The following is a 287,760-nucleotide window of genomic DNA, read 5'->3' as shown; positions in this document are numbered from 1 at the left end:
AGTGTGGGTCCACATCAGGAGCCACGGGATTTCCCGGTGGCGAGGACACAGGTAAGAGGAGGAGAGGAGTGAAGGGTGACTCCAAAGCGTTTGGCTTCTGTCCCGAGTGCCTGGAGGGAGGGGCTGTCCACTTAGTGAGACGGGAAAGAGGTGCGGGTTTGGGGAGAGAAGCAGCCGAATGATGCTCTGGGACATACTCGGCCTGAGATGGCTGTGCGATGTCCTAGGGGAGAGGCGGAGGAGACACGAAGGGGGTGTCTGGGGACTGGAAGCCATGATGTGATCACACAGGGGGCGGATGCAGATGCACAGGAAGGAGCCCCCCGCGTGCGGACTGCACAGAGGGGCCTGAGAAGGAGAACAGCGTGTCCTAGACAGCGAGAAGCAGAGAGGAGGAGAGTGTGCTCGCTTTGAGCGCGGTCAGCCGAGTCAAATGCCGCTGACGGGTCAAGGTGATTAGGACTGAGAACTGACCATTGGATCCAGCAACGTGCAGGCCACTGACCTTGACAAGTTAGACCCTGGCAAATGAGAACTGGAGTAGGAAGTTCTAGTTTTGTCATCCCTGTGTCCTTGAGGACCCGGATTCTTGTGGGGAAGAAGAGATGCACGTGCAACCTAGAAGAGGTTAAGGAAAACTGCTGCAGAGCCAGGACCTCCCATGTGAGCCGTATCACCAGGTGGCCAACTAGGAGGTGAGGAAGCATCTCTTCATAGAAATATTCCAACCAATAAGAGAAAGTAGGGAGAGGATATCACCGTTTTGCACCACCCCGTGTACTGGTGGACCTCAGCATGAACAACTGCCGACATCACCAAGAGGGAGGCAACCAGACATTATGATCCCCTCTGATTAAAAAAAAAAAAAAAAAGGCATCAGCATTAAGAGTCCTGCCAGGGACTTCCCTGGCGGTCCAGGGGTTAAGACTCTGTGCTTGCATTGCAGGGGGTATGGGTTCGATCCCTGGTCGGGGAACTAAGCTCCCACAGGCCACGTGGCACAGCCAAAAAAACCAAAAAAAAAAAAAGAGTCCTGCCAGAGGAAGGCAACGCAGGCTTCCAGTGCCAGCGTGCAGGAAACACAGCAGACAGAGGAGCAAGCTAAACTGCACCATGAGGACGACTTAGAAGGATCCAGACAGCAGGGAATGCTACAGGTCAAACAGCCCCCATCCCCAGCAGATACGCTGCTAAGGGAAAAAATACTTTTAAAAAGCACGGAGATGAAACATAGATGAAAAGAATTGAAACGCATATTAAAATTTTTAACTGCGCAAAAGTAAACTGTAGTGTCCAGGGATACATACTTGAGTGCTATCAAGAAACACGAGGAAGTGAGTACTGTAAAAGTCAGGCTAACTGAACCCCAACCCTTGCGGGGGGAAGGGCGGGGGCTGGGATTGTGACAGGCTCACGGCGGGGCTTCTGGAATAGTTGCAGAGTTCTATTTGGGTGTTATTTGTTTTTAATCGTTTATTAAGGTGCACATTTGTTTGTGTTTCTTCCTGTATACGGCCCCCTTAGGGGGCATTTTGGAAACATGAGAAAGTTCCAGAAACGGATAGGGGTGATGGTTGCACAACAATGTGAACGTACTTAATGCCACTGCAGTGTGCACTTAAAAATGGTCAAAATGGTAAATTTGATGCCATATATATTTTATCATAATAAAAAAGAGGGGATAGCGTTACCCAGACAATTATTCAGAGCCCTCTTAGACCGAAGCTGTTGTTTTGTTCTGAGTTCACGGGAACATTTTATTCTCCGTTTTTGTTTTTTCCCTTCTTAATAGTCACGGGCCCCATCTTCCGCACGAGGATCACCTACGGAGTTTGCTAATGCAGGTTTCTGGGCCCCTCCCAACACAGATGCGGTCAGCCCATAGGTCACCCTTTGAGAAAGACCCTTGCAGACGCTCTGGCCCGCTGTAGGCCATTGGCCAAGTCACGTGAGCCAATGCCTAGGCCTACTTTCCTTCCTAGGAAACTGTCCTCACACTTAGGGCGACAGCGTGGAATTGCTTCGTGCAGACTTGGGCTCTGTCCCTCCATAACTGCTCTGAAGGTCCGTTCATTCCTGCGTTCGTTCATTCAACAAGCCTCAGCACCTACTTGGCGCGGGGCCTGTGGCTTAGCTGCTTCCCGCAGCCAATCGGGGTGCGCAGGCCAGGGTCCCACCTCCCCCTCCTGAAGTCCCCGTGGGAGCCAGAACAGCCGCCTGTGTCCTGCCCGAAGACAGGAGCTCCAGAGCACTCCCGTTTCCCATTCGGTGCGACACATTCCTTCCAAACACCGGACGGCTGGCCTGGAGGGCTCCTCGGGCCGGCCTCCCTGCCCTCCTGTTCCCAGGGTCTCTCTTGCCCTCCAGGCTGCTGTCACCTGAGGACAAGTCAGGCTGACAGCCCCAGTCAGCTGGCCGGGACCGGACTCCGCAGAGGTCCTGCCAGCCTTGCAGCTCCCACACTGGGCCCTGGGAGGCCTGGTCTCGCCTTTGCCCCGCCCCCAGAGCTCTCCTCCCAGGGACGGCCCTTCTTGTCCCTCCTCCCCTGGGGGTGTGCCTCCTCTCTGTCCCCCCAACCAGGCATCCCTGGATTTCTGACACCCCTGGGACCTGGGAGGGGGCCACAATGTTCCCCCTTAGAATGTGAGAGCCAGACAAGAGCCTGTTACTGTGAAATGAAAGCATTTCACCACCTGCCCGTCAGGGTCTTTGCCAGCTGATCGATGCTAAGTGAGCACTTACTGTGTACACTTTGGGAATACAAAGACTAAGGTGGCTTGGCTTTGAGAAGTGAAGAATGCACATTAGCGGAGCCAGCCAGCTAATAATTCCAGCAGGGATACGGGGGCCAAACCAGTAGCTGTGACCTCAGAGAGGCAGCCTGTCTACTGGGTTCTGGGCTGGACTCCTAAGGCCTGTGGCCTGGGTCCAGATCTTCACTCTGCGTCCGACCAGCCGTGTGGCTGGGGCAGGTCACTTAGCCTGCCCTGCCTCAGTTTCCTGATCCAAGTAACAGGAAAGACATCAAGTGGCTTGGTGCACTGTTGTGTTACGTCGATTAACACAGATAAAGGATTTAGAACATGGTGGTCCTAGGGCCTCACACAGTGGGTGTTGGCTGTCATCGTCATATCGTCATCGTCACTGTCATCACTGTTGGCACTGTCACCACCCTCAGGATTTGGAGGCAAGGGGAGCATCAGTGGGCTGGGGATCTTTCACAGAGGTGGGTCTTGAGTTAGAGCTCAAAGCAGAGGGACCTGGCTGCATGCCTACACCATGAACACTTACATGGCCCTTCCTCTGTTCTTCACACACATTACAGAGGGTTTACTAAGAAAGAGCGGGAATTGGATGCCAGCCAAACAAAAAGTTGTGCGTGGAAATGCAGAAAAGGGTTCAGGGATGTTTACGAGCCCATAGAGTATAGACGGAGTTAAGGATTGGCGTTCCAGTAGAAGCGCCTGCCAGTTTTTCTCATGCCGGCTTTCTAGAAGGAGTGACGTGATGGGACGCCCCTTCTCACCCCCAGCCTCGCTCTTCTACCCCTGCCCCCTGCCCCCACTTCCACAGGCTCTCAGTGGACTGACTGTTCAGGCCTTAACCGCTCTGGAGAGCTATTATGATCTAGCAGGTGAAGAAAGTCATTCACTTTTCAAAGCGGTGTGTGTGATTTTCACCATTGACGGTAACAGCAACAGAGAATCATTTCAGCTGGCTGAGGGCATAGTCTCTGTGTGTGCTAAACTTCTCTAAGCGTGGATTTACACAACGAAGCAATTAGCCCCCTGGGGCCCACTCGGTGCCGCGGAGCGCACAGTGTGTGCTTCACAGACGGGCTAAGCAGGTGCCAGAACCATTGCCCAGGACTCACCGTCGGCCTGGAGACCGGTGAGCGCTCAGAGGCCGTCTTCCCACAGCTTCCATGGTGAGGCGGCGGCCCCAGCGATCACTCACCCAGCCAGCAAACAGGCATGATGTTCTGCTCATCTGCCACCAGCCAGTGAAAGAAAAGAGCAGAGGCGGGACCTCCCTGGTGGTTGAGTGGTTAACACTCCACGCTCCCAACACAGGGGGCCCGGGTTCGATCCCTGGTCGGGGAACTAGATCCCGCATGCCACAGAGAAGATCCCCCATGCCACAACTAAGACCCAGCGCAGCCAAATAAGTAAATAAATAAATTAAAATATTTAAAAAATGAAAAAGCAGAGGAGCTGCCCAAGGAGGCGTGTGCCCCCTTGCTTCTCCCCCCTTCCCACGTTGACAGACTGTGCCCGTGAGTCCAGAGCCATCGTCAGACCGCAGACGAGAAAGCATCCGGGCTCCACTGCTGTGGTCATGGACACAGGACTGTGGTCTTGAATAAGAGCATTGCGGTCGCGACGGTTGCGTTGTCTGAAAGTGTTTCAGGACCCGCCTGGCTCCTTGACCCAGTCTCTCCATTCCCCACCAAAGAGTCTCCTGGGTCCTCCGTGGAGAGCTCAACCTGGCCCCAGGGGCTGGTCACCCTGTCCCGAGATGGGACACTTCAAGGAGCCCCAGGCCGGGCTCCACTCAAGATCCTCGAGACAGAGACCTGAGGAACTTACAATTCTGAGAGAAAAAAGCAGATACAAAGTTACACATACAGCAGGGATGAAGCTCACCCGGGTATAAAGAAAGAAATATGCCCCCCTGTCAGCCAGCGTGACCTTTCAGAGTGAGTCGCTTTCTAATTCTTTGCATTTTCTAAAATTTTCTTCGATGAACAGGCGAGAAATAAGGAGTTCCCTCTTGCGATTGACACCTGTTCTTTCTTCCCTCTCAGATTCCTCCCCCCGCCTATGTTACTGTCCCCCACCCCACCCAGCCCTGCCACCCACTCCATGCAATTCCACTTGGATGTCCCTGCTTTTCCAAGTCACAGGGGCTCATGAGGCAGCCTGGCCAGAGACAGATATGGTCCCTGGTGGGGCAGGAGGGCCTGTCAGCTGGGCAGAGCTGGACGCTGGGAGAAAGAGATATTCTCCCTTTGGGGGACTCAAGCGCCGAGGATCACGTAAGGCTGAAGCTGCTGATTGTGCGGCTGCTTGGAGAAAGGCTGCTTCAGAGTGAAGCCAACGAGTGAGAAAACAGAGCTGAGGGACAGAGACCGAGTCTCGGGGATGTCACTTGAGCCCCGAGGTCAGCATGACCAAAGCCAGCCTTGCAAGTTCTTTTTACTGAACCAATAACTTTCCTTCCGGCCTGCGCAAGCCTGGGGGGAATTTCTACCCCCTTGCCGTGGGAAGATTCCTGACGGCACTGCCTTACAGGGCTGTGGTGCAGTGACGCTGCTTAGAAACACAAGGTGCACCCGCCGGGGTGGCCGACAGGTGTCCCGGGTGCCAAAGGCCGCCCACAGATGGGTTTGGTTGGCCCACGTGGGATTAAAACTTTGAGTCAACCCTTTAGAATCTGGATTTTATCTATAACTCTAGATTTTCTGTGTCTCTGAAAAAAATAACAAGACCTGGGAACACTGGGCTTATGTCCTACATGGCAACATTTACCTGGAGCTGCAAAGGGGCTGCCCTTTTGGTTGGGGCATTCATTCTCTAACAGCTCCCAAGTCTCCTTATTTTCTCCCCAACACTGTGGCTGGATGTCAGTTAGCATTTGTAATTGGCCTGCAGGACTGACGGCCCCCAATGAATCCCCCCTCCTGGGCTCTGTGCCCCTGCGTGGCCCCGCCCATTCTTACACCTGCCAGGCCATGTGACTTGCTTTAGCCAATGAGACACCAGCGTGTAACAAAAGCAGAGGTTTGATAAGCCTTGGTGTTGGGGTTGGCCCTCCTTGAAGATGGGGCTGGAATGAGACACCACGTGGGGAGAGAGGCCAGAGAGCCAGGAAGTGCTTATAGGATGAGGGAGACGCATCAACAAATACGGAATCTACTTCTGAAAAGGCTGCCATTGGCCAAATCTAGGATGATTTGAGCCTAAAAATAAATAATGGTACCAATAATTAAAATCCATTGACTCTAATAGGAAAGCGTAAGTCCATAGAGCTATAAATAAGTAAAATGAATACATCAAGAGTTAATGATGAACGGAGATCCTTGCAGAGTTTCAAAGAACCTCCCCACAAAAATGGCAGAAAACCAGGAAAAGGAATAACTCTTATTATAAAAGAGAAGCCTGGCAGGCACCATCTGCATCACATGGACAAGGAAACATCACGGATGGGGCCAACTGACATCACGAGCCACCCGTGGATGCGGTGAGAAAAATACGGCAGCGTTTCTGGGATTGTTTTACCAAATTGTCTAGCGGCTTGAGTAGGAGGGTGGGCAAACAGAGAGAATTACAGGGGAAGAAAAAAGAAATCACGTAGTAGTTCGAAAGTATTATCCTCCCAAGAGAACTGGAAACATGTCCACACAGAGCCCTGTACGTGAGCGTTCATGACAGCATAATATTCATGATCGCCCCAAAGCGGAAACAACCCAAAAGTCCAGATGCAGTAGGTGTACCCAGACATTCCTCAACACGAAGGAACGAAGTACTGACATTGGCTACAACACGGATGAACCTCAAAAACAATACGCTCAGTGAAGGTCTTGCCTGGGTCACTGTCATAACCTCCTGACCTCATGGCGGCTTCCTGTCTCACCTCACAACCCGCCGTTTCCCACATAGCAGCGAGCAAGCTTCTAAAAACATGAGTCATACTGTGTCATTTTCCTCCCTTTAGTTCTCCAGGAGCTCTCCAGATAATTACTAGGATAAAATTCAAGGCCCTCCTCATGGCCCACCAGGGGCCAGTGACCAGGCTCCTCCCCAGCTTCCAACTGCTCCTTTCCCCCCTCCCTGGCTCAGCAGGTGGCAGCCACACAATCTCCTTTCTTCTCACCAAACACGCCAAGCCCTTTCCCACCTCAGGGCCTTTGCACTTGCTGTGAGAAGCACTCTAAGTTGCCCAGCCCACTTCTCCACCCCCTCACAAGCCACCTCTGCTGTTGTTCCAAGATGCCATCCCATCTCCTTCCTTCATAGCAGCTGGTCATCTGCAGTTGTTACATCTATTCATGTATTTGCTGCATCTTTCCCAACCAGAGACAACATCTCCATGAGTTCAGGGACCTGTTCTGTCCTGTCTCCACCATGTCACCAAGGCTCAATGCAGTACCTGGCATACAGTCATACAGAGCTCAATAAATATTTGTCCAGTGAATGAAATAACCAAGAGCTGATCATGTCTTATAAGCTTTATAGCACTTCTTACAGCGTGTTCATTTATTTATTTACTTGTTTATTTATTTACTTGTTGACTGTGGCTCTGCCCCGCCTAGAATGTAAACTCCATGCAGGCAGGAACCCTCTATGTCTCAATTCCCACCACACTCACAGTGCCCAGAGCACTGCCAAGCACAGAGCAGACCATTAATGAACAGTTGCTGAACATTGGGTGACTGTTGATGAAATCTTATCATTTCATCAAATTCCTGAAAAAAAAAAATATCTTTTTACGTAGGCTCCTGAGACAGCATCTCAGAGTTACTCTGCTGGGTAGCACGGAAGCTAGGCTTCACCTGAACCCCATCAACAACAGCTGAGGGCTGCTTCTGGGGCATTAACTCTGCTGCACTTCCCGCTTGGCTTGTCCAATGCCCAGGCCCAGTACAGTCTAAGAGCCAGGGGGAAAAGGCCTCAGGACTTGAGTCTCAGGGGCCCGTGGTCAGGAGCTCTCAGTGCGTAGAGACGAGGACTGAGGGAAAGGCAGGAAGCCAGCAGCAACAAACTCAGCCTAATTCTATTTCGTGAAAATCAGAACAAAAATATGAGAAATCCGATCTACTTAGGTTCCACCCAGGTTCTTTAATCCTTAACTATCAACTCAAATGTTCAATGTGGCCACTTGTATGATGGGAAGTCCAAAGATACTGATGCGGTGGGGTCTTGGTACAGAAGCTGGCTGACCATGTACCAAAGATGGCGCTCCAAGTTTTTGCTGGTACAGGAGCTGTTTCTACCACCTTAATCCCTTCCTTTCGGGTTGAAAGAGTCCATGCCCTGAATCAGGAGCTGGAAAGTGCATACCAAGCCTACCCTAAAATAGTCTGCCCTATTTTATCCCTCGTGCCAATGTGCAGTTAGCATGTGGGGAAGAAAATGGGCCAGGCCTTGATACACCTCATTTCAGAGACTGCCAGCCACTCTAACAGAATCTAACCCTCCTCTTAGCTCTTACACATACAAACCCCAAGGTGCTAGAGTTGTGATGTAACTTGCTTCCTTCAAAAGTGATTAGAGCAAACTTACTCACTAGGGAAAGGCAACAAAGGAGGAGAAAAGATAGTCTAAATATCTTGGGCACATCCCTTGAGATGTAATTAGTGTATCTTGGTAATCATTCATTTTTAGCTCTGTCATAATTTTCAGCAGCAGGTTAAGCTGCTGAAAATGAAGTGACAGCTACTAATTAGCACATAGATTCAGCAAGTAATGATAAGAAATAGGAAAAAGATGGGTTTGGGGAATGGAAAGCATAAATCATTCTATACGTCGATTCCCACCATAATTGTAACAGTCTGGCTATTGAGTTTAAGGACCAATGGCCTGGTTGCTGCACTGAGAGCCTGGCATGCTGCTACCACTGGTGACAGGGCAGTGTCACCTCTTCTGGGTGAAGCCTTCCCACAAGAGCTCAGCCCAGAGTCACTCTCCTGTTCTCTGAATTCTGAGACCTGCCATTGATGAGTTCATCTCGTCCCATCCCGGGATACAGCTTTTGCTCATGCCTTCTATCATTGCTAAACTCAGACTGTCGTTTAACTTCTACTGTCACACTTAAATATTCCCTATGAAAATATAAATTCGAGGGTAGAGACCACAGCCATTCCCTACGTATCCAGAATGGAGTCCTGGTATCAATAGAGTTACTTAAGAAATCATGACAACTGTAATTGAGGGATGTATTACCTTCCTGCAGAAAAGACACTTAGCCCATCGAATGGGAACTTGTATATCATCAGCTTCAGGTGATTCAGAACTGAGGCCGTGGAACAGCAACTGACCAGTGCACAGGGATGGAGGGACCACTGAAACAATCTCAGGGTCATGGAGGCCGAAACCCAACATTGACTCACGGAGAGTGACTGTGGTGATGGAAATGGGAGCTAGACGTTCCTTGTTTGAACTAAATGTCCTTTTTCAAATATCCATAAAACTTCACTAGTCTCATTTGGGCTCGAATGAAAGTAACTGCTTTACCTTCATGGTCTAGCCCTTTTGGATACAGTGAAAGATCAATAGAGAAATCCTGAGTGATCCTGACTTGGGCCATGGAGACAAGCTTGGGTGTGTGTATTTGGATCTCTTCCATCAGGCAATGTCTTAGAGGACTGTTCATTCTTTCAAACATCAAATATGTACTGAGTCCTAACAACGGGCAAGGGATGGTGCTAGACACCATCTGGGGAAGGGTGGGTCTAGTGGGTGGAAAGGAGGATAGACAGACAGATGACTCAAAGATCAAGCCTGACCTCGAGACACTTAGAGATGAAATTGGCACATAAATAACTACAATTCTCAGACTTCCCTGGTGGCGCAGTGGTTAAGAATCTGCCTGCCTATGCAGGGGACACAGGTTCGAGCCCTGGTCCAGGAAGATCCCACATGCCACGACGCAACTAAGCCCATGTGCCACAGCTACTGAGCCTGAGCTCTAGAGCCCGTGAGCCACAACTACTGAAGCCCATGTGCCTAGATCCCGTGCTCTGCAGCAAGAGAAGGCACCTCAGTGAGAAGCCTGCGCACCGCAACAAAGAGCAGCCCCTGCTCGCCACAACTAGAGAAAGCCCAACACACAGCCATAAATAAATAAATAAATAAATAAAATAACTATAATTCTATAGGGAATGATAAGGGGCCTGAGAAGTTCAGAGAAAGTTCTTGGAAGCACCGAGAAAATATGAAAGTAACTGAAATACCACAACATTGTGTAGATTACCTCTCTCTTAGAATTTCTAGCTGGAAAGCATTGAAACTAGAGAACCCTCTGGAACCAGGTAAGTGTCCATTTAGGGTCCCTTAATCATTTCATTCATTGATTTAAATACACTGTGTTTGTTTACTATGTATCTGGATACACTGTGCTTAGTTATATTATATTTGAATACATTCTATTTATCAATTTAAATACATTGTATTTATTGATTTAAGGATCACGGTGAGTAGATATTGTGCACACATCATGTAAAAGTTGATGTTCCACGACAAATAAAATTACTTTGAAGTGGTTGCAAATGTGCCAATGCTTAAATGGCCTCAGTGGTTCTTCTCCAACAAGGGAGAGTGATATTTAAGGACCTTGGCTCAGGCATCCACTAAACAAAGATTCAGTGCTAGACTGGGAGCAGGTCCCAGAGTTTCCTGTGGCCCAGAGTGCAGGCTCCGAATGCCAGCTGCAGCTCAGACATGGCCTCAGATACTCAACTGTGACCAGGGCAATCAGCTCAATCTCTCATGCTTCAGTTTCTTTACCCTTTCAGGTTGTTATGAGGATTACATGAGCCAACATGTAGAGGTGGAGAGGGCTGCACATATGTTAGCTTGTTACTACCATCATCACCACCATCATCATCACCATCATCACCACCATCACCACCATCATCACCATCACCATGATCATCACCACCATCATCACCATCACCACCATCACCATGATCATCATCACCACCATCACCATGATCATCATCACCATCACCATCATCACCACCATCATCACCATCACCATGATCATCATCACCACCATCACCATGATCATCATCATGATCATCATCATCACCATGATCATCATCACCACCATCACCATGATCATCATCATGATCACCATCATCACCATGATCATCATCACCACCATCACCACCATCACCATCATCATCACCATGATCATCATCACCACCATCATCATCATCACCATCATCATCACCATCATCTCATCGCCACCATCATCACCATCACCATGATCATCATCACCACCATCATCACCACCATCACCACCATCATCATCACCATCACCATGATCATCATCATCATCACCACCATATCACCATCATCATCACCATCACTATGATGATCACCACCATCGTCTCATCACCACCACCATCACCATCACCATGATCATCACCATCATCACCATCACCATCATCAGGACTGAGGCAGACTCTGTCCTGATAGCTCCTAGCACAAAGACTAGCAGGCAGGTAAAGAGGAGAAAAGTCCAGAAGCAGCCAATCCAAGCTGATTTTAAACCTATAATCCTGAACAAGAGGTATGTGAGACTGTTCTTTCCTTTCTCCAAAAGATGGCGATGTCAGGAGACTGGCTGTCTTCAGTCTTGGGAGAAAGGGTGGGGGGGCAGCAGTGTGGGGTAGGGGAAGGACGTTCAGGACAGACTTGGCAGTGCCCTTCGAGAGCAATGCATGAAGCCCATGATGAGGGACTTTCTGTTCCCACCCTCTCTCTCCTGAGGCCTGCGGATAACCTGGGCACCAAGGCAGAGCTGACTGGGCCTGGCTGCAAAGCAGGGAGAGTTGATTGGATTTTTCTGGCAGAAAGTATGGACTCTGATTTGCTTAGATTGGAAATCAGTGGAAAAAGAAAAAAGGCAGGGCGGCGGAGGGGGGAAATCTGGTCTTGGTGTGAATGGGAAAAAACATTTTTGAAATAAAATCTAACCCCCTGCTATGGTCACAAAGAAAAGAAAAATGGTTGATGAAAGTCACATACATTTCTTTTTTTTAAAAAAATAAATTTATTTATTTTTTAAATTTTTGGCTGCATTGGGTCTTCGTTGCTGCACGCGGGCTTTCTCTAGTTGCAGCGAGTGGGGGCTACTCTTCGTTGCAGTGCGCAGGCTTCTCATTGTGGTTTCTTGTCTTGTTGCAGAGCACAGGCTCTAGGTACGTGGGCTTCAGTAGTTGTGGCACATGGGCTCAGCAGTTGTGGCTCACAGGCTCTAGAGCGCAGGCTCAGTAGTTTTGGCGCACGGGCTTAGGTGCTCGGCAGCACATGGGATCTTCCCAGACCAGGGCTCGAACCCGTGTCCCCTGCATTGGCAGGCAGATTCTTAACTACTGCGCCACCAGGGAAGTCCCCCACATACATTTCTTTTTATATTAAAGACTTTGCCATGCATTTAATTTGCAATGATTGTTAAAAAATTATTCAGAGACACTTGTTAAAGACGGTAAGGCAGACTTTATTCAGGACCAACATGATATGTACAGGGAGCACTGCAATGGGATCTGCAGTCAGGGGGAAGAGATTGGGCTCTGCTCTGAATACAGGGTGGGCAGGTGGGGATTTAGAGCCAAGGAGAGGTAGGAGTCAGTGGATGGAAAACGACTAAGAGGAAACATCAGGGGTAAGGGGGATTCTGGCGAAGCCAATCTAACAGGATTCTTGCAGAAGACAGGTCAGGCTGTTAAGGCAGCACCTGGTGTGGGGCCGTGGGGCGGGCGGGTGGTGAGGAACCAGATCAGATTATCGAGGGTGATCAAGTATCAAGGATGGGGGTCCTGGTCGAATCAACTTAGCAGGGTGCTTGCCAAAGCTGGATTTAACAGGGACCCCCAGATTGGCCTAGGAGGAGGTTTAGGAGCCTGACTAAAGTTTGACCAAACAAATAATCTTTATCATGGTAAAATGTCTTCTTTTCAAAAAAAACGTAATATTAAGAGACCCTATGAGACAAACTACATTTTACAGCTAAGTAATCTGCAAAAAAAGACAAGATAAATTAAAAAGATAAACTACAAAGAAAAGATAAGATAAACTAGTTTCAAAAATATCTTGAACTAAATTTGTTCAAAGGTAGAATGTTAACCTGTGTGCTAGTTAAATAATGCTTTGAAATTTTAACTTTCAAACGAAACGCTTCAAGGATGGAAAAATACAAAAGAATGCATAAAAATAAAGCAGACACAAAAGGACAAACGTATGATTCCATTTCTATAGGTCCTATAATCTGCGAATTCATAGAGACAGAAAGTTTAACAGAGGTTGCCAGGGGCTGGGGGAGGGGGAATGGGGAGTAAGTGTTTAATGGGGAGATAGTTTCTGTTTGGGCAGATTTAAAAGTTCTGGAAATGGATAGTGGTAAGGTTGTACAATATTGCAAATGTACTTAATGACACTGCATTATACACTTAAAAATGGTTAAAATGGTCAATTTTTGTTATATTTTGCCACAATAAAAGTTATCAATTAAAAAAATACAGGACTTCCCTGGTGGAGCAGTGGTTAAGAATCTGCCTGTCAGTGCAGGGGACTCAGGTTCGATCCCTGGTCCAGGAAGATCCCACATGCCACGGAGCAACTAAGCCCGTGCACCACAACTACTGAGCCTGCACTCCAGAGCCCGCGAGCCACGACTACTGAGCTCACGCGCCACAGCTACTGAGCCCGCGCGCCTAGAGCCCGTGCTCTGCAACAAGAGAAGCCACCACAATGTGAAGCCCGTGCACTGCAACGAAGAGTGGCCCCCGCTGTCCACAACTACAGAGAGCCTGCATGCAGCAACGAAGACCCAATGCAGCCATAAATAAATAAATAATAAAATAATAAATAAAAAAGATATATTCATAAAAAAATACATAAGTACAGGGCTGTTGAATACCACCATGCCATTTTGCACCCTTGGACTTGTGCAGTGCACAACCTGTATATGGCATCCCTGTCCATGGCATCCCTGTCCAGATATTCTATTTCCTGATAAAAAGATAGTAGTACTTGTATTCATATATTTTTTTCTTTAAGGCAAGACCCCAAGTTGACTTTTGTTTGAGAAAGAAAGAGAGGAAGGAAGGAAGAGAGGGAGGGAGGGAGGGAGGAAGGAAAGTTCATCAATGCACCAGAAAGAGCAAGGGTTGTATTCAGAGGTAATAGGTGTGAGAGGAAGAAAACCAGGGAATCTTTAAGCAGAGGAAATGGATAAAAGTAGTTGAATACAGCAGGTTATGTTTCGGTGTGGAGTCAACCAGAGTTTTTGTTTAAAAATGGGATCTGAGAGAAAGGGACGAATCAAAGATGCCCTAGCTAGTGGCAGTGCTGTCCACAGGGACAGGGGAGGCTAGGAGAGAAGCAGCTGCAGGATGGGGCTGGTGCGGGGGAGAAACAGTTGGGTTTCGGCAGCATTAACGTTGAGAAGCCTTTAGACGTCCAAATGGCAATAATGAGAAGGCAGTTGGATATGAGTCTAGAATTCCTGAGAAAGGTCAGGGCAGGACATATACATTTTTGAGTCAAAGTTAAAGGGATACATGAGATCACCTGGAGAGTGTAGGTAAAACAAGAGGAAAGAGCAGAGGACAGAGCCCTAGGGAACTCCAACATTTAGAGATCTGGTGGAGAAGGGGCAGTCTCTGAGGCAGGAAGGGATCCAGACAAGTGCAGTATCATAGTGACCTCCAAAAGGAAGTATTTCAAGGAGAGAGCAGTCAACCATGGCAAAGGATGCTGAGAGACTTGGTAACTCTGGATGTGGGAAATGGGGTAGTTCTCGTTTAATTACATCTCTGTTCTCCATAAAATATGAGGCAGTCATCAACTAAGTAGCATTAGATATAAGGACAGGTGAAAAGCTATATAACAGTATGAAAGTAAATTTACTAGGGAAGTGTAGCAAGATTGTCTGGCAGTTTTGAGTTCCCATTTGAGAGTTGTGGTGAATAAATGAAAAAGAAGTACCCACCTCATTCCATGAGGCCAGGATCACCATGATATTAAAACCAGTCAAAGACATCCCGAGAATAGAAAACTATAGATCCATGTCTCTTTTGACTATTATGTAACAGTCCTCAACAAACACTGGCGAATTGAATCCAGAAACATATAAAATGGATTATGCACCATGACCAAAATGGGATTTATCTCAGAATCAAATGGGATTCTTATCCCAGGAATGCAAGCTTGTTTTAACATCTCAAAATCAATTAATATATCGTATCGACAGAATACAGGACAAAAAACACACGATCATCTCAATAAACACAGAAAAGGCATTTGACAAAATTTACTTTTTTATAAAGATGTTTGGCAAACTGAGAATAGAAAGGAATTTCCTCAACTTGATAAAAGTATCAGTGAAAAACCCACCGTTACATCACTCTTAATGATGAAAGGCTGAATCCCCCTAAAATTCCCCCAGGGTCAGGAACAAAACTGGGATGTTTTCCCTTGCTACTTCCTTTCAACATTTTTACTAGAAGTTCCAGGCAGGGAAATCAGGCAATAAAAAGAAATAAAAGCCATTCAGATTAGAAATGAAAGGGTATGGGACTTCCCTGGTGGTCCAGTGGTAAAGAATCCGCCTTACAATGCAGGGGATGCGGGTTCAATCCCCGGTCAGGGAACTAAGACCCCACATGCCAGGGGGCAACTAAGCCCGTGCACCACAACTACTGAGCTCATGTGCCTCAACTAGAGAGCCTGTGTGCCGCAAACTACAGAGCCCAAGCGCTCTGAAACCCGCGCACCACAACTACAGAGCCCATGCATCCTGGAGTCTGAGCACCACAACTAGAGAGAAGCCAGCGCGCCACAACAAAGGGCCCACACGCTGCAACTCAAGATGCCTCATGCCTCAATGAAGATCCCACGTGCTGCAACGAAGACCCGACGCAGCCAGAAATAAATTAAATAATTATTTAATTTATTAAATCAAATAATAATTATTATTAATAATTTAAAATTATTTATTAAATAAATTATTATTTATTTGATTTATTTTTGGCTGTGTTGGGTCTTCGTTGCAGCATGTGGGCTTTTTTCTGGTTGTGGCAAGCGGCGGCTACACTTCATTGCGGTGCGAGGGCTTCTCATCGTGGTGGCTTCTCTTATTGCAGAGCACGGGCTCTAGGAGTGTGAGCTTCAGCAGTTGTGGCACATGAGCTCAGCAGTTGTGGCTTGTGGGCTCTAGAGTGCACGCTCAGTAGTTGTGGTGCACGGGCTTAGTTGCTCCACAGCATGTGGGATCTTCCCAGACCAGGGCTCGAACCTGCGTCCCCTGCATTGGCAGGAGGATTCTTAACCACTGCACCGCCAGGGAAGCCCAATAAATCTTTTTTTTAAAAAAAAAAAAGAAATGAAATGAAAGGGTAAAACTATTTGTATTCACAAACACGATCTTATATGTAGAAAATCCTAAGGAATCCACAAAAACTATTAGAACTAATAAACAAGTTCAGCAAAGCTACGGTATACGAGACGACTGTACAAAAGTCTACTGTATATCTATACACTACCAGTGAAAAATCTGAAAATGAGACAATTGCAATTACAACAGCATCAACAAGAATAAAATCCTTAGGAAGAAACTTAACAAAAGATGTGTAAGCCTTGAACACTTAAAACTATGTAACATTGTTGGAAGAAGTTAGAGAAGAGCTAAATAAATGGAAAATCAGCCGTACTCATGGATTGGAAGACTTAATACTATTAGAATGGCAACAGTCCCCATCCACAGAGTCAGTGGAATCCCTATCCAAAGTCCAGCTGGTGTAGAGGAAGCCAGACAGCCGGGTGCTAAAGTTGCACGAAGGGAAATGACTGGAATGCTGCTCGATGAAAGCAACAAGAAGGGGAAGTGATGGGAGCATAGTAGATGATTAGTAAATGACCAATGAGTGAATGAATGAATACATGAAATCTTCTCTAGCTGTTTCATGTAGCTCTTGCTGCATAACAACCACCCCAAAACTTATTGGCTTAAAACAATAACTATTTCTTTGTTTCTCATGATCTGGGATTAACTAGAGCTCAGCTGAACAGTTCTTCTGCCAGTCTCCCCTGGGGTCTCTGATGGATGCAGCTGCTGTCAGACGGCAGCAGGGGCTGAAACCTCTGCTGTGGCTTTTCCCATGTGTCCAGTGCCATGGCTGGGACAACCGGAAGGCTGGGTGGGCTCATCTGGGGCTCCCTCCTTCTCCTGTCAGTCCGTCTGTCTGTCTGTCTCTCCCTCTCTCCCCTTGTAGCCTCAGGGCTTCCGCCTCTCAAAGTGGCTTCTTCACATGGTCTCTCTGGGTAACTGGGCTTTTTACATGGCAGCTCAGGGCTCCCAAAAGTGCAAAAACATCTTTAAGGCTTAGACCCAGAATTGGTGCAGCATCCCTTGGGCCCCGCTGTATCGGTTAAAGTGAGTCACAGGACCAGAGTGGGAGGGGCCCAGGCAGGGGGTGACTTCCAGGCGTGGGGTCCGTCGGAGCCATTGCTGGGACAAGCCACCACACCAGGCTCAATGTCAGTCCCCCAATCCCAACCACACCAGGCCCCTCTTTTTGCTACTTCTATCACCATCTTTATCAAAAGTAAACATCCACCTATAGCTAAGTACGTTTCACACACAGAAATAAATTGTCATGAGCCTCGCAGTCAGCACGATAAACGCCAAGCCGAGAATCCTGGGCCACCTCGATCCAGCAGCATCATTCTCGGAACCTCAGCACCTCCTGCAGGTGCGAGAAGACAGAAATACAACATAGTTTGCCCATCTCATCCCCTCACGTGTCATAAGAACGTCAATAAAATAACGTAGCTAGCATTTCCCTGGCGGTCCAGTGGTTATGACTCCAGGCTTCCACTGCAGGGGGTGAGGGTTTGATCCCTGGTCAGGGAACTAAGATCCCATGTGCCGCGTGGTGCAGCCAAAAACAAACAAACAAACACAACAAAACAAACAATGCGGGTGAAGAATCTTAGGAAAAGCTTAGAGGACTGCACAGGTAGGTATTATTTGAAAAGAAAGTATATGAATATGTTAGCTCTGCATCTTCCTTTTTTAAAAGCCCATTTCTTTGGAGGGTCTGGCCCTCGGGGAGGATGCTGATTTATACACTGTCATGTTACTGTAAATATGAGAAGCTACAGGCTCTCATCAGCTGATTTAATGGGGTTCTTCTGTGCTGACGGCTGTTTATTTTTCTCAGTCCTTTTTGCTGCCATCAAGTCACCCTGCGTGAATACTGAATAAGTATTCGACCTCACTCTTGGGTTTGGTCTTCATGACTTAGTGGGAAGCGTGGACAGACTCTGTCTCCAAAAGGAGACTTTTCTGAATCAACTACAACCACCCGTGGTCGCTGAGATAATTATTCAAGGAACAGCCTATTTACAAGGCAATCAGAACTGCACTTCAGGCTACGCTCGGAGGCAAAACAAAACAAAACAAAAAACTTTCTTGCTCAGGACACCATCATTACAGGGCTTAACAGGGAAAAATCTCAGGTTACAGGAAATAGACTTTTGATGTAGATTAATAAGAATAGTCATCTGAGATGCTCATGTATAAATAAACACAGTAAAAACCATGAATTCTTCTCATCGACAGTTGTCACTCCACGACCAAAGATTTTCTGTCCTCTGGATGCTTGATTTGACTTAGTTTTTGCATAACAAACCCAAGGGTCTGTTTCTGAAAAATATCTATCTCCTGGGATTCAAGGGCCCTGAAAACATTGACCAATTTGGAAGACAGGTGTGGAGAGAGAAGTGTCAATGGACTGATGTATAGTGGCATCCTGAGAAGCCTCGAGATTCTCAGTAATTCTGGGAGAATGTTTCCTCAAGTGGTAGAATGGGGCTGCTCTCAAATGAAATGGCCATCCAGGCAGTAGATGCGTGTGCATCCCATGCAGGCCTCTGTCACCGTTCCCCAGACGGTACAGCAGCTTCCGAGCTCAGCTTCCTCTGTCACTCGTCTTATACTGCTCTTCAAGGCTGTTCACAGTCTGGCCTTTGCTGGTTCATGGGGCAAAAATAAAATGTTCCCCCGGGAATCCAGAGATAAGAGCAATGAGGCTGCTCTCCAAGATGTACCCTTGAACCCTTGGACGACGATAACACGAAGGATCTGCAGGAGCGATCAGGGGATTTCTAGAAATGTGAGACCCAAGATTTTGGAATATCCCCCCAAACTCCAATGGAGAAGTCCGGGCAGTGGTGTGCTGGTAAACGTTTAACAATGGGCTTTCTGGGAAGAAGTCCTGATCCGTAATATTTACAGCTTCCATGGCGTCAATGCTCCACCACGGCCAATGCAAGCTACTAACTCAAAATAATTGGCTGCAGAGTCGGGAAGAGACACGCCCAGTCAGTTCTTGCAGGCCAGTACGAGCCGGCTTCAGCACAGCCCGAGTTCTCAGAGACAGGACTCGAATGTGAGTGTAAGTTACTGAGCAGAAACCAAGTTAATCACATTTTACCCTGAAAATTCTGAAGGAATTCTGTGCAAACTAAAAGCATGGTGCTCATAGAAAAGAGAGAAACGGGGAGACCAAGGAGTCAATCAATGGTGCCTCCAGGGACAGGGTGCCGGTTCTAGGGCTTGAGCCATCCACCACGGAGCCAGCCCTTGTGTCAGGCTGACTGCACTGGACTGGAAACATGCAACTCTACCCCCACCAGAATCTGATTCCACACTCATCAAGAACTTTCTGATGAAGATCTGTCTGTCCAGGGAGGGGAAGGCATGGGCTGCTGAGCAAGTGCCTTACGGAACAGTTTTATTTCTCATTTATTGTTAATCAAGTGACAAACTGGGATTGTAAAACATGTCTCCATTCACAATCTTTTATCACATCCTCACTGCTTTGGTGGCAGTGGTCTTCAGTGTGTCCCCAGCACCCTGAGACTGCCGGAAGCTCTGGGCAGCACTTCTGCCTCTGGGCTCCATGCCACGAATCATCAGTGCCCTGAAGGGAGAGGCAGAGACCACACCCTGGTTGCTTTGGTTACTCACCAACGCCTTCAAACAGGTGTCTGGTATTTTATCCAGCTCTTATGATTGCTCATGGTAGGAAGGTTGGTCTGTTATAAGTACCCTTCGTAGCCAGAAGTGGGACCCCCTGAAAACACCTCTTTCCATGTTTGATGACGTTTACCCATATTTCAAGATCCTGTTGAAAGGATACCTCCTCTTATTTCTACCCAGGAAGAATGGCTGCCTCGGGAGCTGCCAACAATAGCTACTCGCTCCCATTGTCCAAGGAAGGGAAGGGAAGCTGCTGTGGTGTGCTGACTTCTTCCAGCTGTGGGGAATTTCTCTTCGACTCCGTGGGAGCAGGTAGAGGGGATGAGGAACCTAGCAACAGGACCTGCCTTCAAAGTCAAGGTCCAAAAACAGGGTGGCCTCTGCTCTCCTGACATTTAGCTGCTCGAAATTAGACTGCGATCCGTATCAATGTTGCCACATGCCACGGGACACTGTGCTTCCTGACAGACGTGGACACGTTAATTAAGACAGCAAACGCTTGAACAGTGAAAAGGCAGCTCCAGGGTGCTTTCAACATGCAGACACTCAGGGGGAGTGGAAGAAATGACAGCTAGGAATCAGAGGCTCACAAAGGAGCAGCTCTATGAAAGACCATCACGTGGATTAGTGGAAGGCAACCAACAGCCTAACCACCGTCTGACTACCGGCTCCACTGATGAATGTGTTATTGTGAGAACGGTGATGCTTGCAAGGAGGCCTAAACGGTCTTACATTTTCAGAAATAACATAAAGATCATACGTCTGCTCAACATTCTTTTTTAAACTCAAAGCATAGGATCCATTTTTTAAAAATCTTAGCGCAGTTGATGACTGGGCACCTTCTCCTTAGAATCTCTGGTACTGACAAAGGCGATACACAGCTTTAAAGGACTCCAAAAATGAAGAGTGATCATTCGCTGCTGTGATTATGCCCATCTGGTTTGATCTCGTTCTTTACTATTTTATACTTTCTCATTTTGAAGCTCTGCAGCTGTCCTTTGTAGGTTTGCGAGAACGATTTGCAAAGCTTTGGAAACGTTTACCTCATTTCCAATCCTAATTCCCTACATAATTCTGGGGCCTATTGCTCGCGGGACCCCTTGGGTTCCCCCATAGTCTTTGGGATGTACTATGCACAGCACGGGGAAGGAAGGCATGGGAGGAAACACTCCTTTGCTCTCTTGAAATGAGCATCCCTGCTTTGGGCGAGAGGAGCAAACTCAACACTGGTTGTGCTTTCCAGGATTTTGCAGATAAATGTCCAAAGCGGCAGGGTTGGGACTTCCCTGGCGGTCCAGTGGTTAAGACTTTGCCTCCCAATGCAGGGGGTGTGGGTTCCATCTCTGGTGGGGGAGCTAGGATGCCTCACGGCCGGAAAACCAGGAACAGAAAATCAGAGCAATATTGTAACAAATTCAATAAAGACTTTAAAAAATGGGCCACATCAAAAAAATCTTTAAAAAAAAAAAAAAGACAAAGCTGCTGGGTTGCCTTCCACTCTGGGAGCACTCCCTTACTGCTGAAAGAAACAAGGGAAGGTAGCTATTCCTGGAAATAACAGGAGTGATGAGTAGCTGTTCTCTTAGGATAATGAAGCACATCGACCACTCTGTCATCCTTCTGCTGGACCGGACTTCAGCAAAGGCATCTTCCCGTCTGGCTAGTGAGCCTGACGTGGTTACCAGCCCATGCTGGCTGAAAGGCAGCTTCTCAGAGGCCAAGAAACATGGCTTTACCTATCCCTTTGTTTGGGTGATGGACGTCGGGTGACTGTTAAATACATAAATTATGAGAGAGGCATTGTTTTGACCAATAAAATAACGCCAGGGGCTTCCCCAAGCTACCTTGTGCTAGTTTAATCCACATACGGCTGCACAATGCCAAAAGTATCCCACTTTAAGCAAAATTTCTTATGATATTCAACCAAAGCATGTCTTTTAATATACAAAGAGTCAGTCAGGGATGCCTTTAAACAGCGAGCTCAACTCCACAATCCATCTAAGGTACATCTAAAGGTAGTAAACATCCAATTCAACATACAGATCTGTGGAAACAAGTGAGAGTCCATGACTAAGAGCAGTTACTTACTATACAAATCATTCCTAAAGAAGTACCCCCTCCTGGAGTGTTTATGTTCTAAGGTGGCAAAGGGGAGGACAGAACATCATCTCCTTTTTTTTCCCCTCTGCTTCCTTGATGTGAAATTGTATGAAAGGGAATAGCTATTTGTTGGAGTGAGGGGTGTGGTTATAAATGAAGGCTCAAGTATGAGAAAAGAGTAGTGTGCCATCTTGCAGCAAAGAGGATGGAGGAGCCCTGCAAGAGGTTTCTAGTCCAGCAAAAAGTTGTCCTGACACACTCCCACCAAAAATCCCAAAGTTCTAGATTAAATGTAAAAAGCGTCCTCTTAAATGCATGACTGGGCTTATGAAAAAGAAAAGGAAATTCTCAGATGCTAAAAACAAAGCAGGAACAGGGGTGCTGGGAGGAGAACCAGCCCTGAGGCCTGAGGCCAGCCCTGAGGCATCCTGTGTCAACTGTGGGAAAGAAGAGCTTCAGTTTTAGAAGACTAGTCTCAGGTGCACACAAGGTGGGCATTTCCATCAGAAACCACTGCAAGTGTGAGCAAGAAAGAATCTGCCCTGAAAAGGGGTCAGTGAGGAAATGAGTCTGTCTCAGCTTCAACCCTGGGTGGACGGGGAACGGCTGCCCTGAAAAATCTTAGCAGCAAACCAGTCCTCACACAGGTTTGTGGCTTCAGTTAACACTACTACCTGCATGGCCAGAAAAACGTCAAACTGAGAATTTCATCCAAAGTGGTCCCAGGTTGGTGGTGTACTCAGGAGCCTGACAGAATCAAACTAAAATCTTCACCCTCAAGCAAGTCCTCAAAGAATTCCCAGTGACAAGGTTTCAAGGATCTTGAACTTTTGATCAAAACACACACACACACACACACACACACACACACACACACACACACACAAAGAAATAAGTCTCCATGAGAGAGAATGAGCAGATACAACATAGACTAGCAAAAGCTCCAGGTTTTGAAAATTATCAGATACAAAACAGAAAAAAGTATATCCAACACAGTTAAAGAGAAAATGGAAAATATGAATAAAAATGAGAAACTATACAGAAAAAGACCATGCAGATTTGAAAAAGAATCAATTAAAACTTACAGAAATAAAAAGCATAAAACTTGAAATTAAAAACTCTATCAATCTGTTAAACAGCTGGTTAGACATGGGTGGAGAAATAATTAGTGAACAGGATGATACATCTAAAGAAATTACACAGAATACAATACAGACAGAAATAAAGATGGAAAATATAAGAAGCTGAGAAACAAGGAAGAGGTTCCAGAAGATGACAGAAGAAGAGGGAAGAGAAAGTAGTTGATAATTTTCCTAATTTAATTAAAGAAATGAATTCTCAGATTTGAGATTCTCAGTGAATTCTAACCTGGGTTGTTTTTTTTTTTTAATCCATACTTTGAAATATCACTGTGAAACTGCAGAATACAAAAGACAAAAAGGTCTTTTCACCAAGTGTGAAAACAGAGGTCACTTGTAAAGGGACAATAATTAGACTGACAGCTGACTTCTGAACAGCAATAATATTGATAAAAGACAAAAGCCAGTGGAATGCTATCTTCTGAAAAAATAAATAACAGGATTGTACATAGTATGAAACCATCTCTCAAGAACAAGGACAAAATTAATTCAAACAAAATTGAGAAAGTTTACCAGAAATATATCCTGTCAAAAGGAACAAATAAAAGATAATTTCAAGGGACCTCCCTGGTGGCGCAGTGGTTAAGAATCCGCCTGCCAATGCAGGGGACATGGGTTCGATCCCTGGTCCGGGAGGATCCCACATGCCACGGAGCAACTAAGCCCATGCGCCACAACTACTAAGCCTGCGCTCTAGAGCCCGCGAGCCACAACTACTGAGCCCACGTGCTGCAACTACTGAAGCCCATGCACCTAGAGCCCATGCTATGCAACAGGAGAAGCCGCTGCAATGGGAAGCCACACACTGCAACGAAGAGTAGCCCCCACTCACCGCAACTGGAGAAAACCCATGTGCAGCCAAAATAAATAAATTAATTAATTAATTTTAAAAAAAAAGGATAACTTCAAGAAGAAGGACAGTTATCCCAGAAGGAAAGTCTGAGATACAAGGAGTAAAGGTGAGCAAAGAGTATGGCAAATACTGAGAAAACCTTAACAAATTACTGTATAAAATAATAACAAAAATAACAATAACAAATTTGTTAAGGTTTTAAAGATCCCAATAAAAAGCATTTCTTTTTCATATATGGATTATGAATGGATTGTAAAACAAGAACGTACAAGAAGGCAGAGAGAAGGACAAAATTTTGCTTTTATTACCAACGAAACTAATGTTGGGAAATGTAGCTTACATCTGCAGGCAAATACGTCTCATAATATTGAACCCTAGAATTAGGCCAACTTACCCAGCCAGTCACAGGCAGTTCCAGGTCTCCACAGCTGCACCCTCACCCTCCCTTCTGCCAAGTACATGGGAACCTGCCTCTGTAAGACTTACAGCTTGGAGGAAAAGAATCATATGTGTTCTTCCTGAAAACAACTCCCTCTCAAGAAAAGACAAGGCTACACATGCCTAGTTTCCCTTCCAAATTCACCCATTAGTTTAAGTCAGGCAGAGAAAGGCTAGAAGTGTCATGCTAGTGAATCTCCGTACACATAGAGGGAAACAGAAGGAGTAATGAATAAACCATACTACCGTACAATAAAGACTAATGTCAGAGAGAGGGGGTAAAGCTAAAACACTCAACAACAACAAAAACACATAAGCTAAAAGGGAGGTGCCTGGAGTTAAAATGTTATAAGGTCCTTATATTATTTGGAAGGAAGCTAAAGTTATTAAATTTAGACTTCAGAAAGTTAAATCTGCCTGTTAAAGTATTTCAAGGCTAAGTATTAAAAGAATAAAAACAAAGTTTACCCCTTTACAACAGCAGAAGGAAAATAATGGAATGAAAAAATAAACGAATTCCCAAGGATTTAAGAAAAGAGAATTTATTAATTTAAAAAGGAGGACAAATAGAAAACATAAAATAACATGCCATAATTAACTCTATATTAATTACAACAATAAATATGAGTGGACTAAACATTCTCGTTAAAAGACAAGGATTGTCAGATTAGATATGAAAAGAAAAATTAATAATTTGTTCTTTCCAAGAAACTCACATAAAACATTAGGTCACAGAAAAGTTGAAAGTAAAGAATACATAAATATGTACCACACAAATATTTACCAAAAGAAAACTCTGTGTGTTAGTCAGAAAAATAGAACTTTCATTTTAAAAATTACTATAAAACCCACGAGATGTCACTTTACACTCATGAGAATGCCTACTATCAAAAAAAAAAATCTGGAAAATAGAAGTGTTGGTGAGGGTGTGGATAAATTGAACCCTTAGTACATTGCTTGTGATAATATAAAATGGTGCTGCCACTGTGGAAAACAGTATGGCAGTTACTCAAAAAATTAACCGGAATTACCATATGATCCAGCAGTTCCACTTCTGGGTCTATACAAAAAAAACCCCAAAAAACCTGAAAGCAGGGATTTGAACAGATATTTGTACACCCATATTCATAGCAGCATTACTGACAACAGTCAAAACGTAGAAGCAACCAAAGTGTCCATTAGCAAATTAATGGGCAAACAACATGTGGTCTATACATATAATGGAATATTATTCCACCTTAGAAAGGAAGGAAATTCTGACACATGCTACAAGACGGATGAACCTGGAAGATATTATGCTAGGCAAAATAAGCCAGACACAACAGGACAAATACTGTATGATCCCACTACATGAGGTACCTAGAGCAGTCAAATTCACAGAGACAGAAAGTAGAATGGTGGTTCCCAGGGGCTAAAGGGAGGGAGAAAAGGGGAATTATTGTTTAATGGTGACAGAGTTTCAGTTTTGCAAGATGAAAAAGTTCTGGAGATAAATGGTGGTGATGGTTCCAGAACAATGTACTTATGTCACTGACTTCTATACTCAAAAATGATAAAAATGGTAAATTTTATGTTATGTATGTTTAACTACTATGAAACAAGAAAGAAAATTGCTACAGATAGAGAGCTAATTTGGGAAGTTAAACACAAAGACGGAACAATTCTAAATTTGTGTGCATCTAGTAATATAGCTTCTAAAGATACAAAGCAAAAACTAAAATAATTACAAGGAGAAATTCACAAGTCAACCATCACATTTGGGAGATTCTAACATATCTTTTTCCACGACTGAATAAGCAAAGGAAAAATCCAGTAGAGAGATTCTATAGTTGAAAATCAAAATTAACAAACCTGAACTAAGGGACATACACAGAACAGTATACTCCGGAATACGCTCTCACATACACAGGCAGGAAACAGCTTCCGCTGTTTAAATATTATATTTAAAATAAGGCAATAACAATATATATTAATATAAATAGATAATTCTCTTTTTCATAAGGATAAAAACCCATCCACAAAATCTATATATTACTCTCCATTCCTTCATACTTAAACATTCAATACAGTTCAACTTAATGTTCTATTTGTTCAAAACTATTAAATTTTTAAAAAAACTATACTAAGGTGTTTATAAAATGTTATAATAGCTCCTTGGAGACATGGTTGACTCTAGGGCTTGGGCAGAGAAGACAGGAGATAACCCTGGAGCATCTTGTAGTGCCAGAAAGAAAGGAAGTGTTAGAAAAAAAATGCGGCACGTTGAACAAAAGAAAGAATGTGGTGTTGGATTACAACAAAAGTATAAAATAAATAGATATGAGTGCACACTGATATAAATAAATGATTGAATACAAAAAGGGGGAAGAAGAGACAAATCTTCCTTTCAGAAGGATTCCAAATAATATATGTAGATACTCCCCCCATAAAGAGGTGGCACTTCACTTCCTAACCCCACCCCTTTGAGGATGACCTTAATGACTCTGTCCCAAAGAACAGAGCACTGGAAGAGGAAAACAGTAACTTCACAGTGGAAATGTCCGGCAGACACCACCTCAACCAAGTGATCAAAGTTAACATCACAGTATTGTCATGTTGAAATCATGTACCTCTGAAATCATGGGAAAAGGAGGGCTTTTCATTTCTGTTTTGTATTCACCCCCAAAATCCCAAACACCAGTCTAAACATGAGGAAAACATCAGAGAGATTCGAATTGATGGATATCTACAAAATACTTGACCAGTACTCCTAACTGACTGAGTAATGACAAACAAGAACTATCACAGACCAGAGGAGACCAAGAGCCCATGACAGGTCGATGCAACGTGGGATCCTTCATCGGATCCCGGAGCAGAAAAAGGATGCTAGTGAGAAAATGGTGAAATAGGAATAAAGTCTAGAGTATAGTTAATAGTAACGTACCAATGTTAATCTCTTAGTGGTAACAAGCGTGTCATGGTTATATGAGATGTAAGATTAGGGAAACTGGGGAAAGGGGATGAGTGAACTCTATTATCTTTGTAACTTTTCTATAAATCTAAAATTATTGCAAAATTTAAAGTTTATTTTTAAAAAATTTTATAATCTAATATTGTAGTATCAACTAGTAAACTGGTTTACATCTTTTTTTTTTTTTTTTGCGCTACGCGGGCCTCTCACTGTTGTGGCCTCTCCCGTTGCGGAGCACAGGCTCTGGAAGCGCAGCCTCAGCGGCCATGGCTCACGGCCCCAGCCACTCCGCGGCATGTGGGATCTTCCCGGACCGGGGCACGAACCCGTGTCCCCTGCATCGGCAGGTGGACTCTCAACCACTGTGCCACCAGGGAAGCCCTGGTTTACATCTTAAATACATGTATTGTACAAAAGAAAAATTTCCAAAACTCCACTTGGCTAATTCCATGCAAATTAACACAAGGGAAGAAGTTGGTGGGGAAAGTGAAAATAAGATAACACTGAGTTTCACAAAATACTTTTATCTAAATAAAACAAGTCATTTCTGAATAATCTTCCAGGTAAAGCTTTCCCAATGAGTAACCAAGCTGAATTTTTCTGTGTAAGAACTTCACTGTATGTCCCAATCTGCTCTTCCTCCCCCTCCCTGTCCAGTTCACTGATGTTTAGAAGTGGACATAGCTTGCCCTTTCAGAACTATCCGTGCCTTTGTTTTTGCAATTTCCTCTGTCTAATGCCATTCTGCTGCCCCTTCCCCACCTACCAGGTCCTTGTGTCTCCTTCAAGGTCCAGCCTACGTATTCCCTCATCAATTTATTCATGACTTAGGAGGCTTTTGCAATAGTCCGGGTAGAAATGTTGGTGGCTTGGGCCAAGGTAATCACGGAGGTGGTGAGGAATGGCCTGTGCTCGAGCTCTCCAGAGAAACAACCAAGAAGATGTGTATAGTTCTCTGGTTGTCTAGTAGCCGGGGCTCACGAGTCCAGGAGTTAAGGGGTGGAAATGGCATCATTTACTATTACCCCTAGGGTCCTACTAGCAGAGATTTTTGCTTCCTATACCCGTGACCTATGTTCAGCTGGCTTTGAGGTCTTAGTTCCAAAGGGAGGACATGCTTCTACCAGTAGATGCAACAATGATTCCACTGAACGGAAGTTAAGACTGCCACCCAGTCTCTGAATTGACAGGCAAATAAGGGAGTTGCTGTGCTGGCTGGGGTGATTGACCCTGATCACCAAGGGGAAATTGGGTATGTCTGGAATACGGGAGGTCACTTAGGGCATCTCTTAGTATTATCACGCCCTGTGATAAAAGCTGATAGAAAACTGCAACAATCCAATTGAAGCAGGACTACTAATGGCCCAGACCCTTCAGGAACGACAGTTTGGGTCCCCCCACCAGGCAAAGAACCACAACAAGCTAAGTGCTTGCTGAGGGCAAAGGAAATACAGAATGGGTAGTAGAAGAAGGTACTTAAAAATACCAATGACAGCCACGTGAAGAGTTACAGAAATGAGGACTGTGGCCGTCATGAGCATTTCTTCTTTCTCCAGAGAGGGATTTACTATAAGGAAATGGCTCACACAATTATGGAGACTGGCAAGTTCAAAATCTGCAGGGTAGGCCTGCAGGCTGGAGACCCAGGGAAGAGCTGATGTTGCAACTCAAGCCCAAAGGCCACCTGCAGGCAGAACTCCCTCTTCCTTGGGGGAGGTCAATCTTTTCCTTAAGGTCTTCAACTGATTGGATGAGGCCCACCCACATTAAGAAGGGTAATCTGCTTTATTCAAAACCAATTTATTTAAATGTTAATCTCATCTTAAAAAATGCCTTCACAGCAACATCTAGACTAGTGTTTGACTAAATACCTGGGTACCATTAGCCAAACTGACACATTAACCATCACATGGTCAGATGGTGGATGTGCATAATTTGGAGAGCCAATGGGATGCATCTGCTGATTATATGTGGGGCCTGAGAGAAGGACAGGTTTTCTATAAATAGAGTTGCCACATGATCCAGCAGTCCCACTCCCAGACAAAAATATAATTCGAAAAGGTACATGCACCTCAATGTTCATAGCAGCACTATTTACAATAGCCAAGACTTGGAAACAATGTAAATGTCCACTGACAGATGAATGGATAAAAATGATGTAGTATATATATATACAATGGACTATTAGCCATAAAAAAGAATGAAATAATGCCATTGGCAGCAACATGGATGGGCTTAGAGATTATCATACCAAGCAAAGTAAGTCAGAAAGAGAAAGACAAATACCACATGATATCATTTATATATAGGATCTAAAATACAACACAAATGAACCTGTCTAAGAAACAGAAACAGACTCACAGACATAGAGAAGAGACTTGTGGTTGCCAAGGGGGAGAGGGTGGGGGAGGGAAGGATTGGGAGTTTGGGATTAGCAGATGCACAACTATTATATACTGAATGGATAAACAACAAGTACAGGGAACTATATTCAACAGCCTTTGAAAAACCATAATGGAAAAGAATATATATATGTATAACTGAGTCACTTTACTGTACAGCAGAAATTAACACAACATTGTAAATCAACTAAACTTCAATAACATTTTTAAAAAATAAAAAATAAATCAAGAAGGAGAGTTTTTTTCCCCAAATACCTGGGGTTATAGAGATACCATTAACTGAGATGGGGAGACTGCAGGGGGCAGTAGACAAGGAGGTAGAGTCAAAGATGGAGATCAGGCTTTGGGGGTTCAGGCTTTGAAATCTGACATCCAGATAGAGATGTTGTGTAAGCAACTGGATATATGGAGCTGGAGTTCAGGGTAGAGGTTCAGGCTGGAAATTAGAGTCTCATATCATCATCTCTGTGAGCCTTTTGTAAGATTTCCCACACAGATTCCTAAATTAAAACAAGTCCTTTGTGCCCCAGTTTGGGATGCAGAAAGGAACTATAATTAAAAAACCAAGAAGGATTAAAACATAGAGAGACCAGCTTTACAGAAGAAGCAGAGGGTTAACAGGCTGGACTATAAAGGTTGACAGGAACGTGCCAGCTGGAGCGATGCCAGAAGGAAAGTTAATGAATTGCCTTCGCTGAAAAGATGAGAATGACATTAAACCAGGATTGCCCTGGAAACTGGTGACAGCTGGGCGCCTGGCATTTTGGCGAGTTGCTTTGCTGAGACTGATTTATGAACACGGGCCAGCACGTGATGTTGTCATGAAAAGCACACCCTCCAGAGTGGTTTCTCTGGGTTTCCATTTCAGTCCCACAATTTCTTTTAACCTAGCACGAGTAATTTAACTTCTCTGCACCTCTGTTCCTTCGGCGGTTAGATCAGAATCACAAGGCTGCTCACTTCCTGGGCTGTTGTGAGAACGCAGCGCCATGACTGCGTGGCCCGGAGTCCATGCTCCATGAACATTAGCTCTGATCATGGTTACTTGTCTCCCCCACTTCTCTCTGACTCCAAGAGAGCCTTAGATTCGCTCTCACTTACCTCACCAGCTCATAGCCTAGTGTCTGGGAACAAGTATTTGTGCAGTTGAATTGAACAGAAAAGCGGCACCTTCCATAGCATTAAGGACGGGACTGTCACTACCCAGACTCACCTGTGCCCGCGAACATCCTCTCCTCCTTCCCTCCTGCTCTCCTGGGTTAAGCACCCCCGTGTGCCCTGGGTCCCAGCCCCTCTCACCTTCTCAAGAACTGCCTTCTATTATCCGTCTCTCTTCTTTATTTTCAGCCTCTTCTTAGATCATTCCGCTCTGCATGTTAACATGCTCGGGGCTCTTCTACTTCGAAAGACATTAAAAAAATCACCCCTCCACCCCACTGCCCTCTCTGGCTATTTCCTGATCTCTGAGCTTCAGTTCTCAGCCAAACCTCTGTAAAGTAATGTACAGTGTCTCCGCTCCTCATTTCTCAAACCACTGCAAAGGGCTTCTACTCAAACTTCCCTTCTCCAAAATGGCTTCCTGCAGGGTCACCAATGACCAATGATTTTGCTAGATCCAGTAGATATTGTACAATCTTCATCTTACTTAACCTTTCAGCACATTCAAGACCCCTAACCATTCCCTCTTTCTTGAAATATTAGACACCTTCCCCTAGTTTTCTTCTTATATTTCGAGTTGACCGTCCTCAGCATCCCAGGCTGGCTCACCATCCAACTAGCGGTTTTTAATACAATGGAACTCCTCAAGAACACGCCTTCCTATATACAATGGAATACTACTCAGCCATAAAAAAGAATGAAATAGGGACTTCCCTGGTGGCACAGTGGATAAGAATCTGCCTGCCAATTCAGGGGACACGGGTTCGAGCCCTGGTCCAGGAAGAGCCCACTTGCCACGGAGCAACTAGGCCCATGCACCGCAACTGCTGAGCCTGTGCTCTAGAGCCCGTGAGCCACAACTACTGAAGGCCGTGTGCCTAGAGCCCATGCTCCGCAACAAGAGAAGCCCCTGCTCGCCCCAACTAGAGAACGCCCACGCGCAGCAACAAAGACCCAACGCAGACAAAAATAAATAAAATTAAATCTTAAAAAAAAAAAGAAAAAGAACTAAATAATGCCATTTGCAGCAATATGGATGGACCTAGAGATTATCATACTAAGTGAAGTAAATCAGACAAAGACAAGTATCATATGATATCAGTTATATGTGGAATCTAATAAAAATGATACAAATGAACTTATTTACAAAACAGAAACCGACTCACAGATCTTGCAATCAAACTTGTGGTTACCAAAGGGGAAACATGGGGGGACGTGATAAATTACGTCCCAGGAGACTGGGATTAACATATACCCACTAGTATATATAGAATAGATAACTAATAAGAACCTACTGTATAGGGGACTCTACTCAATACTCTGTAATGGCCTATATGGGAAAGGAATCTAAAAAAGACTGGATATACGTATATGTATAACTGATTCACTTTGCTGCACACCTGAAACTAACACAACATTGTAAGTCAACTATACTCCAATAAAATTTGGAGGAGAAGGGGCAGTGGGGTCCCGGCCAGTGGGGTCCCCCTCGCTTGTCTGTTCTGGGTCCTCCTCCAGGGCTCCTCCTTTCAAGGCCTCTGTATAGTGTCCTCGGGGGGCAGGGACAAAGCTCCACAGGCTGTGGGGTTTGCACAATGGACACTTATTCTCTCACAGTCTGGAGGCCAGAATCCGAGATCAAGGTGTGCACAGGGCAGGTTCCTTCTGCGGGCTCCGAGGGAGGCAGTTCCAGGCCTCTCCCCTGGTTTCTGGGGGTCTGCTGGCCATCTGGGGTGTTCACTGGCTTGAAGACTTATCTCCCCGATCTCTGCTCCATCTTCACGTGGCCTGCCTTCTCGCTGTGTACCTGTGTCCAAATTTCCTCTTTATATGGACGCCAGTCGTGTTCGATTAGGGGCTCACCCTACTCCAGTGTGACTGCATCTTAACTAATTACATCTGCGGCAACCCTATTCCCAAATAAGGTCACATTCGCAGCTCCTGGGGGTTAGGACTTCACCGTGAACTTTGAGGAGATGTGATCCAAAGCTCCCTGTTAGGAGTCTTTATGTCCCCCATCCGCCCACTCAGACCTCCCCTCACTGGTCGAGGGGTAGACTTCTGCTCTTCCCCCAGGAGGGGGTACTGAATGCCGCCCATCACTCACTGCTCCCTTCTCTCACTGGCAGGACCAGCAACAAGAGGACAGAGGACACTGGGCCTCATCTACCAGATGACGTTAATTCCTTCTCCCTCAGACCGCCGCTCTCCCCGCGCCGAACAAATCAGACCAGGCTGCTCTGGGTGCTGCCCCTCTGCCTGTGATGGGGGTGTCAGGGTTATGGTGGGAGGTGGGTCCACCAGCTCCAGTCCAGTGGCACCTGGAACTCTGCTCTTCCCAGGCTACTGGGCACTTGCGTGGCCCGTTAATAAAGCTGATACGTACCTTGGTTTTCAGTGGCTCCTTGTGAATCTGTTTCTCAGTTGGTTAGAATCTGACACATTTATTACTCAGTATATATTTAACGAATGGATTAAGCCTTGCTTTGAATACAAATGAGTGTCCGTGCATGCATGAGATTCCAGGGAAGCAGGCAGAGGAGAAAAGCGAGGCAGGAAGGGGGGGAAGGAGAAGAGAGGGAACACTAAGTATTTACCCCACACCTGGAATCCCCAGGAACCTGCAAGGCCTTAGAAATCACCTGCCTTATGGCTTTAGACACCAAGACTTTAAACTGTGATCGTAACACCCTCATCATGGCAGACCTCCCCGGCCTCAGGAGCTTCAGGGCTCTCACTCAAAATTGACCACGGCTTTCCCAGACTAGCTTTCATTTCCTCAACCTTGAGGGTCAGAATCGCCCAGCACCTCTCATCTTTTCCTCCCTCCCATCAAGGTCAGCAATGCTGTCATAAACCAAGGACTGCTGTCTTTTCGCACCTTCTCTTTCGTAGTGAACTAAATCTACCCCGTCACACACACACACATCTCTCAGAATCGGAAGAAGAAAATAATCCTAAATAATCACTCCTAAAAGGAGTGTGAAAGTACTTTTTAAACTTCCTTTATAAATCACATTCCTTTTAGACGGAGCCTCAGATACCTTCTGAGAGAGTGGGATATAAAGTAACTCAAGCAAAACTTTTTAATAACAGATTCTCCCAAATTTTTCTGAGGAAAGAAATGAGTATTTGTGAACAGTGTACAAAATGCCCAGAAATATGCAGGAGCCCTTTGTCTCAATGATATGTGATCTCCCCAGCAACCCTTGGAAGCAGACAGTGGTGCCCCATTTAAGAGCTGGATAAAATAATAAAAAGGGACTTGGGGAGATTAAGTGACTTCACTGTTAAGTGATAAAGTTGGAATGTGGGCTTAGCTCTGCCTCATGTTTTCAAGTGCATTGGGCTTTTCCCACTCTAGGAAAATTTCCTCAGCCCCAATTTCCACGCAGACTCTGGTTAATAAATGTGTGTCACAGAAAGTCCTGGCCAAGGCCACGAAAAGAAAAGCAGGGGTGTCGTTATATCAGCTCCACCTTCTCTGCCCAAGGCTTCACAAAGAAGATGGCTTAATATGAGCGTAACGCTTTCGTCGAGAGTTATTCTACAGGAATGCAGGAAAGGCAAGGGCTGTCCATCCTTCATGTCTCTGGTATAGAATTAGAATGGTCCTCAGTGTCTCCTGCCCCCTCCAACGTAACATCCTCACTGAGAGAAAATTAAGGCCAAAAGATTCTGGCCCAACATGAGCCTAGTGTCAAAGGAAGAGGACTTCGTTATATGAGACTCACGCTGACACCGTACTCAGAGTAACAGGACAGAGTCCAGGCTGCAGAAACAAAGAGACTCTAACATAAAGGACAGTGTCTTAAAGAAAAGCTGATTGCCTTACCACACAACAGGCCCAAGGTCCAGATGGTGAGCCAGGCCCTTTCCAGCTTGTTGCCGTGCTGGCTGCGGGCACGGTCTTCCTCCCGAGGTCAAAGCTGGGTGGTGAGCACATTCACGTTCCAGCTTGCGAGGAGGGAAAAGAGCTGCATTCCGGGCTGGGGCTCGTTGTCTATGTGGAAGATGCCCTAGAAGTTGCACCATCGTCTCTGCGTGCATCCCGGCATTTGGGCACAAGGCCACACCAGCAACAAAGGAGACGGGCAGGGCCATCTCTCGCTGAGCCCCACGGCAGTCCATTCCTGCGGAAGACGGGGGAGCAGATTGTGGTGGCCAGCTAGCAAACTCTGCCGTGGTAACAGTCACAGCCCGCAGCTGTGCTCGGCTTCACAGCTGTTAGTGCTTTCATACCCACCACTTCGTGTAATCGAGCAATGAACCTCTGAGTAGGTAACATGTACCTCATGTTATACATGAGAAGATGGGGCCAAAGGGTTAAGGGACTGGGGTAAGGTCTAACCGTAGAGGTTTTTTTGTTGTTGTTTTTTTGCGGTACGCGGGCCTCTCACTGTTGCGGCCTCTCCCGTTGCGGAGCACAGGCTCCAGACGCGCAGGCTCAGCGGCCATGGCTCACGGGCCCAGCCGCTCCACGGCATGTGGGATCTTCCCGGACCGGGGCACGAACCCGTGTCCCCTGCATTGGCAGGTGGACTCTCAACCACTGCACCACCAGGGAAGCCCTAACCGTGGAGTTTTAAAAGCATGATGAGAATGGACCCGTATGGTAGAGTCAAAAAGCAAAGCCTGTTCAGTTTGTTTTAGCCACATTTATTCAGCAATTAATAAGAACCACAGAACTGAGAAACAGGAAGAGAGGGTGGATCCGTGGCCTCAAAGGCTTCATGGCAGCTGGGAGAGTGAACAGTATTCTCATACCGTGTGGTCCTGAGGATTGCAGGACAGAAAGACCGTCCTGCAGAGGGGATCATTAATACAGCAAAGACATTGGTGGTTTCTGGAGAGTAGCAAAAACTAAATGCTTTTCCTACCGTGAGTGGGAGAAACAGTAACTCTAAAAGTCTCCAGTAGAAAATGGAGAAGAAGGGTGTTCACTGAGGAAAACTAAGGTAGTCAGAAGGAACTATGACTCTCTTACGCCCTGGCCTTATATTCTCCCATCCTACCTTTTATTCCAGCCAGTGCTGGTGCATCCTGCATGTGTACCTTGAAGCAGATGTACCCTGATGCAGGTGTACCCTGATGCAGGTGTATCCTGATGCTCCTGGCCCCACTTCTGACCCAGGCATCTCTGGCGTTCTGCCAGGGTTGCCCTGACACTACAGTGCAGGACGCCTGCAGGAATCTGCCCAAAATTCATGCATCCACAGGCAAGAAGGCCTTGGCCATGGGGCGCAGCACCAACAGACAACTGCTCCCTCTCTGTCCCAGGTAGCACCGTCTGAGGCACATTCTACACACTGCTAGGTGGTACCGGAGGACCAAGCCTGTGATGGTTAATTTTATATGTCAATTTGGAGAGCTTTTTGGATGAGATCAACATGGAAATGGTGAACTTTGGGTGAAGCAGAGTGCCCTCCACAGTATGGGTGGGCCTCATCCAATCAGTTGAAGCCTTGAAGGGAACAGGGACTGAACTCCCTGAAGCAGCAGGAGTTCTCCAGCACGACGCCCTCAGACTTTGTCTGTACCATCAGCTCTCCGGGGTCTCGAGCCCGCCGGCCAACGCTGCAGATTTTGGATTTCCCAGCCCCCATAATCGCGCGAGCCAATTCCTTATAGTAAATCTCTTGGTTCTGCTTCTCTGGAGAACCCTGGTTAAGACAGAGCCCCAGCCCCAGCTTGAGAATGCACTCTTGTATTGGTTTTCCTTTTTCCCTGTTATACTCCCCCAGTCTCTGGAATCACTCACTTTCCCCAATCAATTAGGTATGTGCATGCCCCTGTCCAGGCTTGCTTTCAGGGGGCTCCCCAGCCAGGATACAATGTTTGCATATGTATTCCTGAGGGTAAACAGTATACAAGCACATTTATAGCTCAAAGAGAGCCTTACGTGTTTGCTATTTCCCAGCATCACAAGACCTAGGACCCTGGCTGGGATGCTGAAGTGTGTTGGAACGAATGCTGCCGTGCTTCCCACCTCCCCAGGGAGATGGTGCTGCCCCCACCAAAGCACAGTATCTTTTGTGTGCCCCGCGTTGCTCGGCATTTGGGAAGTGTGCAAAAGATGCTTGCTGCGCTGGACTGAACATTGTATTTTAAAATTTGCCTATGTGTTGTCACGATGTAGATACACTGTGCACCTGTTACTGTTCCCACTGTATTATTTGATGAATCCAAATACAAAGGATTCGGCTGGTAACTCCAGCTCTAGCGTCACGTGGGCATGGATTCAAGCCTCCGTGCCTCCGCTAAGTGGCTGTGGCACAGCATGATCTCTCTATAAAGAAATATACGTAAATTTTTCTGCTGAGAGAAATAAATGTCCACCTATAATTACCTTCCCGGCTAAATGTCGATACAACAATGAGGAAGAGAAGAGGTTTGGTTTTTCTGAAGAGCCTAAAAGAATACCACTATAAAGATTTTCACTGAAAGAAATACTACGGCATTTATTTCAGAAAGAAAAGATTTGAAAAAGAGATGTAAGAAAAAATGGTAGCGAAGTAATTCGTAACTAACTACGTGGCGACTCTAAATCAGCACCGACTGTTTAAAAACAACAGCAATAGTCAATAATTTGAAGAATATAAAAATGAGCTGGGGCTTCCCTGGTGGCGCAGTGGTTGAGAGTCCGCCTGCCGATGCCGGGGACACGGGTTCGTGCCCCGGTCCGGGAGGATCCCACATGCCGCGGAGCAGCTGGGCCCGTGAGCCATGGCCGCTGAGCCTGCGTGTCCGGAGCCTGTGCTTCGCAACGGGAGAGGCCACAGCAGTGAGAAGCCCGCGTACCGCAAAAAAAGAAAAAAGAAAAAAAAAGAAAAAAAAAAGAGCTGTAAGTAAAATGATGGACAATAATGATATATAAGACAGGAGTGGGTATGTATTTGGATTAAAGCATTTAAAAGTCTTGGATTTGGACTTCCCTCGTGGCGCAGTGGTTAAGAATTCACCTGCCAATGCAGGGGACCTGGGTTCGAGCCCTGGTCCGGGAAGATCCCACATGCCGCTGAGCAACTAAGCCCACGTGCCACAATTACTAAGCCTGCGCTCTACAGCCCATGAGCCACAACTACTGAGCCCGTGTGCTGCAACTACTGAAGCCTGCATGCCTAGAGCCCATGCTCTGCAAGAAGAGAAGCCACTGCAGTGAGAAGCCTGCACACCACAACGCATAGTCCCTGCTCGCCGCAACTACAGAAAGCCCACGTGCAGCAATGAAGACCCAACACAGCCAAAAATAAATAAATAAAATAAATAATTTTTTTTAAAAACAGACGCCAGAGAGAGATCTATTTCCTTCTTTCTCTTGCTCTCTCTCCTTCTGCAGCACACCACACATCAAGGAAATGCCATGTGAGGACTTAGTGAGAAGGCCGCCATCTACAAGCCTCAAGAGACTTCTCAACTGGAACCCTACTAGGGCTTGATCTGGGATTTCCAACCTCCAGAATTGTGAGAAAATAAATGTCTGTAACTTAAGCCACCCAGCTCATTTTGTTACGGCAGCCTGAGCAGACAGATACACCACATTTGGCTCTAGACAAATGATGATGAATCAGACAAAGCCCTATGCTTTAGGAGCACACTGTCTACCAAGAAGAGACATCTCATGAAAATACATGATGAGTGCTTCCACCTCGGCCTGGGAGATCTGAAAGGCTCCATAGAGCACACATTTGAGCCAGGTTTTCAAAGAGGCCCGACCAGGAGAAGAAACAGCAATCCAGGCAGAGAGAACCCCCAGCAAGGTCCAAGAGACTTTAAAAAGGCAGATGTATTTGGTGAACACTGAGAGGCTAGGGGGTATAGAGGGCATGACAGGGAACGCTGGAAGAGGCTGAAAAGATAGAGTGGGGCAAGATGTGAAGGTCCCTAGGGCCAAAACCAAAGACTTTAAATTTCAATACAAGAAAATAGTTATGGGGGCTTCCCTGGTGGCGCAGTGGTTGAGAGTCCGCCTGCCGATGCAGGGGACACGGGTTCGTGCCCCGGTCCGGGAGGATCCCACATGCCGCGGAGCGGCTGGGTCCGTGAGCCATGGCCGCTGAGCCTGCGCGTCCGGAGCCTGTGCTCCGCAGCAGGAGAGGCCACAACAGTGAGAGGCCCGCGTACCGCAAAAAAAAATAAATAAATAATGATAACAGCTCTAGAAAATTTAGCCATTAGTTTTCCTTTCGCATTGAAGCCTGAAATATGAAAATACAAGTCAATGGACTGCAACCTCCAGGACAAAATAAGTCAGGCATTGCACAAACTCTCAGGAGAATCCAGCTGAATCCCAGTTTAACATTAATTTTTAATTTTGAAGCTAACTGTGTTGACATTGAGAAAAACGTAGTCTAGAACCTATGAAAAGGCACAGGGATTCTCTGACCCATAAGTAACGTTTCAAAGAACCTACTGGAAATCATAAGTCTAACTCATCATAAAACTGCTCCAGCTATAACATCACAGATCTTTGCTTTTAGCTGGAATAACAAGAACCTGGTGAGATTATATTAGTTACGGTAAAGAGGCCAAAACCTCCGCATGTCGGTTACATTTCTGATTAGTAAAGGGAAACTGAATTATCATTTCACAAATACAATCTTTGATAGTAAACAAAATCTTTTAGAACAAGAATCCTATTCGAAAAAAATAATTAAAATCCTTTCAGTGTTTGAGGAGGGAAAACCTCCAAGGAACTTAAAAACAGGGGCTATTGTCTTAATAATAATGATCCATTTATACCGAGCCCTTACTGTGTGCCTTACATCAATGTTCTCCTTTAACGCTCAAAACTCCATGAAGGCACTATTACCTTCAGCTTACAGATGAGGAAACTGAGCTCAGAGTTCAATAGCTTGTCTGAGGACACCCAACTGGTATGAGACATGTTTAAGAATCAAACTCAGGGCTTCCATGGTGGCAGCAGTGGTAAGAATCCGCCTGCCAATGCAGGGGACATGGGTTCGAGCCCTGGTCCGGGAAGATCCCACATGCCGTGGAGCAACTAAGCCCATGAGCCACGACTACTGAGCCTGCACTCTAGGGCCCACGAGCCACAACTACTGAAGCCCACGTGCCACGCTACTGAAGCCCGCGCGCCTAGAGCCTGTGCTCCACAAGGAGAAGCCACGACAAATGAGAAGTCCGTGCACCGCAATGAAGAGTAGCCCCTGCTCTCCGCAGCTAGAGAAAACCCGCACACAGCAACGAAGACCCAACACGGCCAAAAATAAATAAGTAAGTAAATAAATTAATTGATTAAAAAAAAAGAATCAAACTCAGGACAATTAACTCCAAAGTTTGTTCTTAATCACCATTTTATTCATCTTCTTTCCCTCTCTCGGTTGGATAACCTTTGCCTGCCCAACAACTAAAGGAGGCGGACTTTCCACTAGGTTCAAACTCGAGCAAGAGTCTGGGAGGAAAACAAGACTCTTGGTGCCTGTTAATACACACATCACCCACCAGACGTCTGGCTCTCAGACCAGGTCTGGGGGAATGCGAATCTTCCAAGAACTCTGTGCATTCCTGTGGCACAACTATTGAAGAATTCCATGCTCTGTGATCTGGTAACGCTAACCCCAAATTCTTCATTCTGCTGCCTTTAGTACTTACCTTCTCTTGACTGTGGAGGTCGTTTTATCAGTATTCAACACCAAACTCATGAAGAACTGAAGAACAGGAAGAGAAAAGCAGTATACAACATTCTTTAAGGCAGTGCATGCTATCTGCCCATCTGTCCTAACCTTTTTTTCCTGTTCTTTAGGTACAACCTACTCTAGGACAGGGCACAGATATTGGTCAACAAATGACCCAAAATAAAGAGAAAAGTGCAATTGCATTTCTGGATTCAAAGAGGTCACTTCAAACACAAAAGAGGTACCGATTTCTATTAGTTGGGATCTTCAGCCGGACCACTCCATGACAGCAGCCCCACTGCTGGGCTGACGATAGAAAAACACTTCCTTTTTCAATTCCTTCATATTAGGAGCACAGTGTGGTCCTATAGGCTTCCTGTTGTTGGATGTTTTCTGTTAAGTCCAAACAGAGAATGATTCCAATCTCAAGGTTCTCCATCTGAAACAAAGGCCAGGACACAGCTGGAATTCAACAAATGTTATCTTCCCATTTTCTTCATTAGGGTAAACTAGGCTTGAATTATCTGAGACATTTATGACTTGATCACAGTGGCAAAGCTGACACAATGGTGGTTCCCGTCATGGAACTCAAGCAGGAGAAAGGAATGCAAGATTACATTGCCATGAACTCATTCTGAATTAGGTTAAGAAGGGAAACTGATGCGTCTGGTTACTTATTGACTTAACGTAAAGATGAAAGTGACCTAACCTGGCAACCATAAAAATCCTCAGAGATTAAGCAAATTCAAAGAGATTTTTGAAAGGTAGATTTCAGAAAAAAACTCGCTAATGCTCTTGGAGGACTATTTCATAAAATGAGTGATAAATGGAAGCTGAATTCAGTGGAGGTAGGGGTTGCATACAGACTGCCTTCATTCTCCTGAGTTATAGCCTGTTTAAAGCTGCCATTTTAGTAAAGCACTAAAATCGACCAGTTTTGTGCAAGTCAGCTAAAGTGCTATTGTGCAATTATATTCATGTCTTTATTTGCATTAGAAAGGCATCAATTACCTCATACTACAATACGTAATTAAGAAATAAATGTACCAGCTCAGCCTTACAAGATAAATAATGGATTACTGCAAATAAAAGTTGTGATTTTAACTAGCCACATTTCAATGTTGACTACAAGAAAGCCTAGCACTACCTAAGCTGGGTCCTTTATGTAGTAAGGACCAGATATTATATAGCAAGTTGTCTAGTAATCACACTTGCCTGTGAAAAACAAAAATTACCATTCAGTTTCTAAGGCACTAATAAGTTTGCAATGAATGAGCTTCACACAGACAGAACCAAACATGAAGATTCACAAACTACTAGTCAGAAGGGAACCCAGAAATATCTGGGATAATGTCTCTCAATGAAGAAAAATAAAAGGGGTTCATTCATTTGGTAACTAGTTGAATGCATAGTATGTACTAAGGATGGTTAGGCAGGAGGTGAGGCTGGGGGTTGGGAGGTGGAATATGGAGAAATGTGGCTAGTGAGGTTTAAGTGGTAAGGACTTAGAACAGCCAGTGTGACGTGTGGGAAAGCTGACCTGGGACAGCTGGAAGAGATGAGGGGCCACTTGTAACATCTGTGGAGTGTCCAGCAGTAGCCATTCCATGATTGTTGAAATGAACGATGGGCTGGAAGTGAGACCTGGGCTCTGGCCCTAGCTCTGCCACTAACCAACTGCATAGCTTTGCCAAGTCATGTATCATCCCGAAGGGTATTATGTCTCTTTTTGTAGAAAAAAAAACAAAAAAAAAACACTTAAGAGCATGCCTCTGGAGATCTCTCTTTCTGTAATACACTGTCAGTCAACATTCTCTGACTAGTCATACGTACAGTTCGCATTCCATCCAATTTACGAGGACGGTGTGAAAGATACACAATAATACAGTTCCCTGGCTGGGTATTTATCACGTACATCCTCAGAAAAAGAACAAACACCTGGCAACAACTGTTTTGAATGTCTCATCCTAGGAGAAGTAAACATAATAGGGGTCACCTTTGTTCTTCTTTAAAGACTTATGATGTGTAATCTAGTACCTAGACAAGCAGTCTTTAACACGCTAGTCAGTCCATGGATAGGCTTTTAGGAAGGACTCACAAACACCCTGAAATTATGTGCAAACTGGTTTCCTACCTGAATGTATGCACAAACTTTCTTTGCATTTTCAAGTAATCCATAAACCCTTCCTCCCAAAAAAGGTTAATAACCACTGCTCTAAGAATGTTTCTTTTATTTATTTATTCATTTATTTATTTTTATTTTGGGCCGTGTCGGGTCTTTGTTGCTGCGCGCAGGCTTTCTCTAGTTGCGGCGAGTGGAGCACGGGCTCTTGGCGCGCAGGTTTCAGGAGGTGTAGCGCGTGGGCTCAGTAGTTGCGGCTCACGGGCTGTAGAGCGCAGGCTCAGTAGTTGTGGCGCACAGGCTTAGTTGCTCCACGGCACGTGGGATCTTCCCCGACCAGGGCTCGACCCCGTGTCCCCTGCACTGGCAGGCGGATTCTTAACCACTGCGCCACCAGTAAAGTCCCAGAATGTTCTTTTTCTGAGGCAACTTTCCTGATGCGTTAATAATTCCCATAATGTCCTATTAACCGTTAGGCAAGGAGAGTTAAAGTTGAACCGCTTTGTACAGCTTAATCTATTAATGTACGTGATATCTGAGACGCTATACTGTAGTACTCAAATAAAAACACACGAACACAAATACTGACACTGGACACATGTATTAGTCCCACAGTTTAAAAATGTGTTTGCAGACTTCATCTTCGTTGACCCCGACTAGGTGTGCAAATGGCAAGTTACTTGGCCTCTAGAGAACCCACCACGGAAAACAAATACAAGGTGGCCGTGGAACGGCGGACGGGTCCGGTTTTCTCATCCACGCCCGCGGCCGTCCCTCCCGGCTCCGCAATCCCAGGCCTTCCGAGCATCCGCAGCCGGCGCGTCGCGGACCCCCGGCGCCGAGGTCCCGCCGTGACGCTACCCGAATTCACTCACGTCTCTGGGAGTCACGGCCTATCTCTCCTCAGCCCTCCAGCACCATACGCGGACACCACGAGCCCCGGCCACACTGCCTGACTGACCCCGCTCTCCCTGGCGCCTCGCGACTCCCAGCCGCGCCCACCACCAGCAGCGACCGGCGAACGTACGTCTCAAACGCTTACGGCCGCCGGCACGTGACCAACGCGCGCTAAACCCTGCCGCCGGCACCCGTTGCCCTAGAGGCCGGCGCTTGGAGTGCGCGCATGCGTGCGCGCATGCGTGAGAGGGGAGCGCTCCGGCGACCGTTTTTTAAAGCAGTTGGGCGCATGCGCTGCGTGACGCCCCGCTGCCGCCGTAGGAGGAGCTGCAAACCAAGGCGCCGGCGCACTTGCGTAGTAGCCAGACGCGGGCGTTTCTTTCCTCCCTTTTTTTCGAATTGGTCGTGAGGGGTAGATTCGAGCTAGAAAATGGCGGCGTGGGGCGTGTGGGCCGCCTTTCTCCCAACTGTCTCCTGCTGAACGGACGGCTCTCCCCCTCACTGCCCAACGCAGAGAGACGAGGTCCCCGAGGGACATGGTGTTTGAGTCTCAGGGCTTGCCGACCACCGAATCCTTCGAGGCTCTCAGAGCACCGGAAGCGACCGGGCGCCGCTTCAGACCCGAGCGCCGCGGCCGCGACCTCGCACCTGCTCGCCGCTACGCACCCGGGCTTCGCCGCACCCACAACCCAGCGAGGGCCGCGGCTGCCGCCGGCGAGGTAAGAGGCGGACGGGCGGCGCGGTAGGGGCGGGGGCCGAGCGCGGAAGCCGGGGTGCGGGGCCCGGGTCTGGGAGGAGGAAGCCGGGATCCGGGTGTGGGACCCGGGCCTGGAATGGGGACCCTGGGAGGGAGGAGCTGGGTGCGGGGCCCGACTTGGGTAAGGCCCGCCCGGGCGCAGGGCCCTTGCGGCCCTGGTGGAGGCAGGAGCCGGAGCGGGCAGGGACCGTCCTGGCGAGGCCCCCTCGGTTTATTTCCTAGTGGTTCCTCTCGGTACTCGTTTCTTTCTTTTAGCTCCTTCCACCACCTCCTTGGTCTGGCTTCACTTTCTTATTGCAGTCTCAGGCCACTGATCACCCGTTAGGCTGTCCAATTAAGAAGCGGTGTTAGAGGGCTTCCCTGGTGGCGGTTGAGAGTCCGCCTGCCGATGCAGGGGACACGGGTTCGTGCCCCGGTCCAGGAAGATCCCACATGCCACGGAGCAGCTGGGCCCGTGAGCCATGGCCGCTGAGCATGCACGTCCGGAGCCTGTGCTCCGCAACGGGAGAGGCCACAACAGTGAGAGGCCCGCCTACCGCAAAAAAAAAAAAAAGCAGTGTTAGAGATTTCGTTTTTCCTTAGCGTTTCAGCCTCCGGGGTCCGGCCCCATGTTCCCTTTTTCCTCCGGGCATCACACCGTCGAGTATGTTCAAATCTGTTTCCATCTTAAAACTGATGTGGACTGAAGTTAAACCCCAAGGGTGGGGCAGCACCAGGTGGTAGAGATCGCATACCTCACTATGTCGGGCACAAATAAAGTTTTCTCCAATTACCAAAAGTTTCAATTTGCTATCACAAGGTATGCTTCATACCTAGTAATCATTTCATAATTTGGTGCCTTTTAACCACAAGCCCACATGTTTTTTAAGTTCTTCGTAATAGCACATAAGACTCTAGGTGCCAGACTTTGTGTTAAGTACTTTACAGGGATTTTTTTTCCTTTTTCTCTTCTGGCATAAAAAGAAGATTATTTTCTGAAGTATCATGCTGTGAAATGAAATATGGATTTGGTGACGTATTTTTTAAAGCCAGACTCATAATTCAGGTTAATTCTTTTCCCACACTACAGCTTTTTAAGTTAGGAGAAGTAGTATTTTGTAGCCCTTGCTTCTAACAAAACTTGTTCCTTTAATAATATTTATTGAGTCCTTCCTCTGTTCCAGGCACTGTTCTAAACTAAGCTTTTTGTGTATCTCATTTAAATTTCACAACACCTCCCTGTTCTACAAATGAAGAAACTGAGGCACAAAAATTAAATAAAATTTGCCCAAGGTCTCCAGCAACAAAATGGCAAAACTGTATTCTAGCATTTTATAGTATTTTCTCAAATACATCGTGCCGCAGATCTCTGATTCTGCAACAGCCGGACCGTCAGCCATTGAGGGGGCGGGTGGGGGAGTGGATTTGAGGTACATGAGTGAGTGAAACAAAGATACCTGCCCCTCTGGTTAGTCATTGATGGGATAAATATGGTGGAACAAGAAGCAGCTACATTAATTTAGGTTGTTTCAGTATGCCAGTTGTCTCTTCAGTTGTGGGTATGAGTTAGGTGTTACAGTTTTACGCTTGTCACAGGTTTTGCAGTTTCACCTCCACCCCTTTTTGCCATTTAATTTTAATACCTATTAAGTTATTAAGTTAATAGTTGATAGCAAAAAAATGCCTGTTTCAGATTCTCCCCTCTTCCGCCCTCTGGTGGAGGTGCTAGTTACTGAGTAGGAAAATGGCCCAAAAGAATCCATACAGAGACCTGGCCTCTGAACAGTTCAAGTTTAGTAAGGATTTATGTGGAAGGGTACCTTGTTTGTTTTCTGGATGACAAAGATTAATAGCAAAACTTGACCAAGTGTTTGGGAGGGAGGCATTTAAAAAGAGGATTTGCAGGTAATGAATGAAAATTACGTTAATTCTCATTTATGTTTTAGAATTTGGGACTTTAAAACCATTTATTCTGTAATCAGAAAGAAGCACTTGTAAAAGAAAAATTGAGAGAGTATTAAAAGCTGAAAGGCCCTCTGTGATTACCCTACCAGGGGGTCAGATTTTGGAGGACTTTGGAATGCCAGCATTTGAATTTTATTTTATAGATACTAACATGCAGTGGGTGATGTGTAAGTTTGTTCTTTTTTTTTTTTTTGGCTGTGCTGCTGGGTCTTCGTTTCTCTGCGACGGCTTTCTCTAGTTGCGGCAAGCGGGGGCCACTCTTCATCACGGTGCGTGGCCTCACTATCGTGGCCTCTCCTGTTGTGGAGCACGGGCTCCAGACGCTCAGGCTCAGTAGTTGTGGCTCACGGGCCTAGTTGCTCCGTGGCATGTGGGATCCTCCCAGACCAGGGCTCGAACCCGTGTCCCCTGTATTGGCAGGCAGACTCTCAACCACTGCGCCACCAGATAAGCCCCCTGGCAGGAGTTCTTTAGACCCAACCGAGTTGTCAGTTACTTGCCGCGCAGTCTTAATTTGGATGTTTGGTGGTCATCTGGGTGGATCTTTTCAAGTCCGAAGAGATAGAGCAATAGGAGAATGAGCAAGACTGAGGGGGAAAAGCCTTGGCCTCAGTGCGCTTCTTCACGGCCAGAGAACCGGTCTCTGACAGATCCTGCAGGCGACGTCAGCTGCCACTTAACGGGCTACTCGAATCTCCATGGCTCAGGATAAGGCCCAGCCTCCCTTCAGAGGGGAGCCATAGCCCAGTAGGCGGATCGAGATTATGGCCTTGGAGGCCCCGCACTGGGTGCCGGAAAAGATGTTGCAGCAAAGAGAGTGGGGTGCGAGAGGATGGTCGCATCCCAAGTCATGTCTGCGTCCCTGGGATGGCCGCCCAGTGTGGGTTCTTGGCTTTGTGCAGGCAAGAATTCAAGAGCAAGACACAGTAGAGTGAAAGAAGGTTTATTCAGGGAGAAACACACTCCATAGACAGAGTGTGGGCCATCTTGGAAGGCAAGAGGCCTGTTGTGTAAGTTTGTATCTTAATGACCAGGAGGTTCTAGAAACTTACTCTGGTGGGTTGTGGTGTTGAGGGCAAATGAGACTGGGGAAGGACTATAGGAAGGAAGCTAGGCTGGTTTTCAGGAATGCTGGCTAGTGTTCCAAACTAATCGATAAATTCCTGGGCAAGGTAAGTAGCAGAGGAAATGGAGTTTTTTGGTCCATTTAACTGGTAAGTTAGGGAAGAATCCAGCACAACACTCACAGTGGAGCTCTCCATTGATTGTTTCTGTTTTTTTTTTTTTTTTGCGGTACGCGGGCCTCTCACTGCTGTGGCCTCACCCCTTGCAGAGCACAGGCTCCGGACGCTCAGGCTCAGCGGCCATGGCTCACGGGCCCAGCCGCTCCACGGCATGTGGGATCTTCCCGGGCCGGGGCACGAACCCCTGTCCCCCGCACCGGCAGGCGGACTCTCAACCACTGCGCCACCAGGGAAGCCCTGTTTCTGTTTTTAATAGCAAAGGATTTATGATCTTAGGATCACAAAATAAATTGGAAATTTTAAGGGATGGATACAAGTACCCACCTTGAATAAGTGCTCGTAGAGATAATACTGTCAATCCCTGACTCTTATTCCTCCCCGTAACACCATGGTTTTTAAGGAGTTGAGCTGATGGCTTTTTTTTGTTTTATAAATTTATTTTATTTTTATTTTTAGCTGTGTTGGTCTTCGTTGCTGTGCGCAGGCTTTCTCTGGTTGTGGCGAGTGGGGGCTACTCTTCATTGCGGTGCCCGGGCTTCTCATTGTGGTGGCTTCTCTTGTTGTGGAGCACGGGCTCTAGGCGTGTGGGCTCAGTAGTTGTGGCTTGCGGGCTGTAGAGCGCAGGCTCAGTAGTTGTGGCTCACGGGCTGTAGAGCGCAGGCTCAGTAGTTGTGGCGCACAGGCTTAGTTGCTCCGCGGCATGTGGGATCTTCCCGGACCAGGGCTCGAACCCTTGTCTCCTGCGTTGGCAGGTGGATTCTTAACCACTGCGCCACCAGGGAAGCCCTGATGGCTTATTTTTGAAGAGTTAAAAATTCTAGGAATGTTAACACATCCATATTAATCATATTTTAAACTTTTAAATGATGTCCTAGCTTAGAAATATGCAATTTGGGGTAATTAAATGTTCAATCTTGGGAAATAGATTACTGTCAACTTGTTTGTAGCCTAAAAATGAATAGAGATCTTCCTCAACATATGTTGGGGTTTCGTCACAATAAACCCATGGTAAGATGAAAATACTGTAAGTCGAAAATGCATTTAATACACCTACCCTACCGAACATCATAGCTCAGCCTACCTTAAATGTACTCAGAACACTTACATTAGCCTACAGTTGGGCAAAATCATCTAACATAAAGACTGTTTTATAGTAGTGTTGAATATCTCGTAATTTATTGAGTAGTGTACTGAAAATGAAAAACAGAACGACTGTATGGGTACAGAATGGTTGTAAGTGTATCGATTGTGATGGCGTGGCCGGCTGACTGGAAGCTGTGGCTTGCTGCCGCTGGCCAGCGTCACAAGAGAATATCATACCACCTATTGTTAGCCTGAGAAAAGATCAAAATCTGAAAGAAGGTTTCTACTCAATGCGTATTGCTTTCACACCATTGTAAACTTGAAAACTTGCAAGGCGAACCATTGTAAGTCAGGGACCATCTGTACTCATGTTGGGAAGGTAATTCCAATACCTTATTCAAATTCTTAACTAAGGTTGTACTTTATCATCCTTAAGAGAATTTTAAATATTAAAAATGTCTTACCTGTAGCAAGACTCTGTGTAAGTATAAGTTGCATGGAATAAGTTAGTTAAGTATTTGTTGATTATTATTCAGTTCTTTAGATTTCTGATTTTTAAAAATCAGTGTTTCATTGTAATTTTTTCAAATGCAGTTGATTTAGTATATTGTTCACTGTGCCTTAGAGGACCTCACTGCCTCCTCCAGTAATCTTTATTGGATTCGTGACACTAGGAGCCCCACAGTGCTAGAGTTCTCGTTAAAGCAGTGCCCACTGGTATCAGGAATGTTTTTATCTCATTTCATGCTAGAGTGAATTTTTAAAATTCTTTGTAAGAGTTAAATCATATTCTAGAAAAGTAAACTTATTACTTCTAATCTTTTTGCTTTTAGGTTCGAAAAAATGGCCAAAAGAATTGCCGAGAAGGAACTGACGGATAGGAATTGGGATCAAGAAGATGAAGCAGAAGAGGTAAGAAATAATTTCCCTAAGAATGATTTCCTTCTACTTCCAAATTTAAATTCATTTTGGGATTCCTCGTGAAGACTCTGGTAAAATTAAAAGGCCTTTTTAAGAACATCCAGAACTGGAAATAGTCTGGTTTCTTACGCTCTGTACTTAGTCTAGAAATTGATGACATTTGGGTGTGCTTTTCCATTAGCAACTGTTCCCTAAACACTCTGCTCCTTTGTAGAAGCACCTTCCTCCTGAATTTCATGTAGCATTTCATTGGAGCATTCTAAACCCATGGTTTTAGCCCAGATTGAAGGGTGAGTGAACGATCTAGTCATAAACTTAGCCAGCACTAAGCACATAAACTTAGTGCCAGCACTCAAACTTGAAAAGTGGTTCACCACCACTGTCTTAGTCTGCCATGCTCACAGTTTTAGATTCTAGAAGATTGAGGTCGCCTCCCTTACTGTAATGTAATGCTTCTTGGAGGCCCATTTTATTTCATATTCTTAAGACACTCCCCATCCCCCACCCCCCAACAACTGCGTTAATAGGAATAGAATTTAGATGGCCTAGTTTCCTTCCTAACAAAATAAAAATGGTCTTCCCTGAGGAAATCTTTTAATTTTTGTCTTACAAAGAATAGAACACAGCTGCATTTCTAAAGTGCCTCATCAGCAGTGTGATACTCCCAGGCCAGTTCACTAAGGAAATCTGCACGAAGTTAGCCTTTCCAGTTAGTAGACGTGTGCTAAGTTACAAAATAGACGTATATTTTCAAGAGTTTGCAAAAGTGTTTCCAAGATAATTCTTAGGCTGCTGTTCTCCTTTCTCAATCTGTTTCCTAATATTAATATTTTTTCCCTTACAAATATGTGTACTGGTATGTTTGGGGAAACCAAAATCACAAGTATGGGCTTTTAAAAGAGCTTTTAACAATTCTGACTGACTTGGTACTTTTTAAGCAAGTCTTTGGTAACTTTAGTTCTTTCCGGGTTTTAGGCACAGATACATGCTGGGCCTGCCATACAATGATTTGTTTTGACATTAAAATACTTCAGGAGTGAAAAAACTTCCATTTGGACGGATTCTAATGAAATGAGTGTGGAAGGACATTACATTTAATTTGGGTCAGATGTAGCCAAATGGTCCCTTCTGTGGGTGTAGAGTCTCTTTAAGTTTAGCATTATCTGAAATAAGTACAGATGAGAACTTTTTACAGAAAATATTTTATGCCATTCCTCCAGGGTAAAAAGAAGGGTTGAAGTAAAGCGAAAGGTTTTCAGCAGGTTTCCAACAGGTTACTTAGAGTCCCAGTCTCAGTGGTGTTCTGGATCATGGGCAAATGGGCGAAGCTCTTCTTTAAAATAATATGTATTATGAACATAAAATTTATGTTTAAAAACCATAGTTGTAAGAGATTAGATTTGGGCATCTGGGTAATGTCTTCGAATATGTTTGAAATGTTCGAAGAATTGATCATGAACAGCTTTGCGCCAAAGTTTTGACGATCTTGGTCTTCTTAGAACTTTGATGTATGCGCTCTTGTCTCTGAATTGTGATAAAGTCTGGATTTGTAGTTTCTAGAAGGTTTCTGATTCACCTAACTAGCATTGGAATTCACAGGATACTAGACGTAAACTTTAACGTGCCCTCTCCATAATTTGTGTTACTTAAAAAGCAGAAGAAGGCTTCCCTGGTGGTGCAGTGGTTGAGAGTCCGCCTGCCGATGCAGGGGACACGGGTTCGTGCCCCGGTCTGGGAGGATCCCACATGCCGCGGAGTGGCTGGGCCCGTGAGCCGTGGCCGCTGAGCCTGCACGTCCGGAGCCTGTGCTCTGCCACGGGAGAGGCCACAGCAGTGAGAGGCCTGCGTACCGGAAAAAAAAACCAAACCAAAATAAAAAGAAACCAGAAGATATTGATCAGTTTGTCTGGTCTAGCTTTTTTGTTCAGCATTTTATCTCCTTTTTGGCCTTATCTTGTTGCTGATTAATTTGTACACTCCTGCAGGTGGGAACATTCTCGGTGGCCAGTGAGGAAGTCTTGAAGAATAGAGCCATAAAGAAAGCAAAGCGTAGGAATGTTGGATTTGAAGTGAGTGTTTTCTTACAGCTTCTGGTATTAAATGCTAACTTGATTTCTGAGCTGTAGAGTATTTCCACCTCTGGGAGCAGTCAGATGAATAAATGCTTTTATTTTAATTACTGTCTTTTATGTAATCTATCAAGAATGTCTTTTTTTTAATACATGTAATGATTTTTCATTGTTAAGTTCATTATTACAAGATATTGAGTATAATTCCCTGTGTTGTACAGCAATTCCTTGGTTATCTATTTAATATATAGTAGTGTTGTATATATGTTAATCCCAAACTCGTAATTTATCCCTCCCCCCACCTTTCCCCTTTGGTAACCATAAGTTTGTTTTCTAAGTCTGTGAGTCATATTTCTGTTTTGTAGGGAAGTTCATTTGTATCATTGTTTTAGATTCCATATATAAGCGATATCATATTTGTCTTTCTCTGTTTGGCTTACTTCACTTACTATGATATTCTCTAGGTCCATCCATGTTGCTGCAAATGGTATTATTTCATTCTTTTTTATGGCTGAGTAACATTCCATTGTGTATACATATACCACATCTTTATCCAGTCATCTGTCAGTGGACATTAGGGTTACTTCCCTGTCTTGACTCTTGTAAATAGTGCTGCAGTGAACATTAGGGTACAAGTATCTTTTCGAATTATATCAATAGTTTTGTCCGGATATGTGCCGAGGAGTGGGATTGTATGGTAGTTTTTAGTTTTTTTAAGTAACCTCCATACTGTTGGCCATAGTGGCTGCACAGATTTACATTCCCGCCAGCAGTGTAGGAGGGTTCCTTTTTCTCCACATTCTCCAGCATTTATTACTTGTAGACTTTTTGATGGTGGCCATTCTGACCGGCGTGAGGTGATACCTCATTGTATTGATAGTTTTGATTTGCATTTGTCTAATAATTAGCGATGTTGAACATTTTTTTATGTGCCTGTTGGCCATCTGTATGTCTTCTTTGGGGAAATGTCTGTTTAGATCTTATGCCCATTTTTTTATTGGGTTGTTAATAAATGCTTTTTTAAATGCCTAGTGCACCAAGAATTTGTGAAAATCCTTGGTGTAGACCATGGGAGATAGAAAAAGATAATAAATATAAGATCTGGGGCTTCCCTGGTGGTGCAGTGGTTAAGAATCCACCTGCCAGTGCAGGAGACACGGGTTCCAGCCCTGGTCCGGGAAGATCCCACATGCCACAGAGCAGCTAAGCCCATGCACCACAACTACCAAGCCTGCGCTCCAGAGCACGCGAGCCACAACCACTGAGCCCATGTGCCACAACTACTGAAGCCCACATGCCTAGAGCCCGTGCTCCACAACAAGAGAAGCCCACGCACCGCAGCAGAGTAGCCCCCGCTCACCACAACTAAAGGAAGCCCACGCACAGCAACAAAGACCCAACTCAGCCAAAAATAAATAAAATAAAATAAATTTATATTAAAGAAGAAAAAATAAATAAATAAGTAAGTAAATAAGAGATCTGTACCTTAAAGGGAACTTATCCAATTGCAGAAATAAGATACAGATGTAGACAAATTTGAGTTGAGTGACAGTATGAAGAGGGAAAAGAGTATAGCAGTAGGAAACAGGGGAAGTGGGTGTTGGAAGTAAGAAAGGAAAATGCAGGATATTCTCAAAGTGTTGTCTGCTCCCTAGGCTTGAGCTGTGGGTAGGCTGATACCTTTGAGAATAATAGAAGCGTTGCCCATTTTGTTTTTCCTTCTAGTGTAATATGGTATATTAAAATGTTTCATTCCTGTGTTCCAAAGGATAAAAGATGAGTTATAACTCGTGAACTGAAATCATGTGGTCAGTATTCAGCCATCATTCCTTGTTTAATAACTCTTCCCCAGTATAGTCCTCATCCCTCAAATAAATTCCAGACACGTGAGTGCTGTCTTGGTGACCTGGACATCTGTTGTCAGGCAGGAGAGGCTGGTTTGAACATCTTGGGTGGCATCCTCGGAATAAACCTACGAAACTGCATGTTCTGTGGTGGCTCTGTTCAGTTTTTCTTTATTCCGAGTTCTTTTCTGGCCTGATTTCATTCTTGAGACTGGTGACTGGCTGGATGTAGGTGTTGAGCCAAGTTACATTTGGTGGCTCTTTCATGAAGATACCGGGGGGAGGGACAGCTTCATTAGGGAGGAGGTGATCGATTTTGTTTTAGAAATGTATTTCGGGACTTCCCTGGCAGTCTGGTGGTTAAGACTCCGCCTCTCAATTTAGGGGGTGCAGGTTCGAGCCCTGGTCGGGGAACTAAGATCCCACACGCCTCCAGGTGTGGCCAAAAAAATAAATAAATTGCACATCTCTCTTTTTTTTTTAACTTTTTAGTTTATATTGGGGTATAGCAAATTAACAATATTGTGACAGTTTCAGGTGCACAGCAAAGCGACTCACCCCATATCCATGTATCCATTCTCCCCCAAACTCTCCTGCCATCTGGGCTGCCATGCACATCTCTTAAAGAAAAAAGAAAAATGTATTTCAAGGGCCTGTGGTACATCCAAGTGGAGTTCTCTAGGAGACCACTAGGTGTACTGATTGGCCACTCAGAACAGGAAGTGGCGTAAGAGGTGGGTGCAGCTCTGAGAAATTTCCCCATCAAGGAAGTTGAAGCCAGGGGAAATGAGAAGAGGTCTAAGAGTGCAAACTCATGATGAAGAACGAGATGCCTAGGGGAGACAGGCTCAAGGAGGGACGGGCCAGCTGTGGACAAGTGACAGTGAAGAGGCAGAAACAGTGCAGACCACAGCCCAGGGGCAGAGAGCAGCGTTAGAATTTCATAAGGCATGCCAAACATTTCCAGAGCATCTTGGGTTAGAGATGGGAGAGAGCTACCAACAGCAGGATAGGTCTGCGAGAAAGACCTTGCTAAAGAAAGCAGAGAAAACCTTGGGAATAAAATGTTGCCTCTGGGGCTTCCCTGGTGGCGCAGTGGTTGAGAGTCCGCCTGCCGATGCAGGGGACGCGGGATCGTGCCCCGGTCTGGGAAGATCCCACATGCCGCGGAGTGGCTGGGCCCGTGAGCCATGGCCACTGAGCCTGCGCGTCTGGAGCCTGTGCTCCGCAACGGGAGAGGCCACAACAGTGAGAGGCCCGCCTACCGCAAAAAAAAAATGTTGCCTCTGGATTTCTCAACTAACGGAAAATCTAGAATTGGGACTCAGTCAACTTTGCAAGTTTCTGTATACTGAAAGCAGGCTGAAAGCAACAAAAGTTCTTAGGAAATTATAAGTAGTGGGTAAAGTACTTTTAGTTAACCTCACTTGATGTTTCTACAACTTCCTTAGGCAAAGGGTCTTTGAGTAGTATATGAAAAATCTTTCATTTGGGGTTTAGTTGTGTTGAGAATGTGTTTTTAGTTACAGTTCTGTGCCTCGGTGGTGAGTCCATCAATTTATTTGAATTAGTCTTTTTAACCTTTTATATCCTAAATATATTTTAAAAAATGATTTCACTGTAAATTACATGTATTCTTCCTGTTTTAGGAAGGCAGCTTCGGGCTGCAAAGCTGTCACGAGTAAAATCCATGTTCTGTTTCTGCTTGTGCTGGTAGTTTCCTTTAATGCTGGTTGCATAAGGATTCTGGGTACTGTTTAGCCAAGATAATACTGTCGTTCACTTGCTTATTTGGAGACAAAAAAGTAGAGTTATCTAACGTGTGCTCTTCCTTTATATTTCAGTCTGATGGTGGAGGGGCCTTTAAAGACTTCAAAGGTTTGGTCATACCTTCTGGAGGAGGAGGGTTTTCTGGGTTTGGTAATGGCGCTGAAGGGAAGCCTTTGGAAGGACTGTCAAACGGAAACAGCATCACTAGTGCCCCTCCCTTCTCCAGTGCAAGGACAGCGACCGAGACCAAGGCCACCTTTGGTGAGTAGGTTCTTCTCCCCCGAGTCACATCTGTGTAAAGATGATCTATGAAAAATAACTTTCAAAGATGTTTTTCTTGTACTTTTTCTGGGTCCTGAGGCTGTATGAGCAAAAACAGGGTAATGGTGAAAGGGATGGAAATTAGGGAGCTTTTGGCTCTTTACAGAGTAACTGAGTAGAGCACAGGCCAAAATAGACGTGGGTTCTGTTCTCAGTTCTGCCAGTTACCAGCTCTGTGTGACCTCGGTGAAGTTCCTTAACCTTTGAGCCTCCAAATCTTCAACTGCGAAATGAGAATGACCTCAGAATCAACCTAAGGGTCAAAGGAGAAAAAGAAGCTCTTAGCAGACCCTCTGTAAAGGCCTCCCATCCCACCCCCTCATTCATTATAAATGTACCAAGAATTTCCTGTGTGCCACATACCTTACTGTTCCCAGTCTAGATTTATTTTGCCCAGGACATGTTGATTGCCTAATCCTGTTTTGAGGGGATTGGTCAAGAAGTCTTGGGATTAACAACAGAGAATGGGATCATGGGTTAAAATCTTTGGTTCTTAGAAATGATCCTGACTCATTGGATCATACTTAGCTAGTTATTCTAAGAGTATATACTGTTTCATTTAAATTAGGCAGAATGTTTAGTGTGATTAAGATAAGTACTTTCTATTAAGATTTTAACTGCATTAATATATGTTCCTCCTTACAACCTTGGGGATTAAGTTTTGTACTAACATAGTATTTTGACAGTTTTAGGTAAAAAAAGCCATCCTTTTGAAGGAAGAGATTATTTTAAAATTATAGCGGTTTAATGCAAGCATGTAAAAAATAGATATATTCATATATATAATGTTTGATTTGATTTTTGTAATAACTAGTTTCCAAATACTATATGTGCACATACTTCTTGAACTGTCACAAAAATGGGATACAGTAAAAGCACAAAATACGAAGACAGAGTGGTGTGAAAATCAAGATGACTTAACTAAATCAGCTTCTGAATAAATTCTTAAAACTGTAATTTCCTGTAGGGTCTGTTGCTGTAAATGGCCCTACCTCCTTGGTCGATAAAAAGATTTCAAATCCCAAAACTAATGGCGACAGTCAGCAGCCTGCCTCCTCTGGCCTTACCTCCAGTGCCGCCCGCCACAGGAATGCCTATCATAAGCAGTTGGCGGCCTTAAACTGCTCTGTTCGGGATTGGATTGTGAAGCACGTGAACACGAACCCGCTCTGTGATCTGACACCTATCTTTAAAGACTATGAGAAATACTTAGCAAGCATCGAACAGCAACATGGGAACAGTGGCAGCAGTAATTCTGAAGGTGAAACCAACAAAGTATCAGTTGAAACACAGCCTCCTTCCCTGTTTGGTTCAACAGAATTACAGCAAGAGTCAACATTTTTGTTTCACGGCAACAAAACTGAGGATACATCTGAAAAGAAGGTGGAGACTGTGTCTGAAAAGAACAAGGACCCGTCACTAGGAGCAACAAGTGCCTCATTTAATTTCGGCAAGAAAATTGATAGTTCTGTTTTGGGCTCCTTAAACTCTGGCCCCTTGACTGGATTTTCATTTTCTTCTGGAAACTCCAGTTTATTTGGCAAAGATATTACCCAGAGTAAACCAGTTTCTTCACCATTTTCCACTAAAACGTTGGAGAGCCGAGCAGAAGGTGGCGGCAGCGACTGCAAAGGTAAACACAGAGTCAGCCCTGGAAGTCTTCTAGGTTTGTGGGAGTTCTGTATTTGGTGGGAAAAGTGTAGCCTTGTGCACGAGGTGGATCTGGATTCGCGTCACAACTCCATCATTTCCCCGACGTGAGTGTGATCCCGGACAGAGTTGATTAACTCCTTTGAGTCTGTCTCCTTATTCGTGAAATGGAGTAAGACCAATTTGGTAGGGTTATTTTAAGGATTAAGAGTATGAAAATAAAAATAATATAAAAACACCTGGCACAGTGACTTTGAAAATTATCAAATACTTGGCTTTCCATTAAAAAAAATTGTATTTTATTGAAAAATTCATGATGGACGTTCACTGAATTGTTTGTTTTTAAGAGATTTGCTTATAAATAAATTCACACGGCAAAACCATACTCTACTCTAAAAAAGGTAGACTTCATAGCTGTGGGGGAACAAATTGACAGTGTTTTCCCAAGATGTGTCTGGATTGCAGCCACCTTTCTAGAAGTTTCTGTGGTGTGTCATGTTAGTGCCCCAAACCAGGCCTTAATCCCAGCCCCTCCACTCCCTATGTGGTTCTTAGCTCCCTGAAAAGAGGGGTTGTATCATAATCCCTCTTCACCACATGGTGGTTGTGAACAAACCGTGTGTATGTAGGCTCTTACTTATAAGCAGTTAAAAGTACGTCTCTCAGGCATCGGCATATTGATCCTCGAGAAGGAGAACTGCAGTTGCCAGTGGGCCGTTAAATACTATGTTTTCCTACCTGGAGGGAAACTCTCCTTATGTTGCCTTGCCCTCCTCACCTGTATCCTCAGGTAAGGGCCCTCCAGGGCAAAGCATAGAATAAAGAAGTCCCCTCTTCTCTGCCCTAAATACGACAGAGGGAGAGTCTGTCATAGTCACAGGGGCTCTGCCGCTTGTGGAAGGGATGTCGAGTTTGAATTAAGCCTCCGTCTCAGCAGGATGCCCCTCCACAAAGCACTTACTCCTTATCTTGCGGTTAACACATCTTATGCACAGGAAGACTTGGAGAGCTTGTTAAAATAACAGGTGCCTGGGGCTTCCCTGGTGGCGCAGTGGTTGAGAGTCCGCCTGCCGATGCAGGGGACGCGGGTTCATGCCCCGGTCCGGGAAGATCCCACATGCCGCGGAGCGGCTGGGCCCGTGAGCCATGGCCGCTGAGCCTGCGCGTCCGGAGCCTGTGCTCCGCAACGGGAGAGGCCACAACAGTGAGAGGCCCACGTACCAAAAAAAAAGATGCCCGGGCCCCACGCTGGAGGGCCTAACTCAGGAGTGCCTTCTTAAAATCGAAATGAGCTTGTGACCTGAATTGTTTGAGCACCGGAACTGTTTTTCTTAGTCGCTAGTCAGTTTTATGCAGTTGCCTTCTCCTTAAGGGGATTGTAATTTGTGTCCAGCAGCGACTTAGCTCTCCCCTGAGGTTGAGGCACTGGAGTGAAGGGAAGTGCTGTTGGACTCAGCCCGGGAGGGTGCCCGTGGTACCAGCATGTCCAGGGGCGTGGTGGCCCAGACAGAGCTTAAGTTGCTTACAGGTGGCTTTGGACTAATTGCTCTGACAACTTGTCCTGTAAAGTTGTTATTTTCTCCATTGTCTTTGGTCATTGCTCTCATTGGTTATTCCTTGGCGTGATGCAGCTACAGTCACAGGAGCATTCGGGGATGAAAGTGTTGGAAGCCCATCTGAGATTTTTATTTCCCAGTGGGTAATCTGAGTATATGAGAGTGTTGACTGACTGTTTTCCTGTGTGAGTTTGCCTGTTCACTGAATACAAGCACAGACACTTGGATTCAAAGGCTTTCTGCAGAAATCCAGTGAGTGCCTCCTTATCCCCGCCCCCACACGATTAGATTGTGTTTCAGTTTCTGTATCAGCTTACATGGAATTTGTAGGTTGGGGGGTGTAGGTAACGAACTTCTTTTGTCACATTTTCAAGCTCTTGATTTGACTCTTACTGAGTTAGTGTTGTTTTTATAAAAGGTGGAGACGAAGAAGAGAGTGATGAGCCCCCCAAAGTAGTAGTTACTGAAGTAAGAGAAGAAGATGCTTTTTACTCCAAAAAGTAAGTAACGGTCACGGGAATGCCACTTTTCAAAGACGTGGAAGGAGGCTTCTGGCTGGAGAGCGCAGGTGACATTGTCCCTGCAGCACTTACTGGGCGTCCCATCCTGGGTCAGGCTGTGCCCATTCTTTGAATTGGAACAAGGAAGAATTCTTAGCCTGTTTATTTAAAAATAACCGACTCTAAAAATTTCCTGCTGGGCGTATCCTACTCTTTTCTGTTAGTTTAGCTCTCTTCTGCTTTTCAGGTGCTTTAGAGACAGTCTTTTCTTTTTGATCTTCCTGCCCCAGTCTCATATCATTCTCTCCCTTTTTCTCCTTTCTTCTCTTCCCCTCCTCCTTCCCCTACAAAGACAGTCACCTGGTCACTGATTTGAGGTTTGGTTTTACTTCTGCTCTTAAATTAGGTGGCATCTCGGATTACTTCCTAGAGACACATTAACCTTCGTGGATTTTCTCACAGCCAAGAAGTTCTCCACAGCAGCCACTCCTTCCCGTTAAGGATGTGTAAATACTTATCTTTCCCTCAGTGATGAGAGCTGGTTTGGGCTTTTTGTTTTTTGTTTGTCTAATGAGAGCTGCTGATTTCAGTAGAAGGCTGAAGAGAAATTTTGAATTATCTCTCAATGAAATTCATGCTTTTTAACAAAGATATTTACTGAAAAACATTTGTGCCCTTTTAGAAGCTTCCCTGGATGTGTTTTTCTAATACAAACATTGCAGACTTAAGTCAGCAATTTTCATAGTGTGAATCACCAAATCCTGTGGGATTCCCAAATGTTGTTTATTTTTGAGAACTTTTAAAAGAAACCAGCAATTCCTTTTGCCTGTTTAAAGATTTAATTACACAGATGAGGTAAAAGAATGACCCTGACTTGAGATTTTTTTCCTTTTTTTTTTTTTTTTTGTCTACACCGCACGGCTTGTGGGATCTTAGTTCCCCGACCAGGGATTGAACCCGGGCCCCAGCAGTGAAAGCGCTGTGTCCTAACCACTGGACCGCCAGGGGATTCCCAAGGGTTTTTTTCTAATCAGAGTAAATCAAAGGAACAGGCAGTAGTTTTGATTTGTTTATTAATAACCTAAGGAGATGTGTGACAGGAGGCTGGGGAAACATTTGACAGCATTATTTTAGGCCTTGCTTAGGCATGTTTTCCAGACTTATTTCAACATCTTCGGAGATCAAAAATTGAAGGAGTCCTGAAGAGAATTCAAAAATAAGAAGTAGGAAAGGGGGGTGGTGTTTGTGTGGCAGAATGTGTTCTCTATTTGTTCCTCTTCTTTAAGGACCAGGTCAGTTCTTTTGAGCTCAGGGCCGAAGGAGCACGTCAGGGAGGTGTGGGATGCTTGGCTGTGATTTTGACTGACTTTTGAGAAAAGATGGTTTCAGAAGCGTTGTTAAAGAGTTGTATAGGACCCACTGTATAATAGAAAAAAATATGGAGGGACTCCAGCCTGTCTCACCAGATTCTCTTACCTGCCTGTGTCCAGACCCGATCTGGGTCAGTAGAAGGCTCTTCCTAAGCTTCCTCTGCTGTCATTTAATAACAGACTTCCACACAAGTGTGAACAGGGGCTGTTAGAAAACTGTGACTGTCGTGACCTGTCATTGAGTGTCTGATCATACCTATTTTTCTCTGTAGGTGTAAACTATTTTACAAGAAAGACAATGAATTTAAAGAGAAGGGTGTAGGCACTCTACATTTAAAACCTACGGCTAATCAGAAGACACAGCTCTTAGTGCGGGCAGACACCAATTTAGGTGGGTATCTTTCTTTTCAGGTGGTACAAAATAATCATAATCACATAGTATGTAAAAGCCCTTTGCTGATTTAGTCGAGATTTTCAAGTATATTAATGTGTTCTTTGGAACGGAATAGAGTTTGTTCAGGCCAAATTCGTCCTGTACTTACCGATTATAGATTTAGTCGAGTACCAGGGTAGTAGTGTATAAGAAAACCTGGATGTATTGAAAGCTGTTGCCAAGAAATAACTGAAATGGTTTTCATTTTCCTTTGTGCTAGGTATGTGACTAAGAAGCTACAGGTAAATCGGATGGTTTAGTAAACACACAAGGGAAATTAACTGTTTAAAGGAATCCTTTTTATGTACCAAATATTCATTAACTCGTTGCTGTCCACCCTTTACCCCATCCTCCAGCTTTACCCTTAAAACAGTCCTCTGAAAGGAAGAGGTAGTGGCTGGGCTCAGGGCGGGTCTAAGGGGAAGTGGTCGGTGGTGGCAGACTACACCAGACTGTGTCCTGGAAAGAAACTTGTGTGAGTCTTCTTTCCTGTAGACTTGACCAATTTGTGATACTATCATAGCAACATCACTCTCACCCTGTGAGCGGTGCTGGCCTCCGACAGAGCCATTTTTCTGCTGACCGTTCTCTGTTCGCATGACATAGTGAAGCCTCCACGTCATGCTGGCGTGTTTTTTCTGCAGTGCAAGAAAGCACGGTGTGTTCTAAAGCGCTGCTGGTTTAGGGCTGCTGCCATGATTGTGGGAGACTTGGGGCAGGTGTGCAGAAGGTGGGTCTTCCTCGGGGAGGCCCAGTCCACTTCCTGCCAGAGGCCCACGGTCCTCTCTCGGGGACACCGTGCTGGCATCTGGCAGGGAACTGTGGCCGTCCTTAGGACATTCCTGTGGCTCCATTAAGTATAAGTTGCTCCGGTGTTTAATGTTTAGCCTGTTAAAGCTGTAGTTTCACGGAACTATAGTTTATATATTTTGATGCGTTTTTTCCCTGTGTTTAAATGCAGGCAACATACTGCTCAATGTTCTGATTCCGCCCAATATGCCGTGTACTCGCACAGGGAAAAACAATGTGCTTATTGTCTGCGTTCCAAACCCACCCATTGATGAGAAAAACGCCACCACCCCAGTTACCATGTTAATTCGGGTAAAAACAAGCGAGGATGCAGATGAGCTGCACAGAATTTTACAGGAGAAAAAGGATGCCTGAACACACTTCGGCTGAGGAGTTGTTGCCAAGTTGCTGCTTCCCCACCGCCCCCTAAACTTAGTTTTCTTGTCTTCCTACTTTGACATTCTAGGGCTTATAGATAACTTAAAAGTTTTGTGAGGAAGATTAATATGGCCAATAAAACCTTTAAAGTTAAGTGTCAAGAAACTGTATTCTCCCTTCTTAAGAACTGTCTAATGTGTGAAATACATTTGAAAGGAAATTTTTGGAAGATTTTTAATGTTCATTTATTAAACTAACCACAGGTGATTTCTTAATGGACTGAAATCAGGGTATTGATTAGATTTCCCAAAGGCTTTTCCGATCCAGGGGTTTGGGGTCAGCTGCCGCCACTGGCGCGGCTTCTCACGGCGGCGTGTCCAGAAGGGAGCTTGCCTGTAGCGGTCTTCTTTCTGGCGGGCTTGGCTGACGTGTGTCCACGTGAACCGTGCTGCCGTGCTGTGGCGGAGATGTTGCTTTGCTTTATTGTGTTATTTTACAGCTGAAATGTGAGCACTGAATGTTTGCCTTCAGCTTTTTCCGTGTGGACGCTGGCCTCTAACCCCATCGGCTGCTTTACTGTGATTCTGGAACTGCTGTTTCATTTTAAACGGAAATGAGTAGCTTGTTCTTTGGTCTTGTAGGTTTATTCATGAGGTGCTCTTACTTCTGTTTCCCCCTGGAGACAAATGGGATGGGGGGGGATTGCCAGGAATGAGATTAAAAGCACAAATTTGTAGTTTGTAGACCCTTATAGAAAAGAAAGGGTTAAAGCATACAACGAAAGGAAGAGAATATGCTCTTGGTTATTTGTCCCATGGTGAACCCTATGGATCTAAAACCTAAACTTATTAAATCATAGGGGTTTTATTACACAGGAGCCGTGTGAACTAACCAGGAAACATGCAGTAAGGAAAAGGAAGAGAAAACTGTGTGTAAATGTTGCCTTTAACTTTTAGACAGCAGTGTATTCTGCATTTGATACTGAAATTTCCATTTACTTTTTAAAAAGTAAGATATTCAGTATGTCCATTTGGAAGGGAGCCATGGGTACACACATGAATACCCGCTTCTCCATAGCTGTCAGGTAACTAACACTAGGGTTCTTTGAAGACTCTGGTCATATGAACTAGAGGTAAAGTTCTAAATGTCCACTTTCATTCATTCCTCATGAATCCTTAATGCTGGTACCAGATGATCCTGTTGAAAGGCTCAGGGTCCGTGCCCGAGGGCTCACATGCGTATATTCTGATCTTCAGCACGTGATGTCTCTGACTTTAAAAAAAGTCAAAATCAGTGTAGATAGTACAGCTGCTTTCATTTAAAAAGAAAAAAAGCTTTAACTTTTAGAGGTACAGGAGGCGGGGAATCCATTTTGCGATGTGTCACTCTTAAGCACCTGAGGTCAGGTAGTCGCGCCAGTGCCTCGACACCTGCGCTGCAGCTCGCTGCCCAGCGTGCGACCTCGTCCGGACACTCACAGAGGGAGGCGCTCGCTGTCTTGGGCGGGGGTGGCATCACCCCGGGTGTGGCGTGAGGTTGGGGGGAGGGGCGGTCACCTCGCTCTTTCTTTTTACAACTGTGAGTATTCATGAGGAGTTTAGTCAACTGGTGGTGGATGCTGTTAAAGTAACCCTGGCCCTGCCCTGTTGACCTTAGGGTTATCCAGCTGCTAACGGGCTGAGGAAATAAGGGGGACAGACCTCAGCAGGTCACAGCTTAGCTGCGCGTGCTCCTGGGTCCCACCAGAAAGTAAGGCTCACACACCTCGTCGGGGACCCTTCAGTGCATCCTTCTGCTTGCTTTTGCATGCGATGCGGAATGTTCACCAAAAATGGCATGAAAGTCATGATTGGATTAACTCTTCACACCCCCATCCACCCCCCCCACCCCTGGGTAAAAATAGTTTGTCTTTTTAAATTGCTGGATATGTGTGGCTTTCTTTTTCCTAACATTCCCAGCAAGTTCTTGCTAAGACTGTACTGTTACAGTGAAGATTACAGGGGGAAATGTGATATGCCCACCGTAAGTCAAAATGTGATATTTTCTTAAAATCACTCTTACTCTTTAGGAACTTGCCAGTCTCCACTTTAATTATGTATTAGTGTAAAAGAGCCTAATACGCGTATGTGGATTTCGCTGTAAACTCTAAGTCCCGGTATTGTTAGTGGGGGAGGGGCTCCTTGGCCCCTGGAGGGCTTGCCTTTTCATCCCCTGTGTAACACCTCAGTTCTGCCCTGTGGGTTTAGATTTATTTTTAGCAAATGATTAGCAATTAGGCTTTAAAATGTTTAATGTGGACTAAAATTTTTGTCTTTAGTTTGAGAATCTAGAAAGTGTCATAAGTGTGGCCTAAAGGGTGTATATATCTTTAATTCTAAATCAGATTGTGTTATCTCTTGACAAACACTGAGTATCCCAGTGGCCTTTTTGTTTTTAAACCGCTGTTCGTTCATCTCCTTCTGAGCATTCCCATTAAGCAAAACATTGAATGTTATGTTGTGTGTAAATGTCTGCATTGTTAGAATTACAGGCTAAAACGCGTGTCCAGTTTTTAAAGTTTAGATTGTGTTTTCCATGGAAGGACAGGTCTGTTTATGGACTGATTTTCCTTAAAAGGATTATTGTTTTACAGTTTCAATTCTAAATTGTATTTTTGATATGCTGCATGCCAAAAAATATCTACCTGTTCTGGGGTAGAGCAAAAAAAACATTCTACCTTACTGTTAAGAGTTCAGAACCAGTTTCACTGAGACAGCTCTTTTGGTTTAGTTTTAAAGGTAAACAAGTTGCTTGTTTTGAGCATTTGTCAGATACCCTTATACTTCAGAACAGTCCAAATGTAGGCGCAGTGCATTTGAAGGCTTTGCAGATTTCCAGACTAAAGGGCTTTACTCCCAAACCCCTAGGATCCATTCTCGTTCTGGAAGTGAGGGCTTTTCAGTAGAAACGGATTTGTCCAGCTGGTGACGGTGAGGAGCCCGTCAAAACCTTTCTTCGCACTCGGTGTTCTGAGCACAAGGCCTCTGTGTGTCGGTGGCGGGTGGCAGTGATGGTCCAGGCTGAGGCCTCTCTGTTTGATGCGGACACAGCTATGGCAGAGGCAGGAAACTTCTCAGCAATCACATGGATAAATTGTTTGCTTTCTATTTTAAATCGGAAATCGTTCTCTAAAATACTTGAATCGTTGGACAATGTAATCTCAGTTTGTATTAGTTTTTGAATGATCCCATTGAGGAAGTGTATCAATCCATGAAATGTGAATAAATGGAAAGTAAACAGAATCACAGTGTTTGACACTCTCTGTGTTCCTCTGTGCTGCACCTGGCCTTAGTACGAGGCAAGAGGCAAGCCAGCCGGCGGGGGAAGCACCATGCAGAAGCGGTGCCTGGAAGAGGTGAGGAGAGACCCGAACCCTTTTATCATCAGACCCCTTGTGCCAGATGAGACCAATTCCAGGCCATTCAGGAATTTGTCGGATTCACGTTTTTACAAACTAGAATGGGAATAACAGACCTTACGTTGGATAATGTGCAAAGCATTGCACTAGGGGCTTTTTATATATTCTCTTGTTCAGTGCTTGCAGCAAACCTTCCAGACAGGGGCTCCTGGGTGGGCTTTCCAAAGAAACTGGAGTTGAGGCAGGCGAGGTTTCTCCCACAAGTGGAGTTGGGATCTGTGTCCAGGAGGACATTTAAAAACTAAGGATCAAAATGAAGGAAGAAATGTATTTTAAGTTTATGTTACTTTAAGTTTTTGGTGATTTAGAAAATCACTCTTAAGGCATTAACAGATTACATTGTAATATACCTTTGAAAGTTTTAGAATAAGGTTCATATCTTTAAAACGTTTCTGAGTTATTCAGCACTCAGCTGGTTTTTAAGAGGTGTCTCCTGGTAAAGAAAATATTATAAAGACTGAGTTACCCATCAAAATATTTTTCTTGAACTGACAACATCTGACGGAAACTGCTGAAGACACTAAGCGGGTAGGTACTGTGTAGAGGAGTGCATCTCCACTGCGCTGAATGGCCGGGCTGGAGCAGTGGGTCTGCAGTGTGGTCCGTGGGGGCTGCAGCGGCAACACCCAGGGACCTGTTAGAGATGCCAGCTCTGGGGCCCCACCCTACACCCACCCAGCCAGATCCTCGGGCAGGGGCCCAGGCATGTGTTCTGGTTTTTATTGAGGTATAATTCACATACTATAGAATTCACCCTTTTAACGTGCACAGTTCAGCTGTTTTTCTAGATTCAGAGTTGTGCAACCATCACCACCATCTAATTCCAGAATATTTCATCACCAGCCATCTGGGTTTTAACAGGTGTTTCTGACACAAGTCAAATTTGAGCACAACTGGGCTACATCTGTGCTCTCTTATGACTTGTTTAAAGATAATCTATGAAACACCCTTTGGGCACATATTTCAGGAGGAAACTGATTATCACAGTTGCCAGGAACTATGCCAGCCTTTGTACGTGTCACCGGCTTCACTGCATCTGGGAAGGTGGTGGTGATTCTACTCTACAGTTCACAAAACCCTAAGGAGATGCAGCTTGTCGAGGGGACAGAGCCACGCGGGCTCCCTCCAGTGTGACCTGAAGGTATGTATGTGCCCAGTGAAGGACTGTGCTTCACTGGTTTCTGAAATTGGCTAAAATCCTTTAAACAAAATCGTTTATTTAAATTATAATCACTAAAGTTTACTAAAAACCATGGTATTTCAAACTGAGCAGTCTAATTGTTTTATTAAAGTCAGGTTCCAGGATGAAAGACCCTTAACCCACAAATAGGAAGGAAGTATCTTGTTAATAAGCCTGTTGGCTTACGTGGAGGCCAAGTCAGGAGGGAATTTAATGTTGCTGTGGGCAAAAGCAAAGACATCTTTTGTTTAATCATCCCCAGAACAAATATTTTTCCTTCCTCATATAAATTTTCCAGCTGTTCTGTCATTTTAACAATCGAGCACGAAGTACAGCATGTTTACACATCCAACACGTATATATACAGTGAACCGTGTTATTGTCTGGAGTCAGTTACTTTACACTTACCCTTTCTGCCGGTATAAAATTCCCAAAGGTTTTCCCTTCCAGTCAACATTTTTTTCCTAAGCCAGGGCATGACAGTAGTTCCTAAAAGTGCATCTAGGTCAGAATAAAAACGCAAACAGCAGCATAGCCCTCAAGAGTAAGCAGTGAACAGGAATGCAGTTACTGCAGGTATAGCTTCCAGGGTACAGACTGTCTCCCCACCTCTACTAATCAGGTGACTGTCTTAAAAGGACCTCCTCACTATTAACAACAAGGGGGCTGATGTGGGTGAGAAAGAAGTCACCTTTTTCACCTACTAAACTGCCTCCTTTCTAGGTGTCGTCTGTACGCCTTCCGAAGGACAGGCCACCCTTGGTGACGCCAGTTCAGAGAATCCTGGCTCCGGTGTTTCTGAGAGAGATGTGCTGTGATGACCTTTACTCTATTTCTAGATTTGTGGAGTGTCCCTCGCAGACTGCCCCCCTTTTTGTTGTCATTTTCTATAACCTTCTACAGTGTCTTAGGCCTTACTTGTGCCCATCACCCTATGACGTAAGAGTACACCTGACCACAGAAAGAAAAAGCCCACTGCCTGAGCAGTGCTTCCACCTGCAGGAACCGGAGTAGGAGGCTCTGGCAGAGTCAGCCTGAGGGGCTGTGAGCATCCTCGGTGTCAACCCGATGAACCGGGGCTGGGAGGCAACAGCCAGCCACGGTCCAAAGCCACCTTCCAGAAGACCAGTAGCTCATGCGAAGCCTGCCAGAACAGGAACTTGGGACTCCTTTTATTCTAGTCACTTTCCCACTTCTCCCAGGGCCTTTGCAGAGGTTCTCTGGCAAAGGCTTGGGAATTTTATAACTGACTTCACAGGGGCTGAGAGAGCTGACCCTGAAACAATCTCTGGTTTCATTTTGCAAATACAGCGTCTGACCAAACTGTAGCTGCTGGCCTCCAGACCCCTCGCTGACGCCCAGGCCTGCCAGAGCCAGGGTGTGAAAGCTCCAAAGGAAGTTTAAGACACCTCTAGGGGGAAATTAAGGTTCAATCAGTAAATTAGCACACTGCTGTAATATCTGTAATCTGAAACACCCACTGGAGAAAAAAACAGGTACAGATTCATCAGAGAAGAAATAAATAATACCCAACATGCAAATCAACTTTCAAAAGAAATGTAAAATCATAAAGCCCAGCTAGCAGCCGAACACAAACAACTGCTTAGAAATTATTTCTATTGTATGTGGAAGATGGTTAATCCAGAAGCTGTTGACAGAGCTTATGGAAACAGCACTGCCAGCTAGATCCTAATATAGCCAATGTATGCTGTCCTGGTGTTTCTGCTAAAATATATTTTGTAGAAATCATTTTAGTTAGGCCTCAAAGTAGTGAAAAATCTCAACAGGTTTTCTTCGTAGGTTTACATATTCTCACACACAGAACTCGTTTGGAGACCATAAAAGATTGCTATTTACACCTAAATCGTCCAACCTTCTAGGAAGTGGGGACTAAAGACGACACTGGCAGCCGCTCAGCAGCATTGGAGCGTCGCTGTTGGTTTTCATCTACTGAGCTCAGGGCTGGAACCGCAGCCACGAAGATGCCCGCCTGCCCTGGGAAGAGTAGAAAACTACACACCAACGGCTCCACGCGGCTGGCTGCCTCTGCTTCTGAGGCTCTACCCGCTGTGGACTCTGAACCCAGCCCCAGGCCACTCGGTGTTCAAGTGATTTGGCTTCTGTGCGGTGTCCCGAGGAGTTGTCCAGGGCTGTCTGTTCCCGGGGCTTAGACGAAGGGCTGCAGGATTCCTTCTCCGCTGAGGATCACGTCGGTCAGTGAACAGGAACAAAGGTAAGAAGCCCCGGTGCACCCATCACCCGACTTCCGGGGGACTGCTAACGCCTCCAGAGGCTACTTCCACTCCAGGTCCAGGGCCCGATGTCGGCCAGCATCACATTCCTGTCGGAGTCTGTGTCCCATTAGGGCGGTTATCTTTTTGAAGGGAAGTAATTCTGCTGTCTGATACACAGAAGAGAGAAAGCCTGCACAGGAATAATCAATGTACTGGCAAAAGACACTTGGTTTTGTAACTAAATTCCAGCTACGTTGGAAAACTGAACAGAATTATCAGAGTGAAACCTATCACCAAGGCGCATTAAAAAGTTGACAGTTTTATAGGTAAATCTATATTTTCAAGGTAACTCTTTGAAGAATTTTGGCCAGCAATTTAAAACCCCCTCATTACAATAATGTCGAATGTTGTTCAGAAGTCAGTCGTTAGAATGTACCAACTGCATAGGGACTTCCTCTGGAATGTCTTTTAAGAAATAGTTTTCACATCATTCTTCAAAAATCTCTACTGACTAGTTTGTCTGTGATTAAAACAGCAAAAATAGGTCCTGGTTCGATTCTAGCTAGATTCTTTGAAAAAAAAATCACATCAGGAACATGCCTGTCTGCCGTTACTATCATTGACAGAAACCTAATTGATTTCTGATGATTTGTTCACAGTCCTTGAGAAGCCCAAACGTTAGCAAGGCTCTGACTCGCCAGAAAACCCACGCTATCTCCAAGTTGACTGGCTTTAGAATGTTCTGCCCTTTCTTCTCTTTGACTACTTCTCTGTTACTTAAAAATAATATCCTTCTTTTGAAATAACAAACCTCCGCTGTTTGCACAGACAACTGAAAGTTCCTTCCATCAGACATCGGAATGGAGACTAAACACTGCCTGAACCTTCGGGTGCTGAAGGAGATGGAAACAGAGAAGACACGGGTCTGATTCTAAAAAGAAGATAACTTTCTTATTAATGTCCTAAAAAGCTTAGAGGTTACAGGTTTCTTCAAAGGAAAACTGCACTTTAATTCCAATTCCCGTTTAAGAGATGTTCACGCGCTTTGGCTGTCCCCTCCTTATACAAGAGACAGGCATGTTCCCAGAAAACGAAAGATGGCCCTACAGGAAGTAAGATGTGTCAACACCAGGACGCCCTGGGATGTCGGGGTCTCAGTTCTGGCCCCGTCACTTGTCACTCTGTTACTGATGTCATTTGTGACTTTGAGAAAAGCAAAACTCAGAGTAACAGCTTACTGCCTAGTTACCAAGTGCCTCTAAGCATGTTTTAAATTCAGTGTCAGAAGTAGCCTCTGGAGGATTTAAGACTGAGAAAGGTCGATTCCACGGAACGTTCGTGCATCAGTCCTGGGGCAGCACGGTGTCGAGGCTCAGTGTCGACTGGGGCCAGACGCCTGGGTTGGGCTCCTGTTGTCCCAACCTCTCGTGTGTGGCTGCTCCCTCATCTGTAAGAAGGGGGTGATGACAAGCAGCTAAACGTTTAGCACGGTGCTTGCACACGCTAGGTGCTACCTAAGTTCACGCGCTTTACCAGTGAGGCGTGATCTCTCAGACACTGTGGCCCGCATGTCTAAGCTCTGCAAAGCACGTTCACGCGTTCCTTGCAACTGGCCCTCAGCTACCCTTCGAGGCAGAACTTTCGTTTGAGGAGGAGCCGATTTCTGGCTCCAGTGTGGGCGGACCCTTCCCGGGCTCCTCCCCCATGAGAACGGGGAGGGCGGCTGCACTGCGCATGTGCGAAACGACCTCATCCCTCCGCGGCAGATACGTTAGGACTGCATTTCTCCCAAGAACTGAGCCAGAGTCTTCAGACCCCAGAAGACCAGGAAGAAAAGGAGCCCGAAGGAAAAGCTGTAATTCAGCTGCCTCGGACACAGACGTGGCCGCAGAGCTGGGCTCCCCAGAGAACACTCACCCGGCACCTGGGAACACCGGGCCAGGCTCACGGCTCCCTGAGGCGCTCTCTGCTCCAACACTCTGGGGCGTGACCTGGCTCTGTGCTGCGCTAAGACAGTTTTGGAACGTGAAGCTGTGCGGGGAGCTGAGATGCAGCCGAGCACGAGCCGGGCGCTGTCAGAGAACGCAAGAACGTTCGCCCCGACCCCACCACTCACCTCCCCGGCCTGGTGACCAGGGTGTGGGGTAGGGTAAGCGTCCCGATGGTCTGCCACCTGACCTGAGCTGAGCTATGCAGGAGGGCTGGCCATCTCGACCTGACCCGGTCGTGCACCGGAACCCTGGAGACTGCGGTGAGGTAGGTGGTATCAGCCCCATCGACAGGTGGGCAAACTGAGGCAGAATGAAATGCAGTAGCTCGCTTTTAATAACAGCATACAAAATCTGGAGAAGCCCCAAAGTAGTCCCCGGTTCCCGGAGCCCAACGCAGACCCTTAGAACGCAAAGAATGGAAACGGACGGGAAAACGCGCCCCTCCTCCTCTCCGTCTTCTGCCCCAGAGGCTCTCTAACCCTAGTACACCAGGAACCCTTCAAACACTCCTGAGGACGCAAGCAAAACAGAGCAGCAGAGACCCAGCTGACGGCTTATTCCCGTGGGCAGGGGAAACGCTTCTGTTATCCAGGGGGCTCACGGTTCTCAGAAGAGCGCAATGTGTCACCACAGGTGGAAACCCCTCAAGCTGGAACGGGGCCTGACAAGCCACATGGAAGCCAGTTCCCCTTTGCCTCAGTGACTGGTCTGAGAAATGGGACCAGCACGCCCATTCAAAGGAAATACGCTCTAAGAAACCAGGGAAGATGAAACACCCTATCCCCTCCCCTGGCCCCAGAGGACGGAGGTTCTGCCTGGAACCTTCCTGGGAGAATGCAGACCCCTCCTCGCCCTTTGGCAGGGACCCCACCCTTCTCCTGCCCGGCTACCAAGCACTCTCTCCTGCCCTCAGAATCCAAATTCCGCAGGCCACGCCAGCGGAGGCGCAGATGGGGTGGCTGTCTCCAAGCTGGAGGTGTGTGTGTTGGTGATGCTCTTTGGCTGGAAGCAAAGGCCATTCTGGCAGGATGGGGGCCTGTCTGGAACCGGGCACGGGGTGAGGTATTCCCAGCCCAGGGCAAAACCATCAGACAGCCGTGTTCCCCGCTCCCCGTGGAAACCCATCTACAACCAGGAGTAAACGAGGGAGGACAGACGATCGGGACTAACTTGGATGCTGAAGGTCATCGGTACAGTGTCACAAAATCTGAAACCACTGTTCCTTAAGTGCTGACAGTCTGACACACTGCGTGCCCCCAGCCAGTGGTCTCTGCCTGCCGCCTGTCGGGATGCGTACATCGGGTCCGCAGGGCTGGACTCCCTCTGGATGCTGGCTGCTCCTCTGCTCTCTCTTATGCCTCTTGGCATCTCTGGTCCTCTTTGGGTGCAGAGGGTTCTCCAGAGACGGGCTGAGGGTGCCGGGTGGGTGGGCAGGAGCAGAGCCAGCGGGGAGGAGAACGAGGCACTTCAGTTTGGGCTGGTGTTGGTGGAGCTGGCCCTGGCCCCGGGAGTCGAGTGGTCCCGCCTGGCTCCGGCTGCGGCGCTGGGTGGTCCCGGAAGACCCCAGTGACGGTGGACAGGTAGGCACTTGGCAGCACTCCCAGGACTGGGCAGGGCTGGAGGCTCCGCGTGGGCCCCGCACACGGCTAGGTCATCAGGATGGGCTTCTGCCGTACTTCCAGGATGTCTAGGGCGGCGGGGAAGACGCGGGCGGTCACACCCCCAGTGCTCCATTTATGAAGGAAGCACGCCACGTCGTTCACGGGCGTTTTCTCTTCCAGCCCTCGGGTGACTGCGGTGCTGTGACCACCCTCCGTGCAGACGGGGGACGAATGGGCTTGGAGCAGCTGCACCGCCTGGCGAGGCCACGGGGAACGGGGCTCACGCGGGGACTCTGGAGCCGCTGCCCGGCACCGCCCTGCGGCCCGTCAGTGACAGCTCTGCCTCCCCCTCGACTATAACGGGGTGGGCGCCAGGGCAAGGCCCAAGGGGACACCTTCAGGGGCCATGGTTTTCCCAGAGGTCCCACACAAAGTCAAAATTACCTGTTAAAATCCGGTGCAGCGGCAAAGTGACGTAGGTTAAATGTGCATAAAGAAGGAAATTCCCGTCTGTTCGGTTCAGCTTCAGCCAGGACCCGACCAGGGAGCGCCCCGTGCCGGACAGGGACCGAGACCGCAGGTTGGTGGCATTGTGCAGGTCGGCTGGAGGGGAGAAGGCCGGTCAGGCCCAGGCGGCGGGGAGAACACCTCCCACTCCAGGTGGCGCCTCCCTGGCCCAGCTTGACCCTCTGCTGGGCGCCCCATCGCCCCGGCCTGCAACACCCAGTGCCCCTTCCTGCCTATCCAGCCCAATCCTACCCCTCAGGGCCCACCCCTCTGAGCCCTCCCTGACACCCCCTTCTCTGTCCTGGACAGTCTCCTCTGTGGGGTCTGGCGCATCGCCACACTGTATCACTTCGCTGCTCCCCTCTGGTACTGTCTGTCACTGGGAGGCCATGGGGGTGAGGCTGGGATGACCTGTCACCATCAGCCTATCTACGGGTCGCCTGGGAAGGCAGGCTGGGGGCTACGAGTGCTTTCCTGCTGGTCTGGAAGTAAGCCGAGGTGAGGAAGGCGCTCGCCCAAGCTCACTCAAGAGCAGGTTGAGGCCAGTGCCGGCGTCTCCTGGCCCTGGCCAGGGTCTCGTCCAGCAGGCCCTCTGCCTCTGGGTCCTGCCAGTCAGGACCGTTCAACGCCACAGCCCAGCTCCTCCAGATGGCTTCCCGCTGCTCTTCTGACGAACACGGACCCGCCGCCCCGCCGCACGGCTGGCTGACGGCGGGGCCCACGTGCACAGAGGCAGCAGCGGGAAGGTGCAGGCCAGCCAGGAGACACTGCACACTGAGTGGCTGAGAACCAGGGCCTCTGCGACATCCGGGCCGAGATGCCCAGCGGCAGACAGACGGGCCCGCGGGCTCGGGGAGGGCAGGTGAGCCCTGAGGGGACCGCACGGAACAAGGAGAGACCCTGAGGGATGCCCCCCCCCAACCCGGGGTTCCAGAGCGACCTGAGAAGAAAAGCCAGGGAGGGAGGTGACAGCATGTGCACGCGGACCACGGAGCTCCCCTCACCCGGCAGGCGTTTCCCCCACCCGCTCGGCCGAACAGGCAGACCAGTGATGTCGGGAAGGCTCTGAACCCCTGAAATCAGTGCAGACTGCCAGCTGTGCCTCACACGCTGAGCGCTGAGAGCGCCGGGCTGGGGGCGCCTCTCGGTGGGCCTCTGTCTGTCTGTCCATGGCTCCATCCCCGCCCGGGACGGCCGGCCCTCTAACTGTGGATGGGGGAAGGAAGCAGCTTGGGGAGGGGCAGCGTCACCTCCCCCGTCATCCTCCCGGAAGAGTTCCTCGCTGTCGTTGGCCGAGTGAGACTTCTTCATCTCCGCCATCCGGCTGCGGGGCACCTTCCTCCTGAGGGACGGGGAGAAGAAGGCGGGCCGGTGGTTGCGCTCGGGCGTTGGGGGAGTGCTGAAGGAGGTCACCTGGGAACAAGGGGCGAGTCACCAGAGCGGCCCACCGACCCGGGGTCCCAGTGCCCACCCACCTCCCGCCTCGGACGACAAGGACACCCGCCCTGCTGGGGCCCAGCGGGTGCTGGCCTCCAGCGCTGCCCCGGGAGGGACCAGGCTGCCCTCCTGCGGGCCTCAAACGCCAGTCAGAGGGTCGTCAGAGCCCAAAGCAAGCCTGGCCGCTGATGCGGCTCAAGCACCCGCCACGGCACCGAACCTTCCCAACCTCCCACAACGGGAACCGGCATCAGCCCATCTGACAAAGAGGAAACTAAGGCGGGACAGCGACCCTGACGTGCCCGAGGTCACCCAGCAGGATGGTGGCCACACCGGGTTGCAACCCAGGTCTTCTGCCCCTAAGGCCATGCTCTTCACCCTGATTTCTTCTTTTGGCTACTATGTCCCATCCCCCCTCTCTCCCAGCATCCTTTCATAGATGTGCAGTGGCCAAGCGGTCCATGCTTCCATCTCCTCCTCTCCTCTCTTCCAGCCACACTGCCAGTCACCACCCATTCTCCACACCCACTCAGGGCAGCACTAAGGACAGACAGGCACGTGACAGTGGTCCCTGCCCTCAAGGAGCTCACAGTCTGCTGGGGGCAGGAGACCCAAAAGTGACAACCACAGACCGAATGTTGTTGTTGAGACAGAAAAACGGAAGCACAGGATACAGGGGAGCACAGAGGCAAAAGGAATCAACAGCCTGGGAAATCAGGAAAGGCTTCCCGGAGGAGATGCCGCTTGAGCTGGGTCTTGAAGGACGAGTAGGAGTTCGCTAGGTGAAGAAGGGGGGGAAGGGCGTTCCAGGCAGAGGGAACGTGGCCCATCTCCTCCCTCCTCCCCATGCAAACAAGAATCTGAGGAACAAGACGAGCTGGGACTGAGACTTCGGGAGCCCCATCAGCCTCCTCGTCACGGCTCCGACATCCACCAGAGTCCCGGCGGCCGCTGGGCTCCAGACGGTCCTCCCACAAGCCAGGGAAGGTTTTTAAAAGATAAAAAACAAACACCAGAAACCACAATACACACAGAGTCTGCATTTGTCATGCGCTGGTTACAAACGACCCCTCTGGAAAAGGGAGGGGACAAGCGACAGTGAGCACAGAGGTGGGGGGGGGCCCGTGCAGTCCTGGGAGGTCAGGGCCTGCCACTGACAGCTGCGTGACCCTGGCAAGCCCCTCCCCTTGACCCCAGGCCTCCCTGCTACTATGGGCCAGGGACGTTCCCAGGCACCGTCTCCTTCACCCCCGCAGCCACCCTGAGCGAGAAAGATCATCACCCCCATTTGACAGATGGAAAATCAAGGCCCGGGCAGGTCTAGTAACCGATCTGTGGTCACTCGGCAAACAAGTGGCTGGAACGGGCACCCAGGTTTGTCCAGCCCAAGCCCAGGCCACGTCTTCACAAGGGGTTTCACATACACATTCGTTAGGGCCTCAGTGGGCAATTTAGGACCAAGGAGAAGAATAAACCTCCTTATCTCGACTGTAAACCCCCTCTATTCCCAAGACAACAGAGGCCCCTGCCTGGAATTCTCACCCATCATCACAAAAAAGAGCATTTATTGTTTCTGTTCTGCTTATAAAACACATTCATTGCAGAAACTTCAAAGCAAAAAAAAGACATACAAAGAAGGAAAACCGCCTGGAGATGTGCAAGGTGAACGTAATTTTACAGAATTAGAAGTATTTCACGTATGCGCTCCCCCGTCTAAGGCGCGCCCGCAGTGATGCGTGACTTACACGCTCAGGAGCCATTTTCCCAGGCAGACCAGCCGCCGTCCGCACAGCGGCTGTGACCTGAGGGCCCCATCTGATGTTCAGCGGCTCCTCTGAGCCCCCAGCACCTCGGGAGGCAGGTGTTTTCACCCCGTTTCTGGATGAGCAAACTGAGGCTCAGGAGAAGAGACCTGTCCCAGTTCACGCAAGCAGCAGCACCTGGATTCCAGCCCCCCAGCAGCCCCTCTCCTGGAGGTGTCCCCAGTACCCTGTCTTCATCCAAGACGCCCAGCTCTGAGCTGCCCCCTCTGAAGACCCAACTGGGGCAAAGCAGCCAGTGGGCTGGAGACTTTCCCCCGCCTGAGCCCTGGGGCCCCCTGGAGGCTCTGCGAATAAAGCTGCCACTGACCTCAGCTTCCCACTCCTGGGGAAGGACAGTGGCTAGAAAGAGCAGGGCTCAAAGGCTCAGTGCTGTCACACGAGAGCCATGTGACCTGGGACAGGGCAAGTAAATCAGGCAAGCCTGGGTCCCCAGGCCTGCAGACCCGAAAGCTCAGGCCCACCCACGGGCTGCTGGTGGCCTCCCAGCAGTTCAGGTGCACAACACCTTGTAAACAAGTGGCCCGGGCAGAGAGAAGAGCTAGGCGGCCCCAGGGCCTCTGTGCTCTCTGGCTGATGCTGCTGGGGCAGGAGGGGAGGCTGGCTCCTCCTCACCCCTGGCTCACCCTCCGGGAAGACCGGTCACGCGCCCACACTCGCCCAGCAGGTCCAATGAGGCAAGCGCCAGAACCCTGGAGACGGAGCCCCGCCGCAGCAGCAGCTCAGGGCCCAGGCGCTAACCTGCTGTGCGACCCTGGGCAAGTCACTTGCCCTCTCTGAACCTCGGCCTCCTCCCCAGAAGGCTGGGGATGATGACACCTACCTCACCGGGGGCTGTAAGGATCAGGGAGACGGTGGGAAGCAGATCTGAGGGACGGGAGGCCCCTCCCCGAGCTGCGCAGCCCTTACCCGCTCGTGCATGGGCGAAGCCGGGCTGGAGTCCTCTTCGGTCCCGCAGGGGGACGTGTCACCAGTGGACACACGGCTGACCGCCATCTCGGCGTGGCCCTTGCCCTGTGGCCCCTTCATGCGCACAAACTCCATGTTGTTGTACTTGTAGAAGCCAAAGGACATCTTCTGTGCCATGCGGGCAGCCACACTCACCTGCGGACGGGTGGGAGAGGGCCTGAGTCAGGCAGGTAGGGATGCCCGCTCCCTGGGGGCACGAGCAGCCCCTGAGGACTGCCAGCCCACCTCCAGGGGGACCGAGCCCCGGCTGACCTGGGCTCGCCCACGAGGCAGGGCAGTGCTGGAGCGCTAGGGATCCCTGGCTGATGCCGCTCTCAGCCCGATGACCATGCCCCATGCAGGGCCAGCACAGGCCGGGAAGAGAGCCCCAGCCCAGTGGGACCTGAGACCACCTCCCCTGTCCCTTCCTCCCAGGCTCCAGAGAGAGGACGTCCTCGGGACAGTGCTCAGCTGCGGGAGAGCGGCCCGTCCACCTGGACTCCTCTCCCCTCAGTTCAGTCTAGCAGGGGCTAATCCCAGGAGGGTCTTCCCTCGGGGGCCGGAGTGGGCCGAGACGTGCTGTAGAGAGCACAACACAACCGCCTAAGGGGGCTCCGGGGGGCTGCGGGCGCTCCGAGGAGGGGCAGGTACAGCTCCGAACCGGGCGAGGGCAGAAGGGGGCCTGGGGGGCGCCCGCCCCTGGGCCCTGCACCCGCCCTGCACTCACGCGGTTGTCGTACACCTTCTTGAGTGCCTCGTAGCGGATGGAGCCCTGAAAGATGACCCCTTGGAACGTGTTGGATTTGTCACTGGCCACCAGCTCCACACAGACCATCTCTCCTTCGCCCACGGTCATGTCGCTGAACACCTGGGGTGGGGCGCGAGGCAGAGACGGGTTCATCGCCTGCCAGCTGCCACCACCCAGCCGCAGCCCGGCTCCTGGCCCAGCACCCTCTCACTGGCCCAGGGCGGACTGCTCAGGAACTCCCACTTTGCAGGTGGGAACGCTGAGCCACAGATGTCAGGGTATTTGCTCAAGGCCCCCCCGCGGCTCCACCAAGACCAGCACGGGAAGGCGGACAGGCTACCGCGGGGCGGGGGCAGCGTCTACAAGGGGGTGGGGTTGATAACGGTGACTCTGGGACCGGAAGAGGACGCACCCGCCCTGGCCACCGGAAGGACACTGCCCCCATCACTCTTCCTCATGCCAGGGAGTTAAACGGTCCACGGGGACCGTCTGGCCCGCTTTCTAGGATCTCCTCCACCCCGGCTGTGGGCACTCGGCCCACCCGCCCCGAGCTTCACGGCTCGCATGCAGGCACCAGCTCAGGCGCCCGACGGATGGACCGCCCGACCGCCAGGGTGGCCTGCGGGGGACTCCGCACCCCGCCCCTGCTCGAGTCACCGCTCCCCGGAGCCAGTGTACAGGCCGAGCTCTGAGGTCACACAGACTGAGGTTCAAATCTCAGCTCTGCCACGGACGAGCCGTGTGAGCCTGAGATGCCTCAACACACCAATCCAATCGAGAAGAGCCCTGAAACACAGGCCCCCTTCTTCCTGAGTCCTCCCAGGGCCCCGACCCACTCCGGTGGGTACCGGCACCGCTGCCAGGGCCTCGACAGGGGAGAGTGGCTGGACAGGAGCTGGCAGGGTCGCAAGTGGGAAGCAGCTGGGTTCCGGGCACCCCACATTTCCCAGTCGAGTCACCTGCCTTGGGCCCCAGTTTTCCCAACCTTAAAATAGAAGCTTGGTCCACATGACTTCTAGAGCCCCAGCCATCTTGGACATCCTAGGATCCCAAGGTGTGGAGGCCCTGATTCAGAGTTTAAGGACCATAACAATGATTCCTCCCTCCTGGGAAGCACTCTCTGTAGGCGTTTACGGCGCATTTTCCATTATTCATGAGCTCTTTGACCTTTCAACTCTGATGCCCATTTTACAGATGAGAAAACCGAGGCTCTGAGCCAGGTGAACTCACTTGCCCCGAGTCAAACAACAGGAAGAGCGCAACCCCAGCCCAGCGCCAACCGCCTTTCTGAAGGCGTGTGAGGCCTGAGGGAAAAGCGTCTCGTATTCCCTCGTATTCCCTGATGAGGGGGAGCTAGAGGGAGACAAAGCCCACCTCCTCGAAGCTGTCGATCATGAAGAAGATGTTGGGGTAGCTGATCTTGGATTCTTCCCCTTTGCTGTCCATGGGATGTTTACTGGGGGATGCGAACACTTGCTGAAAGAAAGGAGATGCGAAGGACTGAGTGTGGCCCCGGCCCTGCACCCAGACCAGGAGCCACTCAGTGGGGTGGAGTGTGCTGCCCAAGGCACAGGTCACCGCGGTCACACTGCCCAGAGCCAGGCCACGCTCAAGGCTGCCACTTGGGAAGAAGCCGTCTGGGATGACTGGTTTAGCGCTCCTGAGCAGGACATAGGCCCCCGGGGGCTGAATGGACTTCTGGAGCCGGACGCTCACTTCGGGGCAGGGAAGGCAGCAGGAGGACTTGCCTCCCAAGTAAACACGGGGCAGCCAGAGGGCTCACCTGGGATTTCTTCTTATGGACGTGGATGTCCCCGCCATCAGCTCGTGTGCACACAGCACATGTCACCATGTAGTCCAGCTGGAAGAGAGCGCAGGACGGGGGTGTGGAGGGGTCTGCTGTCCCTCAGGGCCTTCTGACAGCCCCCCTCCTGGAGCCCTGCCCCGCGGCTCCCCTGTACCTTCTGCAGGATGAGGTTCAAGCAGACGCTCTCCTCCCAGTCGATGTCAGGGTCTCCGAGGCCCGGCAGCTTCTTGGAGTCCCGCCGGTACACCTCCACCTCCACCTCGGGCTCAGCCTCAGCCAGCTGCGAGGTCCAGGGCAGAAGTGAGTCCCAGCCCCACGGGGGCGTCTTCTCCCTCACCACTGCTCCCGCCAGGTGCTAACACAGACGTGGACTCCTTACTCCTGGGCTCTCTAGCTATGCGACCCAGAGTTCACCGAGAACTCAGCCTCCAAGGTTGTCCCTCAGGCCCTGCAGTGGGTGGGGGGCTCCCAGCAACCTGTGCCGCCCACGCTGCTCTCCTCACCTCGCCTACAGGCGGCCCGTCCACCCATCCACCCTCCACCACTGGCCTAGCGCAGGCAGCCCTGGGGTTGCTATGGTGACCGGGTACCGCTAGGCTGCAGGGTGAGGAGGGGGCCAGAGGCAGCCCGGGCTTGCCGCAGAGAACCCGCAGCGCGCAGGCGCTGTGGTAGGGCCCGCAGCACGCCTGCCAGGGGCTTGCCTTTCCGTTCTTTTGAGCAGTGCGGGCAGAGAAGCTGCCTGGGAGCGGCTGTGTGGTCTCCTCACTCCCCCTCCCTGCCCACCTCACACCCCCAGGCTGCGGGATCTCCTCACATCGCTGCCCGCCGGCTGCCTTCCAAACACTACCGGCAGATGTGACATGGCCCAGCCCGGCAGGGCGCCGTCATATGTGCGCCTGACACGCCCCTCCCGCTCTGCGTGTGCCGGTCCCTCCACACGAATGTCCTCAGTCCACTGCCGTCCCCTCTCTTTGTCCTACGACATTCCGGCCAGGTGTCACCTCCTCCTCTTTGTGGGTCCCCAGACACCCGCACTCTTCCCACCATCACAGCACCGACGGCTCCACGTGCCACTGGCCACGCTGTCTGTCCATCCCAACAGACTGCGGGCTCCCCGAGGACCGGGCCAAGTCTGAGTCATTTTGTGCTCCCAGTGCTGGGACAGAGGCATCTGTACAGAGCTCACGGCAGGTGTTCGATGGAACATTCCAGCACGTGAACAGCTAGAATGCCACACACTCCTATGGACTCAGGCTCCCCCCCGACCTCAACAGCCCCCAACCTTCAGGAGAGCTCGCACGTGGCCCCGGGCCTCCTGCTTCAAACTCCTCAGTCCTGAGTCCAGGGTTCTTTCCCCGCGAGAAAGAGACCATCGTCTGCCCATTCCTTTCGCCTCCCTGCCCGGCCACTCTGGGAACACGCAGACCTGACCTCTCCCTGTTCCCGCCTGCCCGCCTGGAGAATTCAAAGCCAAGTCAGGCTAAGAAAACCCTCCCTGACTAGAGCCGGGGCCTCTCCAGGCACCGAAATCCAAGGCACAGCTGAGAGTCTCAGATGTGCCCAGTCCTTACTGGAGCCTCTGGTCTCCCTGCCTTTGAGAAAACACCAAGATTTTGCAAAAAAAAAAAAAAAAAGTCATCTGTAATCTGGACCCCAGCAGATGCCAACAGGCCGGAGAGACGGCGGACGGAAGTCGGAGCCCACAGCCCTGCTGCCTCGGGCTGTCTGCCCCCAGGCAGATGCTCCCTGGCTCCAGTCTCCCCGCTGGCGAACCATGGAGGGAGCTGTGCCGAGGACAGAGGACAGCGCGCCGATCACGGGAGTCGCCAGCTCCGAGGCACCCAAGACTCTCACCGCCCTCCGCCAGGGGACTCGTGTGGTCACATCGCCCAAACCTCTGGCCCCCCAGTTGTGTGCGATGGGATGGCCTTAACCCGGCCCCCTTTTCCAGGAGAGGCTGAGCCCTAGAGAGGAGCTGACTGGACTAGGTTACAAGGCCAGTCGGGGGAGATGATGCTGGACCGGAAGGGTGGGTGTGGTGACCGGGGACCTTGGGCCAGGCTCCCGAAGGCACTCAGCTCAGGACCTCTCCACCCACACCTGCCCCCAAATTCCACCCCTCCATCCCTCCCAGGGCTCCCCCTGCCCACACTGAGTGTGGCTCGGGTCCCACCCAGCACCAAGGCCGTGCAGGCGAGGCCTGTGCCACAGCCTCTGGTCACCAGATCCAATGGCCCGTCCCCCTCTCGTCCTGCATCCCCACGCCTGCCCACTTCTGGAGCCCTCCACCTCTCCAGCCAGTCGCTCAACGTCTCCAGCTGGTCCCTCCCACGTCAGGCTGGCTCAGGGCTCTGTCCTAGGCCTCTTTGTTACTCCCCCGAGGCTCCCTCCTCTTCCCATGCCATCTTGGTGCCCATGGTCCCAAATCTGTAGCTCCTCCCACTGCCTGGAAGACACCGCCATCTGGATGTCCCACAGGCACCTGCGACTCAACCCGTCCAACACCTGCCCTCCTCCTGCGTCCCCTCCAGATTCACCCCGGGCCCAAGCCAGAGACCTGGTTGCCAGGCCAAGCCTTCCCTCCGCCCCACCTTCAATCACCTGAAGCCCTGCTAGTTAAGCCCACTTCCTGGGCCTTCCTCGGAGTTGACCCCACCCCGACACCCCTCCCTCCGCCCGGCTCGGCGCAGCACGGCAGCTCCTCACTTCTACTCTGACGCCCCCCAGCCCTTCCCCCACCTATGCCCGAGAGCCTGCCACATGGAACTCTGACCACGTCCCCTTCGTTGGTTTGTCAGGCTCAGTGTTTCCCAGGGCTCTGGGGAAAAAACCCAAATTCTGGTCACTGCAGTTGCCACACTGTGTTGGCGCCACGCGATGCACTTCAGGGTCCCAGTGCCCACTGGCCCCAGTGACAACGCGGCCACACAGCCAGCTGCTGCAGACACCAGATGGACAGCAGAGGACCCTGGCCCACCCCTGGGCCTTCCTGCATGACACGCAGCCCGGCCAGACCAGCCATGCGGCCGCCGGCATTGCAAGCCACCATGCCTCCTCTGCAGCGGGTACCAGGCCTGTCCATCTGCAGAAAACCCATCACGCGTCAGGCTCAAAGAGCAGGCACACGGCAGGGGAGGCACCAGCCCCAGGTAACAAGCCCCGGCCCGGGGCTGCAGGCCCTGCGGTGGGCACGCTGCAAAGACCTGCCTCCACGGCCCTCCCGTTTCCGTGTATTTAAAGGGAAGCAACGTGTTTCCATGTTTGGCATACAGGTTGCTTAAACATTTTACAAAATACTAAATAAAGCTTCTGAAAAACATGCAAAGTCTGTTCGATCAACTGCTCTACACAAACTTAGCGGATGAAACACGTGAGGCGACTCATTCCACCTGTGAGCCCTCGGCTTCCTCTTCTGTAAAGCGGGGATAATAACCCCTGCCCTGCTGGGTCGCTGGGAAGACACGAGATCGGGAGGCAGAGAGCTCAGCACCGTGTCGGGTGCGTGGTGAGCGCTCAGGGACTGGTAGGCACAGCATCGTCACCAAGCCGGCTCAACTGCCCGCGGCCAGGGAGGACCCCAGCCCGCTGGGGTCAAAATCTTTGCTCCCCCATTTATTTACTAATTATGAGATGCTGGCCAAATCACCCAGCCTCTGTCCATGTTTCCTCCAAGGTACTACAGTGATGATAATCGCTGCTTTCCAGGGTCGTGGTGAAGATTAATAATGATGTCTATCTACACAAGCCCAGCGCATCCCGCCATCAGACGTGTGTGTGGCCATCCCTGCACAGTTCCTGAAGCCTGGCAGGTGCTAAATGAACACCATGTTCCCCTCTCGACTTGCACAAGGACTGCAGGGAAGCCCCTCTCTCACACCAAGAGCAGACCTCCAGGGAGGCTTGGCTGGGCCCCGAGGGGCCACTCACCTTCCGCCCGTCGACGGCACCCTCGCTGCCCACGTACGCCAGCTTCCGGCGCACGTAGAAGAGCATGTCGTCCTGCCGCGGGGCCCACTTCTCCATGAAGTAGGTAGAGAACATCCAAGTCCAGAAGACGATGCGGTCATCCTTGAAGCACCCTGCACAGGGAGGCCAGAGAGGAGTGAGGAAGGATGGGTCAACCTGGCCCCAGCCCCGTGACCTTGGCCGGGCCCGGGCCCTGTCCCCCACCCCGCCCCCGACCTGTGTTTCTGGTCAGAAAGCAGCCAGGACTCTGTGATGTTCAGAGCCCCCTTTTCCCTCACACCCCACCATGGGGCACCCAAAGAGGCTCAAGGCCACGAGACCCCCCCATGGCACAGTGGACTCCAGCCTGTGGGTGAATCAGCAGCTTCGGTGGGGAAGGAAAGACGGACTCAGAGGGAACGTCATGGGCAGGCTGTCTGGCTGGGAGCCGGAAGGGCTTAGGAGGGGAGATCTGTCAGGCAGGCACCTCCCTCCCCCCATCCCCACCCCAGGCTGCCGCAGCTCCCACGGAGAATCCGACTTAAAGGAACAGCTGCCCCTTTGCCAACCACGCTCAGCTGCAGGCAGGAAGCAGGGAGGACATCGACCCTAACCCTCACCCTGGCGCCACGGAGCCTTTCGGCATGCCAGACTGACTGACTTCTTTTTATTACAAACAGGATTCCTTTATGATAAATCTTTACGGTACTCTTTCTCACACAAGGAGAAAAAGCCCACAGGCTCTGGTAGGAAGGACTGAGTTTCCACTCCAGCTCTGCACTTGCCACGTGACAGCGGGCAAGCATCACAGCCTCTCTGACCCCCAGGTTTCTGGGGGTGAACACAGACTGAGACCATGGGCATGGAGAGCCCGCGCCTGGCACAGAGTGGGACCCACAAAGGCGGGTGTCTAGACAGATCCGACAAAATTCCAAGATATGCTGCAGAGCTGTTTCTTAGAAACCCAAGATATTAAATTGCTCCTGGTTTCTTTCTCTTCTCCAGAAACTACTTTACCACCGTGACTGAGCCCTCGCACTTGGGTCCTGGAAGGACCTGACCTAACCCAACCTTGGAGGCGGGAACCTGGGGGCCGCTGATGCGGGGCTCTCCCTTGTCCTCACAGGCGGTACAGGGATTGGCCAGGCCCCCTGACTTGCAGCCCATGCCCCCTCCTCCGGGTAGTCGGCCATCAGGCTCTGGAAGACTGAGCCACAGGCAGAAAACCCCAGCCTTTGCTTACATCACCATGACCAGAGACCCAGGCTCCACACCAGCTCCTGTCCTCTGCCCTCTGCAGGGCTGCCACAGGCAGTCTGCAGCCCGCCCACTCCCACGCCCTGCCTGGCTCCCATGTGAGGGAAACAGAAGAGGCCTCATCAGTGAGGCGTCCAGGTCAGCGAGCCTGATTAAGACAAAGGCCACCCATCAGCCTTGGCGGCACAGGCTGGGAGAGGCCGCAGGACTGACGGCCGCATCCGCGAGCTGGCAGGCAGCAGGTGGAATGTCGCCGCCATCCGCATCATTCTGCATCACCGCCCGGATGTTCCTGCCACACCTTTACGACAGGCGACGCCCAGTTCACGCCCCTACAGATCCCTACAAAACTAAGCAAAGGGGCCGTGTTATTCCAAACAAAACAGGAACTCTCCCGTGACTCTGTTTACTCTCAGCTCCCTCAGCCCAAAGCCCAGCAGAAGGCCGATCAGGCGAAATGCTCAGACTGCCCACGCGACTGCTTCCTGGTCCCGCGGAGGGTACAGAAGTGACAAGCAGTGGGTCAGGTCTCCAGTCCCCACCACCTGCCACAGTGAAGTACAAGTTCACCATCAGCGTCACTCAGGGTCAAGCGCTGCCCCCCTCGGGCGGCACTCTCCTTTTATTCTGCAAGCAGAAGGAGCCTCATGGTACCTCGGGCACCCAGATGGTTACGATTTGTTACACATTTGCCATGTAGAGTGAGCACCAGGTAGAGCTACGTAGATCATCTCACTAAACTCTGCCTGCATTCTGTTATGTCTACTGCCCCGTTTCACAGACGCAGCTGACTCTCAAGAGGTTAAAAAGGAGGCCAAGATCACAGAGTTAGAAACCGCCAAGTCCTCAGACCTGTCAGACCCCCGCGCTGACATTCTTGGAAAATGCTGGACCCAGATAATGAATGCAAAGCGCTTAGCAGGCAGCTGGCAACCCCGGGAGCGCGATGAGGGAGGGGTTCTGGGGTTGGGGGAGGATGCAGGGTTTGCATGCGGGAGTGGAGTGCTGGAGGTGGCACAAAGTACATGCCACTGTATTCTCTAGGATTCCACGTGCCGCCAGGCCTGGCCCAGTGGGGGCCACACAAGGGGTCCCATGTCCCTGCTTTAAATGCTGAAAAACCACTTTCTTCACAGCTCATCCCGCCCGGTTAGTGAGGGAGTCTGCAGGTCCCAAGAGTGTGAAGCAGACTGCCTGCCAGTACTTCCTCCTAACGCAAAGGCTCAGCTCACACAGGGGCTGCTGGCGCCCAGCCCGAAGGTCACCCCGGGCCGGCTGCCGGCCCCCCACCCCGACGGGCCACTCCCAAACAACCTCTCAGAGGGGACCAGCCCCCCCCCCGTACGCTTCCAGCCCACGTGGCCATCAGAAAGTCCCCCTCACTGCCAGCTCCCCACCCGGGCTGCTGCCATCACCCCTAGAATGCACTGGTTGCCCCTTCCACTCCCATCCGACAGTCTGCCCTCCACACCACAGCCACAGGATCTTTATTTAAAGATCGTTCCCTGCCCCCCTTAGAACCTTCCCAGGGAATTCGGAGTAAAACCCAAAGTTCTGAGAAAGCTCTCCAAGACAGCCCCTCCTCGCGCTGCTCACCAGCCCTGCTGGCCTCCTCCCCCTCCGATTCTCTGCGCCGGTGCCTTTGCACAGGCATCTCCTTCCTGTCATTCCAGCTGCAGCTTAGACGGCTCTCACCTCTTCAGAGAGCCTCTCTGGACACCACATTAAACGTGGCCCGAGGGGCTTCCCTGTCACAGCACCCTGTTTTACTGCCATCATCACCACTGGTGTTTCATATCGGTTTGCTGTCTGTCCCCCACTGCATGAAAGCAGCTCAGGAGGAGGGACTTGTGTGGATGACCATCAGATTTCAGTGCCCAGAGCAGAGCCAGGCACACAGCAGGCGCTCGATAAACGCTGTGTGAATAATGGGTTGTCCCAAGTTAACAGGAAGCAGGTTCAGTGAGGTGGGTGACTTGTCCAGGTGACCACAGCAGGGACGTGGCCCAGCCACTGTCCACCTGAGGCCTGGGTGCCCCACGCAGGACACAGGGCCTGGACTTGCCACTTTATTTCAGTCGCAAGGGCCCTGACTCAGAAAGATCTTCCGAAGATGCCCCAAACACCACACGACACAAGGGCTGCAGCCCCCTCACTCAGCTCGCCCAGGCTCCACAGGCAGGTGGGCCTGTCGCGTGTGCTAAGAAGACCCCTGGGCGACCAGACAGGGCCCAACCCGGCCCCGCCTTTCTGAGCACCTGCAGCCCCTGTGCGCCCGGCAGGTGCAGGTTGGGAGACCCAGCACCAGCACGCTCCGAAAGGCACAGGGGGGCTAGAAGTTCGCTGTCAGCTGTGGACACCACACGGATGTTATCATTAGCGTAACTACTTCAGTACCAATGACAAACTCATTGTCATTGAGTAGGAAGAAACTCTACTCTCTCAGGGAAACCCCACGCACCTGCCTCTCTCACCCATGAGGTGGGGAGAGGCCTGCTAGAACCACTGCCAGGACCAGCCGTGGGCACCACACCCAGAGACACTGGCGGAACAGACACGCAGACCACGGCCACACCCAGGACACCCAGTTTAAAGCCAGAAGAGAAATCGCAAAGGTCAAGAGCTGCCCCCGACCCGGAGCACTCAAAATTCCCCTTATGCCCAAGAGAAGCATGGCTGAAATCAAAGGGAACATGAAAACCAGCGGAGGGAAATTCACAATAAATAACTAATGTCCATGTAATAAAGAATTCACGGGGCTTCTCTGGTGGCACAGTGGTTAAGAATCCACCTGCCAATGCAGGGGACACGGGTTTGAGCCCTGGTCCGGGAAGATCCCACATGCCGCGGAGCAACTAAGCCCGTGTGCCACAACTAATGAGCCTGTGCTCTAGAGCCCGAGAGCCACAACTACTGAGTCCACGTGCCACAACTACTGAAGCCCGTGTGCCACAACTACTGAAGCCCGCATGCCTAGAGCTCTGCAACAAGAGAAGCCACCGCAATGAGAAGCCCACACACCACAAGGAAGAGTAGCCCCCGCTCGCTGCTACGAGAGAGAGCCTGCACGCAGCAACGAAGACACAACGCAGCCAAAAACAATAAATAAATGAATAAATAATTTTAAAAAAAGAGTGCAAAAAGAAAAAAAAATACCACTTAGGAAAACTGGCAGATTCGACAAAGTTAAACACATATTTACCAGTGATTCAGCCATTCCCAGGTACTTGCCCAGAGAAATGAAGCATGTGTCTGGCAGAGACACTGGTATACAAGTGTTCACAGACACTTTGTCCCTAGTAAACCCAAACTGGAAACCAGGAGGAGGTACACGTGAAACACGACGTAGCCACTCAATGTTCCTGGCAATGAGAACAAACTACTGATCCGCACTGCACTACGGATAAATCTCAAAATCATCATGCTGAGTGAACGTCAGGCATAGAAAAAGCTACACCTGAAAGGCCACGTTCACATGACGCTTCAGAAAAGGTACAACTACAGTGACAGAAAGCAGACTGGTAGTTGCCCCAAAACGTTCTGTTTCTGGTGGTGCTTTCACAACCATCAAAACTCATCCAATTACTTACTTTACACGGACACAGTTTATTTTACATAAATTATACTCCAATAAAGTTGCTAAAAAGTTACGACAGCCAAAGCTGGGAAGAGTACATTGAACTGGGAGCTCTCATATATGGCTAGAGAACAAAAATCACTCTATCCTGTGTGAAAAGCAAGTGAGCATTTTCCTGCTTCTGTGAATCTATCTTATGGAAAAGAAAAAATAGGAGTAAAGTAAATAAATGCCTTTTGCAGAAAGACATTCCCTCTGTATCAATGAGAGCAAATAATATAACAACAATAATCATAATAATAAGGAAGGAGAAAAAGAAAGTAATGTTCTGTAATTATTGACATTTAATCTAGGTAAATTATGCTGTATGTACTAAACCTAATCTCCGTCAGTCTTTTAAAAGGATGCCTATGAAGACAAGTAGGTACATGGAAATGCGTGTAATACGTCTGGTGAAAGAGCGGAAGCTCAGGCTGTACACACACTGACCACAACTACATACGTCACACGCCCAAAAGGCAGGAGCTGCTCTACCTCACAGGAAATATGTTTTCTTTTTTCTTTGTTTTTACTTTTAATATGTTGTGGGTTTTTTTGGTTTTTTTTTTTTTTGCGGTACGCGGGCCTCTCACTGTCGTGGCCTCTCCCGTTGCGGAGCACAGGCTCCGGACGCGCAGGCTCAGCGGCCATGGCTCACGGGCCCAGCCGCTCCGCGGCACGTGGGATCTTCCCGGACCGGGGCACGAACCCGCGTCCCCCGCGTCGGCAGGCGGACCCTCAACCACTGCGCCACCAGGGAAGCCCTACTTTTAATATTTGTAATAGTAAGATGACACCACTTTTTCCCATGAATGTACGACTTTTGATGAATGTCATAAGGCTCATTAAAGTGAGAGGAGGGGGACAGAGAAGGGACTCCCCACCTTCAGAGGGAGGAGAGGAGGGTGGGATAGGAGACAGTCCAAGTCCAGAAGCTAGGAAGGGTCAAGGTCACAGAGAGTGTCCAGACTCGTGGAAGCACAGTACAGCGCGTGGATCTACAGCCAGACATACCTGAATTCAGGCCCTGACTCTCCTGCCTCCCAGCCAGGTGGCCACTGCACCCCTCTGGATCCCAGGAACTCCATCTGTCAGAGGGGTCTAACCTGCCACCCTCCCAGAACCAACAGTGAGGACGGGGGGCGGGGGGAGAGGCCAGTACGAAAGTCCTTTGTAAGCCGTAAAGTTCTGTCCACGTGTACATTCGGGGGGACCCTCTGCACTGCTGCTTCGTGTGTCCCTGTCGGCAGTGTGGCTCGCGCAGATGAGGTCATGGATCCCAAACCTGCCAGTGTCCCTAAACTACGCGGTGCAGTAACTGTGTGAACAGACACATGAGGGGTAACTGGACCCTTGCGTGGCCTGTGAAATCAGTACCAGCTTTTCCCAAGACCCGTCCAGCAAGAAATCCCCTGGGTCATAAACCCTGAGAGCCGCCAGTCCAACAGAGAGCTCCCTAATCTCCATGACTCTCTCCGTCCCTGTCTCCCTGCCATCTGGCCACAGGACCCTTGAATCCAGTGGATGACAGACTTATGGGAGAGATGCAGCCCCAGATGCTGAGCCACTCACTGGGGCAGCACCACGGACAGCTCCACACCCCCAGGCTGCTCCCTGCTGGGCTGTGGGCCTTACAATCTGTTCTCATAATCCATGGTAGTTATGTTCTATAAAGTAGCCACAGACACTGAATTAGCAAATACCGAACGACTGCTCCTAGGGAAATACAGGGCTGAGTTCCTGCAAGTCTCTGGTTACAATTTCGTCCACCGATCAATATGCATAACCTTGTCTTACGTGTTTCTGTTTAAAGACACCTTATTTAATATATAGTTGGGTTATTAACATTGAACTCCAGGACACCAGCACTGTAACTCGTGCCTGAACGAAGCTTATCTACATGTATATTCTCCATAAGGACCATCACAGCCTTCTCTTGCTTGAGACCATACAGCACTTCAGCTTTACGCTTGGGGCCACTTTAAACAGCAAAATCACCACCAAAAAGCACAAAAATGCAAATACATGGCACTATATAGACCACAAAAATGATGAGTTGAAACAAGGAGGCGTGGTGTCACCTTGCTCAACCTCAGCTGGGACCGTGCACCTACCTCGGGTGACTCAGAGTTTCCCACCACTCTGTACACGTCTGCGATTAACCACAAAAGCACCAAAAAGGTACTGACGACTTCGGGGTTATGGATAAATTTCTGTTGAGTAGGTAAATCTGTAATACAGAATCCGTGAATAATGAGGATGGGCTCTATCAGAAAAACTGGTATCTTCCAGCTCGAAATGGGACTACGGGGATCCAGCCACCTCCCCTGCCTGCAGTGAGTGACCTGCTTTCACAAGCTACCGGCTTTGAACTTCAGAACTGGGAGAGCCCTTTATAGACTAGTGAGTCTGGGGACGCATGGAAGAAGGCACGCAGCTGTGTGAGGAGAAGAACCCGCGCCTCCCACGCCCAGCTCCGTGCTCTACAACCACCCGGCCACAGATTCTCTACCTCATTCTGCATGACACTGAATGGGGGACGTAACTGTGCCAACAGCTCAACAGCACTGACAGTGATGACGGCTCACGTTTGCCCTGCACTCTACAGTTTATAAAGCCCTTTCACCTGTTACCTCTTCATGGCAACTTGATGAGGTGGGGATAACCTCAGTTTAGTGTAAAACCTCAGTCTTTGGTTTAAAAATAAGGCAGGGCTTCCCTGGTGGCGCAGTGGTTGAGAGTCCGCCTGCCGATGCAGGGGACACGGGTTCGTGCCCCGATCCGGGAAGATCCCACATGCCGCGGAGCGGCTGGGCCCGTGAGTCATGGCCGCTGAGCATGCACGTCCGGAGCCTGTGCTCCACAACGGGAGAGGCCGCAACAGTGACAGGCCCGCGTACCGCAAATAAATAAATAAATAAATAAATAAATAAATAAGGCAACTGAAGCTTGGGAATCCAGTGGCTCAACAGCATCTGGGGCTCAAACCCTGCCCCTCATATTCTTTCCAAGGTCCCAGATGTAGGCATATGCACCTGAGTCTTCAGCAAGTCAGTCTTTTTACAGTAGTGATGTCAAAGATCACTGATCACAGATCACCATGGCAAGCATAATAATAATAGAATATTCAAATCATAGAGGGAGCAATTCTAACTAATTTGATCTATTAATTTAACATGACCCAATAGAAAATGCCAAGAGAATGTTTTAAAATAAGAACAGCCAGGAAAATTCAGAGTGATGTGGGATCATGATTCTTATCAGATATTAAAACATACTAGAAAGCTAAATCCTCATGTCACCATCAACACAAACTACACAACCCTTCCGCGTTGCAAACAAAAAACCCACAGACTGTTGGCTGCCTGTCCTGCCACGTGGACGAGGTCGACTTGAAGGCTGGAAAAGGGCCAGAGACAGTGGAGATAGGAGATGGAGACAGTGGGGCCACTCAAGTCCTTAGTATTGGGCATTCCTAGTCTTCTGGAGGCTTTAGTTTTCAACTCTTCTACAGATTGTTAGCCAAAAATTTTGTTTATTTTTTTAAATTTTTTTTATTGAAGTATAGTTGATTTTACAAATTTGTAAAAAATTTACAAATTTTTTTATTGAAGTATAGTTTCAGGTGTACAGCAAAGTGATTCCGTTATATATACATGTACATATGTATGTGTATATATTCTTTTTCAGATTCTTTTCCTATAGGTTATTACAAATACTGAGTATAGTTCCCTGTGCTATACAGTAGGTCCTTGTTGGTTATTTTATTTTTTTAAATTTTTAAAATTTTTAAAAATTTTTAAATTATTTATCTTATTTAGTTTTGGCTACGTTGGGTCTTAGTTGAAGCACGCAGGATCTTCGTTGAGTCACGCGGGATCTTTCGTTGCGGCACGCTGGCTCTTCACTGTGGTGCATGGGCTTCTCACTAGTTGTGGCGTGCGGGTTTTCTCTTCTCTAGTTGTGGCATGGAGGCTCCAGGGCACGTGGGCTCTGTAGCTGTGGCGCGCGAGTTCCAGAGCGCGTGGGCTCTGTAGTTTACAGCACACGGGCTCTAGTTGAGGCGCGTGGGCTTAGCTGCCCCGCGGCTTGTGGGATCTTAGTTACCCGACCAGGGATCGAACCCGCATCCCCTGTACTGGAAGGCGGATTCTTAACCACTGGACAGGGAAGCCCCTTTGTTGGTTATTTTAATAAATTTCTTATTGTCTAAGCTACCATGGATTAGTTTCTTCACTTCTAACCCTAAGAAAGAACTCAAGAGTCACCCAACTTTAAGGAAACAAACCAAAAACCCTCCCTTAATCCCACATCACCTCTAGCTACTGTCTCACCAGAAGCTGTCTCCAGCGGAAAGTTTTCAGTCCTCTCTTACTTGGACAGATATGTTAATTTACAGATCTGTTAAATTCTACCATTGATTTTCGGTTTTGGTTTTTGCCTTCCTGCAGAACTCTCTGACTTCATCTCTGCATCGCTGCGCTGACTCTACCTTTACAGGTACCTGGAAGCCAACCACTTCTCACAAGCCACCCTGGCACCGGGGCCAAGCACCACCATCTCCTGCCTCTATTCCTGCCCAGCTCCCTAACTGGTCCCCATGCTTGAATCAGCTCTTGCCACGCCCCTGCTCTCAATCCTCCATGAGGCTGACGTCCTCACCTCCACTTGGCTCCTTTCTCAAACACCTACCTTCTCAGGGAGGCCTCCCCAAACCACCCTGTTTAAAATTGTAAATCCAACCCAACAGCCCCTACCCCACTTCCTGCTTTATCTTTCTCCATGGCACCTGTCACTCTATAGCTCATATCTTTTTTACCTATCTTCTTTGCTCTCAGTCTCTCCTGAGTACAGGAGCCAGCAAACGTTTTCTGTTAAGGTCCAGATAGAAAATAGCTTAGGCTCTGCAGACCACACGGTCCTGTCTCAACTACAAAATCACCCACAGCGATACATAAAGAAATGGGCATGGCTATGTCCCAATAAAAGTTTATTTACCGAAAGAGGCAGCAGGCTGGAGGTAGCCTGGGGCCATCGTGCGCCAGCACCTGCCTTACTAGAACATATCTCTTCTAACAGAGCATTTTCCCTCTTTGATTGTTTTGTTCACTGCTGTACACTTAGCTCCTAGAATAGTATTTGGCCTATAGGAAACAATAAATATTGGCTAATTAAGTGAATAAATGAAATGAACCGAACGATTAATGAGAGCAAGGTGGTACTGGTACACAATTAGATCAATAGAACAGAATAGAAAGTACAAAAGCAGAATGAAAATACATGGTAATTTAGTTTATATAAATATTCATCCTTCCAATCAGTAGGATGAAGACAGTTCTTCAACAGGTGGTCTTGGAACAACTGGCCAGCTGAGGAAAAAGAATAAGGTTGGGCCCCTGGTCACGTCAAAACCGATTCCAAAAAAGAAATACTTCTGATGCCAAAAGTAAAATCATAAGAAAACCAAGTAAACCTTGAGTGAATTTTTTTATTCTCTCAGAAAGGGGAAAGCCTTTCTGAGTAGAACACAAAGGCTGTCAAAGAAAAGAATGATATTAAAAAAAAAAAAAGGACAAAAAAAAGACAAAAATTAATAAAAGAAAAACAAAAAGAATGATAGATAAATCAAACAACAAAAGAAATTTCCATAGGAAAACACCCCCATACAACAGAAACAAAGGCAAAAACAACACCACACTGGAAAAATCACGGGATCTCTTAAATGAGGGTTAATTTTCTTAACAAATAAGTTTCATACACTGCATAATAAAATGAAACAGGACGGAAAGGCAAAGGGAGATATAAACGTCTTCTAAGACAGGAAACTATGCTCAGCTTCACACAATTAGAGACATGTAAATGAAAACTGAAAAATTCTATTTTTCACCTATCAGATGTGAAAAAAATCAAAACACCTGACAACATTCCGTGCTGAAGAGGGTGTGGAGAAAGGGGGACTTCATATCAGGCAGCAGGATAATAAACTGATGAAATCTGTAACGAGAGAGCTGGGCAACCAAACCACAACTGCTTCTCCCTTTGACCCAGCAGCCCCTCCCCTGAGGGGTTTTTCCTACAGTCTTCCACCGGCCGTGTAAAATTCTGTAATTCCTACAGCACTGCTTACAAAGTACTGGAATGGTCCCATCAACAGGAAAGTTAACTGAATAAATGAGAGATCATTCACAGAATGGGATACCGTGTAGCTTTCAAACACGAACTGAAGCAGCTCTATCTGTACCGCTAAGGAAAGATCTCTAGGGCAAATGAAGCGAGGGGAAATATGAGGGGCTAACAATATCAGAGGTTTTATATTCATATAAAAGTGAATCGTTCAGAATGACCCAAGTGCTTGTGGGGTGAGAGGCTGGGGCACTGGGATAATGGAACCCAGCCCTCGGGGCTGTTAGGAGTTTTTAATTAGTTGATACCCTGGAAGCCCAACCAGGCTGCCACTGAGCAGGGGCCCAGGGTCAGCAAGTGTTATTTACATCATTGCCAGTATGATCACAGCCTCTGGAGAGAGACCAGGGAGGAGAAAGGCGTCTTGGCCTTTTCTCTATGACTCTTCTCAGACATCTGAATTTTGTGCCCTGACCATGTTTACCTATTCCAAGAGTAACAAACATTTTTAATCACAATGCAGTTACTTGGGGAAATGCTTATGATAGAAAGCTAAAGAAAAAAGAACAGCAAAAAACAAAGAGCAGGCCACAAAAATTGTACAGAACACTTGAAGGAAGGAAATTGCTTTTTTAAAAAAATGCCTAAGAAGAAAGACTGAAAGGAAGTTGAACCCAAACGCCCACAGTGGTTAGTGTCGAGAGTGGGGGAATTACGACGTTTTCCTGTTTTTCAAACATTCTGTAGTGTATCAATAATACGCTGTGCATCTAAACAGCACCAAGGACTCACCGTGTGCCAGGCACTGTGCTAACCACCTACCATCCTCACCTCGGCTGCAGCGGGTACTTGAACCCAGCCATCCACACCTTGCTTATGCTGAAGCAAGCATTTACCGAGGGCCACCATTCAAGGCTGGGTGCTCAGTGCTGGGTGGGACGGGGACCAGAATCCAGCACGGACCCTGCCCACCGGGTGCTGAGCGGGAGGAAGATTTTTATCAGCAACTCACACAGACAAGCAGGACGCTGCCTCGGGAGGGCCGGGAGGGCAGGCTGTGCTCCCTGAGCCTGCACGACGGGCGCCGCGCCTCGCTGGGGCGTCAGGAGCGTGCCCTGAGGAGGGGAGTTTCCTGCTGGGGGGGTGGGAAGAGCATCCAAGGTCCTCCTGGTGAGGCTGAGTTGGGAAAGGGTCCAGAGCCAGGATGCCACGTGGGAGCCCGAGCTGGAAAGGACACGACCGCACAGGGCCTCCTGGCTGGGTTGCGGGCTTTGCGTTTATCCTCAGAGGACCGGGGACCCCTGAAGGGTTTGAGACAGAGTCTCTCTGCTGTGGGGAGAAGGAAGGGGCAGAGGTATGACCCACGGCCTACAGATGCCCGATGCCCAGCCCGTCCAAGGGCCACCTGGGCCAAGGGTCCCGAGAGGGACCTCCTGGTAGCCGCCTCGGCTCAGCCTGGCCCCTCCCAAAGGCTGAGGGGGGGGTCAACTGGCCTCTTTGGGGAGAGTCCAAGGCAGCCCTTGGCCGCTTCCGCCCCCCGGCAGCCAGGGCAGCATGAATAGCCTTCTGTGGCCCCTCAATAGGCCTTTCATCAACTCGTGCCTCTCAGTGCCCCTCATGGGCTAGAGACCCTCCCTCAGGGCACAAAAGACAAAGAAGCTGCCCAGGGAGGCCCAGGGCTGCCCTGATGAGGCACTTGGATGGAGAAGTACTGGTCAGACGGGTCCCCACGTGAGCAATCCCACAGGCCAGGCCGGTCCTCCGCTCCAGCCTAAGGGAAGCACGGGGTCTCAAGGACGGCAAGGCGGCCGGGTCAGGAGAGCCCATCACCTGCCTGGTCCCCTTCTTCTCCAGGAAAAAGTCGAGCCTCCTTCCCCAGATGAGCCAGGACCTACAGACAGCCCCTCCAGTCTGCGCTGTGGTCCCCCATGCTGCAGCCCCTCCCTCCGCCCCTGACCAAACACCCTGCGCGTCCTCAGGCCACCCCACCCCTCACCATGGAGTCCTCCTGGACCGAACCACGGGGCCCTAGGCCCGTCCCAACCCAGCCTGTGCAAGTCAGCTTGGCCATCACGTCCCTGGGGCCTGTTCCCACCACCCGCCCCATGCACCTCCTCTGACCCACCTGGGCCACTTTACCTCATTGGACCTTCACAAAGACCCTGTGAGATAATGTTACTACCTTCATTTAACTGATGAGGAAATCGAGGCTCAAGGTTTGATTCCCTCATCTGAGGTCGCACTGCTGGCATGTGGCAGAGCCAGGCCACAGCCCAGAGCTGCCTTCTAAGCCTGCCACACGAACACACCAATGTGTCCCTTCCCACCGTGACGAGGCAGCTCACTGGCAGGGTGAGCAGGTACCCACCATAGGGCAGGGCCCACAGCGGGGACTCAGTGAATGTTGAACAAACAACCGCATGACTGCACTCCAGTTTCCCAGTTTACTCAGCGAGCACCACGGCAGCTTTGAAACCCAAAGCCGCTGTCCCTTCTCACAATATGCGCAATGTTGCGAAACCCTTAAAGTGCTCCTGCGGCCTCAGGTCACCTCCAGAGGCCCTCAGTCCTGCTAAGCCAGCAAGACCACGGCGGCAGTTGGCACTGCGATCCAAGTCGGGTTCAGCACCCACGCTGAGCCTGCTCCGTGCTGGGCATCACCTGACGCCCCAGGTGCAGCGAGAAACAAACCCTGACCCCGATCTCAAGGTCACTTTCAAGGGTGGGGCTTCAGTGCCCACGGCCCGCAGTTCCCCAAAGCAATCCTCTGCGTTCTCCAGAACAGCCGTGCCTGCAAACCCGCAGCCCTGCGGCCACTTCGCTCCCCACCACCTCTTCCCAGGGGGCTTCGAGCTCGCCTAAGCAGTCATCAGGCCAAAACAGGAGCTCCACATTCAAATTCCCGTCTCCTAGGAGCTCGTCACCGACGTGGCCTTATTCAAACTCCTGACTCACTGCTTTGCTCTGACACATAAACGGGCCTCCAAGACGAGGTGCCGTTCTCCTGAGGGATCTTCGGTGGACACCCACACAAGGCGCCCCAGCCCGACAGGAGCCGCCACCCAGCCACCGCGGCTCCCGCCTCCCGCCCACCCTCCCCACCTTCCTGGGCTGTGATCACCTGGTCACCGCCCTGATCACTGCCCTGGTTCCTGTTCCACCTCCTCCTGCCCCCGCCCCACCGCGCCACGCAGCACGTGGCGCGCGACAGAAGCCCAGAAGCCTGGCCAGCACCGCAAGAGGCTCACAGCCCACCTGCTCCCACCACTGCGCCAGAGCAGATGCAACCCCAGCAAGCCCAGGCCGTGTTGGTGCACCCATCCTGGCCCACGAACCAGGCTCAGAGCTGGACCACCCCACCCAGTGAGTCCAGGCGGAAGGGACTGTCTTGCTCACCACTGTGCCCAGCACCTACTCCTGCAGGCTTCGGGCTCCAGGCTGACGTTTGCCAAGCGCTTCCGGCGGGCCAGGATGCAAAGCTGATGACACACCGCGTGAAGCTAGGATTCAAGTCCCCCCACCCCCGGCCCCTGGGCAGACCCAAAGGACACCTGCCCCTCAGGTGTTCTACCTTCAGCGTCACCTAGCTAGTCCCTCCAAACACGCCCCCAGCCCTCCCCCAGGGGCCGCTTGTCTCATCTCTCCTCGCTCCTGGGGTCTCGGTTCCCTTGCGCAATTCCAGCTGCAGCTTCTTCGCCAGGAACGCCCACTCACGAGCCTGTCTCCTCTTTCATTTCCCTCCTTTATTCTCGCTTCTTCTAAGACTTCCTTCTCTGTGACAACCATGGGGTGGGGTTCTTCTTCATACACTAGACCGGGGCGAAGCCACACGGAAAAAAAGGCGCCAAATGCCTCTCCCTGGAGAGATGGATGTCCAAGCGTGAGAGGGACAGGCCACAGCCTCGAGTCCAGGAGAGCTGGGCCCAGAACCCAGACTGACTACCTGGGACGCTGAACAAGGGCCTTCCCCTCTCTCAGTCTAATCTTCTTCGTCTGCCGGCAGGGGTGACACCCCCCTTCACCACAGGCTGCTATGGGAACGACCCAGTGCTGGGCCTGCAGTAACGGGGCGGCAGCCGGACTCGCAGGGAGGCTCCCAGACACGTGCCCCGCCTGAGATGACACCATCCCCGCTCCCTGCGCGGCTCAGCAGCTCCAGCCTAAGTCGACTCCTTGGGGTTTGCCACACGGAGCGGGGGCGGGACGAGGGCTCCCAGGAGCTGAGCAAGAGCTGATGAGCCCCACGGGGTGGGCAGCTCCCTCCTCCCCGGGGCCGGAGGAAGCTGGAATGCTAGGCCTCCCAGCAGGGGGCGCAGGCTTGGGGACCACCCGAGGCAGCACCGGCCACCAGGTGCTGTGGATTGGTAGGACGGACCTGCAGACAAAGCTGGGGGGCTCAGCGGGCATGACAGCCACAGCCCCGAGCGTGACGGTGTAGCTCTGGGTGGTGGGACGACCGGGTTCTTATTTCCAGCTCTGGGCTGCAGGGTGGCGTATGCAATTCGTCCTATTTCATTTCCGTTGTCCCTGAGCCCAGAGCAGCACTGACCTCCCTGAGGCGCAGTGTAACTGGCCCTGCTTTTGTCAAGTGGCTCGGGTTAGGCAGTAATGCCTGTGGACTGCTGACCACACATCCCAGAACCACTGGCTGCGAACAGTGGTCCACGTCAACCTTCCTCTCCCCATTTTACCTAAGAGGAAACTGAGAGCTGGAAGGGGGAAGGGCTCTGCCCACAGAGACTCCCACAGGCCCCCTGGCCTTGACCCAGGGCCGTCACCTGTCACGGGCAGCCTCCGTGACACTCTCTGATGCTCCAGGTCTGGAGGCTGACCTCTGCCCGAGGTGGACGCAGGGCAGTAATCAGTCCTACTCTGCCAGGAGAACGGAGGCCCAGAGAGCTGCAGCGACTTCCCCAAAGTGACACAGCATTCAGGGAAAATTAATTTCTGAGCCTCCTCTGCCTTCTTCCCTGCTCTGTCTGTGCCCAGCGGGACCCCCCGTGAGGACGGCTCCACTCAAGGGCTACCTCCCCAAGAAATGACCACCCTCTTCACTCAACAGATACCAACCCATCGATTCATCACCCACACTCCCCTCACAGCCCCTTCCCTGGGCCTCGCTCCACCATCAGTCCCACCCTGAGCTGGTACAAGGGATGCAGAGCCAGTGCCAATGACCCTGCAGGGGACCCCAGGGGGTGAGGGAAAGGAAGTCACACACAGGAGGCTATGCAGTGTCACAGGACTGATGGCAGAAATCAGTACAGGTGCCGTCAAGAACAAAGGCGGGGGGGCCCAGCTGATCCTCTCAAGGGGTCAGGAAAGGGCCAGACGGGCCCTTGAGCCGAGAACTGAGAGGTGAGGCTCCCCTGACAGATGGGGCGACAGAGTGGCAAAGTGTGGAGGAGCCCCCGAGAAGACTCGCACGGCTGGGGCTTAGCTGTCAGCAGGGCCAGGTCGGAAAGGATCTTGAACTCTGACTTGTAGGCCTCAGAGGTTTCTAGGGGTGTAAGCAGCAGAGTATAACACAGTCGGGAGTGGCAGCCGTGGTGGGACGGAGGGCCAGGCGCGGGGGCTGGTGTAGTCCAGCCCACAGGTGACCCAGGTGGGGATGAGGGATGGCTCAGGGCAGTCAGAACTCGGCCGCAGCTGGAGGGGCAGGTGAAGAAGGGCTGACCCTTGCCCAGTCTCAGTCAGGCTGAGCTGGAGGCGACACACTCTGGGGAGACGGGTGTTCGAGGGCAGTCAGCAGTGGGGGCTGGTCCAGGGAGTGTCTGGGCTGGTCCGTGATGGGTGTGGGTGGGATCAGGGGGCGGCATGATCGGTTACCCTCTACCCACCTGCCCCTACCATCTCCCAGGGAAGCTCTCAGCCCCGGGAAGCAGGGCCAAGCCCAGTCCAGCTCTGCATCCCCGGGTGCTCAGTCGCTATGGCCTGCACGGGGGAGGCAACAGTGACTACGGTTACCTAAAAATGTACACTGAGAGAGGGGTGGAGATCGCAGAAAAGGGGAGCAATCAACTGGCACGAGGGTCTTGGGTGGCGGTGCAGCTGCAATGGTGCCCGTGAGCAACGTTCCAGAAAGAAGGAGAAGGCAGAAGCCCAGGCCCGCCTCACTCGAGGTCCCCGTCACTCTGAGCCTCAACCCCCCTCTGTAAACAGGGACAAAACCCGCCCATGATTCCGCTCAGCAGCTGTGAGCACCAGTGAGGACGCGGCAGAGCCCTTTGTAAGTCGGGCTCTTTCCTGATGATCTTGGTAGTACACGCTCCTCGTAAAGAGTAGTTTGTACTCTGCTTTCCTCACTTGTTCTGTCCTAAGTGTTGTCCCAAGTGTAAACAGTCAAGATTCAAAGCACGTCCCAAACCAAAGGATTTTTACACTAAAAATAAACAGCGACAGCACCTCCAACTACAGGACTAAAAATTAAGCCCCTCTCCTTCTCACTTTGCCAAGAGACATTTCTCACGTATCCACTGGTCATTCAAGGGAGGCAAAGAACATATCCTTTAAAACAGGGGTCCCAACCCCCAGGCCACGGACTGCTACCGGTCCGGGCCGCACAGCAGGAGGTGAGCGGCGGGGGAGCCAGCGAAGCGCCACCTGTATTTACAGTCGCTCCCCATCGCTCGCATTACTGCCTGAGCTCCGCCTCCTGTCAGATCAGCGGCGGCATGAGCTTCTCGTAGGAGCGTGAGCCCTACTGTGAACTGTGCACGCGAGGGATGTAGGTTGTGCGCTCCTCATGAGAATCTAATGCCTGGTGATCTGAGGGGGAGCTGAGGCAGTGATGCTAGTGCCAGGGAGTGGCTGCAAATACGGCTTATCGTTAGCAGGGAGGTTTGACTGCACAGAGACCGTAATAAATCAGTTGCTTGCAGACTCATATCAAAACCCTATCAGTGAGTGGCAAGTGAAAACAAGCTCAGGGCTCCCACTGATTCTGCATTATGGTGAGTTGTATCATGATTTCATTACATATTACAATGTAATAATAAGAGAAATAAAGTGCACAATAAATGTAATGTGCTTGAATCATCCCCAAACCATCCCACCCCCACACTCCGGTCCATGGAAAAACTGTCTTCCACGAAACCAGTCCCTGGTGCCAAAAAGGTTGGGGACCGCTGCTTTAAAAGACTCAGGCTACAGGGTATTTGTCTTGTATCCCATCAGACACAAGACTCCCTTTTTAGGGACTTCCCTGGTGGTCCAGTGGTTAAGACTCCACGCTCCCTATGCAGGGGACCTGGGTTCGATCCATGGTCAGGGAACTAGATCCCACGTGCCGCAACTAAGAAGCCCACATGCCACAACTAAAAAAGATCCCACATGCCGCAACTGAGGCCCGGCGCAGCCAAATAAATAAAAATAAATAAATGAATATTAAAAAGGTGGTCCCTCCCAAGTGAGCTGACGCTCATCCTGCGCGGCCTGGACCGTGCAGAGGGTCCTCCCCCAGCTGGGCAGCCCTTACCTTGGCCCCCAGACGCCCTGACCCCTCATCTGCAGGTTCACCAACAACCTCTCAGCTCCTGCTGCAGCCAGCTGGGCCCTGAGGGGCCTCCTTGTGCTTCTCTCCCTCCACAGCCCAGCCCGGTCACCTGCCCTGCCCCCAGTGGGCCTCGATCTCTTTACCTGAACCGAGACAACAGGCGGGAGGGCCCATCGGGCATTCTGGCTCTGGTGCTCAGTCTGCCAGGGCCCTCTCGGAGCTTCACCTACCTGTCGGCACAGCAACAGCGACGGGCTGGTTGAATTCTGGATCTTTCTTGTCCATCTCGGCTCCCCCGGGACGGCTGTGACCCTGAGGATGTTCTGCTGCCCAAGCCAAAACCAGGAGGTGGGGAGCAAGCTGCCAGATCAGCCCCGACGCCAGCAGGGCGCGACGTCGGGCAGAGGGACATCACGTCCGCTCTCGGAAGAACACCTGTCCCAAAGCCGCGCAGCAGCAGCAAGAGGACGGACTGGAGGGCTGCCGATCACACCCAGCACTGTCTCCCCGCCCACACCAGCCCCCGGAGGGTAAGAGCCAGGACCAAGGCCTGCACTGCACCCACAGGCAGCCTGGCCCCGTGCTGATGCGGGGGCCACCATCTGTTGTCCCCGAGGCTGGGCGGGCAGGGGCCGCGCAGAGCTGGAAGTGAGAGGGTCTTGGAGGCGAGGAGCAGCCCGGGCCACTCAGTTCCCAGGCTTCCCTGTCCCCAGCTGCAGGACAAAGGACACCTGCCTGCCCCGCTCAGCAGGCAAGCCTGCAATCCCAGGGAGGAGACGGGCCTGGAGAATCACCGACCAGCAGGCAGCCGGCCCCAAGCCCCGTCTCAGGCTGGATCCTCTCTCAACAGCTGGTACACCCGGGTGCCAGGAAGCCGTCACCCGCCGCTCACCTTCTTCCTGTTTGTACCAATGCCAATGATTCAGAAGGTTTTCCATGGCACTTCCATGATAGTCCAGTCGTTAAGAATCTGCCTTCCAATGCAGGGGATGCAGGTTCGATCCCCTGTCAGGCAACTAAGATCCCACAGGCCGTGGGGCAACTAAGCTCATGCGCCACAACTACTGAGGCCACGTGCCGCAACTACAGAGCCCGGGCGCCGCAACTACTGAGCCCACACGCCACAACTAGAGAGAAGCCCATGTGCTGCAGCAGAGGATCCCGCATGTCGCAACTAAGACCTGACACAGCCAAAAATTAAAATAAATAAATAAATAACAGAAAGTTCTCCATGAGTTTGGTAAACATCTGTCTGCCACCCGCCACATCCACCTATGGTCCTAGTCCTGCCTTGGGGGTCAGACAGCAGCCTCTAAGAAATGGCCTCCCAGGTTGGCAGCCGAAAGAAGTCATCCACATGCAGAAAGCTTCGCACAAATGAAGAGGCCTGTTGCAAGCTATTTATAAGAGTGAAAAACTGGATCCAAGCTACGTTTCCCACAAGACAAAACCGATTGAGTAAATTATGGCACATCCACTCAGCTATCCTGTATCATTTAAATAATGTTTAGAGTTTGAACAACACGGAAACGTTTTAGGAATTTTAAGTAAGAAAGCATGATTAAGAAACTTTATGCATAGAATATCAAGTATTCTTTAAAGGGGCTTTAAAAAGATTGGAAAGCAAGATGTTGTTAACAGTGTGACTGCGTGATTGGAACTATGAGTAATTTTTTTCCATTCTTTATATTTTCCAGTTTCTATATTGTACATGTAACATTTTTTTTTTTTTTTTTTTTTTTTGTGGTACGCGGGCCTCTCACCGTTGTGGCCTCTCCCGTTGCGGAGCACAGGCTCCGGACGCACAGGCTCAGCGGCCATGGCTCACGGGCCCAGCCGCTCCGCGGCACGTGGGATCTTCCTGGACCGGGGCATGAACCCGTGTCCCCTGCATCGGCAGGCGGACTCTCAACCACTGCGCCACCAGGGAAGCCCATGTAACATTTTTTAATTGGAAAAAACTTGTCTGGGGATTTTGATGCTGTTTTTTTAACAAGCGTCCCGCTCGGGGCTTCTCTGCAGTGGCCTCATGGCTCGGCTGGTATTCCTGAGCCCGCCCAGCCCAGTGAAGGAGGCAGATGTAAATAAGGAGCCAGCGCTGCAAGGAGGGGGCACGGCTTGTGCAAGGCCTCAGGGCAGCGGCAGAGCGGGCACTGGCGCCCAGGCCAGGGGAGGGCGCGAGGACGCCAACACAGCTGATGGCCCTCTCGCTTTGCCAAGAATCCCTGCAGCCATGACCCTCAGTCTCCTTAGAGTGCGAGGTCCAGCGTCCTCAGCGTTCTCTGGAAGGATGCAGAGTCCCTGCCTTGGGAGAGGACCACTCCGGCAGCTGCCCGGGCTGCTCCAGCCCCAGAAACGGATAGCGGCCAGAACCCACAGGCCTTAAAAATAGGCGCAGGAACCGAAAGAGACACCACTGCCACTCTAAACGGCCACACTTCCTCCTCGCGGCACTGCCCCAGAACCGGCTCTGCCCGCCTTGGGGACGGAGGGCCCCAGGGGAACCCAGAAAAGCTGGCACCAGCCACTGCAAAGCAGCCTGAACTTCAGAGCTTGAATCCAACCCTAATTCCACATGCGGGCACTGGGCCAGATGTTTGTGTCCTCTATAACAACAACAGCACAGAGGGTCAACGCCGTGCCAGGGCTTGTGCTGGGTCTGTTCCTACCGCATCTCCTGCAGTCCTCACGGGGTGGCATGAGGCTGTGCGTGTCACTTCTCAGACAATTTCCATGACCCTACAGACTTTGTTGTCTCCACTTTACAGATGAGGACCCAGAAGCTCCAAACGGTGGCGTGCTTAGGCCCCGTTCTTCCCTTCCAGCCACACCTCCCATGAACATCCCCCGCCCACCACTATGCCCAGCTACACTGCACCGAGCAAGACAGAGGGCTGGGCCGAGCGTGCAAGGTCCTCTTCCCGATTCACAGGGTGGTGTCAGGTGCCTGGCACGTGTAGGTGTTCAGCGCAGAGGCGAGGCTCACAGGAAGGCAGTCTCCCCCGTACTCCTCTGGCTCATTCCAGAACTCTCTGCAGGACGGCTACTGGCACCTGACATGCCTCGGCTGGAACCCCAGGAACCCCAGTTCTGCTACCTCCCAGCTACGTGACCTTGGGTGAGTCATTTTCCCCTCTGAAGCTTCGTTTCCTCATCTGCAAAATGGGCTTTTAACAGAACCTGCCTCCACAGGAGGTGCTGCTGCAGGTCACGGCATGTGAGCAGCATCCCTCGTGCTAACGGCCTCTCCAGTGCTGGCCGGTCCATGAGTCAAACACCCGCCGAGATGCTGAAGGCCAGGCCAAGCGAACTCCAAAGTCCCAGCCGGGCACTCAGAGCCCCAAACACTGCTCCAGCCTCAACTCCCACAGCCAGGCTTCAAGCCTCCCCGCTCCTCCAGGCAAGTCCTGCCCACCCTAAGCCCCTCTCAAAGGCCACGCCTGCACAAACCCCGCTGGTCGGCCAAGGTGGCTCCCTTCTCTGTGCCCCTCACAACCCCTCACACCTCGACTTGGGCCCTTCCCCAGCCCACCTCGTGCCAGGCAGCTGAGCACACCTATGGTGGCCAGGCCACACGCACCCGAGGACAGGTGTGAGGGCTTCACCCCTGCTAAGAGCCCAGACAGATTCTGCCACTTACTGGCCATGGGACTGGGGCATGTTACTCCACCTCTAACCCTGTGTTTCTTCACCAGGACAAAGAGAGCAGTTTAATGATACCTACCTTAAAGGATTATTTTGACGATAAAAGGAAATGGTGAATGTGAAATACTCCTTTTGTCCCACAGCACTCCAAAGAGAGAGAAAATTCCCCAGGCCACCTAAAAGGGGGCGAGGGCCCAAGAATAAACAGCTCTAAAATGCTCAGCCTTGGGGACTTCCCTGGCAGTCCAGTGGTTAGGACTTCGCGCTCTCACTGCCGAGGGCACGGGTTCAATCCCTGGTCGGGGAACTAAGATTCCGCAAGCCATCCGCGGCCATGGGAAAAAACAATACAGTAAAATAAATTGAAAAAATAAAATAAAATAAAACGCTCAGCCTAGGCAGGGCCCAAAGACAAGCAGCCGGGGAAGGCCCCTCTGCCACTCAGACCCGAGTCGTGGCCACGTGACTTGACCAAACGCCAGGGGTGTGCTGCCCCTGTTGAAGGGAGCCTGCCCACGCAGCATGCATGCGCGAAGGCCCAAGCCCCAGGAGGAAGTGTCAGGCAGGCTATCCCCACCTCTGTTACAGACGTCTGCATCACACAACACATGGGCACTGGGCCACCCGATTCTTCCCAACTCAGAACTCTGGAGCCCTGCTCAGGCCGCCTCAGCCATCAGCCTGGCTCACCTGTTACCTGGAATCACAGGCAGTTTCCTGGGGATAAAACGCCAAAATCCTGCTCAAAATCCTGCACAGCCCTGGCTGCTTCCAGCAGGATTTTTACTTCAGCCAAGTCACCTGTGTATCTGGCTCTCTGTCCCCTCAACTGCACCCACACCCCACGCAGCACGGATCAAGGCTGATCCCCCCACCTGGCATGGAGCAAGTCCTCAAAAAAATGCCTCTACTGCAGAGGCCACAGCAGACAGATTCAAAAATCAGGTTGGGATCTCCAAGGTACTTTTCATCATGCAACCAAGAGACAATGCGGGCAGGGAGAAGGGCGTAGTCGCTTTCTCTCATCTCATAGACAGACACTGTTACTTAAATGATAACAGCGGGACTTCCCTGGTGGCGCAGTGGTTAAGAATCTACCTGCCAGTGCAGGGGACACGGGTTCAAGCCCTGGCTCGGGAAGATCCCACATGCCGTGGAGCAACTAAGCCCATGCGCCACAACTACTGAGCCTGCGCTCTACAGCCCGTGAGCCACAACTACTGAGTCCACATGCCACAACTACTGAAGCCTGTGCGCCTAGAGCCCGTGCTCCGCAACAAGAGAAGCCACCGCAATGAGAAGCCTGCGCACTGCAACCAAGAGTAGCCCCCGCTCGCCGCAACTAAAGAAAGCCCACGCACAGCAACGAAGACCCAACGGAGCCAAAAATAAATATATAAATAAATAAATTAATTTTTTTTAAAAAGAGGGATTTCCCTGGTGGTCCAGTGGCTAAGACTCTGTGCTCCCAATGCAGGGGGCCCGGGTTCAATCCCTGGTCAGGGAACTATATCCCACATGCCGCAACTGAGACCCGGCGCAGCCAAATAAATAAATAAAAGAAATGACAACAGATTGTCCAGGGTCAAGCGTCTCCCCCAGAGGCTCCCTTATACCTTCAAAACAACCTGAGGTTAGTTCTGAACAACCTAAGCTTTAATTAAACAACAACAACAAAAATCTGGGAGGTTTAAGTTAACTCATAAATGTAACAGGTCGTCCCAGCTGCAAAGTGGAGATGAGCGGGTGACATGGTGAAAGTGCTTTGGGGAGGGCGTTCTGGGCTCACGCCTGGGTGCTTGGGCCAATCATTCTGTCCTAACTCTACTTTGGGTGTGAAGTCACTGTTTAGCTTGTCCCTCTCTGAACATCACATTTCTCATCTGAAAAATGAAAGAGACGGGCAACGTGAGCCCTTCTAAGACTTCCTTGCCCGTCCACACCCTTCATTCCCCAGCCCAGAAAGTAATCCTCTCATTCATTTGCTGAGTGTGCCCTGGGGCTCTGCTCTGCATGGGCCCCGTGCTGGGCACTGAGGAGACTTAGACTTGGGCAATGCCCTGTGTGGGGGGGGGGGTGGGGGCGGGTCACCTGCTAACTGGGGAGACAGCCACATAGACCATCACAGTGCCACCCATGGTCGTCCGTTCGTCCACCGGACGTGAACCCGGTACAAAGAGAGCACAGGCAGCAGGACAGGGGGCGGAGGAAGGGTCCCCAGGTGGCAGCATTAGCTCTGAGGCCTGAAGGGAGACCTGCACGTGCTTGCAGGGCAGGTTAAGTATGAGGTAGCTTTCCAGGCGCAGAAAAGAGCAGAAATAAAAGTGCAGCGCATCAGAGCACTACAGGGACTGAGTTCTGAGGGGCTGGGGGTGGTAAGATGGGAAGAGCTTGTGCATGAGGGGGGACTAGAGGCAGGAGGGGAGACACAGCAATAGTGCAACCACCAGGCTGTGCTCTTGGCCTACTATGGGCAGGTCCCCTCCCCAGATGCAGCGCAGTAGGTGCGGCAAGGCCTGGTTGGGACATTTGCGGGGACAGGCACTGGGGTCCCACTGACCAGGGGTCAATCCCAGCTATACAACTTCCTCGCAGGCTGTCCCTGGGCTAGCGTCTTGCCTCTCTGAACTTCAGGCTCCACATCGGTGAAGTGGAGATAACGTTCCTGTATCTGGCAAGGTCAGTATCGAATTGACAGAGCCTGCGTAAAGCACCTGGCACACACTGAGTACCCAGGAAATGCCAGGTGCTACAGCAAATTATTGTTCTTAGGGGGTGGCAGTGCAGGCTCCTGGGGGCAGGGACTGTCTAACAGGGCAGAGGGGTGCTCAGGGGACAGTAGGACCGTGTTGACAGGGGAGTGAGGAGGGGTGCCCGGAGCTGCTGAGCAAACAGGGCTGAGGGGCCTGAGCAATGGTCCCTCCGACCCCTCCCCTCTCAGACACTCTGTGCCAGGTGACAGGCGGCCTGCCAGGCGGGCATGCAGCCGGGCACACAGTAGGTGCTCAATGAACATGTGCTGAATGAACGCATGAGGACCCTTCCATTTCTGCTCGAAACTAATTAGTGACACCTTTTCAGAAGAGACCAAAGAACCTCTGTCCTCGTCCACCCCGGCCTGTAGACACCCTACCCCCACCCCCATGCTTGAGGAAAGCTTTGTTCCAGGGCAGGCTGGGCTGAGACCTGCTGAGGGGAAGTATCTTGTACCAAGTCCGCCTCCTGCAAAAAAGGAGGCCGCAAATTTATTTCCTCTCGTCTTCCAGCCTCCAGGGTGTGGCCTGCTGAGGGGCCTGGAATGCCTTGTGACCTTAGGTGGGGATGCGCTGGCTCTTTGGGACTCAGTTTCCCCAATGGTGAATGAAAGGGAGTGGGTCTGGCAGAATCTCCAAGGTTTACATTCCCTTCTCCACAAAGTGCTGTCGCCCCCTCAGACAGCCCCAGCCCAGACTGGGGATGAGGGTGGGGCTGGGGGGTGGCTGAGAACGTGGTATGAAGTCATTCCCGCAGGAAGAAGGGAGGGGTCTTTTCAGAGAGAAAACGGCCTCCTCGGGCTTTAGTCTGAACACGATCCGTCAGTAGCCATCACTTCACGCCCAGCCATGACGGAAGACCCCACCTACACCTGGAGCCCCAGGCTCTCTCAAACCACACGGGGCACCTCCACCCCACGTCACCGGCCCATCTAGGACTTAGGGCCTCCTTAGAGCAGCATCACACCCAGAGAGGCGGCCGGCCCCGCTCCCGCTGCCAAGCGGGTGGGTTCATGGGGCGACGTTCCAACAGGTCCCCAGTTAGAGCCAATGTGCAGAGAGAGCGGTGCGGGAAGACAAAGGCTTCAGGACGCCGGAGACCTGCCCTCCCGGCGAGCTGGGACGGTGGCCGGGGCAGCTGGCAGGGAGGTCTGCCCGGAGCCCACGGGGCCCCGGCCCTGCCATGTCGGGCTCCGGGTCTCCCCAGATCCAGCGCCCGCACTCCCTGCAGCGGCACTGAGGCCCCGGGGAGGGCTTCTTGGAGAAGGAAGAGGCCTGGCGGAGCCACGGAGGGGAAGGAGGGAGACGGGCAGACGCCCGGATGGACAGACAGAGAGAGACGCCGAGTGACCCGGGAGACAGACACACAGGGACGAGAGCGTGCCGGACCGCTCTCGGGACCAAAATCAGAGACGGAGACGCGGAGGCACAGGAAACAGCCGGACGCGGGGAGCCGGGGGCGTGAGGGGGATGCGACACGCAGGGAGCCCCAGAGACACACGCAGAGACAGAGACGCGCAGAGACACCCAGAGGCGCGCACACCCCGACGACGCGGCGGCCCCGGCCTCGACCCCGGCCGACCCCACTCACCGAGGCCGCAGACCTCGCGGCGCAGGCTGAGGCGGCCGCGCTCCTCGGCTATGGCGCGCAGCATGTGCTGCAGCGAGCGCTCCTCGGCCTCCGCGCCGCCCGCAGGTTCCGGGGAGGCGGCGGCGGCAGCGGCGGCGGCGGGGAGGGCGGGCGGCCCGGCCCGGAGCCCCGCGGGCGCGGGTGCCGAGGCGCAGGCCCGGCCCGGCGGCCGCGCGGAGGCCATGCCGGGCCCCGGCTCATCGCCTGCGCCGCGCCCGCGGGGGCCCCCGGCGCGCCCCGCCGCCCCCGCCCCGGCGCCGCCCGCCGCGAGCACCAGTGAAGCCACAATCCGCCTTTGTGCACGTCACCGCCCCCGCCGCCGCCGCCTCCGCCGCCTCCGCCGCCTCCGCCTCCTGCCGAGCCCAGTGAGGCGAGCGCACCTCCGCGTTGCCGACACTGCCCGCCCGCCTCCAGGCCGCCGCCTGCCCCGCCCCGCCTCGCCCGGCCCCGCCCCCAGGCCATCCGGACCCCGCCCCCGGTAGCTGCCCGCCCCGCCCCTGCCCGCCCTCAGGCCACACCCCAGCCATCCAGGTCCCGCCACCGCCCTCAAGACCACGACCCCGATCAGCTAGACCCCGCCCCTTGCGCGTCAGGCCCCACCCCAGACCCGCCCAAGGCCACGCCCAGGGCCGCCCTCCTCTGACCTCCCGCCGCGGACCTACCGGGCTGGCTCCCTTCCCCATCCTCCAACCCCCGGTCCGCTCCGGCCCCGCCCCCCCAAGCGTCTAGCCTCCGGTGACCTCCGACTCCGGCCAAGCTTTTCCTCAAATGGCTCTCGGGATCCCGCCTCGGCCTTCGCCGGCCCCTCCACCCCTGCGCCCACTTTCTCCAGGCCCTCCCCGCAAGGCCCTCCCCAAGACCGACCTCAGCCCCTGCACGCCCTCGGGCAGTTTGGCGTCTCTGAGCTCCTCCCATCGCCCCTTCCGGGCCGTACCCCCCGCCCCCGCCCCGCCTCGCCCCGCGAGAGACTGACTTTGTCCCCTGCCCTCCCCATTGCCACCCTCCGTTTCTCCTCAGTCAAGTTGTCAGCACCGGTTTCCCCTGGGAACTTCCTCTTCAGAACCCAGAAAGAGGTCACCCTCCGCCATAAAGAGGTCTCATGGGGGGACGGTGGCAGAGCCCCTCCTGCCCCCAGACTCCTCCGCCTGGCGCAGTGCCGGGCGTTGAGAAAGGCTCTGAGCCTGTTTCCTCAGCTGTACGATGGGGTCTCGCTCCGAGTGTTAACTAGGTATGAGGGTGTTGAGGCGTGGAGAGGTATTAGGTCAGCTGGCCACATGCTCCTGATGAAGGCCAAGGTCCAGTGGGCATCCATCCGCGTGCTGGCCTCCACTGAGGGAGGAAGATCTAGGTGAGAGGCAGCTAGAGGCCCTTCCCAGACCTCAGCCCCCGTGGCCCATTTCTAAGGACCTGGGAGATGCGAATGGAGGGAGAGTGCTGAGATTTCCCAACTAGCTAAATGGCCAAGGACATCCCCCTACAGTCACACTAGCCTCCGTCCACAGACCCTCCATCAAGGAGGGGCCTGCCTCCAGGCCCCACCCCCCTTCCCTTCTCCCCATCCTTGTAACACACGCTTCCTCATTTCCTTTGGGTCCCAGAGTCACCTCCTCTAAGAGCCTGCCCTGACCACCTTACCTAAAACACCAGCTTCCCTCTCCTCTAGCCTTTTACCCTGCTTTATTTTTCTTCACAGCGCAGCACTTACCTCCGCTGACATCCCATTATATAGCTATGTGTTCTGTTCATTGTCTGACTTCCCCACTGAAGAAGGGGTCTGTCTTCTGCACAGCTGTGTTCCCTGTGCCTGGAACATTGCCCCGCACGAAGTAGATGCCCAATAAATACATGTGGGATGTGCAAATGAAGAATGAATGAGAGGCCTGATAGGGAAGCGGGGAAGTGGAATAGGCAGTAAGGGACTGTGGGGTATGGCAACTGCCCTGGAAGAAGAAATGGGCGGTCCGGATCGTGCTTCAGGCCTCATGGCTTGTTTTGTGTCACCAGGCCTTGCGTGCCTCAGGCCAGGGCCGGAGCCTGACACCTCTGTGTCCCCAGCACCGGGCACAGGGGAGGGGAGGGGTTGGGAGGCTCTGTAGAGAAGTGTGGAGTGAGAGAGGTAATGAAGCCCATGACCAGCAGTGTGTGTATGTTCTCCTCTGGGCCTGCTTCTGCATCTGTGAAATGAAGACGCTGGCCTGAGGGCTATGGCCTCTGGTTCTGAGTCCGGACAGCTGGGATTCAGGCTGGTAAAATGGGAAATGGGAATGGCTGAGCAAGGGCCCAGAGGCTGGCAATTCCAGGGGTCATCTCTCTCTTTGTTTCCCCAAACTCCACCATGACCCTGCCTGCCCCACTGCCACCCCTATGCTTGTGCTCTCCCCCTAGCTGGAAATCCTTTCTTCTCCTCGGCTGTGTTCATCTTCGGGACCCACTTTCCCTGGGAAGCCTTCTGGTTAGGGCTGGTCAATGCATTTGTATTCTTATCGCTTTCACAAACTCCCTACACAAATCAACGCATCCCATTTTCCCTGGCATCCAGCCCAGGACAGGTGCCAGAAAATATTCATTGAATGAATAAATGAACAGCGCTTGGGCTCTTTCCTTTTCATTCAATCATACTCCAAGTATTGACCACATAGGAATTTTTTTTAATATTTATTTATTTGTTTATTTATTTGGCTGTGTCGGGTCTTAGCTGCACACTCCGGATCTTTCCTTGTGGCATGCAGGCTCTCCAGTTATTGTGCGAGGGCTCCAGAGCGTGTGGGCTCAGTAGTTGCGGCACACAGGCTTAGTTGCCCTGCGGCACTTGGGATCTTAGTTCCCCGACCAGGGATCGAACCCGCGTCCCCTGCATTGGAAGGCGGATTTTTAAGCACTGGACCACCAGGGAAGTCCCAGGAAATTTTTTAATGTCAACAAATGTTGAATAATGTTTTGGACTTGAAGTTGGCATGAGCAGGGCTTCTGGGGTCCCAGGGCACGTTCTGTTTCTTGATCTGAGTGTTGATTTACATTGGCGTGGTCAGTTTCTAAAAATCAGACTGTAACTTTTTGAGTTATGGGCTTTTCTGTATATATGCAGAATGTAAAATAGAATTAAAAATAAAAAGATTTAAAATCCTTGAAAAAATTCTGGTTTAGCCATATTCCCCAGGACAGTGAAAATGTTCTTTTCTGCAAAGAAGTGAAATGTATATTTTAGAGAGACCACTGAGGGGAAAAGAAGAATACGTAGGCAGAACAATGGCCCCCAAAGATGTCCAACCCCAATCCCTGGGATCTGTGAATATATATTACCTTACGTGGTAAAAGAGCCTTTGCAGATGTGATTAGGTTGAAGCTATTGAGATGGAGAGAGTACCCTGAATTATCCATGTTTGCCCAGTGTAATCACATACATTCTTTAAATTGGAGATTTCCTGGCCATAGTCAAAGAGACGTGACAACAGAAGAATGATCAGATAAATGCAATGCTGCTGGTCTTGAAGGTTAAGGAAGGGGCCACAAGTCAAGGGATGCAGGCAGCTTCTAGAAGCTGGAAAAGGCTAGGAAACGGATTCCCTCCTAGAGCCTCCAGAAAGGAACACAGCCCTGCCTGCGCCTTGATTTTAACCCGGTGAGTGCCACCCACCCCCACTTCCTCCAGACGTATTTCTAACCCGTGAAACTATAAGATAATAAATTTGTGTTGTTCTAAGGCGCTCACTTCGTTAGTTTGTTATTGGCAGCAACAGAAAACCAAGACAATGGGCAAACCTGAGGTGGAGGGAATCACGTAAGCTCTCCACTCCAACGATTCCTTCCCCAAGGTTTATTTTGCAAACAGCCCTAGAGCAGCAATAAGGCAACGTTTAGCGAAAAGAAAAATCAACCACAACCGATCTGCTTTGATAGGTCTGTTTAGGTCTGTTGCTTCATTCCCCGACATCCTTGCCCCGTAGACCTGGACACCATCCTTGGGTGTATGAGGGACAACAGCTTTGAAGGTTCATGTCTTTCTCTTTAAACGTTTGGGGCTGATCTTCAAAGGGCCAGTCAGTGTTAGAAACAAATGCTGCCAGAGAGCTCTTCTCCCAGGCACTGGTCAGAGAAGCCGCCAGTTCCTACACGAGCGCCTGGCCGCCAAGCTCCTCTTCTCTGAGCATCGTCTACTGCCCATAGAATGGCACGTGGGGCAGGGTGATCTCCGAGAACCCCACTGGCCATAGAAAAGACAATTTCTGGAAGTAGGTCAGGAGTAAATAGCCTCACCTGGGGTGGATGAGCACAAGGTCCAAGGGGCAGGTTCAAAGGCTTCCTCATCCACCCTGATAATCTGTTGAAACTTTTTTGCGGTCACATGAATGTGTTGTCAGCAGCTTCCCAGCCTGACTTCCCCCCTTCTTGTGACTCAGGTTCTTGGAATTCCTGTTCCTCAGGCTTCGTTTTCATCTGGAAAATTAAATCCAACCGCCCCCAGCTCAAGACTGCAACAACTTCTCCAACACTGGGTGCTTCTCACGTGCTACCAAGGCCGAGGAGACACCTGTAAAGGTTCAACAGCCTTCCTTCTCCCCTCCTCTGACCCCTTCCACCGTCCGCCTGACACACGCAATATCTTCTCATCCTCAGCTGTTGGCAGAAACTCTACCTTTAGCACTCCACTTTTTTTTTTAATAGATCTCTGCTAAAATTTCCCCAGAGGGGATAACCTTAAAATTATTATTAGACACCGACACACGGGGAGAAGAAAGGATTCAGAGGTTTTGAAAGAGGGAGTGCCTGCTGGGGTTGGGGGCTGGGGAGATACATAACTAACGTTTCTTGAGGGACTGCTTTATGTCAGAAGATTCACGAACGTGGACAAGAATAATCCTGAGCCCCAGAAGGCAACTGGTGTCGTCTTCTGTGTTAGGTGAGACAAGCAGAAACCAGAGAGGCTGAGTCATACTCAAAAATCACACAGCAAGTTAAACCTGGAGGCCAGATTCGAACCCTGGAGCCAGGAAGACAGCCACCCACACACCATCTGGCATCAGCTCGTCCTTTTTCTGGTTTCAGGAGGGAAGGCCCATTGGAGGACAGACGTGGGATGGCAATTTTTGAAAGGAGAAGCCCTTCCTCATGGAACTGCAGGGCAGCGGGCTGTCCCTGGGAAGAACAACTGGACTCCGGGATAAGGAGGAGGGGGTGCTGTGCTAATGTGAGAGGGGTTGAAATAGGGAAAGAAATTTGATCATCGGAGGGAGACCTGGGACCACACAGTTTGAACCTGGGCAAGTCCCTTCTGCTCCAGAGCCCCGGGCCTCCCATCTGTCAACGAGGAGACAGAACTGTATGTCCCCTCGGGCCTGTCCAGCCCAGACATGATGCGAGGACAGGTCGGGTGAGCCCGGCAGAGAGCTGGAGAGCCTGCCCTCCTTTTCCCGGCTCTTCCAGGCCCCTGTTCTCAGAGTTCCTGCTGAAAGTTGCTTTCCTTGCCCATGAACACACAGCTTTTGTCCCCTTGGGGCGGTATAAATTGTATTAGCAACCAACATGGTGTACTACTGCAAAATGCAAAAATAAAGTGACAAAATTAAAAAGATGCTTCGCTAAACACCTACAGGATGTGATATTACGTCATCATTATTTTCAATGTGGTAATTATGAAAGTTTCACCACAGTGGAGAACTCTCAGGTAGTGAGAATTCTGAGAATTCGGGGTCATTGATAAGAAATCAGAAGTGAAGAGTTACTGGCATTTTATCTTATTTAGCAGACGTGTCTGCAGGACTTGCTATGTGTCGGGCTCTGTCTTATGACTTTACAAATGTTGACATTGGACCCCGTGACTTATAAAGGAACATCATTATCGCTTTCACAGATGAGCCAGCTAAGGCCCAGAGAGGTTAGGTATCTGCTCTAAGGTCATCAAAGGCAGAGTCAAGGAAGCAATTCAAGAGCAAAATTACAAAAACCGTTTCAAAATCTATTTTGCAAAAAAAATTACATTTTATAAGGGTACATTCACGTTTGGGATGATGTGAGCAGAGCCTCCAGAAGCAAGAGTGACTGAGGCCAGCAAATGCCTGAAAATGGTGCTGTCCTCCCAGACCCCAGCGTGGGTTGTGGTCCACTGAGGGGGCAGGGATGGGGTGGGGGAAGGAGAAGGGAGACAGCTCTTCTTAAACACCCAGCAATGGGCCAAGTTCATAGCGTCCAGCTCATTTAACCCCCACTCTAACTGCAGGATTGCAATTTCTTTCTTTTTTAAAAAAATTTATTTAATTAATTAATTTATTGTATTTTTTGCTGCGTTGGGGCTTCTCTGTGGCATGCGGGATCTTTTTGTTGCAGCGTGTGGGCTCTTTGTTGCAGTGCGTGGGCTTCTCTCTAGTTGTGGCATGCAGGTTTTCTCTCTCTAGTTGTGGCGAGCAGGCTTCAGGGTGCGTGGGCTCTGTAGTTGTGGCGCGGGGGCTTAGTTGCCCCGCAACACTGGGGGATCTTAGTTCCCCGACTAGGGATCGAACACGTGTCCCCTGCGTTGGAAGACAGATTATTTACCACTGGACCAACACTGAAGTCTCAGGACTGCAATTTCATCATCCCCATTTTGCAGGTGAGAAAACTGAGGCTCAGAGAGGCCAAGTGACTTATTCACAAGGCCAGGGTGCAGCACAGCTGGGATTTGTGCCCCTGAGCCTTGAGAAGAAGGCAGTGATTGTATTTGTATACTTAGATCTCACTTCAGTGGGGATTTTTTGTTTTTGGCCACTCTGGGTGGCTTGTGGGGTCTTAGTTCCCCAACCAGGGATCAAACCCCAGCCCTTTGCAGTGAAAGCGCCGAGTCCTAACCACTGGACTGCCAGGGAATTCCTCACTTCGTCATATTGATATATTTATCTAACACCTACTTTGCGAAGGCTCATTGCAGAGTGTTTAGAGCCCAACAGCTGTTCACATCCACTGCTGTCCTTTTCTGATGGCAGTGTTGGGGACAGTGGTACATCCTGAGAGCGACAGGTAAGGGGCTGGATCAGAGAGAAAGTCTGGGCATGTTTGAGGCCCGGCCCCTGTGTAGACTCTCAACCCTTGGGGTTACAAGGTGCTTCACGATGAGACTGGGGTGGGTGTGTTAGCTTCCTGTGCCTGCCGTCACAAATGACCACAAACTGGGTGGTTTACAACAGAAATGTATTCCCTCATGGTTCTAGAGGCCAGAAATCAGAAACCACGGTGTCGTCAGGGCCGCGCTCCCTCTGAAGGGAGGATCCCTCCTGCCTCTTCCAGCCCCTGGTGGCTCCAGGGAGTCCCTGGCTTGGGGCTGTGTCACTCTAGTCTCTGCCTCCGTTGTCACATGGCTTCCACGTCTCTGCGTCTCTGTGGCTCGAATCTCTCTCTACCTCCCTATTATAAGGGCACTTGACATTGGATTCAGGGCCCACCCTAAACCCAGGACACTCTCATCTCAAGAGCCTTAACTTCACTACATCTGCAAAGACTTTTCCCCACAAAGTCACTCACATTCACAGGTTCTGGGTGGACATAACTTGGGGTGGGGGCACTGAGGGGCCACCGTTCAACCCCTTGCAGTGGCTTTTGCTACTTTTGCAGGTGAAGCGTCCATCCATTCCATCCTCTTCTTACCAGAATTTCCTCTGGGGCCCACTCAGCCCCCGTTTCAGTCCATGTGGGGTGAGCACTTGACCTGGCCCGCCTGTCAGAAAACAGCATCTCCCCAGCTACAGTGATTGGTCCGGGGCTGGTCCAGTCGGAGCCAATCCCAGAACTTGGGTTGTCTTTGCAGTGGGGCTGCCTGAAGAGAGCTTCTGACAGCCACCCGGGTAGCAGAAGGGGCGGAGAACGGAGTCCATACAGAAGAGAGCAGGGCTGAGGGACGGGAAGGGAAGCCCAGCCTTTCAGGTAGCGGAGCCAATACCCTCCCCTTCCCACCAGAGCCAGTTGAGAGGCATTTCTGTTCTTGCTTACCCGTGGGTCTGAGGGCAGGTTCACGATGAGCCCTCGCTTAACCAAGGGGAACATTTGGATGGCATGTTGGTTGTCAGGGTCCTCCTTACCAGAGATGAACTGTAGGCCCTGAGAGGCCTGGGAACCAACCTGCTCATCACACAGATGGGGGACGGAGGCCCAGAGAGGTGGGATCTGCCTGGGGTCACTCATGGGGTGCCCTCTGCCTAGAATGCCCTCTGACCCTCAGACTCAGCCCAGGCCCTCCCATGCTGGCTCTTCCTTGCAGACAGGCTGGCTGTCAATGGACTTGTCTTCCTGCTTAAGGAAGACAATCTGTCCTCCTGCACTCAAAGCGGCCCTGCCGAACTGCTGCCGCTGCTTGCTGACAGTGTCTTCCTTCTTGGCCATGCACCAATTCATGCGTCGTTACGGATGGAGCTCCAACCCTTCATCTTAGGGTTGGTAGTTAGGATTCAGGAGTTCTGTGGACTTGAGTGGGGAAAAAAAAATCACATCTTTATTCTCACAAACTCCTATCTTAAATTATCTTTCCTTTCAGTATGGTTGCAGGCTGCAGACCACAGAAATATCACAAACCGCAGTAGTATCTGCAACTTTGTCACCAGCACCCACATAGGACCCAGTAGCAGGTGAGTCAGACTTGGTTCCTGCCCTCCCGGAGCTGCCCTGGGAGCTCAGGGAGTCCCAAGCAGGGACGTGATCTCAGACGTGAGTGTATAAGAAGGACCCTGGAGAATTGGTAGGGACTGGAGTCAGGGAGGCCAGTGAGGGGGGTGAGGCTGCTGAAGGAGGCCGGGGGAGGGCCAGGAGTCCTGGGCTGGAGTTGTCCAGTGGTAATGGGGAAGGGGAGAAGACAGAGTGCAAAGGTCATGAAGAGGTCATGATGGCAGGCCTTGGTGGCCCATGTCACATGCAGCCTAAGCCCCTGCCCCTCGCCCTGAGGCGTTTCCCTTCCCCAGCTTTCGGGACACCACCCATGCCTCCACCATCAGCCCTTCCAGGCACTTTCAGAGTCAAATCCCCAAGGCTCCGTCCTGGGCCCATCTCCTCATGCCCCTTGGCGCTAGCCTCTGTTGCACACCAGCGACTGCCCATGTTGCTTCATCTCCAGCCCTCGTCTTCCCCGGGCCCAGCAGCCTGCTTGGCAAGCTCTCTTAGATGCCTGAAGGGACACCTAGGCTGTCCCTCCGGTCTCGTCCTCCTGCAGGCCCGCCTCTCAATTGCTCAAGCCAGAAATCTAGGAGTCTTTCCAGACGTCCCACCGCCTCACTCTCATATCTAATCCATCTGGCGATTTGAACCTCTAAACACTCTCAAGCCCACCCCCTTCACACCATCCCCACTGTCACTACCCTAATCCAAGCCTCTGATTCTTTCACCTAAACTCTTTAACAGTGTATTTGTTGCCTGTTGCCGCGTCACAAACCATCACTAATTGAGTGGCTTGTTGTCTCACAATTGCTGTGTGTCGGAAGTTCAGGCCCAGCGCAACTGGGCTCTCTGCTGAGTCCCACAGGCTGAAATCCTGGTGTCAGCTGGGGCTGTCGTCTCATCTGAGGCTCCAGGTCCTTCCCCAAGTTCATGTTGCTGTCAGCAGGATGCATCTCCTTGCAGCTGTAGAACTCATGGAAGCTGGGCCTTTCAGGCTACAGGAGCTCATCCTCCTGACTTCCTTGTCTTTAGGGCTCCTGCTCGGAAGAGCCACCTGATTAGGTCTGGCCCACCTCGGAAAATCTCCCTTTTGATTAACTCAACTGATTAGGGACCTTAATTACACCTGCGAAGTTCCTTTTTGCCATCTAACATAACATAATTATGGGAGTGATCTCCCATCATATCTATAAGTCTCACTCACACTCACAGGGAGAAGATTATACAAGGCTACTTGGTGGTCATTTTAGAATTTACCTGCAATGGACAGCGTCTTCATGGGCTTGCCCAGCCTGGGAGGCCTGGCCCCTCCAACCCAGCCTGGACAACCAGGGTTATCTTTTCTATCTGTCTGTCTGTCTGCCCGTCTATCTATGTATCATTGATCTACCTATTTGTCTTTCCTTCTTCTTTCTTTGCTATTCTTTTTTTTTTCTGTTTAATATGAAATATTTCAAATAAACCCCAAAGTAGAGTGACTAGTATAATGGACGCTCCTTGTACCTATCACCTAATTTAAACCATTGTTAATTATCTTGCCATTTTTCTTCATTTGTCTTTTTCCTTAATATTTTACAGTCAATTTCAGACATGGTGATTGTTCAGTCCTAAATGCTTCAATATGTGCCTTGATTTTTAAAAATGGATATTTTTTCCATAACCGCAATATCATCATCATCACCCCTAATGAAATGAATAGTAATCCTCTAATCCTTTCTAAACCTCAGTCACATTTATATTTCTCTTAGAAGAATGTTCTTTACCAGCTGGGTGTTGAGAATCAGGATCAGGGTGATCTTTCCAACATCCAAACGTGAATATGTCACTTCCCTGCTTAGCACTGTGTGCTCCCCCTGGCCCTGGGATACGGGCCCAGGTCCTGGCCTGAAGGCGGCAGGACCCATCAGGCCCCTGAGTCCCTCTCCTCACCCCGCCCTCCTGCTCACTGGCTTTCTTTCTATTTCTCAGTGAGCCATTGTCCTTCCAGCTGCGAAAGCTACACATCTGCCTTTTCCTCCACCTGGAACTTCTTTGCACCTTTCCACCCTTCCCATCCAGTTCAGCCATCATTTCTCCAGGGAAGCCCCCAGGAATCCCTGAACTAGGTCCAACTCCTGTCTCATCTGATCTCTTGGAACCCTCTTTCTGCCCTGACCCATTCCTGTGCTTCGGAGCACCCACCTCAATTCACAACGACCCACTCAGGGTGTGATTTCTTGATTACTCTCTCACTCCCCCACCAGCCTGGGGCCCTGAGAGTGGGGACACATCTGCTTACTGTCAGGTGGTGGTATAGCTCCACCACCTGGCCCAGAGCCAGCATATAGTAGGTGCTCAATAAACACATTCTGAGGGAATTCCAAGGTGGTCCAGTGGTTAAGAATCTGTGCTTCCACTGCAGGGGACATGGATTCGATCCCTGGTCGGGGAACCAAGATCCCACAAGCCGTGCGCTGTGGCAAAAAAACAAGAAACAAAAACAAAAAAACATATACACACACGCACTGAGTCTGTGAATGCATGAGTGGACCAGGGTGTGGATGAGGACTGTGCCATTGTCAGAGGAGTTTGCAAGCCCCCGCTGGCCAGAGGGGCGTTGATGACAGAAGGGCGTGACCCCGAGGGACAGGGCCAGCCATAGGAGTGCAGCTACTCCGGCGGGCAGCAGGGGACAATAGCGGCCCACCGCACCCCCTCAGGACACCCAGCCCCTGCTTCTCCTGATTCCCACCACCTGAGACCCAGAGCGAGGCCGACCAGAGCTACTTCCATTCTCGCGGGCGCTTCTCTCAAAGGGAGGGATGGCTCTGATGACGGGACTGCAGGCAGCGTGAGCGGCCAGTGGGGTCTGTGTGCCGGCCAGGGTCTCCACACTGTTCCCTTCAGTCCACCTCCATGTGACGGCCAGAGTGACATCCCCAGACCTGAAGTCTGATCCCGCCACCCCTGCTTCCTTCTCACATAGAATAAAACCCCAATTCTTCACCTCTGTCTACACAGCCCTGTGCGTGATCCGGTGCCTGCAGACCTCGCCGAGCTCTCCTAGAACCAAACCAACAGAGCGATGCCACGGAGAGGGGCCAGAGGCTGCCTGCGAGCAGGGGCCTCCCTCTCGGAGGAGGAGACACTGACCAGGAGATCATCTCGGGGCAGAGGGTTCTGGGCCAGGACGGAGGTGCAGCTGCAGGCCTGAGGCAGGAAGTGCCTGGCTAAGGCAGGCCAGGGGGTCTGCATGCGAGACAGAGGACAGGCAGGACCCATGGCAGTTGGATCGAAGACGGGCTTCTCTTTGGTCTGCACTATATACTAAAAATATTTGAGTTAGTTGGAACAGAATTGAAAGCCCAGAAATAGACCCACACATATACAGTCAATTTATTTCATTTATTTATTTTTGGCTGCGTCGGGTCTTCGTTGCTGCGCGCAGGCTTTCTCTAGTTGTGTGGAGCGGGGACTGCTCTTTGTTGCGGTGCGCAGGCTTCTCATTGTGGTGGCTTCTCTTGTTGCGGAGCACAGGCTCTAGGCACGTGGACTTCAGTAGTTGTTGCTCACGGGCTCAGTAGCTGTGGCACACGGGCTTAGTTGCTCTGCAGCATGTGGGATCTTCCCGGACCAGGGCTTGAACCCGTGTCCCCCGCATTGGCAGGCAGATTCCTAACCACTGCACTACCAGGGAAGCCCTGGTCAATTGATTTTTGACAGAGGTCAAAAAGCAAAGCAATTCAGTGGGGAAAAAAAAGTGTTTCAACAAATAGTGTTGGATCAATTTGGACGTTGAAAGGAATAGTTGATAAATTGGACTTAACCCAAATTTAACATTTTTGCTCTTTGCAAAACACATATCCAACAAAGGACTTGTATCTACAACGACGTTTCTCAGCCTTTTTTTACCCCTCCCTCCCTCACGGAGCCTTTTTAGGCATTTTTTTTTTCCTAATTGCCCCCATGATATTTTAATAGCACAGATACTGCTTCTGTACTGTATGTATATATTCACGCTTTCTACATAAAAAGAACGCGATTCTTTTCACTCCCTCCCTCAGAACCAATTTTCACCCCCTTGGGGGCAATACTGCCCCCATCGAAACTGTATGATCTAGAATATAAAAAGAACTCTATGACTAGACAATAAGACAGACAAACCAATTTTCATTTAACAGGCAAAAGATTTGAATAAACCTTTCACCAAAGAAGATACAGGGATGACAAATGAGCACATGAAGAGAAGTACAACAGCGTTAGTCGTTAGGGAATGAGCTCTCATAACGAGGTAGCTCTCATAACGTCGGTAAATGTTTGCAGAACTGGCCTGCATGGCTTCAGCCACATCCCTTCCCCTCTTCCCTGCCTCGGTTTCCCCGCCTCCAAGGGGGAGGAAGGCTTGATGCTTTCCAGGGGCCATGATATTCCAGGACTCCTTGAGGATGCACCTCTTCTTCACGGCTTCCTCCTCAGAGCTGCTAATTACCGAGATCAGGAGCATGACTCCTTGAAGGTCCATCCTGTGACCCAGAATTTGCCCGAAGCTCTGTGCTCTGGTGGTCCAACCAAATCCACTCTGGGGGAACTTTGGGACCCCAGGAATCTTGGGGAATCAGGGGAATCTTTCACCTTTGACTCCTCACTATTCCTGTGCACTGAACCAATAAGAGAAACAGACCCTATTTCCCACTGTGCTTTGGTCTCCAGGAAGCTCAAAGCACTTCTCCTTGACTTTAGAAACGATGGAGGATCTCCCGTATCTACTCCTGGGTTTGCTTCCTTTTGAGCCCTAGGGAATGAGGTGGGATGTCTAGACACACATGTCCACGTTGGGTCCTTCCTGCTGCCACACGGATGCAGCAGCAGAAGCAGGAGGGCCTGGAAGGAGTTGAGCCGCTTATCCCAGGAGAGACGGAGAGAGCCCAGGCAGCAGACATTTCAAGTTAAGCCTTGTACATACCAGAATGACTTCCGCAAACCTCAATATGTGAACATTTCTTCATCATTAATTAAAACTGTTTTACGACTGCGTTAGTATAGAGACAAATATATCAAAGTTATACGCTAACATATTTTCCTCCTCCAAAAGCTCGTTCTCTTTCTTCTGATTCGAACAGAACTGGGATAAGTCAGCCTGATGGGTCTGGCCCATTCCCAGCACCGCCACCACCCCGCCCGGTCCCTGTCCGACCTGCGCGCGGGGCGCCGCCAGGGGGCGCCCGACACCAGCGCGCGGCCCCACTGACCGCGGGAAGGAGACAAGGGAGGGGCCAGCGCTCCGCAGGCAGGGCGGTACTCTGGGGGCTCCGGTCCCCTACAGTCCCCGCTGCACCAAAAACCCACTCCATGCACCTCATGGCCCCTCTTCTCCCTATAAGACCCAGTTGAGGTACCACCGCCTCCAGGAAGTCCTCTGGGCCTCTGGCTGGGCCAGGCACTTCCCTTGAGCTCCCAAAGCGCCCTGGGGCCCTGTCCACACTCAGTCACTGTTTCCTTCTCCCAAGACAGTGGACGGTGAGTCCTCAGGTAGGGATGGGCCTGGGTCACGTATGACCCCAGTATGGCCACTTGGGAAATGGTTTTCAGGTGAATAAATCTGGGATCTGGGAGGCCCACACAGCTTTCCTGGGTGGTCGGTGGTGGAGGTCCTGGCCCCCCCACCCCACGAATGCTTAGGTGGGCACAGATGCTCAGTAACTGGGCTCCTTGCCTCCAACCCCGACCCATCACCTCTGTCTGTAACTTCTAAGGACTGATTCTTCCTCTTCCAGATCCGGGGTGGTGGTGGGGGACTCGCCCTCCTAGCCAGCAGGCCGCCCTGAGCCTTCCCGCTGGGCGAGCTCTCGTATCCGACGGTCATCGCCCCGCCCCCTCCACGGCCCCACAGCAGACCCTGAGTCCCCGAGACCGCCGCGCCACGGTCTCCCCTGGACGCGGCCTCCTGTGGGCTCCTCCCTGCACTACAGCTTCCTCCTCCCTGTTTCTCACGCTTTTCACGGCCACACTTCTTGAAAGCTCTCCCCGTATTTCACCCCCTGCTCACTCTTCCGCTGCTTCCTGCATCCTGGCTAGCAGCCCCTGATCCTCTGAGCCGGCTGGCATAAGGCCCCCGCGGGACCCCACGTCACCAAGTCTAATGTGCGCTCATCAGCCCTGAGCTATGTGGCCTCTGGCAGCACATGGCACAGCTGGTCATTCTCATCCCTTGGTGTCCAGCACGCTGCACGCTCAGGATTCCGCTGCATCACCCCGAAGCGGACCGCTAGAGCAGACGCCACTCTCCTCCAGGTGCTGTATTTTGCCCAAAGCTGAAAGCCACCCAGAACTGAACTACCGTTGTATTACCCACCCGAATGGGAAGCAAAAGGGAACGTGGCAGTCGCTGTCTGTTAAGTGACTGCTTACAGGCTACACAGAGTGTGGATGACATATGCCTTAGAGCAGAGTTTCTCCAACTCAGCACAGTGGACCTTTGGGGCGGGATCATTCTTTGCTATGTGGGGCTGCCCTGTGCACTCTAGGATGTATATTGGCATTTCTGGACTCCGCCCAGTGGATGCCAGCAGCACCCCTCCCCATCACCCTGGTTGTGACAGCCAACAATGTCTCCAGACAGTGAGAGGGGTTGATTGATTTATTTTTTGTTTTGTTTTGTTTTTTAATGAAGTATAGTTGAACTACAATGTTGTGTTAATTACTGTGGAAGCTAAGCAGGGTGGGGCCTGGTTAGTACTTGGATGGGAGGCTGATTTATTTTTAATAAATTTGTTCATGTGATCCTGGAGGCTTGGTAAGTCCAAAATCTACAGGGCAGCTGGCAGACTGGAGACTGCAGAAGAGCAACAGGGAAGAGCTGCCGTTCAAGTCCAAGGCCATCTGGAGGCAGAATTCCTTCTTGCTCAGCAGAGAGAGGTCAGTCTTTTGTTCTGTTCAGGCCTTCGACTGATTGGACGAGGCCCACCCACTTTATGGAAGGTAATCTGTTTTACTCAAAGTCCATTCAATTTAAACGTTAATCTCATCCCAAAAAACACTTTCATGGAAACATCTAGAATAATGTTTGACCAACTATCTGGCCACCGTGGTCCAGCCAACTTGACACACATAATTAACCATCACAAAGGGACTTCTTATAAAATCCTGAACTTGATTCAGTAGTTTTCTTTTCTTTTCTCCCATGTGAATCTGGCAGAGTTCTTTTGGAACTATTTTATTGTATTGTAAGCGAAAACAACTAAGTATATATGTTCATATGATAGGAGTCAAGATTTTCAGATAAGAACATAAGTAACAATTATAGAATCAAATAGTGTAAGTGGGAGTACTCTAATGTTTGAACTATATTGGAAATATTGACACAAACTCATGATTTGAAATAACTACATTAGCAATTATTAATGATGATATATAAATATCTTCCTTATCCCCACGTGTGGGCCAGGAGCCTCCTGGTAAACCTGGGCCATCTTGATGAATCACAGGGCAAGGAAGCTTTAAGGATCACTGCGGGGGCTTCCCTGGTGGAGCAGTGGTTGAGAATCAGCCTGCCAATGCAGGGGACACAGGTTTGAGGCCTGGTCCAGGAAGATCCCATGTGCCGCAGAGCAATGAAGCCCGTGCGCCACAACTACTGAGCCTGTGCTCTAGAGCCCATGAGCCACAACTACTTACCCCGCGTGCCACAACTACTGAAGCCCACGCACCTAGAGCCTATGCTCCACAACACGAGAAGCCACTGCAACAAGAAGCCCGTGCACCACAATGAAGAGTAGCCCCCGCTCGCCGCAACTAGAGAAAGCCTGTGTGCAGCAGCGAAGACCCAACATGGCCAAAAATAAATAAATTTAAAAAAAAAAAAAAGGTTCACTGGGGTCATGTCAAGAGGACACAAGAGCCTACTTAAAGGGCCTCCCACTGGCCACAGGTCTGGCAGTTTGAGCACTAAAAGAAGTAAATTGACTGGGCTTGATTGAAACACGTTGAATCTATGAAATACCATGACTCCATAGTGACACATAAGATAAAAAGTTACCATAATATGCCCAGAAGGTGACCCTAATAGAATGTACTTGTGACGCTTATCATTCATTTAATTATTATATTGACAAGGAATACATTTGTTTGAAGGCATTTTCCAACTGAAGGCAAAGACTCAATGGAGTAATCCAATATTTCGTAATTTCCATTCATTATAAATTGGGACTTGCTTCATAATCGTCTCTGGGGAGGGGCAAATGGGTGTGAGTATAGACAAAATAATTGACGAAAGAGCTAATACTTGTTGAAGCTGGGGGACTGGTACTGGAGATTCATTGTTGCATTGCTCTACTTTTGCAATATATTTACAATTTTCCAGGATAAAACATTGTTTTAAATCAGGAGGATGGATGGAACAAAATTGGCAAAATGCTGATCACTGATGAAGCCAAGTGATTGCGTATATTCTATTCTTTCTATTTCTGTTTGTGTTTTAAATTTCCATAGCAAAAAAAAAAACCATCTTTTCTGGGAATTCCCTGGCAGTCCAGTGGTTAGGGCTCGGTGCTTTCACTACTGGGGCCCGAGTTTGATCTCTGGTTGGGGAACTAAGATCCCGCAAGCCACGTGGTGTGGTCGGCCTTCCCCCCAAAAGAAATCTTTTCTCAGTGTTCACATTTGATAGAGTCATACCTCATTAGGATCTAAGATTTACAAGCTAAGCTCAAAGGCTGGGGAGGACACCCTTAGGTGGTTGGTCACTGCTCCAAGGTACCTTCAGCCATTGGACACGGACCAGGCAAAGACCAGGCTCTCTCTGTGTGTCCCTCCCGACTCCCTTTCCATCCTTCCACCCTGCCTGTGCCCTCGGACCTCCATGGGCTGCACTGATGGGCTCCTTTCCCTCTGGTATTCTAAACCCCCCAGTGGGGTTACTTGTCTGCAGTAAGACTGTGCTAAACAAGGAAATGCCCAGGACTCATTTATTTATTTATCAAGTACTCATGATATGCACCATCTCATTTAATCCTTGCCATTGAGTCCTTGTTATATACATTAGCTTATTTAATCCTTAGAGCAGATCCTGAGGGAGAGATTAAGATCATTTGCAAATAGGACACAGCGCAAGGTACAGTCAACGTGCCCAAGGCCACAGAGACTGACAGCAGATCTGGGGGCTTGACCTGAATGCCTCCCACCCTCTGTGGGGAACTATCCCGGGACCCTCCCACCCACCCAGCAGTTCACAGAGTCATGTGCCCTAGCTTTTCAGGCCTTTTAGAGTGGTGACCATTAGAGGGGTGGGTAGGATGAAAACATGAAACAGAGAATTCATTTGAGAGCTGAGGTTACTGGCAGGGTGTTCAAATTCAGGCACTGGTACCCAAAGGGCAGCGTCAGAAAAGACTGGGTTGGAACTGCTCTATATCTGTGCTGGGAGAGGCTGAGAAAGGGCCAGGGCTGCGGCCTGCGTGTCGATGGAAATGGGAGCAGAGATGGGACAGGAACGCAGCCTTCTGAGATGACCCTGCTGGGGCCCGACTGGCTGGCTGCACTCAGCTCTTCCCTCCAGGCCTCAGTGTCCCCACCAGACCGCAAGGGGGTGGATTTGGATGTACTCGCAGGCCCCTGCCGGCTGGCCGGGCCGTCCTGGGGTGGATGGGACGGGAACGGGGCTGAGCGCCAGTCAGAACAGGCAGAGGCCTGGAGTCCAGGTCCCAGTGCCCGGCTGTTCGTTGCCCACGGCTTGGGGAGGCCCCACCCCATGCCCTCCATCCATAGCTCCCATCCCTCCTGAACCCCAGAAGCACATCCTCTGCGAGGCAGAGCCGGCAGCCTGAGGCGCAGGGTCAGTTCGGGCAGGAGACTTGAAGAAAGGCACTGCAGCTGGTAACCCCTGTTTTCTCCTCTGTAAAGTGGGGGTGATGCCAGCCACCTCCCCAAGCTCCTGCAGGCATGAAGGGAAGTGATGGAAGGGGGAGGAGCCTGGGAGCTGTAAAGTGCCCCCCCTTCTGCTCTCACCCTCCAGGCTCTGACCCAGAGGGTTGGCCAGGGTGAGGGGCCACTGGGGAGTGACCGGGGTGCCCGTGGCCCTGTGACAGAGAGAGAACAATTTTGAGCCAACCCAGGCGTTTCAGGGCCCCCCATGCCTGCCAGCCTCCAGGTCACACAGACAAGGAGAGATTAATGTCTAATCTGGGCTCCATTCCAGAGACGGACAGACCAGTTTGTCACTGCTCAACCGGAAAAGGCTCACCTCGCCCACCACAAGGCGGGGGAGGTGGGGGGTGGGTGTGACGCCAGAGCACCCCTGACCCTCTTCTGCCCAACAGCACCCCCTTCGGCCTTGACACCGGGGCTCCAGAGAGCTCCTCCAGGACCCGTGGGTCTGACGGCCCTCAGGCCGCTGTGCCCGCACGGGACTGGGCAGCTCGCTGGCGGCGCTGGGGGATGTTAGTTACTCTCAGGTTGTAAATCAGTCCCCGCCACGCCCCTCCTGCCACCCTTCCGGTGTCACCGGGTGGGTGGGAGAAGCTGCCACTGGCTCCATAAACTCTCCGAAGCCTAGGGATGGGGCCCTCGTCAGAGAACCGGCCTCACAGACCTCAAAGTGGAGACCACGGTGGGGTGGGAAGATCACCAGAGTCTGGCCGCGCCTCCGAGTGGCTGGGTGGCTTAGCCCAGCCACTCGCCCTCTCTGGGCTCCAGAGCCTCAACTGAATTAGGTCTAAAACTGACGTCTGGATTCCCGCTCGCCTCCAAACCTGCTCTTCCCATCGCCTTCCCCGTTCGCTTAAGGGCGACTCCATCCTTCCAGCTCCTCGGGCCAGAGCTTGGGACCACCCTGGATTCCTCCCTTACCCACACCCTACATCCAGTCCATCAGCAGCATCCTGGTGGCTCAGCCTTCAAAATACGTCCACGGTGTGAACACCCCTCCCGCCTGCCGTCATGCCAGCCGGCCGCACGCCTCGCTACAGCTCCTTCCTGGAGGGCGTCTGGTGTGAACCGAGATGAACTTGGCACCTCTCTTCTACTGATATTCATTAAAATTTTTTTTTACATTTTGACTTTTATTAAATAGAACATATATATATATATATATATTTTTTTTTTCGGTACGCGGGCCTCTCACTGTTGTGGCCTCTCCCGTTGCGGAGCACAGGCTCCGGACGCGCAGGCTCAGCGGCCGTGGCTCACGGGCCCAGCCGCTCCGCGGCATGTGGGACCTTCCCGGACCGGGGCACGAACCCGTGTCCCCTGCATCAGAAGGCGAACTCTCAACCACTGCGCCACCAGGGAAGCCCAGAACATTTTTTATTAAATAAAAAAATTTTATTACATAAAAACCAAAAACATCTCCACTAGGCTATACCAAATTATAAGGATAATTGAAAGTGCTGGTTTCCCCACACCCTCCCTACTGCTGTTATTCTTTCCTTTTTTTTTTTTTTAATTTCTGGCTGCATTGCGTCTTCGTTGCTGCGCACGGGCTTTCTCTAGTTGCGGCCAGCGGGGGCTACTCTTCGTTGCGGTGCATGGGTTTCTCATTGTGGTGGCTTCTCTTGTTGCGGAGCGCAGGCTCTAGGTACGCGGGCTCTAGGCATGCGGGCTTCAGTAGTTGTGGCATGTGGGCTCAGTAGTTGCGGCAGGGTCTTAACCACCATGCCACCAGGGAAGTCTATCTTTGTTTTTTAATTGAAGTATAGTTCAGTTACAATGTTGTGCCAGTCTCTCCTGTACAGCAAAATTCTTCCACGGTGGCGCCTCCCTGGTGGCGCAGTGGTTGAGAATCCGCCTGCTGGTGCAGGGGACATGGGTTTGAGCCCCGGTCTGGGAGGATCCCACATGCCGTGGAGCAACTAAGCCAGTGCATCACAACAACTGAGCCTGCGCTCTAGAGCCCGTGAGCCACAACTAAAAGAAAAAGAAAAAGCAACCACTGGACTGGTGGTCCAGTGGTTAAGAATCCGCCTTCCAGTGCAGGGGACACGGGTTCGATCCCTGGTCAGGGGAACTAAGATCCCACACGCCGCCTACTGAGCCCGTGCACTCTGGAGCCCATGCACCACAACTAGAGAGAAGCCTGTGTGCCACAAGGAAAGATCCTTCATGCCACAACCAAGATCCCGTGTGCCGCAACTAGGACCCAACGCAGCCAAATAAATCAATTAATTAAAAAATAATAATAATATAAATAAAAATTCTTTCACTTATTCATTCATCAAACACTGCTGGACATGTGCCCCGTGCAGGGCATGGGAGTCACTGTAACAAAGAAGATTCTATCACAGCACGGGATGGGCTCTTACTCTGGGGTTTGAGGAAGCAAGACACATTGCCGGCATGATGTCATCATAGTAGCCATGGCATGTGTGGAGAGCCATGCAAGGAAGCCTTCCTGGAGGAAGAGGGATTTGGGCCGGGCCTTGGAGGACAGGTGGCTTCCATGGAAGAGTGTGGAGCACAGGCACTCCAAGGAGTGGGCACAACATGTGCAAAAAGGCCTTGGGCAGCTGTCTGAGGGCAGCAGTCAAAATCAGTCTTGAGAAAACATCAGTTGTTGATATCAAAGCTGGGGGACGCTGCAAAAGGCCGCATCTGTGGAGCAACAGAGGGCAAGAGAGAGCGTGGTGAGCTTGGGGACATGCCAATGTTCAGGGGGGCTCATGCCCCGAGCTGGGGGAGAGAGGGAAGGCGGAGAGGTTAGCGGGAGCTAGCCAGCCGTGTGAGGCCTTGGATGCCGGGGTAAGAAGCTTGGACTTTATCCTGAGGACGGTCAGGGCCCCTGAAGGGTTTTACATGAGGAAGTGATGCCCAGATTTGCATTTTAGAAATGCCACTCTGGTTTCTGGGGGAGAGGAGACTAAGGAAGAGGCAGGTCTGTGCAGTGGTTAGGGCATGGATGATGGGGTCCCATGACATGGGTTTCAAATCCTCTCCCTACTTCCTACCTGGGGGACACTGGGCATATCTGTCTGTCCTGCATAACAGCGTCAGGCGCTGTGCTGGGGTTAAAGACAAGGTTCCTGCCTCCACAGAGCTTACAGTCTAACAGGCTCAACCTCTTTGAGCCTCAGTTTCCTCATCTGTAAAATGGAGGTAAGAATCATACCTGCCTCTCGGACTGGATGTGATAAATGAGTTAACGTCCTCGACACATAAGGGCAATTGTTGTTATCATGTTATTCGTCCAGGCAGGAAGGCATAGACAGGGCCAAGTATGTGTGTCATGGGTGAATGCTGGAGTCCCAACCCCCAGTACTTCAGAATGTGACTGTATTTGGAGACAGGGTCTTTAAAGAGGTGATAAGGTGAAATGAGGTCATTAGGATGGTCCCTAATCCATACGACAGGCATCCTTATAAGAAGAGGCGATTAGGATACAGACACACGGAGGGAGACTATCTGAGGACACGGGGAGAAGGCGGCCACCTGCAAGCCAAGGAGAGAGGCTCAGAAGCAGCCAGATCTGCTGACACCTTGACCTCAGACTTCTAGGCTCCAGGATCGTGAGAAACTAAGTTTCTGTTGTTTAAGCCCCGCCTCCTCCCCGCCAGCCTGTGGTATTTGTTACAGCAGCCCTAGCAAAGTAATAGCATGTGTCTGGCCGCCGGGGCAGGACCAGAAAGGAACAGATGGATCTGAGTCACTTGGGAGACTGGCGTGGCCAGCACATAGTAGGCATTCAATAAATACCTGCAGAGTCAGGTTGGATTCTACCTGAGCGGGCACTGAAAGGAAGGCCTCTGATGGCCTGGAGAAGGAGGGTGAAGGTCTCGAGGCTCTAACTCCCCACACTGCCCAGCACCCCAGTCATGTTCACCCCACGACCGCACTTCACGCCTCTGCTCTGCCAGAGGGCACCTTGAGTACCCCCAGTTCACTGAGAAAGAAATTAAGGCTTTGGAGAAAGAACCAGAGCCAAGGCCCTGCTGGGGCTGTTCTGCAGGATGTGGGGGGGGGGGCGCGGGGAGAAGAGGCTGGGGAACGCGGAGAGAGGTGAGGGCTGCTGGGAACAACCTGGAGCTGGCGGTGGGTGGGTGAGCTCCTGGGGGCTGCGGTTTCTTTGTTCACATTTTATTTTGTTTCATTTTGTTTGAAAGTGACTTAATGTCACCACAGCTAAAAGCTTGGCTTCCAGGGCATCTCAGATGTGGCCGAGACTAAGACCAAGGGCTCGCTGGGGTGACATCGAAAGAGAAGAGCTGTGGAAACCAGCTCAGGCCTCTCTGGCCTCTCTGGCCCTTGGAGAAACATTTCTGGGTCAAGAATTTCCAACCTATAAACTCTCCATGTTTCAAATTCAAAGGAGGCCTGTGCAGGGCTGGGTTTGTATAACCTTTCCCATTACAGAACTTCCTGCTCTGTGGCCTCCTAGCAAGCACGTAGTCCAGGCCAGGGTTCAGAAAGATGGTCCGATGGATTGAAATACGCAAACAGATTTGAAGTCAGATGGAACTGACACAGTGCTGTAGTTGATTATACTTCAAAAACAAACAAACTCATAGAAAAAGAGATCAGGTGTGTAGTTACCAGAGGTGGGGGGGGGGCTAGGAGGAACTGGATGAACTCGGTCAAAAGCTCCACACTTCCAGTTATAAGTTAAATAAGTACTAGGGTTGTAACGTACAACATGATCGATATAATGAACACTGCTGTATGTTACATATGAAAGTTGTTAAGAGAATAAATCCTAAGAGTTCTCATCACATATATATGGAATCTAAAAAAAAAAAAGGTCTGAAGAACCTAGGGGCAGGACAGGAATAAAGACACAGACGAAGAGAATGGACTTGAGGACACGGGGAGGGGGAAGGGGAAGCTGGGACGAAGTGAGAGAGTAGCATTGACGCATATACACTACCAGATGTAAAACAGATAGCTAGTGGGAAGCGGCCGCATAGCACAGGGAGATCAGCTCGGTGCTTTGTGACCACCTAGAGGGGTGGGAAAGGGAGGGTGAGAGGGAGACGCAAGAGGGAGGGGATATGAGGGAGGGGATATAGCTGATTCACTTTGTTATACAGCAGAAACTAACAAAGCATTGTAAAGCAATTAGACTCCAATAAAGATGTTAAAAAGAAAATTGTTTTCCTAATTCTTTAATTTTGTGTCTATGTGAGATGATAGACGTTCACTAAACTTATTGTGATAATCATTTTATGATGTACGTAAGTCAAATCATTATGCTGTACACCTTAAACTTATACAGGGCTTTATGCCAATTATATCTCAATAAAACTGGAAGTAAAATATTAAGTCAGACGGAAGACTCAGGGCCCTGGAATGGGCCTGATCAAAAAGAGGACATTTTTTAAAAATTGGTATTTGCAAAACAAATTTTTGGAATGTCCACATGGGACGTTTGGGCTGAAGCGGGAGGACGCATTGGCAGGTGTCAGGGCCTCTTTGTCACCCCAGTTTCCCTCCACTGACGCCAGTATGAGTATCACCCAGGAAAACGACTCGTATCTCCTGCACTTTTCCCTTCTTCAGAATCTGCAAACAAAAGCCAGTACTTTGAAGTGGAAACTTGTTTATAAATCCAAAACGTTTTTTTGAAGAATGTTTCTGGGCTTCAGTAGATTATTATTTTAACTTTTTCCCCCAAATATTTTCTCCATATTTGGGCAAGAGGCTAAGGATTTTTGTTTGTCTTTTCATAAGAAACTGCAACGTCTTGGAGAAGACAGTGAGACCCTGCCTGCGCTCTCTTGTGGGGGATTCCGGGCTGAGCCTCCAAGATCAGCTCTGCTGGCCTCTGACAAACTCTGGTTCACACACACACAGTCGCTGGACAAGAAATGTCAGTCCATAAAAATTCCTGGAGGAAAACCCCACCCCTTGCTCAAGAGTTCCTTATCTCGGGGCATTTTCTGTTCCCCGGAGATAAGGATCTGTTCTTCCACTCTTGGCAGGTCAGAGCTGAGAGGCCATCAAATCCCCACCCCATTTTACAGAGGGGAAACTGAGGCCCTGGGAGGCGATCCGTGCGTTTGTGGCTGAGCATAGAATCTTTTTCTCCCAACGCTTTTACTTTGAAAAATGTCAAATCTATAGGAACGTTTCAAGAAGAGTCCAGTGAACATCCATACTTACCAATTGTTAACATTATGCTACATTTGCTTTGTCTCTTATTTTCTCCCTGTTTCTCTCCTTAAATACGTGTGTGAGTTTCAGATATCACGACTGACGCCTCACCCACAATAGTCCAGCGTGCATCTCCCTCTACAGAACCACAATAAGGTGGTCACACTCAGGAAGTTCAGTGTCTAATCAATATCATTATCCAATACACATTCCGTAATTCAAATTTCTCTCTTTGTCATGCTAACTACCACAGTGTTCGTTAGAGATTCTTTGTTTTCACCCAAGAATTCATCAAGGGTCACTCAGTGCCTTTATACACTAGTTGTTATGTCTCCTTCAGCCTACAGCAATTCTCAGCCTTTTGTTTTGTTGTTTTGTTTTTGCTTTTGCCTTTTATGACCGTAACATTTTAAGAGCATCCAGGCAGCTGGTTTGCAGAAGGTCCCTCAGTTTGAATGTCTGCTTGTTTGCTGTTGATTAGATTCCGGTTAGACTTTTTGGCCAGGAAATCCATAGATGATGCTCAGCCCTTCCCAGAGCCATGATGCTGGGAAGCACGTGAGGTCTGTCCGTCCCATTATTGGTGACATCAGATTTGACTGTTTCAGTAAGTTGGTGTCTATAGATTTCTGTGTATCTTTTTCCCTAAAAAATTTGACCCTATGATTTTAACGTTTTCTGAGATGATTCCTTCTCGAATCAGTTATTACCAGGCTGGTTGTAAAATAGTGATTTTTGGTTTTGTCATTCTCTCTACATTTATTCGTTGGTGTTCTTTTTTAAAGAAGAATTTTCCCTTCTCTCATGAAACGTTTTTTAAAGTATCAGTATTGGGATTTCCCTGGTGGTCCAGTGGCTAAGATTCTGTCCTTCCCACGCTGGGGGTCTGGGTTCGATCCCTGGTCAGGGAACTAGATCCCACATGCATGCCGCAACTAAGAGCCCACATGGCACAACGAAGATCGAAGACCCCACGTGTTGCAACTAAGACCTGGCTCAGCCAAATAAATAAATAAATAAATATTTTTTAAAAGTATCAGTATTGACTCATGGATTTGAATTATATCCAATGGGCTAAATATGTTACTTTGGTTATTTATTTTGTGCTCAAATTTTCCCCAATCTGACCATTGGGAGCCCTTTCAAGTCCCTTCTGTGCCATCGTTCTTCGAGAGCTTCTTTACTTTCTAAGCTCCTCTGGACTTTCCGTGCCCCAGCCCTGGAGTCGCCATCTCTCCAGGGGCCCTGGTGTGGTTTGCTGGCGGATGAGGTTTCGGGTCCAAGAGTGCTAAGTGAGCTCCTTGCAATAGGCTGTCATCCCCTCTATATCCTCTCAATAGACAGAGCTTGGGAGTCGTTTTGTTACTTTTTCATAATAATATTGCTAATTGAAAATACTCCCCCTTCCCCCACTCCAAATCCCCTTCATCCTATGGCGGGAAGCTGGGTCCTGACAGCACCAGTCCTAGGGTGCCCCAAAGTTGCTTCCCAGCTGCTCTGTCTCCCACCATCACCACTGCCTCACCAGTGAGGACAAGGATCTCTTTGTCCTTAGAAGATTCTCCACCAAGGGAGCACAGGCAGGCAAGCCTGTTCCAGAGTCCCTCAGGTACAGTCCTTTTCTTCAAGTGATTATACCAGCAATGTCATACACAGATTCACTAGTTACTGTTGGGCTCCAGTTTAAAATTTTCCCATGCTTTTACTTTTTGTTTTGTTTTATTTTGTTTTGTTTGTGGTACGCGGGCCTCTCACCGTTGTGGCCCCTCCCGCTGCGGAGCACAGGCTCCAGACGCGCAGGCTCAGCGGGCATGGCCCACGGGCCCAGCCGCTCTGCGGCATGCGGGATCCTCCCGGACCGGGGCACGAACCCGCGTCCCCTACATCGGCAGGCGGACTCTCAACCACTGCGCCACCAGGGAAGCCCCTCCCATCCTTTTACTTTTATTTTTAAAATGTAAAATCTAAGGTGTACTGGGAGATGTGCACGCTTCCTGATGCTGGAGGTAACCACCTGGTCCAGGTGAAGACCCCAACACTATTCTCAAAAGCTCCCCCAGGAAGCACGCCTTGAAAAGCTGATCCACCCCTTTTGAAACAGCCTTGGGCTGAGGGCAGCACTCCTGCGCTCCACCAGCCCCGGAGCCCACCTGCAGCCTTGGCGAGTCCCTGGCCTCCCGGGGCCTTGGCCTTGCGCCTGTGAACTGAAGGGCCACACCAGAGGTCTTCAGACAGCTCACAGACCCAGGACTTCCAGGTTTTCCATGACACCACTTTCACCCGTTAACCCGTTTCACCTTCACAAGAGCCCAGTGAGTGGCACGTAGTAGGGTTTCCATAAATAGAATTCCATAAAGGAATCAGCGTCCTCACTTTACAGTGTGGAAACTAAGTCTCAAAGAGGGCGTGGTTTGCCCCCAAGGTCTCATTAGGCGAGAGACACCCTGAAAGCGCCGCTCCAGCCTCGGCACACAGTAGGAGCTTCGGTCAGGGGACGGGGAAGGTCCGGCGGGGATGGATTTGTGCCCTGAGCACCTCGCGGTCCGGGGGAGCCCGGGGCGGGGTTTATGCAAATATCCCGCGAGGAGGCGGAAGATTGGCTGGCTGCGGCGGGGGCGGGGCGCGCCGGGGGCCCAGGGCGGACAGGTGAGCGGCGGGAGAGGCGCGGTGCACGCTCGCCCCCTGGACCGCCCGCCCTGTCTCAGCTTCTCTCAGGCTATGCCTCCGCTCTGGGTCCTGCTGGCCCTCGGCTGCCTACGACTTGGCTCAGGTAAACAGCGGATGAGAGGAGGGGGCTGTGCCCGGGGAGGGCGGGCAGCTGTGTCCCGGCGCGTGTCCTGCACCCTGATCCTCCTGAAGGGTCCCCAGAGGAGCCTGGATGGAAAGTGGCACCAGGAATAGGAACTTATTCCCTCCAGGAATGGGCACAGATGCCTGCTCTGTGCCAGGCCCTGTGCAGGCTCTGGGGACCCAGATATTAATAATAATAGCCAATGTTGATTAATAAGCTTCTTCTGATGGGGATTCGAGGGCTCTGTGTTGGGTGCTGCAAGAGAAACACAGGGGACTGTGGGAGAGCAGAGAAGGGACTGGACTAGACTCATGGTGATGCTTGGACTCGGGACACGGAGGGATATTTCATGTGAAGGGGCAGCATGGGCAAGTTCAGGGAGGAGAGGGGTGGCATTGTCTATCCTGGGAACCTCCCACCCATTGTCCATTGGTGTGACCGGAGCATGAGGTCAGGGGGTGTGCATGGAGGGGAGGCTGGAGACCTACGAGGCAAGGCCCAGAGCTTCAGGACCTCACTGCCCCTCCAGAGAGGCTGGACCGTGTTGGAGGGCAGTGGGGAGCCAGGAAGGGGCCCAGCAGGAGAGGGACGCAGTCAGATTTGCACGATAGAGCGCAGAGGATCGGGTAGGGCTGTTTCCTAGGGTCCAGGTGAAGAGGGTGGACTCAGACCGGGATGACGGGGTGGAGAGATGCATAGGAGGAGCAATGGGGTTCTTGGTGACTGAATGTCTGTTGGGGGGAGCGAGAGAGAAGTAGTTCAGCTGGATTTCCTGGTTCTAGTCAGGATGGCTGGGTGGGGACGGGGATGCTGCCCGTGTCTGCAGAGGTGTGTGTGTGTGTGTGTGTGTGTGTGTGTGTGTGTGTGTGTGTGTGCGCGCGCGCGCGCGCGCGCAGAGCATGCCCATGGGTGTGGACAGTTCTGCTGGGGGTCACCTCCTCGCCTCATTGCTCCTCCAGGTGTGAACCTCCAGCCCCAGCTGGCTAGTGTGACCTTCGCCACCAGCAACCCCACACTCACCACCGTGGCCTTGGAAAAGCCTCTCTGCATGTTTGACAGCCCGGCGGCCCTCCATGGCACCTACGAGGTGTACCTCTATGTCCTGGTCGACTCGGGTAAGGGTCCTGCTTCCTCTGGGCTGCTCTGAAAGGGGCTTTGAGCTGTCTGCGGGCAGGAGGGAAGGAGACAGGTAGAGGGGTGCTCCATCCCTGCAGTTAAACCGCCCATTCACCTCACTGATGTGCACTGGTACCCGCTGTGTGCCAGCCCTGGGCTGGGTGATTGCGGTCCCAGACGTGCATCTGCCCTGGGGGGACATCCAGTCTAGTGGGGGGAATGATGACAGCATCCAGCACTGAGTACTTACATTGTGCTTCCTGCTTCGCACACCTTAGAGCTGATAGTTACTACCTGCCTGCAAGGTTAACTGTTAGGATGCTCATCACAGGGGCAAATAATCGGGGCTCAGAGAGGCTGAGCAACTCATGGGAGCTCCCGGAGCTGGAGAGCAAATCAGATTCTCTGGTCCTCAAGCTCAAGTCCTGCCCAAGGCTTCCCGCGGTAGTTCAAGATCGGTGTTTGGGACGGAAGCCACGCATTCGGGCTTGCTGGCTCTGGGCCAGCCCCGACCTGCTCACTGGCAGCAACCCTGGGATCTGAGAGTGGGGACCCGATGACGACCTCTTACGTTTCTAGCCAGCAGCCATTTACAGCAGCTCCCGTGGGGTCATCATTTTATTCTTTCAGCAAAAGACTGCCTACCTGCGCCCAATCCCAATGTGCAGGCACTGCGAGGTATTTTCCTCCCATTTCACAGAGGGTCCAGAGAGGTAAAGTGAGTGGTCCAAGATCACCCAGCAAGTAAGGAAGAGACCCCAGGGCCCAGTACAGCACTGGCGCAGAGAGGATGCTTAGGGACGTTTGTTGAATGACTGAGTGAGTGACTAAGCTGGGGTGGCCAGGAACCTCACTCCCGGCACTGCCTCTACAGCCAGCTTCAGGAACGCCTCTGTGCAGGACAGCACCAAGGCCCCACTCAGCTCGACGTTCCAGCAAACAGAGGGAGGTAGGACAGGCCCCTACAAAGCGGCGGCCTTTGACCTGACCCCCTGCAGCGACCTGCCCAGCTTGGATGCTGTCAGGGATGTGTCCCGGGCCTCGGAGATCCTGAACGCATACCTGATCAGGGTGGGCACCAATGGGACCTGCCTGTCTGACCCCAACTTCTGGGGCCTCTGCAACCCACCCCTGTCAGCAGCCACGGAATACAGGTGGGTGTGAACGGCTGCGGGAGAGGGACAGGTGTGCCCCAGCCCCGACGTGGGGCGACCTAGAACCGGTGAAGTGTGAGAAGCCACATTTCTCCGGAGGCTACCACATGCCAGGACCGTCCCGGGTGCCATAAGGGATTCCTGGCTTCCTGGGCTCGTGACCGTGCACAGGGTCCTGCGCTCAGAAGGACCCCTCTTGGCGTAATGCTCTGCCACTGCCATCTTGAAATTCTTCACTTTTAAACCAGGGGCCGCATTTTCCTTTTTACACTGGGCCCTACAAGTTATGCACCTGGTCCTGGCCCATCACCCATGTGGCAGTTCGTTTGACAGGGAAGGAGCTGTGGTCCAGAGAGGGAAGGGGGTCACCTCGAGAAAGGCTGGGGCTCAGCGCAAAGACTTCTCCCACCTCCCTGCAGCGCGCCCTTTCGTGGCCCACCCATGAAAGGGTGCGCTTGCAGGGAGCACACAGCGGCTCATTTTCACGCGTATTTCCTGAGCATCTTCTCTGTGCCGAGCTGGGGGCTCAGCCCTGACCCAGGGCCAGGTGTCTTACCCAGTGCCAAGCCTTGATTACACTCACCCCTGTTACCATGGAGACACCTAGGTTGGGGTCTCTGTACCCTCTAGGCCACATCTGGGGCCCAGGCCATCCCTTACCTCCATCCTCTCACAGGGCTCAGCCATCCTCTGGCCTCAGCCACTGGGCAGGACCTGAGTCCTGGCTGTCCTCTCCCCCACCCTCAACCCTTACCTCTGACCTTGGTCTTAACGTGGGAAAACCTCTCCCTCCTACTTGAGGCCACCCTACCTAGGGGACACAGGGCACACATCCCAGCCTCTGGAATTCTCGGCTTCAGACCTAGAGAAGCAGGGATTAAGCAAAACACTGGATGCTACAAAGATTTTAAGGGTCTTCATTTTTTTTTAAGTGTCAGACTAGAGGCTGTTGATTTCTTTGATCTCAGAACATCCATCATTTTTAACTGAGGGTGAAGAAGACCTAAAGTAGGCCATGGGTATTCTGTACGGTGTCACCTGATCTTCCTTTATGTTTTGTAACACTTGGTTGGGATTTTCTGCATATAAAGTTAGCCTTTATCACAGGGCATTGGGGTTGCACGTGGAGAGTATCCCTTTTTTTTTTTTTTAAGTCGCTTTTGTGAGACCAAGGACCAGGCTGGGAATAGAGGAAGGCAAAAATGCAAGAAGGACAGATGGGTCAATACTCAGCAAATCTGCAATGTGCACAATATATACGGCAGAGAAACAGAGGGGCTCCCGGAGAGAGAGCCTAGGCTCCGACGGCTTCCTGGATGAGGTGGCATCTTAGCTGTGGAAACACGTGGGCAAAGGTGCTGCCAATGCAAAGTCCAGCAGCATCCTGTTGCCAGAGCCCCCCACCGCCTCACTGGGGCCACCTAGATCTCCATCTCCTACGAGTCCCAGCTCTGCCCCGGTCCCTCCCCCTCCCTGTGGCTGAGGCTCTCAGGATGGAGAGAAGTCATCCCTGCTCCATTTCCTTCCAGATTCAAGTACGTCCTGGTCAATATGTCCACAGGCTTGGTACAGGACCAGACCCTGTGGTCGGACCCCATCCGCACCAACCGACGTAAGTGGTGGAAGTGAGCTGGGAGTGGTCCTCAAGGGAACCCAGGGAAGCACACTCATGCTGTCACTTGGAAAAGTCTCCCCAGATACAGGCAGGTTATTGGGTTATGAGGAAAATGCATCTTAAAATAGTTTAACCCAAGACTGCATCCTCCCTCCCTCCCTCGAGGACCAGGTGTCATGACAGAGGAAGGTGGAGGATTTGCAGGTGTTTGGGCTGGCCGGCTGGATGGGTGTAACTGAAGACAGAGTCAGCCGGCATTTCCAGCCCGGATGGTGCATTTGCCTCCAAAGGGCTCAGCGTTTATCCTGCATTTAGACCCTAACGAGCCCCTTGTTGAGCCCTCACGAGGACAGCATCATTATTCTGTGAGGCGGTTCCAGAGGAATCTTAGCCACAGGGGCATGAGCCCTGGAGGCAGCAGGAGCGCCATTCTCCTATGGTTTTTCTGAAATGGGGGGCCTTGCAGGCCCAGGCATCTGCCAGTGGTCCTGCCCTGTCCCCCTCAAGCCTCCATCTGAGTTCTCAACACAGATCCCAGGTTTATACACACCTAATCATGTCTGCTGAACCTTAGGGGCGGCAGAAGAGATTTCCTATGGTAATTTTGACGACCTGTGACCCTAACTTTAGAACTCCTTGGGAATTCCCTGACAGTCCAGACTCTGCACTTTCACTTCAGCTGTCCTGGGTTCGGTCCCTGGTCGGGGGGCTAAGATCCCACAAGCTGCAGGGCACAGCCAAAAAAAACAATTCCCCTGCCACCCATGGTCATCTTATGGGCCAGTTAGGGCTCTGTGAGGTTGCCTGAGGTCACGTGGCTAGTGATGGTGGAGCTGGGCAGGCATGCATGTGGCTGGGGGCTCCTTCCTACCCTCTGCTCACCCCTCCGATGGCATGCCCATGCCTTGTGGTCCCACTGAAACAGCACTGCCCTAGGACCGAGAGTCCCAAGTTCAAGCCCAGCGTCTGAGCCTCGCTGCTGGGTGGGACCTCAGTTTTCCCATCTGAAAAGTGGGAAGAAGAATCCTTGCTCTGCTTCTCCAGCAGGGTTCCTTCGGGTAATCCAGATAAAAACGCCAGGCCCAGCTCTCTTGGGGCAGGCAGACAGACCTACAGGCTTGAGGCTGGAGTCTGAGTGCCCTTGAACAGGAACTCAATCTCCCTGAGCTGCAGGGAGCAATCTGCAGAATGGGGGTCTCACGGGATTTACAGGAGACACTGGATGAAAAGTGGCCACAGCTCACAGTGGGACCTATAAATGGTTGGTCCACTTAGTTCCAAAAGGGTGATACTGGCCAGAGCAGAGGGAGGGCACAGTCCCCTGACTCCGTTAGCCTGGGGACCTTTGCTCCGCCTTTATTTTGTTTATAATCTGTATCCCATCCGTCTCGGAAGACTTGAGTCAGTTCATAATTTAAAATTATGCAAAAAGACAGTTAAAAGAGGGTGAGAGGGCTTTCTTGGTGGCGCAGTGGTTGAGAGTCCGCCTGCCGGTGCAGGGGGCACGGGTTCGTGCCCCGGTCCGGGAAGATCCCACATGCCGCGGAGCGGCTGGGCCCGTGAGCCGTGGCCGCTGAGCCTGTGCGTCCGGAGCCTGTGCTCCGCAACGGGAGAGGCCACAACAGTGAGAGGCCCGCGTACCGCAAAAAAAAAAAAAAAAAGAAAGAGGGTGAGAGCAGACACGCAAGAGAAAGTTGGGGAGTGGGATGTGGTAGCAAGTCAGATAATTTCACCTGAAACCCAGGGAGAGGCACTGACCTGGGTCCTCGCTTCATCCCTGAGATTTTAGGCTTCCAGGGCAGGGGTCCCCTGTGCGTCCCTGGGAGGAGGCTGGGGGGTGCAGCGTCTGGAGAGTAAGCAGCCTGCATCCCACAGTCGCTCCGTACTCGGCGATCGACACGTGGCCGGGCCGGCGGAGCGGGGGCATGATTGTCATCGCGTCCATCCTGGGCTCCCTGCCCTTCTTCTTGCTTATTGGCTTTGCTGGTGCCATTGTCCTCAGCCTCGTGTGAGTACCCGCCAGCTGGGGGGAGGCGCGGACAGGACTTGGGGACACACTCCACCAGGAGGGTCTTCTGAGGTGGGGAGAGCCCGGGAGCAAGAGAGCTGCCTTCCACCCTGGGTGGGGTGGGGTCTAGTGAGAGGGGAGCAGGGTCCTGAGGTGTCCAAGGTCAAGCCTTCAGCTGGGTAGGGGGTTGCTGAGCACTGGGGCTTCGTGGGCAGATCCTAGCTCTGACACAGCTGTGCGTCTTGGGCAAGTATCTTATCCTTCTACGCCTTAGTTTCCTCTTCTGGAAAATGGAGATTCTAATCAATATTATCTGCCCCATGGAGTTTCGAGGGTTAAGTAAAATATTCCCTATAGAGTCCTCAGGGCAGTACCCAGGTACTAAATGGGTATTAGCTTCTGTTGTCATTATAATTCACTCACTTGCAGTACAGATGGGGAAACTGAGGCCTGAGGGGGGAAGGGTGGCCCAGGGTCACACCACCAGGTAAAACAGAGCTGGACCAGAGCTCCTGAGTCTCCTGACGCCACTACCAACTTTGATGTGCATCTATTTAGATCAGGACTGGAGGTGTCCCATGGGGTGTCTGGAGCAGCTAATGGGGCTGCCTGGTGGGAAGACAGGAATCCACTACTCCTGGGAGGATGGAGCAGGGGGTGAATCAAGGCAGCCGCAGGTGCAGGTGCCATGAGAATCCAGAAGAGGGCAGGGCAGATCCTACCTGGAGCATCAGGGTGGACTTCCTGGAGGAAGGAACAGCAGGAACAAATTTTTATCAGGACTGGGATGAACTGAAAACTCACATGCAGTGTGCATCTCAGCAAGAGAGGCAGGAGACCCAGGCGGCTTTAAAGATGGGGGGCGGGAGGGGGGGGTTGCCTGTCCCAGCGCGGGTGGAGAGAGTGGATGGAAAAGCTCCTTGGAGTAGGTGAAATTACGTGGAAAGGTAGAGATTAGTCAGGCAGGAAAAGACATGGGGTGGGTGAAGGATGGAGTAGGGAGCGGGCAGTGAACTTGGAAATCAGATTGCCCTCTGACATTTAAGTTAAAAACACAGATAATAGATGAGATTAGCCACCAAGAGACTGGTCTGTCTGGCCAGACCTGGGAGCAGTCGGGATGTGGTGATGTCCTTCCCTCCCTTTGGGCAGCACCAAGGTCCTGTTATCTGACTTTAGCCTGCCTCTTCCATTCGTCCCTCCTACCATCCCCACCCCAGCTCCAGCTGCACACAACTTCCCACTCTTTCCCCAGACACTCCCTAGCCCTTCCTATCAAATGCCTGGAATACCTTTCTGTGCCTCCACTCTCCTCCTTTAAGGCCAGATTAACTGCCCCCTCCTCCAGGAAACCCTCCAGTGGACTCGTCCACTCTGTCTGGTCATTGTGTGCTGTGGTCTGTCTCCCCATACAATCTTAGCTCTTTGGGGACATTTGTCCAGCTCACGGTAAGACCTGTAAATTGTTCACACAATTCCAAAAGAGTGATACTTTTCTTATCCCAGGGCCTGGCACACAGTAAGTGCTCTGGAAAGATTGGTCTATTGAATGAAGGCCTAAGGTGACCTCTGTGAAAGCAATGTCTAAGTAGAAAGGTTCCCTGACCAGCTGAGGGGTTGGGGTTTGCTCTGCGCCCCTAACCCCGGCACTGTTCATCTCCTCCCTCAGGTTCATGGGCAGTGCTGACAGGGAAACAGCCCACGACTCCCAGATCACGCAGGAGGCCGTCCCCAAGTCCCTGGGGACCTCGGAGCCCTCGTACACGTCTGTGAACCGGGGGCCGCCCCTGGACAGGGCCGAGGTGTATGCCAGCAAGCTCCAGGACTGAGCCCTGATGCCGCTTCTGGGCAGCCACAGTCTCCCCAAGGGGCTTGCTCAGGGGTCTGCAGGGGGCCATGTTCACACCCTGACCCCAACCAAGGCGAACACAGGGCCGGTTGGTCCAACTGCAGGAAAGCAGTTAATAAAATCTTCCCAAGATTTTGAGTTCAATAAAGACTTACAGAATGAATGAGTGAGATGCTGAATGAATGAATGAGGCGTCATTTTGAGGGTTTGCATTGTTTCTCTGGAGGGTGGGGGCAGGGGGCTAATTTTCAGTCAAAGCGAAGGTGGAGAGGGTAAGGAAATCAGGGCTGTTAGGGCACCGGGGTTGTCTGAGTCTCAGGCTCCTCCGGAAGATGGGAAATCAGCACCTCCCCTGAGGGCTTCGTGTGAGCTTTAGGGATTATTAGATGCCGTTTTGGGGTTTGCTGGCTGTGAGGTACCAGAAGCTGATCTGGACCCAGGGTACGGCTCTGCTGGCAGCTCGTCCTGTCCCCCCCACCAACCCTGTATTCAGCTCTTTCTCTTTGGGGCTCAGTTTCCTCATCTGTAAAATGGGCTGATGTAAACAGTTAATTTCAGGGCCATGCACTTCTGGGTCCCTTCATAGCTTTCTCTGAGGACCCCACCACAGGCAGGCAAAAGAGGCTGCAGGACACAGGGGAGGGGCACCAAGTCCTCCTGGGGGGCAGACGGGCTCTCCCAGTCCTGGGTCTGTGAGTCTCCGCTCAGATAACTCAATTCTGTCTTCTGAGCCAGGTAGCAAGACTGCTTTCCTTTCTGGGATGTGCAAAACAAGTCAGTCCCACTTCCCATCACTGAAAGAAGAGGTTTGTCAGGGTACTTCCCCAGTGGTCCAGTGGTTAAGACTCCGTGCGTCCAGTGCAGGGGGCACAGGTTTGATCCCTGGCTGGGGAACTAAGATCCCACATGCCAAGCGGTGTGACCAAAAAAAAAAGGAAGAGGTTTGTCAGAGCAGGGTTGGTTAAAGAAAGGACGCTACCTGACAGCTGTGAAGAGCCCCAGCAGGCTGATGGGGTGCTCTCAGGGCACCAGATCACGGATGCTGAGACATGTCCAGATGCACCAGAGGGGGCCATAGCTGACAAGGCAGGAGGCCTTTGGCCCCTTTGGAATGGCATTCAGGCCCCTTCTGTGCAGCACAGGGGAGAGGAGGATAGACCTTCATCTTTGGGCAGCATGGGGTTGGGGGGTGAGCTTGGATTCGAAGGCAGAAGCCAAGCCTTGGCCAGCTTCCAGCCAGTTCTATCCAGTCTGCAGAATAACCCAAGCTGGTGGGCGGGGGTGGGTGGGAGAGGCTGGGCTTGGCTCATGGATTCTGGGCCGGACTCAAGCTTCACAGAAATTTCTAATTATAAATACCCACAGAAGCAATTTTTCTAGCTCACTTCTCAGATTCTGAAGGATCCTCTCCTCCCATGACTGAGCTGGCAGGGCCTTCAGAGCTGAGCTTTCCACCTCCACACCGATGCTGCTTCACCTTCCCTCCCATCTCAATCATGGTTCATCAATGAGCTGATCACTGTAGACATGCTGTGTGACTTGGGGCAAGGAAGTACCCTCTCTGGGCTCCTCTCACCTCATCTGTGCAAAGAGAGTCAGAATGTTTGTGAAGGTTGCTCCAAAACAGGTGATTTTTTCTGAGATCTAATCAATCACGAGGTGATGTCATTCAGTTAAATCCAACCAAGCCCTGAGCTCCAGGCTTGGGAAAACTCAGAGCCACCCATCCGGTCAGAATAGAAATGCACAGAGGAATTGTCAAAGCAGAGCCCTGGACAGAGCATGGTCTGTCCTTCGACACACAGGTCAGTCCAGAAATGCTAGAAATGCTGTAAGAATCAGAGGTAGGATTCCCCTCCCCACCCAACCAGGGCTGGCAGAGCCAGGAGGGCTTCCTGGAGGAGGAGGTGATTTTTCTCAACTTTTCTCAACATATCACGTTTTGAGATTTTTTTTTTTCCTGTCAGCGTAATTCCCTTGGGGCCCATCCAAGTTGTTGCAGGTATCAACAGTGCATTCCTTTTTATTGCTGAGTAAGTGTCCCGTGATGTAAATGGACCACAGTTTGTGTATCTGTTCTCCCACTGAAGGACATTTGAGCTGTTTTCAGTTTTTAGCTGTTATGAATACAGCTGCTATGAACATTTATGTAAAGTTTTTACATGAACATAATTTTAATTTTTCTGGGGTGAATACCTGAGTGCTATTGCTGGGTTGCATGGGAAGTGCATGTTTCCTTTTTTTTTTTTTAAATTTATTTTTGGCTGTGTTGGGTCTTCGTTGCTGCACGCAGGCTTTCTCTAGTTGAGCGGGGGCTACTCTTCGTTGCGGTGCTCGGGCTTCTCATTGTGGTGGCTTCTCTTGTTGCAGAGCATGGGCTCTAGGTGCGCGGGCTTCCGTAGTGGTGGCTCGTGGGCTCTAGAGTGCAGGCTCAGTAGCTGTGGTGCACGGGCTTAGTTGCTCCTCCGCACGTGGGATCTTCCCGGACCAGGGCTCGAACCCGTGTCCCCTGCATTGGCAGGCAGATTCTTAACCACTGCGCCACCAGGGAAGTACAGCACTATTTTTTATTTTAGCCATTCTGATAGGTGTGTAGTGGTTGTATGCCTTCACATTCCCACACACAGTGTGAGAGTTCTAGTTCCTCCACATCTTCTGCAACACTTGGTATGGTCAGGCTTTTAAATGCTGGCCATTCTGGTGGTGTGTAGTGGTTTTGATTTGCATTTCCCCATAATAATGTTGAACTGCCGTTCATATATTTTCCTTGATGAAACGTGTTCAAAGCTTTTGCTCAGTTTTTAAAAACTGGGTTGTTCGTTTATTATTGAGTCATGTGTTCTTAGTATATTTTAGATTGGGTCCTTAGTCAGATTCGTGTTTTGCAAATTACTCCCAGGCTGTGTTTTGCCCTTTTATTTTCATAGTGGTGTCTGTCCCTGACCCACCTTCCCTTTTCTTTATAGCCTCCCCACGCCCTGACACGTGTTTTTTTCTTTATAAATTTTAATAATGGTTATGTTTTTTAAAATTAATTAATTAATTTATTTTTGGCTGCATTAGCTCTTCATTGCTGTGTGCGGGCTTTCTCTAGTTGTGGCGAGCGGGAGCTACTTTCCCTTGCAGTGCGTGGGCTGCTCATTGCAGTGGCTTCTCTTGCTGCAGAGCATGGGCCTAGGCATGTGACATGTGTTTATTGCCCATTTCCCTTCTACACCGTCAGCTCCATGAGGGCAGGGGCTATTTTCCTGCTGTGTCCTCAGCTCCTAGGAGGTATTCATGCTGGTCCCCCAGCCTTATCATGGCTGCTGGGGAGCAGGGGCCTGGATTGGTGAGCCGAGACCTCAGAGTGGCTTGTTGCAAACTTCCAGGCCAGGGGTGAGGAGGCCTGAGCTGGGGCTTGGGTGGGGTCAGACGGAACAGCAGAGAAGGAAGGCCAGAGAGGCTTCTCCAAGCTTCCCTCCTCCCTTCTCCTGCCAGCAAAGCCGTCCTGCTAGCTACACACGCCCCACCGGCTGCCCAGCACTGGCATCACATTCCTACCTGCCAGCCTGCCCAGACATAGGTGCAGCACCAGGAGTTTCTACAGGAAATTGATGTGGGGGAAGGTAGGGGAATTCCCTGGCGGTCCAGTGGTTAGAACTCCGTGCTTTTGCTGCCGGGAACTAAAATCCCACAAGCCGTGCGGGGCGTGGTGTGTGTTATCTACGTAGGGTGTGGTCCAGAGGTATGCACACCTCAGGCCTTTACACCCGTGCAGGGCATCTTTGTGTTATGATGTGGGTCTTTCTGTGGTAACAGAACAACTTCCTTTCTAGGATGGAAGGATTGTCGGCTCATCCCTGATGTCTTTTCCCTCTTCCGGGGCCCCGCCTGTGACTCTGTCCCTTTTCTCCATTCTGCCAACACCATGCCCTTTCTGTAGCCAGGGATGTCCTGCAGCGGTTCCCAGCAGTTGCCTACCCTCCAGCTTGGCCTGGTTACTGTAAGTCTTCAGTGTCTGTTTTTCAGTCTGTTAAAGGGGAATAATAATACCTACCGCATAGGACGACTGATGGTGCGGTAAGATGCATATGGAGAGCTTAGCACGTGGCACGTGGTAGGTGCTCAATAAACAGTAGTGTAAACACGCACACAAAAGCATGTCCACGAGAGCAACTTCTGCACAGAAGTGAGTGGGGTCTGTCCAGGGAACCGAGTCTTGTGGGTTCACGCATACACATATTCACTCCTGGGTTCAGTACCCGCTGAATGAGACGTGCTCACACCCATGGGGTGGAGGCTGGGATGCGGACTCCTACACCCTGCAGCGCCCACACCATGTGACGTACATCCGCACCCCAGCACCATGTCGGCTCTGTGTCTACCTGCCCCGCCACTGCCTTATCTGCTCTGAGAGTGTGCAACGCGGCCAGGTGGCAGTGCCTTCCAGTAATTTTCCACAGCTTGAGAGAAGCTGTGTCTCTCTTGGATATGGGGGAGGGGAGGGGAAGGCATTGTTTCCAAGGTGTCCCTTCTGCTGGCTTTGTCCTTGTAAGGCTGCCTGGCTGAGCTTTTGGGTGGAGGGGCTGAGACTTCCAGCCTGCACCTCGCCTGGAGCTGAAATGATTACTCTAGCTCCAACGTCCTGGCATACCGTGCCCGGGGCCCCACTGTGCCTTGGGTCTGACCTCTGACAGCACCGAGCCCACAGGGTTCTATTTATCAAGGTCCACGCTGGGGCCTGGGGGCCTTGAGGGCAGGGGCTGTCTCCTACAGATCCAGGTGTAAGCAGATAGGTTAGGGGGTCCCCAGAGAAAGAGAACCAGGCATGGCTTTTTTTTTTTTTTTTTTTTTTGCGGTATGCGGGCCTCTCACTGTTGTGGCCTCTCCCGTTGCGGAGCACAGGCTCCGGACGCACAGGCTCAGCGGCCATGGCTCACGGGCCCAGCCACTCCGCGGCATGTGGGATCTTCCCGGACCGGGGCATGAACCTGCGTCCCCTGCATCGGCAGGCGGACTCTCAACCACTGCGCCACCAGGGAAGCCCTAGTTGTGTCTTTTGGCTCCACGTTCACCAAGAGGTGAACCCGGTTTTCGGGTAACACAGGTGCCCAGCACTCAGCACAGGTGCTCAGGAAGTGAATTGCACTGTGTTCCGACCCTGGGTACAGGGCATTAGGAGCTGCAGGCAGTGGTGGTTAAATGTGCCTCAGCTTCCCCATCTGGAATAATAACGATGGCGACTTCCTCACCTTGTTCCAAGAACTAAAGGAACACAGGTAAGTGCCTGGTACCACATAGGAAGCCCACCTCTGCTCCTCCTTCACTCCTGACTCACTGGCCCCCACGGTGTTCGGGGCTCTGGGGCCCCAAAAGTTCACAGGCTTTTGAAACTTACCAGCACGACTTCCCTCACGAATGGGAGGCTCCCTGTAGGCTGGGGGTGGGGTGGGGTTTGTTAGCCAACTTTAAAACCCGCGGGGGGTGGGGGTGGGGGGATGGGGGGTGCTGAGGAGAGAGGAAATAGCCATTAACTCTGGCTTGCTTGGGCAAGGCAGGGCAGGGAGGGCGGACTCAGGAAGGACGGGAAGCCTGGCTAGAGGAAGTGGCTTTTGATCCGGTTAAGTTTTCTTCAGGGAAGGGAAGGGCTTCCAGGGGCAGACAATGGGAGGAGGGGGCCACCAGAATAATAAGATCACTAGGGGACACTAAACCAGCTGCGTAACGCTGTGCCGAGCCCGTCTATGCGCAATCTCATTTGGTTCTCTCAACCACCCCAGGAGGCGCGCACTAGCGTCACAGGTTTTACAGACGCGGAACCTGGGACACGGACGGGCGTGTGGTCACTGGGACTCACGGGATCCGAACCCAAGCTGGTCCCATTCTCAGCTTCCGGGTGAGAGTATTTCTTGATGAGGGAAGAGCACGGGTGGACACTCACTCATTCACATTTGGGCACCGAACGTGTGCCCAGCCCCCTTTTAGCTTCTGGGTACCCAGGGATGGACACGGCGGACAAAGTCCCGGCTTTCCCGGGGAGCTGGGGAGAGACAACAAGTATACGTAACTTCGGGTAGAATTCTGAAAGAAAAGAACGCGGGGCTGGGGGAGGGGACTGGCGATTTTAGGTCCGCAGGGTCTTTGGCAAACAGGGCGTGTTTGGAGACCCGACATTGGCCCGGGTCTGGACCCAACTCGGGTTGGAGAATAGAAGCTGTGCATGAGTGTGATGCAGGGCCTGGCTGCAGAGAGGCGCCTCCGATTGCACTTAATGGTCTCTATATCCCTGCAAAGTGCGCCCGCTCCCATTTTGCAGATGAGGAAGCTGAGAACGCGCGGTGAGCAGCTGCAGGCGGAGCGCGGACGAAGGCTTGGCCCAGAGAGAGCCCTCCGCGCACTCAACCGCGCCTGCGCCGGAGATGGGGCGGGGCCTCCGCGGAGGGCGGGGCCGGCGGCTAGGGAGCCGTTGGTTTTGGGGCGGAACCTTCGCGCGGCGGGGGCGGGCGCACGGGGCAAGGTTTTGCCGAAACGCCGCGGCCGGCCTCCGTGGGAGTCGCGGCTGGGGGCTGCGCGTCATCTGCTCCGGCTCCGGCTCCGGGTGCGCGCGCCGTCCCCCCACCCGCAGACTGACTTCCGCCCGGCCTCGCCCAGCGCGAGGGGTGCGCGGCCTCCCGGAGCCCCCGGAGACTTGGACCGCTGAGCGGGAGGAGGCGGCGGGAGCGCGAGCTCAGACCAGCGTCTCGGCGGCGCCGCGGGTGAGCTGGCTGGTTGGGGAGGCCCGGGGGTGCCGGATGGAGAGCCCCTCAAGACCCCCGGCCTCTCTCGGGATCCACAGCCGCCTCAAGGACCCCAGAAGCTCGGTTCCCAAGACCCCCGTCTCACCCGCCCTCGGGAGCCCCAGCCCCCAGGACCCCTCGGGATCCGCCCCGGCCCCCGAGACCCTGTCGGAGTCCCCGGCCACCTCTGGCACCTACACCTTCAGGACTCTCGAGCCCCCAGACCCTTCAGGATTTCCCCTAAACCCCGATACCACCTGAGGCCCTGCCGCCGTTTCAGGGCCCCGGGACCCCTTAGGATCCTCGGTTCCAGAAACCCCCCCAAGATTCCCTCAGGGCCCCCGAGACCGTCCCTGACGTTCCCATCCCCGGGTTCCCTGAGGCCTTCCGCGCCATCTCTCCCTAGCTCCTCCCCCGGCTCCCTGGGCCGCCGTCCCCACCCTCGGCGTCTGCCCTGCCCTCTGCCACCGGCCCCGAGGTTCAGTTGCCGTTTGCCTTCCTCTCCTTGCTGGTCTCGAGGCTGGGTTTCTCAAACCTGAGGTCCGTGGACCAATGCGGTGTCCGTGAAAGTGCTCCTGGGGGCTCGTGAATTCTTGATAATATAAAAGAAGTAGAGTCACCTGATGACCCTTTGTAACCAGGTAGGGGGTGTGATCTCAGTGCAGGCCGTGGCGTCGTGTTTACTGTTGCATTGAGGCCAGAGCAGGACTGGGTTTAATTTTCATGCTCTGCAGTGAGACTCATGGCTCCACAGAAGCGCCTAGAAAACAGATCCGATGTGGTGCAGGGTGGCCCAGCTAAGTAGGTGAGAGCCTTGGGGCAGATCAGGACGCTTTGAGCTTGTCTCCTAATTTTGTCATTCATGGAGCTAAGTTTTTTTTTTTTTCTTTAAATGGCTGTGGTGGGAGAGAATTGTTTGGAGGTAGCAAGACCACATGAGAGGTGGAGGTGACCTCGACCCAGGGTGGTGGCAGTGAGGACCGTGGCTTCTTCAAGCACGGCTAAGCTTCTTAAAGTCTAGACCCAAAAGACTAAGTTTCCAGGAATTGGCACTGGAGCCAGAGATGACACAGTCCCTGCTCTCAGGGCCACAATGGAGGAGGGTAGTTAAGCACCTAGGTAGTTTTTATATGGCCTTGAACTTAGCTGGGGTGAGGGTCAGATTCTCAGGAAGGGGTGTTATGGAGAGCTTCTTGGAGGGGAGGAAAAGTGACAGGTTATAGGTGAGCTGATTCTTGAAGGTTGAAATAAAGAAGTTTGCCAGGGGCTTCCCTGGTGGCGCAGTGGTTGAGAGTCCGCCTGCCGATGCAGGGGACGCGGGTTCATGCCCCGGTCCGGGAAGATCCCACATGCCGCGGAGCGGCTGGGCCCGTGAGCCATGGCTGCTGAGCCTGCACATCCGGAGCCTGTGCTCCGCAACGGGAGAGGCCACAACAGTGAGAGGCCTGCCTACCGCAAAAAAAAAAAAAAAAGTTTGCCAGGGTCACTCCAGGCAAAGGGACAGTATGTGAAAAGGTAGAGAGGCATGCCACAAAGCACATGAGATTTTGGAAACCAAGAAGTGGGCTGGAGCATAGATTCATCCTGGGGGCGTGGCTGGAGATGTAATACCTCCTTAATGAGCAAGGTCCTCAGGGGCTATTAGAGGGAATCCTAAGTGGGAAGAATCCAGCTTTGTTCCCTGAGGCCCACCGTGCCCTTGGCCCTTTCTTGAATTACTGCTTCTCCCATCCCCCTGCGTGAGTGATGGTCCAGCTCCAAGCTGCAGAAAGGGGGGCGTTGTCAGTGGAGAGGAGTGAGGGAGGTGTTCCGGATAGAGGAGACCAGAATGGGGGAAACTGGGAAGCCTGGCAGAGGGCGGGGTTTCAGGCGTGGAGTGGCAAGAACGGGCTGGGCCAGGGTAGTCAGGACCAAAGCAAGAGGAGCTCTTGAAGCCTGGTGGAGGATTTGGTATTTGAAGGGAGTGGGGGGCCATCGAGGGGTTTGAGGAGGGGAGTGAAGAGGGATTTTTGTGATTTTGAACAATTGCTGGGTCTGGTGTGGGAGAATTGTTTGGAGGAAGCAAGACCACAGGAGAGGTGGAGGTGACCTGGACCAGGTGGTACCAGCGAGGACCTCAAGCACGGCTAAGCTTCTTAAAGTCTAGGCCCCAAAGACCTTTCCAGCTCTTTCTTGTCTCAGCCCGTTTTCTGCCTGGGGACTGATGCTGGGAACTTGTTAGTCCTTTTAGGGGAGGTTTTGGTCTTTTGCCCATAGGTCACCTAGGGCTTCATCAGGGTGACTGTGTGTCAGAGTGAGCCCAGCATCCACCCCGGAGGTGCACATGTGGCACAGTGGGCAGGGAGAGGAGAGGCTGGGGCTCAGAAGTGGAACCAGATCATGGAGTGTTTGGAAGCTGGGCTTGGGGTCCTGAAGGAACTGGAAAGCCCTTGAAGGAGAGACGAGTTCAGATGTGTTGTGTCAGAAACGTCACTTTGGAGACAGTGTGGGACCAGAGGGGCTGAAACCGGAAGCAGGGTAGCTGTCAGTCCAGACAAGTTGTGAGGACTGCAAGGCATGGCGGAGGGTATGGATTAGAGATCGATCGAGAATAAATCCACAGGACTTTTGTTTGTTGAGGTCTGGACTTGGGTGAGGGGCAGGGAGACTCACCAGGTACGATGACGCTGTACAGTAGAACTTTCTGTGATGATGAAAACGCCCTGGATCTGTGCTGTCCAGTTCACTCGGCATGTGTGGCTGTCAAGCATTTAAAACGTGACTAGTGTGACCGAGGAACTGAGTTTTAAATTTTATTTAATTTCAATTGATTAAATCCAGGAAGGATACCCATTGTGTGCACTTGGTGTAGTGGGGATCGCACTGTTGTGGGCTCTGCTGTTTTAAGTGTTACCCCTTTTAGTGTTTGCAGCAACCCTGAGGTGTAAGATATTATTCCTTTTTTACAGATGAAGGAAACACAGCTCAGAGAGACAGAGTAACTCGACCCCATATTAAGTAGTACAGCTGATACTCGGTTAACTTCTAAGCCTGGACTCTTTCTGCTGGATCCTACTTCCTCCCTCAAAGAGCCTCAAGGTCTCGTTCCCAGGAGAATGAAGTCCTCTCCAGTGGTGGCTTTGTTTCCCAGCTGAGCCCTCCTTATCTGTTCCTTATCTTATATTTGCTTGCTAAAGTTAACCGGACAGCTGTGTGGTGAGCTGCCAGCCCGGAGCAAACAGAAAGCTCTTCTGAGCTCGTTGTTTGCCCGAGGCTTCTTGCTGCCTCTAGTATCTCCTAATGCTGGCTGTTTCTCTTAGCATTTCTGGAAAATGAATGGAGTGAGGAAGCAGGTGAACCTGCAGATCAGCCAGACTGTGTGGCTTGGTATTTATAAAGATATGGTCGTAAAAAGGTACAAATGGGTACCTTACATGAAGTTTTGGGGTCACAGTGGACCAGCTGGTGCCCGGGATAGTGGCAAGATTATGGGACATAAGCCAGGAATGAGTTTATAGCTTGTCCCCGGACTCCCTAGGGGACCTTGACCAAGTCACTGCCTCTCAGTCTCAATTTTCACATCTGTTATTTAGAGTATTTGACATCGCGGAACCTTTAAGATCCCTCCAGCTCTAAAATTCTATAATTTTAGATTTCACTGGAGGTTTACTTTCTAGAACATCTCTTATTCCTCTTGGGATGGATAAATGCTGGTGCTTCAGCATTTGGCCTCTGCATTGATACATTTTAATAAGCCATTATTGGCTTATTGTTAAGTAACGTGTCTATTTGAGCTGTGCAGCATGTCACATCTGATGAACAGGCTGTTAAGCAGTGACCACTTCAGATGTTGTCAGTGTTCCTGGTAAAATGTCAGGTATGTTTGCTTGCCCTCCTGAGCTGCACTGATGATTGGAGAAAACCTTCAAGGCTCCATTTAGCATGGTGGCTGGCCTCTTAAAAGGGTTTAATGTCAGCGTTGGCCAGGTGAGAGGTAATAAGAGCCACGTCACAGGGTTGTTGAGAGCTTTACGTGAGAATGCACGTAAGGTGCTTAGTGTTTGCCCTTGAATCTAATAGGGGCGTAGAAAGTGTCAGTAATTAATGTTGCTTTTTGAACTAAACTGTGGCCTTTAAATTTTTTATTAGTGGTGGGTTTTGTTGTTTTCTCGGTTTGAGCTTATGTGCCCAAGCAACTCTGTTTGGAGGCGCTGGTTTCAAGAAGCAAATGAGCACATGTTGATCATTACAAAATAAGGACTTTTTTCCCCCTGCAGTTTATTTTGACTGAATAAAAAGTGATTCATTAAGTAGCATGTTTTCAAATTAAGGTTTTGTATTTCCTGTAACTTGAAGAAAACAATTCATCCTGAAGATCTCTTACTAGTAGTGACTGGGTTAAGTTTTACCAGAATCCAGGTTAAATGAATATGTCATTGTGGAGAAGCAGTGTTGAGCCGAAAGCTTCCTGTTGCTGAGGGAGAGCAGCTGGCTGCTGAGGTGGATTATAGTAATAGATGAACATCTTAAGGTTAAGTGCCTTTCAGATATTTGACTCAAAATCTTTACAACAATCAGTGATGTGGATGATGGCATGCCCATTTGACAGATATGGAAACTGAGGTTCAGAGCGATCTCGGGGCTGGGGGATATGGTGGTGTCTCCTGTCTCCAGATTCTGTATTTTCTCCACCAGAGCCCCAGGTGTTGTGGTTTCAGGGTAAGCCTCTCCTTTGAGTTCTGGAAGCTTAATTATTCAAGGTCCATTTGTACCTTGTTTTCAGCTCAGATGAACCTACTTAGGCTAACCAAACTCGCCAGAAATACCTCTACCAACCAGACCCCAGATGATTCGTTAGTGGTTAGAAGTCTGTCAAATGTACTTGAAAACTTCCTCTTGTTGCAGAATGATTTCTGCTTCTGTGGCCCCCCTCCCAGTTAACACCGGGAACCAGATTGCCGTGAAAAAGGGACTCAAGTTAGAGAAAAGGGTGAGGAGGAGGATGTTGAGGACCAGGTGTGTCAGTGTCAGTGAGCTGTAGCCCCAGGCACTCCTGCGATACTCGGATGGAGCTGGGAAGAGCTTGCTTCGTGGCCGGAGGCCTCCAGACCTGCCTGGGTGTAGTCACAGGGCAATTGGTTTGGCCTCATTTGAGGACATTCCAGTCCTTAGGAACCACACTGGCTACAGGGGTTCCATTTAATACTAGTATTAATATTTCAGGTCTCCTGTCTCCTGTGAGTAGCAGATTTATAAATCATTTCTTAGTGTGGGTTACTTTTGTAACAGTAGCAGAGTGTAATACCAGAGCTAGCTGTGTTGCCAGGCCTTTACATTAATCAAGTCATTTGTAGTCACAGTGACCTGACTTTTTCCACAAATTCTGGGGGCATCTTATTCCATCACTGTGGATTGGGTACAAGTGAGTTAAAAGCGAGCATTTGGAAATTTTCATGAATATTTGCGATGTCCCTGTGTAAGAGGAATATGTTTTGAGCGTATGTCTGCTGTAGGCCCCTCTTCCTTCATTGTCATCAGGGGCTGTACCACTTGGGAGCTCTCCTCTCCATGCTCTTATATACCACTCAAAAGCCACGTGATTATTTACAGGAAGAAGTTAAGTTTTCTTAAGAATATCTTTGAGGATCCCACAGACTGGAAACTTCTAATTCAGGGTTTGTACGTAAGTGAAGGTGTAATTTATAATAGAAAGTGATTCGTTTTAAGTTTTTTATTATGCTACTTGTAATAAAATACTGTTCTTTTTAAAAATATATTTATTTATTTATTTGGCTGCACTGGGTCTTAGTTTTGGCATGCGGGATCTTTGTTGTGGCATGCGAACTCTTAGTTGCGGAATGCACTCTTAGTTGTGGAATGCACGTGGGATCTAGTTCCCCAACCAGGGATCGAACCCGGGCCCCCTGCATTGGGAGTGCGGAGTCTCAGCCACTGGACCACCAGGGAAGTCCCTAAAATACTATTATTGACAAATATTTTCTCCCTCCCCCCTCAAAACTTTATGGACCCTTTTCACTCATTGATCTGTGCTTTTTTTTTTTTTTTTTGGTCTTGATACTTTTGTCTTTTTTCCCATCCCTCTGCTCTTTCTGGCTGTGTAGAATGGTGATGAGCCCTTCAAAGAACGGCCAGTTCTGTAGATCAGCACCTGGGCCTGGTTCGGCAGGACTCAGGCTGGCCTCGCTGGGGTCGCTCACGCAGTTGTGGTCATCTGGCCGCTTGCCTAGCGTTGAACGGTCCCTCGTAGCCTCGCATGCCTGTCGAGTGGACGGTGCTGGGTTGTCAGCTGGCGTGCTCTCCATCGGTGGCCGTCCAGGAGGCTAGACTGGGCTTTAGGAGGCTGAGTTCCAAGAGGACAGGCTCCAGTGTCAACATGCTTATCAAACGCTCGCTTGCTTGTTTGCCGACATCCCATTGGCCAAAGAAGTCACATGACCCAGCCCAGAGCCAGTGAGAGTGGGACTGACTGCACAAGGGCCGGGGGACCAGGAGGCATGATGGAGCGGGTCGGGGAGGTCACTGACAGTCTGGTGCAGTGGAGTTAGGGAGCTGGGGGGCGGGACTTCGTTTTGCTAGCTGTAAGTATCAAGTTTGGTGTTTGTAGTTTATTCTGTTTTGCGTTAGACTCAGTTTGGTGAACATTTATTTAGTGCTGGACACTAGGGATTCAAAGGATAAGTAAGGCAGTCTCTGGCTACTCTGAAGTTCATAAAATACTCATGATCTCCGATTTTAAGCAGAAAATATCCTATTCAGACTTTTATTCATGGCTTTAAATAAAAAGGACAGGAGCTGCTGATACAAATCTGTGTTGGGGCCTGATTTTGCTTTCAGAAAATGCTGATAGGTCCTGGAAAAAAAAATGGGTTACCATGGTGACTTGGCTTTGGGCCTGCAAAGTGTGGTGACGACACAGTCACCAAGGAAGCCAAAAGTTGCCGTGTCTAAAAGGTCTCTGAAGGCTTTTGTTCCTGTTGTCTGGAACCTGACTGGGTTGGAGGAATGGTGTTAGGGAGGTAAGCAGAGCCCCAGAGGCTTGCCCACCTACAGGAACTTCTAGGATCGGGCACTGAGTGCTTTGGAGGGAGATCTCCTGCTTGGCCCTTGGTTTAAAAACAAGGAGAGAGTTGGGGTACTTTCTAAGTCATTGTGAGATTTGGCTCGGATAATTATGCTGCTGAAAGAACAGGAAATGAGGTAATGTCTTTCAACATGCAGTGTTATAATGAACTGTAAACGTCTAAATATGGGCAGCTGTGCAGTTCATCATTACATCATTATTGTGTTGAGATTTAATGTAATTGGGTACTTCCTGTGTTGGCTACTTTGATCCTTACAGACCCCCACCGGTATTAAAGCTTAGAGGCTCACCTGCCTATTGAGTCTGGAGCGTGTGCGGTTCTGTTGGAAGTGCTGCAGAGCCGGCGCCAGGCTTTCATCACGATCGGGAGGAGAGTGAGTGTTGAGCGCTCCAGCCGGCAAACCACCAGCCAGGAGCGCAAGCTGTCGCCTGTTATGTACATGCTCAGTGCTTGCAGTGGTAACTTGTTCTTCTGGAAAACTTTGAAATCACTTAATTCTGGAGTTAAGTCCAGCCCACAAAAGTTTAATTTGTTCATACCTTTTTGCAGATGTGTAAATGCAATGTGGAGGTTTTCCATTTGTATCTACCTTCGTACATATATGGAGCATCGAAAGCAGCTGAGCAATAATTGAAAGAACTGGAGAGAGATTTTGAAAGTTCTTCACAATGGTGACAGTTTGGGGCATGTGATTTCTTAAGCCATCGGTTGACCAGTGACTGTTTAAAAAATATTCTAAAATGTCTTGTAGAGCAGGATGAGGTAAAAGACTCCTTTCCAGATGGGAAGGGGTAACTATTCTCAAGTGATGTAGATTATTTGGGGGAGCAGGATTGGGGGGCAGTTGGCTTAGTCAGCCAGTAAGCATCTTGTATTAACCTTTCACACAGGCTTGAACAGGAAGGACTCTGAGTTCCGTCATGCGGTGGAAGGTTGAGAAAGGAAGTCTGCGGCCTCCTGAGCTCTGTGACTCCAGAGGTTGAATCCAGAGCATCTTTCCTATGAGAGGTTCTCAAGCTTTCAAAGCCTGGTCAGTTAGCAGGATTTCCTATTTCATAGCTGTTGACACTGAGGATCGACGAATAGTTAGGTCAGTCATTGGTCAGTCATCTCCTGGCGGGGCCCAAGGTTGCTTATTCTCGGGATTATATAACATAGTGGAAAACCTCAATATCTGTTCCTTTCCTTAGGAAATATCTAGTAGATAAAACAGAAATGGAACAATCTGACCTTTGATGACTCAGATAGTAACTCCACAGTGGGAAGGAGTTAGGGCCGATCACCAGCCTTGGGCAGGGGACGGGCATCAGGGAGCCGCACTTTCCTCGCCTGCAGACTGGTCTCTTAACATTTGGGGGAAGGTCACAGACACCTTTGGGAGTTTGAAGGGCGCTCTGGACCCTTTCCCATGAGCGGGGGTGGGGGGAGATGTGCACGGGCACCTGCACAGAGTCCTTTGTGCATTTCCAGGGGATGTTCTTAGGATCCTGTTTAGCTTTAAAATCTACAGATGCGCATAGAGTGATCAAGCCTTGTTTCCTTCCCCTGGAAAATTGTTTTTGGTGACCTAATTCTAATTGAGGGGGAAAAAAAGATTATACATGTGAAAAGGTGGTTTTCAATGAGTGCTGGTTAGGCTGTGCAAAGCAGGCACTTAGGTGTTCTGGTGACCACTTTTCTGGAAAGCAGTTTGGCGGTAATGTGCTGAGATACTTTACAGAGTTCATATTCTTTAACTGAGCAATTCTGCTTGTCAGAAATCTCTCCTAAATAAATAATTTCAAAATAGACGAAAACTTTGTGCACAGAGATGGTTGTCAGAGTTATGGTAATGCCCTACATTGGGGAGGTAGGTAAAGTAAAGGATAGCGTATCAGCAAGATAGAATTTCATGTGTGTTGCTGTTACACTTATATTTAGGAATAGTTTTGAATAACATAAGAGAAATACTTTTATTAAAATGCATGAAAAAAGTAGGATATGACCTATGGTCTCAAATGATGTAAAAATTTTAAAGGAAAAAGTCTAGAGGGAACTCTAGAAATGCTAACAGTCATTGCTTGTAGGTAGTAGGATTATGGGCTTTTTAATCTTTTTTTTTTCTGTATATTTCCTTCTTTGCAGTAAATGTTAGGTAGAGAATTGGGGGGTGGGGATGTGATTCTGGAAAAACGATAGAACATGGAGATAGTCTGGCAATAGAGACCTGGCTGATTCGAGAGTCGCGTTTTATGTAAGCTAAGAATTGACCTTTTACTTCGGTTATTCCCTTGGACTGGATTTCAGCACGGCCAAGGGGGGCCTGGCGTCTCCTCGGAAGACTTGCTGGGCGTGTCCTGGTCCCTCTCAGTGCACTGCTCGGTGCCCTCGAGAGCTCGGACAGGCCTGGAAACCCGTGTGTGGCTTTACTTTGTCGTGCCGTTGCGTTGCCTTCCTTCCGTGATAAGTCGTTTGTGTTCGTGTCACCTGGAAGCGGTTCTGGAGCAGAGTCATGAAGGGGCAGTGAAAACACCCAGTGCTGAACCGCTGCACCACCTGCGCTCCCTCACACTAGTTTCCCTTCATTTTCCCCCCAGTGTCGGGCTTTGCAGAATCTGGGTCTGAGACTTTGCCTGGCCTGTTAAGTCACAGAATTAGGAACGGGGGCTTAGGAACCATTTTGGGTGTATGTTCTTGTATACTATGCTTTTCAGTTATTCTAATTTAAAGAAAGCTCCAAGACCTTTGATTTTAATTCCACCTCATCTCTCTTCCAGGGTACTATTAAGAGAACGTTCATCTGGGAAGTGGAAGTTGCTTCTGACCGATTGCTTCTGAATCTCTTTAAGATTTACAGATGGATTCCGTGGAAAAGACAACAGACAGAAGTGAACAAAAATCAAGGTAAATGAAGTCAACTGCACCCTCAAACAGGTGTATAGCTTCCATCACAAGTCTCCTTATATGTTATCTGGTACCTGGGAGGGTGAGCGAAGTGAGAACACCAGCTGGGGAGGGCGTCTCTGGGGCCAGGTAACTACCCTCTGCTCCAAAGTAAGGAACGTTCGCAGAGGCAACTCTCTTTCTGCCCAAGGAGGCGACGGTCGCCTGGCCTCCATACCGAGCAGCAGGTGACCAGAGGGTCACGTCTAAGGCTGGGGGTGCCACGTTTCACAGGAAAGAAACCTCTGACTGGGAGTGGGCGGGTTACACTTCTGTGAAGTGACGCAGGAGAAGGGGGTGCTTGCCGGGGGGTGGGTTGCAGAGGACCAGCATTTTGCCAGGAGTTTTCTTTTCTGTCCCTGTAATCAGGGATCAGTTTATCACCATAGTCTGTATTTACAAGCCCTTTGCAGTTTTAAAGGAATTTAAATTGCTGAGATTTCTTGTGCACAAATATGTATCACTTAAGCGTGTGCTCAACACTATGGGGGACTCGAGATGAATAAGACAGTACTGTCCCAAGTCCCTTAGGAATGAGGATAGAACATGTGAGATTAATACACAAAAAGAAAAAGACACAGGCTCCATCTTGCAGTTAGTATAACTGGGGGGACGTGGCGTGTGTGTTTGTGTCCAGCACGGGCTGTGTTTGACCCGACGCCTCTCGGATGTTCCCAGAGTGCATTGTTTTCTTCATGGTTGCAGTACTTCCACATTGGCTTTCATTCTTTCCCTCCCTTGTTTTTAAGTAGAAAGTTTTTAAAAAGCCTCATCCGGAAACAGCCCCAGGAGCTGCTCCTGGTCATGGGGACGGGAGTCAGTGCTGCTGCGGCCCCAGGGATCCCCGCCCTGTGCTCGTGGAGGAGCTGCATCGAGGCCATCATCGAGGCCGCGGAGCAGCTCGAGGTGCTGCACCCCGGGGACGTGGCCGAGTTCCGCAGGAAGGTGACCAAGGACGGGGACCTGCTGGTTGTCGCCCATGACCTGATCCGGAAGATGTCCCCTGTAAGTCTTTTCGCACAAGTGCGTCAGGTCTCACTGGGGACACCTTGGCTGTGGGCCAGGTTGGTGAATGAGTCTAGCGTTTAGCCTTCTTCAAGCCTGCATCGTGTCTGTTTCTCACCGAGTTGGGCTGACAAGCCAGAAATCTTTCAGTTCATCAGAATATCGTCCCTTTAAACAGAGCGGGTGCCGAGCACAGTGTGGGCTCCTAAAACAGTCCTTGTTAAACAGGGCCTGGATAGGGGGCTTGTCTCAGGGAGGTCGCCGTGCTGCTCTGGGGACCAGCCTGGTGATCTCACCCTCGTTTAGCGAAGGGACAGAGCAGACAGGTCTGCGTTTGGTCCAGGCAGGCCAGCTGCGTCCCTTCACACGAGTGGGGCTTCCCAGACATTGTAAGATGGGAGAAGACGGAGCTTCTTTGTCTGCAGGTGGAAAGGATGTAGCAGAGGAAGAGCGGTTGGTGATACAGGGGACACTCACTGAGTGATGCCCTGGAGCCAGTGGGGCGGGTGCAGAAAGGGCTGAGCTCACACAGGTCACAGCCAGGTCGTCATGGGACAGGACGCACACGGGGAGCTGGACGTGTGGCCGAGGCCCGAGGCAGCTTTCTTTCCCTTAGGTTTGTTGAAGAAGTATAGCCGTCATCTGAAGTTGGGGTGGGCAGTTGTTGAGGGTTAACTGAGAAGAAAGCCTGAGAACTAGTACGCAGAACTTCGGCTGCTGCAGAAAGAAACCCCAAAGTACGTGGCTTGACTGTGATTGCGTTTACATTTCTCACATAAACATCTGGGTAGGCAGCCCCAGCGGAGCACAGGGGCTTGACGGTGTGGGGAACCCGGGCCCCCGTTTATGGCTCCGCCGTCTTCACCGTGCAGCCCACACCTCATGCTCAAGGTTAGCTGCCCCGACTCCTGCTGTAAATGATGTGTGCCTGCCAGCTAGTGGGAAGGGGACAGAGGGGCCGTGCGTCCTCCCTTACGGGGGCTGCCATGCAAGCCGCTCTGTTTGCATGGCATTGGCCGGAGTTGTACATGTGGCCATACGTGGCTTTAGCAGAGTCTGGGTGGCGAGGCCAGGTGCGGGTGCTGTGTTAATGGGGAGCTAGCACCATGGGGCAGGGTTTTCGTGCTGCTTGCTTTGTAAATGGAGCTCTGCGTTCCTGGGCGGCTGCTTTCATGCTTCAGGGCAGAGTTGAGTATTGGCAGCAGAGACCGTGTGACCTGCAAAGCCTAAAATAGTTTGCTTCCGGGCCCTTTCTAGAGGAAGTTGCTGAGCCCTGTCAGGAGAGGGAGGGGCAGAGGCGATGGACCAGCAAAGGACCCCTCGGATGAGGCCGATCGTTCAAGTAGAGGCCAGCCAGGTGGATGCTTGTTTAGTCAAGGAGGTGAATCTTTGGAGCATATCTTATTCTCCTCTTTACTTTTGTGTATTTTTGAGAACTTCCATAAAAAAAGAGTTCAAGTGAGGCAGTCAGAATGGTTGTGTTTTCCTCGTGTTCAGCAGGTTGGGAACAGGTGCAGAGGAAGTGGAGAGTTGGTTTTCTCAGGGCTGGGGTTTTGCCCAAGGATTCCAGCAAAGCCAGGGAAGGGCGGGGAAGTTGAAAGCGAATTTCAGGAGTAACTGCAGTGTTACATTATGGAATCTAGGCTGCGTGATGGGAGAAGTTAGGCTGGCGGGGGAGGGAGAGACAGTGGGTCAGCACCGTGGGTCCCAGTGGGGTGAAGTCCCCTGGGAGCCGCGGTGCTAAGAGTTGGGCAGGGGGAGGGAGAGGCCGGCCAGGGCTTCTGGAAAGGGTCCTGCTGCTGGTCATGATAAGGTTTGGGGTGTGGATGGCGGAGATGGGACAGGATCGCTGGAGGAGGGTGATGGAGGAATTTAGATATAGGAAGGATCAGCTGCGTGGACGTGAACCCAGCGTGAGCTGTGACAGAAGCGCAGCTGGAGAGACTCGGCAGCGAGTGGATGCCACCCTCGCATCCACCCTGGTCCGGAGTGTGTGGTGCCAGGGACGTGGGGAGCTGGTCTTCAGGGCAGAAGGAGGTGAAGGCTCACGGAAGCGCGTGACGGGAACAGCGCGGGGTCTCCAGAGCCGGGAGGGACAGGAGAGTCTCGGAAGAGGGAGCACTGAGCCCTGGGATGAGCGACCACCTGGGAGGACGTGGGGGGGCTCTGGTGGACGCTCCCGAGGCCGATGGCGGCGGTGCCGGGGGCGGGCAGGGGCCGGCAGAGGCGTTTCATGTGAACGCACGGGTCAGGCTCTACCGCCGTCCTGCTGGCCCCGGGGCAAGGCTGGCTGAGGGGCGCTCATGCTGGGAGTGCGTGAAGCATCCTCCTGGCGCCACACCCCATCTCTCTGATCCCCTTCACAGCACAGCTCTTCAGGGGCTGTTGTATCCGCTCACCTCCCCTTGGAACCCAGCCCGGCCGGGCTCCCCTGAAGCCGCTCTGGTCAAGGCCACCAGTGACCTCTGGTGCTACATCCGGGGGCCCAGTCCCACTCCTGACCCTGCTCGGTCTCTCAGCAGCATGACATGCTGTCTTTCATCCAGTTCCCCAGAGCAGCAAGGCGGAGGAGACCAGTGCCTCTGTGGCTCCCGCGGAGGGGGAGGGAGCCCCGTCTTCACTGTGGGCTTCAGGGCCCCACGTGATCTGGTTCCAGGTCAGCTGTCTGGCCTCACCTGCGGCACATGCCCTCACTCCTCTCCCGCCCTCAGCCCCACCTGTGCTCTGACCTCGGTGCCTGGCGCTGGCTCCTCCCCCGCTTGGACCACCCTCTCCAGAGCTGCCTCCCTCCCTCCGGCGCTCTGCTCGGAGGCCGTCCCGGGACCACTGGCCCGTCTGTGCTCTGCCGCGCCGCAGTGAGCCCCCTTCTCTGCTGGGCTTCCCCGCAGTGTGTATCACTGCTGACGTGTTTGCACGTTACCTGCCTCCCTCCCCCAGGGTTTCAGTAAACTCTACAAGGTCAGCCGTTTTCTCTTTTTTAAAAAACGACTGCATCCCTGGTGCCTAGAGTACTGTCGCCTGCCTAGGTGCTCGGTGGTGGCTGAGAGCCGGCGGTTTTGTAACTCCGGGTCCACCTCTCCATAGCGCACGGGCGACTCCAAGCCCAGCTTCTTCCAGGACTGCCTGCTGGAGGTGTTCGACAACCTGGAGCAGCACATCCAGAGCCCCCTGGTGCTGCAGTCCATCCTCAGCCTGATGGAGAGGGGCACCATGGTGCTGACCACCAACTATGACAACCTGCTGGAGATCTTCGGGCAACAGCACAACAAGCCCATGGTGTCTCTGGATCTGAAGGACAAGACCAAGGTGCGGGCCGGCCGCCGGGCGGGAGGCGGGAGTAGAGGCGGAGGCGCAGGCATGTTTGCACTGCTGCTGTGGTGTGGCACGGGCTGTCACCTCCCAGCAGAGGGCCCCATAGGAAGGGTGCTGTCAGCTCGCGGAGGCTCCTCTCCCCGCTGGAACGAGACATGAAGGGCCTGGGACAGGGCGCTGCCGCCAGCTCCTCAGGACCCCTCGTCTGCCTGCCCTGGCTTCCGGTCTGCTTGTGTCCTGCACACCTGCAAGGGCTCTGTCATTGTAGGAGATGTGGGTGGTAAAGGCTGTAGTTCAGGAAAGCAAGATCACCTGCAGTCCTGTCGCTGTGAATTTTGGTTAATTTTGTTTATTTATTAATTTATTTTGTTTATTTATTAATGAACACACCGGGCTGCAGCACACGCCAAGCTTTTGTGCTGACATTTTCCCCTTAACATTATACTGTGAGCATTTTCCTATCAGACTGTCTTTAAAAGCATGGTTTTAAACGTAATTTCATTGTGAGACTAGATTATAGTTATCATTGTGAGCATATTTTCACAACTATAAATGATGCTACAGTGAAAATTCCTACACTTTTGATAAGTTCCGGAGAACTTGTTAGGGTCAAAGGGTATGACCGTTTTAAAGACAAACGATGTGAATCACCCACGTGTTCTCCAGAAAGATCCAGTCTACACTCCTGCAGCTATGCGAGGGGGACTCCGTCTCCCATGTCTTGCCAGCACGAGGCGTTACTAAAAAACCTAACAAAACACATTTCTCCTGTTGGAAAGGTGCACATTTTACGCTTTTATTTCTTTTATTGCTAAGGTTGACCACAGTCTCATTGCATCGCTTGTATTTCTTGTGCGCCATGTGTGTCTGTGGATTTGTACGATCCCTGCCGGCTACGGCCGCTGCCTGTACCTGCTTCACTGCTGGTGGGCAGGGGGTCCCAGCCCCGCTCCACACGCAGGGACATCGAGGCCCGTTGTGATGCTGTCTTACTCGGGACCCGGAGAAGTGTGGGAGCTGCCCTTAGGCAGCCTGTCTCCCGGCGCTTGGCCGAGGAATTGTGACGGGGCCCCGGGCGACGCCTCGAGCGGGCCCCCCGTGACACGTGGCAGGACACCTTGCTCCCGTGTCGGAGCAGCGTGGCGCCGTCTGCGGGGCTGCTCCCTGCTGTACCGAGGGCCTCTGAAGTAAGCTGCATGTGGCAGGGAACAGAAGTGCTGGCTCAGACCTGCTCGTGGGGGGCAGGGGCGGGGGTTACTCCATTTGTCTGGGGTTGTCAGTCCGGCCCGCTGATGTGAGAGCCCGTGGCGTGGAGATAAAAGGAATATACGTGATGTGCATCTTCTGTATCTTGAAATGAAGCCAGTTTAGAGCTATTTGATAAACTATTTTTTCTGTATATGTATATTTTTTCTGGGTGTACAAACATTGTATACCTAGCAGTAATTAAAATAAAACATGTGACTTAGAAGTGAAAGCCTTCATCATCTCCCTAAGCTCATGAGTCTTGACAGTGTGCTATAATCTGAGATGTTAAAGGTATTTTCTACATAACAGTGTCGGTCTCTGAAGAAGTTCTTTTCGATATGGCAGGACAGGAATAGCTAGCATTTAACACCTGAGTTTATCTTAGGTTTAAAGATATAAACTGAAGCATCTCTTCCTGTTTCCCAGGTAGGTTTGAGAGGCCATGAGTCACTGTGGGTATTTTCCTCTTACACCTGTTTTAAATACCAGTGTTCTTCCTCTGTCTGGCTTGCGCTTTGCTAGGTCCTTCAGTGGGCTAGAGGACACATCAAATACGGAGTTCTTCACATTCACGGCTTATACACAGATCCCTGCGGGATGGTGTTGGACCTATCGGGATACAAAGACGTTACCCAAGACCCGGAAGTCATGGTACGCGCATCCTGACTAGGCACTGGTCGTACCCCTGGGGCTGCGTGGCGGCCGCTAGCCAGCAGTGGCGGTGGTCTGAGCAGGTTCCTGGCCTCCAGGCCTCCTGCCCCTCGGGTCACGCCGCTGCTCTCAGCTCTGTCTCCAGGGCCCGGCACAGGGCCTGGCACCTTGAATAGACGCTCAGTGGACTTTCCGTGATCCTCTTACTCAGGGTTCCAGTTACGTCGCCTCAGCATGACTCACAGGCCCCTGCACGGTCTGCAGCGCTCTTCTCTGGCCACTCCTCTCTACTCATCTTTTTTCTCTGTTCATTCAGGCATCTCCTTCCCCTTCTCTATTTAGCAATCTCTTTTAGCTTTCAAAACCTAGTTTTAAAATTTCATTCTCTGTGAGGCTTGTTTGATATCCTGGACAAAATGAAGTGTGGAGAAACTGCCTGCTGGCTTTTATAAACTCGTTTATTACGGCACTTAAGAAACCACAGGTCTTCACTGATTCGCTGTTGAGGGCAGTGTCAGGCCCTCCCTCCCTCGCCCTCCGCCCCGGGCACAGGGGTGACGCCCTCACCTTGCCGCTACTGCACCTCTCTCTGAGGTGTTTGGGTGTCGGAACTGGTGATTCTCTGCGTGCCTGAGCGACCCGGCTAATAATCTTTGTTTCCCTCTACGCCCACCCCCTTGGGTCCTTGTCACTGGTCTCCTCCTCAGCTCTCCTGCCCGCGCTCCCCAAAACCCTATTCTTCCGAGGCCAGGCCCCTCTCCGCAGAGTTCCCACCTGTGATTCACTGGGACAGAGGTCAATTCCAGGGCCTTACATATGCACAGCTCGGAGCTGAAAGAAAATTTCATGCTCTTATTTTATGTTTTAATCATTTAAAATTGTACATAACTGTAGAAGATTTGAATTGAGTGACTACGCTGACAAGATGGTGGGTGGGGAGGGGTGGGCAGTAGCGCATCTGCACGGATTTGGGGACGTGGATTTGGGGCCTGGGCCGCTTGCCCTGGCTTGGAGAGGAAGGGGCTCCCTTCCTTTTGCTGCTTTTCTAACTTTGCTCCTCTGTGGCTCTTGGGAAAGGCCGGTTAGGGAGCAACGATTTAAAATCACAAATATCTACTTTACGTCGTAAGATCTCACTCACTTTCAGATGAGCATCTCGATCTCCTCGTTGGTTCTTTCACAGGAAGTTCTTCAGAACTTGTACCGCACCAAATCCTTTCTGTTTGTGGGCTGCGGAGAGACCCTCCGTGATCAGATATTCCAGGCCCTCTTCCTTTATTCGGTGCCGGACAAGGCGGATTTGGAGCACTACATGGTTGTGCTCAAGGAGAGCGAAGACCATTTCTTTAAGCAGCAGGCAGACATGCTTCTGCGTGGGATCAAAGTCGTGTCCTACGGGGACTGCTTTGACTATTTTCCGGGGTATGTGCAAGACCTTGCCACTCAGATCTGCAAACAGCGAAGTCCAGGTATGGGATTTCTTTTTTCACTGTTCACTATACAAATCTGATAGGATTCTTCCATTTTTCTCCCCCTTTTTTGTAGATATAAATTACATACCATAAAATAAAATTGAGAGGTAATTTTACATGCCATTAGATTTACCAGTCTTCTAGTTATTATTTTTCTTAACGTCTCTGTGTACTTTAAAAATAGAAGATTAGAGTTATTGGTATGACAGTAGTAGCGTATAAATAGAACGTTACCGTCAAAGCTGTGCATATAGTTGTACGCATCTGCTCGTCACAGATGACATGCCATGCTTCAGATTACCTTAACCGAGAAAGAAAACTGCCCAGCCGGCTTCATCAGCTGTGATACTGACAGCCTGAAAAATGCAGATATCTCATACCTTTATCCTGTCACTACATTTTAAAAATTAAAACACGGCAGCACAAAATGATTTCATGAAGACTTTTCCCTGTTCTGCTGAGTGCAACACACCTTTTAAGTAATTTTCCTTGGCCCTTTGGGGAATTGATCATCTGCCAGGAACAACCAAGAGAAGTGAGCACTTAAATTGCTCGTCTTGCCATAAGGGCAGTTCATGGCTTTGAGTTTGGTGTCATAAAACACGGATGACGGCAGACTTCAAGAGGTCTGTATTGGCTGTCATGTCACGGTAATAGGAAACCCAGACGTAGTCACCCACGCAGTGGAATTGGGTTAACCACAAAGCTGCCTGCATGTGACCGGCCATGAACTTGAAGACTAGAGATAACGCGAAGATCACGGGAACCAAATGCACAGATAGTCTAGCAGTCTAGCTTCTTCCCACTAGTCCTTTTCCGAATTGCTAATAATTAGCAAGATGGACTGACTTAAGTTGCATTCACATTAATAAAAGTGTCATTAGGGTGGCAGTCTACTTTTTTTTTTACTAAGGGAAAGAGCAGGGAGCCGACACTTGCTGTGTTACACACTGCTGTGAATTTTACGTCCTTGACCTTATTTCACTTTTGGTCACAGTATCCACTGCTACTAAGTAGATGATTTTAGAGCTGATGAGACAGGCTCAGAGAGTTAGTGCCCAGGTATTTTGAAGCTGGGGCTGGGGTCCTGGACCGACAGCAGAGTGGAACATGCCTTCAGGGTGTCCCTGCGCGGGCCTGCACGCTGGCGCTGCCGCTCCTGACCCACGGGGCCTCGCCCGGGGCTCCCGCGCCTGCCGCCGCTGGCGGGGCCTCCTGTCCCCACCCAGGCCCCCTTTTCCAGACCCTGGCAGCTGAGTGGACTTGATAGGCTGCTGGGGGCTGAAGGCCGTTTGGACTTGTAATGTGTGACCGTGTCCTTAGGGACGTCTGTACGCGTGTTCTTGAGGTGCTTCTCCTGCTGGGAGGGGCTGGTGGGTCAGCAGCAACCGCAGTCGTGGTGGCAGCTCCCCGTGCCCGGGCCGGCTCGGGGGCTTCACACGTCGGGGTTCAGCCCTCACGTCGGCCCTGGGGGTGGAGAGGAGGAAGCGCTGTGGAGTGGCCTCTGCTGACTGTTCTCCTTTCTTCCCCAGATGCCGATCGAGTGGACAGCACCACGTTGTTCGGTAAAGCACATCTTGGCTTTTGCCAGCCTGTTTTTTGCCTACGGGTTCCAGTGTTTTCCTGCTCTTACTTATAAAATCATAGATGTGTTTCTCACATTGAATACTTAGCCCGTGTTGCGTCAGGACAGCCCCGCCAGAGATGATAGATGGCAACACCTGCATGACGGTCCCTTGAACTGGGAAGCAGCTCTGTCAAACGTGGGCCATCCACTGGTGCCAGGAATAATTTCCTGTCCTGGAACCAAGAGTCCGGGGGAATTAGAACAGGAGTCTACTTGTATCATACCGTTGGGTCTAAGATGTAGTTAGTTTTTTTTTTAATCGGATATAATTCCTTTACAGTGTTGTGTTAGTTTCTGCCGTATAATGAAGTGAACCAGCTCCATGTATACACATACCCCCTCCCTCGTGGCCCTCCCTCCCCCCGCCCCCCGACCTAGGTCATCACAGAGCACGGAGCTGAGCTCCCTGTGCTGTACCGCAGGTTCCCGCGAGCTCTCTGTTTTACACGTGGTGGTGCATAATTTGACCCATCCCCTTCAGAGATTTTAATTGCAAAGGTTCTAAGTGTTGGTGTAAAATTTTCTATCTACTACGTGGTTGAAATGTCCATACTCATCTTGCAGGGCTCGACTCTGCCCATTTATGAGTTGACCAGGTACGACTGCGCTCAGAGGCTCCCGGCGTCCACCCTGGGGTGAACGTAGTGCCAGGTTTCCCCATGCTGGTCAGTCACTTGGGTTAGAAGGGGCTCTGGTCAGTGGAGCCGGAGGCCTTGCAGCCCCGGTTTCCCTGCCCCTCTCAGCAGAGCCACAGATAGAAACTTGGTAGTGCCGCATGGGCTTCAGTTAAGGAATTGTGAAACAGGCGCGCTCAGCTTTCCGTTTCTCCCTTATCTCCGTGGGAAAGGACGCATTTATTTTAGCTGCGTTCTCTGACTCCCAGAGTCATCCATTTCTTTTGAAAAAAGCATTAACTTGATAGACGTCTGTAGCGTATGGTAGGGATTAGTTGGTCAGTGCTTCAGTAAAATCAGATAGGTGTTTTTTAAATTAAAACAATTTTTAAATTGAAGTATAGTCGCTGTACAATGTTATATGTTACAGGTGTACGATATAGTGATTCACAATTTTTAAAGGTTATACTCCATTTATAGTTATTATAAAATACTGGCTATTTTCCCTGTGTTGTACAATATACCCTTGTAGCTTATTTTACACCTCATAGTTTTTACCTCTTAACCCTCTACTCCTATATTGCTCCTCCCCCCTTCCCTCTCCCCACTGGTAACCACTGGTTTGTCCTCTATATCAGTGAGTCTGCTTTTTTGTTACTAGTTTATTATATTTTTTAGATTCCACGTGTAAGTGATACCATGCAGTCTTTGTCTGACTTATTTCACTTAGCATAATGTCCTTCAAGTCCATCCATGTTGCTGCAAATGGCAACATTTTGTTCTTTTTTTATGGCTGAGTAGTAGTATTCCATTGTATTCCAAGATGTATTCCACAACTTCCTTATCCATTCATCTGTTGATGGACACTTGCACTTTCTTCCATATCTTGGCAATTGAAATCATGCTGCTGTGAACACCGGGGTGCATGTATCTTTTCCGATTAGAGTTTGTTTTTTTCGGATATATACCCAGGAATGGGATTGCTGGATCATATGGTAATTCTATTTTTAGTTTTTTGAGAAACCTCCATACTGTTTTCCACAGTGGCTGCACCAGTTTACATTCCTACCAACAGTGTACAAGGGTTCCCTTTTCTCCACATCCTTGCCAGCATTTGTTGTTTATGTTCTTTTTGATGATAGCCATTCTTAGATAAGTTTTTTAATGAAAGTTTTCATCTTTCAGGTAATGCATGCCAGGACTGTGCAAAGAGGAAGTTAGAAGAAAATGGAATTGAAGTTTCAAAGAAACTCAGACAATCAGATACTGGTATAACGTCTTTTCTTTTTTTAAAAAAAATTATTTATTTATTAATGGCTGCGTTGCGTCTTTGTTGCTGCGCACAGGCTTTCTCTCATTGCAGCGAGTGCGGGCTTCTCATTGCGGTGGCTTCTCTTGTTGCACAGCACGGGCTCTAGGCGCGCGGGCTTCAGTAGTTGTGGCACGTGGGCTCAGTAGTTGTGGCTCGCAGGCTCTAGAGTGCAGGCTCATTAGTTGTGGCGTACGGGCTTAGCTGTTCCGTGGCATGTGGGATCTTCCCGGACCAGGGCTTGAACCCGTGTCCCCTGCGTTGGCAGGTGGATTCTTAACCACTGCGCCACCAGGGAAGCCCTGTAATGTCTTTTCTTTTTTGCAGATTGGCCTTATTTGGAGGTGTTTTCAGTCATAGTGCTTTGCTTTAATACCCCAGCCTCTTAGTGGAAGGAATGATACATAGATCATTCCAACTGCCCAGAGGTTCCTACTTTAACAATTTCTGTTTATTTAAGTTAGCATGTTATTGAAGAAAAACTCGCCAAGTACACAAATTGTAAGCAGCCCAGTGAGTTTTCACAAAGTGAATACACAATTGCGAAAACTCCCTGGTTACCTCCAGTTCAAGAAACGAAACGGTGTCAGGAGCCTGCCCCTGCCTGCCCCAAGCCCCATCACTTTTTAGTCACTCCCTCACCACCCGAGGGTGACCACTATCCTGATTTATGTCCTTAGTTTCCAGAGAAAACCACTTTTAATCATGTGTTTTTTGTTACCTCTATCACTGAATGAGATTTAAACTATTTAAATATTTAGTTGAACTGTTTATTTAAGTAGACAATCTCTGTCACCCCTAGGAAAGGGGATCTAGCATTCCCTCCCTCTCTTTCTTCCAGGTTTCCCTAGTCTGTACTTTCTCATTCTTTAAATAGTGCACTTATGTTTTCTGACCTCTCGATATGAAGATGCAGCTGTAACGGCCCCTACCCTTCTCGCCTCCCCTTCCTCGTCTCACTTCCCAAAGCCCACCAGTTTTTACATCGTCAGTGTTGATCATCGTGGTCACGGGCTGAGGGGAAAGAAGCCCTCCAGTTTGTCTATAGGTCGGTTCTAAAAGTTGGAAAACAATAGTTGCTTAAAAACACAGGAAGTATTTTTCCTGGGCAGCCCGCTGTGTGTTGTGTTCATGGGTCCAGTGCCATGACTGCTGTGCCGGCTGCAGGACGCGTTCTTAGAACCAAGGTCCAGTGTGTTTCTTGCCCTAACGTTCCATTAATCACGCTCCCATTTTTGGTTGTTGCGTATTGGTGGTGTTTGTGTTGCTTTTATTTTGGGGGGGAGTTTCTAGATTGTTTTCTCCTTATTGTCCCCAAAAAATCACATTTCACAACGTTTTTAAATGTACGTATTCGCTCAGTCATACTGCCCCTCATTTTCCGAGTCATCCCCTGACCACCTGCAGGCGTGTCACCCTGGAGCCCCCTTCCTTGCTGTCCTGGATTACCGCCCAGGTCTGCCTTCTGCCCACCGCACCCACTGCTGCCAGAACCTCCTCCGGTAGCCCCTACAGCCCCCAGCCCCCCGAGGACCGGCTCATCACTGTTGGTTGGAGCGTGGGATTCTTCATTCATGATTCCCCCTTGGAACTCCGCTGTCTTAAGCGGCCGGGTTTCCTGTTGAAGAGGGTTTGCTGCAACCCAGGTCTCTGTGATTTGTAGGTGACCTGTCCTTTCTTTTCTGGAAGCTTTTAGGATCTTCTTTTTCCTTGCTATTTAGAAACTTCATGAGGATGTGTATAGGTGAGCAAGGTTTTTATATACCTTGCTCAGTGTTTTCTTCCCTCCAGTTCTGGAATAATCGGGCTCCTCTGTTCCCTCTTCTTCAGTCATATTAGTTGGGACCTCCTGGACTGATTTCTACTGTGTTTTCTCTAATGTCTTAATTTTCTTCAAAAACTTTCTGGAGGATTCTCAAAATATGTTCCACCCTTTTCTTTTTAATTTTGGGTGTTAAATTTTTATTTTGGGTGTTATTGTTAATTTCTGAGAGCTCTTGTTTTCTGATTTAGTTTTTCTCACAGCATCTGTTGTTTTAGGACTACGGTATCTTTTCAAATCTCTAGAGATACCAGAGACTTCCCTGGTTATCTGACTACTCTGTTCCTGAAAACATTAGAGGATTTTTGGATAACAGAGTTTATTTTTTATTAGATGAGAAAACCTCAGTAAAACACTCTTAAACACCAATAGAATAATCCACCAGGAATTTCGGAGGGCTATGAAGCATTTAACGTGCTACCAGTTACTTACCTAACATTTCAGTTAGGTCCGCAGTGCATATGTTTGAGCAGTACTGTGATACTGCATCTTCCTTCTACACCACAAGGGACGTGGACTGTTGAAATAGTTTGTTATGGATATAAAAATTCATAATAAACATTAAACAAGTAAGCAAACATGGCAGTTTTCTCAGTGGCTGCCTGCAGAGTGAGTTGGGCCCGGTGGGAGGAGGAGACAGGTGAGGTGGTGGCTCCTGCTGGCTGGCCGTGGTGGCGGTGGTGGCCGTGGTGGCGGTGGTGGCCGTGGTGGCGGTGGTGGCGGTGTGTGTTGACGAGCCTTTTGAGGGGCCGGCTGAGTTCCAACCGCGGCTGACACTGCGCCCACCCCCCTTACATTTTGCACAACTACAGTGCACATATCTTTAGAGGAAGAATTCCATTTTGATAGTATTTTGGATAAAATTCTTTGCAGACTTTTAGCAAATATTTGGATTGTGAATCCAGTAGTTAGGGACATCTGTAACTAAATAAAAAAAATAAAACTAGTGTTCTTTGAGTTGTTCCCTCCAGGACAAGAGACTCTCTTCCTCTAGTCTCCTTCCTGCTGCGTGTTTCCCCACGTCTGGGGCTCCTCAGTTGCCTGCCAGCATTTAAGAAGAAGGTGGGCCCGGGTGACTGTGCCGCAGTCTGCCGTGGATTTGCCCTGGCTGCTGCAGCATATGCGTAGCTTTTCTGCCCCAGGCCGCCCTCTGAATTGGTGCTGTGTGTATAGGGCAGCAGGGCGGACGGCCTGGTGGACTTGGCTCCAGAGCAGTGGGCAAGCCAGTCTGTGGGCTCCTCGGGGATCCCCTGGATGCCAGCACCCACACTGGCAGCCTCCTCTCCAAGCAGGTCTGTCTGTGTAGAGCGCGCCCTCTGGTCTTTCTTACAGAAAGCTTTGTCCTGCTCTGCATGTGGGTGAGACCAAGGTTCATCTTCTCAGTGCTGCTGGACATACGTGCAGGCTGGAGGGCTCAGAGCAGCACAGCAGGCTCCCACCTGCAGGCAGTCCCGTTGTGCACATACCCTGAACCTTCATTCTTGTCTACAAGTCAACAGGCTCCCGCCCTGTGTGTGCTGAAATTGCCCCTCACTTCCAGTCCGCTGAGAAGGGGAGAAGCACTCACATTCTCGGGTCGAGACTTCCATAGAGCTTTGCAAATCTAATGTTATCATTTACTTTGTCCTGTGGTGGTATTTATAACTCAGAAAGCCATTTTTAGACAGTGGCCACTATTTCCATTATGGAGGTATTTTCAAAGTCTTTAGCACATAAGAAAAACCATAATCAGTTTTTGAAATAAAAATCCCACGGCAGATACCTTTTTAAGGTCAACTTTAATGTTTTGGTATTCCTTTCTTTTTGTTTAAACAGATGATGCTGGAGGGTCTTGAAATCTTTAAGACCAATAAAACCTGCAACTTGAAAACCAGCCTTCTGTAACCACAGTGCCATCCCAAACGATGAGGAATGTTAGAGAACTCCACACAGGACCTCTTGATCTGAACCGTCAAATACCCCAAAAGAGCCATGCGGGTGTGTGGCCCTTAGAGGCTGGGTGAGGGAGTTAGGCGTTGTGTTGAACTGCTTGGGAGGTGACGCATACATGGCAGGTGTCCTTTGTGAGGACTGATACACAACTACCTCAGGGACCAAATCAATGGGCAGGGACATACCTGGTATTCCTGACTCCCATTTGATATGCCCTCTGTCAGGTGGTTTTTTTCTCTAATAAAAGGGGGAAAAGTAAAGACTGTCCAAGCAACAGTAGTTGCCAAAGAGAAAATAAGACACTAGACACTTAAATTTTATAATTCTTGTGGAAACATCCGTTAGTGTAGAAAAAAAATTAGAAGTGTGTTTGTTACATTGTTAAATAGTAAAGAAGGAATGGAAACTGGAGGTACTGAGTCCGCCAGTGAGAGCGGTATGTTTTAAGAATGACTTGACCTGTAGGCTTCTTTGGAGTTGTGTAATTTCAGTTAGTACTTGGTCTCTAAAGAATGGCAGGTCTAACTGTTACTAAGAAGTGAAGTCTCCAGGAGCCAGAGGGCCTTTTCAGAAGCACAGGTCAGTGTCCAAGTGTGTCATGCAATGGATAACTGAGAAATTATAAGTGGAGCACAAGACCAAGTTCTAAACTTTTAGTTAAATTCCAAGCTTTCCAAGCCGTTTTTCTATGGGTTAAGGTCCAACCTTTCTGTTCGTCTCAAAATCCTCTCCCCACTGCCCATATTAAAGGATTTGCACAGAGTGAAGTAAGCAAAACTTGCCAAGGGTCTGTAACACTTTAGACGTTGTCAGGGCAGATGGCGTGCTGAGCTGCGTGCTCATGCCCAGGGAGTTGCTCTGTGGCCCTGGCGCTGTCCCTGCTTGGTTTCTGTGTCAAGGCTGCCTGTCTTGTAGCTCCCCACGGGTTTAGGGAAAGTGAAGCATGAAGTTGGGATGTGTAGGGAATGAGAGACAAGCCAGAGAGTTGCTTAAGACCTTTTTTGTTTTTTTTCTTTTTGAAGCATGGAAAACAAACCTTTTATGTTACTCTGGTCAGAAATAAAATTTTACCTTCAATTCTGTTTGCTCAACTTTTCTTTAGTTATGACAAGGTATGGTATCAGGTATTTAATGAGAATTTTTACCTTGAGTTGCCACTCAGTTGTGAAACTGATTACTTGAATGTGTTTATTAAACTTTTTGAAAAGCAAACTAAGTTGGCTTTTTTAAAAAAGACACATTTATAAAGTGCAATCCGGGCAAGATACGTGAATTTGAAAGTTGGTCATACATAGGGTGTAGCAATATTACAAGCATGGAAAATGATGTGAAACAGGATATAAAACTGGAAAAGTAAAGTAGAGCCAGTTCAAGACGAGCTGAGTGCCATGCTGAAGAATCGGAGGCCTTCTTGTTGTAATGCGTGAATATATCTAGTCAGTTCTGCTGTGATTCTTATTTTAAAATGCAAATTTATTCCAACAAGATTGATATGTTAGAAAGAAACAATCTGAGCATAACTCGCTCACTTACTTATAATTTTGCTTCTGAGAAACACTGAGTCAGGGAGTGACTAAGTATGGATTTGTTTGCTGCCTCAAGCTGGAATAGTTTTTACATTTTTAAATGGTTATATTTTAAATAATAGTTAGTTACACAGACACCTACGCAATAGCCTCTTTGCTTCCTCATCGAAGCCTGAAATACGTATGACTCTCTGGCCCTTAAAGAAGTTTGCTGGACCTGCTCTAGGTGAAGGCGGGAGACTGCAGCCGGCTGCACAGAGCTGCGGGGGACACGCCGCCCAGCCCTCGGCTCCCTCAGACGAGCCTTCCCCCACTCGACCTCAGCAGCAAGCTTCACCCGATGGGTTGCCCATTTCACAAGCCAACGTCTGCGTGTTTTGAGATGAAGTGCCATATATGCTCTAGTATTTGTGAATTGCTTAACTACTTAGTGTGTATAAAACCAGCTATTTATTAAGTTCCTGTCTTTTTTTTTTTGGACCCCATGTTTCCCATCAGCCGGTGGTTTTCATTGTGCACTTTTGCATGGCGCCGGGGTTTTCAGGAATGTGGGTGTACTGCGTTAGAACAAAACCGTGGTCCTACTCAAGGATCACCGGCGATCCACGAGTCCAAGTTACGAGACAGAGAGAACAGCCCAGGCAGAGAAAAGGGTCTACACTGAGCTCCGTGTCACCGAAGGGACATTTCAATGTAAAGTTGATGCCTTTCAAGGCAGGAGGCGGCGGTGATTTAGATGGTATTACCAGCACTGAAAAAAGGAACAAAGGACTAGTGGCTTCTGCTGTCTCAAGTTCTTAGAGACTAGCTGATGGAGCACAGGAAAGCAAGTTTTACCTGAAATAATGAATGTTGTTCAAAAGCGATTCCATTACTTCAGGAGGCCACTCCTTGATTAATTAATTAGCACTTGGGCCCAAAGCAGCCTTAAATACAAGACCACCAGCACCTTAGAATTTTTTAATTCCATTTTTAAATGGAAATGAAGTACTATTGAAAACTCTGCAACTTTCTTTCCTACCCCTAATAATGTTCAGTGGGCCTTCCGTTTCCATGGGTTCTACATCTGTGGATTCAACCAACCTTGGATTGAAAATAGGAAAGGGGGGGGCTTCCTTGGTGGCGCAGTGGTTGAGAGTCCGCCTGCCGATGCCGGGGACACGGGTTTGTGCCCTGGTCCGGGAGGATCCCACATGCCGCGGAGCGGCTGGGCCCGTGAGCCATGGCCGCTGAGCCTGCGCGTCCGGAGCCTGTGCTCCGCAGAGGGAGAGGCCACAACAGCGAGAGGCCCGCATACCGCAAAACAAAAACAAAAACAAAAAGAAAATGGGAAAGGGAATTCCCTGGTGGTCCAGTGGTTGGTTAGGACTCCGTGCTTCCACTGCAGGGGTCACGGGTTCGATCCCTGGTTGGGGGAATAAGATCCTGCAAGCCGTGTGGTGCAGCAAAAAAAAAAAAATAGTCGGGGGAAAAAAGATGCCAAAAATCAATACTTGGATTTGCCGCATACAGGCAACTATTTACATAGCATTTACATCGTATTAGGCATTATAAGTCATGTAGAGATGATTGAAAGTATATGACAGAATGTGCACAGGTTATATGCAAATATTATACCAATTTAAATAAGGGGCTTGAGCGTGTTGGATTTTGGCATGCGTGATGCCCACAGATAATAAGGATGACTGTTTACGTGGAGAAGTCAGTTGTTACTTGGGAAAACCTGTGTTCTTCAGTGTTTCCTTAACAGAAATTATATTCAGAAAAATTTAAATTGCATTGAAGGAGACATAATTTAATTTCACCTTAAAGTTTTGTTTCTAAAACTGTAGATGGTAGACATTTGAAATTAGACTTTTTTATTGGCATTTTCAATACTGACTTCAGTTCCTCTGAAATAATTTTCCATAAAACACAGGTTTAACACCTTAGAAACTAAGAGTTTCCCTTAAAGATTACTTAAACATACAAGGCGAGATCAGAGTAAAGATGATGCAGGATTTGAAAACTTTCTGACTGGCTTTCAAAAATGGAAGTTAAAACTATGGTGGTTTCTTTTTTAAACTTTCAGAGCTAACTCACAAAAAAATACTACCTGCTGGAATGGGGCCTGGGCACTCCTTAATGGAAGTGAGCTACAGCATCTTTGCCTGGTAGCAATTAAGCTTTTTCATAAGTGACACACAGGCTGTCTAGCTTTTGCTCCAGAAGTCTGTCACTCAAGAGTGCTGTGGGGTTGAACGGCAGAGTGAGAACAGTGACTAGCCTGGGCGCTGCGTGACTCTGCTCTTACAGCACAGGGGCATTCTGCGTCCTAACGGGCCTCCTGCTGCTTTCTCTTGTCTTCAGTATCTGGATACTGAGACAGATCTAGGGTCAAAACTCGGCTGAACATGCAGTCATCATGCTGAAAGGGAGAGAAGACAGTTAAAAGTCAGTTCCTTTACTTAGGGAATAAGTGCTATTAAATGTAAAATAAGAGCCTTTAGTGAGTCTAGATTTGCATTTGAAAAGGAACCTCCTTAGAGCCACCTCAAAAGGTATCACTCCTCTGCATTTACATCAGCTTTATTTATTTTTTATATTAATCTGGTAAAGGGTACCAGAATATGCCACCCGAAAACAGGCCTCTTTTGCATATGGATTGTTTTGAGCCAGAGGCTACTGAAAACCAGCAGATGTAGGAAAAGCTCCAAAAACCAGGCACAGGTTTTCCTTTTGTAAAGGAAGTTTACATTTATGTAAAAGATGACACCCTTTCCACTCTTAACTCTTTATCAGTGGAGAAGGCACCTCAATCTGCAGAGCAAATCTGCCTGAACAGCCCTTGTTTACTGTACTTCTCCTGGTCACCTTCCCATCACTTGCCTCCCCTGCCCAGAAGCCCCAAGACTCTTCCTTATTTTAGCCTAGGATGGTATTAAGTCCAAGTTCTAGCCAGCCCTTTGAGTTACTCATTGCTGGGTGTACCCATGTGTGCACACATGATGCACATATTAATAACCTGTTTTTCTCTTGTTAATCTATCTATTGCTGGTCTAATTTACAGGGCCCCAGCCAGAGAACCTGAGTTGGGTAGGAAAAGGTTTTATCCCTCTCCTACACTGGTAATGAGAACTTCCATTTCTCTCTGGCAGCATATTTCCAGTGATCCCCTAACATTAATTAGGCACAGGAAGGGAAGTTAATTTTTATCTTAGCTTAAAGGAAAACACAGGAAGCAAAACCTAATTGTCCAAGAATTGAATGATTTGAATGAGTTGCCCTGCTCCATTAGCTCAGGTAAGTATTTTCGGTGGCTCAAGAAAGGTGTGTTTGAATTCTAGAAGTTACTATACAACTTGGAACTTGCCAATTTCTTTGGTTTTTTTTTTTTCCTTGGTTAGTTTTGGAAGATAAATAGTTCCTTGTTCTACCACAATGCATATGTTTTTGCCTACAACATTCAAACATTACAGAAATATGAAACAATATTGACAATTTATTCTAAGTTAATATGTACTATTATTTTATAAACAATTATCATACTGTTCTGCAATTTTCAATTTTCTTTTTCACTTAAAATATATCTTAAATTTCTGTGTACTGCCATGGAAAAATATCTGAGTAGTTACTGTTAAGTCTTATTTGATTAAAAAATCATTTAAGCCTATATTTATAAACTGCAGAAATCAAACAGTATCTACAGACTTCACTAGGAACTTATAATTGTGCTGTCAGGACACTCTAAGGTGATTTTTATTCCTCTCCCCCATTTACTTATCTTTACCTCTGGATAGATGCCTATCAGTGCATCAGCTTTGCAATATAACTCCTCTTTTAGGGAAATGATTATCATCTGAAACTGGTCCTGAGTCTGCTCTTTGATATAACTCGATACCTGGGAGGGAGGAGAAAGCACACATTTCATCAGTAAAGAAAGGTCTCGTCTCTCGGGGTCTGGAGGACAGTGATTCTGCATGTCTCTGAATCTGCCCATTTTAGGTGACAAGGCGCTTACTTCCCTTTCTGTTAATTCAGTAAATCCACTAAAACTGCAGAAATGGAAATAGCTCAGATTGTAAAATAAGAGGTTAGTAAAAAATATATAAACCTCATTAATTCTATACCTGAAAACTTGGAAGAATATTTTTTTAAGAATAAAGCTCTAACTTAAGATACTATCATGTGAATACGAAATCAACCTTTACAACAAGATAAAACTACCACTCAGATATTTTATGAGGGTGAAGAAGGGCTGGTATTTAAACTTCCAACTTCCTATATTGCCAACAAAGCCTCAGGGTGGGAAAAATATGGCGATTATATATGTATTCATAATCCATAATCAACTCATTTGGTTAGAGGGGAACTCAACAGCTCCTTCAGGAGGCTTAATTCCAAGGAATGAGAATAAGAACAGATAGACTGGATAGAAATGGGTCTTGGTGAACAAACTACTCAGAATTTGGAGAATGATAAAGAACTTAGACTCAAACCACAGTTTAACAAGATACTTGCCAACTCCCTGGATCTCTCTGCAATTCCAGAGGGTGTCTTCTCCATGTGTATTGGTCCTGACTGCACCCAAGATACTAAGGGCACAAGTTCTGGAAGCAGGAATGGCAGCTCTGGTTGAGGAATGAGTCACTAGTTGAGGTGAATGATGAGAGGAGGGAAACGGCTTTGGGCTAAGAGGCTGAATTCATAGAAGGAACTGCCGCATTAGAGGCAATGGCAGCCACTATGATACAGGTCTTTAAAAAGTCTTGGGATATTGATAGAATGGAAGAGGAGATGGGATGCAAATACGTAAGGCATGCATTTTGCTAGGAGAGTTGCCTGTGATCAATGTTGGGCACCCTGATCACAAGAGGGACTGGAAGCGCCTTCCAAGCTGCTCATATTACATCACTGCTCATACTCAGTTCAGCAGCGGGGTGCCAGGAACGTAAATCTCAAAGGGAAACTGGAAATTAAGAGGTTTTTGATACATAGGATAGGTGCAAATAGAAAAGTCTTAAGAAAGACCTAGTATGTGAAGATGCCACTAACACGAACATCTAAATTTTGCTAGGAGATATGGATCCCTTAAATGCTACAGAGAAGGGGCAGTCCACAGTGATGGATCCCACCCACCCCCCAGACCACACACAAAGGGTATGGGATACAAAGTACTAAAATTAACCTTCTGAGGGGAAATTTCTCCCAAATGAGTGAGGCTATGGAGTCCAGTTAGCTGATGCAGACTGGCTGGCATTCAAGAGAGACAAATCAAGATTTTCTTTTCTTCCCGTTTTCTTCCCCCAGTAATCCTGAAGTCTCTGGTAGGTCACAGAATGTGGCTCTTGCCTGTTCTCTACAACGTTCGGGGGACTTTGGATTTGTTTTCTAACTTCTGTGGGGGTGGTGTTGATGTGCTATTCTTATGTACGCTATGACATGTTTAAAAAGCAAGGTCCGGGACTTGGCTGGTGGCGCAGTGGTTAAGAGTCCGCCTGCCAGTGCAGGGGACACGGGTTCGAGCCCTGGTCTGGGAAGATCCCACATGCCGCGGAGCAACTAAGCCCGTGCACCACAGGTACTGAGCCTGCGCTCTGGAGCCCGCAAGCCACAACTACTGAAGCCCGCACACCTAGAACCCGTGCTCCACAACAAGAGAAGCCACTGCAATGAGAAGCCCGCGCACCGCAATGAAGAGTAGCCCCCACTCGCCGAAACTAGAGAAAGCCTGAGCGCAGCAACAAAGACCCAACGCAGCCAAAAATAAATAAATAAATAAAATTTTTAAAAAAGTATAAAAAAACAGATAAGGTCCTAGAGAGGTTTGGGTTACATGAATACAGCCTGGGAAATCTGAAAGATGACATTGTTGCCTAAAATTAGAAGTTACCACAGGCTGCAGCTCTTGAAAAATCCCCTGACTCTCCCAGGCATTACACATGAGGTTCAACAGAGTAAGAAATCAGGGAGGTCAGTTTCAGAGACTCGACCTGTCAGGGTGGCACCCCAAGACTGACTAAATCTCTCGGGGCTGGACTCATTAACCGAGCTCATAAGACTAAGGTATAAACCAGAATGCCAGTGTACAAATTAACAGAGATATATCTGTCAGCATGACCAGAGCAGCCTCCTTGTAAGCAGCTGTAAATGCAAAGCCCAGTCATTTCATTCATCCATTTCTGGAAATGGATGGCTCTGGAAGTAGGACCACAACACAGGGACTCTGCAGGATGGAGCTGTCCCAGCCCTGGGCAGTGACAGGCACTGCCAGTGTTTGCCGCTATCCTTTGGTCACGTGTCCATGGTCAACCCCATTCTCAGGTCAAAAATTTACAGTCAGGATGTGTGGTCTGAGAGCCTGTCTCTCAGGTGGCTTTGTGTATCTATGCACTGATCTTTAAGGCTGACTTTCAATTGTGTCCTTAGTTCCCCCATGGTCTCAAATACTGAAAACAGTGCAAGTGTAGTAAATGACTATAAATTTTAATAAACGAAGGGGAGCAGAATTTTGAACTTTAATTCCTTTGGAATTTTATTTAGATATGTTATTTTTGGACTTTATTAAACACTAATTTGGTCCTGTTTGCCATGTGGCCTACTATTAAGGTCTGCTACTACTACTACTACTAAGGTCTACTACTAGGTCCCAAAAACCTAGATTTAGGGAAAAGCAAGTCACCCAGTAGCAATGTTGTGGATCCAGTATAGTGATTCTCACTTGACTCCCCAGGAACTCATTGAGGGTCCCCTAAACCTTGAATGAAAGCTACTACCCTGAATCATCTTGTTTTTAGATTTTTAACTTAGAAAAATCTATTTTTAACCAGCAATCATCAAATAAACATGTTCAGGGTAAATTGCCTTCTGACTGCTGCATCATGATCCTTGAATTATAGACACTGTACTGGAAATTAAAAGCAGAAAGGAACTTACTTTGCCAATGTTAGTATTGTCCAGGGCTGCATCTACTTCATCTAAAACAAAGAATGGAGCAGGCCGAAAACTAGAAAAAAATTATAATCGCTTAAGTTACAACTTTGTTTTACAAGACTTGGAGGAGAGGACTAAGTATTCAGGATAAATAAATAAAACACATCCTTTTGGATGCTTTTGTCTAGGTCACCAATGACCTCTATGTCGGTAAATGCAACGCTCAATTCTCAGTCCACATCCCAGGTGACCTTTGCAGATGGTACCGGGGGCGCGGGGGGGGGGGGTGGTGGGGGGGGAGGGGGGCGGGGCGGGGCGGTCCTCCCCGTTCCTCTGACGTCAAGGACAAGGACATGGCCTCCGCCCGGTGCCTCACCCACTGCTCCAGGCCCCAGTCTCCTAGCAGCTCCTCCTCATCTCTCTAACTTCTTGACACTGCAGTGCCTTCGGGGCTCAGCGCTTAGAGCGCTCCTCTATCTGATTAGCTCCATTGGTGATTTCATCTGCTCTGGAGGTTTTAAGTATCTTCTATTGATAGTTCTGACCTCTCTCTTTAACCCTGGCCTCACGGGTCCAACAGCTTCCTCAACTCCACGTGGGTGTCTAGCGTGAACTCGTGCAAAATCAAACTCCTCACCTACCCCTCAACCCCATCCCTCCTGTGGTCCTCTCCAGCTTAGTGAATGGCAGCTCTTATCACTCCCGTTGATTAGGGTCCCTCCTACCCCACGCCCTGTCTGCTCCCACACTGGTCCAACCCGTCATGATCCTCCAGTCTGACTGCTACACGAGTTTCCTAATCCTGTGCCTGCCACTGCTGCACACAGTCTATTCTCTACAGGCGCCAGGCTCCCTCTGGCCTCAGGGCCTTTGCACTTGTTCCTCATGTCTAGAACATTCTTCCCTTAGAATTCTCCCCTAGAACATCCATCCACGTGACTTCTCCCTTAATTTCTTCAAATCTTTGCTCAGATACTACCTTTTCAAATAGGCCTTCCCAGAAGACTTTTAAATATTGCAAACCCTTCCCTGTTACTATCGCCATTCCCTTCTTTAATTTTCTCTATAGCATCTGTCATTTTCTAATAGTCTCTATATTAGAGAATTACTTTACTAATACACCTTATTTATCATCTGTCTTCCTCAACTAAAATGAAGCATCTTTGAGACAGGGAATTTGTTTTCTTCACTGCTGTCTCTAATGTCTATTTTTGAAAAAATGTTTATTTGGTTGCGGCACACGGGATCTTTAGTTGCGGCATGTGGGATCTAGTTCCCTGACCAGGGATTGAACCCAGGCCCCCTGCATTGGAAGCATGGAATCTTAGCCATTGGACCACCAAGGAAGTCCCTCTAATGTCTGTTCACACCACTCGATACACAGTAAATATTTAATAAATATCTGTTGAATAAATGGGATGGGGGTGACACCTAGTATTAGTCTTATTCTGCTAAGATTTACTTCACACAGGCTCTTGTTTAAGTTCCTGCCTCCTGTTTTTCCCAAAGTCCTCCTGCATTAATGGCATTTTCTTTTCCTTTCCTGTAATTGCCAATTCCTTTTCCTTCTTGAGACCAGTAGAAAACAGCTGTAAAACTTTTATGTTGATCTTTCTGATCATGAAAATAGAGAGGCAGCATCATCTATACCTTAGTTCTTCATCTAATGCTTTGAATGTCAAAAGTTAATTGCCTTAATTTTAGCTAACATTTTTCCCCTTGCTTTATTTTACAAACGTTAAGTGTCACCATCAGTGGAAATGAGGAGGTTAAACATTTTTTTCAGAAGAAATACTTTAACATTCCTTACTAAATAGCAGATCTCTGAATAGGGACAAGGAAAATAATATACAAGTTAGGTGTTTTTATTTTGTTTGGCTTTGTTGTTGGTACTGTTTTTTGGCAATCCTGATTTCACATCTGGCCATTTGATACTCCTTTTTCTCCTTTATTTTCTATGAAGCTGGAATATTAGTAGCTACTGATAATAACAAATTGAATAAAAATCTGTCGAAGACTGAATTCTTAGATTTGCTGCCTAAATTGTTACAGGCCTACAGCATAACCTGACTTGTCTGGCTGAAAAAAAGTTTTGTATCACGTACGCTAAATATGACTAAAGAAAAGTAATTAACAGATCTTCTGTAGGAAGGTCTATTTGGTTTCTGCCCTGATGCAAAATCATACAGCTCACTGTGACCTTACCTGTGCACAGCAAACAGGAGAGCCAAAGCTGCCACACACTTTTCTCCCCCCGACAAATTATCCATTGGCATGAACCGTTTGCCTGGGGCCACACAGTTATAGCTAATTCCCTCCAAGTAAGGCTCTTCTGGGTTTTCTGGGCTAAGAAATGCCTGAAACACATGTTATTTATTTAGCAGCATCAGAAAAGCTATTAGTAAATTTCAACATGGAATTGCAACAGAGTTTAACTACAAAATACTCTTGGTTAGATTTTCCTCCATTTTGATGGAAAAATATCAATGCCTGTAAATAATGTATTTAGCTCTATCTATATGTAACCACAGACAGCAAGGGTGTCTGGGGCGGGGAGTAGAGGGAAAGCATTCTAACATAAAGGATAAGGCCTCCCCATCAGGCTGCCATTCAAAGCTCAGAAGCATACGCTGCAGTCTTACTAAAACAATCTTCATTCAGTTCTTTCATTGGTCCTTTCATCGGTCCTTTCATCAAATCTTTATTGATGAATCCTGTCCTTTAGTCTTACTTTACTGAAAATAAGTTATTTTTGGTGAAAATTCTAAATATATGATTCAGGATTACCTCAGTCATAAAAGAATCCCATGAGAAAGAGGGAAAAGCAGATAGATCAGATCAGATCTACATCTTTAGTCCACATTCAAGTCCACAGTATTTGCTGTGGATGCTGATCACGGAATGGAGAGATTACAAGGGGCACATCTAGATCTGAACGCTGCCTTTAGTTCTTTCCCTCTCCTTTGTTACTCTGGGCAACTCCACAGACCCCAGATCAACCATTTTCCCCAGATCATCTACATCACCCTAACTTTACTACAGAGACGGCTCTATAAAATCAAATTAGTACAGGTGACAGAATTCCAGAACTGAAAGAGAACCTGGAAACCAAATGCTCTAACCCACTCATTTTGCAGATGAAGAAGCAGGACCAGAGAGATTCTGACTTGTCCAGGCTGGTTAGTGGTGGAATGAGTAGGACCTAGAACACAGGTCACTGCAATGACCAATTTCCATGAGCTGACTTTGCCCGGTAAGTGGGTCATTCAGATAGTGTGGTGGCGATTTCCCACCAGAAAAAAAAACACACCACCAATAACACGAAGTTCCCACTCATATTTGAGGTGAAAAATACGTACTTGGGCACTGTTGTTTCTGCAGAGCTTCTTGTAGATCTGATCAATTGCGACTGAGACGTGCTCAAAACATTGGCTGAAAAGATTGTATCTCCTTTTTTTCACCTGTTCAAACTCTTGCCTACGTATTCTGGCTTCCTTTCTGCTGGCCTCAAAAGCTAAGAGAGAATCAATGTTCTTTATTTTGGAGACCACCAAGGGATTCTCTTATTTCACCTTTAAAGCATAAAATATTTTTTAAACTAGATTTTGAGTTTGGTTGTCTTGAGTAAAATCTACCTTCAAAACGCCTCAACTATTATTAATTCCAAGAAAATGACTTAAAACTGATGAGCCCTTTTTCTGGTAGGGCTGATTTTTAAATAATAATAACAAACTCCAACAGAGTATCTAATATGCCTCTTACGCTGGTATGAAATAAGACACTATTCTAAAATAATCAATACACCTGTCTTTAAATTAAAGCAGAACGCTTTTCAAAAGGAAGGAATTAGTGATTCAGTATTAAAAGTACATTACTATAAGATAATACAGGAAAAAAAATATATAATAAAAACAAAGGTACAATTCAGGGGGGACTATTAGTAAATGTTATAGAAATCAAAGCTCCTAACACCCATGAATATGATATTGCTAAAAACTAAAGCTTAATTTCACCGTCTGTGTACTCCTGAAACTTGTCTCTGACAGTCTTTAGGTTCTCCGGGGCTCTGAGGTTTGGGGCTGCTGTCCTCAGCAGGACATCTTCCTGGGATGCTACTTGTTGCCGTAGGAGTCCAAGGTGGGCCTCAATTTCTTTATCAGATTGTAGAGCCTATTATTGGCAAAGAACAGCAATGGTTAGCATGCCATTTAGATCCAAACTGCTAAGGTACAATAATTAGGCACAGGGCCCTTCGGGATCTGGCCCGTCTCCCTCCGCATCCACTCCTGCCCTCCTTTGCGGCCCTCTCTGAGTCTGCAGTGCGGTCAGGTCACACTGCTGTAGCTTCCTGAAGTTGGCTGTGCTCTTTCATAGCTCTAGAGTCATAGATGCTGCTCTCTTGGAACACGCTGCACCTTCATCTTTCATAATCTGGCTAAAAAAGTAACAATTCACGTATCACTTCATTTACTCGTTCATTAAAAAATATTGATCATCTACTATGTATTAGACACTGAGGATTCAGTGATGAAAACTATTCTGTCCCTGCCCTTAAAGAGCTCACAGGGAAGTCAGACATGCAAACTGGCGTCTGCAACAGCGCGAAACCCTCCACCAGGCAAGCACAGGTATTATGGGGCAGGCAGAAGGGATCCAACCCATCTGGATGGGTAACACTTAAGCTGAAACCTAAACAATGAGCAGAACTAACTTGAGTGAAGCGAGAAGGGAAAAAGTGATGTAGGCATCACCTTCCAGGAAAATTTTCTTGACCCCCTCCCAGAGGGGTTAATTAATATCTGATAAAGGTGACATTTTAATTCATTGGGAAAAGAATTATTTAGAAGATGTTGAGTAAACTGGTTAACTTACGTACCTTTTAAAAAACAGATTCTTACCTCATACCATATATAAAGATAAATTTCAGATTAATTAAATAGGCGAGTGAAAACAAAAAAATCACTAACAGGAAGAAAATATTTATAAATATTTAGTCAGTAATGTCGTGGGGAAGGACTTTCTAAATACGAAAGCACTGAATAGACTATAAAATAGATCAGAACTTTATTCTGATTGCCAAAAGTACCACAAGTACAATGAAAAGAGCCCAACAAATGTAACAAAATATATTAGAAACATCTGAAATTAAAAGATGTGGTAGCTACTGCTACTTGGTGTCCATTCTCCATTTCTTCCTTTCTAACAGAGCCCATGTTTGACCATCTCCCTCATACGTCCCAGGAACCCTGCTTGGTCTAAAGCTAAGTCCATCCCACCCCCAACAGTGATTGGTCAGGAATGAATATGTGACCCAATTTAGGCCACTGTGATGAGAGGACAATTGGTAGAGCTTTGTGGAAAAGCCTTTCTTCAATCTTTAGAACAGCACCACTACAAAAGGCAGTCTCTCTCTTCTCTGAGGGTTGTGGTTGGGTGGCTGGAAGGCCAAGAAAGGCTACAGTCATTTTGCCCTCATGAGAGAAGCAGCTTCAGGACGAAGTCAAAACACAAAGCAAAATATGGCTATAGGGTTAAGAAAAAGAGTGAGAGCTGCTAAATTAAAGAGACCATGAAACTGGATTCCAGGTTTGTGCTCTGTAGCTGTGAAGTATTTGTCGCCTACTGAGGGTACTGCACTGGGACACAGACAGGGCAATTCAGGATGCTGGAGTATGTTGGCTACTTTTGTCTATTTCAGGACTTCTCAAAGACTTTATTATTCATTCTGAATCTCCAAGAAGGGAATAGACTTTCAAAACACTGACAGAAACTTTTCTTCTTCGGCAAGACATTTCATGGTATTGGTGTTCTACAGAACACACAGTAAGAAACGGTGATATAAAAACTTTAAACGTTTTAAACATTTTATGTGTAACCTATTTAGACTATTTCTTAAAAAACCATTAGGAAATCTACTTTCTCCCCTAAATTTATGCTCTATCATCTAAAATTATTCTGCAGTATTTAAATATTCACTATTACCGTGAGTTAGTCATGAACAACAGAAATCTTTCAATTACCTTCAAATCCTCTCTTAGAGAGCTGTAGTCTATCTCAATGGCGGCTTCTTTTTCATATATATCCATTGTTGCCTGGGTACTTTCTGCTTCAGGTCCCAACTGAAAAACATGAAGCCCTTCCCTTGTTATCTGAAATGGCGATCTCTACTCATCTGTCTGTCCCAAGGCCTCCAGTTGATTGCCACCTCATGCAGATTGAAAGTTAAAACCCTTATGTTGGCCTGCAAGGCCATGATGGTCTGGCCTCTGCTTCCCCTTTAACTTTACTTTGCGCCAGTCTTCCTGGTACTTGCTTTGCTCCCACTACACTGGCCTCCTTGAACAGACCAGGCACACGTCCACCTTAGGGCCGGCACACTGCCCTCTGCCTGGACACCCTTCCCCTAGATGTCTGCATCTCTTCATCTTCTACGTTGTCTGCTAACCAGCTGGCTTCTCTCAGGACATCCATGGCCTCTGCATCTAACATTGCAAACTCTCCTCCACCAATACTCTCTATGCCCTTCCCTGCTTTATATTTTCTTTAGCCTACAGCATCACCAAATACATAAATATTTCATCTGTTTACCATTTTGTTTCTGTGCCTATCTCTCCCCTAGTAGAATGTGAAGGAAGGGATTTTTGGCAGTTATACTCACTGCTGTGGTCTCAGTGCCTAATGCAATGCTGACAACATAGCAATATATTTCCATTTCAATATATATCACTCTGAATGGAGAGAGGAATAGGAAAGAAGGGACAAATACATGAGCACTTACTCAGCTGTAGGCTGGTCTTTGGTGTAATGCTGATACCAAAAACAAAGACTTACAAATTAAGAGAAAAAAACCCCTTTGTCACTCACTCTTTTCTAGACGTTCTCAGCTGAAACAAACCCAATAAAACTACTTTTGGAATTAAGTCTATATTTTATGTAATATATTTATGTTAAAATGGTTCACAAGGAAGTGGAACTTGAATACAAAATGTAATGCTGAATCCCTGAATCTCATGCTTCCTGTTGATGTGATTCAACATCGTGTTTTTTATTAAGCTTCTATATGAGTCATCTGATGCCTTGCTATTCAAAGTGTGGTCAGTGGGCCAGCAAGAGCGGGCCTCGCCTGGGAGCCATTAGAAATTCAATCTCTTAGGAAACAAGATCCCCAGATGCTTCATGTGCACAGTATGGTTTGGGAACCAGTGATCTGGTATAGTCTTCCCCACAATAGAAGAATCTTCTATGAGAATCCTGGCAGATGTAGGTAACTTACCCTCTGTCTGCACACCTCCAATGGAAGGGAAATCTCAGGTTTTACCTTACAATGGTTGTAAGACAATGATTCCTTACAACTGTTGTAAGACAATTAATTCTATTCGGCGATCCTTGTCCAGCCCTCTGGAGAGTCACAATTTATACCTAATGCCTTTTCTGTTTTGGGCTTTATACACTACCTTGTATAGCACCCCTATCACATGGCTGCTACTAGATGTCTTGTAAAATTTTAATCAGGGAACTCCCCACTAGAGGCCCTCCCTCTTTCTAGTAGGAAGTGTCCCCTAGTAGAAGAAATCTGACTCTGTCCTAAATCCCCCAGCCCTAGTATCCCCCTTAGGACCAAAAAGAACAAGTAGGGGCCGTCCTCTATGACAGACCTTCTTCTCTTCGAGGGATAACCATATTCTCCAAGACTTTTCTTCCCAGCACGACACGGTTGCGGCCTTTTCACTATCGTGGACACTTTACTCTCAAAGAGCACCATGCTTAGCACGCGAATGCAGTGTCCCAGTGTGGCTTGATCAGCACAAAGTGGAGCAGAACTATCACTTTTTTTTTTTAGATAATGATTCACTATTAATCCAGCTTAAGGTATTAACACCTGCTTTGAAAGAGCCCACTATGAATATGAAAGTCGTTCACGCTAATAAACAAATAATTTCACACTCATGATGGGCATGTTGGAGAATACTTCTGAAAGTTCACACTAACTGAAAGAATAGGACCAAAGCAGCAGCAGGAGTACTTAACCAACAGCATTTACCTAGATGTCAGTCATTACAACTGCTTCTTCCTCTGCACTATTCTATGACGAACCTCTTCTAAAATTACACTGCCTTTTAAACAGACTTTCCATTTCTCTCTATATTATTGTGAGTACTGTTTTTCTGCTCCCATCCACTTCTGCTGTTACAGATGCCTCCCTTCCCTCTCTCTGCACCCTTAAGAGCAGACACGTGGCCCTGAATGAGCCAGTTCTTCCCCAGGATTCTTCTAACTGAGAGGGGGCAGGGGAGAGGTGTCTTTCCCCTCTGGTCAAAGCTAGTGGCTACGGCTGCAGCCCCACGAGGAGAGCTGATCTGAAAAAATAAAGCCAATACATACTGAGCCAGAAAGAGTTCTTGACAGTGTTCAAATTCCTGGACCGAGTCACGTAGGAGACTGCCTCCATTCCAGCCCTAGCCCTTTACCTGCCTTTTCCCTCTTTAAAGCCATCTGAGTGGGGTTCAGGACACTTGTGGCCAGCAAAGGGTCTTCTCCTTTCCTTATCCTTTCCTTACCTTCTATCTGGGATGTGATCTCTGCTAAAATAGAGAAAAAAGACTTTTGGCCAAGCTGCGCAGCTTGCGGGACCTTAGTTCTCCATCCAGGGATCGAATCCCGGGGGCCCGGCAGTGAGAGCACCGAGTCCTAACCACTGGACCACCAGGGAATTCCCAAGAAAAAGGATGTCTGAGTATATCACACCAGAATTATGCTATGAGAAGTGGTCAATATTAGCAGGAGAAAAACTGTTTTATAGTTACTTCAAATTGAAGAACTCAAAGGACTGAAGGCCTCTTCTGGAGTAGAAATTGGATGGAAATGCATGGATTTCTGACTGCGGGCAGAGCAGAAAGGGGAGGAGGGATGTGGAAGGGAGACCACAGAGATTCACTAAAGAACTCAGAGATAATCTGAGAGGTAAAAGAAATAACTATTTTCACCATCCTCTGGATTGGCTAACAGTAAGATATTCTTCCTGAACTGTATAGGCATATCTTTCTTAACATGAGTGACAGAACTAAGGGTGTATAAACTTCCAGCCAGCCTAAAGAGTACTGTGCGATACAAATGTGACGAGGAAGAAAGGAAAGAGGCAAACAGAGAAACGTCCACCGCTGGCCGACGCTGGTCTCGCCCTCTGGCTCCGTGGGGCCTGCTGTTGCCTCCCCTCCCCCACACTCTCACCACCTGGACAGACTCAGTGAGGCACGTTTCTGCTGAGAGAGAACCACCTCAGGTTGTCAGTGAAGGTGCACAGCAAGACCCCTCCACACACCGCGGACAACGTTACCAGAGTACAGAGAAGTGCTCACGCCAGCAGGCCACTGGCACCTGGCCTGTGGCTCACACCGCCTCCCCAGCACCCCTAACTCCAACAGGTTCAAGTCTCTCACCCCTCTTGGGCATCTGTGCACAGGTAAGAGGCTCTGGTCCATCCTATGGGGCTCAAAGGACATGGATTAGCAAGAGAAACAGAACTGCACAAAATGCCCAGCCCTGTGGCATGAGGACCATCCTGCCCTTTTTCCCTCCTAGAGACATTTTTTCTGCCCCTAAAGGAGCTTCAGAACAAGAGAAAGAATCTGCATAGATGCAACTTCACTAAGCAGCCAAAGGCCTTACATTAAGTTCCACACAACTGCACATATTTTAAAATCATTTGCTAGAATACCTCCACTTCAATGATGTCATCCAGTGACCCCAACAAAAGAATTATTTCAATGTCTTGAACTTTGCAATCAAGCAACATGTTATGTTTCTCTAACCGCTTCTGTTCCAGAGAAGTTTGAAGGATTACAACTTTTTTTTGCCATTTTCCCACTTCCCTGTAAATACACAGATATGAAAAAGTGATTATATTTTACTAATTATGTAAAGTTGCACCAAGGAAGAAAAACATGTTATAAATGTACATGAAAAAAAAAAAGATTTTTTCTTATGAGTGCTGTTAAGTTGCAGAGTTAGCCCATGGATGCTTGTAATTTAAACTTCAACACTCCTGATAAAGGCCATGAATATAATTATTTAATCCAAGGGAGGATTTTCAATAATAAACATTATTACTTTAATCAGGCTAGCACCAATACAGTGCTTTCCTAGTTACCTTATTTTTGTTTTAATTAATCAATTATTTTATTTTTGGCTGGGTTGGGTCTTTGTCGCTGCACGCGGGCTTTCTCTAATTGCGGCAAGCAGGGGCTACTCTTTGTGGCAGTGCGCAGGCTTCTCACTGCGGTGGCTTCTCTTGTTGCGGAGCACAGGCTCTAGGCACGCGGGCTCAGTAGTTGTGGCTCGCAGGCTCTAGAGCACAGGCCCAGTAGTTGCAGCACGCGGGCTCAGTAGTTGTGGCTCGCGGACTCTGGAGCACAGGCTCAGCAGTTGTGGCACGCTGGTTTAGCTGCTCCGCGGCATGTGGGATCTTCCCAGACCAGGGATAGAACCCGTGTCCCCTGCATTGGCAGGCGGATTCTTAACCACTGCGCCACCAGGGAAGCCCCACTTACCTTATTTTTAAAGCTGTACAATTTTTCAAGCTGCATTTCTCTTTCAGTATAAGTTCTACATTTTAGAACATCAAACCAAGAGAAAGAGTCTCTTAGCAAGAGAAATGTCTTACCAGTTAAGTCATTATGCATCTGACAGTCTCAACTTTTTTTTACTGCCACCACTAATGTAATGCCTTCTATCTTAATGAGGGCTTGGGAGTTTTACCAGTTGAAACAAGGTGGAACTTTAAAGAGGACCCAGAAGAAGGACCAGAAATGAAATTAAATAAAGAATTATATGGTTTTTAAAGGTCTGATGACAGAGATGTGGTTCTGTTTAAATACGAATCAAGTAAACTAAATACGAATCAAGAGTACATGAACTGGGGCTTCCCTGGTGGCGCAGTGGTTGGGAGTCCGCCTGCCGATGCAGGGGACGCGGGTTCGTGCCCCGGTCTGGGAAGATCCCACGTGCCGCGGAGCGGCTGGGCCCGTGAGCCATGGCCGCTGAGCCTGCGCGTCCGGAGCCTGTGCTCCGCGGCGGGAGAGGCCACAGCGGTGAGAGGCCCACGTACCGCAAAAAAAAAAAAAAAAGAGTACATGAACTTATTTCCGCTCAAAAATTTTAGACAAAGAATTTTCTGGCTGTATCTTGAAATACTAAAGGTCTTTGAACATTGTGGGAAATTGTGAAATGCCAAGAGGCTGAGCAAAAACAGAGCTCATTTCATCTGATCACTTATGTTTGTGTCAGTCACACAGGAAAGCAGATGTCACTGTGGTGCAACAAGCCAGCTGACTCAAAGTGTTATTGGTCATCATCATGGCAAACATACCTGCTTATTGTGTAACAGGTACTGTTCTAAGTACCATATGAACGCTCACTTATTTAATCCTTACAACTATTCTATGAGGTAGGCACTATTATTATCCCCATTTTACCGATGAGAAAACGAAGGCACAGTAAATAAGCGGCAAAACTGGGGCATGGAACCATGCAGCGTAGTTCTAGATTCTGCGCCTCACCTGCTATGCTTTGTCACACAGACAGACTAGCAGGAGACTCCCCAACAGGAAGGTACTGGTGTCAAGGGGATTTAGGGAAAGGAACTCTTTATATAGGTCCATGTTTTCACCCACCAAAAGGAACTATTCACTCTAAACAACTAACCACCTCTCTTGGTTTTCCCCAAACTGCAATGCTTGATAGGTGTGATGTGGGACCAAAAGCAACAAAGGGTGTATATTCAAATAATAAGACTTCCTATAATAAAATTCAAATTGATGGTAAACATCTTTTAAACTCTGATAAACTTCTTAGTCACCTATCAACTGCCAAAAACTTCTTCCGTTCCTCTTCAATTTGAGCTTGGACTTTCTCAGTGTTGGTAATCTGAGTGACAACTGTGTCCTTAAGTTGCTGCCGTTTCTCCATGAGTTCATCCACAATTTTCAGACAATTTTCTTCAGCCTGAATGGAGATGATTTACATTGTAGATTTACCATCTTCCACATTAATAAGGTCAATAGATCATTTTATTATTAATACAACAAAACCAGCCATTCCAAGGTAAACCCCTATCCTGTAGGCTGCCTGAACCTCTACCACAGAACGTGACCCACCCTTGTTTACACTTCCGGGTAATCACTACCTACCTTTCTCTTTCACTTCGGAGTCATTTCTCAGCTTGCTGCCGTCTGACTTCTGTTTCCACTGTCAGTGAAAATGTCCTTGCTACCATGACCTCTTAATTGGCAATTTTCCAGATTCTGACCTCTTGAAATTGCCATTTTCCAGACTTTACCTTTTCGACAACTTTCCTCACTTCCTTCTCCCTCCCTCTCTGGGGCTTCTGTAACACCACCCCTTCTGGCCTCTTCATAACCTATGTGGCCTCTCCTTCCAGAACTCCATCCTCGCCCCACTGCTCTTCACTGCCTTCCTCTCTGGTTGGAGCCTCACCCACTCACATACGGATTCAATTTACTCCCCTAAACCGGCCTAGACTTCTGTTATCTATGTCCTCTCTAACTACCTGCTGGAAATTGCTATTTAGATGTCACACAGGGAAGTCATGCTCCACAGGTCCAGAATTTTCTCTCCTTAATCTCTCCTCCTATCCACCAAGTTAGAATTCAGGACTCACCATGTCACACCCCTCCCAATATCTAATAATTCATGAAGCTGTGTGGACTGTACTTCAAGTATTTCTCAAATGTGTACCCTGCCCCCACCTTCTATCACTATTAGAATTTTTCAGGAACTCAACAAATGTTTAATCATGGAAGAAAGTGATCATTTCAATGACTTCAGCCACCCATCATTAATTACCTTCTTTAGGTTATCGATGTCTTCTCTACCTTTCTGGATAGTTTCTTTTAATGTGTTAATCTTATTCAGTTTTTTCTTCAGCTGATTGCGACTATATTCAAGTTGAACATTAAGCCGAGTATTTTGTTTCTCAAATTCTAATCTAGTATAATAAAGTCAAGCATTACAAGTGGTAAACAGAGTCCTTCAATTATTTTTTAAACTCTTTTTTAGTTTTTATTATGGAAAATTTCAAACAAATACAAACATAAAGGGAATACTATAATGAATTCCCATATAGCTATCACCCAACTCTAATAAGTATCAGTTCATGGTCAATCTTGTTTTATCTATAATCCCACTCATCACTCCTTCCCACCACTGGATTATCTAAAGCAAATTTCAGACATCTTATAATTTCATCTATAAATATTTTAACATGTATCTCCAAAAGTGAAGTGATTTTTAATACATAACCATAAACTACTATAGGTAGAAATGATAATAACATCTTTAATATCAAAATGCTATCACTGCCAAATTTCCTGGGTCTCATTAATTAAAAAAAAACTGCATCAGGATTCATACACTGCATATGAATATGTTTCTTAAATCCTTTAAAATCTATAGTTTCCTTCCCTTATCTTTCTCTTTAAGTAACAATTCATATGTTTATTCTTATTTAATTAGCCAATCAGTCTTTTCAAATAGCTATTCATTCACAAACTCCAAACTTGGGAATTTAAGAACATGTTCCTTCCTGATGTACTTTCCTACTTTGCTAGCTTCATAAAGTCCCCACAAAGAATTCCAGCATCAAAAAGACAGTCTCTTCAACAAGCGATGCTGGGAAAACTGGACAGCTACATGTAAAAGAATGAAATTAGAACATTCTCTAACACTATATACAAAAATAAACTCAAAATGGATTAAAGGCCTAAATGTAAGACCAGAAACCATAAAACTCCTAGAGAAAAACATAGGCAGAACACTCTTTGACATAAATTGTAGCAATATTTTTTGGATCTGTCTCCTAAAGCAAAGGGAAGAAAAGCAAAAATAAACAAATGGGACCTAGTTAAACTTGAAAGCTTTCGCACAGCAAAGGAAACCACTGACAAAAGGAAAAGACAACCTACTGAATGTGAGAAAATATCTGCAAATGATATGGCTGATAAGGGGTTAATATCCAAAACATCCAAACAGCTCATACAACTCAACATCAAACAAACAACAAGATTAAAAAATTGGCAGAAGTTCTGAATAGACATTTTTCCAAAGAGGAAATGCAGGTGGCCAACAAATACATGAAAAGATGCGCAACACTGCTAATCAACAGGGCAATGCAAATCAAACCCACAATGAGATATCACCTCACACCTGTCAGAACGGCTATCATTAAAAAGAACACAAATAGCAAATGTTGGCAAGGATGTGGAGAAAAGGGAACCCTTGTACACTGTTGGTGGGAATGTAAATTGGTGTAGCCATGGTGGAAAATAATATGGAGATTTCTCAAAAAAAGAACTAAAAATAGAACTACCATATAACCCAGCAATTCCACTTCTGGGTATAAATCTGAAAAAACAAAAACTCTAATTCGAAAAGATACATGCACCCCAGTGTTCATAGCAGCATTATTTACAATTGCCAAGATATGGAAGCAAACGAAATGTCCATCAACAAATGAATGGATAAAGAAGATGTGGTTTATATATACAATGGAATATTACTCAGCCATAAAACAGAACAAAATTTTGCCATTTGCAGCAACATGGATGGACTTGGAGGGTATTATGCTAAGTGAAATAAGTCAGACAGAAAAAGACAAATAGTGTATAATATCACTTATATGTGGAATCTAAAAAATACAACAAACTAGTGAATATAACAAAAAAGAAGCAGACTCATAGATATAGAGAAGAAACTAGTAGTTACCAGTGGGGAGAGGAAAGGGGGGAGGAGCAATATAGGGGGAGGGGACTGAGAGGTGCAAATTAGTAGTTATAAAATAAGCTACAAGGATATATTGTATAACACAGGGAATATAGCCAATATTTTATAAAAACTACAAATGGAGTATAACCTTTAAAAATTATGAATCACTATATTATATACCTATAACATATAATACTGTACATCAACTATAACTCAATAAAAAAGCCGTATCTCTAAAAAGAAGAATTTCAATATCAACTGTAGCTCATACTTTCTCCACCCACTCTCCCTCACATAGCCTGCTAATATAATCATTCATTTAAGAAACATTTTAAAGCACTAATTGTATCAGATACTGTGCTAAATACTAGTAATACAAAGGCAACAACAATAATGATAAAAACAAAGAGTCATATTTAATGAGAGGTTACTATATGCCAGACACCGTTATAAATGCTTTTACATGAATTAACTCACTTAAGTTATATGACTCTCTGAAGTTGGTAATACCACTATCCCTATTTAACAGTTGGGGAGACCAAGGCACAGAGAGTTAAGTATCTTGCCCAAGGCTACCCACTTAGGAAGTGCTGGAGCCAGGCATGACACACTCAGGCAAGGGCCAAAGAATCTCTGCTCTTAATCACTGACCATGCTGCTTGTACGAGTGGTTAAGAACAAACCCTTCAGGGGTTTATTTCTACTGCAGAAGGCAGACGCACAGGCTGTGTACGAGTGGAACACTTCTTCACTTGGCTCCAGGATACCACTTTGGCTTTCGTCTCCCCTCACTGGCTGCTCCTTTAATAGTTCCTTCTTAACTCCTTAACTTGCTTACATAGCCTAGGATCTCTTCTCTCTTCTATCTACATTCATTCCCTTGGTGATCTTATCCAGTCACATGACTTTGAGTACCATCTGTATACTGACAATCCCCAAATTTATATTTCCAGTCTGGACCTCTCCCATGAATTCCTAACTTGTATGTTCAACTGTCTACTCTACTACACCTTCAATTGGATGTCACAGGCACCTCAAACTTAATACCTGGGATACATAATGGATAAGCTACTGTAAGTAATAAGAGGCATTAGCAAAGTTATCAGATGTTAGATAATTTAAAATTTGATACCATTTTTCTAAACCAGTAGAAGGCAACTAGGAAAATATCATAAAAATAGATACTAGTCATAAGAGGAAAAAAACTACAAAATATCTAGAAATTAAGAACACACAAGATCTTTATGGAAAAAACTTTAAAATTTTAATAAAGGATAGAGATGATTAGAATAAATGAAGATATATTCTATGTTCTTAGATGAGAGGACTTAATATTTTGAAGATGATCTCCCCAAATAAATCTATAAATCCAAAGCAATCTCAATCAGAGTTCCAGTTGTATTTTTATGATTGATTGGCAGAACTCCTTAGCAAGAAACTATATTGAAGTTCAAGCAGACTACAGAACAAGGAATATGACAGGGATAAAAAGGGGCATTTTATAAAGATAAAGGGATTAATTCAGCAAAAAGACATAATGATCCCAAATATATATGCACCTAATCACAAGGTTTTAAAATACATGAAGTTTAACTGACAGAACTGGAAGAAGAGAATGAGAGATCCAAAAGTACTTAGAAATTTCAACACTCCTCTCTTAGGAAATGCTAGACCAACTAGACAGAGAATCAGTAAGTACACAGAAGACCTAGCAACACCAATCAACTTGACCTAAGCGCCACTCAGAAAACACTCCACCCAAAAGCACAATGCATATTCATTTCAAGTGTACATGGAACATTTACTAAGATACAATACATGCCATGCTATCAAATAAGTATCAATCAATTTAAAAGGATTTAAATAATGCAAAATATATTCCTTACCACAATGGAATTATTAAAATAAAAATCAGTACCAGAAACATATCTAAACCCTCTCCCCACCACAACACTTTCTGTTAAATTAAATAACGCTTCTAAACACCCCATAGGTCACAGAAAGAAATCACAAAGGATATTAGAAAATACCTTGAATGGAATGAAAATGAAATAAAACATACCAGAAGCAGTGGGATGCAGCTTAAGCGGTACTTAGAGGGAAATAAACAGCTTACATGAAAAGAAGAAAAGTGTAAAATAAATAAAGCAAGCTTCTACCTTAAAAAGCAAGAAAAAGAAGAGTAAATTAAACCCAAAATAAGTAGAAGGAAGGAAACAATGTAGTTAAGAACAGAAATCAACAACGCAGAAACAGATAAACCATAGAGAAAACCAATGAAGCCAAGAGCTGGTCTTAGAAAGGATCCAAGGATCCAAAGGACCTCTAGCTAGACATCAAGAAGAAAAAAGACAAGACAAACTAGCAATATCAGGAATGAAAGAAGGCACATCAGTACAGATCCTACATAAATTGAAAAGAATAAAAAGGAAATATTAATAACTTTGTTAATAAATGTGATAACTCACATGAAATGCACAAATATTCCTTCCAACACACAAACTACCAAAACTCACTCAAGAAAAAAGATATCCTGAATAGCCCTGTATCTAATAAGGAAACTGATTTTGTAATTTAAAAATCTCCCATAAAGAAAGGTGGGTAGCCCAAGTGGCTTCACTTGAAAAATTTACCAAACTTTTAGGAAAGAAATAATATAAAAACTCTCCATGAGAAAACTCTCCATGAGAAAACTCCATTTTATGAGTCTGGCATTACCCTGATACAAAAATGTGACAAAGACATCGCAAGAAAAGAAAACTATAGGGCAATACTCTCACGAATATAGATACAAAAATCCTTAACAAAATTTTAGCAAATCAATCCAAAATATTTGAAAAGGATACTACGGCATGACCCAGTGGGCTTCACCCAAGGTATGCTAAGTTGGTTTAACATTCTAAAATCAATCAGTGTAATTCACCATATTAATAAGCTACCCCCCCAAAATAAAACCCAACCATACAATTATCCCAAAAGATAGCAGAAAAAGTATTTGACAAAATTCAACACTCATTCACGATAAAAAATTTCAGCAAACTAGAAACAGAAGGGAACATCCTCAATCTGCTAAAGGGCACCTTAAAGTTAATATCATACCTAAACGTTAAAGACTTAATGCTTTGCCCCTAAGACTGGGAATAAGGCAGGATGTCCACTCTCACCACTTTTATTCAGTACTGTACTGGAGGGCCTTGCTAGTGCAATAAGACAAGAAAATAGAAGGCATACTAATTGGAAAGGAACATATAAACATGTATGTGTATGTATATTTTCCCCCTTATTGTCATTTGTCTTCTCATTTTCTTCAAGATGCTTTTGCCATGCAAAAATTGTTTTTAAATTTCTATACATTTGCAGTTTATCAATCTTTTCTTTTATGGCTTCTGGGGTCTGTCATACTGAAAGATCTTCCCTAATCTGAGATTATTTTTTAAAATTTTCTTATGACTTATTCTAGTAATATTTTTATGCTTTCATTTTATTTACATTAAAATATTTGATTCAGCTGGAATTAAATCTGAGTCTAAGGAATGATGTAGGGATCCAAGCAGGTTTTTTTCCAGGATGCTAACAAATGTATTCCAACTGAGTTACTGAAAAGTGTATCTTTTCTCCACTGATGAAATGCACCTTTATTTTAAATCAAATTTCCCTTATAGATCTGAGTATATTTCTGGACTCTGTGAGCCAGTACCTCAAGATTTAATTAAGATAGCTTTATACTATGTTTTAAAATCTGGGAGTTCTAGTCCTTTCTCATTACCTTTTTCATATTTTTCTTAACTAGTTCTGAATGTGAACTCTAGAATCACCTTATCCAGTTAAAAAAAATCTTGTCCATACATGTATTGAGATGATATTTAAAGTACACTATAGATTAAATTAGGGAATACCAACTTCTTTACAACATTGAGTCTTCCTATGAAAGAACTAGTTTGCCTTTCCTTTTAATTCACATTTCTGTATATAATTCTCAGTCTTGTTTGAAGGTTTCTTTATATATTGCTTTCACATCTTAGTTTATTTATAAGTAGTAAGTATTTTACCTTTTTCCTCTCTACTATAATTGGGATATTTTCACCTAATCTATTGTCTCCCTGGTAGTTTGTTTATAGAAAGGCTACACAATTTCATCCATATACAGATATTTACAGAAAACTAAATAAATCTTAATAACCACTGTGTAATTATTTCCCCATTCTCTTATTTTGTATATTTGTGCTTTCTCTCTTTAAAAAATTGTGGAATAAAAGAATTAGATCTCTTTATTAAAATAGGAATGATTACTAGCTATTTCTTGACAAACTGAAATGAAGACTACCTCTGGCAAATTCCTTTAAATTATGAAATAATAGTTACATTTATATAAGAGTAACTGCTTACCAACATCTTTTAATAAAAATACCTTTTTTGATCAATTTCTTGTTGCTGTTTAACATGTCTGTTCTCATATTCACGAATGTTTTCTACACCAATTTCTTCACAGAAGTGTTGAAAAATATCATCTTCAACCTTTTAAATTATTTTAAACCAAGTGGTTTAATAATTAATTTTAAGAAAATACATAGACAATGCTTAAATCTACGTTTTTCCCACCAAGATTTTCCTGGATTAGGCCAAAGACTAATCCCAACAAGCATCACTGTACTCTGAAAAGTCAGTGCTTTCTCTTTCTTTAACTCCATAAACTACGCTTACCTATTTTCAAATTTCTTATTCTGAAAACTAAGTAAGAAAGCTCATAGCTGGCCTTTTAAGTGTTTTGCCCCTACGAAGTGTTTAATACAAAATCGGAAGTATTTCATTCACCAAAATATAACATGCTACATAAATACATAAAATATTCTTTATATTTGAGTAATACTTTATATTTGAGTAATACTCTTTATATTTGAGTATATTTGAGTCTTAAGCAGTATAAAACCAAGAGGACTGAAGCATAGAATTAAGACTCAAAACACTTGGAACAACTAGAATGAGCCATATCTAACAAAATAACGTTTAACATTAATATTTTTAAAGCCCTGCATTTATGTACTATTATAGGATAAGAGAGACTTGTTTTAACAACAGGACATGTTAAAAAACTTTCAGATTTCAGTTTAATATAAATTAAATATGAAAGTGATATGACTGACCCAACAGTAAGCTATAAATTGTATAAGTAGATAATCCAAGCCATGGAAAGTTATAGTTCTATGTGCAGAGTTCCAGGGTACTCTGAACTGGTCAGATAGTATTTTTACATTATTTTTTGTTCTGGGCATTGACAAATAACAGAGTACCCAAAGGCTGGTTACCAGAATTGGTCTTAGATCCATAGTAAATGTAAATAACTAGGGAATTAGGGGTATTTAACCTGGAAAAGAGATAATTAAGGGGCAACATAAGTGTAGTTTCAAATCATGTGGTAAAAGGCAGAACCAGAGGCAATGGGTGAAAGTTATTGAGCAATGGTGTGACAAACAACTTTTTAAGGATTAGAGATAAGCAACAGCGGAATGAATTAAACCAGAAAGTGTCTGTCACTTTAGAAGCAGAGGATAGATGATCATATCTTTGGTGCCCCAAGCAACTGTGCCTGGCATATAATAAATGTTCAAGAAAAAATTACTGAGTAAATACACAACCTTAAAAGATGACACAAATGACAAAGTTCTTTCCTTCTTGGTGTTAAGGGCAGTGAGAGAAAGAAAGTGGCTGCAAATTTTACAATGGACAAGGAGAGGCTGGAGAGCTGAAGAGAATAACCATGTATACTAGTCATTTTCTCTTGAGATTAGCAATAGTGGTTCTCAAAAAAAACACAAGGAAATTAATTTGGCAAACCAATAGAACTTAGCATTTATCAAACTTTGCTTTAGCACATATTGAAGAAGCCCTAAATTTGGTATCTGGTCTAGAACTATATTCCACATGCCATTTAGTAATAATATATCATTCATGACCTTATGTATCTTTCCTTCAAATTCCTCAATTCTTCGTTGCCGTTGTTTGATTCCTTCACTCAACATAGTACATTGAGACTCAATATTTAGCAGTTCACTTTGTAGCTGAGATTGTTCCTGATTACAAAAGAGAAAAAAATGTCTTTTTAACATGGCCATTTTAGCTTTATATAGTGAAGCCAAAAACATGATAGGTATCTTTCAGAATAAAAAGAGAATCTGTGAGATAAGGTAAATTCAGGTACAACTGGATAACAACATTAACAACCATAAAAATAAAGTAACTTAAAGAACTATAATATACCTCAATCATGGGGAAAACTATAAAAACTACATGGTGCTTTATAAATGTAATTCCTGAAATTCTATGTCCTGGTTCTAATTTCCATCAAATTTTATGTAAGTCTATGTTACCTGGTAAAAAGCAGCAAGGTGCTTCTTTTTAATTATTTCTAGTTCACTTTGCGAATATTTGAGTCGTGTATGAGTTCCTTGTACTAGAGTCTGTATTTGTTTCAAATCTGCTTCCTTGCGAAGTGTCTTCATTAAATCCTAAAAAGGAAGGGAAATATAAAAATATTTTATAACAGACAACACTTTTACTTTTCACAGTGCTTTCATATGACATAATTCACTGCTTTTTACATATAACCGCATCCACACTCCACCTGCCCTTCTTCTGATACTGGGCAATTAAGTACATAAGTCATCTGGAGTAACCAAGATGCCATACAACATCCTCAAAAACCTAACTATCTTCCTAACAGGAAATGGGCATGAAGATGAGGAATGGGGAGTGCATGTTCCACCCAAGGCACAAAAATGGCATAAATGAGATCATATGATATGTGTTGCCTTGTTTTTAGTGCATCCTTGTCTTGCCTCATCCATTTCCTTCTCCCTTCACCCACCCTATTACTCAACCAAATTAACTTGCTAGTATATGTTCTTCTGTGTTTTTACTCCAAGTCCGTATATGAAAACATGTATATACATACTCACCTATATATGTTGTTTTTTTCAGTCTTGTTTTACAAATTTGGAATCACATTAAACATGCTTTTCTGCCTCCTGCTTTTCTCATTCAGTTACTCACAAAGGTCAACTGATAAAGCTCTAACTTCAGTCTTTTAATGGCTGTGTATTATTCCACAGTGTGACTGTAACAAAATTATTTAACTCTTCTCGTAATGATGGGCATTCACTTGGTTTCCAGGTTTTTGCCAACACAAACAGTGCTGCAATAACATACTTGTATGTATACCCTTAAATATTGGTGTTTTTATTTCCATGCAATAGATTCCCCAGAGTGAGCTTAATGGGTCAAAGGTATTCATGTTTTTATTATACTAGCTGGTACCAACTGCTTTCCCAAAGGCTACAATTCACATTTCTATAAATAACGTTATGAGTATGTGTTTCTTTACAACTCTACCAGCATATACATTTTCCCCAAGTCTTACTGATATGTCTGAAGTAACACTAATTTAATTTGTGTTCCCGAGTACTATATTCTATATTGAGCATTTTTTCATGTTTACTAGCCATATGGATTTCTTCTATGAACTGACTACTCTTATCCTTTGCCCAGATGTTTCTATCATGTCTTTTTCAAGTCATTTATAGAGTTCTCTGATACTTCAGAACCTACAGTCTTCATTTTAAACTTTAAAAAAATGTATCCTCATTTAAAATATTTTTTAATTCAAGTTTTCAATCTATCTGGAATTTATTTTTATATGTCGTATTATGGGGCACAAAATTACTTTCCCTAGATGTGCCAATACCATTTACTAAATAATCTAACCTTTTCCCACCAAACTAAAACATCATTTTAGTTGTATATTAAATTATCACATATACTGGGCCCTATTCCTGAAGTCCTTATTCTTTTTCATTAATCTGCCCATTCCTATGCCAATACTACCTCAGCTTGGTTACAATGGCTTTTCATAGTATTCTGTATGCTGGTAACATACAGAATACTACCACAAGTTCTACCACACTCTCTTTTGTTATACCTATTTTTTGACTAGTCTCAGGAAATTCTTCCTTTGTAAGAATTAGAGGATCATTTTATCAAATAAAAAATTCTTGGTTTTATATATATATATATATATATATATCTTTTATTTTTTTTAACTGCATTTTGTCTTTGGTGCTGCGTGGGCTTTTCTCTAGTTGCGCGAGCAGGGGCTACTCTTTGTTGCGGTGTGCAGGCTTCTCATTGCGGTGGCTTCTCTTGTTGCGGAGCACGGGCTCTAGAGCGCAGGCTCAGCAGTTGTGGCGCACGGGCTTAGCTGCTCTGCGGCATGTGGATCTTCCTGGACCAAGGATCGAACCCGTGTCCCCTGCATTGGCAGGCCAGGGAAGTCCTCTTGGTAATTTTTAAAATTTTTAAAATTTATTTACTTATTGATTTTTGGCCGCGTTGGGTCTTCGTTGCTATGCCTGGGCTTTCTCTAGTTGCGGCAAGCAGGGGCTACACTTCGTTGCGGTGTGAGGGCTTCTTATTGCGGTGGCTTCTCTTGTTGCAGAGCACAGGCTTTAGGCACGTGGGCTTCAGTAGTTGCAGCACGTGGGCTCTGTAGTTGTGGCTCACTGGCTTAGTTGCTCTGCAGCGTGTGGGATTTTCCCGGACCAGGGATTGATCCTGTGTCCCCTGCCCTGTCAGGCGGATTCTTAACCACTGCACCACCAGGGAAGTCCCCCCTCTTGGTAATATATATATATATATATATTTTTTTTTTTTTTAAAGGAAGCACACTCTCCTTATGACTTTTGAGTGGTTTGTTCTCCTTTTTTTAAAAAAATTAATTTATGGCTATGTTGGGTCTCGTTTCTGTGCGAGGGCTTTCTCTACTTGCAGCAAGCGGGGGCCACTCTTCATCGCGGTGCGCGGGCCTCTCACTATCGCGGCCTCTCTTGTTGCGGAGCACAGGCTCCAGACACACAGGCTCAGAAATTGTGGCTCATGGGCCTAGTTGCTCCGCGGCATGTGGGATCCTCCCAGACCAGGGATAGAACCCGTGTCCCCTGCATTGGCAGGCAGATTCTCAACCACTGCGCCACCAGGGAAGCCCTCTTGGTAATATTTTAATTGAACTTGCATTCAAGTTATATTAATTGGAGGACTTCTAACCCAAGAATATAGTATGTCTTTCCTTTCAGTTGTTTTGTCCTTCAATAAGATTTATTTTTCTAATAGTTACTGTGCCTTTATACTTATCTTTATTCCTATTGTGAGCAGGAATTCCTATTCCTATTATTCCCTTTTTAGATGCTTTTTGATAGTATAGAGAAAAACTACACAGTTTTGTTTATTTATATAGCCCTTCCATTATCTTATTAAATCTAGTAGTTTTTAAACTACAGTCTTATTATCAGCAGAGTCAATTTTTCTCTTCTTTTCAAAAATTTATACAAATTATTTCATTTTGTGACTATATTTAATATAACTTCTAAGATCATGTTAAATAATAACAGTGATAGCCCATATCTCTACTTCCTGATTTTAACTAAAACAGTTTTTATGTTTTACCATTTAGCAATTATTTCTGTTAGTTTTGGGTAAGAGCTATTTTTTATTTTATTGAAGTGATTGCTACCAATTACTCTTCTACTTAGAATTTTAATTAGGACTAGCTGCTGAACTTTATCAAATGCCTTTTTATGTATGATCATATGATTTTTCTCCTGCCTTTAATTTGTTAATGTAATGGATTATGTTGATCGATCACTTAATACTGAAATACCCATGTATTCTTAGAAAAAATTCCATTCAGCAGATGTATTTTTCTTTTACTACATTGCTAAATTCTCTATAGTAATATTTAATTTAGAAATTATATATTTATACTCACAAGGGAAGCCAGTCTTCAGTTTTATTTTTTGTAGTATCTTTATAATATTTGATATTAAAGTTATACTGGGGCTTCCCTGGTGGTGCAGTGGTTAAGAATCTGCGGACCAATGCGGGGGACACAGGTTCAAGCCCTGATCCGGGAAGATCCCATATGCTGTGGAGCAACTAAGCCCATGCACCACAACTACTGAGTGTGCACTCTAGAGCCTGCGAGCCACAACTACTGAGCCCATGAGCCACAGCTACGCACCTAGAGTCCATGTTCCACAACAAGAGAAGCCACCGCAATGAGAAGCCCACATACCGCAACCAAAGCGAAGAGTAGCCCCCGCTCGCCGCAACTAGAGAAGGCCCACATGCAGCAATGAAGACCCAACGCAGCCAAAAGTAATAAATAAATAATAAATTTATATTTAAAAAAGTTATACTACCTTTAGTAAATAAACTGAGAAGTTTCCATCTTTTTCTATGATCTAGAATGGCTTATGTAACATTAGAATTATATTAGACAGAACTGAGCTATAAACCCATCTGGTCCCAGTCTTTTTCTTTTTTAATTGTGGCAAAATATACATAAAATTTACCATCTTTATCATTTTAAAGTGTACAGTTCAATAGTGTTTAAGCACATTTTCATTGCTGTGCAACCAATTTCCAGAACTCTTTTCACCTTGCAAAACTTAAAACTAGACCCATGAAACAACTCCCCATTCTAACCCCCCAGGCCCTGGCAACCATCATTCTACTTTTCTGTCTCTATGAATGAGACTACTCTAGGTACCTCATATAAGTAGTAGAATCATACAGTATTTGTCTTTTTGTGACTTGCTTATTTCACATAGCTAACATCTTCAAGAGTCATCCATTTTGTAGCATGTGTTAGAATTTCCTCCCTTTTTAAGGCTGAATAATATTCCATTATATGTAGAGACCATATTTTGTTTATCCATTCATCTGCTGATGAACACTTGGGTTGCTTCTACTTTTTGGCTATTGTGAATAATGCTGTTAAAACATGGGTGTACAGGTATTATTCCAGACCCTGCTTTCAATTCCTGGGGGTATATACCCAGAAGCAGAATTGCTGGATCATACAATAATTCTATTTTTAATTTCCTGAGTAGCCACCACACTGTTTTCCATAGCTGCTGCACTATTTTATATTCCTGGAGTCTTTTTTCAATGAGAGATCATTCAACTAACCATGGCTTAAAAAAATGTGTTGTTTTTTTTTTTCTCACACAAAAGCAGTCTACAGTGATGCAGCTCCTCAACAATGGCATCAACTTTCAGCTTCTTAATACAATGGTTTTTATACTCAAGCTTGCTATTTCTTGGTGCCAAACTGCTGCTGCATCTCCAAGCCTCTTGAATGCGTTCCAGTCAGGAAGAAGAAAATGCAAAAGATAATACCAACATTCCCATTTATATCTCCAAAACTGCCACAGGGCCACCACTAGCTACAAGGAAAGTTGGGAAATCAAGTTGCTTTAGTTTTTTATGATTCTACAATAGAGGCAAGCAAGGAAGGAAAAGGTTGTGGATAGGTACTGGGCCAACCAACTACACCACTGCCTGCCACTGCCTCATTTTTCAAATGTTCCACTTTTTTTCTGGTCGATCTTGGCAATTTATATTTTTCTGAACATCATCCTTACAGATTTTCAATTTTTTTTACTATATAATTATTTGCTTGTAAGATTCTCTTAAAATTATTTTAATTTTCTCATTCCTGATCTGTACATGATTACTTCTAACTTTTCTTCCCTTCATTGGAGTTGCAAAGAGTTTATCTATTTTATTAGTCTTTCAAAAGAACCAGCTTTAGATTCATTTTTCCCTTTTCTATTTGGAGTTTTCTATTTAGTTAATTGCAGCTTTAAAAATTTCCGTTATTGTTGTTTATTTTGTGGTGGTTCTAATTTCTTAAAGTAATAAATTCCCTTATATTTCATCTTTCTTCTTTAATAATGAAGGTATTTTCCTTTTGATGTAGCTTTACTGTATCTCAAAGATTTTGTATTCACCATTTTCAAGACATTTTGTAACTTTCTTCTTGATTACTTGTTTGATCCCCAAACTATCTACAAGTACGTTTCTGAATTTTTATGTAGACAAAGATTTTTTTGGTCACTATTTCTATTTCATTAAATTATGATCAAGATGACGTATAAAAATCTCTACTTTAAAAAAACTATTGAAGTTTCCATTGTGGACAAGCATATGATCAGTTTTTAGTGTTTCATAGTTATTTTAAATAATATCTCACATTTATTGAGCACTTATTGTTTTGTAAAGTTTACATTAACCTACTTAATCCTCTTAACAATGCTATGAAATAGGTACTATTATTATCCCCATTATTATTGATGAGAAAATTAAAGCATAAAAGCATTTAAGTAACTTACTCAGAGTCACACTGCTAATAAGTGTTAGAAATAGAATCTGGATTTAAGCTTATTGATTGTATTACCAATTCCTCTAAGTTACTGTTTTTGTCTACTAGATCTGTCCAGTTTTGAAAGACATACAGTGAAATGTTTCACTATAATTTCATTTTTATTAACTATCCTTGCTTTAAATATTTAGGTACTATGTGCTGCAAAGAGGTTTAAAATGGAAATCTTGTTTTTTAATATATAATGTCCTTCTTTATTCAATTCATTCAATAAGTATTTATTGAAAGCTTACTATAGGTGAGGATTTTTAACCTTAAAGTTCACATTGTCTGATATTGTCACTCCTGTTCTTTTTTGTTTGCATTTGCCAGGTGTTCATCCCATAATTTTCAACATTCAATTTTAAGACAATTTCTTACAAATGACATTTAGCTGAGTTTTGCCTTATTTTAAGCTATGATGATCTTGGTCTTTTAATGGGAAACTTAAATCCACTCATGTTTACTGTAATGACTAATAAACAAAAATTTTATTTCCTCCATCTTACTTTTTATCTTTTATTCTTTTCATGCATTATTTTTGTTATTTGTTCCTGTGTTAGTGTACTTTTAAACACTCTAGTCCCACCAAGATACAATCTTTAGAATATTCTTACTTCTTCATCTCCTCACAGATAAGACCTCTGGAATATATTTACTTCTGTCTCCATCTCTAGTTCCCAGGTTTTGCTGAGTTAGTTTAGCACTATTCATTTATTATAATTAGGTCTGTTCTAATCCATGTGTTGCTTAGAGTACTTTCTCTGGTATTTTGTCACATGGAGTATGTGCATGACATTATCTCTGAATCTGCTTATCTGTAGATTCCTGAAAGGTAAATGATATCTTGGGATGTAGCCCTTTTCCCTCAGTTGCCTATAGCTGTTATTCCAGTCTCATCTAGTTTTGTAGTCGGATTCGAGCTTGATTTAAAAAAAAAAAAATACAAGGAATATTTTTTAAAGGGGGGTGGCGTATTTTCGTATTTTAGCCTTGCCTCTAAAACCTAGGACTTCTGTATTAATGTGTGGCTTTTCTCATTAAACCTACATGGAACTGTGTGTGTCCTTTCAATTGGTAAATTAAGGTGGATCCTCAGTTAGAGACATTTCTTCTTTTTTGTTTAATTATTTCCTCTCCTCTGTGCTCCCTTTCCTCTTTCTGAAACTTATTATTCTCTTAAAGTCTCTATTTTTCTCATGATTTCCTTAGCTTTGTGATTTTTCCCCCTCATTGAGATACTGTTCCACTTGGTCTTCCAGGTTATTAATTTGGTTCTCAATAATGGCAATCCCATCCCTCAATCCACCTACAGCATTCTATAGTTTAGAAATACATTTATTAGTGCCAGAAAGTCTTTTTTTGTGTGTGGGGACAGAGAGAGGGTTGACACTACATTGTATTTCCTTACTGCTACTTTTTTGTTCAAGTGTTGATGGCTCCTGGAACACCTCAAATGCATTTGTGCATTTCTTTCCCTACTGAGGATCAGGTCTGGGTATTAAGGTATCCTAAATGGCAGCTGCCCCACAAGCAGTCTCTACACCCAAAGGCCAGCAATTACAACAGAAAACTGTCAGTGTCCCACTCTGAGACGGAGGAAAAGACGTCTCTCTGGTCTCTTTGGCCTCTCCCAAACTCAGGAATAGGGAGGCCACAACCTACTAATATTTAGCTTCATGGGGTTCAAGACTACGCATATTCACATGGGACAAATATTTAACCTCCCCCCAGGATTCCCCTATGTCCTGATTCTTCTCCCAGCACTCTTCAAACATCAACAGAAGCCCTGCATCAGCTTTTCCTGGTGGCCTCCCCCAGAACCCAAGACATCATTTGCACCCAACTCCCCACTAGGTTCAGGTGAGACACACAGGTAAAGAGCTTAGTATAAACATGGATAGGAAGCCAGATTCATTTCAAGTTGCCACCTTCCTAGAACTTTCTCTGTGCCTAGGCCTAAATTTGTAAAATCTTTAGAAGCTGAATATTTATTTATATATCTTACTTAGATCAAAACATAATTTGCAGTCTTATGCTTACAGAGAAAGATTAAAATTAGCGGAGTAACCTTGCCAGAATATCTCCTTGAATCAAAAACTGGTCATTTGTATACACAAAGGAAGAAAGCTAAATAGGAAAAATAAATAATCTAAAAGCATTCTACTGACTTAGTATCTGTTAAGGTTGACATTTCAAGTAAGTGTGTATGTGGGATTACAATATTGAACAAATGATACTTTGGAAGGAAGCATTATTGAATTTCTTTTGTCATTTTCAGAAAGAATAAGGTCTTTCTGAGCATGACACTGAAATCCAGAAATTATAAAAGATTAATAAATTTGGCTACATAAAGATTAAAAATACATGTATGATAAAACAAGGTCAAATGTCAAACAGATACTGAATGGCAAAAAGGAATAAACTTTTGATACACACAATATGAATTTCAAAAGCACTAGGTTAAATGAAGAAAGCATAACACAAAAGACTACTTACTGTATGATTCCATTTATATGAAATTCTAAGTCAGAAAAAGCTACAATGATAGAAAGTAGATTGGGTTGCCAGGGTCCAGGGGGTACAAAGGAGCCCAAAGGAATTTTGGGGGGTTATGGAAATGTTCTATATCATGATTTTGGTGGTGGTTACACGACTACATACATTTGTCAAAACTTATTGAATCATACACTTAAAATTGGTGACTTATTGTATATAAATTACATTTCAATATAGCCGACAAAAAAAGTTGAATAGAGAATATATTTCCGGGGCTTCCCTGGTGGTGCAGTGGTTGAGAGTCTGCCTGCCAATGCAGGGGACACGGGTCCAGGAGGATCCCACATGCCGCGGAGCTGTTGGGCCCGTGAGCCATGGCCGCTGGGCCTGCGCGTCCGGAGCCTGTGCTCCGCAATGGGAGAGGCCACGGCAGTGAGAGGCCCGCGTACCGCAAGAAAAAAAAAATGGGGAAAATATATTTATAACATGAAATACTGAAACATGAACATGAATATATTTACAACATACATGACTAAAGGGTAATTTATTTATAATACAAATAATTCTTAAAGTAGGTAATAAAATAACAAATACCTAATAGAAAAACATGCACAGGAAATAAATAAGAATTTCACAGAAGAGGACTTCCCTAGTGGCGCAGTGGTTAAGATCCACCTGCCAATGCCTGGGACATGGGTTCCAGCCCTGGTCCGGGAAGATGCCACATGCCATGGAGCAACTAAGCCCAGGCGCCACAACTACTGAGTCTGAGCTCTAGAGCCTGCGAGCCACAACTACTGATCCCGTGTGCCACAACTACTGAAGCCCACGTGCCTAGAGCCTGCGCTCTGGAACAAGAGAAGCCACTGCAGTGAGAAGCCTGCGTACTGCAATGAAGAGTAGCCCCCGCTCACTGCAACTAGAGAAAGCCCGCACGCAGCAACGAAGACCCAACATAGCCAAAAATAAATAAACAAATAAGTTTATTTTAAAAAAAAGATCACAGAAGAAAAAAATTACAAAGAACCAATAAATACATGAGTCAATGCTCAACCTCAGTTATTAAGAATTGCATATTCAAACAATTAGATTACACTTTTTTCTTTACCAGATTGGCAAAGATTAAAATATTTGTTAGTATCTAGTGTTGCAATCTAGGAACATACACACTCTACTACAGGTTTCTTTTGATGGGAACTTAGCTGTATCTATCAACATTTTAAATACACACATCCTTAGACCCAGAAATTCCACATGTAGGAAATCATCTTAGAGGTACAAGTAAAGATATAACAACAAACATTTATATAATGCTTAGATTTTTGCCAGGCATTGTTTTAAGTATTTTACCTGGAATATCTGATTTAATCTTTAAAATAATTCTACAAGGAAGGTCCTTTTATTATCCCCATTTTACAGATGGGAAATTAAGGTACAAAGGGGCAAGGTAAGTTGCCTAAGGTCATACTGCTGCTGGTAAGTGGCAGAGTCAGGATTCAAACTCAGGCAGTGTGGCTATAGGATTTATATTCTTAGGCACTGTGTTATTTTCCCTCTCTAAAGAAAGTTTAATGCTGCATCATTTGTAATAGCAAAAACCAAATGTCCATTTTTAGACTCTGGTTAAATAAGCAAAATCTATATAATGAAACGCCAGGCAGGATTCATTAAAAATAAAATGGTTCTCTATATGCTAAAATGAAAACATGTCCACGTTATGGTATTCAGTGAAAAAGCTTGCTGCAAACACCATCAATAGCAAAAGTCCATAATAAAACAAATCAGAAAAATAACACATATGCTTGCATACACAGAGTACATTTCTGGAGGTTATGTATCAAACTATGTTTAACAAATACCACTGAGATGTAAGGATGGGTAAGGGAAAGATTTTTATTTTTTACTTTATTCCATTCTGCATAATTTGAATCTTTTAAACTATAGGCATGGTACTTTTATTACCCAAGAAATTAGCTTAAAAACACAATTACTCTACTTGGTATTCTACAATTTTTACAACATGGATTTACCTTTAATTCTTGGATTAGCTGAGTTCTCCTGTCTCTTAAATTCTTTAATTCTTTCTCATCCCAGCATCTAGCCTTGTATTTTAAGTCACTTGACCCTCCAGAGATGACTCCAGATTTTAAAAATAACGTTCCATCAAGAGCTACTGTCTGTAAAAATTAAAAATATTTTACCTTGGAGAAATGTACATAAAGATAAAAACAGAACGTAATATGACAACTTTCACAGCTGAGACTTTGTAGATGAGAAAAACTACTTACTGAACTCCACTAATAAGATAACTAGCTTATGAGGGACACCAGCCAACAAACTCAAATACAAAACCCTGTTTTGCTAAGGCCCAAACAATTCTAGGCAACAAATTAACAGCAATTTAAAAATTTCAAAATAAAATTATATATTAGTTCTAAACATATTCAATATTGAGAAGAAAAAACCAGGAGTATTTGTATTTAATATCTCATAGTTTGTATTATATAATACTGTATTTTAAAGAGTCTGACATCACATGGCAAAGACATACTATGAAAACAGCCTTAGTTACTTAAGGATATCAAAAATATCACATTCTCTAAAATGAATATGAAACTGGGACCAAGAAAAAAACTTAAATGGAGTCAAAGGTATAAAATAGCTTAAAGTTTATAGCCCTATGAGTAACCATATGCTTTATAGAATAAATGAAAGCAATTCTCAGTGTTCTGCGAATGTTTCTAATCAATTAGTCAAAGCAGAGGAGACAGGCTGTGGAGGACTAAAACCACGTAATGTGAACTAATTTTAAAAAAAGCTGACAGGAATCTCATTCATTCCTGCATTCAGTCAAACATTCTCTTTGTGGCTGCTGTGTTTGAAACATTCTATACTGGGGACTGGAGTGACCAAAAGGGAGTGAAATATGGTACTGACCCTTAGGGAGTCATGCTGGTAGGAAAAAGAAACATATAAACATATCAGTACAATGTAAAGTATGAGACAATAAAAACACAGAGTAATCTGGAAGCTTAAAACTTGGGTGCTCCAACCCAGCCTGGAAGGTTCACAGAAGGCTTCCAGTGGAGTTGAAGGCGTTCACTGTATCTTATCAGAGGTACTAGTTAGAAGTACATTAATTATATTTAACAGAAAACTTAGTTTATTTCTCTCTTGCAATTACAGAGGTAAACATTCCAGCGTATGTATGGTGGTTGCATAGTTAACAAAAAAAGACTCCTATAATATTGCTCTACCATCCTTAGTACTTGGATTACTCCTCAAGGGAGACAGGCTTCTTATTTTCTGGAAGGCCCTGGGGGCTCCCTCCCCTCCCAACGGTTAGCTTGGCAATGAGTTTTCTCATCAGGTCTGAACTTTGGAAGGACACTAGATCTCTACTGGATACCAACAGCCATGGCATGGAAACTGAACTCCTGTAGATAAGCTCTGGTTGGTCTGGAAAGCAGCTTCCCTGACCAGGAAGCCCACTGTTACGTGATCAGCTTACTCCTCCGACCTCCCCATAAAAATATAAAGTGGTATGGAGGCAGCTTCCCCCTCCTGGAACACTTTTAGCTCACGCTGTTTCTGCCTGGCCAAAGCCCACCTCTGTGGAATGAAAGCTGAGGAAATACACAGGCTCCACTGCTTCTCTGCTTTTAAGTTGTTCTAAATAAAGCTTACTTTACATCTACAGTGTGTCACTAGTGATGTGTGTGTCAGTGTTTCTTTTATGACAATCTCAAGTGATTTTGTAGTCCAAGACGACTCCTAGAGCTCTAGCTATGTGTCTGTATTTCAAGAAAGAAGGGAAAGAATGAGGCTGGTAGACAGGGCAGATCACAGAGTTCTCAGTATGTCATCACAGGAAGAATGTGGATCAAATACAAATGAGGACTGATGGGGCTTGTGGAGGGGGCTGGGGGATTAGCACTGAACAGTCTAACAGCAAACAGGAGAGTGAAATGGTCAGATATGAACTTTAAGTACACCAATCTGGCAAGTATCTAGAAAATGGGGTGGTCCAAGTGAAGCCAGAGGTGATGGTATGAAATCAGCCAATACCTACAGTGAAGAAAAGGAAAAAGATTTGAGAAATATCTAGGTGGTATAATCAGAAAACCTTGGGAATTGTAGAGGTTACAAGGAAATCCATGAGGAGAAAACAGAATTTCATTGGTTAGAATAGTGGTACTAAGAATTGAAGAATACAGGAGAGGGATCAAGATCTAGAAAGAAGAACCTGAGTGTAGTTTTATACATGATGATTTTATAGTGCTTGTGGGCTAATAGTTTACTTATTTATAATGTATATCTTGACTATTTCCTAAAAGAAATTATTCTTTTATAGATTATAATAAAGATTATTATAATAAATATAAATATACAATAAGATAGCTACAAATAATAATTAGAGATAACACATTATACTAGGTGAAAAAAGAACAAAGTATAAATAATTTAGACTCTGATGAGAAATCAGTAAATTCGATCAAATAAGTAGGAAGAAGAAAAATTATTCAATATATGATGTTGGGACCGGTAATTAACCATTTAGGGGGAAAAAGCTAATACTTACATCTAATAATACATATTAAAATGAATTCTAGATTAAATTAAAATATAAAAGTGATACGATTAAAAAAAGTGAAGTTAAGTAAATATATTTTGATCTCATAGTAAAGACTCAATTATACATACACCAATACCTATAAAGGTTAAGAGTAATATAGTTGATTATCAAATATATGGCATATATACCACAATACTCAGTAGATCTTTCTAGGGTATGGTTGCCAGACTTAGCAAATAGGAATACAGGATGCCCAGGTAAATTTGAATTTCACATAAACAACAAATAACTTTTAAATGTATGTCCAAACATTTTATCTGGCAACTCTATTCTAGAGGACATGTTAGGGATGGTTATTTTCCTTTTTGAGCTCTTTTTCCCAAAATGAACATTTATTAACTTGTGTTTCCGATATGTAAAAGCCAAATGTAACACAAAGGAAAAAAATCCATGGGCTGGCTTGGAGAGAAGAGAGAGAAGTGTATTGAGAACTTTGAGCTAAGAATCTGTCATAATACACATGGTGTTCTAATGCCAACTCTCTCTTCCCAGCCATACTTGGGCAAGTCAACTTCCTGTCTCAGAGCAGAGGGACAAACGGTGTTCTGAGACTCTTTTTACTTTCATTGCTTCGTTGGCTGCTGCTGTTGTCATGGCAACCATTTACCATACTGTGCTTGACAGAGTGCATTTATGCTATTCAATTCTATGTTTCAACCCCGTGAGGTAAATATGATTTCCATTTTATAGATTGGGGCTTAAAGATATTAAGAAACTTGCCTAAAGTCATACACAGGGACTAAAATTCCTAAACCAAAAGTTGGTCAAACATCTATGTCCATGTTCTTTTTTTTTTTAATGTCCATATTCTCAATAACCACCATGTTATAGACCTTCAATTCTAAAAATGCAATGGGCAACAATTCATAGAATTACAGGTTTTTTTTTGATAGTTTCTAGGTTTATTAAAATAATTTACTTCTTCTAAAAGTAAATTTAGTATCAAATAACCTATTTACATTTGATTTACAATCAAATTCCTATTCTGGAAGGACTATAATTTCTATTTCCAGCCTGCAAATTCCTTAACTTATAGCTTACAGTGGTTGCTCAGTGCAGTAATCCTATGCCTACTTTGGAGGTTGCATTCCTGAAAAAATACCACGGCTGGCACAACTGGGATCTTATATAAAACAAGGAGTTGGAGGAATTTTTAAATAGCATTAAATAAAAGTTCCAGAGAACATGGCTTAGGAAAAGGAGAAATTTTTTGGCATTAAAAATTTGCCCTGAGGGCTAACCAATCATTCCACTGAGCCAGCTTCAACTGTTTCAAGAAATACTGTTTCAGTGTTACAAGTAGATCCTCTATAATTTTTGTGTTATGCAGATTATACCTAGTTTTTAAGTTGCCTTTCACTGATATGGAAAATAATATACTTTAACCTTTGCTTTTATTTCTGAATGGGTAAAATATTCATGAGTTCAAAATCCAAAAAATACAAGAGTAAAGAGTAAGAAATCTCCCTGGCATTGCTAGACACCACTACCCAGTTATCCTCCCCAGAGGTAATCGATGCTGTCAATTTCTTATGTATTCTTCCAGAAATATTTTTGCATAAACAAACACACACATATATCTCTTCTTTCCCCATTTTTTACATAAATGGTAACATACTACACTCTAGTCTACTTATTACTTTTTTTTTAACTGAATGTATCTTGGAGATTGTCTGACACTTGTATATAAAGAGCTTCATTCTTATTTAAGGTTGCATAGTGTCCCATTCTATGAATGTATTATAATTTTATTGAACATAGTCTTGTGCAAATTGTTTCCAATTTTGCTTGCTACATACAGTGGTTCGATGAATAACTCTTTATATATATCATTTCATATACATGTGTATGTAACGTTCTGAAGAAGTACAACTGCTAGAATTGCCCTTCACAGAGCTGGTACAAATTCACACACCCACAGCAGTGAATGCAAGGGTCTCTTTCCCCATAAAGTGTTATCAAACTTTTTTATGTTGATCAATCTCACAGGTGAAAGTAGTATTTCAGTGTAGTTTTAATGGGCATTTCCCATATTTGGGTTTTTTTTTGTCGTTTTTTTGGTCACGCACATGGCATGCAGGAGCTTAGTTACCTGACCAGGGATCTAAGCCGCGCCACCCACTCCCCACCCTGGCAGTGGAAGAACAGGATCGTAACCCCTGAACCACCAGGGAACTCCCTATCCAAATGTTTTATGCATCCTAAAACACAGAGAATATTCTTCAAGTGGAATAACAGTAATAGGAAAAAGATAAGACTGCCTGGAATATACTTAATGTAAAAATATGACAAATAAACCTGATTAAAATTTTGAAATAACGATAAGAACAAAATACAGCCTCAAGGGGTAAGGCATGTTACTGTGGACAAGATATAAACCATAAATATATGTTGAATGAAGGAAGGGTTAAACACAATCGTATTTTCATGTGACTTCTTTAAATTGACCACACAAATCTTCAAAAATCAATTTTACAAATATTCAAAAATCAATTTTACCATAGTTAATTAGGTAGCAAAATAAGGAAGATACTGTAGTCGCTCACTTATTACACCTGCTTAAATTTAATATGTAGAAATCAATGACAGTGATTACTAAGACAGTGATCACATTATCATTAAGATAATTATAGATATAACTACTAAAATGTATGAGAAGTTAATCATATTAGACAAGTCAATACATTTAATACTGGAAATTCCTATCTTTCATAAGAATAGCCCAAACCCCCCCACTTTGTGTTAATTTGCGATTCTGGACATTCCAGATCAAATACGTAAAATGACTAGTAAATAAAAAATGACTATCACTTTTTGAGAGCTATTTCCTAGGCACTATAAAAGCATTTTGCATGTTATTACTTATTTTAATCCTATAACTCTATGAAATAAGTACTATTATTTCCCCAAATTTAGATGAACAAACTAAAATTAGAGGTTTAGAAACTTGCCTAAAGTCACATAATTAATTACTAAGTAGTATCACTGGTCTTACTCCATAGTTTATGCCCTGAGGCATTGTGTTACATTTCATCACAGATGTAGTTTTAAGGAAAACTATGTCAGATAATTCGAAAAATTTAATACTGCTTAACTAAATACAAACTCTATTTCAATTGACAGTAAAACAATATTTTTAAAACCAAAATTACTCCCTTGAGAGACTGGTATCTAGTAACCTCATTTCAATTGTGCTATTTCTACAACTTCAAAATGTGTTAAAACCTTGAATGTGTAAAAGGACAGTTAATATCTCCATTGAGCTATGGAAGAATTAACCCAGAATGTAAAATAAGCACCTAAAATCTTTTCTGGTATTCAGAAACACACGTATTATATACGTAAGTACAGGGAAAATCTGAGATTCGACAGGGGCATTTATTGTATATAGAGTAAAAAAAAATTAAGAGCTTTAGGCTCTCACTACAGTAAATCTAACGTCCAAAATATGATTTATGATTTGGGGAAGTATTAGAGAAATTAATTTTTTGAAAACTGAACATTATAAAAACTACTGAAGCCATTAACATCTTAGGTTCTATTTTAGTTTCCCCTACATAAGAGAACATATGAAAGCATATATAGATATTTGTGTGTGTAATATGTTAGTCTTATAAATACTGCTTCAAATCATCCGAAAGTACAATCTAAGCCTCTTACTTTCCGTCTTTCAGGTCCATTGAAGGCAATATGCCTTGCTTCTTCCACAGTCTCACAGACAAGGCCATTTCCACACACAAACTGAATTACTTTCTTCAGCTGAGGAAACTGAGTCTTTATGACATCAATCGCCATTTTACAGCCTTTAATCTCCCGTAATCTTTCATTGATTGGTTTGATCTAAACGGTTTAAAATATACTTGATATATTAGGTGTATTAAAATAAAAACCAAACACTCAGTACATTCTTTTTCAAAGAATATACATAAGCATGAACGTAAATGATTAGTAGTATGTACTTATACACAATAAAAGTTTGACAAGAACCTGATGAACAATATCCCACCTTTGGCTTGTGTAATATTTTTTAAAAGTACACTTCATCAAAAGCCAGAAGATATAATTTCTAGATTCAACTCTGTCACTAACTAGTTGGGATAAAGCAATAGATGAGAAGCCCTTCATGCTCTCAAAATCATAAAATCTAGTGGGAGATAATACCCATTTACATACTTTCAAAAGAGTGGCACAACAGCATGGAACTCAGAAAATCATTTTAGGCTTAAATGATCAGGAAAGCTTTTACATCTTCTTTGACATGACTTTTAAGTTGGGTCGATAAAAGAGATCAAAAGATGTCTGCAATATATTACTGAAAAACAGCAAGTATAATTTCATTTTTGTAAAACAAAACAAAGGGAAAACCCTACATACAACCAAAATATGTGTGTGTGTGTATATATATATGTATATATATATACATATATATACACACACACACATATATATACACACACATATATATATGGAGCATATATTTATATAAATTTGTATGGATGGAAGCAATCTAAAATAGTTGTGATAAAGGAATTGAGCACTGAGATGAGGTAGGAGTATTTCCTTTATATTTGATACACTTCTGTATTATATTTTTAAAAAATGAGTGTGCCTTGAAAAAAATCTTAAGCATGAAATACATAAAACAGAATTTTAACAGGCAGATGAACTAGGTTAAATAGTTTTAGTGGGCAGAAGGTATAAACAAAAGTGTGAAACTACAAAAGGCCAAGTCTGAACCATTAATACCCAGTTAGCATTTGCTGAGCCCCTCCTCTGTGCCAGGCACTGTGCTAGGTGTACTACATGTAGTGATTCCTTGCAAAAATACAATAAGGTAAGGACTAATTCCTCCACTTCACAGATGATGAAACTGACACTCAGAAAAGTTAAGGACAAATCAGTGAGAACTAATTAGAAGGAGGGCTACCATTTAAACTCAGGTCAGTCCAACTCTAGGGCATGTGCTCCTAACCACTATGCACACTGCCTGCAGTTCAGGGACTTGAAAGCTGGACCAAGTAGAACATTTTCTTTATTAAGCAATGAAAAGATCACTGAAGGATATCAGCTGTGATAATGATGGAGTTCCTGCCTCAGGAATTTAAACTTTGGATGCTCTAAGGCCTTTCAATACATACCTCAAGGTTCAAAATTTGGCTTGCTCCACACCAAGAGCTGACATGTATATTTACTGGACCACATATTTACAACTGAGACTCTAGGTTGGCATTTCACCGACAGAACATATGTCTTATCCATCTCCTATACTTTGCTATAGGACAAAATAAATTGCTGGCTAGTAGGCAGAGTGGTGCACTGCTACAGCAATGTCCTTGAAATCACCAGGGTAAATTATGGCAAAACTAGATTAGGAAGAAATGATATGAAGGCAAGAAAGATAGCACCCACTTGATACTATTCTTTGCCTGCCAATACATTAACACCAGCCATTTGAATGAATGACTAACTGGCATCCAACTTACGATTTTTTCAATCACTACCATAGTCTCAGGCAATAAAGACACACTTTAAAAGACAGAATTATATCACTACTAAATACTAAGGATTATAAATTACTTACATCAAGGTAATCTAAAGCAAGGAATGTCTCAGGTTCAGCTCTTTCCTCCTTCAGAAATCGAATACAATCTTTTGCTACCTTTTCAGAGGCTACAACAATGGCAAACATGTACCGACCAAGAAGTTTAGTAACAGCCAGCTGGTATTTCTTATGTATAGGATGACACAGGTCAAGCAGTCTTCCAAACTTAGCAGGTTTCAAAAAAGGAGAGAAAAACAAATACATTAATGAGGAACATATAATTCATTGTTTTCTAATGTAACAAAGCAGCATAGACCAAAAACTAATTTTCTAAATTATAAACATGATAATTTAACAGTCTCATTCAAATGGAAATAAATTTCATTATGAAATATCCATTTAGGTGTGTCACACTTCATTCAACAAGAGTAATAAGGAGGGATTAGTCATACCAAGGTATTAAAATATTTTACAAAGCTAGCAATTAAATAGTATTCATTCATTCCCTTATTTATTAAATAAGAAACTGCTGAGGCACCTACTACATGAAGGCACTGAGCCACAAACCGGGTAAACACGCCTGAGTAAAACATCCTCTCTGACCTCACAGAGCTTTCAGACTAGTAGGGAAGGAAGATATAAATAATCAATAATTGCATGCATGTACAAAGTAGAGTTATAACAGGCACTGTGATTAAGCACAGAGAGCTCTGAGAATATGTATCAGAGACGAGGTTGACCTGAGAAGCCAGGGAAGGTTTCCCACGGAGAAGTGTTTTTGGGGATCTGAAGACTGGTCAAGAACCAGACTGAAGTTCAAAAAGTCTATTAAATGTCACAATGCCAACCGTCCTGTACCAATGCTCCCTAGAATGTCTGCAGATTCAATTTTACATCTTTAGACTCTTTCTTCAATGTTAGGTTCTACTTCGAAATACCAATTTCTTCATGATAGATCATCATTGTCTTTAATATTTATTACCTTGGTCTTTGTTCTTCTCAATTTACCTATGATTAACTCAAGCCTTACTTCTAGGTCAGTAATTTGATTTTCAGCTATGTAATCCATTCCTTGTTATTTGCAATTTATTATTAGTTCAGCAGTGTTTGTTCTTGATTTGTCTCCTTAGCTCTACATTTTTCTTTTTATTTTATTCCGTTTTAGCTCATATTTGAACCTGATTTTATGAATTCAAGTTCTTATTAAATTGTGCACAGCACAGAACACTTATGGGGGATTTTGTCCTGTAACCTTCTTCCACAAGGCTCTTCGACTTCTAAAAGCCTTTTAAATTATTCTTTCTTTTTATTATTATATGTACCTATAGATGCCATATCGATTCTCTTCACCTTCCCTATATTTAATGTGGGCAGCTCTGGGCAAAGCTTTTATTTTCTGTGACGGATAATTTTTTTGATTGTCTCACCTAAAATTGAGATGGTTATCTCCTCTGAGCAACAGATGATGGACCAAGTATTTTTTGTTCTATATTCTAAGTATTTTCTGATCTATTTCCCATCATCTAAGGGCTTAGACGGCAGGGGTAAGAGAGCTGTGCTAAGGCTGTGCATATGCTTTACTTGAATACCTGAGTTTTGTTCTTTCTTCTCAGTTTTTAATTAATATCCCATACCAAGGTTTCTCTCCTTGGGGGAAGAGAACAAATCCCATTTTTGGGGAGAGGGTTTTGATTTGGCTTCTCAATTTAACAAGGAGCCCTAGAGCCTTCACTTCCATCTAAGAGAAGCAGAGGTCCATGTTCTCCGATTCTATTTTAGTGACAATTTTTACTCTAAAGGAAACAAACATATGAGTTTGCTTCTTTCTAGATTAAGGGATAATAAGTGAGAATTCTCAGGAATTAATCGATGTATCAGTTTGCCTTCTGCATAATTAAGAACAAGCAATGCTATACTTCAATCTTTTTAAAGAAATTCTGGACTATTACCATTTTCTGAAGGTTATATAGCATGATGTATGAGCCCCTTTCCTCTTTTGGTTGTTGAACTAGTTTCTCACTAGTTTTTGTCATTCTCCTTAGTATTAGGGGAAGAATTCTGTGACCCAGCCTTATTCCTCCATCATTGTCTAGAAGTTAAGACTAACACTTAAGAGTCAGAAAGGCAAAAAGGATGCTGTAAAGGAAACGAAGATGGGAGGCCAGAGAGACAGGAGGAAAACCAACAGAGTGTAGTATCATGGAGGCCAATGGACAGGTGTTTCCAAAGAGTGCAAGCGGTTAACACAGGGTACACTGGTGTCAGTGACAAGAGAGTGAGATGCCAGACCCCAATTCCGAAGGAAACAATTCTGTGAGGCTGACTCCCCAAGCAACAGGTTAGTAGATATTGCTGTACTGGGGCTAATGAAATACACCAGTAATACTGGATAGCAGTCACATTTGGAGAATAAAAATTCACTGTTTCAAAAGTATGCCAACAATGTCTACTGAAAAAAATATTTTAAAAAACCTGAGATCATGAAGAAATGAGGTTTGAGGACATGTGTCTATGGGCGACAGACTATTTCATGCACCTGTGTCCTTTGGGGATGTTGGCCATACCTGGACTTTCTGGGTAATGTGTTCATGTTAATGTTTCTCCCCAATAATTACTTATCTATAGACATTACTGGGAGTTATTTACATTTTACCTCAGTTATTTACTATTATGTTTTAAATATAAATAATAAAACACAAAACTTATAGATTTCTGAAATAACATTACTTCCTATTAATGGCAAAATTTTAATCCCAAATAAGAAAGCTTAGCCTTTTTATTTCAATTACCACAGAATCTGGGTGAAGTCTTTTAAGGTGTTCCAGAACCTCTGCTCTCTTTTGCTGACGTTTTCCCTCATGGTTATCAATTCCAGCATTCTGCAGTTCACTTCTAATAAGATTCAGCTCTTCATTAACTTCAGACATTCTTGATTTTGTCTTTTCAATTTCATCCACTAGGGTTTCCTCTTGCTGTTTTTTCTCTTTCAAGAAATTCCTACACAACAGTAACAATAATACATTATACAGCAAAAAGAAAACCCAAAATTTAGGAATTACAAGATACAGTATACTCTAGTCTGGCATTGCAGGGGAATGGAATAATGCTCTATCAATTTTAAACGATGAAAAATACAATATAATAAACTTAGCACCAAACATGGACAAAAGATATTTTAATCATTCTTTCTTGATCCAAAAGATACATATTTCTGGATTCTGAAAAAGAAAGGATAGGTCACTATAACCAGAGAAATCATCATAAGCTTAATGGTAAGTAAATACCAATTAAAAAGAAATTCTTCGTGGTAGAATACTTAGGTGGTGCTAGCTTTCATGACATACATTTATTATAAAATATCGATACCAAAAGAGAGTTTTAAGTTTCACCACTGTTAGACATTTATATTTTCAGAACTTAAACCTTAGTGGTCAAGGATAATTTTTAATTATCTACAATGAAATAAAAAAACAATGGAGGACAAAGACATTATGATACAGTGGAAGTATTCATCTGATGACTATACTACAAATATCGAGACCCCTGAGATACAAGAAAGCTGCAAGGAATTTGTTTTTACTATACTTACATGCATGTTTTTATATACTCCTCCAACTTCTCTATTCGCTTTTTATGATCTTCTATTTGTTCTTTTATTTGTTTTAGATTTCCCTAAAATAGGAAATGAAATCTGAAATCAATTACAGCAAATCCAAACAAAATTGATTACTTTTCACTATATGCCCAGAACTTACTATAACAGCATACATTGTTCTAAATTTGAAATATATATAACCACATGAAAATTCTTATAAGAGCACATTTTAACTTTGAAAAGGCAATATGGTACAGAGCTTTGAGGTTTCAAGGCTCAGGGTTCAAATCCTGGCTCCATCATTTATGTCCTGGCTGGAGATACCTGATCTCCAGCAAGTTTACTTTGGTAACTTCAAATCCCAGGGAGATTATTTTCAAATATCTATATACAGTTCTTATCTCTCTCTCAAACTAACTCATTCAATAAATATTTATTCACTGCCTACCATGTGCTAGGAACTACAGATATAATAATGAACAAGACAGAGTCCCTGCTCTCAAGGACTAAGGTTTGGTGGGAGAAACAGACAAATAAGTAATTCCGACAGAGTGGCTCAGCACTATAATTGTATAGGAATCTCCGAGGCAGCTATAGGCTTGTGGAAGGAGGGCTTCATGCTCCACATTCACCTTATCACCAAGTCCAAGGATTGTGGTCGTCTCCAATTTGTTTCTCACCTTTAACATTCTCCCTGTCTCATGCATCCTGCACATTATAGCAAGATTAATCTGTCTTACTCCATTACTAAGTGATCTAAAACCAGGAGTGTACAAAAGTAAAAAACACAATTCTTTTTCAGTATACAACAGCAAAAAAGAGAAGAAATACCAGTTTTCAAGTGGTAAAGGATAAAATATACCATGAAGTTAATGATCTCATTTTACTCATTTATCACAGAAATTCACCGAACAAACATCTACTATGCTAGGTGCCAACAGGTATAAAAATGATTAAGATACAATTCCTTTTCTCCAGGGACTCCCACATTTTGAAATTAGAGTCCCCATATTGAAATTCTGTTATCTCACTTAAGAATTCCATTCAGGCTTCCCTGGTGGTCCAGTGGTTAAGAATCTGCTTGCCAATGCAGGGGACAAGGGTTCAAGCCCTGGTCTGGGAATATCCCACATGCCGCGGAACAACTAAGCCCATGTGCCACAACTACTGAGCCTGCACGCCTAGAGCCCGTGCTCCACAACAAGAGAAGCCACCGCAATAAGAAGCCCGTGCACCGCAGTGAAGAGTTGCCCCCACTCACTGCAACTAGGGAAAGCCTGCGTGCAGCAATGAAGACCCAATGCAGCCAAAAATAAATAAATAAAATAAATAAAAGTTAAAAAGAAGAATTCCATTCAAAGAGACAGGAACAAGCTTAGCTAACATCAAGGACCAAGTTTAGTCAACTGGAAACACCTGCCTCTGCCTTTACTCTGGCCAGTCCCAGGGCTTGTGTCAGGGCCTGGATGCTCCGTTGGACACGTCATGGGGGATAATCAGACTGCCTTGACACCAGGCATTCTGGATTCAAGATGCCAGCTGATCATGCCAGTTGTCTAGAAAAACCAACCCCTGCCCAGCCCCTAGTGATCTTGGATCTGTGGAAAGTTATAGCCCTTTCCACCTGGGAACCACCAGTCCTGTGGGAAACCAAGTATGAGTACAGATTTTTTCATCTCTTTCCACCCTGATATGTTATTTCTTCTGTCAGTGTTTTTCTATTCAAAAGACAACAGAGATTCAATCAACACTTACCGACATCTACCAAGTACATGGGACTTACAATAGGACACTATTACGAATCCTGCCTTTAAAAAGCTTCCAGCCTAATAGAGCTATACCATTAACTGTACTTTTCCTCCAATCTGATAAAAGCCCTTAGACAGAAACAGATTAAGAACAATGGGTGATTAGATGAGGAAGAAACTATTTTTCAGGTTTTTTTTTTTGGTGGGGTGGGGAGAAAAGGCAAACCAGGGAAGACTTTGTGGTGTGGGTAACTATTGAATTGAACATGTAATGATGAGTAGGTTTTTCCAAAATTAGCATGCACAGAGGCAAAAATGTGCAATGAGAAATCAGTGTATAATTTTATAATGTGATACAAATTATACCAGTGTTTTAAAAGTAATTACTGATATGTTATACATTTTTCTCCTTCCACAAAATGTCCTCTCTTCTACTCATATGATTATCAATATATAAGTATATTATCATATACTACCCTTCATATTTGTTTGTATTTTCATCTGCTAACTCACAAAGAGACTACAATGAGAGGCATACAGTGTAGGATTAAGAAGGTTCATTCTGGAGACAAAGTGTTTAGAATCAAATCCCAGTTCCTCCACTTACTAGTTCAGTCAAGTTAACTATCTCGTGCCTTGATTCCTTCATTTTTAAAATTCATTAATCCAACAAATACTTATTATCTGCTCTAGATCAGGAACTATTCTAGGTGCTTGAGATGTACCAGCGAACAAAACAAACATCCCTGCTCTTGTGCAGTTTACATTCTAGAGAGGGACAGTAGACAAACAATATGCAAATTAAACAGTATGTTAGGAGATAAACACTGGGAAAAACAGAGCTAGGGTAAGGGGAGCAGAAGTGCACTGGGGACTACAATTTTAAATAGGGTAGTCAGGATAGTAGGTCTCATTGAGAAGGCAACATTTGAGCAAAGATTTACAGGACATGAGAGTGTTAAAAATTAAGAAATGTAGGGAAAGCATGTTCCAAGCAGAGGAATAGCCAGTGCAAAGGCCCTAAGGCAGAAACATGTCTGATACGTTCCAGGAGGCCATTACAGCTAGACCACAGAGAACAAGAGCAAGAACAGAAAAACAGGAGGTTTGAGAGGTAAATTGGGGTGGAAGGGGCAAGCAGATCATGTAAGTCTATGTAGGGCACTCAAGGACTTTGACTTAAACTTTATGTGCAAGGGGAAGTCACTAGAGGACTTCAAAAAGAGCAAGTTTCATGATCTGATTTAGATGTTAAAAGCATCACTTTGGCTGCTGTGCTGAGACTATTATGAAGGAGACACAAGAGAGAAAACTTTCAGGCTACTACACTGATCTAAACAAAAAACAAAAAGATGGTGGCTTGGACCATGGTGGTAGCAGTAGAAATGGAGAGAAGTGGTAAGATTTTTGGTATACTTTGAAGGTGGAGCCAACACAATTTCCTAAAAGAGTAAAAGATGGACTCCAAGATTTTTGACCCCATCAACCAGTAAGACTGACTTGTCATCATCAGAGATTGGAAAGACTATGTTTGGGGTGCATTTGGGTATGAGCAGAAGTTCAGTTTGGGACTTAAGTTTAAGATATCTATTCAATACCCAGAATGAAGATGATGACGAAGCAGCTGGATATATGAGGTTGTGAGCTAGAAATACAAACTTGGGAGTCATCAACAGATGGTATTTAAAGCTATAAGAATACAGAGGGTATGGCCAAGGTGGAGGAGTAGGAAAACCCTGAATTCACCTCCTTCCATGAGCATACCAAAATTACAACTACTTATAGAGTAACTATGAGAAAAACCTGAAGACTATCAGAAATGATTTGCCACCAAAAAAGATATAAAGAAGGAACCACGAGACAGGTGAGCAGGGCAGAGACATGGTACAGTCAGGACCAATACCCCCGGGTTGGGGACTCATTAACAGAAGAAATATGACGATCATAGAGGTTCTCCCCAAAGAGCAAGGGGTCAGAGCCCCACATCGGGCTCCCCAGCCCGGGGGTTCTGCACCAGGAAGGTGAGCCCCCAGAACGTCTGGCTTTGAAAATGAGCAGGGTTTAAATACCAGAGAGCCAGAGGACTGTGGGAAACAGAGACTCTCTACTCTTAAAGGGTGCATGCAAAATCTCATATGCTCTAAGTCCCAGCACAGAGGCAGTAGTTTGAAAGCAGTCTGGGTCAGATCCACTTGCTGATCTTGGAGAACCTCCTGGAGAGGCAGAAGGCAACTGGGATTCTTCCTGGGGACACAGATGCTGGTGGCAGCCATCTGGGGGAGCTCATTCTATAGTGATGACACCAGTGCTGGCAAGCACTGTTTTGGAATCCTCCCTCTGGCCTAAAACTGCCCACCAGCAGGCCTGCACTGGTCATGTGGGGTCCAGGCCCCACCCACCAGCGGTCAGCAGCAGCCCTGGGCCCTCCCAAGCTGTGCAGCCAGCCATGCAGGACCTGGCCTCACCTATCAGTGGGCCAGTAGCAGCTCTGTGCCCTTTAGGCTGCACAGCCAACCACATGGAAGCCTATCTCACCCTCCAGCAGCCGCAACCACGCACAAAGTAGGGCCTTGCAGCCAACAGGGCCAGGGGCCTGCCCCACCTACAGCATGCCCAAGTAGTTACCTCCCTGCCAACAGAAGGGTGCATGCAGCCCACACAGGGGGCACCAGAGGGGAGTGTGCTGCTGGGCCCCACAGGACATCTCCTACGTAAGGCTACTTCTCTAAGATTAGGAAGTAAAAACAACCTACCTAAAACATAGAAATATACACAGAGAATTAGGTAAAATGAGAGGACAGGGGAGTATGCTCCAAATAAAGGATTAAGACAAAACCACAGGGGACTTCCCTGGTGGCGCAATGGTTAAGACTCTGTGCTCCCAATGCAGGGGGCCCGGGTTCGATCCCTGGTCAGGAAACTAGATCCCACATGCATGCCGCAACTAAGAGTTCACATGCCATAACTAAGGAGCCTGCCTGCCGCAACTAAGGAGTCTGCCTGCTGCAACAAAGGAGCCCACGTGCCGCAACTAAGGAGCTGGCGAGCTGCAACTAAGGAGCCCTCAAGACACAACTAAGGAGCCCATGTGCTGCAACTAAGGAGCCCACATTCTGCAACTAAGGAGACTGCAAGCAGCAACTAAGACCCAGCACAACCAAATAAATAAATAAATAATTTTTTTTTTTATAGAAAGACAAAACCTCAGAAAAAGAACTAAAGGAAATAAAGAGGAGCAATCCACCCCATAAAGATTCTCCAAGGTAATGATCGTAAAGATGCTCACTAAAATAGGCAGAAGAATGGGCAAACACAATGAGAATTTCAACAAAGAGTTAGCAAATATAACAAAGAACCAAACAGATTAAGAATACAATAACTGAAATAAAAAGTTCACTAGGGGACTTCCCTAGTGGTACAGTGGTTAAAAATCCGCCTGCCAATGCAGGGGCCACGGATTTGATCCCTGGTCCAGGAAGATCCCAGGTCTGGGAAGATCCCAAATACTGCAGAGCAACGAAGGCCATGCGCCACAACTACTGAAGCCCACGTGCCCTAGAGCCCATGTGCTGCAACTACTGAGCCCGTGTGCTGTAACTACTGAAGCCCATGTGCCTAGAGAAGCCACTGCAATGAGAAGCCCACACACTGCAATGAAGAGTAGCCCCTGCTCACTGCAACTAGAGAAAGCCCATGTGCAGTAATAAAGACCCAATGCAGCCAAAAATAAATTAAAAAAAAAAAGTTCACTAGACGGAATCAACAGAAGATTAGATGAAACAGAGAAATAGATCAGCAATCTGGAAGACAGAGTACTGGAAACTGCCCAAGCAGAACAGAAAAAAGAATTTTAAAAAATGAGCATAGTTTAACAGACCCCTGGGACAATATCAAGTGTACTAACATTAGCATTACAGGGGTCCCAGAAGGAGAAGAGAGAGAAAAAGGGGCAGAGAATTTATCTGAAGAAATAATAGCTTAAAACTTCCCTAACCTGGGGAAACAAACAAACATCCAGGTCCAGGAAACACAGAGAGTCCTAAATAAGATGAACCCAAAGAGATCCATACCAAGACACTTTATAATTAAAATGGCAAAAATTAAAGATAAAGAGAGATTCTTAAAAGCAGCAAAAGAAAAGCAACTAGTTATGTATAAGGAAACTCCCATAAGACTATGAGCTGACTTTCCAGCAGAAACTTTGCAGACCAGATGGGAGTAGCACAATATACTCTAAGTGATGAAAGGGAAAAACCTGCAACCAAAACTCTACCAGGCAAGGCTATCATGCAAATTTGAAAGAGTGAGAATGAGTTTTACAGACAAGCAAGCAAAAGCTAAGAGCTCAGCACCACTGAACTGGCTTTATAAGAAATGTTAAAGGGACTTTTCAAAATGGAAAAGAAAAGGATACAACTAGAAATCTGAAAATTATGGAAAGAAAAATCTCACTGGTAAAGGCAAACCTACAGTAAAGGTAGTAGATAAACCACTTATAAAGCTAGTAGGAAGGTTAAAAGACAAAAGCAGTAAAATCATCTGTAACCACAATAAGTAGTTAAAGGATATACAAAACAAAAAGATGTAAAATATGATGTCGAAAGCATTAAACTTGGGACTTCCCTGGTGGTGCAGCGGTTAAGAATCTGCCTGCCAATGCAGGGGACACAGGTTCGAGCCCTAGTCTGGGAAGATCCCACATGCCACAGAGCAACTAAGCCTGTACGCCACAACTACTGAGCCTGTGCTCTACAGTCCACGAGCCACAACTACTAAAGTCCACATGCCTAGAGCCTGTGCTCTGCAACAAGAGAAGCCACCGCAGTCAGAAGCCTGTACACAGCAATGAAGAGCAGCCCCCGCTCACCGCAACTAGAGAAAGCCCACGCGCAGCAATGAAGACCTGACGCAGCCATAAATAAATAAATAAATTTATTTATTTAAAAACAAAAAAACACATTAAACTTGGGCTTCCCTGGTGGCGCAGTGGTTGAGAGTCCGCCTGCCGATGCAGGAGACATGGGTTCGTGCCCCGGTCTGGGAAGATCCCACATGCCGTGGAGCGGCTGGGCCCGTGAGCCATGGCCGCTGAGCCTGCACGTCTGGAGCCTGTGCTCTGCAACGGGAGAGGCCACAACAGTGAGAGGCCCGCGTACCGTAAAAAAAAAAAAAAAAAAAAAAAAAAATTAAACTTAAAGAGGGAGTAAAAATGTGAGGTTGTTAGAATGCAATGGAACTTAAGATATCAAAATAATCATATGTATATATGAATCATATATATTATGTGTTACATATGACATAACATGTTCATATATTATATATGAACCTCATGGTAACCACAAACCAAAAGCCTATGACAGATACACACAAAAAAAGAGGAAAGGAATCCAAATATAACACTAAAAATAGTCATGAAATCACAAGGGAAGAGGACAAAAGATGAAAGGAATAAAAGATAATTACAAAGTGACCCAAAAACAATGAACAAAATGGCAATGAGTACATACCTATCAGTAATTACTTTAAATGTAAATGGACTAAATGCTCCAATCAAAAGACATGGAGTTACTGAATGAATTTTTAAAAAATGTATATGCTGCCTACAGGAGACTCACTTCAGATCTAGCGACACACACAGACTGAAAGTGAGGGGATGGAATAAGGTACTCCATGCAAATGGAAACAAAAAGAAAGCTGAGGTGGCAATACTTATATCAGATAAAACAGTCTTTAAAACAATGATGGGCATTATTATATAATGATAAAGGGATCAAACCAACAAGAAGATATAACAATTTTAAGTATATATGTGCCCAACATAGGAGCACCTAAATACATAAAGCAAATATTAACAGAGATATAAAGGGAGAAATTGACAGATACACAGAAACAGGAGGAGACTTCAACACTCCAGTTACATCAATGGACAATTCATCCAGACAGAAAATCAATAAGGAAACACTGGCCTTAAACAGCTCATTAGATCAGATGAAATTAATAGATATATATATGACATTTCATGCCCAAACAGAAAAATAAACATTCTTTTCAAGTGCACTTAGAACATTCCCCAGGATAGATTGGATGCTAGGCCACAAAGCAAGTCACAATACATTTAAGAAAACTAAAATCATATCAAGAATCTTTTCTAACCACAACAGAGACTAGAAATCAACTACAAGGAAAAAACTGCCCAAAACACAAATATGTGGAGACTAAACAATTACTACTAAACAACCAATGGATTGATGAAGAAATCGAAGAAGAAATTAGCAAAAACACCAAGACAAATGAAAATACAATGATCCAAAATCTACGGAATGCAGCAAAAGCAGTTCTAAGAGGGAAGTTTATAGTGACCTAAACTGAGGTAGCAGCTTTGAATGGGAGAAGATGTTTGCAATCAATATATATGATAAGGGGTTAACATCCAAAACATAGAAAGAACTCATGCAACTCCACATAAAAAAAAAGACCTGGACTTCCCTGGTGGCGTAGTGGTTAAGAATCTGCCTGCCAATGCAGGGGACACAGGTTCGCTCCCAGGTCCGGGAAGATCCCACGTGCTGTGGAGCAACTAAACCCATGTGCCACAACTACTGAGCCTGCACTCTAGAGCCCACAAGCCACAACTACTGAGCCCACATGCCACAACTACTGAAGCCCGCACCCCGAGAGCCCGTGCTCCGCAACGAGAAGCCACTGCGGTGAGAAGCCCGTGCACCGCAATGAAGAGTAGCCTCTGCTTGCTGCAACTAGAGAAAGCCTACACGCAGCAAAGACCCAATGCAGCCAAAAATAAATAAAATAAAATAAGTTTATAAAAAAAGAAAGACCTAATTAAAAAATGGGCAGGGTACCTGAATAGACATTTTTCCAAGGAAGACGTATAGACAGTCAGCAGGCACATGAAAAGATGCTCAACATCACTAGTCAGCAGGAAATGCAAGTCAAAACCACAATGAGATATCACCTCACCCCTGTCAGAATGGCTATTACAAAGAAAACAATAACAAGTGCTGGCGAGGATGTGGAGAAAAGTGAACTCTCTTACTGCTGGTGGGAATGTAAATTGGTGTAGCCACTATGGAAAACCTTATGGAGATTTCTCACAAAATTAAAAATTGAACTACCTTATGATCCAGCAATACCACTCCTGAATACTTATGCAAAGAAAACAAATACAATAATTAAAAAAGATATATGCACTCCCATGTTCACTGCAGTACTTTTTACAATAGCCAAGATATGGAAGCAACCTAAGTGTCCATCAATAGATGAATGGATAAAGATGTGGTATATTATATATACAGTGGAATGTTACTCAGCCATAAAAAATGACATACCTATCCTCATTGTTCAAATTAAGAAATCAAAGTTCAGAGAAGTGAAATGATTTATTTATACCAGCACAGGTCAGTGACAGGACAAGACTGGATGGAAGCCAGGTCTGCCTTACTCTAAGGCAGAACACTGTAATGCTGTCTTGATAGTTACCTCTCATGTAGACTATTAAGCTCCTCTTGGGCTATGTCCTTAATGTTTCCAAATGACTTTTCACCTGCATTATGATACTTGTTTTTTTCCTTTATCAACCCTCCTCCTAACCTCACTGGACTAACCTACATGTAAGAATAGACAATATCATCTGCCCACACCTATCATTATACAGGTGCACATAAAATGCTTACTGACTATATGAATGAAGACACTGTCTGTTTATATCTTAGACCATGAAAGAGCACCTAAATGATACAATACTAAGCAGTCTAACAGGTAATCCAGAAAATTTAATTAATTCCTTATGTCTGATGTAAATCCATTTATATACTGAAAAACCAATACAAAAAAGGGAATAAAATTTCATGAAAAATAATTCTAAGTCATTACTGCCCAAACCAAGGTACCTGAGCTTCCCCATGCCTCCTCTTTTCAAATGCCAGTCTTTCTTCATCAGCCTTTTGTTCCCACTGCAGCTTTTCCAATTGTTGGGTCATTATAGCCACTTTCTTTCTTACTTGTTCCTTAAGTTCTTTGTATTGATCCAGCTGTATAAAGAGCATTTAAACATTGCTAACTCACTTAAAGAAGCATGAGAGGAAATTCTTTATATGCTATCCTTCACTAGCTGATAATTAAACTTATCAAAATTATGTTTTATATAAATTAGGCCATAATTAGCCATTTTCTCTGGCTAAGATAGCATGAACGTAAAATGAACGTCTTCTTATTTAAAACTGTTTAGATAGATCAATAAGGTATTCAAAACCAACTCTACAAGGTCTCTGTAAGAAATTCTTAAAAGAGAAAGAGCATTAAAACTCATTAAAATTCTTAAAAAAGTTCAGAGAAAATTGTGTATTTTTCTATTTATACAGTCACAATTATTTTAGTATATATATTGTGATATAAGGTTATTATAAAATTAATGAAAGAGATAAATGACAAATTTAGTTGAGGGACTATTTGAAAACTCAATTATAAATTTTTGGATATCTACTATTGACTTATAATTAAATCTTATGTACTAAATGGATATTAATTAATCACTTAACATTTTAAATAATCTTAAGGAATCAATTTCCCTTTTGTCAATTAAGTGATCATGTTTCTTCACAGCCATATATTATCTGACTTTTAAGTTTTTACAATATTCATGAGGAAAAAAATGATTACCTTAAAAACATAAGAATATAATTTAATTACCTAACTTTTATTACAAAATGATACCATGTAACCTTGAAGTATTTCCTATGACTTTAATTAACTCATAAATGTTATAATGTCATCTAATTTTATGAAGGAAAAATAGCCTACTGTAAAGATTAAATTTAGATTCTACAATAGGCTGAAAAATTTAAATCCTCATTAATTTAAATTCTGAGGAAAATCTCCTAAAATATCAGAAAGAGAGGTCATCCTTTAATTTTTTCTAATTAAAAGGAAAAGCTGAAACAATAGAAACAAATGATTTCCCATATGTCAACTTTTTCACCTGACTGGCTTCTAGTTCAATGTCTCGCCCTTTACGTAAAATTTCTTCCTCAATCTGCTTTTCAAAACTTCTCCATGCACCATCTAAATCAACCAGCTCTGTCTCTAAGGCCTTTATGTCATCTTCCTGTTTAGAACATTGTTTTTCACTGTCCTTTATTGATTTCTTAGCCACATCTAACTTCTTGAGGTGGTGAGAAGTGTTTTCTTTAGCTTTAATGTATTGAGGCCTCTTCTGATTTAAAAGTGCTTCAAGAGATCTAAAAAGAAAAATAAAGTTTGCTTTAAAGGAAATTTAATTTTATAGTATATAAAGGGAAGAAGTTCTTTTGATCAAATTATACATTTAAAAAGAAACAATAAAAATTGACTTTCAGAGACTATAAGCAGATCAGTGGTTACCAGATGGCAGGGGAGAACCAAATAGGTGAATTATTTTTTTTAAATACATTTATTTATTTACTTATTTTTTGGCTACATTGGGTCTTCATTGCTGTGCTCGGGCTTTCTCTAGTTGCACGAGTGGAGGCTACTCTGTTGCAGTGTGCAGGCTTCTAATTGCGGTGGCCTCTCTTTGTTGTAGAGCATAGGCTCTAGGCACACGGGCTCCAGCAGTTGTGGCTCGCGGGCTCTAGAGCACAGGCTCAGTAGTTGTGGCTCACAGGCTTACTTGCTCCGCAGCATGTGGGACCTTCCTGGATCAGGGCTCGAACTTGTGTCCCCTGCGTTGGCAGGCGATTCTTAACCACTGCGCCACCAGGGAAGTCCCAGGGGAATTTTTGTTTTGTTTTGTTTTGTTTTGTTTTTTTCCAGGGGAATTTTTTAAGAGTGATAAACTACTCTGTATGATACTGTAGTGGTAGACATATGACATCATGCATTTGTGAAAACTTACAGAAATTTACAGCACCAGGAGTGAATCTTAATGTATCAAATTTAAAAAAAAATCATTTAGGAGGCCGAGGGATCCTAGACAGAATGTAGAATGTGACAAAAGAATCTAACTGTATTACAAATGTATGAAACAACCTTATTGAAGAGGGTGGGGGGAAACGTGCTAACCTAAGTAACTCTGGAAATGAGTAGAGGCCATAAAACTAAAAGCAAAAGGGATTGTACATAAGCCTTGTACTCTAGTTGATAAAGTTGCTTCCCACAAGGATATGGGTTAGTAATTCTTATATTGCCATACACGATTACTGGAATTGAACAATTAAGCAAATGGATGGGAGACTGTGGAACTCAGATTTCTTACTGTTGGAATAGGTGGTTACAGATAAGCAAGAAAAGGTCAACATCAATAATGATATGGGACTTCCCTGGTGGTCCAGTGGTTAAGACTCTGCACTCCCAATGCAGGGGCATGCGTTTGATCCCTGATTGGGGAACTAAGATCCTATATGCCGCGTGGTGCAGCCAAAACAAACAAACAAAAATAATAATGATGTCATGCTGATACTATGATATCTTAGATAGATGATATGTCATATAACATATATGATATATATTTTTTAAGTTTTGGTATAGCCACTTTATTTATTTATTGTCCACATCATGCAGCTTGTGGGATTTTAGTTCCCCGACCAGGGATCGAACGGGGCCCTCAGCAGTGAGAGTGCAGTCGTAACCACTGGACCACCAGGGAATTCCTCATATATGATATTTGACATCCCTGATATAATGTGATGATAACGGCATTTTACCTCTGTGGTCTTCTTCCCCCAAACCCATAAACGCTAATTATGAGAAAACTAACAGACAAATCCTAATTGAGATACTAAAAATATAAGATGTTATAAGTGAGAGAAATTGAGTGTGGGGAATATGGGAACTCTCTGTACTATCTTTAGAATTTTTTCTGTATATCTAAAAGTATTTCAAAGTAAAAAAGTTTACTTAAAAGATCAACTTTCAAAGTGTCACTTATATTTTTATTTTTTCTATCAATCTACATAAAATCCAACTGTTAATAACTATTTTGAAAACTCACTTTAATTCTTTTTCTGTTTGTTGCAGTTGTCTGCTTAACATTCCATGTTCCTTCTTCTTGGCTTTAACTGTGTTTTCATGACTAGAAAGAGACTCTTTTGTGACACTCAAATCCTTATTCACACGCTCTAACTCACTGTTTAGAAAAGAAATTTTTTTCTCATTGTGATACAGTTGGAAAAGCTGCAGTTGTATCTTGCTTTTTTTCAGTTCTTCAAGGAGACTCTGGTAACGTTCTGCCTATAAAACAGTACAATTCAACAACAGTTAAAAGGGAGTATATTTTACATTGACCTTTCATAAACTCAACTAGAGTGCCAACAAATGATCGCTAATGAATTTTTATTTTCATCATTAACAAATGTTATTCTTGCCAAAAGTACCATTATTTGGAGAAGGCTTCTGCATATGCTTCTACAATAAACCAGTAAAGGACTTTATTTTCTAAAATTTCTTTCTTTCTTTATTTTTGGCTGAGTTGGGTCTTTGTTGTGGTGCACGGGCTTCTCATCTCGGTGGCTTCTCTTGTTGTGGAGCACAGGCTCTAGGCATACGGGCTTCAGTAGTTGAGGCTCACGGGCTCTAGAGCTCAGGCTCAGAAGTTGTGGCGCATGGGCTTAGTTGCTCCGTGGCATGTGGGATCTTCCCGGACCAGGACACGAACCTGTGTCCCCTGAACTGGCAGGCGGATTCTTAACCGCTGCGCCACCAGGGAAGCCCAGTAAAGGATTTTATATTCATGCACTCAGTGGTATGGTAGTAAGAACCATGAAGGGCCACCTACTAACCGAGTCCTGTCCCATTTTTGTCTTGACCTCAGAGTTTGGCAAGCATGTCTGACATCAGCTTCCTCATTTGTAAACTGAAGGAAGTTATATGACTTTTAAGGTCCCCAGAGACTTTAAATTCAATGATTCCAGGTAAAATTCCTTCTATAGGATGTAATTTTTTCTAGGAATAGAACTAATAGGACTATTTTAAAGTTCTAAATTATATGTGAGATGGAAGAATTTCTTTAGTATTTGTGCTATTAATAAAGAAATAAAGGAAAGTGCTGCCTTAAGAGGAAATCTCTTAATCAATGAAATATTCCAAGTACTGGGTAAACGGTCATCTGCCAGGATGTTGTAAAAAATAACTGGGAAGGTGGACTACTCTAACTGTCCTTATAATTTTTAAAGGTCTTCAATTCTACACTGCTGTAAGCTGTTTGAGTATATTATGCATACTATAGTTTGACTTTCACTTAACACCACCCCTTTCTACTGACAAAACCAAGGACATACACATACATACAAAAATGTGAAGAAAACAGAGAAACATCACTAATAAGGAACACATCCACTTTTCATTTATTTCTTCAAATATTTATTAATTGCCTATTGTGTGCCAAGCCCTCTTCTATGTACTGGAAATATAGTAGAAAACAAGATCGAAACAGTCTCTGCTCTTGTAAGTTTATAATCTAGTTATTTTAATGGGGCAGGGAGGGAAGAAGAGGAGTCAGAGATGAAATAAGCAAACAAATAATACACAAGATAATTTCATACAGCAAAATATGCTACAAAATAGGGACTTCCCTGGTGGTCCAGTGGGTAAGACTCCATGCTCCCAATGCAGGGGGCTCAGGTTCGATCTCTGGTCAGGGAACTAGATTCCGAATGCATGCCGCAACTAAAAAGTCCACGTGCCGCAGCTTAAAAAAAAAAAGATCCTGCATGCCGCAACTAAGACTCAGTGCAGCCAAAATAAATAAATAAATAAATAATAAATCTTAAAAAAAAAATGCTACAAAAGAAACAAAATAGAGTAATGCAATAGTACCAGGGAAGGGATACTAATTTAGATTGGGGGCATGGACAGCAAATGCCTGCCTGAGTACATGGCTTTTTTATGAAAACTTGAATGAGAGTACCAGCCATGTAAAAATCAGGTGTACAACTATCTAGGGAGAGGAAATAGCAAAAGCTCCAGGATAGAAGGGAGCATGGTGTTTCCAATAAATAATAAAGGTCAGTGTGGTAGAAGAGTAGAGGAAGTTAAAGCTTCAGAGGTGAACAAGGGGCAGATCAGCAGGCTGGAAAGGGAGACTAGATTCTCAGTGCAACAGGAAGCACTGCTCTCGAAGAGATTTTATGCAAGACAAAATCTGATTTGTATTTGAAAAAGATTACTCTAAAGGCAAACAGTTATCAACAATATACAAGGCACTACATTAGAAATTGTGAAGGGCACCAAGAACTACCACAGAGGGACTTTCCTGGTGGCGCAGTGGTTGGGAATCCGCCTGCTAATGCAGGGGACACGGGTTTGAGCCCTGGTCCAGGAAGCCCCCACATGCCGCGGAGCAACTAAGCCCACGAGCCACAACTATTGAAGCCCACGCACCTTGAGCCCTTGCCCCGCAGCAAGAGAAGCCTGCGCACTGCAACGCAGAGTAGCCCCCGCTCGCCACAACTAGAGAAAGTCTGAGCGCGGCAACGAAGACCCAACGCAGGCAAAAAATTAATTAATTAATTAAAAAAAAAAAGAAAGAACGAACTACCACAGAATGGCATTCACAAAGTGTGGCTATGGCCTCCTAGAGTTTTACAGTTTCACTCTTTCACGAAACCCCTGAGGTCAAAACTAGTTTCATAATAATACTCAGATTTTATTTGCCTTTTTCACTGTGTTGACATCTGCACTGATGCTGTAAAAGCCAATGGAGGGTAAAGCTGCTAGGTCTTAACACAAATAAGATTTAATACAGAAGCAGATATGAGAATTCATCTGTCTTCTATTAAGCCAGATATTAAGGAGATTATAAAAAGGTAAAACAATACCACTCTTCTAATTATTTGGTTTTAGAAAACTCAGTTATTTTTCATAAAAATATGTTACTTATGTTAATATGAAATGAGTTTATTATTATTTTTACACTAATCATTAAAATATATTTTTAAAATGTCTCAGTTTTAATTTTAAATACAATACATATAAATAGACACAACCCACATGAACAGAAACTCTTTGGGGTCCTCAATAATTTTTAAAGTATAAGAGGATAAGATCCAAAAGTTTGAGAGCCTCTGCAATGTAAGATATAAATCCCTCAAGTTTAATTTTAGTTGGGAAAATCAGACATCTTTGCAGTGCAGGTTGTCCTGCCTATTTGGGAGAAAAAACCCAAACAGTGGAAAATACATCAAAAAGTTTATCTCTGATGAATAATGGGCTTTATTTGTCATATGTTATTAAAAGAATCTTTTTAGTAACCCCACACCAATACCTACAATTCTAACACAAAGTTTTTGTATCCAACACTTAATTAGTTACATCATGACATCTTACCTCTTCCTTCTCTAATTTTGCATGTTTACGCTCTGCAGCTACATTTTTTTTCTTATTAAAATTAAACTGTGCATCTTCTTCGGCTTTCTGTAACTTTCTTTTCTTTTCCTCATATTCTCCTATAAGCTCTCCTGAAGTGCTGATTTCCTCAAAAAACTGCGTTCTTTCTTTGGGTTTTTTCAGTGAAATTGACTCCACAGTTCCCTTTTAAAAATAGTTAAGCACACCAACATATAAAATATAATGATATATTTTCAAAATCATGAATAAAATAAAATACTACAAGCTATTTACCTGAAAAACTAGACAGTTCCGTGCTTTGACTATTATGCCTATCTTTTCTAACTCTGTGATATAAGCAGAACGACTCACAGGACTATCATTAAAACAATATTCTGAGCATCCCCCTAAAATAAAAGAATAAAGGCTGTTATAGGAAGTATAAATACCAGACATATATCAACAACTACTGAAAGCTTAATAAAATTTTTTTCTTACTGAAATAGCCAGTTATGCAATAATATACATGTTAATAAATGCATTTAATCAGTCAACAAATATTGAGTGTCTACTACATGCCAAGGAGTGCTCTACAGCGGTGAACATAACAGATGTCTGACCTCAAGGAGCTTATATCCTAATAATGGAGACAGACAAAAATGAGATATGTAAGTAAAATGACTATCATGCGAGGAAGTGTTAAGTGCTAAGGAGTAAAGTAGAGGTAGGAAGGGGGTGTGGTAGTCTCTGTGTAGGAGAAAGAGGCATTGCAATTTTAAATAGGATGCTGGAATGGTCTGAATGTTTGTGTCCCCACTAAATTCATATGATGAAATCCTAACCCCAAAGGTGATGGTGTTAGAAGGTGAGGCCTTTGGGAGGTGATTAGGTCATGACAGAGGAGCCCTCATGAATGGTATTAGTGTGCTTATAAAAAGATCCTACAAGGCTCCCTCGTCCATCCACATGTGAGGATACAATGAAAAGTCTGCACAGAAGAGCGCCTTCATCCAACCATGCTGGCACCCTAAGCTTGTATTTTTAGTCCCCAGAACTGTGAGAAATAACTTTCTATAGTTTATAAGCTAAGAAGTCTGTGGTATCTTATTATAATAATGGACTAAGACAGATGAGCTGGGAAGAAGAACAAAGCTGGAGGCATCACACTTCCTGATCTGAAGTTACATTACAAAGCCACAGTAATCAAAGCAATGTGGTATTGTCATAAAAACATACAGAACAATGGAATAGAATAGAGAGGCCAGAAAGAAATCTAAGCATCTATAGTTAACTGATCTTCAACAAAGGTGCCAAGAACACACAATGGGGAAAAGACAGTCTCTTCAATAAATAGTGTTGGGAAAACTGGATATCCACATGCAGAAGAATAAAATTGGACCCTTATACAAAATGGACACCATACACAAAAATTAACTCAAAATGGATTAAAGACTTAAATGTAATACCTGAAACTATGAAACTACTAAAAGAAAACATAGGGAAAAAGCTTCCTGACATTGCTCTGGGCAACGATTTTTTTGGATATGATACCAAAAGCACAAGCAACAAAAGCAAAAATAGACAAGTGGAATTGTATCAAACTGAAAAGCTTCTACACAGCAAGGGAATCAATCAACAGAGTGCAAAAGGTAACCTACAGAATGGGAGAAAATATTTTGGAACCACTTATCTGACAGGGGTTAATATCCAAAATGAATAAGGAATTCATATAACTCAACAGCAAAAAACCAAATAACCCAATTTAAAAACAGGCAAAGAACCTGAATAGATATTTCTCAAAAGTTGACATACAGATGGCAAACAGGTATAGTAGGAATCACCAGCAAAATGCAAATCAAAACCAAAATGAGATATCACCTCACGCCTATTAGAATCAAAAAGACAAAAGACAAGTGTTGGTAGGATGTGAAGAAAAGGGAACCCTTGACTATTGTTGGTGGGAATATAAATTGGTACAGTCACTATGGAAAACAGTATGAAGATTCCTAAAAGAATTAAAAATAGAACTACCTTATGAGCCAGAAATCCCACTTCTGAGCATATATACAAAAAAAATGAAATCTGTACCTTGAAGAGTTATTTGCACTCCTATGTTCATTGCAACATTATTCACAATAACTAAGATATGGAAACAACCTAAATGTCTTTCAATGGATGGCTGGATACAGAAAATGTAGGAATATTATTCAGCCTTAAAAAAGAAGGAAATCCTGCCATTTGTGACATCATGGATGAACCTGGAGGACATTATGGTAGTGAAATAAGCCACATACAGAAAGACAAGTATTGAATGATCTCATCTATATGTGGAATCTAAAACAGTTAAACTCATAGAAGCAGAGAGAAGAATGGTGGTTGCCAGGGGCTTGGGGGAGGGGGAAATGGGGAGATGCGGGTCAAGAGGTACAAAGTTTCACTTACGCAAGATGAGTAAGTTCTGGAGATCTAAGTATAGCAATGTGACTATGGTTAACAATACTGTATAGTATAGTTCAAATTTGCTAGGAGGGTAGATCTTAAGTGTTCACACACACACACACACACACAGAAAATAGTAACCGTGTGAGGTGATACATATGTTAATTAGCTTGATTGTGGCGATTATTTCACAATGTATATTAAAACATCAAGTTATACAATTTGAACATATACAATTTTTATTTGTCAATTATACCTCAATAAAGATGGGAAAAAATAAATTTATGATGGTTTATTAAGTAAATAGAGTAAGCTAGGGACTCTGACTGAGATGAAGATTTTTGATAAAAAAACTCCAAGAAAGTGAGAAAAGTAACCAATGAAAATATCTAAGTGATAAAGTGGTGAAATACTTAAATTATGCACTAAGGTATATGTACATAATAATAAGTATTTCTAAAATTATCTGTGATTGAAGTTGAGGAAAGTTAATAAGAGTATTTATACATTAGAACATTAGAACCATGTTGTAGTGGCAGACTGAAAACAACAAAAAACAAAACCAAGAAACGTCTACTTACAGAGGCTCTGTAAACTCCCAGCATAAATAGAAAAAATATATATACATAACTCTCAATCTTGTTTACTCAGGAAATACAGGGATTCATGAATAAATCATAACAAAATACAAAGTCAAATATTTCACACAATTTGCTTTTTGGTGGTAGGAAAAACTTTCTAAACAAACCAAAAATACGCATTTAGTTAGTTCATCACTAGGAAAACCAGAGATAAACGTAAACAAAGAACCTCAGGAAGGACTTTTATGACATCACCGTCTTTGAGGTAGACTCCCTCCTTCATTTTAGCCGAATAACCAGGGAGAAAAATGCTACTTGACAGTAGGGGAATTTGAATAAATATGTCTGCTTAAAGAAAAGTCCGGTATAGAATCAAACAGGTCCTATTACTTGCTACCCAAGATAAAAAAATACCTCGGATAGTCCTTGCAAATGTTTTCTCTTCTCCACTTTCTTCCACGTATACAATTTTTACACTTGCAGAAGAAGAAACAGGCTTTCCAATATGTGCTCCATGAATAAGTTCTTGAATAGTTTTCACTCTTAAATTAGCTATTTTTTCTCCCATTACAAAACTAAGTGCATCCATTACATTAGATTTTCCTGGGGAAGGAGAGAAAAAGTTATTTATTCTTAATGATGAAAAACCTTGCCCAGAGCCAAAGAAACCGGGCTACCAAGGGCCAATACACGTATCTAAATAGTACTGTCTTTTTTGTATTCAAAAGGCATGTGACGGAACAATTTTATGTAGATAACTGGTTTCTATGTAGCTATGGTAGAGTATTAAGTTATCTAAATGTAAGGATCTATACATGGATCTAAGCCCCAGCTCTCTCCCGCTATTAAGTATTATACCATGGCAAATCACTTAACTTCTCTGAATTTCAGTTATCCCCACTTTATAAATTTTAAGTGTCACATATTTTTAAAAAATGGCTACCTCCAGGATTTTCCCAAAGGCTAGACTAGGGTTGCTAGAACATTTATGATTGGTATGTGTTGGTAGTGCAGAAAAGTTATATAGCATGTCCAAGCTTGCTATCTGCTGAAAGTCCTGCTTACAAGGTTAGCTGGCATCATGGGATTGGGATTTGGATTCTGTGAGGGTTTCCACCACTTTCTGATAAGAATGTTGCACTGTGCCTAAACTGTTTATATAAACAATATGATTTATGCTGAATACTTGCTTTCTTTGTAGGAGTCTGGAATTTTGGTATGTGATAGGCAGAGGTGCTTATGTGACCATTTCCCAATAAAAACCCTAGGGGTTGAGTCTTTAATGAGGTTCTCTGGTAAACAACATCTCACAATGTGTTGTCACAACTCGTTGCTGGAGGAATTAAGCCTGTCCTGTGTGACTCCACTGGGGGAGGATTCATGGAACCTTGCACCTGGTTTCCTCAGAGTTCCTCATGTGCCTTTTCCCTTTGCTGAGTTTGCTTTGTTTCCTTTTGCTGTTATGAGTAACAGTCCTGGGTACAACTATATGCTGAGTCCTGGGAGTCCTCCTAGTGAAACTGGGGGTAGTCTTGGGGACTCCCAATTCAAATGGCAAACTGTTCTCCAACCATGAGCCAATAGTTTAAGACAATTTCCAAGGTGCAATGTCATTTCAGCTACTACCATCTGTACTTAATTTTCTTTCTTTTTCACATTCGTTCCCTCATATCCACAAGCAATTTAAATTTCTAGTGCCAAAAGCAGGGAAAGTAACATAAACAAGAGAATACTGCCAATCACTGGAAATATGGCTTAGTTTTAGAAGTTCATGATCTTTCTAAAAAGAACTAGAAGTGGTTAAAAATGCTGCAAATGTATTTAACTAAGTCTCAGTTAACTAACAGGTATGAAACATGGCTTTTTTGGGTTAACTGATAATCTGCAGATTGAGAGCTATTGTAAGATGGTTACATATATAGGACCAAACGAACAATTGAATTATTAAGTCTGACAGTAACAGAATTAAACAGAAACTGGTTTTGGTCAATCCTTATTGAAAGTCTGCCTAAAATAAACACTTACCCATCCAAATTCATTCATTACATTAATTCTTTTGTGTGCTAGGTCATAAGGATACAGTAAAAGAACAAGAGAGATACAACTCTGTCTAATGAATGTTATAATCTATTAAGAAAGTCAAACAATAAACAAAAAATAATTATATATTATAAGTATCATGAGGAAACAAACTGAGTGATGAAATAGAGGGTAACTGGGAGAGGTAACTTCAGATAGGATGGTCAGGAAACATTTGTTAAGTGCCTAGCTTAACAACCACCTGTTGGCAAAAATGAATGAATTAATGAACCAAGTTAAGTTTTGTAATGGTCAGAGCAGGAACCTCTGCTATAAATAATTCAAAACCAACATCAGGAAAATAATAATTCTGGAAGAGTTACCTTTTAGACTATCATCACTTGATGAAGATGAACCAAATATTCAAAGACATAAAAATTACAGTGTCACTCTCCCATCTCAAAACCTCAATATTTGCCACTCATTTGCCCTCTTAGCAACAGCTGGTAAGTTCCTTTTTTTAAAATAATTAATTAATTAATTTATTTTTGCGTGTTGGGTCTTCGTTTCTGTGCGAGGGCTTTCTCTAGTTGTGGCAAGCGGGGGCCACTCTTCATCGTGGTGCATGGGCCTCTCACTATCGCGGCCTCTCTTGTTGCAGAGCACAGGCTCCAGACACGCAGGCTCAGTAGTTGTGGCTCACGGGCCTAGTTGCTCCGCGGCATGTGGGATCCTCCCAGACCAGGGCTCAAACCTGTGTCCCCTGCATTAGCAGGCAGACTCTCAACCACTGCGCCACCAGGGAAGTCCCATAAGTTCCTTTTTGATTTCAGCTCTGCATATCTCTTCCAATCTGCTCCTTCTTTACCATCCTTCTAGTTATTTAAGTACTCCTTACTCCCAAAAGCCTCCTAGCTGGACTCAACCTTCACTCTCTTGCCTCTTCAAATGCATTCATTCATTCTACAAACATTTATAGAGCATCTATTAATCAGGCATTCTCCTAAGTACTCAGGCTAAAAAGAAACAGTATGTAGAATTTTCCCCTAAGGTACTTACAGTGGGGAATATGATCAATTTTTATTGAACCCCATTTTGTGCCAGACACTCCACATCTATTATTTTATTCAGTCTTTGCAATAATCCTATGAGATAGATATTTAATTTGCATTTCATAAGTAAAAAAGCAGAGGCTCAAAGTCAAACAAATCATGTTTTGGGGTTAGGCGTCTGATTCCAAAATCTATACTCTTCCCACTAAAAGGAGGAAATTATAACTTACTATAGTAAGTTCTAAGATAAAATTAACACAAAGAACTATGAAGCATTTAAGAGAAGCACTAACGACTGGAGACTCTGAGTAGACTCTGCAGGAGATAATTCTGGGCTAAGTTTTAAAGAGTAAGTAGTAGTTTGGGGAGGAAGTGCTGAAGGTAAACATAACCACTCCAGGAAAAGATGATAGCTTGATCATTAGTACAAAGGTACCATTCCAGTGAGAAAAGGGTAAGTAATAATATAGAGGTGGAGCAAAGCTTACAAGGTTGGAAATGATAAGAGAGAAATAAACTTCATGCTGAAGATTATTTGAAGCCATAAAGGATTTTAGGAATAGCAGTGACTTTTCAGATACATTTTATAAGGATTTCTGAGATAACAACCCACCAGAAAAATGGGCAAAGAACATAAAAGGGCAATTCAGAGAAACAGAAATACAAAAGGCCCTTAACCATATGAAAAGACACTTGAGCTCAGTCATAATAAGAGAAATGTAAATTAAAACTGTTTTGACTACCATTTCTCACTTACTAGACTGGCAAAAATCCAAAATTTTGAAAACATATTCTTAAACAGGACCTCTCATTAAATAACTGTTGGGAGTACAAAATGGTACAACCACTATGGGGGTGATTTGGCAATAGCTACTAAATTATAACTTAGCTCTTGAACCAGCAATTCCACTTCTGGAAATCTATCTCCCTGATACATGTGCAAAACTACACAATGGCAAATACACAATTATACAATTATAAGTCATTTCTAACAGAAGTAGATTGGAAACAACTTAAGTGTCCAAAAATTAAAGGACCACTTGAAATAACTATGTAGCCACACAATGGAGAATTACACAGCAACAAGAGAACAGAAGAGGAAGTGGGAAATGAAAAAAGAAAAGTACATAACAGCATATATAGCAAAAAACCAAATACGAACTTTTACTTAAAGAAAAAGTGTGGGGTTGGGAATAACAATACACACATATTTCCTAGCATTTGCATAAAGAAACACTGAAGGATAATCAAGAAATTAATGGTTATGTATAGAAGGTGAAGAAGAGCGGGACACAGAAACTGAGTTGGACCCCTTCTGTTTGCCTCACCCTGCTTCTGCCTTTATCCACAAGCTCTCATGCCTTTGAGCTTCTAGTTGGATTTGGCCAATGGAGAGCCCTGGCAGGAGGGAAGAAGGGAAAAGAGTGAGGTCAGGGTATTTACTTCCCTATTTTCCTCTGTAAGGTGGCTTCTGACTTGCTGTGCCCTTCAACACCAGGTCACTGGCTTTTTGAAGCTCCTTGTGGGTTCCTTCCTCTCTGAGCCTTGGGGTGGCAGCAGCTCCACTGCTGCTAGCTGTGTGATCCCTCTATTCATTGGGATTCCTCTACAGCCCTCCCACACCTTTGTAATTAGTCCCTTTGTAAATAAATCTTCCTCAAACGGTCCTAATTTGAGTGTGCCACTTGTTTCCTGTTGGGACCCTGACAGATACAGGGAGCAGGGGTAGAAGCAAGATTTCTGTGTATACTTTTCCATAGAGTTTTGACCTTTAAAGTATGTATATGCATTCCTGATTTTTAAAAAAAAAACCTAAATTGAAAAAATCCCATAAATGAAAACAATCACAAACAAGTAAACTTAACTGAATATTAAATTGGTAACACAGGCATACTGAGAAATGATTTATTTCAAGGGACTTCAGATCACAGAATTCTGACTGTACGTTCTTAGTAGGATCCATTCTAAGAACCAAAAAGAAGTACAAAGGAATTTCAAATTTCCTTCAGTTGCTTTATCATTTATAATGTTATTGGTGGTTTAAGACAGTTTTCTTTATATTTTAAGTTAAAGCAAATAAGTAATTATATTAGTCATATTAGGAAATAAGATTTTCAGAGTAAGAAAAAATATTTACAATGACAAAAAGCAAGGAACAGTGAAAACACAGTTAAAAGTGAATGGAGGGACTTCCCTGGTGGTGCAGTGGTTAAGAATCCACCTGCCAATGCAGGGGACACGGGTTCGAGCCCTGCTCCGGGAAGATCCCACATGACGCAGAGCAACTAAGCCCGTGCGCCACAACTACTGAGCCTGAGGTCTAGAGCCCGCAAGCCACAACTACTGAGCCCACATGCCACAACTACTGAAGCCTGTGTGCCTAGAGCCCGTGCTCCGCAACAAGAGAAGCCACTGCAATGAGAAGCCCGTGCACCACAACGAAGAGTAGCCCCTGCTTGCCACAACTAGAGAAAGCCTGCGCACAGCAACAAAGACCCAATGCAGCCTAATTAATTAATTTTTTTAAAAAAGTGAATGGGAAAATATCAGCATGAACTCAAATTTTAAAAACTACTGTAACATGAAAAGATGTTCAAAATCATATTAGTAATTAGGAAAAAGCAAATCAAAACTATAATGAAATATCACTTCACATCAACTAGGATGGCTAAAAGAAATCACACAAACAATAACAAACAACTGCTGGTGAAGATGTGGAGAAATCTGAACACTTATTCATTGACAATGGAAATGTAAAGCCAGACACAAACTGCCACATGTTGTATGATTCCATTTATATGAAATGTCCAGAACAGGCAAATCCATAGCGACAGAAAGTAGATGAGTGGTTGCCAAGCACTGGGTAGAGAGGAGATAATGGGGAATGATTACTAATGGGTACAAGGTTTCTGTTTGGGATAATGAAAATATTCTAGAATTAGATAGTGATGATGGTTATACAACTCTATGAATATACTAAACATCACTGAAGTGTACACTTTAAAAGGATGAATTTTATGATATGCAAATGACATTTCAATAAAGCTGTTATTATTAAAAAAAAGAACAAATCTGAAAAAGCACTTTATGCATTTTCTAGCCCCACCCTCTGAAATGACCCAGAACCACTGTTACCCAAATGCACTGAATATTCTAGTTCCCAGATGGCGGTCTTTAATACCTTAACTTCTAAAAAAAACCAGAAATCATTGGAGAAGTGGCCAAGTCTGAGGCAGAGAAAACTGAAGATAAGCCTGAAAACTGCGACATCTTACGTTAGAAAGCAAGGAAGCTTTCAAATATTAATGAGGTCATGACCAAAGGACACAGGAGGCAGCTTGAAGGAGCTCCCACTGATTAAAGTTATGAAAATCTGAGCATCAAAAAGAATGATTTTGGTGGATTAAAAACACAGTGTACCGGGCTTCCCTGGTGGCACAGTGGTTAAGAACCTGCCTGCCAATGCAAAGGACACGGGTTCGAGCCCTGGCTTGGGAAGATCCCACATGCCGCAGAGCAACTAAGCCCGTGCGCCACAACTACTGAGCCTGAGGTCTAGAGCCCGCAAGCCACAACTACTGAGCCCACATGCCACAACTACTGAAGCCTGTGTGCCTAGAGCCCGTGCTCTGCAACAAGAGAAGCCACGACAATGAGAAGCCTGCACACTGCAACAAAGAGTAGCCCCCACTCACCACGACTAGAGAAAGCCTGCGCACAGCAATGACGACCCAACAAAGCTAAAAATAAATAAATTTATAAAAAAACAAAACAAAACACACTGCACCAATGAAAATCTAGGTGTCCTTTTTTTTTTCTTTTTTAACAGTATCCACCTTGTGAGCTGCTCAGTTTTCTCTGCTTCTCCTTGCTCAAGAGTAGGACAGAAGCGAATACATCTGTGAAGCAAAATGAGTGTCTTCAGCTGAGCAGGCAGCAAGAAAGGGAGGATCACTTGGGAAGTTCTTCAATGCCTGATTAAGCTGTGCCAAGTTCAGAAATAGTTTGCTGACCCCTGCTCTAGACTCAGAAATGGAATGTTGCATAGATGACCAGAGAGAAAAATAATAGGATTTAAAAGAAAGGTGAAGACAGCAGAAGCAAGAACAACTACAATCCTGCAGCCTGTGGAACAAAAACCACATTCACAGAAAGATAGACAAGATGAAAAGGCAGAGGGCTATGTACCAGATGAAGGAACAAGATAAAACCCCAGAAAAACAACTAAATGAAGTGGAGATAGGCAACCTTCCAGAAAAAGAATTCAGCATAATGATAGTGAAGATGATCCAGGACCTCGGAAAAAGAATGGAGGCAAAGATCAAGAAGATGCAAGAAATGTTTAACAAAGACCTAGAAGAATTAAAGAACAAACAAACAGATGAACAATACAATAACTGAAATGAAAACTACACTAGAAGGAATCAATAGCAGAATAACTGAGGCAGAAGAACAGATAGGTGACCTGGAAGACAGAATGGTGGAATTCACTGCTGCAGAACAGAATAAAGAAAAAAGAATGACAAGAAATGAAGACAGCCTAAGAGACCTCTGGGACAACATTAAACGCAACAACATTCACATTATAGGGTCGCAGAAGAAGAGAGAGAGAAAGGACCTGAGAAAATATTTGAAGAGATTATAGTTGAAAACTTCCCTAACATGGGAAAGGAAATAGCCACCCAAGTCCAGGAAGCACAGAGAGTCCCATACAGGATAAACCCAAGGAGAAACATGCCAAGACACATAGTAATCAAATTGGCAAAAATTATGGCAAAAATTAAAGACAAAGAAAAATTATTGAAAGCAGCAAGGGAAATACGACAAATAACATACAAGGGAACTCCCATACGGTTAACAGCTGATTTCTCAGCAGAAACTCTACAAGCCAGAAGGAAGAAGCATGATATACTTAAAGTGATGACAGGCAAGAACCTACAACCAAGATTACTCTACCCGGCAAGGATCTCATTCAGATTCAATGGAGAAATCAAAAGTTTTACAGACAAGCAAAAGCTAAGAGAATTCAGCACCACGAAAGCAGCTCTACAACAAATGCTAAAGGAACTTCTCTAAGTGGGAAACACAAGAGAAGAAAAGGACCTACAGAAACAAACCCAAAACAATTAAGAAAATGGTCTTAGGAACATACGTATCGATAATTACCTTAAACATGAATGGATTAAATGCTCCAACCAAAAGACACAGGCTTGCTGAATGGATAAAAAAACAAGACAGCATATATATGCTGTCTACAAGAGACCCACTTCAGACCTAGGGACACATACAGACTGAAAGTGAGGGGACGGAAAAAGATATTCCATGCAAATGGAAATCAAAAGAAAGCTGGAGTAGCAATACTCATATCAGATAAAATAGACTTTAAAGAATGTTACAAGAGACAAGGAAGGACACTACATAATGATCAAGGGATCAATCCAAGAAGAAGATATAACAATTATAAATATATATGCACCCAACATAGGAGCACCTCAATACATAAGGCAACTGCTAACAGCTATAAAAGAGGAAATCGACAGCAACACAATAATAATAGGGGACTTTAAAACCTCACTTATACCAATGGACAGATCATCCAAAATGAAAATAAATAAGGAAACAGAAGCTTTAAATGACACAATAGACCAGATAGATTTAATTGATATTTATATGACATTCCATCCAAAAACAGATTACACTTTCTTCTCAAGTGCGCACAGAACATTCTCCAGGACATATCATATCTTGGGTCACAATTCAAGCCTCAGTAAATTTAAGAAAATTGAAATCATATCAAGCATCTTTTCTGACCACAACACTATGAGATTAGAAATGAATTACAGGGAAAAAGACGTAAAAAACACAAACACATGGAGGCTAAACAATACGTTACTAAATAACCAAGAGATCACTGAAGAAATCAAAGAGGAAATCAAAAAATACCTAGAGACAAATGACAATGAAAACATGATGATCCAAAACCTATGGGATGCAGCAAAAGCAGTTCTAAGAGGGAAGTTTATAGCTATACAAGCCTACCTCAAGAAACAAGAAAAATCTCAAATAAACAATCTACCCTTACACCTAAAGGAACCAGAGAAAGAACAACAAACAAAACCCAAAGTTAGCAGAAGGAAAGAAATCATAAAGACCAGAGCAGAAATAAATGAAATAGAAACAAAGAAAACAATAGCAAAGATGAATAAAACTAAAAGCTGGTTCTTTGAGAAGATAAACAAAATTGATAAACCATTAGCCAGACTCATCAAGAAAAAGAGGGAGAGGACTCAAATCAATAAAATTAGAAATGAAAAAGGAGAAGTTACAACAGACACCGCAGAAATACAAAGCATCCTAAGAGACTACTACAAGCAACTCTATGCCAATAAAATGTACAACCTAGAAGAAATGGACAAATTCTTAGAAAGGTATAACCTTCCAAGACTGAACCGGGAAGAAATAGAAAATATGAACAGACCAATCACAAGTAATGAAATTGAAACTGTGATTAAAAATCTTCCAACAAACAAAAGTCCAGGACCAGATGGCTTCACAGGTGAATTCTATCAAACATTTAAAGAAGAGCTAACACCCATCCTTCTCAAACTCTTCCAAAAAATTGCAGAGGAACACTCCCAAACTCATTCTATGAGGCCACCATCACCCTGATACCAAAACCAGACAAAGATATGACAAAAAAAGAAAATTACAGACCAATATCACTGATGAATATAGATGCAAAAATCCTCAACAAAATACTAGCAAACAGAATCCAATAGCACATTAAAAGGATCATACACCATGATCAAGTGGGATTTATCCCAGGGATGCAAGGATTCTTCGATATATGCAAATCAATCAATGTGATACACCATATTCACAAACTGAAGAATAAAAACCATATGATCATCTCAATAGATGCAGAAAAAGCTTTTGACAAAACTCAACACCCATTTATGATAAAAACTCTCCAGAAAGTGGGCAAAGAGGGAACCTACCTCAACATAATAAAGGTCATATACTACAAACCCACAGCAAACATCATTCTCAATGGTGAAAAACTCAAAGCATTTCCTCTAAGATCAGGAACAAGACAAGGATGTCTACTCTCACCACTATTATTCAATATAGTTTTGGAAATCCTAGCCACGGCAATCAGAGAAGAAAAAGAAATAAAAGGAATACAAATTGGAAAAGAAGAAGTAAAACTGTCACTGTTTGCAGATGACATGATACTATACATAGAGAATCCTAAAGATGCCACCAGAAAACTATTAGAGCTAATCAATGAATTTGGTAAAGCTGCAGGATACAAAATTAATGCACAGAAATCTCTTGCATTCCTATACACAAATGATTAAAAATCTGAAAGAGAAATTAAAGAAACACTCCCATTTACCACTGTAACAAAAAGAATAAAATACCTAGGAATAAACCTACCTAGGGAGACAAAAGACCTGTATGCAGAAAACTATAAGACACCGATGAAAGAAATTAAAGATGATACCAACAGATGGAGAGATATATACCATGTGCTTGGATTAGAAGAATCAATATTGTGAAAATGACTATACTACCCAAAGCAATCTACAGATTCAATGCAATCCCTATCAAATTACCAATGGCATTTTTTATGGAACTAGAACAAAAAAATTCTTAAAATTTGTATGGAGACACAAAAGACCCCGAATAGCCAAAGCAGTCTTGAGGGAAAAAAATGGAGCTGGAGGAATCAGGCTCCCTGACTTCAGACTATACTACAAAGCTACAGTAATCAAGACAGTATGGTACTGGCACAAAAACAGAAACACAGATCAATGGAACAAGATAGAAAGCCCAGAGATAAACCCATGCACCTATGGTCAACTAATCTATGACAAAGGAGGCAAGGGTATACAATGGAGAAAAGACGGTCCCTTCAATAAGAGGTGCTGGAAAAACTGGACAGCTACATGTAAAAGAATGAAATTAGAACACTCCCTAACACCATACACAAAAATAAACTCAAAAAGGATTAGAGACCTAAATATAAGACCGGACACTATAGAACTCTTAGAGGAAAACATAGGAAGAACACTCTTTGACATAAATCACAGCAAGATCTTTTTTGATCCACCTCCTAGAGTAGTGGAAATAAAAACAAAAATAAACAAATGGGACCTAATGAAACTTCAAAGCTTTTGCACAGCAAAGGAAATCATAAACAAGACAAAAAACCCTCAGAATGGGAGAAAATGTTTGCAAACGAATCAACGGACAAAGGACAAAGGATTAATCTCCAAAATATATAAACAGCTCATGCAGCTCCATATTAAAAAACCAAACAACCCAATCCAAAAATGGGCAGAAGACCTAAATAGACATTTCTCCAACGAAGACATACAGATGGCCAAGAAGCACATGAAAAGCTGCTCAACATCACTAATTATCAGAGAAATGCAAATCAAAACTACAATGAGGTATCACCTCACACCAGTTAGAATGGGCTTCATCAGAAAATGTACAAACAACATATGCTGGAGAGGGTGTGGAGAAAAGGGAACCCTCTTGCACTGTTGGTGGGAATGTAAATTGATACAGCCACTATGGAGAACAGTATGGAGGTTCCTTAGAAAACTAAAAATACAATTACCATATGATCCAGCAATCCCACTACTGGGCATATACCCAGAGAAAACCATAATTCAAAAAGACACATGCACCCCAATGTTCATTGCAGCACTGTTTACAATAGCCAGGTCATGGAAGCAACCTAAATGCCCATCAACAGAAGAATGGATAAAGAAGATGTGGTACATATATACAATGGAATATTACTCACCCATAAAAAGGAACGAAATGGGGTCACTTGTTGAGACGTGGATGGATCTAGAGACTGTCATATAAAGTGAAGTAAGTCAGAAAGAGAAAAACAAATATCGTATATTAACGCATATATGTGGAACCTAGAAAAATGGTACACATGAACCGGTCTGCAGGGCAGAAATTGAGACACAGATGTAGAGAACAAACGTATGGACACCAAGGGGGTAAAGTGGCGGCAGAGGGGTGTGGTGGTGGTGTGATGAACTGGGCGATTGGGATTGACATGTATACACTGATGTGTATAAAACTGATGACTAATAAGAACCTGCTGTATAAAAAAGTAAATAATATAAAATTCAAAAAAAATAAAATCAAATAAAAGGTGAAAACAAAATCCATGTGTCCATAATGATACCAACAACAAAAAAAGAAAAACTCACTTTCACTATTTGCCCTATTAAAACTCTTTTCTGGGCTTCCCTGGTGGCGCAGTGGTCGAGAGTCCGCCTGCCGATGCAGGGGACACGGGTTCGTGCCCCGGTCTGGGAAGATCCCACATGCCGCAGAGCAGCTGAGCCCGTGAGCCATGGCCGCTGAGCCTGCGCATCCGGAGCCTGTGCCCCGCAACAGGAGAGGCCACAACAGTGAGAGGCCCGCATACCGCAAAAAAAACCCAAAACTCTTTTCTTTGAAAATACCAACTAAAAGGGGCACGCATTTATTCTGATTTTACAGTGCAAACTGCATTTTACGTTAATAAAATAATCCCAATTAATGAAATAAAACTTTTTTTTTAAATATGGGAATATCATCCAATGAATGTAGAAAGCATGACAGGATTAGAAAAACCTGGTTTTGCAAACCTGAATGAAATACTGGCTCAGGCAAGATTATTAATTGGCATTAAAACCATTTGGGTAAATGGTTGATAGAGAATATTTGTATAATGCCAAAGTAACACTAGAACACTAGGCTAGAAAGGTTACATACAGCTAACTGTATAATGGAGAGATCACTGTCACCACCCTAATCCAGGGGTCAATCTTAGCATCACCAGAAATTATGTGATATAATGTAATGTGAAGTACACAATAGCACCTAAAATGAAGTCTAGCCAAAAATCTTTAATTTCAAACCATCAACTTTTTAGACATCTTCCAGTTCAAAAAAATAGAGGGGATAGAGGAACAAACTAAACTGCATCATAAGGAAGCAATCAGACACATCTAAACATTCTATGGAAAAACGTTTTCAACCTTTTCAATGAGTCTGTTATAAATTAAAAAAAGAACTATGCTAAATTAATAGAGATCTAAGGGATATAACAATCAGATGCAATATGTGATTCTGGGATGGAAAATGGTTTGGTCAAAGAACACTATGGAGTAAACTGAGGAAATGTGAATTTGAGCTGTGCATCAGATGAAATGCACTAAGAAAGGTGAGGATAATTGTTTGAAAAGAGTGAGTTATACAACAGTATGTATTGTATAACCTCATTTTCATTAAAAAAAAAGTTTGCAAGGAAAAAGATCTACATGGACATGTCCTAAGGTATTACAATAGTACTGTCTGGATTGTGGGAATATGTTTTTACTTTTTTACTCGTTTATTTTCTAATTTTTTACAATTCATATATAGTGCTTTTGTAATAATAAAATATTATTTTTAAGAATTCAGCTGCCATTCTGGATTATCTAAAATGTTTTTTTAAAATAACATTTTAATCCTGATTAGAACAGTAAACCATTCAATGTAGGGTTTTGGAAAACAGAAAAGTATTTTAAAAATCACCTGAAAAATCACACCATCTGGAAAAAAACTATTGATGGAAATGGATATTGAATTTTGTCAAATGCCTTTTCCTCAAAAAAATAAAATGAATCTTCTTTCTTGAAGGAACAAATGAAGATTACTGTGGCAGCAGTGTGCCACATGGATTAAAGTAGGGTAAGACCAGAGGTTGGGAACTTAGCTAAAAGGTGACTGCATTAATCCAAGGAAGAAATGATGAGTGTGAAATAAAGTGATAGCAGCGGCAACAGAGGGAAGAGGACAAGGTTATTAAGGAGGCAGGACTGGAATGATGGGTAATGTATTGGCTGTGACAGGGAGAATTTATCAAGGATGATGGAGAATTTATTAAGGTAGCAGCCATATGAAACCCTGTGAGAAAGGCATTCTAAGTCCAAGGAACAGAAAATGCTAAAACCCAGAAATAGCAATGAGCTTGGCCTGTGTAAGGAAAGCTAAAAAAGCAATTCTGACCAGAGAACAGTAAATGTGGAGGAAGAGAATATTTGAGAAGAGAAACATACAGGGGTCAGATTATAAAGGGCTTTGTGGATCATGGTAAGAAATATGGATTTTACTCCAAGTGCAGTGAGAATGCACTGCACAGAGACAAAAAAGGAAGCAGAAGGACCTGTTAGGAGATTATAGCGATAGTCCAAATGAGAGCTCTAGCAGCTTCAACTGTAGTAGTGAAGAGTGGCAAGAAACAATTGGATTCTGGATACATTTCAGAGGTAGAGTCATTAAGATTTATAGGCGACTGGATGAGGAAAGTGGGGTGTAGAAGGTAAAAGGAGGAATCAAGAATTACTCTGGCTTTCTGTCTGAATAAATGAGTAAATTGTGCCCTTTACTGAGCTGGTAAAGACCTTAGAAGGAACAGGTTTGTTGTTTGGTAGTGGTGGGGGAGAGGAAATTAACTACTCTTCCTGATTATACTGTTTTAGGTGGCTACTAGAAATAGGAAACTAAATGCTAAATATTATAGGCTGGAAATATAATTTGGAAAGTCAGTAGCTTAAGGATGGGACTGGATAAGACCACCTGGGGAAAGGAGGGAGAGATGAAATGTGGTCTACCTTGCCTCCTTGACAGCAAGGCCTTCCCATGACCAACTTCTTTTAAAACACCCCCAGCATTTACTATTCCCCTCCCTTGTTTCTCTTTAAAACTTAACACTTTAGGGGCTTCTGTGGTGGCGCAGTGTTTAAGAATCCGCCTGCCAACGCAGGGGACACGGGTTTGAGCCCTGGGCCGGGAAGATCCCACATGCCGCGGAGCAACTAAGCCCGTGCGCCACAGCTACTGAGCCTGTGCTCTAGAGCCCGGGAGCCACAACTACTGAGCCCACGGGCTGCAACTACTGAATCCCGTGTGCCTAGAGCCCGTGCTCCGCAACAAGAGAAGCCACCGCAGTGAGAAGCCTGCGCACTGCAACGAAGAGCAGCCCCCGCTCGCCGCAACTAGAGAAAAGCCCGCACACAGCAACGAAGACCCAACGCAGCCAAAAATAAATAAATTTATAAAAAATAAACAAAAAACCCCCCCAAAAAACCCTTAACACTTTAATATTCTATATACTTCTCATATTTAGTTTGTTGTCTGTCTCTCTGCACTTGAATGTCAGTTCTATACAGGCAGGAATTTTTATATCATGTTCACTGATGAATCCCCAACAAGCTAGAACAGTGCATGACACACAGTAGGCACTCAATTACTTTTAAATGAATGAAATACTGCTGAAATGTCAAACAGGATGAGGACAGGGAACTAACCGCTGACTTTTATAAGATATAGCTCAACAGTGACCTAGATAAGTGTCATTTCAGTAGACTTTGAGGCTGAGAACTGAATCAAGGCGGCTGAGAAGAGAATGGAACTACAGACAATGGTTTCAGAGAGTTTTGCTGTACTGATAAAAAAAAAAATGGGGCAATAGCCTAAGGAGACAGTGAGGTTCAAGGGATTTCCCCCCAAGCATTTCATCATAAAATTTTCAAACATACAAGAAAGTTGAAAGAATTTCATAGTAAAAATCCATATATTCACCACTAAATTCTATAATTAACATTGTACTATACTTGCTTTTCACACATCAACTGATCCTCGATGTCCTGAGAGTGTTCATAAGGCATGTATGTATTTATGCCAATGAAAATTATCCAATAAGGGAGAAAGATACAATTCAAGAGAGAAAGATAATAATTACAAAAGCAAAGAACTGAGGAGGGGACAGGATCCAAAGCACAAGTGGAGAGGATGGCCTTAGATAGACTCAGGCACCCTTGTGGTAGTTCACTGATAAAAATCCTTCAAAGTCTAACTTCTTTTTCCAGAAAGTTAAATATAAACTCTTCACTCTGGCAAGGACTTATCCAACAGAATTCCATTATATCCCACAACTTCCCTAAATATGCACTATATTTTGGCCAATTTGGACTATTACCTGCCCCACAAATAGACTTTCACAAACCCCTGGAAAAATACTCTTTATGCTTTGAGCCCAGGTCAAATGCCAACTCCTCTAGAAAACCTTTCCTAATCTTCACCTCTTCCTGCTCAAAACTCCCCAAATCAGATGTTGTATTTTTCTTGTTTAAAGTTTCATAAACAGTGTTACCTGGCTTTCTATTTCAATTAATGTGTCATTTTCTTATACTCCCTATACCTTCAGAGCAGGAGCTGTCTTAATCTACACACCTTCTTTTGCTCCTAACATTATATATAGGCAACAACCATTTATTTGCTGCATCTGAGTGGAAAACACGAATGTTAAAATTTAAAATGAAAAATTTCTGCTACCTATAAAAAGCCCCAAATTAGATTTTATTGAAAACAAACAAGGGACTTCCCTGGTGGTCCAGTGGTTAAGGCTCCATGCTTCCAATGCAGGGGGTGTGGGTTCGATCCCTGGTTGGGAAACTGAGATCCCACGTGCCATGTGGCATGGCCAAAAAATTGAAAAAGTAAAAAAATTAAAAAATAAATAGATAAAAACAAACAAATGAGAACATGTCAAGTTTTGGCAGGCAGTGACAATAGAAAATTATTACAAAAAGTATGACTAACTAAATTAAAGTATAACAGGAAATGAGCATGATGGGAAATTATCAATTGGTTTAACAAATTCTATCTGAATGTGCCAGTAATTCTGTAAGATTTTTAAAAATGATGATCTACCAACAAGTGCTCAAATGAACACAAATAGAATATCATCCATTAAATCGGTCATGGATAAGTACTATATTGAGTTTGGGCCTTCATATAGCAAAAAGAATGTTAACACTTTAGGCAAAATTGAAAAATAAGTAAACCAGAAATTTCTGTTGTGGACAGGTGGTATTGAAGACACTGCTGAAATGATCCACAATGGCTTTACCCGGTTCTATGCATAGTCTCTAGGATACCAGTGATTCTCTAGAGGGGAGTTGAGCTTCCAGGGCATGTGGATCTAGGGAGAGCAAGAGGATTTGTACAGGCATTTTCACAATCACGTTAAGATATGTTGTTAATCACAAAAAGTATTTTTAAATTAGGAAAAGAAATAATATTATTTTGAAACTCGTTTGGCACTAGGTTAAACAAGTTCAAAGCACCATTTTCACAGGATCTTGAATGGTAATGGGCATATAGTTCAAGTGGACTAAACGATGTTCAAGAGTCTGCACAGATACTCATTCCAAGTATTGCACTGTTTGGAGGTGCAAAATGTAACTGAGCAACCCTTCACATAATCACCAGTTAAAAGGTGAAAATCCCCTGGTGGTGGGCTCAGCAACTTCCCAATAAAAGAGTGGAGAAGATTAGTTAGGGTAACAGTGCAGGAGTGATTCCAGTAATTATTTTTTTCAATGTTTTCTGATAACAGAATAAAATGAAAATGAGGAAATATATTACACAGAAGAGGCAAGGAAATCTTCAAATACGTGAACGCATCTAAGCTCAGGTATTCTTTCGCATATACCAAGTGCAAAAGAAAACCTTCAACAGCAGCTGTTTTTATAAGGCGACAGAAATTTCACAATAGTTTCACAGTAATTATATTCCAGATTTGGTGTGTAGGGAAAGCACACATTCAAGTGTCCTATTCATGTCTGTCAAATAAATTGATTTACTGAGGCTAAGAAAGGAAAGCTGGGCTAAGAGAGCCAAACTGGAGACTCCAGGTTTCAGAAGGCTCTCAAGGTCACGATCCTTTTAGGCCCTACTCCACCTGCCCTGCTCATTACCCCAGTTTCCCATCATGGAGCCAAAGGGGGCCTGGCCAGGCCCCAACTCCAGTTCAGACTCTGCCCCTTACTGGGCAACCTTGGAAACTCATCTGGCCCCTCTGAACCTCAGTTTTCTCCACTGTAAAATGGGGCTCATAGCCATTTGTGAGGATTAAACAAAAAGAGCGGGGCCAGGAACTCAGGAATAAGCTCAACAAACGCGGCCATTTTCACAATATTCCTGCGAAGCTTCCTTGGATCCAAATGGTTGTTTGGGCTCCTCGGAACCAATGACTTCCTCCCGATCTCGCTCCCACTTAATCTTTTTGGACGAGAAAGGGAAGGGGATGGAGAGGAGAGGTGACCAAAGCTGAGGGCCGAAGAAGCCCACGGGGGCGGGGGGCAGGGCGGCGGTAGGAGAGGAGGGTCCAGGGTGGAACCTCTCGGGTGGGGGGTGGGGCGGGGGTCTGGCCCCTGGGGGTGTTGTCGGAGGCCGGGGGTCCGGGGCCGAGGGCGAGGCTCAGGCCCCTGGGGGTGTTGTCCGAGGGCCGGGGGTCCGGGGCCGAGGGCTAGTGTCAACCTAGGGTGGACGGCAAGCAACTCCCTGCCACCTCCAACCCGCCCTGGGCAGAGTCTGAGGGTCGCCTCCCACCCCATCCCCCGTCCTCGGGGTGGATAGCGAGGGTCGAGCCCGAGTCCAGGCCGCGAGGCCACCCTCAGGTCCCCTCAGGCGGGAAGAGGCGCGGACGACCGCGGCAGGTGGGGACGTTCTAGGTCCCAAGTTACCGGAGCCGTTGGGGCCAATGATGCAGGTGAACCTCCTGAAGGGGCCTATGACCTGGCGGCCCCGCCACGACTTAAAGTTCTCCACAAGCAGCACCTCCAAACGACCCATGGCTGCGCCCTCCGCGCCTCTGCCGCGTCCTCACACGCTGGCCAGAAAAGAGCGGGAAGGGCCTTGCGCCGTCTCGCGAGAGGAAAACGCGAACACGAGCGAGCCCTGCGCTGTTTCTTAGCAACCGGAGTTGTTTTTGTTTCCGAGGAAACTGGGTCTCCTCGCCTCTGGCGCGGTGGGAGAAGGCCGGACTGAGAACCTCTGAAGCAGGCTCAGATCCCACCAGCCCAATCTCCTAGGGAGCCAGGCTCGCTTGGCTTGAGCTTCTTTTATGTTTGTTGTCTTTTCTTTTAATCTCGCATGTTTTAAAAACCTCTTAGAATTTCTTGGCGAGTCACAGTCATGGAGGTAGCGCAGCTCAAGGACCTGGAGGAGAACTTCGGCCTGGCCAAAAGGAGATATGAGGAGCTGCGCAGGCAGGAACGGATCTTCAATGCCAGGAACAGGATCATCGGGGTGAGACCCTCCGGCCCGGAAGGGAAAGGGGCCGGGAGGGAATGTGGAGGAGCGGCTGGGGGCGAGCGAGGCGGGCGGCGGGAAACAAGAGGTGATGAACCCTTGGAATGAAACTTTTGATCCAGGCATAGCTGCAGACGGCTCCAGGCTTTGCCGGGAAGATTTGTTCCATGTATTAACTTTGCTGAGGATGGAGGAGACCTTAACAGACCAAATAATGCTCCCTGTCCCTTGTCAGACAGGCAAATTGAGTCCTGCAGCGGGGAGAGAGCTTGCCTGGAGTTAACGGCCAAAGACTGGAACGTGATTCTCCTCTCTCTGAGCCGGATTTTCTACATTGCCAGGAATTCCCTCCAGTCCGTTCATTTGACAAATGCCAGTGGAGTTCCTATCTTGTGGCAAGCCTGAGCTGGGCCCAGGAGATGAGAAGCAAGGCAATACTTGACCTGGCAGAGTTCATAGCCCAGAGTGGAGGAGGCAGGCATTAAAATGGTCACATTATAATGCAGTGGAGTCAGTGCTGTGAAGGAGGCGAGCAAAGGCTGCCAGGGAGCACCAACTGGGGCTGGGAGAGGAAATCAGAGAGGACTCCCCAGAGGAGGTGATGCCTAAACAGTGTTCTGAGGATGAGGATCTATTGACTGAGAAGGGGAGAAGGAAGCTCTAGGGAAATTTAAGACAGGCTGAAGAACCAGCTATAAGCAAAAGCATCCGGGTATGACAAGATTTGACTTACAGTAGGATTGTTATCAACTGAATCAAATTATCTGGCTCTAATTCCCTTTGTTTTCCTTTCCCAGGGAGACACAGAAGCCTGGAATGTTCAGGTTTGTGACCAGAAGATAAAAGAAGCAACTGAAAAAGCTAGACAGGAAGCCTTTGGTGAGCATTCCCTGAATGGCCATCTAGCGGTTCAGGGCTGTGTGCCTTTCGACCCCAGTTCACATTTCCTCACATATGTAAAAACTTGCAATTTTCATGCTCTTCCTCCTTTTAAAACTTCACAATTTCTTGTGCTCAATTAGCTTAATGCACTGATGCTTCCTCACTTAAAAGAAAAACAGCTATTGAATTCTATGTGAGCTGTAGGAAATATATTGTGAGGATAGATGTATGTTTTTCTCTGTTTTCTTAAAAAACTGGGTATGAAAAACTTTAAACACACACATTTTCTGCCAAAAAGTTCAAGACCTTCTACCGGGGACAGCTGTTTACAGTAGACAACACACACTCCTGAGCTCATACCCGCGAGCTGACTCAGAACCAGATATGGTTCAAATAATAGTGTTCCGGCTCTTCGATCAAATACTCAAATAGTATTCCTTTTCCCCCATCATGTCTAGCAATTTCTTTTAAAGCACTGTAAAGATTTTTTAAATAGAAAAAAGCAGGGTACAAAATTGTATATACAGTGGGTTATCAATTAAGTTTAAATACATATATAAATATATATGTTTTAAAATACATAAAAATATGCTTAGAAAAAGACAGAAAGGAAATATACCAAAATGTCAGCAGTGGTAAAGTTGGCGTGATGGCATGATGAGTGAAATTGATTTTCTTCTTTATACTGTTTCATATTTTCTAAACCTTTTACCTTTTAAAATTCTAGCTTAAAGTAATTCAAACCTGTGATAAACCATAATGGAAAAGAATATGAAAAAGAATATATGTATGTATAACTGAATCACTTTGCTATATAGCAGAGGCTAACACAACATTGTAAGTCAACTATACTTCAATAAATTTTTTGTTTAAAAAAGTAATTCAAACGTACAAAAATGACGTGACAGACATATACATACCCACCACCAGACAAGATATGAACATTTTGCCAAACTGGATTTAGATATCTTAAGCATGCTTTTTGAAAATTAAATGTTATACAGACATAGCTAAAGCTCTCCCCCACCTTACCATTTTCCTCTTCTTCCCTTCTCAGAGGTGTGATCATTCCCATGCATGTTTCTGTACTTGTACTATTTAGGTATGTACATCCATGACAATGTAAAATTTGTGTGTGTGTTTTAAAATTTTACATAAATGATGTTATATTGAATGTATCCTTTTGCAACATTTAAAAAATTCAACAGTCTATTTTTGGAATTTATAGGTGATCTACATACAGAATATTCATTTTAATTGCTTTATGATATTTTGTCATATGAATTTTAACCACAATTTCTTTATTCCTCTACTGGTGGCTGATTTAGATTTTTTCCAGTTTTTTAATGACTGTCCTGCATTATGTCCCAATGTTCATGTCCCTGATGTACCTAGAAATGGAATTGATAGGTCATAGTATATGTATGTTTTCAGTTTTACAGGATGTTGGCAAATTGCTTTCCAAAGTTATAACAGTGTACCAAGTTACACTCCCACAAGCAGTAAACGAGAAATCTTTGTTTCCCCACATCCTTACTAATACCTGCTATTATTTGCATTTGAAATGTTTCTCCAATTCATTGGATGTTTCCCATCTTGTAAGGTTGATGATCTTTTCACAAGTTTATTGATCATTCAGGTTTCTTTATATTGATTTGCCTTTTCCTCTCCTTGGCCCCCTTTTTGGTTAGGCTGTTTATTGTTTTTTTTTTTTAAGTTGATTTGTAGGTGCTTTTTAAATATTCAGAATACTAATCCTTTAATGGTTGTGTTAAGTTTTTGGAAGGTTGGATTACTTTTAGAATCACTAAAAATCATTTTTTAAGTGGATTTGATCTTGGAGAGGCAGCAGTGAGTGGTGGCGTGAAGCAAGATCTTAATTCCCTGCCCTGGAATTGAACCTGGGGAGCTTGGATGAAAAGCAGGAATCCTAGTCACCACACCCCCTAGCTCTTGCCCCCAGTGAAAAATGCATTTCTCACGGAGGCAAAAACTGTAAAAACAGTTACAAAGTTTATTATTAGAGACACAGCACAACAAGTGGGAGAGCATACAGAGAAACAGTTTGCTTAGTTAAGACAGAAGCAGGGCAGAGATGCACACGGGGAGAGAAAGGGTGTGGGTGTCCCCCCTAATGAGGAGGGGCCCAGTAAAGAGGTGGTGACGTCATTCATATAGGGCAGTTCTTCCGGGTCTGTTTACCTTTGGCCAATCATCTGGCTTCTTTTTCCACACGTGACCTGCCCTAGGACCCTCCCCAACATGCGTGCGCAAATTTTTTTGCAAGATGGTATTTCAGCCCAGAGGCCTATGGGACGGCCTCAGCATCACCTGTTATGGAGTGGTGCCCCCTCCTTTTTTGACCCCCAAGGAGCCTTTCTGCGCATGTGCAATGTCTCCCTTGCCCCAAGGATGGGAAATATGTGACCTTTTGATCCTTTACCCAAACAAGGGTTAGCCCCTCTCTGTTCCTGCCACGACTGTTATCTTCAGGCGTCCTCAGGAGACAAAGCCTGGCTGTTTACCTCGTTTCTGTTGTTACTTCCATTTCGGAGAGCAAACAGGAGGCTGATTTTAAATGTCTAACCTGGAGCCCATCTATGTCCTAATGCAAACAGGAGACTAGTTGTTAGTGTCTGGCCCAAAGCCCACTTTTTCCTGCTCCATGAAATGTACACGGGAGGCCAGCTGTAAAGGCCTAGCTTGGGACCCATCTATCTCCTGCCTCAGATTCAAATTTATGTCTTTCCTCTGAATCGTAAGCTGTATCTCTTCTAGCTGCTGAAATGAGACAAAATGACAAGATCGCATGCATATCAGAAGACCGGGAAAGGAGAGATAGGAAAAATCTCTGTAAAGCTATCAATGATTTCCAACAGAGCTTTCAGAAGCCAGAAACTCGCCGTGAATTTGACCTCTCCGACCCCCTAGCCCTTAAGAAAGATCTTCCAGCCCGGCAGTCAGATAATGATGCTCGGAATACAGTATCAGGAATGCAGAAATTCATGGGAGAGGATTTAAACTTCTATCAGAGGAAGAAATTCCAAGAGGAACAAAACAGGGAATGGTCCTTGCAACAGCAAAGGGAATGGAAGATGGCCCGCGCCAACCAAAAATGCGCAGGTAATGGAACAAAAAAGACAAATGGGTCTCAATACTTCCTTCAACAAAACAATCCCCCCCTTTTTTTTTTCTTGTTTCATTTTGTCTTTTAAGTCTCACTAATATGTTACTTTGGCCACGTGGCCAAAGAAAGAAACATGAGAACCCGGGTTCCAGGATTTAAGCATCTTCAGCCACGTGCTCATCACGCAGGAAACACCTTCTGAGCTTGTGCTCTGTCCGGGCCCCAGTGGGATGCTGGAGTTCAGGGTAACTCAGCATCGCTCCCGGCCCTCAGTGTGTGGGCAAGACATAGGTCCAGCCTATATCAGTTCGTGTCCAGTAAGAAACTCTGATCATCCCCTGAACCTGGCCGTCCACCTCCATCAATGGGAGCTCTGTTCCTCTAGTTGCCCAGGCCCAAACCCAAGTCATCTTGACTCCTTCCTTTCCCTCAAATGCCACACGCAGTCCAGCAGCAAGTCTTCCCAAATTCCAACCACCTTCACCATGTCCTCCACTACCACTCTGGACTTAGCAGTCAGCATCTCCCAACTGGATCACTGCAATAACCTCTAACTGGTCTCCCTGCTTCTGCCCTAGTCTCTCTATAGTCTTTTCTCAACCCAGCAGCCAGAATGATCCCATTAAAAGTTAAGCTGGATCCTTTGCTCAAAACCAATGCCTTCTCATTTTACTCAATAAAAACCAAATTTATTTCAAGGACCAACAAGTCTGACCTTACCTCCTGCGATGCTGCCCTCTAAACCCCTCTTCCCTGGTTCCACGGCAGACATTACCAATCCACAGCAGACATTACCAGGCCACAGTGGTGATTGCTAAGACTGCCAGGCACCCATCTAAGAGCTTTACTTGAATTGACTCATGTCAATCTCCCACAGCCTTCCGATACACCCCCTTTCTTTGGATGGGGCCGTGATGAGAAACAGTTACTCCGCAGGGTGCTCTGCACATCTCGGAAGGATCTCTGGGCAGGCACGCAAGGTTTGATTGCGTTTTGCTTCCTTCCAGAGGATCTCTACCTGAAGACAAGGCTGCAGTTTGACGAAACAGCCAAGCATTTACAGAATCTGGAAAGCACCACCAGAAGGGCGGTTTGTACAGCTGTGAAAGAATTCAACAAGAACCAGGTGTATACCCCAGGCTCTGTCTGGAGGGGAAGACAAACACACAGCCACCTCCCCGGCGTGCCCCAGCCTCCTTGACTCATCAATGATAGCAATTCTTTTTTTTTTTTTTTTTTGTGGTACGCGGGCCTCTCACTGTTGTGGCCTCTCCCGTTGCGGAGCACAGGCTCCGGACGCGCAGGCTCAGCGGCCATGGCTCACGGGCCCAGCCGCTCCGCGGCATGTGGGATCTTCCTGGACCGGGGCACGAACCCGTGTCCCCTGCATCGGCAGGCGGACTCTCAACCACTGCGCCACCAGGGAAGCCCAGCAATTCTTTTTAATCCCTGCAACAATCGGCTGCTCTTATTAGTCACTGTGTTCAACAACCCTTTCAGAGGGGCGTGATTAACCCAATTTAATCGATAAAGAAACGGGCTCAGAGTGGGGAACTGACTTTCTTTGGGATGCCTAAGTACTAATCTGAGTTGCTTTGGCAGATTCAAATACTGGACTTCCAAAGACCGCAAGTCCAGTATTCAAATCCCAGCCTGTCCAGCTGCAAGGCGTGGGCTTACGTAACGTAGTTCAGCTGGCCTCCTTGTGAGCACCTGCTGTGTGTGGGCACCTCAAAAAGTGCCCTGTCCATTCATTACTAAAGAGAACTGGTAACACTGACAAATGTCTCTCAATCCGTCTCTTGACTTTACGGAGAAATAACTGCAGCCCAGAGAGGGGAGGTGACTTGCTCCAGGTCACACAGCCAGGGCCCGTTCCCTCCACCCATCATCCTCATGTGAATAGGGATTTGGCCAGGAATTTATTTGTCCCTGGGGCTGAGGTTGCAGGCAGTGGGAGCACCTTTTAGAAATCACCACTGCTGTGAATCACTTGGTTGGCTGTTCTTTGTGGCCTGCCGCCGTCCAAGGGTGACCAGGACCACACGGAGGGGTACACAGCCCTGTCCTGGGGTGGGTGAGGCCAAGCCCAGGGGAGATGGCAGCCTAACAGAGGGAGGCAGCTCCCTGCTTTGGCAAATCACTGCAGACAAAGACGTGCAGCAGTTATGCACACGACCAACAGGTAGTGGTTCCCTGAGCCCAGTCCACTCACCCAGCATCTCCCAGGCAGCTGGGGGTCTGAGGGCCTCCCCACATCCATGCCTGACAAGTCCCCCCATCCCCGGTGCCCTTGAGCACATTTTTCCTTCAAGGGCCCCAAGTGAGACTTGTCAGCCCGTGCCTCAGTCCCACCGGGGTCGCTCAGAGCATCTCCCTTAATATCTTGCCCTGAGCAGGCCTTGGAGTCAGCGGAAAAGAAAATCCAACAGAAAAAACAGGACCAAGAGGACAACCTGGCCGAGATCTCCAACCTGCTGCGTGGGGACCTGCTCTCGGAGAACCCGCAGCAGGCAGCCAGCTCCTTCGGGCCCCATCGCGTGGTCCCCAACCGCTGGAAGGGCATGAGCCGGGAGCAGCTGGAGCACATCCGCCTGCTTCAGAAACAGCAAGTCCAGGAGAAGCTGGTGCCTGTGCCCCCAAGCCCTCAGATGGGGCCCTGTGCTCCCTGCCACCTTCCTCAAGCATCTAGTTATAGCTACTGTCACGCTCGGCCCTAGAAGCTGCCCTCAAGGAGTCTGTGTTCTAGTGAGAGGAGGACAAGTGCTAGGGAGGGCAGGAGGCTGGGGAAGGGGCTGAGATTGCTGGGCGTGAGGAGGGTCATCAGGGGACCAATGGCTCTGGAACAAAGGGCTGAAGGTGCAGAGGGAGCCTTGCACGTGTCTGCGGAAAGGACAATCAGGCGGGGTGAAGAGCAAGGGCAAAGGCCTTGAGGAAGGGCCGTCTTGACGTGTTCAGAGAAGGAGGCATCTGGTGGCTGGAGTGGAGGGAGGGGAGAGGGTGGGATGAGGTCCAAGAGGTGGAAGGTTGAGGGCCTGGCAGGCCACTGGGGAAGACTTTGCCTTTTTTGTGACCGAAATGGGGAGCTCTGGCGGGTTCTGAGCAGAGGAGAGACAGGATCTCACAGTTGATCCCTCCTGCCGCTGTGTTGAAGGTGGACTTAGGGGGATAAGGCAGGAAGGAGAGAGATCACTGGGGAGGCTGATGGTCGAGGTCAGAGATGGTGCTGGCTGAGGCCAGGGCGCTGGCAGCAGTGGTGCTGAGAAGTGGTCGGATTCTGGATGTATTTGGAAGTTAGAGCCAACAGAATTGGCTGAAGGGTTTGGCATGGCATATGAGAGACAGAGGAGTTAAGGATTACTCCAGGCATCCTGGCCTGAGCAACGAGAAGGAAGGAGCTGGCACTTACAGAGATGGGAAGATGGTGGTAGGAACAAGTCCAGGAGGGAAGTTCATGGGAGAATGGAAATCACAAGCACAATTTTGGATATGTTGTGTGCAATGTTCTTTAGATATCTATGTCTGCTAGGATTCAGCTGAAAATCCCAAATAACACCATCTTAAAGAAAATAGAACTTTATCTCTTGCATGTAGACTAAATCCTTAAGAAAACAGCCCAGGGCTGGTATGGCAGCTCCACGACCATTGACTAAAGTTCTGCCATCCTCATCACCTGGTTCCCACCTCTTAGTGCAAGATGGCTGCTTGAGCTCCAGTCATCATATGCATATTCCAGCTGGCAGGAAGGAGGAAGGGGTACGAACGCTAAGGACACTTCCTAGAAGTTTCACAAGACATTTCGTCGGACAACTCAGTCACTAGGTTGCCCCAAACTATAAAGAAGAAATGTAGTATTTATTCCAGGCAGTGAAGTGCTGGTGATTCTTTTATTAAGAAAGAAGGAAAAATGGCTACTGGTGGACAAGTTATATTTTCTGACACAACTTCCAAGTAAGGTCCAGCAGGCAGCTGGATGTAGAGTCTGGGGCTCAGAATGAGATCTGGGCTGGAGACATAAACAGGAAGTCATCACTGCACTGAGAGTATTTAAAGCAGCGAACCTGGAGATCACAAAGGGAGTGAGCGTAGACAGAGGGACCCTCCCCTCCCACCCCCATCATTTATAAAGAGCAAAGCGGCCTGAAAGGGAGCAGCCAGAGAGGTAGGAGGGATGCAAGCAGTGGTGAATTCAGAGGGAGCGTGGGAACCCCTGGGTCAAACGCCACTGGCGGGCTGCCGACTGGATGCCGGACCCAGCACTGGGCAGTCACCTCTTTGGTGGAGGGGTGGCAGCCTGTCTAATGGGCTGGAGAGAGAACAGGCAGGAGGGCCAGGAGACAGCAAGTGCAGACGATACTTTCAAGGCACTCTGCTGTAAAGAGCACAGAGAAATTCACCCCAAGATCCTGAGCCATTGTCCCGGGGTGGGGCTGTGGCATCAGCACATTCTAGAAGTGACCAGAGGACCCCAGTGACCAGCCAGGTGGTGCCACTGCCCACTGGTAGCATCCCAGATGCAGAGGACCTGACACCCGTGGGCCCTGCTTATGGAGCCCTGGGCTGGGAACCACTGTTGGAACTGAGACTCTGCTGTCCCTTCAGGCTCAGAGGACCAGCCAAGGCCTCCCAAGAGGGGGAATCAGCTGGGCCACCAGCATGATGACAGGTGGGGGGGGGTCTCCTCTGATTTCCGGCATGACGTTGCTCACCTACCTGCCCCCTTCTGGGCCTCAGTTTCTCCATCTGTAAAATGAAAGGCCGGCTCCTTGAGACAATCCCCTTGGGGCTCTTGTGCTGGGGACAGGCGGTGGTGAGTCACCTCTCCTCTCTCCAGAGGCTCCAGGAAGAAGAGCGCCAGCGAGACATGGATTGGGACCGGCAGAGGGTCCAGCGGGCTCGCGCCGCCTTGCTGCTTGAGCGACAGCAGCAGTGCCAACGGCGTGACCTGCGCAGAGCCCTGGACTGCAACAACCTCAGCCTGGCCAAGGAGCAGCTTTCGCAGTCAGTGCCAGGCGGGGGCCTGGGCGGGAGCGGGGAGATGGGGGTACGGGTGGGGAGGGCAGGCAGAGGGGGCTGGGATCAGGTTAGGGTCAAGGGGGGCAGGTGGGAATTGGGGGCATCATCGAGGGAATCAGGCTCGGGGAAGGCGGGGGTAGGCGCTGACCGTGCAGGGCCCATAGAGTAGGCACCGTCCTTTCCTGGACCCCTGGCTCACCCTCCTTGAATCCTTCCCACCCAAGGGCTCAGGACCCTTGGGGTGTATTTCACCAGAGGCCCTGTAGCAGCAGTGGTTGGGGCTATAGCATAGCCTCCTGGTAAAGAGAAGGGGAAGAAGGACTCAGAGCTAAGAAGCCAGAAATTAAGTGCGAGGAAACCATTGGTCCCCGCGCAGACCAGGGATTGAGATTGCTTTGTGCCCTCAACCTGTAAACACCCCTCCTTGGACGGTCCTCACCTGGGCACTGGCGGACCCCAGCAGGCTCGGACACGGGTGCTGGTGATGGAGTACACGGAGGCCACCAGGAGTCCCAGGGGAGGGCACCGGGTGGGCTTCCGGGAGGAGGCTGCTTGGCTCAGACGTGGGGGAGGACAGTGCCAGCTGCCCACTGCAGGGAGGGCTCCCCGGGGAGAGGAAGGGGCTCCTGGGCACAAGTCTGGAGCCTCTTCTTCATTTCAGAAAGGCCCCAGGGGTAGTTCAGAGTTCCAGCTACAGAAGATGTCAAATGCAGATCAGTAGGTGAATTTGTCACTAAAAAAACCCCAACCCATTATTTATTTACTTATTTATCTCTCTATTCATCAAGCTCTGGCTTGAACTCGGAGGGGATCCACCAGTATTTTTTCCAATGTCTGTTTATCGGTGGGTCCATCACTGGGGGCCTAAATAAGGAGAATTAAGAGAGAATCTCACAGAAATCAAATGGGATGAGCAAATGTCTTAACAATCATGGAATTCTAAGATATCCCCACATTTCACGTGCGCAGGTCGCTAAACTAATCAGCAGTGATGCAATGCCCCCTTCCTCCCCCTTTAGCTCGTAGGGCTGGAATGCACTCTGTATCCTGGGGTTAACACACCAGTTAAACAGTAGAATGTTTAGGAAGTCAGGCATTTGCTGATTTCTTTTTCTCCTTGTTTTATTATCAGGAAAAAATATATGAAGGAAATCTGTACAAATCATCTCACAGAAGATTATTTCGCACAATTTAATACAAGAAGTCGATAATGAAAAAGGCACCTTCTTTCCCTCTGAATCGTTTACCTATAAAGGGCAGTAACCTTGAAGAGTCCCATGTGTTAAAAAAAAAAAAAGGCGCTCTTTGGTCCATAAGTACTGTTGAACTTAATTTTTCCACCGTACACAAAACTTGATTAAACCCCTTCCTGTACTTCTATGAGGAGCATTAGTGTCCGTTCAACTCAGCTCAGACTATTTCTAGAGCAGCTCTGGTGCTGTAGATACAGGGAAGAAAGCCTGCGTATTAGACGCTAGGTTCAGCTGGTGCAATCGCCAATACTCACGGGCATCATTTTAACCGCTTCACGTGGAATTAACAAATTTGGTTCTCACAGCAGCCCGGGGTGGGTATTTTTATTACTCGCATTCTCCAGGTGAAAAGCCTGAGCTATAGACACGTTAAGTGACTTGCCCAAGGTCACGCTGACGGGACGTGGTGGACCTGGGGTTGAACCCAGGGTGTCTGGCTCTCAACCACTTCTCTCTCCTGGCTCCCGGTAACACGACCCAAAACACGAGTGGCCAAAAAGGCACAAGTTTATTTCCTCCTCTCGTCAGAGCCCCAGCTGAGCAGTGCTCCCTCATTGCTCTGCCATCTAGCATCCTGTGGTCCCGGAACGCTGTTCCAGCTCCCACCAACCTATCACATTCAGGCCAGCAGGCAGGAGAAAACGGGAAGAAAAGGGGTGGGTGAACGTAGCACAGCAGCAAGGCCGTGGATCCGGAAGTGTACATTTCACCTCTGCTCACACCCTATTGGCCAGAATTTAGTCATGTGACCATGCCTCGCTGCGGCGGAGGCTGGGGAGCCTTGCTGGCTAACCACGTGACAGGCAATAATTCCGCAATGGTGTAAAAGATGGAAGAGCACAGAGTTGGGGACGACTAGCAGTCTGCAGAGTCTTGAACCGTGCTTTGGAATTTGCCAGTAGGGAGGTGAAGGGAGGCAACTTACACGGGGGGAGGGGGAGAGTCTGTCCAGCAGTAACGGGGTCACTAGCTCCCAGGCCCAGATGACTGGGTCCCGACCAGTTACCTCTACCTTCTCCGTGTAGGCTTCTTGCAGGACCATATGCGTCTGGCCAGTGACAAGTGGCAGCTCTCGGTGGCACTTCATCATTAGCCAAGGTGGAGCTGGATACGCCAGTGCTAGCTGCTTAGCCCACATCCCTCTTCTAAACACAGCGCCTCTTTCTCCCCAGCTGGAAACCCTTCACTGGCTGGTGTTTAACCAGAGCCTGAGCATTGGCAGGGTGTTCCCAGGTGGATCAGTTGGAGCTGAACATCCTTTAGAGAAGCATGTTGAGGGTGTATAGTTTCCTGGAAACTATCATAACAAAGTACCACATGTTGGGGAGCTTAAACAAAAAATGTACAGTTCCTCACAGCTCTGGAGGCCAGAATCCGAGACCAAGGTGTCGACAGGGCTGGTTCCTTCTGAGGACCTTGCAGGAGAACCTGTTCCTGGCCTGTCTCCCGGCTTCTGGAGGTTTGCTGATGACCTTTGGTGTTCCATCACCCACATCTATGCCTTCACCTTCACGTGGCATTCTCATCCCCTGTGTGTCTGCGTCCCAATTTTCCCTGTTCATAAGGACACTAGCCATATTTGATTAGGGTTCAGCTTAATGACTTTACCTAAACTATATCTACAATGACCTTATTTATAAGGTCACATTCTGAGGTACTGGAAGTTAGGAATCCAATATACCTTCTGGGGGGGGTGGAAGGGCACAATTCAACCCTTAATGGGGGAAATGCAGAGGGGCACCTGCCCGCTTGCTTCCCAGGATAATCCCATTGAGAATGTTGTTGCCCAGGCTGAACAAGCCACGCTTCGGGGAGGGCCCTGGATGAGCGACACCCTGTGTAGATTGTTAATCCTCCTGCAGTTGGGCAGGGAGATAAAATGAGTGATGGGAGGTGATGTCAGTTCATTCAGTGCACATCGAGTGCTCTTCAAATCCTGGACGCTGTGCCAGGCCCTGGGCTAGGATCTCTCACAGTCTAGTGGGAGACCCATTTATGGAAGTAGGTCCTTGCACAGGAGTGGGAGGTGGAATCATACACCGGGCTGCTGGGCACAGGCTAGGAGGGTGATGGCGCTAGAAGGACCCTGCAGTCGTCAGTAACACCAGTTATAGGCCTGGAATCACAGGCCCAAAGTGGAGAGACTTGCTTTGACTCTGAATTTCGCATCTTTTTTTTAAAATTAATTTTTATTGGAGTATAGTTGCTTCACAATGTTGTGCTTCTGCTGCACAGCAAAGTGAATCAGCTACATATACATACATACCCTCTTCTTTGGATTTCCTTCCCATTTAGGTCACCACAGAGCACTGAGTAGAGTTGAATTTCGCATCATTATAAAAAATATTCCGAAAGGAAGGCGAGGCGCGAAACCCGGACATTTGCTTGCTTTAAGTGCGCCCTCTGCTGGTGACCAGCAGCACAACACATTCCCCGTGGTTCTCAGGCAGGAAAATGAATGAACCCCAGGGATTAATTCAACTACCGCATCCCAGGCCCAGTGTTGGGTAGGTTGTTGCAACACCCGTGCACCCCTGGATGTTGTGATTGCCGTCCTGCCGAGAGAAGACAAAAGAAGGGAGGTTGAGTAACTTGCCTCCACCTGGAAGGCAGAGCCAGGTTCCCGGTGTGGGACCCTCTCCATGGCTCCTCTGAATGGCCCCATTACGATTTTACAGACACATACACTCCAGAGGGTTTTGTTTTGTTTCTTGGTTTTTCACTTTTTCCCCGAACATTTATTATGAAAAATGTCACACATACAGAAAAATTGAAATCATTATACAATACACTGACACACCTACTACCTAGATTCTACAATTAATATTTTGCTAATATTTGCTTCATTGTCTATCTCTCCACAAACCGGCTTTTAAAAATTCCAGTTATCAGGGAGGGGGAAGGGCAAACTGAGACGAAGTGAGAGAGTGGCATGGACATATATACATTATAGATAAAATAGATAGCTAGTGGGAAGCAGCTGCATAGCACAGGGAGATCACCTCAGTGCTTTGTAACCACCTAGAGGGGTGGGATAGGGAGGGTGGGAGGGAGACACAAGAGGGAGGGGACATGGGGATATATGTATACATATAGCTGATTCACTTTGTTATAAAAAAGAAGCTAACACACCATTGTAAAGCAATTATACTCCAATAAAGATGTTTAAAAAAAAGAATATTTGATCTAATAAAATCACTCTGAACTTAAAAAATCTATTAAAAAATTAAAAATATTAAAATTCCCATTATATGATGCTTACAAAAGACACATCTAAAACAAAACAGCACAGAAAAGTTAAAATAAGAGGATTCAAAAGTCATTTGACTTTATCCAAATAAGTTGAAAACCTATGTCCACACAAAACCCTGCACATGAATATTTACAGCGGCTTTATTCATACTTGCCAAAACTTGGAAACAGCCAAGATGTCCTTCAGCAGAGGAATGGATAAACAAACAGCAGTCCAGCCATACAGTGGAATATTATTCTTTGCTCAAAAGAAGTGAACTATCAAGCCATGAAAAGACACGGAGGAACCGTAAATGCATATCACTGAGTGACAGAAGCCAATCTGAGAAGCCTGCAGACTGTATGATTCCAACTTTATGACGTTCTGGAAAAGGCAAAGCTGTGAAGACAGTAAAAAGATCAATGTATGCCAGGGATTTGGGGTGGGGGGTGGGGTGGGGGTGGTAAATAAAGGGAGCACAGAGGATTTTTAGGGCAGCAAAACTATTCTGTATGATGCTACGATGGTGGATACAGGTCATCATACATTTGTCTAAACCCATAGAACGTACGACACAAAGCGCAAACCCTAACTATGGACTTGAGTTAATAATGGTGTATCACTATTGACTCATTAATTTACACAAATGTGCTACACTAAAGCTAGTTGTTAGTAACATGGGAAACTGGGGAGGGGGGAAGTAGGTATATGGGAAGTGTCTGAACTTTCCACTCAATTTTTCTGTAAACCTAAAAAGTAAGTCTAATTTATAAGAAATTAGACTCTAAAAACTACAGTCTAATTTATAAAAAAAGAAGCTATGGAATACAGAAATGCTGTCACGGAGGTGCTGACACAGAGGGGGAAGGTCTAGTACATGTTGGGAATTAGGAGCAAAAGAAATATTAAACTAAATGCACAAAATATACGGTGCAGCCATGTCTAGACACCATGTTGTATCTGGTAATTTTTGTGCCAATAAATGACATCAGAATTAAAACATAATAGAAGAAGCCATAAAATAGCTAGGAAGGGGGAAAAAGTCACTTGCACATTGTTCTTTATCTTTATTCTGAGTTCAAGTTCTAGTGTTCAGAATGATGGAGGGAAAAACTGAAAAAGGAAGGATTAGCCCTATGCTAAATAATTCAAGGATTCTCCTTTGTAGCCTCTGTGTTACTCCTGGCCTTGCCAGTCTGTTCTAGTTGAGTATGTGGAGACTGAATTCATTTGCAGACTAAGGGGTATAATCCTAGAACCAAATTCCTTTGTCTATCCTCTTATCCCTACTTTACAGATGGCCCAACAGAGAAAAGGCACACGCAGCGTTTCATGATTGCATACTGTAGAAGTGAGCTGTGCACCTTTATTCCTCTCTAGGGCCCACTGCCCTGTTCCTCCTTTGTCCTAGTATCTGTTTGTAGATGGTGTTGTACAACCAAGAGCCTTTGTAGAATCAAGACCCTGGACACTGCATAGTATCTTAATGGCAAATACGAATATTTAAATCCTGGGTCATTGTTTCACCAATAGAACATCTTTACTGATGAAGTAATATAAACAGAAATTGCACACAACACAGTTTGTGTGTTCAATAGTGTGTATCTTTGCACACATCAGAAACTTCGTTTTGGTTCTCAATGTTTTTACTAGTATCTTTCCCTGCCTGTTTTCTTTGGACTACCCTCCTTTAGGAAAACCTAGCAAAATTATGTTACTATTACTAGTCACTGCTCAAGGGTCAGCGCTTCTGACTTTGCTAAAGGGTAGATTGACTAAAGGAATAATTTGGAAACGTTTTTTATTTGTCAGTGCCTCCTTACCTGTCCAGACTTCCTGTGTATAACTTGTCCAGCAGTGTGTACCCTCTAGTAACTGTGGTCCAAATGAAGATAAAATTTTAATTGGTTCTTGCCCACACCATTTCATGCAGAATTTGGCCCTTTCGTATCATCTGGTCTTCCAAGATTCTCACTCCAGAGTTTTTAATAAGCATCTTCTACGGGAAAAGCATATATCCTCAGCATAAGGGACTGGTACGAAATCATTTGACGCAATTATTTTTAAAACTTTTGGCGAATCTTCCTGCCCCTGCTGAGTGTTTTTCTCTTGCTTTTGTCTGTTTTCCAAATATGCAAATTGCAGCACACGTATCCAATTTTACACATTTCACATAGTTAGAGTGTAAAACGTTCCTCCATAATCTTTGACAGCCCAGTTATGCTTACGCCACACTCCTTTGGCTTCCAAATATCCCCCATTATAGGAACGGTTCCTGCTAATCCAACACCTACTATGTGCCAGGCAGGAACTCAGTGAAGTGTGTTACATGGAATATCAGCTTGTCTCGACAACCGCATGATCGCTGTTTATCCTGGTGTTACACATGAGGAAGCTGAAGAGCAGAGAAGTCATCAACTTGCTAGAGGTCAAACAGCTAGTAATGGGGGGAGCTGGTTTCAAACCCAGATAAGCTGAATCACCATCAGTCTCCCTACCCTTAGTGTTCCCTACCACCCTTGCTACTGTAATGGGGAAGAACCTTTGTGTTCTATTACAAGTTCATCACTAAAGGGATGTTGCCTATAAGCTTAAATTATACATGGTGGCCCATCTCTGGGAACCCTGCCTCCCAGGTAATGAGCGTTAAGCTAAAATACCTTTGTTTAGCTCACAGGAAACCTCCAGAGCGGGCCCACCTGTGAATGACTGCAGGGAGGAAGAAATGAACACCTCCTCTCCGGAGGCTGATGGGAACCAGGAAATGCTTGACTTTACCCCACTCCCCTTTTCGTATAAAAGGAGCCTGAATTCTAACTCAGGCAAGATGGGTCTTTGGGACATGAGTCCACCGTCTTCTCAATACGCTGGCTTTTCAAACAAAGTTGCTACTCCCTGTCCCAACAACTTGTCTCTCAATATATTGGCCCATCAAGCCAGTATGAGCTTGGACTTGGTAACACTACCAGCCAGCCCCATTTCATGGACACAGAGCTCCGTAGCCTCAAGACGTCACCTCCCTCTCTCCAGTTCTACCTGCCTAATAACCTCTGACATCTACATGCTGCATTGTAGACAAGTGTCACTGACATAATGTCATTGGATCCTTGCAACCAACTTGTGAGATAGGCAGTTGTCTATTACTTTGATTCACAGTTAAGGAGACTGAAGTTTAGAGAGATCAATAATGTCACAGCATGAGAAGAGAAGAGCAGGGATCCAAACCCGGGTCATGCTGACTCCTGCTTTAGTGCTCAGGCCATCTAGCCACAGAGAGGCCCAGCTCAAGCACACAAACCCCACAGACGGAGGTGGTGCTTTTGTCCTGGGCACCTGGCCTAACTTTTGTCTTTGTTGAAGAGTGAACAGTGCGTCATGTTGTATTTAGTGCTTTGGTCTACCTCCCACTTCAGAATGGATACTGCAGGCAGGCTGCATCTGTGACAAGCACTATGCTAAGTACCTTCCTTTTACAGATCTTGGTTCCTTGCAACAATCCTCAGAGGTCAGGATTATCGTCCCCATTCTTCACAGATTTCTGCTTCCAGAGGAATGATGTGTACGGCAGATTAAATATCCTAAAAAGCCCGTCCACTACAATTCAGCTAGATCCTGAACAAGTTACAGCCAGCATTTTATATGCATTGCTGAGCTCACAAGAGGGTAAATGAAACCATGAAAAAGTTACACACGCACAAGAAGGAACAGTGGACTGAAACCAGAACAGTGAACGGTAACGAAAAAAAGAAGCTGGGGCTGCCCTGGTGGCAAAGACTGATAACAGAAACCCAAGTTCTGGGGACTAATAATCAGAAGGAAGATGAGAGACCCTCGTAAAGGGTGAGCGTCAACATTGAGACCTCAGCATTAATCTGAAAAATTGGAAGGTGGCTACACTCTTAGGGATAGAGAGATTGCTAGAGACCAGTGAGTCTTCACCGTGGCTGAGACAGTGATAGTGATGACGGTGGTGATGACGATGATGGTGATAAGATGATGGTGATGGTGTTGATGATGGTGGTGTTGCTGGTGATGATGATGGTGATGCTGGTGATGATGGTTGGTGATGATGGTGATAGTGATGATGATGGTGGTCCTTGAGAATTCACACCCGTATGCTCACTCTTTTTTTTTTTTTTTCCACTCCTAGGTATATGCCCAAGAGAAGTGAAAACATGCCCATACAAAAACTTGTACATGGGACCTCCCTGGCAGTCCAGTGGTTAAGACCTTGTGCTCCCAATGCAGGGGTTGAGGGTTCAGTCCCTGGTCCGGGAACTAAGATTCTGCATGCTGCACGGTGCAGCCAGAAAAAACAAAAAAAACACCAAAAAATCCTTGTACATGAATGCTCAGAGCAGCCTTATTCACAATAACCAAAAACTGAAAACAACCCAAATGTCCATTAACAACGAAATGAGTAAACAAAATGTGTGTGTGTATACATAGAACAGAATATTTGTCCATAAAGAGGAATAAAGTCCTGTGAAACGCCACAATGCGGATGAACCTTGAAAACAGTACGCTAAGTGAAAGGATCCAGACACAAAGGGCCACATTTTGTCATTCCATCTGTATGAACTTTCCAGAATACACAAATCCATAGAGACAGAAAGTAGATTAGTGTTCTGCCAGGAACTAAAGGGTTTTGGAGTGATGAAAATGTTATGAAGCTAAATAGTGGTGAAGGTTCCACAACTCTGAATATATTAAAACCCGCTGAGTTGTACATTTTTAAAGGGTGAATATTATGGTATGTGAATTATATCTCAGTGTTTCAAAAGCCCATGAGATACCATTACATAGGCACTAGAATGGCTAAAGTTAAAAAAAAACAAACAACCATACCAAATGATGACCATGATACAGAGCAACTAGAACTTTAATCCATTATTGGTGGAAAAGAGGCAGTTTTCACAAAATTAACCATAAACATTTAAAGCTAACATTTAACTCTACATTTAACCATATAGTTAACATCTAACAAAGTAACCATACATTTACCCTATGACCAACTATTCCAAGAGAAATGAAAACATATGTCCACAAGAAGACGTTTACAGAAGTGTCCGTAGCATCTTTATTCATAATAACCCCAAACTGGAATCAACAAAAATGTCTATCGCCAGGTGATCAGATAAACAAATGTGACACCCATACCACTCACCGATTAAAAGAAACAAATTACTAATATACCCAACAAAATGGATGAATCAGAACTGTAGTCAGAAACATTGTAGCAGGCCCCAAAAAGTACACAAATACAATTGTCTATATGTGAAGTTCTACAGTGCGCAGAAGTATTCTGTGTTTGCCTAGGTCAGGGGAGGGCCGTTGGCTGCAAAGGGCACGAGGCAATTTTTTTTGAATGATGGAAATGTAAAGAAAAAAGCACCAAGACCCCACTTCACCCCAGCCCCCAGCCAGACAGCGAAAGCAGGGGCCTTAACACACCTGCTACCAGACAGTGGGAAACGAGCTGGCTGCCAGCTGCCCATGCTGAAGTCCACCAGCAGGTGGCGTTTCTGCCTCGCATGCGCCAGCCCTCCGCAGGGCCCCGACCCCCGGCCGCCTCGTTTCCCCGTGTGCCTCTGGTCTCTCCAGGCAGGTAGACGGGGCTGCTCTGGAGGCTGTGGGTGTAACGGGCTGCGACAGCCACTTTACAGCGTCGGCGCACTGAGGCGGTGACTGGTCCCCATGCTTCTCTCCTGGTCACAGGCAGGTACATGGCGGGGCGGGGTGGTGGGGAGTATGGAGCTGGCGCCTCGGGTACATTTTCCAAACGAGGCGTCTTCCTGATCGTGTGCGATGTGTCCACATGACGTTAAGACATTGATGAAAGGATTTGGAAGGAGCCTAGTGAGAGCAAGACGGAGCTACACGGAGGAAGCACTTGCAGGGTGGGGCCTCCCTCTGCGCTTTCCACAACCACGCAGAGGCCCCGCCGTTGCCCCCAGGTTCACGCTGCCCCATCTTGGAAACTAGCCACCCCTCTGCCCAGGGCCGGCCAAGCTGGTTTTGCCCATCCTGTGGCTGTTAGGTCTGCCTTCCTTCTTTTCCTTCTTTTCCTTCTTTTTATAAAAACTATATTTATTTATTTATTTTTGGCTGCGTTGGGTCTTCGTTGCGGTGCGCGGGCTTCTCATTGCGGTGGCTTCTCTTGCTGCGGAGCACAGGCTCTAGGTGCGCGGGCTTCAGTACATGTGGCAAGTGGGCTCAGTAGTTGTGGCTCGCGGGCCCTAGAGCGCAGGCTCAGTAGCTGTGGTGCACGGGCTTAGTTGCTCCGCGGCATGTGGGATCTTCCCGGACCAGGGCTGGAACCCCTGTGTCCCCTGCACTGGCAGGCAGGTTCTTAACCACTGCGCCACCAGCGCAGTCCCTGCCTTCCTTCTTTCCTTTTGCCAAGCGAGGGATGAATCCAGTGCCTCCGTGGCCAATTCCCAGTGCTGGTTATGGCCCCAGAATGTGGACATGGATAGAGATGTGGGAAAATGGAATGCCTGTGATTTCACGGCTCTTTGCTTTTTACCAGAAGTTCTAGAAAGCTTTCAAAACACACTTGTTTTAACAGCGCCCAAAGAGACTTCAACCCCATCGTCCACGATTGTTGGGGACGGAACATTCCAGAGCCCATTGGAGAAAGAAGCAGCCGGGCCCATCTCCTCCACAGCAGGCTGAGCCGTGAACTCATCACCCCGTAAGGTTCCCATTGAGGCTCCTGGGCTCAACAGATACGCCTTTGTTGGCTGGATGTCCAGTGGGAATTCAAGGAGGCTGAGCACAGGCCTGACGGCCATCTGGGCCTCCCTGGGATGACAGCAGGATCCAACCAGCCCCCACGAAGTCTCTCACTCAAGGTCACTCTGTCCTTGGCTTGCTCACATGGGAAGTGACCCAGAATGGCCTTTCGGCTCCAGACCCACCACTGATGGCCCCAATTTCCTCAT

At 46.5% G+C, this 287,760-nt stretch overlaps 6 protein-coding genes across 21 annotated transcripts; 4 read left to right on the top strand and 2 right to left on the bottom strand.

Moving 5' to 3' along the window:
- The first annotated feature begins 43,828 nt into the window (after positions 1 to 43,828).
- Positions 43,829 to 65,383, top strand: NUP50 (nucleoporin 50). The gene is made up of 8 exons (XM_060165150.1): positions 43,829 to 44,192; positions 49,335 to 49,413; positions 51,408 to 51,491; positions 55,180 to 55,366; positions 56,394 to 57,059; positions 59,051 to 59,132; positions 60,775 to 60,893; positions 61,897 to 65,383. The coding sequence occupies exons 2-8, from the start codon at positions 49,345 to 49,347 to the stop codon at positions 62,097 to 62,099; spliced, it is 1,410 nt and encodes a 469-aa protein (XP_060021133.1). The 5' UTR covers positions 43,829 to 44,192; positions 49,335 to 49,344; the 3' UTR covers positions 62,100 to 65,383.
- Positions 65,384 to 66,817: 1,434 nt separating this feature from the next.
- KIAA0930 (KIAA0930 ortholog) lies at positions 66,818 to 110,412 on the bottom strand. 5 transcript variants are annotated; one of them, XM_060165147.1, is made up of 12 exons: positions 110,258 to 110,382; positions 90,765 to 90,880; positions 83,760 to 83,911; positions 79,987 to 80,112; positions 79,809 to 79,886; positions 79,400 to 79,501; positions 78,005 to 78,145; positions 77,239 to 77,433; positions 74,323 to 74,485; positions 73,598 to 74,012; positions 73,010 to 73,168; positions 66,818 to 72,651 (listed from the first exon to the last, which is right to left on the bottom strand). In XM_060165147.1, exons 3-12 carry the CDS (start codon positions 83,871 to 83,873, stop codon positions 72,432 to 72,434), a joined length of 1,713 nt encoding a protein of 570 aa, XP_060021130.1. In that variant the 5' UTR covers positions 83,874 to 83,911; positions 90,765 to 90,880; positions 110,258 to 110,382; the 3' UTR covers positions 66,818 to 72,431. The 5 variants fall into 5 exon arrangements, with proteins under 5 accessions (XP_060021130.1, XP_060021128.1, XP_060021129.1 ...); XM_060165145.1 differs by lacking the exon at positions 90,765 to 90,880 and having other exon boundaries at positions 110,258 to 110,407; XM_060165146.1 differs by lacking the exons at positions 90,765 to 90,880; positions 110,258 to 110,382 and adding an exon at positions 102,499 to 102,569.
- A 27,262-nt stretch (positions 110,413 to 137,674) lies between these two features.
- On the top strand, positions 137,675 to 145,469 carry UPK3A (uroplakin 3A). Of its 2 annotated transcripts, XM_060165698.1 has the most exons (6): positions 137,675 to 137,726; positions 138,707 to 138,862; positions 139,738 to 140,017; positions 141,547 to 141,629; positions 143,508 to 143,640; positions 145,310 to 145,469. In XM_060165698.1, exons 1-6 carry the CDS (start codon positions 137,675 to 137,677, stop codon positions 145,467 to 145,469), a joined length of 864 nt encoding a protein of 287 aa, XP_060021681.1. The 2 variants fall into 2 exon arrangements, with proteins under 2 accessions (XP_060021681.1, XP_060021682.1); XM_060165699.1 differs by lacking the exons at positions 139,738 to 140,017; positions 141,547 to 141,629.
- A 6,587-nt stretch (positions 145,470 to 152,056) lies between these two features.
- On the top strand, positions 152,057 to 179,226 carry FAM118A (family with sequence similarity 118 member A). 11 transcript variants are annotated; one of them, XR_009543291.1, is made up of 10 exons: positions 152,057 to 152,226; positions 162,086 to 162,212; positions 163,001 to 163,256; positions 166,341 to 166,562; positions 168,339 to 168,467; positions 169,651 to 169,936; positions 171,472 to 171,504; positions 173,366 to 173,449; positions 177,127 to 177,288; positions 178,996 to 179,226. XR_009543291.1 is itself a non-coding variant. In XM_060164824.1 (9 exons), exons 2-9 carry the CDS (start codon positions 162,166 to 162,168, stop codon positions 177,144 to 177,146), a joined length of 1,074 nt encoding a protein of 357 aa, XP_060020807.1. In that variant the 5' UTR covers positions 152,057 to 152,226; positions 162,086 to 162,165; the 3' UTR covers positions 177,147 to 178,320. The 11 variants fall into 11 exon arrangements, 7 of the variants coding, with proteins under 7 accessions (XP_060020807.1, XP_060020804.1, XP_060020808.1 ...); XR_009543289.1 differs by having other exon boundaries at positions 178,896 to 179,226; XR_009543290.1 differs by having other exon boundaries at positions 177,127 to 177,310.
- Positions 179,227 to 180,873: 1,647 nt separating this feature from the next.
- SMC1B (structural maintenance of chromosomes 1B) lies at positions 180,874 to 266,844 on the bottom strand. The gene is made up of 23 exons (XM_060166896.1): positions 266,736 to 266,844; positions 248,483 to 248,671; positions 245,343 to 245,455; positions 245,049 to 245,252; positions 241,717 to 241,955; positions 239,728 to 239,986; positions 238,640 to 238,780; positions 228,979 to 229,061; positions 228,179 to 228,386; positions 225,429 to 225,614; positions 223,508 to 223,687; positions 217,242 to 217,388; positions 206,825 to 206,962; positions 206,411 to 206,527; positions 204,868 to 204,974; positions 198,543 to 198,684; positions 197,536 to 197,681; positions 195,397 to 195,550; positions 191,702 to 191,800; positions 189,695 to 189,851; positions 189,041 to 189,195; positions 182,539 to 182,649; positions 180,874 to 181,176 (listed from the first exon to the last, which is right to left on the bottom strand). The coding sequence occupies exons 1-23, from the start codon at positions 266,842 to 266,844 to the stop codon at positions 181,084 to 181,086; spliced, it is 3,477 nt and encodes a 1,158-aa protein (XP_060022879.1). The 3' UTR covers positions 180,874 to 181,083.
- Positions 266,845 to 267,186: 342 nt separating this feature from the next.
- On the top strand, positions 267,187 to 277,539 carry RIBC2 (RIB43A domain with coiled-coils 2). The gene is made up of 7 exons (XM_060166912.1): positions 267,187 to 267,300; positions 268,101 to 268,182; positions 270,964 to 271,308; positions 272,320 to 272,438; positions 273,712 to 273,939; positions 276,147 to 276,313; positions 277,461 to 277,539. Exons 1-7 carry the CDS (start codon positions 267,187 to 267,189, stop codon positions 277,537 to 277,539), a joined length of 1,134 nt encoding a protein of 377 aa, XP_060022895.1.
- Positions 277,540 to 287,760: the final 10,221 nt, after the last annotated feature.

The sequence above is a fragment of the Lagenorhynchus albirostris genome, chromosome 11, assembly GCF_949774975.1.
Source record: "Lagenorhynchus albirostris chromosome 11, mLagAlb1.1, whole genome shotgun sequence".
Classification (NCBI taxonomy): domain Eukaryota; kingdom Metazoa; phylum Chordata; class Mammalia; order Artiodactyla; family Delphinidae; genus Lagenorhynchus; species Lagenorhynchus albirostris.
This window is presented reverse-complemented; position numbering and strand designations above follow the sequence as displayed.

Bases quoted from the DNA above. Each gene is read 5' to 3' on its own strand.
- RIBC2 (XM_060166912.1), top strand. From the start codon at position 267,187: ATGGAGGTAGCGCAGCTCAAGGACCTGGAGGAGAACTTCGGCCTGGCC. The intron at 268,183-270,963 runs GTGAGCATTCCC...TATCTCTTCTAG, and splicing joins AGCTAGACAGGAAGCCTTTG to CTGCTGAAATGAGACAAAAT. The intron at 273,940-276,146 runs GTGCCTGTGCCC...TCCTCTCTCCAG, and splicing joins AGCAAGTCCAGGAGAAGCTG to AGGCTCCAGGAAGAAGAGCG.
- KIAA0930 (XM_060165145.1), bottom strand. From the start codon at position 110,321: ATGCTGCGCGCCATAGCCGAGGAGCGCGGCCGCCTCAGCCTGCGCCGC. The intron at 83,912-110,257 runs GTGAGTGGGGTC...CTCCCTGTGCAG, and splicing joins CCGCGAGGTCTGCGGCCTCG to GGTGCTTCAAGGATGACCGC. The intron at 74,486-77,238 runs GTAAGGGCTGCG...CCTTGTTCCCAG, and splicing joins CTTCGCCCATGCACGAGCGG to GTGACCTCCTTCAGCACTCC.
- UPK3A (XM_060165698.1), top strand. From the start codon at position 137,675: ATGCCTCCGCTCTGGGTCCTGCTGGCCCTCGGCTGCCTACGACTTGGC. The intron at 138,863-139,737 runs GTAAGGGTCCTG...CTGCCTCTACAG, and splicing joins CTATGTCCTGGTCGACTCGG to CCAGCTTCAGGAACGCCTCT. The intron at 141,630-143,507 runs GTAAGTGGTGGA...TGCATCCCACAG, and splicing joins CCCCATCCGCACCAACCGAC to TCGCTCCGTACTCGGCGATC.
- SMC1B (XM_060166896.1), bottom strand. From the start codon at position 266,844: ATGGGTCGTTTGGAGGTGCTGCTTGTGGAGAACTTTAAGTCGTGGCGG. The intron at 225,615-228,178 runs GTAATTGAAATA...AAACCTGCTAAG, and splicing joins GACTTCACCCAGATTCTGTG to TTTGGAAGACTGCTTGACCT. The intron at 223,688-225,428 runs GTAAGTAATTTA...TAAACCGTTTAG, and splicing joins TTGCTTTAGATTACCTTGAT to ATCAAACCAATCAATGAAAG.
- FAM118A (XM_060164821.1), top strand. From the start codon at position 162,166: ATGGATTCCGTGGAAAAGACAACAGACAGAAGTGAACAAAAATCAAG. The intron at 163,257-166,340 runs GTAAGTCTTTTC...ACCTCTCCATAG, and splicing joins TGATCCGGAAGATGTCCCCT to CGCACGGGCGACTCCAAGCC. The intron at 171,505-173,365 runs GTAAAGCACATC...TTCATCTTTCAG, and splicing joins GGACAGCACCACGTTGTTCG to GTAATGCATGCCAGGACTGT.
- NUP50 (XM_060165150.1), top strand. From the start codon at position 49,345: ATGGCCAAAAGAATTGCCGAGAAGGAACTGACGGATAGGAATTGGGAT. The intron at 55,367-56,393 runs GTGAGTAGGTTC...AATTTCCTGTAG, and splicing joins CGAGACCAAGGCCACCTTTG to GGTCTGTTGCTGTAAATGGC. The intron at 57,060-59,050 runs GTAAACACAGAG...TTTTTATAAAAG, and splicing joins TGGCGGCAGCGACTGCAAAG to GTGGAGACGAAGAAGAGAGT.